Source organism: Balearica regulorum, chromosome 3, assembly GCF_011004875.1.
Source record: "Balearica regulorum gibbericeps isolate bBalReg1 chromosome 3, bBalReg1.pri, whole genome shotgun sequence".
NCBI lineage: Eukaryota > Metazoa > Chordata > Aves > Gruiformes > Gruidae > Balearica > Balearica regulorum.
Genome location: NC_046186.1, coordinates 94,188,809 through 94,477,166, shown reverse-complemented (window position 1 = coordinate 94,477,166; position 288,358 = coordinate 94,188,809). Strand labels below are relative to the sequence as shown.

The window sequence follows — 288,358 nt, the reverse complement described above, 5'->3', positions numbered from 1 at the left end:
TGTCCTGTAGTTTAAGTAACTCTCTTCCTTCACTGGTGTTTATCCTTCTGTTTTATTCCTAGGTAGCAATCATGTGACAACTCAGCTTGTGTTTTGCTATGCTGAGCAGCCTACACTCTTTTACTCTTCTTTCACAACCGGATATCCATATTCTTAATCATTTTACCCATCTTTTCCGTTTCTCTTGTCTGAATTCATCTTTCACAGGTGGTGAGACTCACTCACAATATTCCAAACAACACCTCCCCACGACTTTGGTATTGACAGTCCCATATGTCTCCTGCTATATCCAAAGAGAACATTTGACTTTTTAATGATGGCATCATACCAGTGGTTCACAGTCATTTTGGGACTGACAGATAGATATATTCAGATAGTTCTCCTTCTCTTTCTGCTCTGGCCAGTGAGATCCCAAGGCACTGCAGAAATTCTTGTCATTTGTCCCTGGGTGCATGATGTTAAACTTAAAACAGCAGCTCATTTTGCCCCTTTCCTATTACCCTGAATCTTCTGACAGCTAATTCTTTGTGTGTAATATTCCAAAGCTGATTTCTATAGCTTGTGTCTCTTGTGTTTGTGTCACCAGTTCCTCTTTTTCTGTGCCAGGATCAGGGTAATTCACAAAAACAACATATCAGATTGCTCCTAAGACTAATTTTTGAGAAAATTCACCAGTGATTGTTTTACAGCTCAACAATTCTTGTTCTGACTTTAGCCACTTTCATAAGAATTTCATGCTTTTTGCTAGTGTACATCTCCCTGCACAGAACTAGTAATTCCTCACACAGCTTCACAACTGAAATAACTTATTTAATTCTAGGCTAGATAAGATCAAATGTGTTTCCTTTGTATAGGAAAAAAAAATAAGAGAAAGAAATCAGATTATCCTGGCAGTATCTACATTTAATAAGCCCTTGTGATATTCTGTTCCTCAGTCTCTTCAATGATTCTTTCTTTCTGAATTCTTAACATATGTCCAAGGTCTGACCTATAGATTTCTTACTTCCCAGTGTACTTCTCTCTCTACATAAAGGCATTGCAGTTTCTTTTTTCCAGTTTTGTGCCATTGCTGACTTGAAGTGGTTTTAAAATCTTTCCTTCCTGAATGAAGATTTCATTTGCCAGTTCTTTCAAGATTCTGGGCTGGAGAAGATCTATTCCCCTTCACTTGAAAGCATTCAACTCTTTGAGTTCAGTTTCCTCTCAAGTTCAGTTTCTAATTCCAAACTCTCCTTCCCAATACCTATCTTCTCTTTGTCTTCATGCATATCATTGATCATATTTAAAATTTCTTTTCCAATGCCCTCTTCACACTGGCACTTCTTACACAAATTGGGAGACTCCTGAGCTTTCAGCTGTTCTTTTTTACATTTGGCCAACTTTCTCCATTTACACTCTGATGGCAATTTTTGAGAATGTACTTTTCTTTAGAGTGCACAGAATACTGAACTGAACAATATTTTTAAACATGCACCAAATCCTGCTTAAAGTATCTTGAGGGAAAGTTCCCTTTTGAAATGTTCCTCTCTGTCTGGATTTCCCTGGCTTCTATCTTTGCAAGAACAGAACATGTCTCTTGCTGCTCAAGCTCAGTCCTGGGAGTGGTAATTCAAAAGGCTTATGCCCCAGCAAAAATAATTCTAGGAAATTAATGTTAATGGCAGTTTTCCTACCTTCAGAAAAAGACTTCTTATGATATGCAAATAATGGAATTTTTGATTCACTGCTATGGCAAGAAAATAAATGAATAAAAGTAACTGGTTCTGGTTTATGGAAACATTTTATTGTTGTTGTTCTCTTTTACTCCAGTAATGCTTAAATGCCAACTGAGAAGTGGGTCATTTTGTGTTTCAGATTGTAAAACATACAATGAATGACAATGTCTGTCCCCAAAAGGCTAATCCTGTGTCATGGTAAGGTACCTTTTGAAAATTTGAAAATTCCTCCATGCCTCCTGGGGTCTGAATAACAAACACAGCTGAGGACCTGTGGGCTGGGCAAGTACTTTTCCATGCAGGGCTTTTCTGAAGGAGGAAGGCTGTAGAACAGAGGAAAGTCAGGTATATGCATGTGTATGAGAGAAAAAGATAAACTTTCTGTAGCTTTAATTTAATGTAGTAGTGAGTTTCATTTCTCTACAGGCTTTTTTTAATCTCATTTTAGTTTCCTGTATCTGCTCATGGTAACCTGATCAAACCAGTGGGAGCTCTGCAGAGTTTTGAGCACCACATGGGGCGCAAAAGCCTCCAGTTTCATCAACACGTTCCTTTCCACTGACAGCACTGGAATGGTTTAGAAAATAGCTTTAGTTGTCAAGAATTAAAACCCTGTCTTATAAAACCCTTTATTTCCTTGAATCTGAGTAGGCTGGACATTTAATTACAAAGAAGAAAATAATCACAGCGACCTATCAAGCCTTTGCAATTTTCTTATCTGTCTTGATGACTTCCAGGGGATGGAATAATTTATTAGGTTCTCCAGCACTGGCAACATATTATTCCATTTTCATCAGTGTTGCATATATACAGATAGTTATTTGAGAATGATTTCTGGAGATAGGGATAAAAAAATTCCTTGAACAGTGGCCACTGAACACATGTAAATGAAACTAATTATAAAGTGTATTGCTCCTCATGGACAAAATAACATCCTGTGTGGCTCCACTAGCCCTCTTTGCTCATTTGTTGAAAATCTATTAATGAGAGCATATTTTAATTTGTAAATCATTATCTCCACAGCTCATCTAGCACAGAAAGAAGGGAGTTAGCCAAACCAGCTCTATGTGATCCAAGACATTGTAACTCTGAGTAGCTGTTTACTAGCTTTGACCTTATTTTAGAAGAAGAAAATGTATCTCCAAGGCATTCTGACACTCCACTGTCCATTTCTCTTTTACTACAAATGACAAGCAGAGTCTCCTATCATGTCACAGTGCAAAGCCTAAATGTCAGTGTTTCACAAATACTTCCCTACTCAAACAATTTTTTACTGTTTTGTTCTCTTAGTCCCTCCAAAAACATGAATTTACAGCTGCAAGGCAAGCTTTACCTGCTTTATCATAGATGCATCTGCTGCGTTAAAATTTCAGGAAGGAGGAAGAAGCCTGGTACAAGACAGCAACTGAAGAGTTTGTCAGCTGGTGGGTGCTTTAAACCATTGGCCCCTATTAGGTGGCACTGCCATTTCTACCATTAACACAGTAAATCTGTCTAGCACATGAAACCATGCAAGAAAAGACAGGCTGTGACAGGGCTTGAAAACATATTAATATAAGTCTAGCTGCGGCAGTCCCCAGGAGAGAGCCCGTGATGTGGATCTCAGTGTCTACAGCTGTGATATCTGTCATCAGCTTTCATTTTAATTTTGAGCCTATCACTTGACCTTCTGAGACAGCTCATCATTTCTCTAATTACAGACTTGGGGTGCCCAGAGTTTTTAGAAATGTCTGGGGACTTCTGTTTGTTTCCTTCTTTACAAGAGCCAGGTGAAGCACTTTCAGAGGGCTGGTTTGCAAAAGGCAGGCTCAGAACCTTATGGAAAATGAGTTCCCTTTATTACTTTCCAAGCCAGACATCCAAAACTTCAGGCATCTAAAACTTTAGGCATCCAAAACCTAATGTCCCTCTTAAAATATTCAGACATGTAGTTGATGATTATCTCAAATGAACATCCATCTTGCTTGCTTTTTAAAAGAGCATTTATGCTCAGCCATGGCAAGAAATATGTGATAGAATTTTTCTTCTAATCAGTCACTGAATTGGGATTTGAGTTTGGATGAGGGCCATGAAAGCCATTTGAATTAATATGGTCAGAACTGCAGGATAGTACAGCCAGTAATTTTTACAGTCCTCCTCAACTTCTATAAGCCTCTGCAAGTTTCAATAATCATAATGCTACCGGTGCTTTTTACCATTAACATGATCCTTTGTGCTTTCTTCTTTAATGATTACCTGGCCACACCTTCCTAATTGTCCAAGGTCTGAAGGGAAAACGTCATTTGGGCAAATCCAGTGAACAGGCATCTGCATGAAACAGTGGTTTATAGTAACTAATTACATGTTAGGATTAGTCCCACTGTCAGACAATGTAACTGTCTAATGATACACCCCTGATGTCAGTGACAAATGGTGAGTTGTCAGCAATAAAGCTATTTGGAGTGGAGAAGAATTTACAAGTCAAGCAGTTGTGATCTAATTTACCCACACTACTTCTTATCCCAAAGCACTGAAATTCATAAAAATGCAGCTACCCACTGGGTTGCTGATATGATTCAAGCTGATGTAGACTGACATTATAAACTATTCAGCATAAGGGGAATGGAAGAATCTTTTCAAGGGTTTATCTTACTGTCATTGTGTAGGGCTATACCATCCCCTACTCACTCTCCTGGAGGATGGATTTGCCCTACAGTAAGAACTCCAAAGTCATCTGGCAGTATGGGATCATCTCTCCTCTTCCTAGCTTGGCCTATGGATGGGCTGCCGTGATTCTCCTTAGGAACGACAAGGTGTTAATGAAATTATTTGTAGAACTCCCCTAGCTTTATCAAGGGGACACATCTCAGTGTATGGGCTATGATGAAGTGAACAGCTTTTGTGAAGGATGAGTGCAAACAAGGGGAACAGATAAAATATTGGCAGATGAAAGGAGCCCAGTGGTACAACACTGAAAAGGGAAGTATTAAATGAAGTGTTCCAGCCACTCATGTGCTAGCTGAGGAGAAGCACCATGAAAAGGAAAAACCCACACCTGAAAACAAAATAGAGTGTAAATATGTGTAACAAATTGCTCTGACACCCTGACACCTTGGCTGAAAGCCAAGATAACTTCTAGGCAATAAATCCTCTTTCCAAGGAACTGAATTTCTTGCACTTGTGCTAGCTATGTGCTGGCTGTCATCAAGGTAAAGCACGGGTTAAATCCAGAATTCAAATATTTTAGTTTGTTTGCAGCTTATAGCCAATCATAAATGCTTCCTTTTGCTCAGCTTCCTAGCATTTCGCTTTCATGCTGACTTCTGCTTTGTTGCATATCCAAGAAATTGCTAACTGGGAAAACTCTGGAGGCAGTGGTAGGTGGAAGAGTGGTCCAAAGCCATGAGAGGTCCACTGAATGCTGATATGTTGATGGATAGAAATGTGTGCATCTCATTCTCAGAGCTACATTCTGTAGTGCTCACGTAGAGTGTGCATAGAACACTAATTTTGTCACAAATCAGAGAAATTATGGTGGTTGTTTTCACTCCTACTGAAGCTCTGTTTTATTTTATTTTATCCAATACATTGTTTCAGAGATGACTGTCCTATCCTTCACATGGTTGTTGCCTGCAGCCAGGACCATTTAGTTCTAACAAATATCCTATTTCATGCAAGAAACACCTAAAGCTTATTACCTATCGCTGGCTGCATAAAATTACAGGCTGTCAGTATGTGTTAGATTAATCCACCTGGAGAAGATAAAATAACCACAAATGAAACTGGGTTTAACATTCCAGATAAAGTGTCTTTTAAGGTTAAAAGAAAGAAAAAAAGACCAAAAAATGGTTGCTCTCTTTCCCTTCATGCAAACTAGGAAAGAGAGCAAAGAGCTATTAGATCATGCAGTCAGCTTCCTAGCTGTTTCAGAATTATATTTCTCAGAGGTGTTTCATTTGAGGTAGGTCTTCCTTGCCCAAAAGGTGGTCCCACTTCTATTATTTATTGCAGTATTCTGACCCTTGTCTTTTAGCAGGACAAAGAGGCAGAAGAAATGAAAAATAACAACAAACCTGGTCTGGCTGGGAGCAAAGAGTATTAATGCTCCTAGGGAGAAAATAATTTTCACAAACTTTACAGAAAAGTAGGAAAAACTAGGAAAAATACATTTCCTTGGAAAGGAACCTCAGATCTACTGTCATTCATTTCAGTAGGTCTGAATGTAATGATTAATGAATACTCATATCCCTTAATACCTCTTTGGGAGCATATATAGACAATAAAATTGCCTTAAATTATGTTTATGCCCATTTCAAGAGCCTATTACTGAGGAAAGAAATGTAAAGTGATTAACAGACCAGCTCTGTGTGAATGTCCCTATTTACTCCTGGGGAGAAGAATGGGACACTTGGATTAGGACTTTTGAGAATTTGAGTTAAACCACCCAGTATATGATGTTCACTATGCAGTTCATCATAATTGTAAGACTATCTAGGTGCCGATGCAGTAGCAAAGCACTCAGGTTTGTTTTATGTTGCTTTTTTTTTCTATTTCCTTCAAATGAAGATAGAGGAATCACTTTTTGACTCACAGAGTCTTGGAGATAGAGCAACTCTAAGGTGTAAAAATGTAGCTCTAATTCTTGGAAGCAGAGATCATTTTTCCATTCTGTAGTCCTTTTATTCCACACCTACTTACACTGCCTGCTTCATCTTTCTACTCCATTACCTCCCTTTCTTATGCCACAGACAAAGATACAAAGCCATATTAGGATCCTAGAGAATCGTCTCCGTAATATCTATGCAAAATATATATATATCACACTAAATAAAGGTGGTTAAAAAAAAACCACAACCAAACAAAACCCCCCAAAACAAAATGAAAGGCACATGATTCCTCCATACTGGAAGCTGATATATGCGCAAATCATGCCCAAGTCATTTTAAGACAGGAGCCTTGAGTCACTTCTAGTGTGGGTAACAAACAGCAGATTAAGCATGAGCCTAAGAGAAGAAAGGCATTTGCAGTCCCTCTGGCAGGAGAGTAAAATAATTACTACTGAGAAAGCTTTTTAAAAGTATGAACATTTTAACTCCACTGCATACAATAAAGGAGCCGTGGAGACCAGAGAAACGTTCCCTTCCAAAGAAATGCTTTAGAAAGAGATTTATTTTTTTTTTACAATTAAGCAACACTATCTCCAACTGAGAGGTGATGTGGGGTGACAGGAAGAGGATTATCCATTATCCAGGCAAATGTATGAAAACAGGAGGAGGAGGAGGAGGAGGAAGAGCATGTGGGTGTGAGCGCGAGAGATTGCGCACATGGTATTTTATGGCTTTGAGAGACGCTCCAGTGCAGTGATTAGCACACAGCCAAGAAGTAAAGGGGTTTGAAGCAAACCCCTGGCTCTGTCCCTGACCTCCAATGTGCTCTAGGGTCCCACATAATGACACAGTGTTGACACTCATTGGGGAAAGCTGGTAAAAGCTTCTTCGAAATTCAGCAAATGAGAACGTATTCAAAATGGCTTTTTTTTTTTGACCAGGTCTGCCCACAGACAGTGGATCAGAAAAGAAAAGAAAATTGCATTTGTTAAATAACTACTGTTGCAGGGGCTGGTGTCGCCTCCACTTGGATCACTAGATCCTCACTTTACCCCACAACTGGAGAGGAGTGAATTACCCTCACGGGGAGTCATACAGCACTCCTTATTTTCTGGAGAAATGCCTTCAATTTCATGTTGGAATTTGTCATAATTCTACAGAACTGGAGCCTTAATGCTTTGCTGTAATACTTCATACTGCCAGAGTGGAAAAAAAAAGGCACAGATGGCAGGCCTGACTGCATCTTATTGAACATCACAGTTAGCCCAGGATAACGCACCTAAGTCCAAGTAACCTCCCCTCAAAAGCAGTCATATCTCAGAATGGAGAAATACCTCTTGTGCATTTCTAATGAAGATAATCTGACAATGTCATGACAAAACATAACTTCATTTTTGTCTCACTGTGTGCTTTAGGAATAAACCCCTTTCAGCAACCTGAAATATGAACAAAATAGATTCTAGTAATACCATTTTGATTTATTCACAAGAGGAAATCTGGGATGGGAGTAGCTTGTGGGAAACACAATGCAGCAAAGAACAGAGCTGGCCAAGAGCAGTCTGTTGCCGCTAAGCAGTAGGACACAATGGGGCATGCCATATAAACTGTGTTCAGTACACCATTTATTCACTAGATCTCCACGTGTATTATTAACAATGCTCCTAGGAAGTATCTCTCTTTTCCTCCTGCAGTTGAAGAGGCCATGAGCTTTATACTGTAACCTGGGCAAGTGGGACCTACATCAAGTGTCTGTAGTATGGCTCACTCCAAGAAATCTATTCTACTGAGTACAATACAAATACTGTTTAACTAAAGCACTAGACATTTAGCTGCTTGACTCTTATGCTCCCTTCTTGCTTTTGATAGCTAGCGAGGGCCCATAAACACTCAGGAAGGGGAACATAATTGCAAACAAATTGAAATTCATAGTCACGTGGGTATAAATTAAAAAAAAGAGGTCAAAGTACAGTAGCAGAGCAGCCCTCTATTACAATCTACAGATACTGTTTATGCCTCATTAAAAGGACTATGTACAGATTATAATAGCAAGAGGGGCTAAAACAGAGCTATTCTTCTTCTTTTCATTTCAAGGCTATGACCCTGGACTGTTCAAAAGCCACTGTCAAGGTGATAAGGAGGAAAAAAATCCAAGATGCACCAGCAGAGAACTAGAGATGAAGATTACAAATACAGAATGGAAAGAACTCGTGTGATTTCCTATATAAAGAATTTTCTTGACTCCTTTTTTGCCTTCATAAAAAATACAAATATCTGCTGCTAATCCAACACCAGCCCACTTAGTGGCTATATTACACATAGGCTCTCCCTGTTATGCTGAGTGACACAAGCAACTTTCACTGCTCAGTGCTATGGGACAGCAGGTGAGATGTTCCTAATATTAACAGAGATTCAGGTTCATTTCACACCACTGAAAAACTTACATGATGTTACTAGTGTCATGCTAGTCTAAACCTAACGTAAATTATATTGTAATCAAAGTCCTGCTCATTAACTCAGTGAAAATCTCTCTTCTTATTTATTTGGATTTTTGTTCTGGCAACAAGTTTATAACCCAGAAAAGTCTTTGAAGACCCATGTATTCAATAGTGCCATAGACACAGAAAATAATTATTTACTACTACAATAGTCTGAAAAATTATGATCTTGGATATATTATTAATAGCAGCTCTCTTGTGCTCCAGTCATTAAGAAATACACACATTAATGTAAATTTTTAAAGTTCGTAACAGAAGTTGTTAAACAAAAATGGATTACAGTTATAGGATATCCTTTAAAAGAGATGTTGCCATATTGGAGACAGATAGAGAAATCAACAGGAATTGTCAGAGGTCTAGAAATGGTAACCTATAAGGAAAGACTGAGAGGAAATATTATCTAGGTAAGGGAATAATGAATCATAGAATCATAGAATCATTTTGGTTGGAAAAGACCCTTAAGAACATCAAGTCCAACTGTTAACCTAGCACTACCAAGTCTGCCATTAAACCATGTCCCTAAGCACCACATCTACACATCTTTTAAATACCTCCAGGGGTGGTGACTCAACCACTTCCCTGGGCAGCTTGTTCCAATGCTTGAACCCTTTCAGTGAAGAAATTTTTCCTACTATCCAATCTAAACCTCCCCTTGTGCCACCTGAGGCCATTTCCTATTGCTTGTTACTTGGGAGAAGAGACCAACGCTCACCTCACTACAACCTCCTTTGAGGTAGTTGCAGAGAGCAATAATGTGTCCCCTCAGCCTCCTTTTCTCCAGACTAAACAATCCCCTTTTCCTCAGCCACTCTTCATACAACCTGTCCTCCAGACCCGTCATCAGCTTCGTTGCCCTTCTCTGGACACGCTCCAGCAGCTCAATGTCTTGTAGTGAGGGGCTCAAAACTGAACACAGTACTCGAGGTGCAGTCTCCCCAGTGCCGAGTACAGGGGAACGATCACTTCCCTAGTCCTCCTGGCCACACTGTTTCTGATACAAGCCAGGATGCTGTTGGCCACACTGCTGGCTCATATTCAGCTGACTGTTGACCAACATTCCCAGGTCCTTTTCTGCTAGGCAGCTTTCCAGCCATTCTTCCCCAAACCTGTAGTGTTGTGTGGGGTTGTTGTGACCCAAGTTCAGGATCTGGCACTGACCCTCGTTGAACCTCATACAGTTGGCCTTGGCCCATCTATCCAGCCTGTCCAGATCCCTCTGTAGAGCTTTCCTACCCTCAAGCAAATCAACCCTTCTGGCCAACCCTGTGTTGTCTCCAAACTTACTGAGAGTACACTGGATCCTCTTGGCCAGATCATTGATAAAGACATTAAACACAACTGGCCCCAACACTGAGCCCTGGGGAACATCACCTGTGACCAGCCACCAACTGGATTTAACTTCATTCACCACAATTCTTTGGGCCCAGACATCCAGAGAGTTTTCTACCCAGCAATGATTATCCATCAATCTCCATCCAAGCCATAAGCAGCCAGTTTCTCCAGGAGAATGCTGTGGGAAACTGTATCAAAGATTTTTGTAAAGTCTGGGTCGACAACAGCCACAGCCATTCCCTCATCCCCTTTATGACCTTGACATAAAAGAAGACCAGGTTAGTCAAGCGGGGCCTGCCTTTCATAAACCCATGCTGACTGGGCCTGATCACCTGGTTGTGCTGTATGTGCCACGTGATGGCACTCCAGATGATCTGCTCCATAACCTTCCCCAGCACCGAGGTCAGACTGGCAGGCCTTTCTTGTAGATGGGCATCACATTGGCTAACCTCCAGTCAAGTGGGACCTCCCTGGTTAGCCAGGACTGCTGATAAATGATGAACAGTGGTTTGGTGAGCACTTCCACCAGCTCCCTCAGTACCTTTGGGTGGATCCCATCCCGCGCCACAGACTAGACTTGTGTCTGTCTAAGTGGTGTGGCAGGTTGCTAAGCATTTTCCCTTGGATTATGGGGGTTTCATTCTGTACCCCTTCCCTGTCTTCCAGCTCAGGGGGCTGAGTACCTGGAGGAAACTGGTCTTATTATTAAAGACTGAGGCAAAGAAGGCATTAAGTACCTCAGCTTTTTCCTCATCCTTTGTCACGATGTTTCCCTCTGCATCCAATAAAGGATGGAGATTCTCCATAGCCCTTCTTTTGTTGCTAATGTGTTTATAGAAACATTTTTAATTGTCTTTTATGGCAGTAGCTAGATTAAGTTCTAGCTGGGCTTTGGCCCTTCTAATTTCCTCCCTACATAACTTCACATCTTTGTAGTCCTCCTGAATTGCCCGCCCCTTCTTCCAAAGGTCATAAACTCTTTTTTTTTTTTTCCCTGAGTTCCAGCCAGAATTTTCTGTTCAGACAGGCTGGCCTTCTTCCCCACCAGTTCATCTTTTGGCACATGAGGACAGTCTGGAAATGAGAGGAAATATGGAAACAGTCTGCAAATATGCAAGAGGATGCTAGAAAGACAAAAGGTATTATATGTCTTCCTTATCCATAAGATTAAGACAAGAAGTAAAGGGGTTTAAAATGCCATAAGGGAGATTCAGGTAAGATATTAAAAAAAGCCTTCTAGTGGTAGGGCTCATGACATACCAAAGTGGGTATGGAACCTCCATCATGAGCGTTTTTTAAGAACAAGAAGGACAAACTTGCCTCAGATAATTACAGATAATGTCACCATAGCTAGAGTATGGGTGATATGTCCTCTCAAGATTCCTTTTCTTTCTACTGTGATTTGAATTCAACCTTTACTATTTTAGCAATAGGATTTTTTTCCCTTTATTTTTGCCTTATTTATTTTGTTTGTCAAAGAAGAAAATAAAAAGTAGTTTGCCAATTGAAAGATGGCTTATTGTATCATAATTAAACTATAGCTCCTTTGGATCAAATTTAGAAACGAATTCCTGGTTTGGAAAAGTTACTGAGTTCTACCTCAGCATTCCAACTCAGTTTTACTATGGGAATCAATCTTTTTAAAGATACCATTAAAAACAGCCATATAGTGGATGAAGCAATCAGATAGAATAATAGTTCAAATAAGATACCTTACCCAAAACACAACGCCAGAAAGTTCTCAAAATAGGGTTTAACATTTTGAAAGGATTTATTTTCAAGTGAAGGCTGGCATCAGTGTCTCTTTTGATAGATTTATTCATACTTAAACTATATGTATAGACTTTTCCATCACTTAAATCTCAGTGCATGAGAAACAAGCTTGGGCTTATCATCTACCTAAAAGCGAGTTTCGCCGGACATACATAGACAAGAGGATCTATACATATCTACTTTCAATACTCTGTTTCTCCTGTACTGTAAACAACTATCTGCTCCATGGATGAAACTTGTGTGTGAGGAAGAGTTTGGAAATCCTTCTCATAAACTGTTGCCTAAGGATTTGTTTTGTTTTGTTTTGTTTTTCTCCTTATGTCGCACTTGCTTTAGTAGTCATGACCAGATAAAATAGCAGTATTCAGATCTGACATGCTCTTGACATTTTTGTCATGAATGTAAAACACAAGTTGAAAAAGACTTGGGTTAGTATTTCTTATTGGGAGACTAGTCAGCTTTGAATTAGGAAGTTTTGATTTAAACCCAAAGGAACAACCAATAATGGAGTATAAACAACACTACAACAATACACTATGTGGTCAATCACATAATATATGATTCAAAAACTGGTCACACAAGTGCACTGCAAACCAACTATGGGCTACAAATGGTTCATTCACATTAAATAATGAAAAGCTGCAAATTACAGAAGTGATAGAAAAAAATGTACACTAGTTCATGAATGATGTATTAACCCAGACACTGGCAAAAATCATAAAACATAGTGGGGCAAGTACTAATCTTCATTTTCACAGATTGTATGGTGTCAAACAGATTGTGAACCTGGGCTGAAAATTCAGCCACAGAGAATTGCAGGGATCAAATAGCATTATTATGTTTCCACATATGGAGAAGAAAAGGGAGGGGGAAGAATGTGGAAAAACTCTCTAAAAAAAAGACCACAAATAACAGGATACCTTAACTGCAATTCAATAAAAGTAATTTTGCAGCTAAGACAAAGTAATGACCACATTTCTGAGATTTGTAATACATAGCGGGAGCTGGGCCCAAGGGCAGCGCATAATTATTACTTGTAGTGTGTATGCTCTTTCAATACACATAAAATATTATGAAGCTTGATCTGACACAGTCAGCAGACAGTCTGTGCATTATGTTGTTACGATGAGTCTAATTTCAAGAACAGCTCAGAGCCAGAAGTAAATAAATAAACTAAGGAAATAAATAAAATAAGGAAATAAATAAAATAAGGAACTAAGTAGAACAACTAACCTTTCACAGCAAAAAGAAGGGAAAAGCCAATGTGGTTGTCAACAAGACCAGCTGTATTTCCCCATTGTCATCTTCCTCTTTGAAGACCATCCCACCTGGCAGAACTCTAGTGTTGAAAAACATTGACATCAGGAAATAAGCAAGGGAGGGAGATATAAAAATGTCTGTGACCATGAGCAGCCATAGAAAGAGTAACTGAAATGCAATGCTTTTCTGCAAAGAGAATCAAGGTATGGGCTAGCAAATTCTGCTGATAATTTTGCAGAATGGGGTCCTGAGCTTTTACATGATAGAGGACAATGTGCTGTAAATAACACTATGATACTATGGAGAGCCTCCTGAAATGAGTTCCTATAGCCATCCCCAGTCACTCAGGATCTAGGAACAAGCTATGTCTCGTTCATGTTAACAGATAGCTGCTCTGATCTGGATACTGTGCTTCTGTGAGGTAGACTCAAAATGCATTTTAGTTCTTTGTGAGCCCGTTTCCAGACATGAGACAATGGGATAGTGAACCTGCTTTTCAAAGGGACTGAAAGCAGTTCATGCTTCCATACTTGCTAATCTGAGCGTCAGTGAGTGGAATCTTCATTGCTTTTCTGGGTCCTGCCACATTAGGGTTCATCGCCTAGTCACCCTGAAAACTGATGGTTCATCAACCTTTCCCTGGGATTACTGGGCAAAAGAATGGCATGGATAACCACATACTAAAAGGATTCTAATTTTCATAGGAAAAAATATTCACACTTCCTAAATTATGCCAGAATCATTATTTAAGGATCTTCTAAGAATTTTGGTAATAGAGGATTTGCTTGAAGATTATTCTGCAGGATGTTGTGGCTCAACCTCCAAGCCAATTTGAAGTTTGCAAAAGGGTCAAGATTGGGCTGAGAAGTATACCTCACAGCTTGTATCAGCGTCCAAAGCCCGAATTATGAGGTCTTCTATCTTTGCCCGTTACTTTGGAATCTCAGCACAACTCAAATTTTTAGGATTTCTAGCCTGGCACTGATAATGGGCAAAATTGTGACATAGTTCATATTAGAATTCAACTTACAAAGAACAGAGGAAGATAACGTAATTAATACCAACACTATTTTATGGGAAAAAAATGGTTTAAAAAGTTGAATAATAAGGATAAAAATTATTACAAACTATCTTTAGATATCTATAAAGTGTCAGTTTTGATATCATCAACATTTTGATTAAGAAACTAAACTGATAGTGGAAACATCAATGCACATTTTAAGAACATTGTCAGATCCCTAACTGTAACTTAAGTGAGGAATTATCATCACATGAGTTAATTTCACTGAGACATTCTGCAGATATCCTTTTTTGGGGGGGTGGGGGTGCTTACACTATTTAACAGTTTCACTTGTGACCTGGACCAATCAATAAGTATTTTTTCAGATTAAAAAAAAAAAAAAAGTACTTGAAAATAACACAGAAGATATACAATGTTGTTCAGAGTCAACCCCTGATAAATGGCAGAGGAAAGCATATATCTAGGAGCAGTTTTCTTCCCCGAAAGGATGAACGTGTTGTTCCATGAAAAAATGACTGAAAAGAACTTAAGAGATTACAGCACACAATTCATTAAAATTAAGTTTTAATAGCATGTCATAGAAAAAAAGCCCTTTATATTTAGGTATAGTAGAAAATATAGTAGGATGAAGAGGTAATAATATCTTTGTATTTGACGCAGGTAAAACTGATTTCAGAACATTGTGTCCAAAATTTAAGAAAACTATTAGGAAATAATAGGATTTCAAAGAACGACAAGCATGACTTAAGATGCGGAAGCCATTGCTGGTAGTGGGAGACTCTAGAACTCTATTGAGCTTGTTAAAGAAAATGTATAGAATGATTTGATCACAGCCATTCTGCAACTACCTACCAAGCAGAAATATTTCATGTGTTCTTCAGTTTAGCCAGAGAAATTATAACTTGATACAATGGATGGATGTTGAAGTTAAACACACCCCAATTTAAAAATTAATGCACTGATTTTGCGATGAGGATATTTAACTTCTGGAATCATTTAATACAAATTGTGATGCATCCTTTGTCAAGATAAAAATTAAAATAAATATTTTGGGGAAATATCTTGTTTTGGCATGGTTTTATCAGAGCTGTCTGCTGTAGCTCAAAGAATAATTATTTTAATGAACTTTTATGTCTTTTCCAGAGAAAGTCAAAGTAGCTGATCAAGGTGATTCTTTCTTACTAATCTTATCTAATCTAGATAAAACTGACAAACCTGTCCAGCTGCCTCCTCACAGAGGAAGTTACCCTCTGAAGCCTTTCACACTGCACTCTTCTCACCATTTTAAGCTGCAGCTCAAATGTCCAAAATAAGAAAAAGAATATTTCACTCCTCAAGTAGGTGCCTTCAGTTTTGGAGAACACTTCTGAACTTGAGGCATCAGACAACTTGACCGAGTCAACTGCAATAGGCATCCGAAAGGCATGAAGAAATATCCAGAGTCTCTTTTACTAGCCAGACAAAATGTATCCATCAAAGAAAATCCTGCTGTGTTGGTGTCAGCTTTTCTGGAGGAACTGAAATACATAGAACTGAAGTGATGGAGAAGTCTCTGAAATTAAATTACACTTGCTAGGCATCTGTAAGTACCTGCTCCAAAACTTAAGGTTTAACTAGCTTCCCTGGGACTAAACAGCCTGGTGATCCTGTTGCACCTTCTGCCACGTTTCACACATTGAGAGGTTCCACAGGAGCTGAGTGCGTGTTTGGTTTTGCTGGACAGGAAGAGAGTTTTAAGTTTCTTACTTCAGTTGTTTACTGGAAAGATTGAACCCTTCTAAATCAAAATACAGAATTTACCAAAACTAAGCTTTGTTTGGAGTTACTATTTAATTACAAAGGACTGCAAGCAAAATTGAGATCAGAGACAAAAGGTTGAGAAAACATATATGAACAGAAATGAATGAAAAAACATCTCCCAGAACCACCTGGGCTAGTACTAGCTGAAGTGACAGAAAGTGAATGACTGATCCAATGGAGAATTTGCTATTGACCTAGTGACAACAAATCTTGACTTCCTGCTGTTCAACTTAACCACTTTTTAGGGAAGTACTCTACTGGGAAAAAAATATTCAGAGGTTACAAAGAGACATTGATTTCTCTCACCTCATTCAATCTGGCTTGGGAAAGACAAATGGCAAAGGCGTTCAATGGACAAATGTAAAAGGAGCGTGTAGACTAATGCATAGAAATACAATTACTCCCCACACCAGGATACTCTTTTCAGGTTTATTACTGGCCAAGATGAAGGATGTAAGTTGAAATTCAGAAATTACCCACCTATCAGTCATGCAGTTTTAGGACTTGGAAAAGAAAGTCACAGCAGGCAGAAGAAAATTACCATAGGCCTTTTCAAAGTCTAAGACAGTTTTAATGTAGGTTTCAAAGTGCTCTAAAAATCCCCCCTGACCCAGCAAACATGAATAGGTAGGATGTTTATAGACAGTGACTGCTGGCTGGGGATAAGACAAACAATTGTTCCTCACCTTATATCTTGGCCTCCAAAACCTGTCGTCTCACAGTACTAGAAAGCTCTGAGCTCCATTATGCTTAAATTGCTCTATATTACCACATCCTACTGCTGTTTGAGGTGGTTTGTTATAGTTACGCTCCTGCCAGGCAGGTATAAGGAAATAAATGATACATTTTGATACAAGGCTATTTTGCTGAACTGGATGGATTAAAGAACTGGTAATAAATTTCTTTTTTCTCTTCTAGGCCACTGGTGCAAATCCAGTCCAGTTCAATAGTGACCAGAAGTTATTGCCACCTGACAACAGAACCGAATCCATGTGAAATTGATTGGCAGTTCTTAACCCAGCTCCTAATGACTTGGTCATGAAATTACCACCACTTCTGACTCAAATTGGCCCCAATGAAACTGTATTAGCACCAGCACCCAAGGCCAAGTGGGGTGGAACACTCACTTTGCTTTTTATGTGCCAGGGAGAGTCAGGTCACATTTTTCATTTAAAAAGCTTTCTTCATAAAAAAAGTAGTTTTGTCAAGACTGAAACTTTTTAAAGGGAAATACAAAATTCAACACAAAAATTGATCTTTTTATGGGAAGCGTCAAGCTGAAATATTTTTCATTTTATCTTAAAATGTTGTTCTGCTTTGGAATTTTAGGGTTTTTTTAAAAAAGGAAAATAAATGACAAGTTACGATGAGTGTTTAAGATGACAGCTAGGGTGGGATTCATTTTACCTAACTTTAGACATGCGTAGTGTAGGCGTCAACCTCAGAGCTAGTCATCCCAGGTTTCCTTTATAGTCAATGGAGAGAAATAGGTACATTTAAGGTGTGATTCATCTGACCTATTTTAAATATCTACTTTAAGATTAATAATGATCTTAAAATTACTGTCTCTCTCCACTGACTATGGTATGAGACTACAGAAACAATCTCAAATGGAGATCTACCAGAGACACCTACTACTGGTCAGATGAGTCCTCTCCCATTTGTTTAATTCTTTATTACATACCATTGCTTTTCAGCCTTTTAATGCTGAAAACCTTAACTAATAAGATATTTTCAGTTGAAATAAAAGGAAAGCTGTATGTTGTTTCAGAATTTTCATTTGAAGAATAAACTTCTTTTCCAAGTAAATTCAAAATTTTAAGTGGAAAAACCTATTGCCTATGTATGAAGCTGAAGATATACTAAGGGTAATTTTAGTCGGTAAGGAGCATGAAAAATCATAGGTTCTCTTTAATCCTGTGTCTAGCACCTCATCAAATTTCTTCCCCGTACAACCGCTGAAGTCAACAGAAAAGCCACAAGGCAGTTCTGTGGGATGGAGTATCCAGCCATTTTGCTTTCCTCTCTAAGCTGCCATGAAGGAAAGGGGAGGGAACAGGACAGCTAGGATAGCAGAGCAGAGAGATGGGGACAGGTGGGACTGGCCATGGGAAGCATGCAATGGGTGGAGAGAGCATGAAGAAACAGATGTTGTAAAGCATGGCTGAAAGGAAGAAGGGGCGTTTGTGAAGGAGTGGAGAATGTCTGAAAGGAAGGCAGATATAAGAAAGTGCATAGAATGGGTAGCAAAAGAAAAGGAGCTGTAGAGACATTAACATTTTGCATAAAATAAAAAAATCCAAAATGTGGATCAGTATTTTCTCACAGTTCTGATAATTTCCAACGTTGCCAGGCACACATCAAACAAAGTAAAGCAGCACTGTGGATCCTGCTCTTTCCTCTATTTTTAGTATATCCCCATTCAGCTCCAGAACTGTTCACAGCCCTCCTTTCTCTCTCTCATCTTATGCTTCCACAGATCCAAACCTTTTTGTTGCAGACCTTTGGTTGCATTGGAATCTGTCCAGGTTCAGCCACACAGCTGGGAATATAGCTCATTTTGTTCAGCAGAGCCAAGTATTTTGATAAAAACAAATTTACATTGATTACCTCTGAGTCTAACACACAGACTTTCTCCACCCCTCTGCCTAACAAAGCTGTGAAGGAGACTTTTGACTTGCCAATAATCTCGCAAACAAATTAGCTTGATTTTAACTCCATTACTCAGGCTAATCTCTCTTGGATTTCCTAGCATTTACACAGGAAATGGGTCATTCATTATAGATGGTGTGTACACTTAGATTTTATAATTCAAGGAATGTCTTAGGTGGTTTGTGGTGACATTTTTCTTAATAATGTGGGCAGCACTGGAATGTCTTTCTCCAACTGCCGTTCTCTTGGTGGATGCATGTTATTTAGATTGAGAGCAAGAAACTCTCTCAGGTGGTTTGCAGGTACAAGAGAAAGTATCTGCTGGAAAGGTTAGAAATAAAATTGAGCTGTGCCTTTGCCTAGAAAGGAATCCCAGACTGATAATGGGGTTTCATACAATTACCTTTTATCAATCTTCAGCTGCCTTCCCTCCCTTACCCCTTTTCTTTTGGCTAGGAGGAGAAATGAAAATATCAGAAGCTGTGCAGTGGTTCGAAGTCAGACCAGGAGCAGGCAGGAGTTTTAGGCATGTCTTTGACACTGATTCACCCTGCAGCTTCATGCTAATGCATATCCTCTCTGCTTTGGTGGAACAGATCTCCTAGGAGATGTCAAATTAACCACACTCTGATCCTGCACTCAAACCCAGACACTGCTACCATCACATTATTATTATGCAAATCTACTCTAAAAGGCAGCCTCAGTCCAGAGTCCTAATATCTCATTGCTTTAGAAATGGGCTTAACTTCCCTTTCTTACACAGTCAAACATTTCGGTGACTGGCAAAACAAGTGGGCTGTAGACGTCCCAGACAGCTTCCTACCTCCAGGTTTTCCTTACTGAGCACCAAAGAAACTATGTGGATATGCAATATTTTGGTCATGAGCCATTATGCCATTTTGAGTTCTTTCACTCCTTCCCTTGTCCTCCAAATGCACTTGTCTCCCAAATCCACAAGAGAGTGATATTAATATTTAAGTAAAACAGCCAGCATTTTTGATGTTGTAGCTTATATGACTTGTTAATAACTTCCTTTCCTGAAAGCAGAGGATACCAGCAAGATCTCTGGCACTGACTACCTTTTTGTTCACTTCTGTCATTCCCACACCAGTGTTTTAAATCTCTTCACTCTCCATTCAGAAACTGATCTTCACACTGCACAGAAGGAATAAGGGACATCATAGACTCACAGAATCACAGAATCATAGAATCATAGAATGGTTTGAGTTGGAAGCGACCTTAAAGATCATCTAGTTCCAACCCCTCTGCCATGGGCAGGGACACCCTCCACTAGACCTGGTTGCCCCCAAAGCCCCATCCAACCTGGCCTTGAACACTTCCAGGGAGGGGGCATCCACAACCTCTCTGGGCAACCTGTTCCAGTGCCTCATTACCCTCATAGTGAAGATTTTCTTCCTTACATCTAATCTAAATCTACCCTTCTTCAGCTTAAGGCCATTACCCCTTGTCCTATCACTACATGCCCTTGTAAACAGTCCCTCTCCAGGGACATGCAAAAAATCACCTGGGAAAGATGCATGCTTTAACAATTAAATAAAAATCAGTGCCGTGAATTGAAAGTTGTGATGGATAACGTGAAAACAGGAAATTCCTGGAACATGAATGAACTTTCCCATTAATTTATAAACTATTTGTAAAGTACAATTTGTTCTCTTTGGATGGAAAAAAGGTTTAAAAAATAACTTGAGGAGAATGGTAGTAGCACAGAAGATTAAGCATGATTATAAGAGAAAGTTTTGCTAATCACTCCCTTCTGGACTTAAGTACCAAGAGATGGTGTCTTCCAGGTCTACGTGTTTACCCAAATAAGCCGTTAATAACATTTTATCATTCCAGTCCAGAATCATGTAACTTACAAAAACATTTAGACGTCTGTGCTGTGAAAGATGGCTCATACTTATGTGATTTGTCATGCAGATCTGTTGAGCAGCAAATAAATATATTGCAAAGGCTCTTTGTTCAATTTAAAAGTCAAGAATAAAAGAGTATAGGAGCAGCAAGAAGTCAGTGATTGGGTTAGCTTACACACAAGCAATTTTACTGTGTCAGCAATTCAGAAGGTATGATGCTCTGTGCACCCAAATTCTCATGCTACACCACCATGAGGCCTTAATTTGTTCCTAGACACCAGTTCGTTTCAGCAGCCCAGCTAGAGTGCTCTGCCCACCTTAGCCACTTTCATCTCTGTAGCAAGTTTATTCTTATGAAGAGCCTTGCAGAGCCAAGGCAGTGTTTGTTCCTCTGCCTGTGAAATCTGGACTCCTCACATCTGACCTTTAATTGCAGTTGGCTGTGGGGAGCCCCAATAAGCACCAAGCACAGCACTGCAGTAATGAAATGTCTGGGGTAGTGTTCACAAGCGTATGACCACTACTAAAGATTTACAATTCAACACTCAGCACAGATACACTGAAATGAAATATTCTGTTTTAACAACAGTAACTAATTAACAGATTTGTGTGGGTTTTTTTCAAAAGAAAAGGGGTAGGGGAGAAGGAAAAGTTTCTAGTTACTGCAGGAACAGATAAAAGGGAAATTCCTTTTCAAAATCTCATGACATCCTTCTTTCAAAGCCTCAGTAGATAATAAAGAGATTTAACATAGACTAGATTTAACATTTAAGGGGATGACAGCACTGTTATCAATTAGTGTTACAGAAGATAAGTGCTGAGAGCACTGCTTCTGGCCTGAGTTTTCCCTGGTACCTTTGTCTTGGTCGGCCTCAGTTGTCTATGTTGAAAATTCAGATAAACTAAGAAATCAGGATTTAAAAAATAATAATAAAAGAAGCCAGCAACAGATAGGGATCTCGTTTGAGTCAAAACCTGCTCAAATTCAGCTTAAGATTTTTTCAGGCCTTTATCCCAGCTGGGTACCCTTACCCTGAGTTTGTTCATTGTTACACAAAGCAATCTCTTTTTAAAGACAGTTTAGGTGGGAATCATCTGAGTAAATGCAGATGTTTCCCACACAGATGTTTATGTATGAGCTAGTCATGCTTACTCTTCTTGCAAGAAGAAGCCTAGTGCATTTGTCATGAATTCCTTCCTGAACTATTTAGCCAAATTGGGTCAGATTAACCACACACTGAGAGCAACTAGTTCACAAGTAGACATCTATCTTTCAGACGTCTAAATATAGAGAAATCCAGCACAGTACGTTTGCTCCAGAGTCCAGTGAGGGTAGATTTACAGTAGCTCTTAGTAACATACTTGTATAAAATTACTTTAGCTGTCCTTAGTAACAATAGTCACAAATATAAGCCAGCACAAGTTATAACAGATTTTAACCAGAAGCTCCCAAAGCATTCATATGCTGCCTGTTGACACATAATGAAGCCCATATTATTATGTCTTCGCAGATATCATTGCACATATTAGCTAGATCACAACAGTGCAGAAATGATAGCAATTTTATACTAACATCTTTTTATTGGTCAGATATATCTACCATGTTGTTTGCAGGGGAAAACAGGTATCTTTTTCTTCAAGTTCAGAGGGCAGCTAGCACTCTGTTTTACCTCCTGTAGCTGGCAGTGACTCATTTTGCATGAAAATACAAAGAACAAGATAAACAGGAAATTTTGTGATTCTTGTCTCCACAATGAGGCTTTAAAGCCATTACAGTGATCCTGTCTCTCTATTAGCCACCATGGATCCTGGCTACTTCCCAAAACAATGAGCATCACCATCATCCCTGGGAAACTATTACTGTTCCAAACCTGCAATCTCAGCTTTTGGGGAAGGGGCGGGGACTAAACAAAACAAAACCATCCTACAGAATTAATTAGGTGTTTGGAACACATTCTGCACCTGAGAATCAAATGAAGGATCTGCTCATGTATCATGGGGAAAAAATCATTGATCACTCTGAACAGAAACCATTTCCCTCTCCTGGAATCAGAACTGCCCAACTGTATACCACATTGCCTATAGTTAGCACCAATCACTTCTCCTCCAGCCATGGTGATAAAAGTATGTGTGTGGGATAATAAATGGTCCTGGTGAATTATCTGATGGGTCTAGAAATTGGAACAGGATCTTATGTATGTTGCTCTTTCTAGAGCTGAATGTGTTTCCTTCCTATAAACTCTTCTTTTTTTCCTCTCTTCTTTCACCCATTTTCTATACACAGATTTGCTTGAATGTGAAGACACACAGATTTGCTTGAATGCAATTGCTCTCTGCAAAAACATTCTATCATGAGAAATGTTTTCAAACAAAAGAAAATGGAAATGTTCATTTTGGGTGAATTGCAATTTTACTTCCAAAGGTCATTCATTAATTTACAAATCCACTCTAACCACCCAGTTAATTTTGCTTTCTTTCACACTCATTCCAAATCAAACTGTTACCCAGAGTTAAATAAAATTACTTCACTGTGATTTATTTATTTATTTATTTATTTTTAAATGAGAAAAAACCCCACCTCTTTCAGCTCCTATTTTTCCCGGTGTCTCCCTCCTACTCAGCCTTACTATACACAGGAGCTGAGTGCCTTCTAAGCAAACCTATCAGTTACCTTTTCTTGGTGTGCATCACACTATGTCTTTGCCCTGCTTTTTGGTACTCACTACCACAAAATGATCATATGCATTCATGAGTAATTATACCTCACATCAACCAGGGTTCTGTCACAGGGAGACTGGTAATGTGCCAGCAAGAGAGGCAGCACACTTCAGTGGGGAGAGCACTAGAATTTGGAAGCCCCGATTTCTGCCACTAATGCTTTATGCAGTTTTATGTATAGCACGTACCAGTTTCCACATCAGTGAATTGGATTTTCTGGTATTTTATTTCCTCCTTAGAATATTTTGTGATCTTACAATTCGAAGTGCTAAACACAGCAAAAAAATGTAATCCTACTAACAATATTTTTATACTACCATTAGTTTTATCATTGTGGTTTTTCTTTAACTGGTTAAAGCCTACATATGGATAGAACTGGCTCAATGAGGATGATCATCCATAGTATAGACTTAAAATAAAGGTAATATCAATAGACTAAGAAGGCTAGATAATGTTGGATATTACGTAGTATGTCAAATTCTAAGAACGCATAAAATTAATATTTCTGAGCTTGAAAGATGGTCAATACAGAAGTGTCCTAAAGTGTCAATATTGGGACCAGTGTTTTTTAATGCATTACTAAGCCAGAAAAAGAAATGGACAGCAAGTTATTGAAAAATGATAGAAGGTTAAGTTATTTCAGCTAATAATTACCTGCAGAGGATTGTGAAATTCCCCCACTGTACTTAAAGTCATTGGAGATCTGGGCAGCATGATGGCAGATTAAATTAATCTTGGATAAGCAGGAAATATTGTACATTGATGTGATAAAAAAATCAAAGTCACTGACAGTCTCTAAACCCAGCAGCCAGCTACGCTAGTGGAGAAAGAAATGGAGGAGCCAGCACAACCAGTTTGGAAGGTAGATGATGAGCACAGTTAAAATTACTTTGGTTAGACATAGCATGAGGCAGATGTCTCCTCTGAGCTTGCATGCAAACAGGGTGTTTGGCGTCTTAAACTAGAGAGACAGAATAACCAAGAACATTTTATTTTATATGTTTTGTACAGTATAATACCCAGCTCATTCACACATTTTAACGAAACTGCTTTTTCACCTTTAAGAAATGTAGAACAGGAATCATGCTTAAAGTTGGGGGGGGGGGGGGGGGGGGGGGGGGGGGGGGGGGGGGGGGGGGGGGGGGGAATTAGGGTCCTGGCTGGATTCACAGGTAATTAAGAATATTTATGCTGGAAGGAAGCTGCTTGAAATATTTGTAGAGAAACTTAAAGGGAATATTTAAAATTTTGAAGGTTTCAATGAAAAAAATATCACTTTCTCCTTAACACAAACAGTTAAGAGGACAACAGAAAAAGAAATGGAGAAAAATATTAAGATAAGCAAGCATAAAGCTTGCAGTGCAGGGGAGAACTGTGGAAATGCCGCTGAAACTAAGGCAATTAATGTGATTTGTTTCCAATAGGAGCCAGACAGGTTGTTAACCAATAACTACAGTTGTAGTTAAGTAGTAAAGGTAATTGAACCCTACATTTCAACAATGCCAGCTAAGCCAACCAATTTCCCATTCAATGAGCACCAGCATTCAGTGGGCAAAAAGCAATTGGGGTACTTCTGTGCATTCTGATTTTATTCCCTCCCTCCCTCAGGCATTGTAAACTCTATTCCCAACAAGTTTGACCAATTGGCTTCAAAAAATCTTAGCAAAAACCTTCCTTGCTTGCCTTGTCTGTGCCTATGGAAGTCTGACAGGTCTCTCAGCTACAAATGGTCTCTGATATCTAGCCTACATACTACTTTCCACAGTAGCTGCCTGCCGTCCTCCATTCATGTCTTTAGTTACCTCCCTCTAGAGGGCTTGGTTCTCCTTCTTCAGCTCAGTCAGAGTGTTATTTTATTCCACGGGTTGCTTACTGAAATCAATGGCACTCATCACAGAAAGTTATTCTTTAACATAAATAGGAGAGGCAAGAGTGAATATGAAAAAAAATTATCTTTTTTTTTTCCCCTAAGAGAACAAAAAAAATGCCCTGGTTCTCATCTGTCCACATCAGAAATACATAGGAGCATTTGCCTCTCTGTTTCTTTGTCCTGAGGATAGCTATGGTTAAGTCATTTCTGTACTTGTGTGGAGATCTGTAAATTCAGTATTGGGCTCCAGGATTCCTACTCAGGAGAGTGTATAATACAGAAACCACTAGCATAGCAGAGTTTAAGCTTCGGTATTTTTTCTGAATGGAGGTAGCCTGCTGAATCACAGCCTTATATTAAGCATTTAACCTGTTGGCTGCCACTCTGTTATAAAACAAATTCAGACGCATGCTGGTAGAACAAGCTCCTTGAATCATCTAAGGAAAAGCTGCAATGACATTCTCTATTATGCTTCACAATAGGAGTTTCTCTTGTCTCATTTTGCTTTATTTAATTCCTCAAATCAGAAAGAGAAGGAAAAAAGAAGATAAATTACTTTTTTTTTCCTCAGGTTGACTGAGCTTCAGTGAATGTCAGGTCTGGTCTCTCTTGCTTTCCTTAGGATTGCCCAGATGGCTCCTTTGAAATGGATGTGTCTAATTTTAGAGCAAGAAAATGAAATAAAAAAATAGGGAGTCTAAAGCAAGGTGACTTTTTCCTGCAAGCTTTGATGTGTTAAAATTCTATGGCAACATTTCTCTCTCTTTCCCTTTGCTTGACTCTCTCACTCTCTTTTTTCCACAGAGATGCACGTGTGTTAACTTAAAATTAATGAAGCACAGAGATGTACCTGATGAAGGGAGACTGCTCTGTGGTTGGTTCAGCTCTTGGCATGTAAAAAACATATTTGCTTTATTGGTTTTCTGTGGCCAACCTGAGAAAAAAAAATATTAGAACCACAGTAATATCATATTAAACTGGAGTAATGGGCAACATGGCGCATGAATTTCAGGTTACCAAAGGGGCTGTCCATGGAAGTGAAAGAATGAGATACATGGAGTTTTTTCCTGTTATTAGAGCTGCATGTGTTTTGTTTGTTTGTTTGGTTTTTTGGATTAGTTGTGTTCTTGCTCTATATATGCTAATTTATAAATACTGAAGCTTATGATGTATCCAAATGGCCTGACAATTCACATTGACTTCAGACACAGAAAACTTTCCCAAATTCTTACATTGTAATTTTTCAGACAAATGGTATATTCCATTTTGGAATGACTTAAAAATTTTGTCCAAACTGAAACTGATAGATGGACAAGCAGATACATTGACAGGTAGATAACTAGAGCTTTACAAGTAGGATGAAAATTATTAATTTATTCTCATTGAATATATAAGTATCTCAAGACTAAAACTAATCACTGCAGTTTTGCTGTGTAACTCAGATTTCTTCTGTTTAATACAACACAAAGTGGTATGCACAAAGAAAATAATGAAGTATTTTAAAAGTAAAAAGCTGCATAATTAGAGCTAAAGAGCTGAAACTACTGCAGACAAAGAATACAGATTTCCAGTGAGCTTGAGATAAATCTTTAACATCTTTGACCTTCTTCTTAGGTTACTGCAGAATATCTGGCAATGGTGCTTTGCAATTGCATGCACAGTGCTGTAGATAATTTATTGTTCAGTTTGTACAGTCCTTTGTAATAAAAAAATCAGCCTTCAAAAGCAGGGTCTATTGTGTTGGTTAGGTAAAGCCTAAGAGAAAAATGGGAGATTACACATATGACAGGAAAGTAAACCAGTTTTGCATTTGTCTGTCATGTCTGTCATCCAAAGAATAAGATCTTCACAGCAAAATCTTTTAAGGTCTTCTAAATTTTTACAGTGTGAAATACTTAGCAGAGTTTTCAAAGCAATAAATAATGAGTTTATAGCAAAAAGTGCTTAGATTGTGTCTGCTCCTATAAACCTGGCTCATTTGGGAGCTTGATGAAGTTCAACAGGCAAAGAAAGGAGCTCAGGCGATGTCTCATATTACTGAGTTGTTTGTGCTATTAATTGAAATAAAACAGTACTACCAAAGGTTTCTCTGTTCTGTCTTCAGTATCCTGGTATATTAATTTTCTGCAGTCCTCTTCATTAAAACAAAGATACGTTACAGTAGATGAACATTTTTCTCTGTGTTACTTTGAAAGAGAACGATACAAGCTATTGCTGGAACTGATTGAGTCTTACTGCCTCTGGCCTTACTGGTGTAAAGGGACAGCTAAAGCGTGGACTTAAGGCCAAATTGACCACCACTTTGTCATTGCCATCAAGAACATCATTATCTTGCATTTTCACGTTCTTTCTTTCCTTGAGATGGAAACCAAGGTTCATGTTTTTCTTTAGGTACTGTAGCAAAGTTCAGTGTAGTGGGTCTTTGAAGTCCTGACAATGCATATTTTAAAAACCTTTTGACAGAGGAGTACCTCAGCACCATTTATCTACAGAGTATTTTCCACATATTGTGTTGAATAAATGATTCTTTTCGAGTAAGAAGAGGGAGGCAGCAATGTACACTTTGCTGTTAACAGCCGTGGCATTGGACAGGTAAACCAAGTAAAGGTCCTGCTCCCAGGACTCTGATTTCATAGAGTCATAGAATCATTTAGGTTGGAAAAGGCCTTTAAGATCAAGTCCAACCGTTAACCTGGCACTGCCAAGCCCACCACTAAACCATGTCCCTAAGTACCACATCTACGCATCTTTTAAATACCTCCAGGGATGGTGACTCAACCACTTCTCCGGGCAGCCTATTCCAGTGCTTGACAATGCTTTCAGTGAATAAATTTTTCCTAACATCCAATCTAAACCTCTCCTGGTGCAACTTGAGGCCATTTCGTCTTGTCCTATGAGGACTTATCTTGTGGAAAAGACAAACCCTTTGCTTCTACTAGTTTCATTAGCAAATTCAGTAAATGCTGTCTTTGTCTAATTGTCTCTATATAAAAGACATACATCTTGGAATAAATATTTACATAGAAATATCATCTAGCTATGCTTCTAGAGAGCAAGCTATTTTTAATAAACTGGAGTTGTGATGAGACTTGGGAGTATTAATATGCATAATATTACAGTGAGGCCCACTTACAAGAATGACCTGAATTATGTATTTGTAATTCAATGTCCCAAGCTTTTTAATGTACTCTTGAGGATAATTGCAGCTTCAGTACAACTGATGCTAACTACAGTGAGTATGGAATTTTTATTTTCCATTTTTTGCCTAGATTTCTCCGTCAGAGATTCTTTGTATTTCAGATGCTAGCTATGACTCTCCCAGACCTCCCCAGTGTACCCCTATTGCAAACTGAATTTCTCTATCCCAGCTCATACATTTAAAAAGCACAGAAAATAACTTGAAGAAAGCTTCCTGTTGGGGAATGTGGTGGAAAAGTGTCAACAGATAGTGATTGTTGCAGCAGGAGTTATAGAACAGAAAAGCTAGCACAAAAGAGCCCAGCAGCTGAGCTGAGATGCAATAGTGTTGTGAGGAACAGAGCTAGATCCATATCCATCACTTATACAGAGAAACCAAAGCTCTGGATTCCGCCAGCATCCTTGTAAGTACCAAAACAAGACACAGATTCGCAAGGCTCCCAGAAGTCCTCAGTTTCCATTTTTATGTTGAGGATTAGATGTTCCAAGGAGCAGAGTAGCATAGTTAGTATAGCCTTTGGCACCTGGACTGAAATGTAGCTAGGCAAATGAATGTTCTCACCTCTGCTCTCTTCCACCTTCACAGCCTACAGCCCTGAGGTACTTGCTCTGCCTGCACATTCACCAGGGACATCTTGAAGCCTGTGGACCCAACAGGACCTCGGAGCTTCTGACAATCCAGCTGCCAAAGACATCTGCAAAGCCCGTTTAGAAAGTCTGATCCTACTGTTCTTACCAATATTCTATGAGCATGCTACAAGAAGGTACTCCTTTGTAAAAGTATTTTCTTCTTTTACTAACTGCTATTCTTGCATTATTTTTCTACTGATAATGTATGTGTTTGAATGTGGGAGAGAATAATCAAGGAAACAGATTTGGAAGAACAGATTTTATTGACACAGCTCAGACTTTGGACAGTACACATTATTTGATGGCAGCTCTTCATCTATTTGCCTTTCTATGAGAACAGATAGACTTGCATATCTCTTTCAATTAGAGACAGTGTTCTGCTCCCATCTATGCCAGGAAAATCCACCAAAACTCAGTGGAACAGTACTGGCAAAAGACCTTGGACTTAAGTGATTTACTTCTATGAAGAAGAACCTGATGAAAGAGAGAATACAGAAAACATAGTCCATGGGGGCTAAGAATAGTAGCACTGCAGTGCTATACATTAGTGATTCTTGTCTTGTAGGTTGTGGACTGGTGGCAGTCTGAGAGACGTGGACATTGGAAAGTGGTCCATGAGATGATCAGAGAGGAAAAATTAAAAAACAAAGTTGCTCTTGCCCACAGTCATGCAAGTGAGCAAACAAAATGGGAGGAAGTAAAAGGAATAAAAGAACAAAGTTTAGCCTAGTTCGTATTTAGTTGTAAATGAAAAACATTGTGGCAACACTACAAAAGATGGTGCACTGGATCTTCCTCAGACAGGGTAAGTGCCCATGAAATTTTTTTGTAAAGGCTAAATGGCATTTTGACTAAAGAAAATGGTTGATATTATTATGCAACACATTGAGAAGAATCAGCAGCACCCCTGTTGTGATTAAGTCTATGATTATTACAGTTCAGGACAAATACATATAGCAATGGCTGATGCAGAAAAAGTATAAGGAGATACGGAAGACATGTTAACAGAGCCAGGCTCCAACCTATCTGTGACAAGAAATTCTGCTTTAGAAACCAGGGAAGAGATTTGCTGCCAATATTATTCACATTGCTTTGTTGAAAGACATGGAATTACATTGATTTACTGGTAGAGGTCTTGCCTCTTATTGTGGAAGTGACTACTGTGCTTTTGTTTGCAAGTATATGAACTGCTTCCATTCAAAAAATGCAGTTTTAGCCTCTCCTGCATTGTAGCATATCAGTCAGACAGTTTTCAATGAAACATTTTTCATAGAGAAATACCAATTCTTGTTTGCCAGAGAAGTTCCATGCTAAAGAATTTAAAATTTTAAAACAAGTAGTGAAAACAAACTTGTCAAATTATGTGAGATTTTTGTGAATTACATAACTGAATATTCCTTTTTGTTTTAACATTTAAATTAATTCATTGTGAGAAGGAGGGGAAAAAACCCCAAGAGTTTGTCCTGATTTTTATTTCACAGACATATGTTGTATTTATCATAATTCAGGACAGCAAAAAAAAGTAAACTATCTTGAAAATTGCCTTGGAACAGAGAAAATAGCTATAACCAGATGCCACTGAGCTCAAAATGTATCCACTGTCTCCCACATCACAAGCACATTATCTCCCAGTCTTATATTGCCACACGAGGATATCAGCCACAGGGGAAATCATTGTATCATCCCCTCCCTTTTCTATCACTCCATTAATTGCTCCGAGACAGCAACTTAAGGGTTAAAAAAAGAAACTTTATCAGGGACTTTGTCTAAGAAGTTTTCTGAGAACTGTTAATTTGCAGCATGCTATTTAAAGAAAACGTCTGCTCATCAGAGGATAATCTCAGAAATCTGTGGGTTTGCAAAGTGGCAGGTACCCAGCTCTCCCTTGGCTGAAACCAGCAGAGAATTACTTTCATATCTACCTCCCACGGACAGGAGCTTTTGCCTGGGTTTTTCTGTTCAGTTCCTCATGACAAGGCATTTCAGGCCACACATTTGAACTTTGTCAGAAGTGTCTTTATACATTTAAAATGAGGGAAGCTGAGGCAAGCGCTAAGGCTTTCAGTAGAACTGAGACATGGGTACGTGTTGTCAAATACTATGAAGGGTTGGTCTGGAGGCTTGTGCTCACTATTTCCAGGCTCAAATATTAGTGTTTTCTGTTAGCACAGCCATGCCATCCCTTCAGTCATTCCTGTTGTCCCTCTTTGAACATTTCCTGGCTTTGCTAAATACCATTTCCAGATGAGAGGACCAGAATTGAACAGTTTTTCAAGCTGTGGGAATACAAGGGATTTAAGCGTCTAAGTTATTTTATAATCCAATAAATAAATAGTAAGGTAGATTAATAGTGATGTGCAAGCCAATACAAATCAGCATGGCTTTGATCGCTGATCTATGGCTGACATGCCAAAACTTATTAATGTCCTCAAATGGATGTCCTTGTCTGGTTCATGAGCCAAAAAACTGCAGACTATGTCCATTACTGGCTCTCTCAGGCCTGCAGGTTACCCCTGATTAATTTTGCCTTTGATATTTAGTACAAATCTCTGCTCTTGGCAAGTACCTGGAAAGGGCATAGTGTTTACTATACATAAATTTAACTAGGCATTTTTCAGGCATTCAAAACCATAAAACTTGTGTTTGCATTTCATTAACCTAATCATTTTGTCTAGTAACATGAGTATACTTCTACTCATCTATCTCCTCTGGTTTTACCCAGATGTAAACTGAGGGTACAATTCTACTGTTACTAATGCCAGATCTCTGCGTTCTGCATCACAAAGCACACAGATAGAGGCAGTTCAAGCAGGGGCACATTTCTACACTTTGCACGGGCACTGCCAGATCAGCCGGACTAGACAAGAGGACCTTATCTCTGCGTGCGTCACCTGCAGCTGGCTCCTATTTCAGATTGCCGTCCAGTTTTTCCAGCCGGCTGCCTTGGAAGCCACGCTGTTTCACATGGGGTGTTTTCAACAGCACTCCAGGAAGGAGAGACGAAAGGGAGCTGAGTTATTCTATTCACAAGGCCAGGCAGAACCTCAGGAAACTCCCTGTCAAAAGCAGTTGTACGTCACACTTCTGTCACCATTTGCACCTCAGCCCTGTTCGGTTTATCTCCACAAAGGGCAATCCTTGTAGCAGAAGCAGCAGGCACATGGACCTAGTCTTGTTCAAGCCCTACAAAGCTGTACGGAAATTACCTGTATGAGGAATGAGCTTTCTTATTCACTGTGAACCGCACTCAGCTGGAAGCAGTACATATGAAGACGCAAGACTGACCCGCGTCTCTCTCTTTTTCTTCTCTCTCGTGTAACCAGTAGTAGCTTGCTTTTCCATGCCAGGAAGTAGCGGTTGCTGGGACTGTTGCCCTCTGCCTTGCTGAGAGCTTAATATTCCTGTTTGCACCTTCTCAGCTGCTTGCACTCTGAGAGGAAAAATTATGAAGGATGTTAGTGGGAATTCTGATGAGGTGGTACTTTGCAGTCACCCGTATCTTTGAGAAGTGTTCAGGAGCAGCTCAGCTGAGGGTGAGGACAGTGTGACTTTGTGTTCTCTTTGTCTCAGGGTTTATCTGCAATGGCCCTGTCTTTGTTGATTGAAAATTATTCCTGATCTGCATGATGTCAGGGTGAGGTTGGCAGCCCGCAGCAAAAGCACTTCACACAATGGTTATGTTTGCCTGCTTTACATTTTTTCCCTCAGTAAGCTTGGCTAGAATCTCTGCCTCCTAAAGCAGCAACAGACAGACCTGATCACTGAATTGAGGACAGATGAATAATAACTAATAATAAGCTCTGCAGTACAGCAAGGGGCCTGAAAGTAGAAACCTCTACATCAATAGAGCTGGAATGGAAAATTTCATTAATGAAAAATTGGTTTGGAATTTATGCTCGTCTGTGCGAGCAGCTGGGCTTGCTGGAAGCACGGGGGATGCAGCTACTTTATTAGTTAGACCTTTTCCTCTCCTCCCTTGTTTTAATTAAATGAAGACATTTGATACGAAAACCTTTTAACATCTCTCCCAATCACCCGTAGGTACGGGCAGGAAGCTCATCCTGCGCTGAGTGTTGCTGGCAGTCACTCAAGGGCTGGTTATTGCCGCTGTCAGCAGCAACATGTGTCATGAATTCAGGCAGACTTTTGTTCTGATGCCTGTATTCGCAGGCACAAGAAACTGCACAGAAATCAGAGGGCATTGTAATAACTCTGCTTCCTCCTGCCCTGCTTCTGCTCTCAGATCTTGTGAATTCATTGGAGTAAGTCAGCTAGGTATAAAATGCTTAAAAGACAAAGAACTCAAGATATACACCTATATAAACACTTGCATGTATGTATATAGGTATATAAAAATGCATGCATAATATACAAGAAATATGTGTATACAGAGACGATTTTGGCTGGCGTCTACCCTCAAATACCTGTTCAACATACATGTCCCTCCGCAAGCCTTTGCAGTGTTGAACAGATAGAATTCTTGCACTTCCAGTCCATTCCAGTATATTATGTGTCATTTTTGTTTGGTAGTAAATTTGAAGAAGACTTACAAGCTTGCCTGCTTTTTACTTCTACATAGTGAATTAACTGCTAGGTCTTCAATGCGGTTCTTTTGCTTTTACTGTGCTTAGTTACAGACTCGAATCAGAGTGATTGGCCCAATTGTCTCTAGAACATAGAACTGGCATGTAGTAATTGTGTTCTTTTCAGTTTTTAAGTGTTTGTATGACATCCTAGCTCTGCCAGAAAATCTAATAGGAAATAATAAGCCCAACTGAGCTCTGTGTAGCTCCGCTGAATTTAAATTGAGCTACCTCAAGGAAAAATTAGGGTTTTAATTATGATTATTACTCTGTCTTATTATTTTCTCTTCATAATATCATGGTGATTTTAAAACATAATCAATAGACACTTGTCTGGAATCCTACCGAGTACAACGCAAGCACACGAGGGACAGGAACTCCATTTGTGTAGCAAATGTACAGCTCAGCAGAGCACATAAATCTACACAAAACTCAAGGCATACATTTATATTCTGTTGCCTTATTTGGGACTTAATGGGTACGTCTGGGTACTTTGTCTACTCAAGTCCTGATAGACAAATTCAGCACTGTCAGTGACAATGAAATATGGAAATGTTCTATTACCCCACACACACCTGTGAGACCTTCTGGTTTCTACCATAACCCAGAAGCACAACCGCTGTAAGAAGGATTCTACCATGATATTTGATTCACATAGAAACTGCGCTGGAGAAATCTGGTCATGTTGAACACATAGTCCATTTTTTCTCAGATATGACATTTTCATATAAGCGTTATGTACCAGGTGCTCATGCAATGTACAGCAAAGCGCCTTAAGAGGCAAGTGAAACAGTAACGTGACAAACATATTCTAGGCAAGTAGCTGGGAACACCACATAAAAATTTCAATCATCAGCATTATTTTATGCTAGGTTTATGCAAGTGTGGAGTCAGACCTCGCAAATGTGGGATGTGATAGTTCTATTCTGATCCATGTGCCTATTCATATGATACTGGCATTAACTCATACTAAGTTAGAAAGCACCGTTCATTCACGTTCTGAATTTGTCCAGCCCCATCTGTGTCACTGGCATGATTTGTTACTTCTTCTGGACCAGAGCTTGGCAGAGGGATGCACCTGTTTTTCATACAACAAATTCCATTTTCAAGCCACTTTGTAACAGCTGGGAGTAATTTTCTGTTATCACATTTCTATATAAATAATGAAACAGTTGAGGAAATAGGTCACAGAATGTTGGGTGGTTGTCTAACTATCACAGTTCATAGGCAGTCTAACAGAACCGTGGGCAAGTGGTTTTCTTTGTGAAAGTACTTCCTCAATCATGTTCCACAGGCCAGTGGTTGCATGTGAATTTAATTGCTTGGATGCTTGGCATGTTAAGAAAAAATCCTTTTCTTCATTTTGGATGCATATGCTGGTAGTGGAGTTAGTAGCAGAGAAAAGACTCAGAAGTTTAGGAGCTTCTAGTGCGACTTTAATACTGTGTTTGTTGGTTATCTGTGAATAATGTGAAATCTGAGACTATTTCACCACTGATTCACAAATTAAAAATGGGAGCGTGGGCTAAATGCATCAGATGAAGTATTCATACTGCATAATTCAGGTATTGGAAAGGCAATATTCCCATCAGTTTCAAAGGATTTGTTGTTTGTGTTTTGGTTTGCCTTCGTCTCTCTTTTTTTTTTTCTTCTTTCTTTTCTCTTTGCCTTTTCTTTTTACATAACCCTGCTCTCATCACTAGATATATAACAGCTTTTAGCTCTGAAGAAATAACAGTCGCTCCCGCCCTACATATCAACAACCTTTGGTCAACAGATTGATTTAATATTTCACGGTATCCATACTCTTAGTTTATGATTGCGGGGAAACTGAGGCAGAATCCCTTTAAAACCTTTTGATGCAGTTTCTATATAAAGAATTTTTTTTTTTACTAGCACTTCTCTTCTTCAGTGGGAAAAGAATGATCATATTTTATGGGCAGTAATACATACAATCCCCATATTCTCAGGGGGGCATTTGATATTCTTTCTTAGTGTTAAGAGAAACGACTGCAAAAACCCTGTTGACAGCTCCATTATGTTTAGCTCGCTATGAACCAGTCTTCCAGTTTTCAAACATGCCAGAAACAAGCGTGAATATCCTGTTATTACTATGCATGGGGAAAGCACTGAAAAAATGGAGATCTGGGTCAGCAAGGCTTGCGCACATGAAAAAACACTCCTTTGTGCTTCAAACGTAAGCAGCAGATCACTCCTAATTTCTTATTTAAAGAGATTTTTCCAATCATTGCAATGATTAAGAAGATGAGAAGAACTAAATCAGACCCAAATCTTCTGCCTAACAGAGGAGTCTGTGGAAGCTATAGAAGCAGCTCACTGCAAGCAGATTTGGGAGCAGTCTTCTGTTATGTTTCAGTTTGATCTCTAATGATTACAAATAGGCTTAAAGTTTAATGTCCTTTTCAGAATGTGTTAGCGTTCACTGTTACAGTTGTGGCTGTGGTTCAAGGTATTATTTGCAAACATGTATTATAGTCATGCGTTGGCATATCCTGATGCAATATGAAATTTAGCTGGGAAATATTTCCAAGGTAACAAGGTCATTTTCCTAAAATCAACCACTTTCAAGACTGACTTTTAATTTTCAAGGTCTTCTTCCCACAATTAAATAGAAATTTTTCAGTGCATCATTTCCTTTGCCCTTCTCCCCACTCTACGCTCTCCTCAGTACTCAAAAGAAAAATCAAAGAATAAATGTTTGATTTAAAAATGTCCATCTGCAGCCAACAGAATGAAAACTACTTTGATTTTCGGGAGAACTTATGACTCATGGTCCTGGTGTGCTCAGCTGGAGAGATAGGGAGAAAGGAAAACATCGTTCACTGCCTTTCCCTGATTTTTCAACCAAACACTCTTTATGGATTTGGGAGGTTCCCCCCAGGCAGAAAACCTCCAGAAATGTCTATCTCCTGTCCATGTATTTGTCAGGTGGGGATGGTTCCCCAAACAGCTCAGAATTTGTTGCTTGCACTTTTACCAGTGGCTAGTCTAGTAAACATTCTTTCAGATTTTCTATATTACTGTATTTTAATGCCTCGTACAAATACAAAGAGCAAGTGCATTTTGATCAGACATACAGCAGTGACTCTTTCTTTATCACTGCCAAGTTTCTACCACTGACATAGGAAGTGTGGTGGGGATAATCATCAGGTACAAACTGGGGGTCAGATCACTGGTGTTTGGGGCCCATTAGAGCACCAGTCTGCAAGATCCCAAAGTTAGGAGCAGAGATTGAAGATCCAGAGCCCCAGCAATGCCCAGGATTTTGGTAGAGACCCAATTAGCAGCGTTCACGTGCACATCTCTTGACCCGTAACGGGGCTGATGCCCACAGCCCCGTGAAAGACAACCTGAGGTCACCACATCTGGATCTGTGGCTCACTCATACAGGCTGCCAGGGTGGAGTGACCGAGGGTGAGCATCAGCAGCCAGAAATCACCACGAGACCCAAGCAGGTGGTGCTCTGAGCTACCCCAATCCACATCTCGGGAGCTGCCAGGAGCACTCACCTGAAACACAGGTGCTCCTGCCACATGTGTCCCTGGCTGGGCTCCTTGGCAGCTCCACAATGACAGCAGACAGCTGGGCTGTATAACTGGCCCCAGGAGAAGGTTAATCCTCTCTGTTCAAACAGCTGGATGCGTGGTACTGATGCCGTACTCAGAACAAAGAGGAAAAAGAGCAAAGGGTTTAATCCGCTCTGACTCAGCAGTGTTCTTTTATATACAGAAGGCAACTTGTTGATGAAAACAGGTACTGCAGAGTGATGACTCCTCACTCGCTTAATTTTGCCTGTAATTTATGAATAATATGTGATTTCAAGACATTAAAGAACAGTATAGCTAATCCAAGGAATGCACATTTTTTTCCACAGAGTGCTGTCTGACCTCTTGTGCTAAATATTAGTAACTGAACACATATCCAATACACCATACGGGATTTTAGAAATTTAATACTTCTACCACCAGTAATACATATCAAATAATGCCTGCATATACAGAGGTAACCCTAATTCTTCCTCCAGGGTAAGCTTTGTTTACTAAAGAAAACCACTTCTATCTCCTTTCCTTCACTATGCAGGATTGCAAATTGCAGGATTTGCAGGATTGCAAATCTATATCAGTTCATTACAAATAAAAGAGTCACTTCCTTCTGAAGCATCACAGATGTGCAACAGAAACTACTGATCATGATGCACCACTGATGCCTAACAGGGAATGAAACAAAACATGGGCTTAATTGTAAAAGCTTGGGAGCCAACAGATTTGGCATTTCTACTGAAATGTATCAATTCTCACTCAACCTTTCATTTCCTGTGACTGTGAAAGGAATTTTTGCTATTGACTTCCATGGCAACAGAACCAGGCTGCTGATGTCTTTTGACTCAGTTTCCCAGACAATAAAATGGAAAGGACTTTACCTCTTTCATGGGCGTATAAACACACAAGTGCTGGCCCTGCACACTGAGATCCGTGTATTTGATTCCAGAGTGTTATTGAATCTGATTGATGCAGCTCATTACTGGGCTGTAGGCCAGACCAGCTTTTAAGTCCTTTTCCATGGCAGCAAATTTTGGCTGTATAACAAACACAGCCATACTTATAAGCAGATCTGTCATAAATGCAACACATCTGTGATCACAAAAGCGTAAGTTTATAGAGCAAAGCAGAAGGAGTGGTGAGGGGGAAGGACCAGACCCCTGTTGTTGGTGGTGGTAAGCCCTGGTCAGTAGGGCACATCTTCTTGTCCCATGTGAGGGCGGACTTTACATTTCTTTCCTTGCTGTCAGGTTGCTGCTGTGTCTACCCGTGAAACATCTAAGCAGGAACATGTCTGCATGACTGGTGCATGAGGGTGCACGCTTATCCATGGGTGGATTGCAAAGGTGCTTGAGGGGAACACAAGCACTCAGATCACATTGTAATATGAATTCTCCATATGTGCTTTAGCTAATGATAATTTCTTCTTTGTTGGGGATATTTACATATTCTACTCAGTTAAAAGAAAAAAAAAGAAACCACAAATCCTTTCAAAACTTAAATAAGCTTGACATAAACAAGGCCAAGATAAAACTCATATTCAAAGGTATTGGCAGGAGATTCATGTGGGGTAAAAGACTGTTGGTTCATCCTGTCTCACTTTCCAAAACATTTTTATTACTGCATTACTTTTCCCATTTTCTATATCTTCACTCTTGCATAATGTAGTTTAAGGAGTGGAATTTAGTTTACTTCAGCCCTAGGGCCCCACCCTGTCATGTTTCATTACATCAGGTTTTATAATCATCATATATATTTTTCACCCTAATCTTACACAAACTGTTCTCTCCTGCTTTTTGCATTTTAATATACACTTTAGCTTCTGCAAATTTCTTTCAACTTTCTATCGATCGCCTGCGTTTATGTAGGACCTCCAAATATTGCTACTTTGCCATGGAAAATTCAGTGGCACAGGTACATAACTATGATAACTATGACCTTGTCCCAGAGCTGACACAATATGGAAACCTGACCTTCACTTATGCTGCCACGGAGGGGCTCCCTGATGATGCAGCTTTAGCAGTTCTCAGCACAAGGAATAGCTGAGTTTTTCTACTCCTATGTGACCTGCAGCTCGGCTATAAAAAATGTGCCATCTGCTGAAAGGTCGTGCTCTAATTTAACATCCCTGAGGACTACTTTTTCCATTCAAGCTATGTCTACATCGCTAAAGGCATCTGTCTCAGGGAGCTATCCTGAGCAGCCAGGCATAGTACCATAGAATGGCTCGTATGCAGAGTGCACAGCGCTGACAGCTTCTGCAGAAACTTAAACTTATTTTTATCACCTATTATGAGCCCCATATATTCATGGGTCCTGTATAGGCACCCTTGGGATGATTACTATTGCATATGTGATTTATGAATTCAAGGTGCCTGAAACATCACGGCACACCAAATGTGTTTTTCATACCATGATTTAAGCATGTGTGACATAGGGCATGGAAAAAGTGGTAGCATGGGAAATGGGGGTACAAGACCTGTTGAGGTAATGCTGAAAGACTTTGTGCAGTAGAAAGAACCAAGTCCAGTGTGGAGGGGTCCAAACTGTTGTCCAGTGAAGGGCCACAAAGACGATTAAGGGATTGGAGCATCTCTCCTATGAAGAGAAGCTGAGACTGCTCAGCCTGGAAAAGAGAAGGCTTATGGGGGAAATCTCATCAATATATATAAATACCTGAAGGAAGGGTGCAAAGACGGATAGAGCTTCAGTAGCACCCAGTGCAAGACCAGAGGCAATGGGCACAAATTGAAACTCAGGAGGTTCCCTCTGAACATCAGGAAACCCACTTTCTCTGTGAGGGTGATCAAGCAGTGGCACAGGTTGCCCAGGGAGGTGGTGGAGTCTCCATCCTTGGAGATATTCAAAAGCTGTCTGGACATGGTTCTGGGCAACCTGGTCTAGCTGGCCCTGTTTGAGCAGAGGGGTTGGACAAGATGACCCCCAGAGGTCCCTTCCAACCTCAAGCACTCTATGGTTCTGTGCAACCTTTACCAGGATTGAATTACCTGAAAACACCGTTCAAAAGAAATTAGATTTCTAGACATGTAGTAGAAAAAATGATGCTTATTAAAGACAAAACAATTTAAATGTTTTTAAGTACATAACTCAGTGCAGAAGGCTGAAAGTTTAATCTAAAATTTGAATGTGACAGAGAATATATAAGTTAGTAAGTTTCCTGGGGAATTCACAAGTCTGGCCAAAGCTCATATTTTTTATCTGTTGGCCGAGCATGCCTGGCTAAAATTAGGACTGATTTCTCTTCACCTCTGAAATACCGAGACATAAGACACTAAAGTAAAACTTGAAAGCTTTACAAAAGAAGAGTAATGATTCCACATTTGCAGCAAAAATTAATTTTAAAATCATGGCATGAGCTACTATCTTGATTTTGTAGGGAAAGATGGAAGTCATCAAAACAAAGTTGGTAATCAATTTCATCTTTTGCAAGGAAAAGAAAGAACAGAATGAAGGAAATGCAAATAAAAAACATGACCCCTTAGCACTGATTGTGCTGGTAAGACTTTTCTCTGTGGTTCTCCATACCTGTCAGCACCCTCTTTAAGTGTAAAACATAAGAGTAAAGTATTTTTTAAATGCTTAAACTACATTTTATTTTATCTTTCTGCGGAGATGCAAAGTTTGCTGGCAATTACTCTCTACCCACAGCTTGCAGGATTCATGCCAAAACCCTCCTCCACATGGGGAGGTATTTCAGCTGCTTTTACTGAAATCAGCACATTTACTTTAAAGTTGCTGTGGCCTTTAATCGAGATATCTTCTTTTTGTATTTTGTTTTTTTGTTTTTGTTAAGCTGACACAAAGGGCAGAAGTTCACATCACTGAATGAGAAACTTCCCAGTTTTTCCTGATAGTTTTGTAGTCATCATTTTTTCTCAGTACATCCAGCATTATACATCCATCTATTCATATCATTCTTTTAGCTATCTACCCATGCATATCCATACCATATACATCTACTATCTATGTTCATTCATTTATTCATGTAAAGAGGCATTCATCATAAGAAATCAAAATGCCTTCCAATGCTACAAGTTTTGACAGTATTTCCTCTCTTACGTTCACTACCATGGAAAGCTGCGAATATCGGGGTAATTTGACTGAGATCTATGGGCTAAGATTTCATGAGCTAAGTAACACAAACCCTGATGGATACGGTGCAGCATGAGAATCAGTTTCAGGCTGATCTCTCCTCTCTGTTTCCATTGGGCAGCCTCAGTGATGTTAAAAGCTTTTCTAATACTAGTTTTCTAAGTGAGGTGCCACAAGGCTAGTAGAGAGTTGTTGATGGGAAAAAGGATGGAAACTAAGACATAGGACACACAGCTAAGCAGTGTACAAATCTCTGCTCAAAGACAGCTAGCTAACATTAAAGGACAATCACTGTTGCAAAGAAAAGTACTGGTGATGGGCAGCTGGCTAACATCAAACACAGAAATGCTGTTCAAAAGAATCCTCTTTTAGTGAAGCACTCTTTTAGAGCATGAGGATGACCAGACCAGTATAGACCTAACAAATCCTGAACAAGGACCTAAAAGGAAAACGGTACAGAGAGCACTCACAGATGCAGTATGTAAACCTATAAGTAGCTATAATCTTGATGCTGCTCCAGAAACACACTTCTGTGAATGTAATAAAGAGTAATTTCCCTTAAATTGAATCAATCTGTTCTTAGATCAAAACTAAACAATTCCCAGAACTAATCTCTATCAATCTCTGTTGTACTGTCCATTGTCTACCTAGCAGATTCTCCAGCCTTCCACTATCAATTTCCTTCAATGCATTTAAAGAAACTATATACATATATTCATAAAACCCAGTTTTCAATCAAAGGCATGTGGTGAAAGAGATGATGTTTAAAATGCAAAATCAGAAGTGGTTTGTATTTTCTGCAGGAGTCATATGAGGTCCAAATTTAAATCTAGCTTTCAGTCATAAGACATCCCCATGGTACAACAGTGAACTGTATCACCATAGCTGAATGTCCATACCACTGGAAAGAACTTGTTATACAAACCCAGATCTGAAATCCAAATCTAGATACAAGAACCTCTCTTGTCTTCTTACTGGCCAAGAAGCAAGAATGAGTCAACTGATAAGGATAAAAGGACAAACCAGAATTGCGGTCCAACACAGAAATTCTTCCTTCCTCTTTTTGTATCTTCATGTCTTTAGTATGTCCATCATTATCTCCCGCTGTACTTTTCATAGTAAGTCATACCTATTGCTTCTCAGGGGAATCCATCCAGGATTTCTTCCTGAACCCTATTCTTTATAACTGATGCCTCTCCCTCAGACCCATAGCCTTACAGTATGGATATTCTTCACATCAGCATGATTTCTGGGGCGATTTCCTCTGATCTCCTCTGAAGTAATTTCCTCTTACTTTGTTGTTCGAGAATGAAGGACCACCAAAATGTTTGGCTAATTTTTTTGTATTTCTGGAAACAGCAGGAATGCCTGGGAATGAAGATAATTATGGGAGATAATTTGCCCAAGAGGGGAAAATGCATTTTCTGAACAGCGATATGAATGTGCAAGGGAAGAAATCAACAGTCAGTAAAAGCTGATGCTTGAGCCTGCAATCAAATACAGGGGCAAAGGTGTTTACTCCATTGCCTGAGATTGTTATTCAAATGATGTTATCTCTACTTGTCTCCAAGTTTATGCTTATCAAGAGGAGGAGCAGTATGCCATGTTGACTGCTACTGAGGCAATTTCAAAAAATGCGTGCTGAAAGAATAGTCATACATTCCTCCAAGGAAGGATTTTGTTGTAGTGGTTCCAATATTTCTCAGATGGGACAAATTTTCAATAGCGCAGGCTCTCTTCTAAGAGTACAGCCCATTTCCTTCTGTTTGTAAATTCACATGCTCTGTAGCCAGAAAGGACCACTATGATCATCTAGTTTGAAAATTTTCGCACAGAGGCCATGGAATTTTTTTTCCTAGAGACTGGACTAAAGGGTGTCCAAAACTAAAAATTTGCCTGAAAGACTCTAGGCAACAGCAAATCTATCACCCCTCCATGGAAATTCTTCCAATGTTTAATTAACCTTAGTGTTCAAAAGTGTGTTTTATTTCAAGCTTGAATTTGTCTGACTTCCAGCAAATTGGATTTCATTATATCTCTGTCTGCAAGACTGCAAATCTTCTCATTATCATAGCTTTCCATGTCTAAGGACCTCTACAAAATAACCAGGTAATCCTTCAATCTTCTCTTTGATAAACGAAACAGATTAAACTTCTTGAAGTTCACATGGGAAGACTTTTCCCAGTCTTTTTTTTTTTCTTTTTTTTTTTGGCTCTTCTTTAAAGGTTGTGTATTTAAGTGATTTCAAAGGGTGGCAAACACTGGGTATTGTCTTCCTAGCAAGTAGTAAACTTAACACAGGGCACACTGAAAATTTCGAGAGTCCACCTCAGGCATCACTAGGTGCTAGTGACCTCCTCTTCTTAGATTGCAACTGCTGTATCAGAAGCTGTAAGTAGGAGCTGTGGTTGGGGAGAGAAACATCCAGCTGACAGACATTAGTTCTGGTAGGATTTCCTTGCCTAAACATGGGTGTGTAGTTCTGTTCAGATTGCTAGGAGACATCCCACAGCACCCAAGCTGCTCTTCTGGAAAGGTTTGAGTTTCTCATGCATCCTGTGTCATATCTACTGGTCCCAGGAAGCTGAATCCAATTCCTTAGGATACTTAAAATGGCACATGATTTTTTTTCTTTTTTTTTTTTTAATTTATTATTAATTGAATATCATCTTCTGTGTCATGTCAGAGTAATTCAGAGAAGTTATGAAATTTAAGAGTACTCTCAGGATTGTGTCATTCTACAGGCTCTCTACCGCTGGTGAATTTTACCAGGAAGATATAACAAAACAATCAACCAAAAGGAGTAGAGTCTCACCTATAGATTATCTTACTAGTAAAGATTTTGCTTGTTGATAATCTTTACTAACTCTTGCATTTCCAGATCTGCTAGTGAGAGAGTTTTAATCCACTTAAAGTGTGTCCTGTTCATTCCATATATTTTTTTTCCCCTGCAAGATGCCATGTGGTACTAAATCAAATTCCTTGGAGAAATCAAACAAATTCACTATATCAACAAAGTTGTTTTCATTAACCTGACTTGTAATCTTGCCAAAAAAGATTAAAGGTTTGTTTGACAAGGCCTACTTTGCACAATACTAAGTTGCCTGATATTATTTATATTACCTCAATAATAAAGTCCAAAATTAATTATTCCATTAACTTATCCGTCACTGAATCAGCCTAAGTGGTCTACTGTTCACTGGCATATCTTCTTTTCCTCTTTTAACATATATAAAGTATATAAATGGCAGCCCTCCAGCAATTTAGATTTTTTTCTTTTTCAAGAGTTATTAGATATTAACATAAGCTGTTTACAAAACTCCATAGCTTATTTACTACTCTTGAAGAAATTATTTTAACCTGTTGATTTAAAATGTTTATTTTCAACACACGCTGTTAAATACTGGCCTTTTTGTGGAGGATGAGCCTTACTGTCTATCTCCATTATTGCATGTCAGGTAAATCTCCTTGTTTCTATCTAAACCTTCCCAGGCAAGAACAAAAATCAGCACTGAGAAAAACAGTTTATACATGTGCATGATGGATGTAATTCTGAAGCTTCTCAGGGGCAGCCAGGGAGCATTCTTGGGGTCTTCTCTGTTGTCTTTCAAGTCATCACTGCTCCTGAAAACACTTTCACAGGAGTAACAGTATCATGAGCAAGCGCTGTGCACCAACATGTGTTGTCTTATACCTAAGGCATAGGACTATAAATTTAAAATTCTGGATTCCATTCATATCTCTCTCTGACTAGCATGGAAAATATAATTGCCTCAGCTCATTTTAACTCCTTGGTGCTCATTGCCTCTGTCTTTACCTTTTTTCTGTCTGTGCATTCAAACTGTACGCTTTTGGGGACAAGAGTGGTCTTGTGTAATCAGTAATACCTACTGAGCTCCTATTAAAATTAGGGCCTTAATGTGGTACCTCAACACAAATAATTGATAATACCAATGACTGACTGATAGGATAGGGTAGTGATGGTATAACTCAGATGAACTCCCTTAGATCCTTACATCTTTCATCTCATCAGAGAGCTCTCAAAACACCACAGCCAGTTGGTTACAGAGAACATGCATCTCAGCTGCTTGTTTGAAATATTAATTAGAATGTAAAGCAGATGTGATCCTTGCTACCTGCTATTTATTGGTTCTGGATAATGATTTCTGCCTTCCAACAGCAACCTAAATACAAAGTGTTTTGCAAAGCTCAACCATATCTATAATTTATTATTTTAATTTTTTTTCTTCCTGTCTTTCTTGTGCCATCTGATGTATAGCTTTTTCTTTTTTTTTCTTTTCCTATGTAAGTGGAAAATTGAATGTATTACTTTTTTGTATAATTTTTATATATAAGAAATAAAAATGGTATATACAAATTTATAGTTAACAACACAAGCTATGACAAATCCTTCTTCCTCAACATCCTAGAAGCAGTTTTCCCTATTCCCTATACTGCGCCTAAGTGCTGGAACATGCACTTCGCCCAGGATATTTTCAAGGAACCTCTGCACCCAAACACATATCTCAGCAACAAGCCTTTATAAATAAAGGACCACGCAGCCAGCAAAACTCTTGTGAAAACACATGTGAAAATCAAAGACAGCAGATATGAATATGCATTTAAGATGAGCGTGAAGGACCAGTCTGGAGATGACAGGAAAGGCACTGTTACAGCCACAGACTGATTTCTTAGAACATGCATAACATGCTAGTTAGTGTGCTACAAAGAGGAATTTAGACCTTGAACCCTTTAAAGGAAGTAGGACTCAAAGTTAGCATGAACTCTTCAGGAGGTAGAACTAACCTCCTCCCATGTCTTCAAATGCCTTTCTTCTCAGCCTTCTCTCTTCTAGCCCTTTGGCTTCAGCTGTATTTGCTTCAACTCACTACTTTAAAGGACCCAGCAGGCCACATGCAAAGGTGATGTTTTAAGTACAGAGGATGTGAGCAGCACACTGGGAGGCTGTTACGAGTCTAAGAACTGATCTGTTCAACCTTATTCATTTTGAAGAGCTGTTGACATCAATGTGATTACTTGCACGGTCCAAATATTCACCAAAGTTATGGCTGCACATTCCAGGCCAGGATAGAGACATCATTCTGCCCTCTTACCCATGCTAAGAATTTCTTTGATATAAAATAGTCATATTCGGTAAAAATGTTTGTCCTGGTACATAAAACTGTCAGACTCTATATCTCTATAGCATCAAGACAGCCCAGTCACTTCTGTGGGTTGACACAGTACCTGATTCTTAAGACCATTTATTATACCAATATTAAGCTTCTTGTAACTTGCTTGTGTGCCTCAATTTTAACATGTAACATATATAAACCTACACTCCTGCACAAACTTTGTCTAGAATATTAATTTCTAGCCATTGCAGCTCCAGCAGTATGTTTGCAATGTGAATGAAGATCAGTGATTTACCAGTGCCAAAATTAATCAAATGTATTTTGATGAGAGAATAATTTACTTTTTTTCTTTTTCTCAAAAGCATTTAAAAAATAGATGAGTTTTCTACAGATTCAAGATGAAATTCAGAAGTCATAACTATGAGGAAAATAATGATGTTTGGTGTTCATTTGTGAAGTAGCAACAGCAAGTTCTTAGAGAATTCCCAAAACAAAGGGCAAAAAAAATGGCTGAAGACACTAACTGCATGGATGGATAAAACCCAAAACAATGGCATACTGATAAGAATGGTTGAAACAAGAGCAGAAAGGGAAAGAAAGGTCTCTCTGCTAAATAAAGTGTGATATAATATTGATATGGTGTGTCCTTATGGACATTCAAGGCTCTCCTTGTATGGTGCTTGGAACAGCTGGAATTAAACGTTACAGGTTACCAGAAAAGCCAAATACAGTGGCTGGTTTAGGAAATTCCTATGCTGGAAAAGTTGCAGAACTCTAAAACTTAGATTGGATGGGGCAAGATTGGGGTATTGAGTGGGACAGGGCATGGTGGGAGGAACATAACACTGTATCCTGGCTTCAGAGCACGTTTAGCCCAGTCTTCTGTCTTCAGTAGCACTCAGTAGTGGAAACCTAGGAAAAGCGAGACCAGGACAAGAAAGTATGATTATTTTCTACTCTAATGTACTTTCTACTTGTCCATGAATTTTGTGGTTTGTTTATTTAGCAACCATCAATTAATATCTCCACCAAGTTCCTCTCCCATCTTCCATTGAGCCCAAGAAAATTCCTTGTACCTGCAACATCCTTTGGCAAGGAGTCCCACAGCTCTGTTGCATGGAGAAGATCTGATCATGGAGAAGCACTTAGTCCTGCCATTGCACCAGCAGTATCCCCTAGCACATGTCTTCAGAGCATCTTTTACCAAGAAAGAGGTGTTTTAATATTCCACAGTCATGTAGAAATTCCTAAGACTGGAATGCTGTAAGAAATGCAGATTGATTGTGACAAGAGTACATGGCATAAGTCACAAACCTGTGTATCTACCTCACTAACAGCACATAGCAGTAGCAATTTTAACAATCCCAATAACATCATGCTTTTGGAGACTAACACAGCTTTATTCTTCACTTTCTTTGACATTTGAAAAACTCAGCAAGCTCTAAGGCCAGAAGCAAATTACCTTGCAGCGGGACTGGGGCATCTCCTTCTGGTCTGTGGTTATCACAACCCAAAATGGCTGTCAGCAAACTCATTTTTCACCTGCTCAGTGAATTGCACTGCTCCATTTCTAAGGTCAGTGATCTCAGCCAGGGAAAGGCTAATTGCTAGTAGCTACCACCTGAGATAAGACACATATGCCAACAAGTAAGCCAGTATGTATCAAATGGGCAAAGAAAGAAAGAGAACCCAGTTAGCATCAAATCATCAAATCCTATGAATCCTCCGTATCTACAAAATACCCAGTTGATTCACTTTCACTGCCCCACCTTAGACAGTAGAATGTTAGACGAGTCAAATATTGTGCAGCCATAACACAGCAAAAATGACTGCACAACTTTTTACCTGAACTGGATAAATTCAGTTAGATGGTAGGTGAATGCGCAAATGCAAACAGTTCTGGCAATACCAGCACAGTCTGAAGGCAGAACAAGAAATTTTTAGTTAGCTCTTTGCAAATAGTTTCAGTCTCAGTGGGCATCATGACCACGTGAAGATGCCAATTTATTCGAGCTATAACAATATTGCCCTAAAGCAATGCTGTTCTGCAGCAGTTAGTTTGACTTCCACTTAAACTCTTCCTATATACCAGTGGTTTGGCATCATTTAGTGAAAGCAAAATCACATACAGTAATTGTACTTCTCCCATCAAGAAATTCAAATGTGTTTTCATACTTGATATTGTCATGATTTAACCCCAGCTGGCAACTAAGCACTACACAGCTGCTCACCCACTCCCCCCTCAGTGGGATGAGGGAGAGAATCAGAAGAGTAAAAGTGAGAAAACTAGTGGGTTGAGATAAAGACAACTTAATAGGTAAAGCAAAAGCCACACACGCAAGCAAAGCAAAATAAGGAATTCCTTCACCACTTCCCATGGGCAGGCAGGTGTTCAGCCATCCCCAGGAAAGCAGGGCTCCATCACACATAACGGTTACCTGGGAAGACAAACGCCATCACTCAAAATGTCCCCCCCCCCTTCCTTCTTCTTCCCCCAGCTTTATATGCTAAGCATGACATCATATGGTATGGGATATCTCTTTGGTCAGTTGGGGTCCCAGCTGTGTCCCCTCCCAACTCCTTGTGCACCCCCAGCCATCCCGCTGGTGGGGTGGGGTGAGAGGCAGCAAAGCCCTTGGCTCTGTGTGAGCGCTGCTCAGCAGTAACGAAAACATCCCTGTGTTATCAGCACTGTTTCCAGCACAAATCCAAAACACAGCCCTACACCGGCTACTGTGAAGAAAATTAACTCTATCTCAGCAAAACCAGCACAGATATTAACCAATAATAACAAAAAATTATGACCATTTATGGACAAATTAATAAATAAAAGTTTTTTTAAAAAAGAAAAATAAATAAATAAAAGTTTAAAAAAAAAAAAGAAAAAAAGAAAAAAAGAAATGAAAAAAGAACCCCCAGCCAAACAAAGTCCAGACTGATACGAAACCTCATCTATGCAGTGACTTGAGCACACATACTCAGACTCTATGACTTAGCAGGATCTGTGGGTATCAGAGCACATGATATCCATGGGCACAATGAGACCCGAATATCAGGAAAGCATGAGTTACGGATTTATTATTATGTTAATTTCTCCTTGACTCCTTAAGCAAAGTGCAATTCTTATCTTAGTCTGTTCAAATTAGTCCTGCAATGAGAACATGTCCTTGAATAAAAGACCTACTCTATTAATATTTTTTTTTTTTTTTAACCTGGTATAGTGACCAGGACTGTAAAATGATGATTACAGTGCCCAAAGGTGGTGCATCAATGAAGGAATATTAGGATCTTCCTGTATAAGTAGGGTAGAGGATAATGCTAATATTCCATAAAACAGATTGCAAGCTCAGTCATGATGGCATGAAAATGAGATGACATCACTAAAATAAATTGCTGTTCACAAGATTAGCTGGCCAATAAGTTATTTTTCAGCCTAGGCTAGGAATGGGTAGCCAGGGAAGAGTCCAAGTAGACTGGAGAAATAAATAGCTCTGTTATACCAAGCACAGATGTTGCAGCAGCCCTGGAAACATTTTGCATTTAAGAGCACATTGTAGGGACCCACACCAAACCTTGGGTTTGAGATCAGCTTCTGTCTCTCTGCCAGTTTTCCAGCAGTATGATTAGAACAAAACTTGCTGGAATCTGTATTACTTCATGTGTTATCAGTACTCAGGTTAAACCTACATGTTTCCAGCTTGTTCTGTTGACCCAATAAGCTCTCAACCTTTCCCTTCAAGAAATCTCAACCACAAAAGCCAGAGCAAGGAGCTCCGGGGTACCACCTTGAAGTGACTACAAACGACTCGTTCATCTGTTTGTGTAGAGGCCTGAGCGCTCTTGAATCCCATTGAGATGATTAAGGACTCAGCACCTCAGAACAACCAGCTTGCGTGCATCACAGGCTGGGCACACAAGGAAGGACCACAGCATGCAGAACCGGGCACGTGCTGAGGTCTCCAGTGATCCTGCAGTAGGGAAGGGTAACCAGGCCTCAGCTAGCTCTATTTGGTATACAAAAAAAATAATATCCCAAAACAAAACATAAAAACAACAATCAAAAACAATGGATAGCTCCGAGTATGTTGACTTACATTTTTTTTCTCCCAGTTTTCTGAGCCATTAAGAAGGGTAATACTTAAAGTTGTGAAACTTTCTAAGCTTTGCAGAGCTCTTTGAGAACCTCAAACAAAAAGTACTACACTAGCAAAGGGGACAATTATATGTTTGTTGCCTGGAATTCTGGAGCAAGCTTGAGTGAGGCTGCTTACAAGCGTGAGGCTCTTCTGAAGTTAATACAGGAGGAATATTCCAAAAATGTTGCTCACAGACTCGGAGTCCAGTCCTCCTATCACTTACATCACTGCCAGTGCAGAATAACTCAGACGACCTGACAGGAATGGAAGCGTAAGTCAAGAATCATTTTCTCCCTGAACAAGTCAAAATACCAGCTCTGTCTTCAAACATCTGTAGCCCCAATATTTTACTGCCTATAATTGGATGAAAAGAGAGCAATATTGTCATGTGAAGCCTGACTTCATGCTCACTAATAGAATCCTCTTCCCGGGGTTCCCCGCTGCTCCCAGCAGGCTGCAGCTCCACCAGGAGCTGTGCAGGAGACGATCCCTGCAGCAGCTTGGGGTTTGGTGGCTTGCTTTTCTTGCCTGTATTGACACAGTGCCACTCATCAATCCTCTCTAGGATGCAAACAAATAGATTATTCTTATTACATCAATTATATACTCCCTAATGAAGCCAGAGAAAGTGCAGCTGCCAGAAAACCCTTTCTTTGCAAAGACCATGCAGGAGCTTTTTTCCGGATTTTCTTTCTCTCTTAGATATTATTTCTGCATGAGTGTCCCGTTCTGTGTTGGTAGTGACACCTGGCTGGCTGATTACTAGGGCAGAAGTTATTTTAATTCATATTACTCCAGAGTTTCTGGTCCCTTCCAGTTGAGACTATCCATGCCTATCCATATTTTTGCTTTCTGGAGCTAGTCTTGCAAAACTGAAAACCTGTTTTCTGTGATAGCCTCTCTGACATCAGTATTATTACATGAGGAATGTAATCTTATTCGTGTGCTCAAGCCTTATAAAAATTACCTGAGTTACTGGTGCTAGAGTGTGCTTTACTCTTACATTGTTGCTCAGGCAATAAGAACGGAACGTGATATCATCCAGACATCATATTGTACGCTTTCCCACTTCTTTTTTTGCCTTTAAAATGCTGCAGCTACATAAAAGCGATCTGATTTACTGCCTGGTATTTGGGAAAGTTGTGGCATGGTGTGGCAAGCACACCATCTCAGGAGCCAGGTAGGTGTATGTGGGGGTGATAAGCAGATAGAAGGAGAGTTTTGTTTACTCCACACATAGGGCACCTGCCTATATGGATGGAGAGAACAAAATATTCCGCATCCTCCAAACGATGCTAAATATTTCCTGTTTCACTCCCAGTGCAACCAGGAACCCCAATAAGAACAATTTGCTGTCCAAGGCGTAATCACCTCTGTAAGCCACAATGCCTCCCGGCATCCCTATGGGAAGCGCTTCTGTGTACAACCCCTTACACCATGGAGGACAGACCACGCAGAGTAACTCATAGCCCATAGCTATGAAAGATACCTGGTATGTGCCTCCTTCAAAATGCCGTTCTCCTATCAAAGGCAGTGTGAAACAAAGGCTTAGTTAAGCTTGAGGTCCTTTGAAAATCTTATTTTAAACTACAAACATTTCAAATCATTCAGTTTTCACAGCTCCAACTGACTTTTCATAACACAGTTATTTTTCTTACTTGTTGGCCTCTAAATTAGAGGAGTGTTTGGTGGTCTCAGCATTTGGAACCCAATTTCTCTTTTTCAGAAAAATGAAGGTGCTTTACTTTAGTAAGAGGTGCTTTGTAATTTTTCATTATCTAACTATTAGACAGTGACTCTAATTTTCTCCATATTTTCTGTCTTCTTTTGATTAATCCTGACATCTCCGTTAAATTTTATGGCATCATTCACCTAATGACATATTGCTTCCATTTTGTCTTTCCTCTTTCTACATCTGCCTCTCACTCTAGAACAAATTCTTCTGTCACAGCAAGATCAAGACCTGCAGCTAACAAAAAAAAAGGGGGTGTGTGTTTAAATCTCAGTGACTCAATAAGCTTTGTAAGGCTCAAGACAAAGGACATATGAATTTAAATCTCTGTTTTCAAGCAAAGCATGCAATCAGTTTATTCCCTTGCTTTTCTACTGATCCGAAATAACACTAAATCCTCCCAGTTACAATTTTCCAAGAAACAAAGTGGGGGTTTTCATTATTTTCTCCAATATCAATGTGACTTTGCAAGATTGTGAAAAGACTACCAGTCTGCCCTGAGCAGAGCATAACTTGGGCAAAAAAACCCTCAGATGATTATTTATTATGATCCTTATTATTTTCGTTGTTTTCCTCCAGATCATATACTTTGGCAATTGAGCTGGAAGGACTGATATGGCATTGCTTTTTTCTGAAATGTTTAATTTTGATTTAAGCCTGAAACACTACATTCAGCTAAAATGTGACATTTTCATATTCTCCAGCCCACTTGAAAAATCCATTTATTTGTTTTAAAATAAAATTAACTGCTCAAATGCATAATGTTATAAAGATATTATATACAAGTATATTACTACAAACATGCATCAATAATATTTTCATGATCCTATTTTTAATATAGGGGTTTGTTTTTTTTTTTAGATCATCAGCATTCATGGACATTTTCTACAGCTGTGTCATATGCCACCAGGACCTGTGGTCAAAGCTGAGTCTCCTCTATGCAGAAACCTCATCTTACCAGATCCTGAGTTATCTTGCAGAGCTTGTAGGGATATAGCATGTGATTTATGAATTACCACACCCAAAGGGGAGGACATCTTGTTCTCTTCCTACTATGAAGACAGGCTGAGAGAGTTGGGGTTGTTCATTCTGGAGAAGAGAAGACTCTGGGGACACCTTATTGCTGTCTTCCAGTACTTAAAGGGGCCTTATAAGAAAGATAGGGATAAACTTCTCAGCAGGGCCTCTTGCAATAGGACAAGAGATAATGGCTTTAAACTAAAAGTGGGTAGATTTAGACTAGATATGAGGAAGCAATTTTTTACGAGGATGGTGAAACACTGGAATAGGTTGCCCAAAGAGGTGGTAGGTGCCCCATCCCTGGAAACATTCAAGGTCAGACTAGACGGGGCTCTGAGCAACTTGATCTAGTTGAAGATGTCACTGCTCATTACAGGGGGATTGGACTAGATGACCTTTAAAGGCCCCTTCCAACACAAACCATTCTATGGCTCTGTGATTCATAAGTCACCTTGAAGACACCCTTAATACAAGTCACATTTAGGCAAAAAGAAAAAAAAAAAAAACAAACCAACAAAAACCAAAACAGATGAAGTTGATAGACACATGCTTCATTTTATATCCCCAGTTCACTGTGGGCTTCCCTTCATATGAAACTCCCTCCTTTGTCCATGAATGTCTTTAATGAAAAACTTAATCAGGAAATATTTCATATGATGGTTATACTGACTATTTGGACCACCACTGGTCCAGGCTTTTGCTGAAAAGGAGGACGTGACTACTGCCCACCTGATCCAACCTCCTCCCTTCATCCAGCTGGATGGAAAACCACACCAAGTAATGAATTCAGGTGAAAGAAACCTGTAAATGAAAACCAGAGGTCAGTGGAGCTGTTCCCCACTCCGATCACCATGGGGCTGCACAATGCTGACTGAGGCACAAGAGAAAAGGTGACAATGACATCCAGTCACTGGTGACGGGGATGGGGATGAGCCTGCTACTTTTGGAACTGCAGAAGATTAACATGGTCATGTAACCACTACTTTAGCTTCCTTCCAACTGCTGATTATCTTGGGTTCATCTAGGGTACTAACAAATTGTTAGCCCCTCCTGAGGTTATTTTTATTTCCACCTGCTAGAAAGGATATATAAATCCTAGGGTGAAGCCTCTCTCATGCTCTGAATTCACAAAGGTATGACATTCATTTACAGTTCATACAGACATACAACTGATAGTTTTGACCCATGTTCATGGCAGATAATATTAATGTTAAAATGAAAAACATTGTTTCAAACTAAAAAGTCAAATCATGCTTTTTAAATTGTTGAAATAAAACAGGTTGACATTTACAAGGGAAAATAGTTCAGTTGTGAAAAGGACTAAGGGAGATGCTCTTGCCTTTTTTTTTGAATGGACATTCTCTAATTTTTTTTAATGATGCTTGAATCTTCCAGTTAGAGCCAAATACATGCATAGTTTCAACCTCTCCAAATGAATTTTGCCAAGTTCCTATTTATCAAAAAGAGAGTCTGAAAATGTGTCCAGTTTTACTAGTTACCTCTGAATCTACCAAGCTAATATCTCATCCCTTTGTCTGACACAGCAGCAGGTAAGAGGTGGGATATGAAATACCCCATGTTGCTCAACACTGTTCAGTCCCAAAAAATTGCTGTTACCTCAACAGCAGCTTTTGACCAGCTCTCTCCAAGCTGCTCTAGGGATGCTTAATTAAGACTCACAGTAACTCTGTAAGGTAAGTAAATACTACTGTCATTTTGAAATGAAGTAAGCTAAGCAAAAATAAAAAAAAGTAAAAATACCGCCTAACATTAAAAAAACCCCAAGTGTGAGATGCAGGAGCAGAACTGCAAGAATCAGACTCATGAGCTTCAGGTACTAACACCAGAAGTAGCTAACAGTTTATATGAAAATCCTAGTGCTCATTAGGTTAATCACCTGTAGAAATCCTTTTCTAGCAGCTTCTTTCTGTGATCCTTCCAGTTTTCTCTTTGCCTGGTACATTATGTAAGAGGCCTCTAGGCATAATTAGCAGTTTGGCCTACCGCTAAAAAAATGTGGAAAATATTTTTTATTAATTGCAAGTGTTAACAACTTCGCACGCACATTCAGGTGATAAAAGCAACACGCTCTGTTTCTGTTTACCAGGAAGCTGATAAGCAGACATCGAAAGGGTGCTATTCACATACAGCGGGTTTGGTGCTCTCTGCATCGCTCTAATGCAGCACCTGAGTCATTCTGCCTCTCAATGACTTAGGGCTGTTGGCAGCCCTAAGCTCTACTTAGAGACAATTTCAGCCAAGGGAAAGTCACTTTAGGAACTCACCAGTTAAGGTCTTTTTCTCTGAGTATATGCATTTTGCTTTTCATTTCCATGGCCTTTGGGTTCTTCATACTGGATGTTCTTTGAGGGAACAGGTTTCATATTTGAAAAATGTCTAACAGATAGTGGAAGCTACAAATACCTCAGAAATTTTCCTCTAAAAAAAAGTGAGATTAATATATGAATAATACTTAGTGGGATTCAGATTCAAACCAACAGTTGAGTTGTATGCTTGGCTATCTGGAATTTCATGTTTGCAAGCCAGTATGTTGCTGCTTTCTATGAGTATATACTCTCTCTATATATATATACACACGCACATATATATACACAAAAGCTTTGCCTAAGGGGTCATTACTGCTTTGATTCACCAACTTTCCTCAGCCACCAGTTTGCAGTGACTGTGGGTTCACAGGAGAAGCAAGGCCCAAGCATAGTGAATGATATTTCCCTGGTGTCTTCTTGATGAAAAAGACAAGTCTGAATCAATGCCTGGCCACAAACACCCTGAATTGTATTGGAGTAAGCTGGGCTCAGAATCCAGATCCCAATCATGTTGCTAAGGCACACATTGTTTTATGTCTTCCTTCAGATATCATATCTGTCATTCATTGCACAAGATTCTTGAAGTGCTTTATTGATATTAACAAACAAAACCTACACAATTGCTAAGTGTAGTGCCATTACTGGCATTTCAATGGAGCTGTGGGAAAAGAGCTCTGGGGTTTGGCTGGCTGTGAATATCATTAATTGGTTCTTTAGATGTTTTATTCTCTTTGCAGGAGACAAAAATGGGAAGTTTTAGGAACTGAAAAGTAATGATAGATCTAAGACCCAATAGAAGAATTCATTTCATACGCCCATTAGGAAATCAAGCTATGAAACCATCTTTTTGGGACAAGAATAGAATTATGTGTTTCTCTCATATTTTGGCATTCTCTTACATTAACAGTAAGAAGAAGTAGGCTTACAACGAATGTCAAGGAAGCCTCCAGCCCAATCTCTTGTTAAGATGTAGGACCAAGAGTTCATAGCACCAAGATCTAAATACAGATATTCACCTGTGTTGCCCACCACACTTACAGGTATATTCTACTCACTCACATCATTCAGATGCCACTCACACACCACCCATATGTTTATATTTTCATTCCTTTCATGAAGGTCTCCGGTAATTACTCAAGAACAAACTAAACGCACACAGCTGAGAAACTACACTTGAGAGACCAACCGGGATATAAAAACACATAAAGAATAAACTACCTTAGTAAAAATGAATGTTGAAAACCTAAAAATAGTTACTGCAAAAGTAATTAGGTGAAACAAACAAGGCTCAAAAGAAAACAGACCAAAATGAGCCGTAGCTAGAATTGCTGAAACGTGCCAAGACTTGTGTGAACAAAGATAGCAATACGAGGACAAAAACTTCGTACTTAGTTAATAAATCAAAGAGAAACACAATTCCCAGACACATGCATAAACCACTGTATCTGTGGAGGAAATAATGCCATATGAGAAATGTGCCACTGAATATATTAAGCAGGGGAGAGACAATTCTGCAGACAAAAAAATGGCAAATATCCAGTCGTCTCCCAATTAGAGATATTGACTTTGGCCAAGTATACATCACAAAACAGAAAGGAGTAAATAAAACAGCACAGCTCTTGGAAACAAAAACAATTGCATTATCACCCAGAGATTATCACGAAATAGGTGATGGTGAGAGATTGTGCTGCTTTGGGATGTCAGTATTAGATCTATGACCCAGCTGAGTAACGGTAAGGTCTCACATAAAGCAGGAACAATATTCTTTGATTGTTCTAAGGACTGAAGGGGGAAATTCAGGCACTGGGAAGATTTCCATGACCTACAGATGAATACCATACATCGAAATACATTGCTCAGACAAACTGGAGCCAATGCCCAAGCTTTCACAGCTTAACTTACATGCTGATCATTTCAGACAATTTGAAGCAGGGAGAGAGGGAGCATCTGGGGAACAGCAACGGACTAGGGCATGGGATGGCAGCTGAAGACCGCAATGCAGCATTTCTTTGTATCCAGGTGAACAGAACCCAGCCTGAAACTAAATTTATTCCTTATTGTCACCTTTGTGAAAGGTTCGGTGCTGCCAAGTTCCGGCTGGCGCACAGAGGTCTCTATAGGCATTAGCATCCCTGGCTAAGACTGCAGTTATACACCATAAAACCAGTAATTCATCCTGTGTGGTGCCCCAGTGAAGTAACAGTATGTCAGTGTTTTTCCTGGGTCTTCAACAAGAACAATGTAGACAATTCCACTACTGAACATGATCTCCTCTTCTGGGCGAGAGGAGAGATCTACAATTTTTCAAGGAGGAATAAAACCCCATGACAGAAGAGTTTTTATAAACATGTCCAATTTTTTTTTTTAGTAGCATATTTAACATGATAAATACAAAGGAGGGGACAGATGACAATGTAACAAAAACTGTACTAGCAGAAATGCCTCGAAAAAAATATATTTAATCCCTATAAAATTAGTGACTCTGCATTTTTCAAAGCTTTCCCTTCATAATTAGTATTTATCTGTCTGTTTTCTTTCTTCCTGTTCTCATTTCTGACATTTCTGCTTTTCAGAATCTACAGTATCAGAACCAGAAATGTAATTATCACTTCAGCAATCTAAAGGGGAAAAAGGTAAAATAACTGCAGCATTTCTAGCAAAAAAAATAGACCACTGATAGTATATTCTGATTAGTTTATTCAGTTATCTTTGGCCACCTGAACACACAGGTTCCATGGTATTTCCATACTCTTTCTTGCCTGGCTTCATGCCTGTCTCTACTTCCTTTTGTTTGTTTGAACTTTCTTACCTTTTCTCACTTACATTGCAGCCTGACTTTTTGTTTGACTTCTGCAGGAAATTCTGTATCATGCACAATCTCTCTGCAAAGAACAAGTGACACTGAGAAAGATGCAGCCATAGCATGATGATAATTTTTTTTAATCCAAAACCCCACTGAACTTGTTCTTCATGCTTCCAAGTTTGACAAGGCTTGGGGAAAAAAAAAGAAAAAAAGATAATTGTCTTAGGTGTTTGTTAAAGACTCCTCCAATCTGACAGTTGCATTGGATTTTCATTCTCTGAAGCCAAAGACACATATTTATGTGAAGAAAAAGATGTAGCTAACAGATCCAGGCAATAAAAGTTAACAGAAATATTTTGTAAGTTGTAAAGGGCTTTCAGATAAAGATAAATATTTCTGAACCCATATTTGATGGAAAACTACTGCTTTTTTTCACCTAAACCATATAATCTAACACCTGCAATTTTAGCTTGCCAAACTTACCTTTATAATTATAATGATGTGCAAAACCAAAATATTTCCCCAATATAACGAAAAATCAGGTTTTTTAAAATAGGTAAATATATTTTCAAATTTACTAAAAAAGAATGAATTCCAGACAAGTTTCTGCAAAGAAAAACAGCGTTGATAGCAAAAATCCAACTTTGTGCTGGTTCTCCTCAGGAATGCAGACTTTGGCCTATTCAGGGACCTGCTTAGGGGAATACCATGGGTATTTCTGGAGTGGAGACAGGTCCAGGAGAGATGGTTGATCTTCAAGGGTCAGCTCCTCCAAGCTCAAGAACGGTCCGTCCTGATGACCAGGAAATGAAGCAAAGGTGGCAGGAGGCCTCTGTGGATGAGCAAGCAGCTCCTGACTAAACTGAAACATAAAAGAGAAAGGTACAGGAGGTGAAAGCAGAGCCAGATGCCCTGACAGGAATACAGAGACTCTGTCTGAGCATGCAGGGATGGATGAGATCAGTAAAGCCAAGGCCCACCAAGAATTTAATCTGATGAGGGACATGAAGAGCAACAATAAGGGCTCCTAAAATTATATCAGCTGGTGCTCTGGGCATAAGCGAGCTAACATATCTTCCCTTCAGGGAGATGAATTAATGTCAAGAGACAAAGAAATACACAAAATTTTCAATGATAAAGTGGAAATCAACAACTTGAATGTTATCAAAATGAAGCTTTCAATAAGGTCATCTGAAGATTTCTGAAAAAAAAAATAGAATTTGCTTTTAATCTGAAATTCAGAGTGGAAACACTTAGTTGCAGTAGGAGATAAGACAGAATGTCAAAATATAATAACTTTCCAGGAGAGAAATTTCCAGGTTTTGGACACTAATTTTTTGCTTTGACTGTGGTCTGAACTTTTCTATGTTGAGCACAGTTTACAGGTTAATTATTTTAGCCAAGAATGATTCCAAAACATAGATTAAAATACTTTACTAATTTCTCATGAGCTTTCAAGTAAATTCCATTCCTATCCCTTGATTTGGAATAATACTTCAAATCTGCAGATTTGGAGTACTGCAGAATGGGCTTTTTGTCACCCCCAAGAAAACCCACCTGGCACTAGATAAGTTATGTGTCTTTGGAAATCCTAGTGTGAGATAGGTCGATAGAGACTCACCAGAGCACGGCAAGAAAAGGTCATGAAGTGACGGTGAGTGGGACTGGTGAGCTCAGTGCTCTCAGGGGCACCTGCAAGCTTTGCCATGTTGCAGAGGGCAGAACTGCCTGGCAAAAAAGGAGAGGAGGAGACCTGGGTACCATGAGAAAGTGGCAGGACATGGTGCCGGAATGGAGGATTCAGCAGAGAGCTGCAGCTCACGTTCATGTGATGAAAAAGCCTGAGAAAAGGAGCCAGAAGAAGAGTTTCAGTCTAGAAGCCTGAGCTGAAAGATGTAAAGTATCAGACATGTGACAGCCTGAAGTCCATTGGACAGAGATAGTTCAAGGGATAGCTGTTAAGATCATAGAGGAAACTTGAATTTTATCATTTCCTAGTTGTTCATGTGACTGATGTAGCAGCCTGTCTTTGGAAAATTTTTGTCTTTTTTTCCTACAATGTAGATATTGTGAACACTATATAAATGCAACCAGATGCCACCACATTTTAGAAAAATGTTCTAAATTACTTTAAAACTAAGGCCTCAGTACTGACACTAACTCAAACGGATGATCATAGCATAAATTAAGGTTCAACTGTTGAAAGAGTAATAAAGATTTCCTCTCTTCCTGAGTGCAATGCCAGCACAACTTGTACAGTTATAAAGTTGGCTTCTGAGCAGTTCCATGTGCAGATGTATTTACAGGTGCACGCATACAGAATGTTAAGCTTTGTCATCTTAAAATAAGATCTCTCTCTCTTTCTCTCTGCCTTGAAGTTAGGTTACTTTATGGAACAGGTTTAAAGCTTACTGCTTCAGGTCCGCTGGTGCAGTAAGCATTCACAGCTTTTTTTCATATGCGTGCACACCCAAACATGCACTCATAGTCTCAGGTGCAGTAACATCCTCATTCATTCCCATTTCTTAAAGGGTGGGAAATGATTTATTAGAGTGAGATAGCTCCTCTGCAATAAAAAGGAAGATATAAGGACAAAACCAGAAATCATATTCATCTACTAGAGACCAAAATATGAAACAAAAAGCAAGCAATTGTGAAATAATGACTTGGATCACAAGACATTTTTCATCTGTAGCACTGAATGTGTTTTACAAAGACAGCCAGTATCTTTATGCCCATTTAAAAGCAGCTGATCAGAAGGGCATATGGAGGTGAAATGGAGAAGGCCACAACAGGCATGAGAAACTGGGAAGAGAACTCAGGGTGCGATCACTGGGTAATGCTGTCTTTTTAAAGTGCGGATTTAGAGGTGTCAGTCGAGCATCCCTACCATCAACAGCAGAACAGCTCCCAGATGCAACGTGAGGTAAGGGACGTGCCTTGGAAGAGTAGCTTCTCATCTGGGGTTAGACAGGGATTAGAAAGTGCAGCCCACATAACTTACAATAATCTCCAGGAGCAGTTTTAAGAAATTCAGTAACAGACATTAGTTTGATGTTGGGGATGTGATGGAGCAGGTCAGGCTGCTGTCTGCTGTGGAATTTCAACATAAAACCAGTGATGCTGATTGAGTAAAGAGCTTCTTTCAGTCAAGGACTAAATGAGAACTTTCTCATCTCTGTGAAGAGAGTTTAGTACATGTAAATAGTACTTGTGTGTCAGCTTTTCCATGCAATAAACACTGCAAATCAGCCCAATAATAAAAATATTTATATCCATACAGTAGCACCTGCAGATAATAATCTTTTTTATATGGGACTGAGAAAGATTTGTCACTCTAAACTGTTTCTTAATGGATCTTTATAGCATCACTAATAAAAATAGTAACTTTTGATTTGTACAGACAATGTTCTTAATGCAGTGTAAGAAAGCATCCCTGACTTAAAGACAGAAAACCAAGGCATATTAGAAGTTCCTTACTGGAAGGGTTTATTTTTCCTTTTTCTCTCATCTTGCTCTACTATTTTTAGATGCTCTTGCCTTAGGCCTCATCAAAGGAACAGGTCAGAAGAACAGTTTTCATAGGCAAAAACTGAAGTTCCAACTTCTAACCAGGACTAGATTTATTTCACTAAAAATTGCACTGGATTTATGCATCAAGGGCTTGCTTTTTCACTTAGCATTTGGACAAGCATCTCACACATTCTTCTCACTTCAAAAAATCCCCAGCACTGGAGCTGGGCAGCCTGATAAACCCCCTATCTATTCCTGCAGGCAGCTATCTCCGAGAGCCATCTTGCTGTTAACAATGACCTCATCTTCCACTGGGGGAAAAAAAAAAAGGCAAAAAGTGCCTTGGTAATTTGTTCCTTGCTCCCTAAGACTGTGTTTTTCTTTCATTAGCATTTCTGTGTCCCACCTGCAATTAAATCATCTTGGCTTCCAAAGCCATGTACTAGGGATGAAATTTCTAACAATGCAGCAGCCTTTATATACTGAAAACAGTCAGTGATTAGCATACCTTTATCCGAACCAGCCATCACACATATCAATTTTTCTTTCAAATCAAGCAGTGGTGAGGATGATGACTCTCAGAAATGACCAGGATGAAGAAGCACTGACTCTCCATGCCCGCTGTGGGACTTTAATCTTTTTTAAGAGCTACAGCAGGTTACAGGCAATGAGATTGCGAGAAGTGTCAGTACGCCATTGTTTGTGTCTGCAAATTATTAACAACTCCATCCTTCTGCCTAATTAGATAGTCCCTCCTCACAGAAATATCTCAAAGACTCATTTTCAGTGTTATGTTTTATTTACAATGTCCTGGGAAGGTAGTGAACCTTTGGCAATAAAACTGCCCCTTGCAGGAGGGTAGAAGTTGACAGAGTAAAGTGAGGTAGTCGCTCAAGGCCACAAAAGCAAATCCAAGACAAATGTTGAACCCAGGTCACTGCAATATTAATAGGGTATTTTGCAGATTTATCAAGTAATTGATATTTTCCAATTAAATCAGATAAACCTACGTGACTGGAATTCCACAGTGCACCAAGTACATGAGTTTTCAGCAGAAGAATAAGTTTTCTATATATGTGAATTATCTTAGGTTTAAAACTAGATACCAGCTCGAAGATAGTAACTTAAAAACTAAAATAAATATATTCCACATTTTCATTTTGCAGCCTTAAAAGCAAGTTTGAGTACTTCTGATGATGACCAGATAGGGGACAGATGGGATTGCCAAATTAATTTGACAGAGATGTTTTTGTGAGGCAGACAGCAGAGAGAAGACAGACTCTGATTTCATTTCCATGTAAACAAATACCTAGTGACCAGAGGCAGAAAAAGAGACCTAGAAAAAAAAAAAAAAAAAAAGATGTATTAGAATATAACATATTGCAGTAAGCCATGGCTCTCCTAAAGCCTTCAAAACCAGGAGTCCAGAAGAAGTTTCCTTCTGGGCAACAGCTGGTGATCTTACAGAACACCGATGCCCAGCTTTAATAGATTTAATTTACAGTGAATGAGTTAACACCCAGATTTGGCCTCATGAAGGAGGAGGAGCCAGAAAGACTAAAAACATATTTTATGAAAGAAAACCTCTATGGATGGCTGTAAAGGATCAGGGACTGAGGCACGATGAGATCAGAATAATCCCAAACTGAGAAGCTGACAAGCAGAGGGAGAAAAAAGTATTTAGGTGGACTGTGAAAGAATAGAAGATGATAGCTGAGGACAAATTCAGTAGATGTGAGGGGAGATTAAAAAAGATGAACTAACTGATGTTGATACAGCCTGATGCGTTACTACAAAACACTCAGACTTCGCAGTGAAAAGAATATCTTATGAATACAGCCAAATTTTCAAACATGCAACAAATTGTGGGAACAGAAGTGGAATAAAGCTACTAGACCTGTAAGTCAGGTCCCATTCTGAATCAGTAACTTTAAGATTTACAGCTTGAATTTTGTCCCAAACTGGATACGCAACAAAGTATTTACTTGGCATGTGGATAACTGTATGCTGACATTCTTGCCATCTTAAACAATACATGGTTCTCTAACCATATGTATGTGAAAATTTTTCATATGCAAACTAGGCTGAACCATCAAACCCCTAAGGCTCTAGACAACTGTGACTTGTCATTTCTCCGTACATGTTAGAGTTTCTTTTTTTTTCCTTTTTGAAGTACTGTAGAAAATAATTTTGTGATTTCTATTTCAAAGTTCACCTTGTTAAAAGTCTGCATTGATCCCCCCAGAGAGAGAAAGAGCACGAGAGAACAAGCATACATAGAAGAGAGAAAATTCAATAAAAATCATTCCTTAACACCGCTTGAAGACATGCAAACTGTTTCTGGCATACTTGTGAGGACATTCAACTTTTTCTTCTTTCAGAAGTTGTCATCATAGCAAAATACTTTTGGCTTTTATAAAACTCCCAAGGTCTGATTCTCTCACTCGGGTCAGTGAAGGGTAGCCACATCCTGCAGAGAGAAGAGCAGCAGACACAGAGCCACTAACCACCTCCACTTGTTTCATCCCGGAGGTGACAAACGTGGAGATAGAGACTCGTGCTGCTGCAGTTGTGAAAGGTCTGTCTCTTCTGGGGTGTTACAGAAGGAGGGAGAAGGAAACTCCATTAAGTGCTCATTCTTAAGAATTTCTGTTTGCCTGAAAGCCCTTGAATCCCCACTAATTAAAAGTTCTGCATGGAGTTTCAAAGATTGGAGAAAAAATCCCAAACAAATGAACAAACACCAAAAAAGTGCCTTAATGGCTAGCTTTGCAAAATGATAGGAGTCTTTAATTTTAATTAATTTGCAGAACTTCAGTTTAATTTTGTATTTCAAAATACTTCCCAGAACCACATGTTATATATTAAAGTAGGAATTGGGAGGAGGGCTAAGAATGAGAAAGGTTTAAAGCTGTTAAGCTGGTGAGAGAGAAGTCTTTGACTATTGAGCAAACACTGGGCACCAGCGCACGTTAATGTAGAAACTGATCCTGATAACGCTGCAATTTCATCTTCTGCTGAAGGGAGTTAGCTCTACTTCAACATCAACAGGTCAGTGTAGATGTAAAATGATCCACAGTGATTTGAACCAGAAGCTTTCTCCCTGTGGCAAACACTATCAGTGTTTGGGTTTTGGCTTGCATTAGCTGGACTTTCCCCATCTTTTTTTCAGCTTTTGCATTTTGCTGCAAAGCACTACCTTCCCTTCCTGGACACTTGCTTTTAATAAGGAGTAGGAATGTTTGTGTGCTGCTTTAAGCAAGATCCCAACGCTCAGAGGACTGGGCTACTGCAAAAACAAACCTCATCTCAATTCCCCACTAGTGACCCCACAGTTCAGCTGGGAGAGACACAGAACTTTTCCAATAATAGTCACTGACTGGCACTTCACAGAAGCTCTCTTATTGCTTTTGGTTTTTCTTTCTTCCTTCCTTCTCCCAGAAGTAAATTGTACCCCTAGCAAATAGGGATTACTAACCCTCTGACCTATGGGGTTTTTTATCAGATGGCTGTAGCATTAACTAGAGAAGCTATTGCATATTGACCTCAGTCAGATGATAGCAGTTTTAATTAACCTTCAGCACATTGACTTTGTTAGGAGATCAGGGAGAGGAAATTCAGCTCATTCTCACACTGATCTTTTGTGTCACACCTTTATGACAACAGCAAACAGCATTTGCAGCAAAGAGCAAGTCCTCCGCCAAACAGATAAATTCTCTGCCCAAGACTTAGAATGAACTGGATTTCTTTGTAGAAGTATCTCTCACTATCAGTGGAAGTAATTGTGGAGAAACATTTTCATTTTATTTCATTGAGTTTGGGATGAGTGGGATTAAAAACCCAGGTGGAGCTCTGCCCCTGTAATTCACTTGTTAAAATTGGCAGTGAAGGTTGTTTTATGCAGCTTTACAGATGTTAAACAAAACTCTGTCTCTTAAACCATTCTCTAAAGAACAGCTATTTACAGGGAAGCAGGATAGTCTGGGGTACAGATGCTGGATTTAACTGTTCTATCACAAATTTCCCTGTTCATCACTGGTCAAATCACTTAGACTTTGTGCGGCTTGGATCAGTAAAACAAGGACAAATAAGAGCTCTTTATTTCTGAGAGGGCTGGTGGAGACAAAAAAAATCTGAAGCTTCATGCGGTGCAGAGGAATAGCTAGGATGTATTTCTCTCAAAGAAACTAAAAGAGGTAAAAGCATTTTTTATAAAAATCACTTATGAGCAGTTCCAGCTCTTTCTCTTCTGCTGACAGCAATGGCAAAGATACAAATGACTAAATGCACTAACACCCCCTTCATCCTTCAGGCTCTTCCCTTCAGTTCATGACTGATTGTGTATGAAGATTCAGAGCTTTTAAAAGCATGACAGGAGGAAGAGCCATTTCTGCTGCTTGCACAGTGGTTTAAGACAGAATATTGGACTCCGAGGATGCAGGATTGACAACCCTAAAGTTAACTTAAACTAAAGTTGCTGGGGGAGGGGAACCTCAATCCATCCCACTCCTACCAGTTTGATGCCAGTGCCAGCAATAGACGCTCAGAGCCAGGAGAAGAATCACAGGTCAGCGAGAGACCACCCAAAGTACAGCACAAAGGAATTCCAGCCAGTAAGTCAACTTCATCAAGGGTCCAACTAAAATGCCTCTGTGCAAAAGCATGTGTTACGGGGAACAAACAAGAGGAGTTAGAGAAGTGCACATGCCTGCAGGGCTATGATCTTACTGGCATCACAGAGGTGTGGTGGGACAGCTCCTGTGACTGGAGTGTTGGAGTGGAAGGATACAGGCTTTTTAGGAAGGACAGGCAGGGGAGACCAGGAGGGGATGTCACCCTCAATGTCAATGACCAGCTGGAGTGCATGGAGCTCCACCTGGGGATGGATGAGTACCCAACCAAGAGCTTATGGGTCAGGATTAAAGGGAGGGCAGGGATAGGTGACACTATAGAGTGGGTCTGCTACAGGCCACCACCCCTCAGGAAGACTGAGCAGACAAGAGCCTCTACACACAAACAGCATCACATTCACAAGCCCTGGTCCTCATGGGGGACTTCAACCACCCCAATATCTGTTGGAGGGACAACACAGCAGGGCATAAGCAATCCAGGAGGGTCCTGGAATGCATTGATGATAACTTCCTTCTCCAAGTGATAGAGGAACCCACAAGGAGAGGTGCCATGCTGGACCTTATCCTCACCCAGGAGGAGGGACTGGTGGGGAATGTGAAACTCAAGGGCAGCCTTGGCTGCAGTGACCATGATATGGTGGAGTTCAAGACCCTTAGAGAAGCAAGGAGGGTGCACAGTAAGCCCACTACCTTGGACTTCAGGAGAGCAGTCTTTGGCCTCTTCAGGAATCTTCTTGGTAGAATACCATGGGACAAAGCCCTGCAAGAAAGAGGGGCCCAAGAAAGCTGCATAGTATTCAAGGATCACCTCCTCCAAGCTCAATGTTCAAATGGAGTTCCTCAGGGGTCAGTATTGAGACAGGTGCTGTTTAACGTCTTTGTTTAACATCCCAGACAGTGGGATCGAGTGCACCCTCAGCAAGTTTGCTGATAACACCAAGCTGTGTGGTGTGGTCGACACACTGGAGGGAAGGGATGCCATCCAGAGGGACCTTGACAAGCTGGAGAGGTGGACCCATGCAAACCCCATGAAGTTCAACAAGGCCAAGTGCAAGGGTCTGCATAGGGTTCAGGGCAATACCAAGCACAACTACAGGCTGGGTAGAGAATGAATTGAGAGCAGGTCTGAGAAGGACTTGGGGGTGTTGGTGGATGAGCAGCTCAACATGAGCCAGTAATGTGCACTTGAGGCCCAGAAAGCCAACAATATCCTGGGCTGCATCAAAAGCAGTGTGACCAGCAGGTCAAGATGATTCCATCCCTCCACTCTGAGTACTGTGTCCAGCTCTGGGAGCCCCAACATAAGGATGACATGGGCCTGTTGTAGCAAGTACAGAGGAGGGCCACAAAGATGATGAGAAGGCTGGAGCACTGCTTCTATGAGGACAGGCTGAGACAGCTGGGGTTGTTCAGCCTGGAGAAGAGAAGGCTCCGGGGAGACCTTACAGCAGCCTTCCAGTACCTAAAGGGGGCCTACAGGAAAGCTGGAGGGGGACTCTTTATCAGAGAGTGTAATGATAGAACAAGAGGTAATGGGTTTAATCTGAAGGAGGGTTGATTTAGATTGGATATAAGGAAGAAATTCTTCCCTGTGAGGGTGGTGAAGCACTGGAACAGGTTGCCCAGAGAGGTTGTGGATGCCCCATCCCTGGAAGTGTTCAAGGCCAGGTTGGATGGGGCTTTGGGCAACCTGGTCTAGTGGAGGGTGTCTATGCCCATGGCAGGGGCATTGGAACTAGATGATCTTTGAGGTTCTTTCCAACCCAAACCATTCTATGATTTTATGATCCTCAAGTCTCTTCCCTCCTTCATTTCATCTTCTCTCAGACTTTCCTTCAAGGCACCCAGTTTGGTGTCTGCCTCAGCCTGGCACATAAAACTTTAGTCTGGGATTTCCCAGACCCAAAAGCTTGCATGGAAAGAACATGAATTGAGGCACCTGTTCAACCTCTTGCTAAAACTACTGTATACTGTACCATCTTTCTTTGTAGGAGGAAGAGTGTCTGTAAGACCACAAAATCAGAGGATATCTAAAGGTCCCCTGTGCAGCCTTTCACCATTGCAGAAATCCACGTTTGTCAGAGCTGCTATGCATCTTCAGCATCAAGCTTCCAAAAATCCCAAATAGTCAAATTCCTCACATTTTGTCCAAAGCAAAGAAAGAGGATTTGGCTAGGAGCATTCAGTTACACAGCTGTCACATAGCAGGCACACTTGGCTCTACCATTCCTCTTAATTAATCTTTTTATTTCCTGGGTTGGGGACCAATAACATCTATCTGGAAAAAAAGACTATTTCTTGAGTCCTTTCCATCTCCAGGAGTCAATAATTATCTACTAACTTTAGCTTCATTGACTTTGTTGATTTAGTTTCAGGAAAGAGTATTGCGCGAAATTCTCTGACCAGCTACCCTCATCCACCAGGAAGCTTTAATGCTATATCATACCTCATTATCTATACTTTTCTTTTGCCCTTGGAAACCAGTGAATCTTGCTTTCTGTCTGTAATGATATGTAGTTAACATTCATTTTCCTGGACAAGTAAAACAGAACAGAAGAAAACACCTTTCCCTTGGTGGTCAGATGAGTTAAAGTTTTCACTTTTCAATAGATGTTCCTCAAACTGTATAAGCCTTTAGTTCAGATGGGAGAATCTGGGCTTGAATCATTTCCCAAAGCAAGTCTCATTTCATTTTCACTGCCACCTGCTATTTCCCCAAGGTGCATAAACAGTTATGTATTAAAAATTCTGACTGTGTCTAGACAAGATAAAATGTCATCAGATTATAAGGCTGAGAGCCTGATTTGATAATGAGCTTTCCCTGTTCCACATCAAAATACTAAATAAATATGTTTTTGCAACTATGTCTAATTTAAAAAAAAAAATCACTAATTTTCTCTGTGCTAGATTAACTGTCAAAAATAAAGTAACAAATACTCTTTTCAGTGGGCTGTAAGAAGTAGTTACAGTCAGAGCTTGGAGATGGTGAGCCTCCTTCCTTTGGCTACTGAAAGTCTGCCACTGCTGGCAAATTAGCAAAATTCCAACAAGTCAACACAGATCTATCTGTGTACAATGATTTTAAGTATTTCTGGAACACTGGAATTCCCAAAGTTTTCATGACTGAAACAGCAGTCTAAAACTTTGTGGCAGAGTATACACCTGATTTGTCAATATATTTAATCCTATTTATATCTCTTTTAGGTATATAAATAATCCAGGTGAATCAGTGAGTTTATGACTATGTTTAAGGTTCAATGTGTATGTAACAAAAGCAGTTAACTCCTCACCGAATCAGGACTTAAAAAATTAAGCAATTTTCACTTTGTGAAAATTAACCAGGAGTGTTGAGGTTTTCTAGATTTATAAAAAAAAAAAATACAAACAAGAAATGAGCAGGGAAAGGCTGACTCAGCTCTTGCAACCTCCAGGTAGAACTCACTGTGGAATACAACAGTTCATGCACTAACCTTCTAGTAAAGATAAGGAACAACAATCCTAGAAAAAAATACTCCAAATATATTTCTGAAACACTGCATTTTCTTTTTGTTACCCTTGTTTTTCAATATTTTTAAAATTTATGTATTTAATTAAAGAAAAAATCATCTTTGTCTATGATTTTATCTTTATAAAAAAGGGATTTCTGAAGCTGGATTGCTGCTGCTACTTAATATCTCAAGATACAGTGTAAGTCCACTTATGACATGTTTTTTGATTACCTCATCAAAAAGTAACTAAAAAGAAAAGCAATAAACAGTTCTCTAAACACAAGAAGTGTAAAAAAATCCCATAGGAATATTGTATATTTGAAGAATAAAATCAACATACAGCCCTCTAACTCTCATACTAATAATCAAGTGATTCTTCTAATTAAATGAATCCCTCAATTGTCTTTAAATTCACAACACTTCTCTGCCATGGTAGACAGAAGGCAGAGGACAGATGTTAGTAACCACTTCTTAGAAAGACAGTATGTCACATTTATTTGATATTTTCACATGCATTTCTAAATTGTATCCCATTACTCACCTTGTAGTCCATTCCCTAGTCACTATCTCTTCAATTTGGCTAGCAGGATGCTACGAAGCAGCGCGTATAAAGCTGTGCTAAATGACATGTGCTTGCAAACAGCATAAACTACTCTCCCTTCAACCACAACATCAGTCTTTCCATCATAGAAGAAAGAATTTACCCCAGTAAATCCATGCTGGCTTCTTCAGATGACCTTCTCGTACTTTGTGTGCCTGGCAACAGCTTCCATCAGTACACAGTCTACAACCTTTTGGAGGCTCAAGGGATGCTGACTAGCACATAGCCCAGACTATCCTTGTTATGTTTTTTAAAAGATGAGCAGGATCTCAGCTACACACTTTATAAGATTTCCAAACTCACACCAGTGCACTACAAAGTTACCTTTTTTTTTTCTTCTCTAAAACAAAATATTTGCTGTCCTGATATTGAAGTTAACCATTGCAATACTTATTCCCTCATATTATTACTCTTCTTATAGAAACAAACAAGACTTTTAGCTAGATATCTCTCTCTCAAAGAAAAAGAATGGTTTCTTGTTATATGCATATTACTGCTAAAAGCTGAGGAGAAACGAGAAGCAGTTTAAAACTTTATGGCGGAGTATCCTGTGCAGGCAGTACTGCGCAGAAAGCCCAATACTTCTCTGAAACATGGGACTTTTAAAGTGTGCTTTGAGCAACAGTGCAGCTCACATACTTTATGGCCAGGAGATTCCATAGGCATGACACTCACTGGCATGTGTGACACGGTTCACACACGTTGCATATATGAAATGTTGTTTGGACATCAGTGGTACTTTAAAGTACTGTCATCCAGTACTGTGGAGTCTCCCCCACCTAAGGGATTTTAATAGACAACAGTTAGTCAAACACCTGTAAGGGGTGATGGGTACATTCAGGTTAGGTATAGTTAAGGTTCAGAATTAGAAGACCTGTTGAGCTCCCCTCCAATGGAATTTTGCTTAATCATCAGGACTCAGCCATGAGATTCAGTGAAAAAAAATTAAATGAAAGACATGACATCAGATTTCCAAGAAATTGCCCAGTTACATTTCAGTTAGTGCAACAGACCCTTGACTTAGTGTTCATAAATGATGTTTTTCAGGTAAGATGTAAATTCATAAAGTCAGCAATTTCCTCAGAGAAGTGCTTGTATTTTCCAAAAGATTGAATCAACTCCTTCCCCTACTGAGTCCCAGTTTCTGTCACTTGCAGTTTATTTGTCATACGCAGCTGCAGATGGACACTCGGTTCTTCCTCCTTTTCAGTCATAAACTGTTCGCTCTCTTAAAACAGCTCCTGCCTTTCAGAGAGTCCAAAGTAATTGCTCAATTGACTTCATTTTAGAGAGGATGAAGTGATTTTTGTATACTGCTGGTAGTGCTCTTCAGGTTGAAACAAGTTTTGAGAAGACAAGGCGACATTATTCTACAAGCCAAGGAGACAAAGGACAACAGTGTTAGCAGACAAAGGAATAAGTGGCTCCAAAATCTGATATATTTTATGCCCATCATGCACTGAGACATGCACTGAAGGTACAAATCCAGGCATACCAGCACAACTACAAAAGATGTTAACTTACAGTTTTCTGAATGTTACAAAACTTCAATTAGGTCTCAGAACAAGATGCTTTATTTATATACTGAACTTCACTGTGGACCGGTCAATGTGCATCAGTGGTATCAGGGGTGAGGTTTTGTAACAGTGTACTTCTGAATCTCTTTGGGGTTTAATGCTCATTGACTTGGACAGGCAATCAATTGCTGCATCTCCAAAGGCCTATAGATATTGACTCCGGTCTCCAAAAGACTTTATAAAGAGCATTTGGGGGATACTTTCACTTCAAATTGAATTGTGGACCATTAAATCTCCTTAGTAAAATACTGGAGCAAACATTAGATGTCAATGCTCCTTCTGCATTTTTAATTAGAACACAAATGCTCCTGGGTGAAGATGAGGTTCCTAAAAGGATCCCAGCTTTTTCTTTTTCTCTGACAGATTCTTTAAGTTGTTATAGGTTTTATTTTCCCTACAGACAAAATGCATTAGTTTTACAATACTCTGCTTCTCCCACAAGACAATAACACAGGTATCTCCCGAACATTAGGCATAGATCAGCTGTGCAAATTGAGGAGACAAGGGAGGAGGAGAAATGATACAGCAATCAATTAGTTTGATATTTATCTCTTGCTTTCTTGCCTACACATTTGATAAAGGACTTGGGGATGAAAGGATATGGGAAAAATCTTATTTTGAACAGTAGGGTTTTTTTTTTTTTTTTACATGTTACCTACTATGTATCTGTACAGAAGATTAGATTTTTTTTCCCATTGCCAAAAAATGAATATTAACAGACTCTACAGGATTAATAAATGTGGATGATTCAGCTTGCTTGGCAGTAGCCAATACATTGGAATTCCTGCCATTTTGCCAGATGACTTCTGTGAACTGTCAGAATTTAATAGTCTAAGTAGCAAACTAGTAGCAAACCTACTAAGTAGCAAACACAACTAAAAGACTTGTTCAAAAAAGGAAGTAGTGTTTACAAAGAAGAATGTAGTAATACAGCAACGTAGGCTATAGTAAACATGTTTTGACTCACTAATAGTTCTTAGGATGTTCTATATGAACAAAGTGAGGCATAACAGACATGAGCAGTATAAATATTTTAGCTAAGTATACTAGCTGTATTTTTCTTGTATGTGATATATATACTGTGACTATTTATCATGTCCAAGATGATACCTCCTACTAGATATTTTTTCTTCAGTAAGAAAACCTGCACCTTAAAGTCCCCTGGAGTTCCAGTTTATGTTTGCAAGTCAGTAACTTCCACATGTCCTTAGCCCTCCCATGACCTGACACTACAGTTCTTCCTCCACACCGAGCCAGTATTTGTGAGGTTTGGGACACAAGCCTCTGCACCATGAGCCAGGCAAGGGTGAGGGAGCCAAGTGTGTGTCAATGCCACAGTGTCAGGCAACAAAGAGGGTAGCCCTGGTTTACCAGCCAGTTCTTGATTCTCCCTAACCCTCCTGGCTTCTTTGAGCCCAATACCGGGTGTAAGTGTCCTACGCTACGTTTACCAGTCCTATCCTTTCCAGGCACAAGACCCAGGAACTCCCTCTGCCCCATGGAAGTCTAATAGTTGGCCTCAGAATATACAGGGGTCGTCCCTGTTCCAAAATTAGCAAGGTGGTACTAGTGCCACAGGTAGGTGCTAATTTAGCAGAGGGGGCAGGGGAAGGTGTGTTGGAGGTAATGAATTTCACAAAGAGCACTGACACCTTCATACATTGAAAAGTACGAAAATGTTATTTTATTATCAGGAATAAAACTTCCTCGTCACACTGAAGTTATACTCGCTTCAGACAGGCTGTTGGGAAGGGGAGTCCCCGTTTAGCAGAAAAGACAGGCTGTCTGTACCATTGGGAGACTAAAAATGTAGGTAGATTGATCAAAAGTCAGATAGGCAGGCAGGCAAGCAGGCAGAAAAATAGAAAAACAGTCTGGCCTGCCTGCCTATCAGTCCAAGTGCTTAGAGCCCACATTAGAATATATTTCCACAGACATTAATCTAAATATATTTGCAACAAAATTAACAAACAAAGAATGCTCTTACTTCATCAGGATGCATCCCTAGCAGTACAGGATCAGCAGCCATCTCTGCCTGCAGTCCCCACAAGACTGGACCGCAGTCTCTGGATCCCTTCATCACCAGTAAGGTCCATTGCTGCAGACTGAAGGATCTGACACCACTTCCTACTGCACATTTGAGAAAAATGAAGACAAAACCTCCCAAAACAGACCCTCTGACCCTCAGTTCCCTGTGAAGAAAAACTTTGTGTCCTCACCTGCATCTCCTAGCTTCCACTGAACCTCTTTTCCCAGGCTGCTCCCACTGCCTTGGGAAGTGATGTGGTTTTTACAAGGATTTGTAAAATGCCAAACCTGTGATCTTCATCAGCTGCATAAACTCCAAGAGAGAAAAGGCCTTTTGTTGGGAATACTGCAGAGCCTCGAGCCCCTTTTAATCCATAAATAAGATTTGTAATGCTGCACTGAGAACAGACAATGAAAATGCCCTGATTTTCGATATTAAACTACTCCCAAAAAAATTTATCCAAGCTGATTTATATGCACTGAATAATATATGTATTCCTCTCAACAAGCAGCATAGCAAGTGTTTAAACCTATCATCATTCTTATTACCATGTTATTTCTGTCTCTAGTGTTTTTATCTGATAGAATTTGGGGAGTTTTTACCAGTGCCTCCCTAACCCTACTTCACAGGTATTTTTAATCTTGGGTGTTATACTGTTCTTGATTAGCCATTTTGCACACTAATTTACCTGTATGGTCAAAGATGATTTGTGATTTCAGTGCTTGATATAATTTCTTGTTTTTCCTGTCTGTATCTTGTTTTGTGCCCCTCATCATTGCTTGTACTCTTTACCTGTTCCTTCCAAGCCCAGAGCACCTTCTCTTTTCTCCAGCTGTCTCCTTAAATTTCTCCATAATTCTGACACTTAAAATTTGCCAAAAATTTTGCCTCACTGATCTCTGCCAATTCAGGTTTGCAGACTCTCCCCTAGAGTTGGGGAACTGAAACAATTCAAAGCATGGCTGAGGGAAGGAGAGCATGCGGTTCAGTTCCCCTCACTGTATCGGCAAGAAATAAAATGATTTGCTGCCACACAGTGATGGGAAAATCCAGGCTGGGTACAAGAAAAGGCAGCAGACAGACGAATGTTTAAGAGTACCTTTACCCAGGCAACATCAAAGTCTTTTTACTGCCCCATCTTTCTGCTTCCTTTCACACCCTCAGAGCTGCTCACTTATATGCGCCTGTCTATTCATTAACATCTAATTAAGGCATACATCTGCTGCAGTTTTACATCAGCATTGCATTCCCCCACATTAAAACTGCCTGGAGCTTTCTGGTTTTTCTTCACATTTGTTTCCGGTGCACTAAGAGGAAAAAAAAAAGCTTTTTCATGCTGATTGACAAACAGAGGGAAAACAAACTCTGGGTTTTGAAGAGGATGAAAGAGCAGAATATGCTTCTCATCCAAAAACAATCTCTCCTCAGGGATGTGCTCCATAGAGAAGGGAGGTTTCTTTTAATTAAAGGAGCAATGAAGAGAAAAGAGTATCATAGCTGTAGACATGACAGTCAGGAAAGAAACTAAGTAAAAGCAGAGGGTTAGTCTTTTTTTGCCATGGGAAGCAATTGCACTCCATCACTTTACCTCACTTACCTGCTTGTTTCCAGCCCATTTCTACCTACCCAAAAGGTAAGCCAATGCCACAGATTAACAGCCAAACCTGAGATTATTTCCTAACCAGATTTCATACCATCCCTCAGGGGGCACGGCTTACAAAAATCACCAGTGACAGAGACAACGATGTTCCAGAAAGCCCCGCTAACTGGTAACAGCCTCCCCCTGCCCTTCCTAAAGAGCATATTCACAGCTCTTTCTGAGACATGGAGATGAAGCAAGCACTCCCAGCCTCTGCTAGCACATCTAGTCTTGCTCACTCTCTTTGTCTGATCAAGGACAGATTTCTTCTCCAAGTTATAAGATACAGATCTAGAGGAATAATCCTGGGTATTTTCCAGTCATCCCAAAGCACGCCATTGCTTAGCCACTGGACTTGCTTTCTACCAACCTTTCCAACAAATGCAACTGCAATTTCATAAAGATGCTAAAATGCTAAACTCTAAACCAGGAAAAAAAATAAACCAAAGAGCTTTACGATAAAGCAGCATACAGTGTTCAGCCATTACTTTTATCAGAAGTGACTGGAGTTTCTTCTCAATACAAGAAATACCCTGCTGCGGCATTTCAGCACGGAAATATCCACCATAAAGACAGACTGCATTTAGCAATGCAATTCTGCCTGCTGCACTGCCAACAAGAAAATACTTCCACACAGTCCACAACTCTCAGACAATATTGCATATATTGATAAAATTTAGATTGTTGCTGTCACTCAGTTTTTTTTTTTAACTTGATGATGCTCCAGAAAGACTTGCTGTTTAATTGCTTAATGTGGAGCTCTGGTAGTAAAGCACTTAGAGATGTGCCCACATCTATCACTTTATGAGAAAACTCTCTGTATTTTCATCTGTACCTGCTTGAAATATAAATATAGTTTTGGTCCCAGCTATGAGAAACAGAATTGGCATACCTAGAAGTCAATAGCTTTGTTCTATTTGCCAATTTGATTATAATTATATTTGTTTTGCTCTCAGATTCACTTTGAATTCCCTCTGATAAGACATACAGTGTCTTTTGTACACACATCTCAAAATGATTTGAAAAATTTAAATATTGATAGCATATGTAAACTCCAAAGGCAAATTTCATGGATAGATTTTTTTCTCTCCTCCTTTACACAGTAGGCTAAAAATCTTACATAAATTATTTCTTCTTGAGAGTTTTATCTTATTTTGAGTATTCAAAAATATCTTTTATAAAGACATTGAGACTTGATTTAGAAGCTGTCAGTGACAGAGAATCTATCATAACTGGAGGAAAGTTGTTCCACTGATTAATTACTCTGAATTTACCTTAGTCTAGCTTCCAGCTCCTGAATCTCATGGATCCATCTTTCTGACAGAAATACCACCTACAATAAGCCATCTCTTCCCACTATCACCTCTTAATTTTCTCTTTGATGCACTGAACAGATTAAATTTTCTTGGTTTCTCCCTAGAAAAGAATATTTTCCTATTATTCTTTTCTGAGTTTTTTCAATTTTTTTTTTTGAAGAATGACTATTAGAACTCAAAACAAAAGTGTATCATTAGCACCAGAGGTTCATGACTCATAGCAACAGTTATAACTCTCACTTAAGCAATTGAAATAGCTAGAAAGAAGCACGCAAGTCCCTCTGTGCCATGACAACTGCAAAAATAGTACTTCCTTGTTCATAAATGATATTTCCCAACAAATTCTTCATAAGTTGTACTGAGCCTTAGCTAAACCAGATTGCTCACTCACGTTCAGTTACTGATTTCAAGGATGAAGTCCATTTCCTAAGACTGACACACTTTCTGCATGCCTGCAAAATATAATCTTGTAAGGTGACTGCACAAAAATATGTGTTGAAGTATCTGCTTGTTTACTTCTGTAACGGATCCAGAGCAGCCTCTGTACCCCATGTGCAATTTACTATTATTCATTCACTAATTCTGAGTCATGAGAAATTTTACAAGTGTGGTATTTACAGGTGTAGTCCTCCTAGATTAGACTGGATCAAGAATAAACAGTGGCAACATCTGCTCAGAAAAACTTCTGTGGGACCACGACTCGAACTTTTACAGCTACTCTGTCACAACCCTGCTTCCATTGAGAAAATTACCACTAAACATCGTTCCAGTATGTACCTGTCTTAAAAATGCCTTGGATATATCAGAGATGCCTTCACTGAACGCATTTGAGATCTCAGTAATTATCCTTGTTTGTTGACAGCATCAATCTTTTATAAAAGCACGTTGATGGCATTAATTGTACTGCCATTCCTTTCAGTTTTCCCATGTGTCCTATCACTTGCCTTTTCATGATTTTGCCATGAGCAGTCAGTCACCTTATGATTTCCTAGACAAATTTAACAGCCTTTACAAATTTAACAGCCTTTAAGTAATTAAAATTTTAATGCACATGATTATACTGTGACACTCCTATTTTTTCCAACATTTAAAAAAAAAATTAATCCATGTCTAAAGGAGTTCTCCCCCTCCTTTTTTTTTTTTAAAGTACTCAACTGCTGTTTTTCAATAATCTTCATGATTAATATTAGAATACAAAGGATTTCACTATTACTCTAGTCTCTTGTATATGACTATAGCATTCTGCTTCTTTTGGAGTAGTATGTATTTGTCTTTTGGAGCAATATATATTTGCGAGTAGCGAGTACATATTGAACACTATAGCGTTTTGTGCATCCTAAAGATGTTTTTCAGACTGGTTGTGTACAGAGATAAAATATCTATTTTAACAGAAATAAGGTGATTATAGCCCAAAGGCTACTAGAAGTTTAGAGCAAGAGACTAGAACTCCACACAGAGTAGAAAGGGTCATGATCATGCTTGTGAATTCAGAAACCTTATTCTACTTTCTTGTGCACATAGTTCCAGTTTTCCTGATGGTATCATTTTCTTTCCTCAGACAAATGGCACATAGTGGAATTTCATCAGAATTTTACTTAATACTGGTAAAATATTGGGTTTAGTGGTGAATCATGATTCATGGGAAAGCAAAAGCTATTTATAGAATTTATAACTTGGACTGGTCAAAAATATTTTTATTGCAAAGTGTGTTTTGATGAGAAACTATCCCCAACTGAAAAAATGTTTTATTATTGGATAAAATAAAGTTCCAATTTATTTTACTCCATCTCCTTGAATGATGAGTACAAAAAAAATCCCTTCTTTCTGGTGTTTTTGCAGTTTTGAAAATAAGAAAAAGGAAGAGCACAATAGAAAAATGGAAGTGTAGTGTGTTTTCTCAGGAAAAAAACAATTCTGGAAAATAGTTTTCTTTGAAAAAAAAAAACTTTTCTTTGAAAACTTTCTGTGAATGATATTTCTTTCTTTTTGATTGACTCTAGTTGTGCCATCCAGAGCAAGAAAAGAAACAATCACCACATGATACAATGGGACACAGTTTAAATGGCAAATCACTGGGATGAAACACTCAAATTAATATTAGCTACATGAGTTAAATGAGTTGGAACAAAATATTCATCAAACAATTTCAAACAATAAATTAATTAATGCAAATTGTGATGTGTTCATAGAGAAATAACAAATGCAAAAAGGGCAAATTTCATTGTCAAATGAATTGTTCTCAGGGAATAATTCATCTATCTGCAGAAAACAGAAAAGAGTTGAATGCTAATGGGTAGGAATGAGGGGAACATAGCATAGGAAAAGAGCTAATTTGTAGATGGCAATAAGTCTACTGACTGTTTGGGGGGGGGAAGAGAGATGTGGATAGATACTGCTGAGTCTCTTGAAAAGTTGGACATACCTTAGGTTTAAGCCCATGTATCAGGTTTTGCAAGATTAATATTTTCAGACTGTAGGCTCTCCAGGAAGGTATCTTAAAATGAATGCGCAGCATGTAAAGGAAAAGCTCTGCTCTCAGCCAGGTCAATGAACCTTAAAAGTAATTGATAACTCTTATTAATAATGCATGGTTATAGAACTATTTGTTTCATTCTGGTAAATTTTGTAGAACCTCAATAAAATAAAACATTGTATTAGAATAATCATAAAAAACAAATCCTGCAGAGTCACGATACATTCGTTTTAAATACATTTCAGTTTCATTTGTCAGTACTCTCACATCTGCTTGCTGGGCACCCCTAGAACCAGTGCTGTTCCAGTAACGCAGAGCTGCCAGGAGGGTTCCGAGTCATCTGTGTGTTAAGCATCTCCTCAGCATTTGCTGTTTCATTGTGGCAGAGCAGTAATACATGCACAAATGTACACACACACAGACCTGAGTGCACAGCTCATTTTTTTCTGGATCAGATTGATTAGTTTTGGAGAAGGGTTAGAGAAAGGGAACTGATGTCAGTTGTCATTGATTCCAAAGATAAATGAGGAATTGACCAGCAAAATCTTGCCCAGCCAAAAGATAACAACACTTACAGTAAGCAAAGGATTAGCTTTGCTGAAGTATCAGAAATGCTTTTAGATAACATTAATTTCAAGTAGATTAATGTAGACATTTTGCTGTTTCAAGACCAGGAACACTGATTTTTTTTCTTTTTCAGTTTCAATTCTTTATTAGTTATATCCCCTATGGCCATTATGGGATGCCCCACTGTTTACTACAAGCTTAAGTTTCTGTACTAAAAATATCTGATTTTGTTCTGCATTCTTGATCAAACCTATTTTTACAAGGTAATAATTATATGCACGCTCTTCAGCTGTCAAATATATGTTAAATGGGAAAACATTTATTAAATGTGAGCACTAATGCCAGGAGAACCAGTTACCGTGACATTTCTTAAAAAAGAACAGAAGAAGCTGTTCAACACCTGCATACTGTTTTGTACCAAACTGCTCTAATTAGCACATTTTGAGATATGATTAGAGCACTAGAGGAAGCTTTCCAAATGCCATTAATTATGGATGTGATCTTAAATTATTCACTTTGAATATTTTTTTCTTGCTATGCCTCTTTTATCTTCCACTAACTTTTTGTTGCATCCTAGAACAGATCCAATTAAACCTCAAATGGAAGTTTGTTACGCTAAAGAAAAGGTAAACTGAAAATTAATCACCTTTTTTTTTCCTAAGGTGTTTGTCCTAAAAAGGGAGAACATGGGTGAGAGTCAATTTTTTTCCCCTCAAACATTCAACATTCTCTACCTCAACCTCTACTAGTATTGGAAGATCGATACTCATGCAACCATTAAGCATGAAAATTTACATCTCTCACTAAAGCAATATTATGGAATACAATGAAACATTTACATAATATTAATTTTTATTCCTTTTAAAGATCACTGTATCAGATCAGTTATCCAAGCCTCTGATATATCACAGATAGTGTCATGTGCGGAGTCTAATAGCTTGTGACCAACTGAAGAACCTTTTCCAGGCTCACATGCAGCCAGACCTGTCAGAATAAGTCTGTGCAAGGAAAGGAGGATGGCACTAGGAAGGAGGGAGGCAGAGAAAGAGGGAAAGGTGGAGTCAGAGTAAGAAAAAGGAAAGATGTGGTGAGAGAAGCTGAACACAGCCCAAGGTAAGAAGCAGACTGAGATAGAACAGAGGAGAGCAGTGAGGGGAAGGAGGATCTTTTCCTTAAAGTAGCACGGGGGCTGCTTTCAGGTTGTGTGTGGCACAGGGTGCTGCGATCCAGCACAGGTCTGAGGCTGCTGCTCCCTGCACTGATATCAGCCTAAGAGAGATCATCTGGCCACCACCTTTTTGTAGCTTTACATAGATAATGTCTGGAACCTTGGGTACCTGGCCCAGGTATCATACTAACTCCCATGCTCATATCCACATGTCCTAAATACCCCTCCAGTGAAAAATGCAGACAGCACAGTGTATAAATTGCTTTTGCTCCATCTTCTCTCATTTTTTCCTCCCTTCCACACATTAACCTAACTTGCTTGTGCCATTAGCAGGACAACATTTTTGCAGAGATAAAGAAAGAAAATTCATATAAATCTGTTTAAAAATAAAGCTCACATCTACACATAATATGCAGACACATAATAAAAGGTTCCCATGTATGTCCTCCGGTCTAAGCAGAATAGTTAAATAACCCTAGTACATACAATGACTGAACATTGCCCTGGATTTTATTTTTTTTCCTAGGTTTAAATTCCTCCTTTAAAGATTCCTCTGGGACGTCAGAAGCTACTAGCACATACTTGTTTTGTTAAAGACTGCTGATAAAATCCAGTGAAAGGAATGACTATTCTCTTAAAAGGTGTTTAAAACACGTGTCTGTAGAAAACAGAGATGAGCTGCACTCCAAACTGGAGTGCTATCACTTCACACAATAGCCACATCCTTCTTTAAGCTAAACAGAGCTGAAGTTGGTCTCCAGATAGGAGACCTCCAGGGAAGACACATCTAGGAACAATCATTCAGAAGTCTGTTCTGCTGATTCAGCGATGTTTGTTTGGTGTTACATGCAAGCTGTGATAAGGGAGGATTTCTCTTGCATTTGGCATCATTAAAGCTCTTTAGAGAGACAATTTCTAACATCCTGAATCAATACCTTATGCAGCTATTACAGAGTCTACTAGAGCATTCCTGATGTTTAATGTTTTACCTTGTCTTATTCATTAACTTCCTTTTGTCTTGAAAATAACTCCTGTCATCTCAGCATGAGCTGCTGTATCCCTAGACATTACCAAGAACTCACATGCTTGAGTGGGCTAGGGATCAGGCTCAAAACAGGTAGACATCCCATTCCTTATCCTTACTGAATCAATGGAGTTTGCATCATCTCTCACAGCCACATTGCAGTATCAAGTCCATACTGGACAATCAGAAACCCTTTAGAACTAAGTGAAAATGCAAAATGAGGATGGTAGAGAGACTTATTAGGTGAATAAAATACATTTAAAGGGTTTTTTACTGTCCTTTGCAACCTTGTAACCTTACCCACTTTATTTCTCCATGTTTGTACCTTATCCTCTATGATTGCTTGAGAGTCTAAGATACCATAACAAGGAAATTAGGACCTTCCTTGAACTAGTCATTCCTTGCCCTCAAAGTCTTGACATTTTACAGCAATAGCTCTGTGCAGCATGCAAGACACTTTCTGCCACCTGGAACTTGCTCAAAGTCAACATCAAGTTAGCAAAGATCTGTGAAAGACAACATTTCTAACTGATCTATCAACAAAAGGAAAACCTCTTGGAAAAAGCAGGTGCTTACAGAATGGAATCCTATCTTTAGTACTATGTACACACTGGCTTATTCCTTGAAGTTTTGGAAGAAAGAAGTTATTGATTTATGTAAGTTCACATTGCCTTTGCAATATTGCCTGTTGCCTGTACAAGCGTATTGGGAAAAAGATGATAAATGGAACAAAAGGCAGGAAAAAGAGGAAAAGTTGAACAAAAGGCAGGGAACTATAATGGAACCCAAATCTTCTGTGCTGGCTTCTCTGCCTACATTACAGATACATGAGTACATAACTCTAAAGTATTTAACTCCAAAGAAATAACGTTACTATAACTCAGAGTAACTTCATTGACTTTCTCAGTAAAATTGAGATCAACAGAAGAATCAAAATCACTCTAAGAAGTATCTCACATATGAGGTCTGACTCTTTGGTATCTTAACATTGCTTATCATCATTAATGTTGTTACAAAACATTGCCCTGAGTGTGAGAGACATCCCAGCAGAGGACTATTTCAAATGCTCTCAAACATCACCATGTACTGCATTCCACACACAAAAAAATTAATGTGTCATTTATATTCATTATATTGAATATTCAATGCATATCTTCCTGGCAACTTATTAGGACTGACATTAGGGCACGTGGAAGAGAATTTGAGACACCCTGCACATGACACTAACTTGTTATTAAATATAAGTAATTTTGATTAATTTTGAGTTTTGTCCAAATTTATTTTACCTTATTTTTGCTAAAACCCTTGCATTTCTTGTTCCTACAGCCTGCTATAGGAATGGCACCAGACAATATGAGTGGCTCTAAATCTAGTGTTAAGGTGTACCTTAAGTAAAATGAGCCATAACAGATCTTAAATGGAAGCTGTCTGTATCAAACACTATTCTCTAGTTACCCCAGTAGGAAACTAAGCAGATGGGCTAAAGTAGCAATAGATGAGAGAAACTGAATAACACCCTCATATTTGACAGCTACTCATGAAGGTCTAGAGAGGGGCATCTTAGAAAGTAACCAGTCATCCCCATTCAATTTTACATGGATGGAGGATTCCCCCCCCACCCCAACTTGGGTGTTGAAAAAACATTTATTTCCATAATTAAATATGTTGGAGAAATTATCAAAAAAACATTAGCTCTGCCTTTGCCCATTTTAAGCTGCATTGGGGGATATTCTGTACATTTTTATTCATATTAGGAAAGAATGTGAGTGGGAAGGAAATGAAGATGAATACCAGTGCTGTAAAACCAGATCTACTGATACAAAAGTGAGGTATCTGGCAAATCTTCAGTTAATCAGCAAGGAGACTTGTTGTTACCATAGATCCTCCATGGTACAGGTGTATTTGTAGTTATATAAGAGTTTCCTAAGTAGCTTAAGACAACTTATCTGTTCTATCTCCCTCTCACTCTTCTCTCCTCTGAACTTCCAGGAGAATTCAGTGTGTCCAAAACAATGAAGATAAATAACAAGAGAAGAGAGAAGACAGATTAGAGAAAATAGACCAAGAGAGAAAAGAAAACAAGGAATAAAATACCTATCCTTCCATTATTGGCTAGAGAAATCCTACCAATCCATCATGCTGGAATAAACTCCCAAGAAAGTAACAATGGATGGTTTAGGATACTCCAAGGCAGGGGTTCTCTCTCATATTCAGGACAGACTGGTAATGATCAAAGGCAATAGAATTTTCAATTGGTCCAGAAAGCAGGTTTAAAATGTCTAGTGTGGGTTCAGATTGTGTTCCCAGCAGAACATTTTCTGGTCACCTGAGTGCATCCCTTGGGGCCACCAACAGAGAGGCTGTGGGAATATCCTTTGCCTCATCGGGGCAAGGCCAACAATAGCAAAAAATGAATATGCTACAAGCAATACTATAGTTTCCCACCTCATTGCTCAGTTTTCATCTTTTAATGCCCTGTACATGTTCCCAGGAATCCCTCAGAGTAGCACATAAAACTCCCAGTTGATTGTCAGACTGCTGCTCATTATCAATACCTGAAGGGAATCACACATGACAGATGTAGGCAGTCATAGCCAGCCTACTACAGAAGAGCTAGCCCTATGCTAAGGAACAAAAGGCTCATAGATTCATGGGTACAGTCATTTATTGCTTTCAGTCTTTCCACATCCAGCCAGGCTTGTAGCTATCACCTGCACTACATCAAAATTACTATTCCCGATCTAGGAAAAGGCACAAATTACATTTTATCCTAAGTGGACTTGTTTCCCACTGGAAGTTACTTTCTACAAGTCATTTAAGGCAGGAGATGATAGCTCTTCAGGGGATTAAAATCATCATCTTTGTTTCACAACTGTTTTCTCTTCTCCCCGCTCCCCATGTGGAAGTAGTTCTCAGGTATGGCAGGCAGGAGTGCTGTTTTACTAGAAACATTTTTTTTTTCTGATGCTTGCTTTCATCTCAGTTAAAAATTACCCTTCATATCTTCCACAAACATTAAAGATCACCTGGTGAGTTTGTATGCTCAGATTCATTCTTGTCTGTGTACTCCAGAACATGTTATAGTCATCATTGCTACTACTTGCAATTATAGGAGAGAAAAGTATGCACCTGATTGATATGGAATAAAGCTAAAGCAAATGTAGACTCCAGCAGCTATAAACACACATTAGATTTTCTGTCTGTTACTATAGGGACAAGGGAGTTTTCAACCTCTTATAAGAATGCTTTGCCAGTTACAATAATTGCCAGTAAATAAATTGATTCATATCTTGTCAATTATAAATGTATGATTATCTCTATGTATGCTATCACCTTCCACACTGTATATACTGTACTGAAGAATTTCCACCCTCCCAGCAGTGAAATTAATCCCAAATAGTCATTTTGGGGCTCAGAAAGTAACAAAGGCTGCCAGACACACAGAGAGAAGATTTTTTTTTTCACAGACCAAATGTAATGGTCTGTCTTTGAACTGGACGAAGATGGCCAGGTTACATCTACTCTTGCAAGAAAAATCCAATTGTGATTTTCTAATGATCAAAATCATGAGGTTTGGTTTTGTATTTCATCTCTGGCTGACTCAGACTCTGAAGTGTTGGGTGCCAGGAGTGGGGATTAAGAAAAAAGTTAAGACACTCGACATGAAAAATTGTGACTTTTTTTAAAGTTACAGAATCCAATCTTTATGCCAAAGGAAGCCAGGTCTTAGTTCAAAGCATCTAAACTCACACATCTCAAACATGTATTTGTTTCCCCTTCTAATTTCTCAGTGGATGCATAGGTGCCTGTGTTGGTTTTGCGTGGCAAGGTTTTGGTAGTGGGGGGGGGCTACAGGGGTGGCTTCTGTGAGAAGCTGCTAGAAGCTTCCCCTGTGTCTGATAGAGCCAATGCCAGCCGGCTCCAAGACGGACCCGCCACTGGCCAAGGCCAAGCCAATCAGCGCCTCTGTGATAGCATATTTAAGAAGGGAAAAAAACAGTTAGAGAACGCTTTTGCAGCCAGAGAGAGGAGTGAGAAGATGTAAGAACATCTGCAGACACCAAGGTCAGTGCAGAAGGAGGGGGAGGAGGTGCTCCAGGTGCCGGAGCAAGATTCCCCTGCAGCCCGTGGTGAGGACCATGGTGAAGCAGGCTGTCCCCCTGCAGCCCATGGAGGGAGGATGAGGGGGTGTAGAGATTCCACCTGCAGCCCGTGGAAGACCCCATGCCAGAGCAGGTGGAGACATCTGAAGGAGGCTGTGACCCTGTGGGAAGCCCGCACTGGAGCAAGCTCCTGGCAGGACCTGTGGCCCCGTGGAGAGAGGAGCCCACGCCAGAGCAGGTTTGCTGACAGGACTTGTGACCCCGTGGGGGACCCACGCTGGAGCAGTTTGCTCCTGAAGGTCTGCACCCCGTGGAGGAGACTCACATTGGAGAAGGTCGTGAAGGACTGTCTCCTGTGAGAGGGACCCCACGCTGGAGCAGGGGAACGATGAGAGGAGTCCTCTCCCTGAGGATGAAGAAGCAGCAGAAACACCGCGTGAGGAACTGACCATAACCCCCACTCCCCATCCCCCTGTGCCACTGAGGGGGGGTGGAGGTTGAAGCCAGGAGTGAAGTTGAGCCTGGGAAGATGGGAGGGGTGGGGGGAGGTGTTTTTTAAGATTTGGTTTTATTTCTCATTCCTCTACTCTGTTTTGCTTCGTAATAAATAAGATGAATTCCCTCTCTAAGTTCGGTCTGTTTTGCTCGTGATAATTAGAGAATGAGCTCTCCCTGTCCTTATCTCAACCCATAAGTTTTTTTTTTTATTTATACCTTTTCTCCCCTGTCTAATGAACGAGGGGAGTGATAGAGCAGCTCTGGTGGGCACCTGGCCCTCAGCCAGGGTTAACCCACCACAGTGCCGATACAGCTCCTCCTGAAGATGAGACTCTGCCTGTCGATTCCACAGGCAGTTGGATTCCCCATGCATGTAAAATGTAAGAACAGCTGTGTCTCATTTATGCTAGAACTCATGCTATCCTGAACACTTAAGGGGATATTAAAAGTTGCAGTTGCAACTTGTGCTTGATTTTAGCTCCCTCCACACCAATCAGAATGGTGAAAAAGAATTTATAGAGGCATGAATCAAGTCTAACGCCTTCAGAGATTGGTAATTCATTCAATGGCTGACCAGAACTATAAAAGCCTAGACACTTTATAAAAAATGTTTCCCATGTGTTTCTGATGGCAGTGGTAACTCTGCAGCTTTAGTGAGAGGTGACAATAACCATCAGTTTCGGTATTGACTGAGACATGGATTCCTGCCAGTATTCCCAGGGGATTCTGAAGGAGAAGGTGTGCAATCAAACCTATCTACATCAGGAAGTGCAGACAGTGAAAAAGCAGGACCCTAATATAAAGTACAACTCCTGCCCAGTTTTTCCCACTGAAAGTTTATTTTTCTTGACAACATAGTTTACACTATTTGATAGATGGGATGCCGCTCTGACAACGCCAATTACACCTCTTATTCTGAGTGTAAAATTTGAGGCATATTATCAAAACTCAGATAACACCACAGTCCATGTTAACAGCACTGCTGAATTTGTCATTTAACAGACCCTCTGAACTGTACTTTTTTTTGTATTTAACATTATCTCCATTTCACTGATAGGAAACTGAAGCAAAGGGTCATGAAATATATGGCTTTAGAAAAATTCTAGCACATTTTCTTGGTCATGTCAGGGTCTTATGACAAAAAGTTAAGAGTGGTGAAATGAGTTTTACAAGATGATACAAATTATGAGCAGCTGAGTTAAAAGCCAGAGCTCCACCTTCTGACTGTCTTTCCTCTAACCACCTGTAGACCTTGCTGTTCAGAAGACAAGGCTTCTGCACTCTATACACTTTAGCTCTTTTGCTCAAGTTGTGAGCAAAGCATACACCCTGGAAACCATGTGATACCAGCTCCATCTTCATCTCTCATGCTTTCTAATTAATGCAAAACATGCCAGAGTTAAATACACAGGTTATAACTGGTAATGGGGAGGTAGGAACAACCTTACTTTTTTCTCCCTTGCTTAAGACAATTCACAGCTTTCACAATTATACAAGCATGTTGTATTTATTAACCCAGCAGGCACCGTCAAATGCTCATCAAGCATTTGCATGTAATCTTCAGTAGAAAAATTGCTTTTGATTGTAAGTTTATGGTATCCAGCAGTGATAGCCAATTTGTTGCATTGCAAAGCCACCAGAGTGACAGGATTCCACAAGAGCCTCCTGAGAACCAAGGGATACAGGGGTTAAGCATCATTCAAGGAAATCTGTCAGTGAGATTAACAAAATTAGACTTTGTGCAAAAGTTTGCATTGTTCAGTTGATTTTTTTTTTCCTGGTAACAACATTTTTATATCACGCCATACCCCAGATAAAGCATTATGCCTATATAAATATCTACCCCAAAAATCAAGCATCTCTTTGGGTTCAACATGAATTTAAGAAAATATTTGTTGTAAGTTAAGGCAGCATTTATGTCTAAAGACATCAGTACTTCACCATACCTCAAAGGTATTTGCATGTGCCTGTGAGTCCATGACATGCCCTGGGGTGTCCTCCCACCACAAGCTTTTCTAGCACTGTTCCAGAGCACTTTAGCATTTCTGATGACAATGACAGCAGTATGACCTACAAGTAATATATGAAAAAATGTAGAGCATGGAATGTTCTTGCAAGGCACACTTAGCAAAAAGTCAGTGAAGAATGACTCAAATGCCAACAAAGCCAATGAATTTAGAGCAAACCTCTTGGAATAATCTTCCAAGAGTAAAAATATAAACACAATTTTAATTTTATTATAGCTTTGTGAGAGAAAAAGGATAAGACTCCTTATTTCTGTATGAGAGACAGCCCTCAAAGGCCACTGGTCATTTTAGGAACAGGCATATTGTGGTTCTCAGCTACTTTGCATCATACCAGTAGCAGGGTGTTGGGCTTCACAGACTACCTTTCCTTAATATTGCATTTGCCTGGAAATATTTTATTTTCAAGTAGTCTGATGTATTATACAGCAAGATAGGTCTGATCATATAACAACAGCATGTTTTCTGTTAAAAAGGACTTACTCTAGGTTGAGACATGTTGTCCCTCCACTACTGCATGATGACAGCTGAAAGGTCTTAGAGGACCTTTCACAGTAGGATAGCCTGGAAATACTGCCCAGAAGTTAGTGTCTGGTTGCCCCAGCTGCATTCAAGGAGTTGCTCCAAGGAAAGAACATTATTCCTTCCCCCTTTGGTGGGTTTTGTTTACTTTTATAATTAAATTTCTACAAGGGATTACTTCCAATCTTAACTCTCCTTTTGTATTCAGCCCTGATCAGATTATGGCTCTTGATGCAGTCAAGTGGATTGTCATGTAATGCTAAAAAGAAAGCATTGCAACATCTGTGTAGATAATCCAAAACTTGATATAGGCTCCTCGCTAACCTTCTCTAGTTACTGTAGAAGCCCTAGTGACTGCATTTTACAGAGGGGAAAAAATAAGACATAAAAATGAAACATCACAAAGTTTTAAGTCCGATTTTTGCATTAGCTAAGGTGTTTTTAGCTAATTTGAAATGTCTCATCTGAAAGGAATTGTCCAGCTTCATTCCTAGGCAGGGACCTGTCTCCATTTCAAGCAAGCAGTGTTTCTAATCATTGCCTGCTAATGAGCATATTAACCCCTATTTCTGTTTGCATTGTGATTTCTTTCAGCATTTTAGCCTAGTCAGCTACTATATTACTAAGGAGGATCATTACTGATGCAATAATACTTACAGATTCAGGCTTATTGCACAGATACAGGAAAAAGGCATCTGTTTATTTTAATTACTTTCTAATCAGATAAAGGAATTAAAGTGCGATGGATCAAAGGAAAAGCTGCAACAAAAATGATTCAATGAATTGTCTATAACAATAAGCAATAACAACAAATCAATACGTTACTTTTTCAAGCCACAGAATGAGCATCAACCAATGAATCAGCCAACACTGGTAACATGAAAAATACAAACCATAAGGAGGCCAGATGACCTGCTGAGCAGCTCCCAGAAAATCTAGAGCTACAATGGGAACACAGATATTTCTGGTGCCTTACCCAGCACCCCGTGCTGTACTCCCTGAACAGCCAGCACTGCAATTTTAGCCACTGACATCAGCAACAGTCATATTTCAGGAGGTCCATCTGTGGTGAGGCTAGTTCAGCTGTCTAGGAGGTTCCCCCCTCTCCTTTTCACCCTATAAAGGGTGTGTTTTTCAAAACTCTAACTACAACACAAGAGGCTAACAGAAAGAGGTGGCTTCACCACTAGGACCAAAAAGAGCTTTTTTCACTGCAGCTGAACTCAGTGCTGAAGATGCAGTTTTAGCATACAAGCTGACCTAAAAGCCAGAGGCTCACTATGACAGCACAGAGACCAATGAACACTGTAAATTTGCCACCGTGTCCACCTTGTACTAAACACTAGGATAAAATGTTTAGTCATCCTCCCCACTTTTGCCCTTAAGATCCTCTCCATCTTCATTTTAAAATGCATTTTTAAACTTCCTTTACAGGCTGCTGAGCTTTCTCTTCTACAAACCTATAGCAAGATTAAAAGAAGTTATCCCCTGGCACCAAATAGGCCACTCAGAAAATTAGTTAGCATGAATGGAGAATGAATCACTGTTAACATGTGTCAGAGCCCTGAGTGCACCCCCTTCCCCATCCTGGGGGTTTTGTCTGCCTGGGCTCAGGGCCAACGCTGACCTGATGCTGCTGGTGGCCCAGGGGAGAGCTCCTGCAGACAGTACTGCTGGTGAGCCTCAGTGGAGACATCCCTTCCTATGGGACAGGGCTGTCCCTTCCCCACCCAGCATGGCCCCATTGATCCAGAGCCTGACCCCCACCCCTGGGCTGATGTCCCAGCCTGGCCTCAGCCTTGTCCCAGGGAGGTGCTTGATGTCTGGGGCTGGGGCTACCCCCAGCTGCCCCGCTCCCTGGCTGAGATGGTGAGACAGCCCTGGCTCCCAGCCTCAGGAAGCAGCTTGCTCACTGGGTGCTCTTCTGTGACAGCATGATTCAAACTGGGCTTGTTCCAGTGAATCCAAGCTTTTCTACCTCCACGTGAGCATACCCTATGCACACACATGTTCCTATGTAATGCTATGCTGTTATTTTTTTATCTTCTGAATAATGAACTGAATAATAAACTTTGGAAAGTGCTAAGAACTTTTCTTTTCCTAATTATTCAGCTATTTTTCCCACTACATTTTTAGCATATGTGCTGTTTTCTTCCTCCAAGCTAAAACAGAAACAGTTTTAAAGTATGTGTTTGATCTGATAGGATGTGGTTGGGAAGAGAAGGAAGTTTATTACAAAGACATTCGTGTTCAGATAGCCTAACAGGAACTCAATGTATTGCCATTGATTTTCAAGTGGTATAAACATGGTCTGCCCTCAGACGGTGCATCTCAAGGAATAATTGTGTATTAGTTGGCCACAATGTAAAAACAGATTAAATATTCACATTTTGGTGACAGCTGTAAGATTACAGTTGACTTTTCAGTCTTTTTTTCCAGTCCTTCTTTCAAAATACACTGCTAGAAGTCTGCCCTTACAAACATTCATTGACAATGAATATCAGGCTTGTTGACTAAATTCACTGTATCCCAAGCCAAAAGTTTTTCACAATCATATTTGCCTTGAGCAGAACATTGAGTAGTTTATGAAGATTAAGTTCAGCTAATAGCACTACCAAACAAAATAGAGGGGAAAAAAGTTATTTCCCTAATTTGCCCACAGCAAAAAATTAGATGTCATGAAGTAGAGATAATTTTTTTTTTAGTTTTTCACACAATATACCTGCTTCTGAAGCCTAATAATTAATCAATTATTGCAAAAGCTTATGGTGCAAGTCCAGTGACAGTGAGCTTGAACTTGATCCAAAGCCATTTAAAGCAATGGAAAATTTTCTTTTGATATAACTGTGTTTTGTGTCCAGCTCTACCATGCGTCATTCCTGACACTCTTACTGTCAACAACTAAACAAATGTTCTTTATACAAGCCCAACATCCTACATGATGGGGAAAATAAGTGGTTGCCTTCAGCACTTACAAATCCCTGTGCTTCCAAGTACTATTGATCAGTGCTACAGCTTTCTCCTCTGCTTTAACACCCTTTCCCACAGGTCCAGACCCTTTTTCAGTATAACTCTGCAACCTCAGATGGATGGATGAATTAATAAACCTTTCCACACGTTCAAACCAGAGACAACTCCATCCTGCTTGTTTACCAGAAGAAAGTGGTACAAAGATGATGAACCTAATTTGTGTGTTTCTGAAAGCCTCTACTTCATGCTTTTAGTAAAGAATATTTGAGTTCTGTCCTGATTAGCAGATATGAGCAGGTATTTTTGAACCAACATTAAAGTCCTCCTTCCTACTGTCTTAATTTATACACTATTCATCATTATCTTTTTTTTCCCCCACTATCTACTCAAGTCCTCTTCCCATGAACTTTGTACACAAAGTTGGGAATGGATGAGTTTAAACAGGTATCAGTATATGAAGTCATATGTTTAGCATCTTCATTCAAAATTCCAGTCAGGATCTTCAGAGTATGATCAAGGCATAAGAGCTGGGTAAGGATGTAGGGAAGGAGCCTATTTCTTGTCATTCTTTCCTTATCTATAATAAAACCATATTCTACTGGAAACAGAGTTGACTTTCCAAGTCAGGCTCTTGTCAGACTCAAGGGAAGCAATTAGATGTAAAGCAGGCTACCTGGTATGACAGTAATTAGGCTCTAGATCTGTGGTTATCAGGCCCCAAAGCTGCACTGTTAAATTAGCTCAGAACTTTAATTAAACCTGTAGTAACAACTTACTTTAATTTTGTAATTATTATTTTATCGAGAACACAGCTCAGAGGGCTGAATGGCTCACTGAACTAGTAAAAACCAATATAGCTATTTCCCTCTGTATTATCAGTAGAGATCAGAACCACCTCAGCTGTTACAAACAGTTATTATCACAAGTATCTCTGGCTCTTTGGCATCTACAGAGAAACAGAGAATTAATTAAAAGGCTCCAACTGGTGTGCAATTAGCATTTCCTACTGTCAGTTTAGATTCCACGTAGGCAAGCAAAGCAATCATAGGCTGTAGATATATTAATAGTAGCATTATGGTTCAGGGCATTTTGGTGACTCTTCTCAGTGTACCCATTCACCAGGCATGGATTGCCTTTGCAGACCTTATTTGGCAAAAACTAGATTCTTTCAGAAGAAAATGACCCAGAAGGTCTGACCTGCGCCTCCTAAACTTCACTTTATGTAAATGCAAGGTCTTCAGCACCAGCTCTTTCAATCCACTGAACAAGTCCTGTTGCACCAAATTTCTCATCAATGTACACAGTCACAAATGGCAATGGGTCACTGGGATTTTACGGCACATTATATACAGAGAGGGAATGTTAAAAAAAGCCAAGAAAGTTGTCTTCATTTTCATCTATCTGTGCACAGCACATTGAAGACAAACATATAGACAACTACCTAAACAAGGCCCCTATTCACATATTCTTTTGTAATACAAAGTTAGAACCAACATGTAATACAAAGTTAGGGGACATGAGGGATGTTACTATTATGATAGCATTTATTGTGTGCATTGGTACTTCATTCACAGCTCTGAGCTCAGATACTGCCTATCACCAGTCTCTGCTATAATGTCTTCAATCTCTGTACACACCTGCAAGTACTACTAGCATTAACAGCCAGGCTTTTACCCCACAATATTAAAATAAGACAACAAAAATAGGATCCATTGACTCCTACTGATAGATGAATGCCACTGAAGCCAAAAGTAGCTCTGCCAGTGAATTCAATGGGACATTTCACTCAGTGCCCGGTAGCATCTGGGATAACATGCCAAGAAAAGCAGATATTCTTGGAGAGTACACTGCCATCTACACAGCTGTAGAAGAAATCAAAATGGAATGGACACTTGTAAAGGCAGAATTTTGTTCTTAGTTTTCAGCCACCCTTAGCTGTAACATAATTCTAGATTTTCTACATATTAAATGAAAACTTCTGCTATCTAGCACTGTTAACCAGTGCTTTACATCAAAGAGTTATGGGCTTGGTACCAGAAGATAAATAAACAATGGAAAACTTCTGGGGTGGACAAAGGGATTCTTTTTCTGGAATTGTGCCTCCATACAGGAGGGATTAATTGGGATGCTCTGTATTTAAATCATTACTCTATAAAAACTATTAATAAAGCTCATCTGGTCCATTCCTGCTGCCAAATGACAATTGTTTCCTGAAGTACATAACCACATGCTCTATTTCACTATGATAGGATTTTATCCCCATAATACTTTTATTTAAAATAGAAATAACATCCTTAGCTCAGGTTTTAAAAGAGGCAGAATATTCATTAATCTAATTTTTACTTTTCATCATTTATGCTCTTAATTACTTCTAATTTAGCACCCTTAGGATAAGAAAAGTTGCATGATCTGATTCCCACCAAATACAATGACAATACTGGTGTGTGTGCCTATCTTTAGACTTGAAATCTACACAATACTACTACTACGATAATGTCTAATGAACTTTTTTTTTTGCATTTCAAACACCACAGAGAAATCTTAAGCAGCACATGCAATCTCTCTACTCAAAGAAAAAGGTTAAATACACTAATGTCAATAACAGATTCTGTAAAACCTTAAAACCCAAACAAAATTCTGATTGTATTTAATTGGCAACTGAAGAGCAACTAACAATATTCTTTAGGATTTTGGAGAGAGGAATCAGTCTTCAGAATCACAGCCTAAAAGTTCCTTTTAACCCCACAAATAAAGGTCTTCATTATACATTTTAATTATTACCTCTATCATATTCAATTCATATAATTAAAAGAGAAGTTACTGAAAAAAGAAGATTTCTGAGCTCTGAAGTTCAAGAAACATTGAATGCACTCAAGTTTCACTGATAAACTTGTTCATACATACCTTCTACCCAGTTATATCTTCATTTTTTTCTACTTTTTTGGTTATATTTTTTGATGCATTCTTCCAGGCAACTAGATAGATACTTCAAAAGAGAAGTACCAGTTTTCCAACCTTGTCATCAATCTCAAAAATCCTTGCAGAGTTTTGTGATATGCCTGGACAACCAAATACCACAGTCTCCAAGAGACTAGTCCTGGCGGCAAGAGAAGATTCTTCTGAGCTGAAACCCAAAGTAACATGGTGTATTGATAGAAAAAAGCTGTTGTGCCAAGGTACTTCAAATTTCAGCTCCTGCACAAGCCAAAAAAGAACATCCTGCATGACTGCTGATGGAGATGGGGATAAAAAAAGTCACTTCCAAGGCAGCCAGGTCTCAGCTTCTCACAGATACTAGTCAGTTCCCAGAAGCACATTCAGAAACTAGTTGGGAGGTAATGCAGTATATGAACTTGACTTACAGTCTGTTCCCCACGGGACATGAAACTGAGCAGAAGGTTACAGCTATTCCCTACACTAGCTAATAGTTTTGCATGGTAGCTGTGTGAGCATCCTGCAGCACAGGTGTTATAAGAGTATGTTATTAAAGCAAGAATCCCTAACTGAATAAGCACCTCACACTGCTTGCCAGAACATCCATTATCAGAGACCACCTACACCGTGCTCTATCCCCTACAGAACAGCTCACATCTCTAAAAGTACAAGGCCTGTGAAACAGTGGCTTTTAGCCAGCTTCTTTCTGTGAAAGAAATGCCATGAGCAGCACAGTTCTCCATGACAGAAATACATCACCTTAAGAGTATAACAGTCATCTCTGGAGTACATTGAACAAAATCAATGAGGAGGTGAAAAAAGTCAGACATTCACAGCAAAAGGTTTTTTATATATGTATATACATAGGCTTTTTCTTTCCCCACCATCAGGTGCCAGATTAGTGTGAGGAAGAGACAAGACACTGAGGAACTGGCATCAGCCAATTACAGCACTCTCTCAAGTGGAAATTAGAACAGCCAAGGTTATAAAATTCCTAGAGTAGATTTGAACTAATTGGTTTTGAGCCAAAAGTTGAGGGTTGGGGGTGGCCTTAAATAGCGTAGTCAACAATGATCTACTTCATAAACTCATGCTATTTTACCTGATGCTTCAACTCAGACTAGCTAGGAAAAAAATGTAGAAAATTTGTTTCATTTCTATTATAATTTTTTATTTTCTACTGCATTTTTAAGTTTAGAGTAATATTACTTGTACATTTTTAACTGTATTTTAGAATTATAAAAAGTTTAAAAGCAGTAAAAGTGAAACTTTTTACCTCAGTCCCAAATAACTGCATATAATCTTCAAATTGTCAGCTAAACTTAAAATAACTAAAGTAGAACTTCAGCAATTTATTTTTTTACACTGATGGGAACTACCTGAAAATTGAAATTATAAAAGTGTCATGATTACAAGGACAGAGGCATCTTAAGGCTGCTGGATAACAGCATAGAGTAGCTCTTTCCTAGTAACTACAAAGTCAGTCATCTGATACAGCATTTGGATATCACGAATCTTCACCTCCCTGCCGTGACAGGGCAGTTCTTCACTAACCATGAACCTGGACACAAATTATCTAATCTCTGCAAATCTTATTTAAGAATCTGGGTCATACCTCAGTCACGCTGATGCAAAGCAGACTACCTTTCTTCATTTTCATAATGCTATTGTGGATTTACACAGATATAAGAGCTGAATTAGGCCCCCAATTTTCCAAACATGAGTACCTGCCAGGGTCTCAGCACTACTGTTTCTGTGGATAACAGTACTCAGCATTGATGCAGCAACGAGGCTGATATCACCCAGCTCTTCACTAGTACATTCCAGCTGGAAGTCCAAACCGATGAATGATGTATTTAGGCACACGAAATGGATCTCCACTTTTCAGTGCATCACAAAAATGAGGGGCTTTTGAAGTTATTTTCGGTAAATTCTGTTATTTAGATGTTTTATGTGGGGTTGCTTGCTCAATGGCTTAACACAGCTGCATTGCTACTGTCTGAAAATATGTCAAGCTGTCAGGAAGGCAGCTTCCTAATAGCCCTTAGAGCATCGGTTTCAGAGCACATTACAAACACTGCTGATCCCCTCAAAATCCCTCTAAGGCACACAAGTCAATATTAATATTATTACCACCTTTTTTTTCAGTTGTTAAAATTGCAGTAGAGAAATATGATCAGCTTTCATCAGCACGACAATGTGGAGAGTAGGTCCTCATGTGGCATAAAACTTGTTAATGCCATTGAAATCAAAACAGGAATGAAAGTATTATGTGAGAGTCTGCACTTATAAAATGAGAGTTCCTTAATTGTTATTGTGGGTAATTTTATTAGGAGATGGGGAGCTTACAGAGAGCAAATGAATTGCAAAGTCTAAGATCATCTTTCCTATCTAACAGCTACTAAATTACATTTTGAAATAAATAGTATTTAAATACTTTTGAGCAGAAGAAATTGCTATGATTGCCTCAGGAGATGTTACACAGAACCGTTTGCAGCTGTGACGTGCTGGGGGCCTACGCTGTGCTCTATACTCTTCCTTACAATGGAATGTTTCATGAATGAAGTTCCAAATGCACTGAAGAGTTTCAGGTAAGCTGTCCAATGGCTGTAAGCATAAAAGGAAATTCATCATTAAGACAAGTGAATGGAAATAACCTTTTAGGTCCTGTTTTATGGTCATTGACAAGCTACATGTAAATCTTGTTTATCTTTCACTCTATAGACATTTATGTCCATCTAGTTGACACAGGTGGGTACTGGTACTCCCCTTGCAGGGAGGAGCAGCAGTGCAAGGGCCAGGGCAGAACAAAGGCTTCCAGGTTTGCGTTTTCCTTCCCTTGCTACAAGGCACAATGCGGGTAAAATAGAAGTAAACCAATCAGTGAGCATGGAGCTGATTGGAGGCAGGAAAGCAGTGATGGCCAGGGTGGGTTGTCTACTCTGTATTTCTAAACTTCTGCAGTGGGATACAGGGGCAGTGAATTGGCACAACTCCAGCTTGAATTGGCAGCCACTCCAGTCTCTAGGAGTATTTGAACAAGGGAACTTCATTTCTCTTCCACCTATATATCTGCAATTTAAGGAATCCAGCTTTTCCCCCAAGTAAGTCAGTCATGCTTCAGGAGCTTCACTGAATTTCAGTGAGATGTCCAGCCATTGTGAATGCTTACAATAATCCTGCTTTAATATGTAATAATATTTTAATATATTAACCTCTAAATAACAAGAGACCCAAGAAGGACCCAATATAAATAAATCTTCAGGCCTGTCACTGTATATAACTCAGCTGATTTACCTTATACAACACTAAGTAGCAGAGTTTTAAACCCATCGGAGTTAGTAATGATGACAAAAAGATGTATAAGGAGATAAATTACTCCCTGCTCTTTGCTGGCCTGCTGGACTAGCTGGGATGAGAAGGGACATCTGCACCTGAAAAATATTCTAGTTCTTGCAGGTTTGTTAAGACAGCCCACAGATCCCAGGTGTGGTGATGTCCCAGGATTGAGGCACAGCCAGCACACTCTTGTGTAAGTCACTGGCCAGTCTTTTCACAACAACAAATTTGAGTACTACTCTCCAAGAGAAGTTTTATAATCATACAGTCCAGAGGGGAAAGCCTCCCTAATCCACCACTGACTCCTTGTTCTGTCCAGTGCCTGTGCTAGAATTTTACAAAGTAAGAAAGCTTTATTGACTGGAAGTATTGCTTTCAAAACAAGAAGCAACTCAAATGTCTTGGATCAGCCTTCATTTGTGAACTGGCAGACGCAGCACAGCCATGGGAATAAATTTATAGGTAGGATGAAGCAGTCGGAATCATAAATTGACTGCAACCAGAAAATCACAGTTCTCACATACTACAGCGTCAAATGGTGCTCTAAAGACCTTCCATACCCAAACACAATCTGGCAAGTATGTTATTAACTGGACGCAAAAGCTAAAATAATTCCTCCCTAAATTCTCCTTGGGGAAATGAAGCTTTATACTGTCCTTAATACAAGCAAGTGCTTTACAGGCATAGTTCAATCCTCTACCAAAGTACTACCTATCAGAATTGACATTTAAACACCTTTCCTGCTGTAGGATTTTTAAGCAATAACATTTTCAACTTCTACAGCAACTTTATCTAAGGATCTTGGAGTGGTTTGAAAGCATTAATTAATTTAAGCTTCATGAGATAAAGAGGTAGCAACAGCACTTTCCACAAAAGGTAAATTAGATGTAGACTCCCAGAGGTATCACACAGGGCTGTGCACAAAGCAAGCTGACCTGGACAGTGGATCCCTGAGGCATCCTGTCAGTGCCCAGTATCAAGCATCAGACACCACACTCCCACCCTACACGTGCTCTTCTAAATGCCTGGTAAATTCTCATCATAATGAAGACAACATTGTGAAGTTTTTTTAGTACTTATTTACAGTAAATGCACATTATTATCTCTAGGTGGTTTTAATACGTTGGGTTTTTTCCTCCTCTAAATGAGCTGCTCTTCCTTATTACTAAACAGCCAGCAAAGAAGTAGAGAGAGTTACCAAGGGCTGACTAAATTAGTCTCAAATGTCTTTTCAGTGTATTAAAGTGTTTTCAATTATTTCCTAATACACCTCCAGGGAGCCTAGGAGAATAGAAGGATTAGTAGAATAATGAGTTTAAATAATTTAAGGGTTTGGGTTTTCTTTTTCCCCCTCTTATGTGACTTCGTTGGATTTAATCCTAGACCAGAGATATTTGACAGTACAAGCCAGATCTATCTAATGAGTAATCTTGATCTCAAATCAAAGGGTTGCAAGAAAAGGATATAAAAATGCAATTTTCCCCTCCTTCTCCAAGAAGATACAGTAAAAAGGGTAGGGAGGTGACTATTTTAACAGTTGTTAAAACTTGTTGATAAGGCAGTCATGAATGGTAGGTGAATTTATCAGGCAGGAACACCCATGAGGAAAAAAGTACAAGTGATCCACTCTTACCTTATTGCATCAAGATGTAATAAAACTCCAAAATTCAGCCAGCTGAATTGCCAGCTGAATAAAATTTCAGGAGAGGTGAACTGAGGGAGCTGAGATTTGTCTAGTTCTCTCTGATAGCTACTGACATGGCTATCACCACCCAAATACCCGAGCATCTCAAAGATATTGGATAGTATTTTAGCCTCATAACATCCTGATGGGGTAGAGAAATTTCATTTTTATTGCATTCAGGAACTAGAGATACAAAAATCACACACTAAAGGTCACACTGAAAGCTCAGAGAAATCCAGGAATGCAACCAGTATCTCCTGAGCCCTACCACATCCCTGATGGACCAACAGTCTACACAAAGCAATAATGCAAAATAAACAAAAAAGAAATCACCAAAATTAAAACCAGGTCATGGTTCTAGAGGGAAGACAACTCATGCTCTATAGGACAAAGGATGTTTATTATGGCACAATCTTTCCATCTGCAGTCTTAACTATTTCTAGTCTGGTATGTTAAAAATTGGTGGTCCTGCCTATGCTGTAGGCTGCTTTTCAAGCCTTTCCTTCTTTCTACAGTTTTCTGCTCTACCTGGCTCTTCTTTAAAGCAAGTCTAATTCAGCTGCCAAGTTAATTTTTCTGAACCTGAGAAGTTAGGCTACATGACACTTCTGTCATGGTTGCTGTCAATATCTTCACTACAATTAATATAATTTACTTCACACTGAAACTTAGCTTCTGTCCTATCTGTATTTAATCCACAGACTGTGTTTGTCGATGACAGGTCCTAATATCAAAACTTTAGTGACTGATTTAAAATTAGTATCTAGATAGTTTGCTTAGCTCCAACTTCCTCTGAACAGATACCTAATTGGTATGGATTACCAAGTGCAGCATATTCTCAGCAAAAGAAAATATGACCACATCTTACTGTTCTTAGACCTTATGTGTGGTCAGCATCACAGCTGTATCAGAATTTACAAGTGTACTGAATTTTAATATGTCCAGCCATGTTTTTCCTCTCTCTAGTAGTTAGTCAAAATGTAAGCTTCGGGAAAAAGGTTTTGGGTTTTTTCCTTCCCACACCTCCAGATCCAATATTGAACTTCTTGAAAAATAGACTCGTGCCAGCTTATTGAAGAGATCCAAGAACTAAGATCAAGTAGAGCAAGAATCATGAGTTTGGAATTCCTTATGCTCAGGTAAATGTTTAATCACAAAAGAGTGGCTCTTTGGTTGGTGTTGACTGTGTACAAATATCTGTGTATATACACACACACGTTTGTTTCCATGTTCCTTTTCCTGCTTTTAAAAAAAATTTTGTTTTGTTGCCATTTTTCTTTTCCCTCCTCCAAAAAACCCTGTAGGAGAAGTCTTGGTTTATTCCTACCAGAAGAGGGGAAAAATTTCTGTAAGCAAACACATTTTTTTGTCTCTGCTCTTATCATGAACACCTGACATTTTACTCTTCTTAATCCATAACTGAGGGATTCTTTATTCTTACTACAGATATAGTGACTATTGTTAATCCAAAGAGTATTTTTCTCACTCAAGCTTTCATAAGACTGACTAATCATAAATGAGTACGTGGAAAGAATCAATTTGAAATTAAAATCTAAAATATTTGTCAGATACATGAGATTGGAGCAGTATACACAAAATTATCACAGAAATGGAGAAATTTGCAAAAATACACCCAAGCCACAGATTCCATAAACTTAATCCAAACACTGGATAAACTGGGTAATCTTAAGATAGAGATCTTACCCACTATTTCACCACCAGAACCAGTCCAGAAATCAGAGCTGGGCAAAAAATATTAGTCTCATACAGTACCCAGAAAATATATTTTCTATTGCTTTCACTGTTACTGTGACCTCCCATGACAGACTCAGACTTCAGAAGGTATCAATACCTTATTATGAACATCATGAAGAGTGACCAGTGAGTTTTCAAGAAGCCTTCATCCATATTCATCTTCATCCTCCTCTAGGGTACCATTAGCTAGCACGCTTAGGGGAGTCTATGTTCTGCTCAGCCTGGGGTCAGCCAGCTGATATTAAATCTGAGAGCTCTGACACCTTATCTTCATCCCAAGAAGAGTGAAATATGAATTCACTCTTCAATATGGAACATGAAGATAGCTCTAGCCACAATCGAGCAGCTTAACTTGCAATATCATTCTATTGCAAGCCTTTTTACAGTGAGACAAATGACACCCAGCCACCAGACAAAATTAACCCAAACAGTCTTAAACAGTAGAAGCTACAGGTATTACTGCCTTTCAAGCATTACACTGGTAGAAGTTTTAAGAGCAGTTACTACTAATTTTGGAAGTAGCTCACAAGATGAGAGCTACAAAGCAGGACTGTAGACAGAGACACCCTAGCTCTGCTAATTCTCTTACTAAAATCCTGCCTGCATTCACACACAACTCAGAATTTAAAGAATTGCAGCTGTAGCAAAGCCCTACCTGGGAACCCCAAAGCAACAGCAGATGCTTTGGGTGTATGTTCAATAATTCCTCCTGTCTCCAGGACACTGCCAGCTCTGAGCTACCCAGCAGCACAAGAACCCAGAACTGTAGAAGGGCTGTGCACATGTCATCCTAGTGCCCTTCTCCTGTTCTTTGTAAAATGTGCTAATGTGAATAGATTGAAAGTTTTAGCCTGAAGTAAATTAACTACATTATGTATAATGACAAATTATGCAGATTTATACCAGATAATCAGTCGGCGTGCTTGCCATTGGAGACCGCGGATGTCCAAATAGAATAGTTTGAACTTGAACAAATAAGTTCAGATTGTTCCCACTGGGCACATCACTTCAGTCTCCTAGCACACTACCTTGCAATTGTCTCAAACTACTGTTTCCTAACAGGTTCATATTTCAGCTTGTTCTTTTTTAAACTTTGATAATCCATCCACCTCCACCTTCTTCCACCCCTTTACTTTAGTAACCCATTTCTGTTACATTTAGTAGCACATTTCTGTTCAAACTGTGCTACAGCAAGCAAAATACAGTGCAGAGAGCTCAGAATCTGTTTCTGAGGGCTTGGAAGCAATTGCCTGGGCATTAACACCTTAGTCCACCAAAGTGGTAGTGACTGGGGTTTTGGTGAGGAGGAAGAAGAAAGTAGAGGGATGATATTATGCTTGATGAGAGGAAATAAGAAGCAACAGACTACCATGGGCCCAAACAATGGCTTCCCCAAAAAACAGTCAAGATTTGAGCTCAGTTTGCTCCAGGAAAACTTCCCTTTCCTTCCAACACACCAAGGCAAACAGTAGTTCCCAACAAAACGGTGCACAAATTCAGCAGGAGCAACTGTAGTCATGAAACTAACCTGCTGGACTCTGACTTTGAAAATCTGTGCTGCCACAGACCTTCTGTGTGAAGTCATTTTTGATACTTGTGTCCCTCCTTCTCCATCATTTATTCTCTTGCTATGTTGGCTGTAACCACATAAGGGATAAGGTGTTTCTTACCACATTTACGCTACAGACAGTACTGTGGAGACCTTATTTTGATTGGTGTTTGGTGTTAGTGTAATCCTGTTTCTACATATACAGACATGAATGTTCACCTCATTCCCCAGGAAGAGCAGAGCCACATGGCAGGCATTCAACACAACTGTCTCCTCTGGGAGCCTGCACAATGCAGATCCTTCCCAACAATAAGGTACAGAGAACAGTTAAGTCCTTTGCAACACTTAACAGGGAGTCACGTTTGTAGACTTGTCAGAAATCTGAGCTTGACCTGGATGATCCAGGTCAGGTACTCAGAGAAACCCATCCTCTGACAAGCCCAGAGGGAAAGGAAGGGGAGGCCCAGCTCATTCCCCGAGAAGAGGAAATTTAAACCCCTTTATAGCAGCAAGCCCTTGACAATCTGGTCCCTAACCCCAGAAGGGGCAGCCCAACAGAAGCATTCAAGCTGGGCCTCCAGGGGCAGTCCCACCACCTGAGCTTGGAGGAGGAACAATTGTGGACACAGCAGCTGAGCTAAGATCCAAAGAGATCTGCCAACTTTGTTACCCTGAATTGTCAGACACCGCTGAGCAGCAAACATGGCACAGACTGAAATGACACTGTGCAGCCTTTCTGCTTGCAAAGACACTTCCCTGATGAAGTGCCTTAAGTAATTGCAAAATATAAGAAATTCAGGACTCTTTCCTCCTTCTTTTAATAGTACTATTAAGCTTGTGCCTCTGATGGGCATATTGATTTTTGTTTCATGCAGGGATACTGCAGCTTGTTAGGAATACTGTAGTGGAAGAGTACTCTTTCTAGTCATTTAATCTTTATGCTTTTTTTTTTTTTTTTAAATCCATCTTAGCACTGCAGGTGGTGGGACCAGTGCATTAACTGCTCTTTACTTTAATACTTATGCAGGGAGCCCATATAAAAAGGTTCAGACTTACCAGGGCAGGTTTTCTGGCACATAGAAAACACACTGACCATGTAGTTGTCTGCCAGTTGTGCCCTGCCACTTCAAAGAGTTTCTAGACTGTTCTGGAAGCAGATGCATAGTCTGACCACGTTTATCTGCAGTAAATAAACATTACATCAACCTGATAACTCCTATATCAAACCTTCTTTCACACAGGCCCAAATTGCTTGCCTGTCCCTCCCTGGGGAGATACACTTTTGTCTGATCTTGCAATTTACAATAAAGAGAGATACCGTATTTATGAACAATCAACCAAGTATTGTATTGTTCATGAATTTGCTGTCCTAGGGTTTCTATTTGAACCTTGGTTACCACAGATGAACCCTGTGGCACTAACAGCGCTAATGCCCTCTGCTGTGTGTAGGTAACAACACTACAGAGCAGCCACAGCAAGGCTCACCACGCCAGCGCCAAAAAGCTGCATTTTGACCCAGCATCTCACTAAGTCACCCTTCTTGCCCTCTTTCAATGCCACCACAGCTGGGAGATCAGGGAGGGATGAAAGGTCCCCAGGCACTCAGATAGCCAACTGCTTCTCCAGACAGATCTTTGAGATCTGATTAACATGCCGTATGGGTGAGGCAGGATCATTGCAGAGCCACGTACAGATACGCAGGTAGCTGTTGTAGGGGCTGCCATTTCACTTTGTGGAGATCTGGGAACAAGTTAATAGTTACCAGCGTGATGCCAAAGGGTCAAACTGGCCTTCCAGATAAGACAGGACTGGAGACAGGTATTTGTTTCTCAGCATTTCCACAGGGCTGTTTTATGATCATAGGCAATTCACATAAGCTCCTCTCCAGACTTCTATTTCCTTATCAGTAACAGAGGTAGAGATATCCATCTCGGGGCCACCATGAAGTCAGATTCATTACCATGTGTTCAAGGTATTCAGCAGTCACTAGTGCTCATCCTAGCACACCAAAGGCAATTGAAATATCCCCACTGAGTTCAGTGGGCTTTGGTGGTGACACTTAGAGGAGCAATCCCCTGTTACACTATGACATAGCATGAATCCTTTTAAGAACCTGAATATCTTCAAATGAAAATGGTTACAGGAGAAATCTCCACCTTTATTAACAGCACATTAAATTGAAGTACCTAAAGCAAAGAGCCATGGAAAAATCTCAGCAAGAAGGGAGATTGCATGAGTGAGATCAGCTGTAGCAGCCCTTCAGAGCCAGAGGAAAAAAAATCTCAAGATCAGAAAAAGTTTGCTTAAAGCAGACACATGTGATGATGGGGAAAGTATTTGGCTACCTGCCTAACATGCCTAAGTTTAAAGTAAATGGAGGACTGCATTACCTTACTGAATGAGCCTGCTCTTAGCAATACGTTCTTTCTCACATTTTGTATTAATTTAAACCTCTTCTCACACTTACAACTGTGTGAAATTTTGCCTTAAAACAAATTTTAGAACCATCAAATTCAACAGTTAAAATATCACACACCAGCAGTAAAGAGGCCTGAATACCACCCTTAGTCTCCATTGCTTGATAATACTAGTGAATAAAAAAAGCTGGGGATCATTATCTAGATGTAAGGTTTACTGGACCACCACAGCTTGCATCATACAGCTAAACTCTTATCAGAGGCTAAACAGGACAGAAGAGAAGCCTGTATTTGTACAAGTGTAATATTTCTGTTTGGTTTACCATTCTGTCCCATAGTTTATATAAGATATAGGTAGTAAATTTATATTGGTAAAAACATAATGTTTTTAAGATGGGTTTTCAACTCCATTGGATATTTTGACTGAAAATACCAAAAAGTTTGATCAAGATACAGAACAAACTAAAATCTTCAGAGGAAGAAGAAAGCAAGATTTTTTTTTTCCTCTACAATTTCCTGGGTTTGTTTCTGAAATTAAGTAGTATACTCCTAGGACAGTCTGAAGAATAAAATTCTTGTAAAATTTCAAATGAAAAGTGGATGTTTTTAACCTATTCTGTTAGTGTTATTTTCCTGCATTTTGTCTGTTGTGTGCTCTAGTGTTCTCTGTGCAGATAGAAAGCACCACATGAGAAATAACATTACTTAATGGGTTTTCTACATGGTCCTTCATTCCCTAGAAATTTACTTTGCTATCTCACTTTTACACGTTCAATCAATACCTGCATTGGCACACATCAGGCACACACAGTACCAATTATTGGAAAATTAGATCCTGCCACAAGGCACCGGTTTCTCAAAGGTGTTGCACATGGCTATGCATGCCATCCCTTATAATTAATAATTGTGTGTTCTGTTAGATCCTAACAGGTTTGGTCTGAGCTTTTCCCAATTCTATTTAATACCACAGGGACGTTCTATGAGATACATTATTTCACATGATTCAAATGTGAAGAGCTGTTCAATAGTGCAGCAGCCTTTCTTTGCCTGAATAATGATGGCAGTACTGATTACCCTTAACAACATTATTATGCTGTGTGCACAAATGAAGCACAAAGAGCAATCAGGTGGAGAATTAGATTGTTTTAAAAAAAAACCCTGATCTTTATTCTTGCTACATGTCTACTGGACCTTGAAAACAGTAATAGGATGGCCTTTAAATTCCTGCTGCTTTGATAAGAGATGAGAGGTGAAGCCAAATACATTTCTTCTGGTTTGGTAGCTATAGCTTGCAGGCACTGCTCAGTGCCTAGAGGTTGCTTAAAGTAGAAGTTAGGAAAGGAGGACTTGGACTGCATATGTAGTTGGTACAGATATATAAACATTTTAGTACAATGACACATTTTATGCAGATGTAGCTGTACACAAATATGGAGAGACTAAATATCAATAATCAGTCCAAAAAACTCTCAAAGGAAATGAAAAGCAAAAAAACAAATGAAATCCCAGCACATCAGTGGCTGAACTGGTTCTAGATCAATCAAGTTCAGTCTCATACTAGTTCAAAAAAACCTTCAGAAAAATCAGCAGATTTGATTTCATTTGTCTGCAGTCCCCTCCTGATATAATCATTTGCTTAAAGTGATTTTTCATATAGCCATGCAGAACTGCTGCGTAGGCTGTTCTGGTTCCTCTTACACACCAAAGTGCCATTCTCTCCTTTTCAAGGGATCAAAACCTTCTTAGAAGATACCTCACACACTCATACACAGTCACCTCTCAAAAACCTGAAACCTCGAACACATATAGTTTATATCAGCCACATCGGTTTCTTTTGTCCTAGATTGCCAAAGGGCCAAACATGGATTGAAAGCAAATTTAAAGACTCAGGGCCGGGAGGGCTGCTCTTTGGGAGGACTTTAAATGGTTCCTTCAGTTTTTCAAGGGAGATTCAAAAGCCCTAGCAATTTGAGCCACTTAATCCATTTTGAATCCACAAACCACTTGGCAGCTCCCTGCAAACAACTCATCCTTGTAAACAGGTCCTCATTGTACTGAGCACAGACAATGTTGTCTTCTGGTCCTTTCCCTGGTGGTGTTTGTGAAGTACCTGGATAATGGACATGCTGCCAAACATAAGCGGTTTCTTGAGTGCCCTTTCATTTTACTCTCCCTGCCTCATTCAGCTATTCAAGGCTTTTATGCATTCTTTCTTCCTTATTTTCCATCTCTTACAAATGCCTTTCAGGCAAGGTAACTTAGCCTTAGGCAACACACTTGTGCAAATGACACAGAGAACATAGGTATTTGGTCTAGAAAGGAAAACTGTTGATGACTGCTGTTGAATCCAAAAAAAGGCATAATTTAGGACAAATCACAAAAAAACTATTTGTTCTCATGAAGAGAAATTGGACAAAAGCCTTAGAATTTTACAGGCATACTCCCTAACTCACAGCAGTATCTTCAGAAGATTTTACTTTCTAATTTATTAACATGCACATCATCATACCTGGAAACTATAAACCCACCATCACCTGCACACCATGCATGGCTTTGAGCGATGGAGTTTCTCTACATGTATTTGCTAGTGTTTCAAGCGTCCAAGGATTTACTAGCTCGGTTGCCACAACCAGGCATGCAGCTGCCAAGTTTTTGTATGCACAGGGTAACCCACCTGACTATGAAACTGCAGAGATCGGTTGTGCAGGTCTAGATGGAAAGCATACCCAAATCTTACTGGTTTCAAACTTTGCCTCTAGTCTTCTGGCAAAATCCCCAACTGGTATAACTCAAAGTAACACCATTAAGTAGAACCTGCTTCTTATAATGGTCTAAATTCTTGACAACACGCTAGGGATTCATCCAGCACTGTGAATTACGCAGACTAGGTGGGTTTACATCATTTTCTCTAATCTTTGCAGACTTAGGCTTGTCACCGAAATCCGGGAATAAACCTCGTAACACCAATGTAGTGTTAAAAGGCAGGCATTCTTTATTGCAGCGCTGGATGCACGGGGGATAGTTCCACCTAACGTGCATACCTAGCCTACGAACACACACATATTTATATTCTCAATACACACATGGTCACAATTACATCACATAGTTACATAGTTACTTCATTATGATTGGTGTAAAACTTTCTTACTTTGCTTTTAAAGCTATATACTTAAAGAAATTCAGAGAGCATGCCCAGTGAGGGGTGGTCATACCTTGGAGGTGGGTAGTTTTTAGCATGGAGGTGTGTTTTGGTATTATAATGAGATTATAATGAACAAAGTTCACTCAAAGGACATGATTTTAACAAAAAATGAAATATTATTTGGCTCACGTACCAATAATGCAGTTTAACAGTTCCATGGTACATACCGACCACACAGTTTATCAGTTCCATGGTACCACCAAGCTCTCAGGTCCTCATTCCTAAAATATTTTCTCTTTCCCTACTATTGCTAATAATCTCATCTTGATCCCATCACCATGGTTAAAAAAGTTAAACACATCAGTTACAGGCTGACAATAGACTAGTTCAGCAATGGCATTAACATCTAACAGCAGACCCAGAGACAGGCAGATAATGCCTAACCCTCCCTCTGACAGCTCCATGCCCTCCACAACAAGGACTTGGCTTTGCTTTGCCACAAGACAATAAAGATGAAGATTTTGCTGCTATCCTGTGGGAGCTCACTGTCCTGCGGGACTCATCACCTGCTCAGCCATATGAGCACACACAGAAGAAGATATGCTGAGTAGCACCACTATTTCCAATGAAGAGGGAAAAGTTGAACTTTTCACTGACTTTTGCACAAGACATTGAGTCACTTCTCTGGGAGTAAACAAGCCAGGACTACTCAGCCTATCCAGTTCAGCAGATGATCCCAGACCAGCCTTGTGGCTGCAGTAATATGCAAAACCTGAGACACCAGGTGCTGAGTACAGGAGAGCTGAGAACATGAGTCAGAAGAAATTTCACTAATTGCATAAGTCTGGTCCTGGGTTTTCTGCCAGTTGGCAGAGAGTGTAGCAGCCTCATTAAGTTTCACTCACTGTGCTGCTCACTTCTAGGCTGGGAAGGGGGGACTGAGGACAGCTTCTTCCTCCACTCAAATTAAAAAAAATCATAAAGAGGTGTTTCCACCCATGTTGCTGATGATGCCTGGCAAGAATCAGAGATGCCTCTCCAAACCTAACGCTATTCAGAGTTTTTCAGTTCCTCTCTTCAGTTTACATCTAAGGATCTGTAGAGGAAATCACCTTTTCTGGCTAGAACAGCACAAGACAGCAGCATAGGAGGTCCTGATGAGTGGCTGAGAGCCAAATAACATAAGGTGAAGCATTATTACAAATTCAAACAGTAGTGCCAGAGCTTGCTTCTTCCTTCAGCATGCACAGATTTGCCATTTCATGTTTAAATTAAAAGTCTGATTATTTTTGCCTCAACTCTTTAAATAAAGATGGAAAGCTTAGTGGCAGCTGATCTTTCCCCTGGGATAAACTGCAGAGACTTTTTTTTACACCAGATTATCTTCCCCCAATAACAACAGCAAAGCCAAGTTACTTCTGGGTAGGATGTTTTTAGGCTGGTGGGATATAGATCCCCTGAAGACCCTTTCCTTCATTGAGAGGTAGGACAGGATGGAGACATGGTGAAGACTGTATCCCACATTCTAGGCATTTTCCCCTCCATTCTTAAAGCCTCTCTGTTTCTCCAAATCCTGACTGCTTTCAAAACCTCCAGTTTCCCAAAGCATGACTGTAATAGTTTTATTCAGAAAGTCACCCTTCAAAATAGGTGGCAGATGTTTCACATGAAATTTTGATTCCTGTAACTTATTTCTTGATTTGATTAAACATAGTTCTGATAGGTCTCAGTTCCCTGTTTCCTTCTCCTATTTTTTCCTCATGAAAGGTAAACTCAGTCAGGATACAAACTATGCTGAGCTGAACCATTCTTGTCCCTCTGCATCTGGGTCTCGCCTATGAAGTTTTAATGTCTGAAGAGGAAGTGACCAACTATTTTTCCTTTACCATAGACAGAAGCTTTTCAAGTCTGACATTGTTATTTCTTTCAATTTGAGACAAAGAAAACCTATTTAACAGCCACAAAATATAAAGGACAGGACACCGCACATATAGGTGCTCTATACCTAACAAATCAATTTTCTCATTTTGCTTAGCAATCTAGTATCTCTGATTTTCTGCTTGCCAATCACTAAACTGGTTTAAAAGCTCTGTATAACATTTGTAAATATGCATCATGTAAACTGAGAAAATAAGGTACAGAGAGAACAAGTGATATTCCCCAAGTTACTCAAGACAATGCCAAAAAAAAATCGCAGAAGAAATGAGGAACCACAACTCCCATTCCCCTGCTTTTTTTCATCATTCAAAAGAAAAGCTGTTCCTGTCTGCAAAGCACCTGCCAAAGAGATGTCTGCACCTGGGCTATTTCATACTGAAGTAGGCAGGGACCTCAACTGTCTCCAGTGCCCGTAAACCTTTTGTATTCTTCTCATTGCTTCCCCCCTGTGCCAAGCCACAGAAACCTGCTTGTGACTGAAAGCTCAGGAATCTCTGTGTCAGCTCGCTTCTACTTAGCTTAGCAGTCACATCAGGATCTGAAGGCTCTGCCTTCCAAACCAGTGCCTCTATCTATTTGATTATGGAAATGAATGCAGAGGTCCTGTTAGGAAAAATCCTAGCCTGTCTGGCATATTAATAAGGTAACCCACCTAGCCCGGGAGGAAAGCATTCAGTAAAGACTGCTTAGTAGGTATTCAATATTTTTAACCCTCAGTGGTGATGCAAGCCAAGGCTTTGCATTTGATGCATGTGCCTCAAACCATCTCATCTAGTCTCATAGGATGCAGTTGCAGAGAGGCAGATGAGCAGATAGGATACAGCAAAGAGACAGAAAGACTACATGAAACAAAGATAGAGAAATCAAATAGGATCTGAGTGTGGCTTAAAGCCATCAAATTTTTTCTCTAAGGACAGTCAGTCTGGAAGAAAAGATGGCCTAGGAGGGATATAACACACAAATCAGGGCTGACACAAAGAAGGTGGATTAAGGCTGAGTGCTCCTTGTCTCTTCTACCTCAAGAATTAACAGGCAAACAAACATCTTAAGAGCCTCACTCAAATCAAAGAGATGACTCACTACAGGTAGCAATCTGTGGAATTCCTAGACCCGGGAAGCTAAAACAGATGCCGGACTTATGTATGCCAGAGCAAACTGTTCAGAAATCATTAGGGATTAGGAAATGCACAGAAAAATTGGAGTCATGTTCTAAAAAGTAATTGGCAGCTTGGAAAGTCCCAGGGATAAGTGTTAAATATGTTCACCCTGTTCTTGCTCATTCATAATCACCTTCTACAGCGACAACCAGCTGCAGCTGCTTAGCTATAGCTAAAAATAGAGTATTGAGTGAATGAACTTTGTTTGACCAGTATGGCCATCCTGATTCATTCTTATCACAAGCAAAGTTTTCCTACCCAGGCCTGCCACAAACTGTTCACAAATAGTTAGTTTTGCTGTAACAGTAAGAACCTCGTTGGTCTGATCTGAAATCAGAGTAATTAGAAGAGCATTGTTTTCATGAGTTGCAGGCCAGAACACCAAGACCTCACACTCTGATAGATGGATTATTTGTCTGTGTGGTCTCCTCACCCGCACTGACCGCAAGACTCCAGGATCTGTCCCACTGTTTGGTCATATGGACAGACACACACCATTTATGCTTGATCTTGATGCACTACCATTAAGTTATTCCCATTAGCTAGTTCTCTTCCATAGAAGAAATGTATTTGTATTTATATTTAACACAGTACTCTGCAGGCAAACTAGTCTGACAAATCAAGAGACCACTATTGGCTGTTGATGTAAAGGCAACAACGGTGCAGGCTTTCACTTTCCTACATTGACCCATTTCCTAGCTAACATGCCTTAATGGGATTGTTACTAGCATTTTTCAGTTTCCCTCACCCCTCGCCCTCTCTACTGAGTTTGACAACCAAAGGAGACAATTAGCAGCTATGGTGAGGAGGATGCATATGTTTGGGTCAGCTAGCAGAGAGGATGCACTCCATTTTCTTTAATGTGTTCAGACAGTGAGCTGGGGTGGACTTGAACTGCCAACCCTGTGCAATAAACCACCACGGGGTATTACCACCCTCTTGAGCCAGCTACTGCCTCAGGAGGTTATTGTTTTAAAATGTAACCAATAGCAATTTTTAAGGAAAAAACCCTAAAAATCTTAATATTTGTAGAGATAAATCACACATCCAAGGTATTTCTCTCCCCAACTCAAACATAGCTGCTGCTGTATCGTTAAATTATCAAGAGTCAATCTGAACAACAAGGCAAGTTGCATAGTATTAAAAACACATTAACATCAGTAGATGAAGTTCAATGGCATGAGCTGTGTTTTAGTCCTATGATGTACAGCTACATACAATATCTACAGATATAGTGGACCATGATGGATGTTCTCCTTACAGAGCTGTAATGGTGACACCAACAAGTGACAAAACAGTTGCATTTGTAGTTGTATCTGGATGAAGAGATGCAAAATGCAGCTGGAAAAGAACTATAAAACCAAGCTCTTATACATTGTGATGATAGAGTATGAAGCCTTGAAGCAATAGGCTATTTTCTTTTACTAATGGGACTCATGTTATGCTGCCAATTTCGACTTTCATCCTAAAGAAATCATTTTATCTGATCAGACCAAGAATACATACCATAGTCCTCAATCTAAGTTCAAGTGAACATGAAGGATATACTAACAATACATAAGTAGTAAATTTTATTGATCGGTTAGATTAGAATATATTCTAATAATATGATTAAAGTCACTATTGACATTTTGACAACTACTGCCCCCTAAATAGTTCAAGTGAGGAAGTCTGGATCCTTGGTCCAGTCTGATGCATGTGTTTGGCTGCGTCTACAAATATCTGTTCGGTAACCTCTAGGAGGCAAAGTTAGAAGCATTGTGGCTTTATTCCAGGATTATTTCAAGTGACTAGAACCTTCAGATTTCTGTGAAAACAGCTTCAAAATTAATTTTAAATATGGACCTGAATCAAAACCACAGGCACAAATAGGCCTAATATTTGAGAAAGTACAGAATTTGAAACAAGCTCTACACACAGCTGTTCTGCTGCTTCTCTTCATTCTGCTCCCTCATCCCTACTTCCCTTTGATTTTTCATCTTTCATGTCTCCCTAGTGACAGTTCTAGTACAGCATTCATTTGTTCAGGAAACTTCACTGAAAGGAGCCCACTAACATCGTGACAGTTTCCAGCAGCAAACAACCTTTCTGTAGAAAACTGCTGAATTGGTCATCCACTGACTCATGCATTCCCACTCAGCAGGGAAGCTGCAGATTGAACAAGTCCTTGATATTCATATCACAGACAGGACAACTTTATGTATTTTACTGTCATGACAGGCTCCCCATCCAAATGCACCAGCAATGTAAGTAGATAAACATGTGAACAAAGCTTTGTGCACAGCAATACCTACAATTATTATTGAAATATATGTTTGTGCTTCAGCTCTCTTTGGTAGCCTGAATCTCTCCAAACAAAAGTGGACAGGATTTAAGAATATTACAGGGAATAATCTTAGTCTGGCCCCTAGGGATAGCCTGGGTGAGTTAAAATAATTTTGATCTCTAAAATCTACAAAAATAGAAGAGTTCAGCAGAACAATGTGCAAAAAGTGCCTAGGGATCAAAATAATTGACCTAACTTTCATCTTTAATGCTGTTTTATTTACAGCAGTTGCTGTTTCCCCCCTCATATAGACACATCTGGTTAGTGTTGCATCCTTGCAATAGCAGCAGTTATTCCTGGCCAGTGAGCCTCTTCCATAGTGGGCATGAAAGAGCTCTGGATGGCAGGTAAATTACTTGCTGACATGTTTCTAATTAGTCCTGGCAGACTGTTCCAAAGCTTCAGCTCTGAACAAGATGAAAGGAAAAAAGAGGGGTAAGGAAGGGTGAGAGAAGAGGTGACATTAATGACAAATAACTTGTTTTGAAAGCCATTTCAAGTGACCAAAAGCCTGAGAACAACTGTGCCCAGAGGTCCTTCTTCAACAATTTCCATTGTGATATGCATATGCTACAGAGAAAATCCTTACTAAACCAACTTTATTACAGTCAGGGATTTATTAATAACTGAGTCTCAGTCAAAGTCCATGGATTTAGTGGGAGTTTAGTATGTGAACATGGGTAAGCATTTGTTTAAATACCATACTAAATAGAAATTATTCCCTGAATGATAACCTCAGAGTTTATAACACTTAAGGGTGCCTTTATAGCAAGAAACTCCACAATCCATCTGACTTTTCCAGGCAGGAGAATACCATTATATCATTCATTAGTAAGCTGTGGAAACAGTCCTTGACACACTGCTGGCACATGCCAACTAGCTCCTTCACGTATGGTGCTCAAGTTTTGCTTAGCCTGCACATCATCCAAGGGATCACTCCCAACACGCAGTCTTTGCACACTGCCTCTGCAGGGGTGTAAAAGCATATGTTAGCATAGCTGAAAGTCATTCCCTGTCTGGTGAACTTAGTGCCTGCAAACTTTCCCAAGCACATTGAGGTTTTTTTACTGTGCATGCAGCTAGACAGTCCTGTGGACTTCACATGGGTTTGCTCCCAAGGCAAATGAGGAGTAACTTAACCTGCCTGACCTTGCATGGGAGAAGTAGAGGAGAATTCCCATTAACTGAACTAGGGAAGCAGTAACAGAAAGCCTGGGACATTCAGGAAAGTCTGGCCTCCTAAATTGATATATCAATCAAAACTGCTTGCCTCCTTAAAATCAGATGGGTCAGCATGCTGAAGCTGACTGTACACTACACCTCTGCACCTCCAACATCAGAAATCCAACTCATGCCAGAAAACCATCACCCAGCACTCTGCTTAGGATCCCACAGGGTACTTGCGTATCAGCTTTTTGCCGTGAAGTAGAATGATATGTCAGCAAAAGTCTAGAGCAATTCTTCTGACATCAAAGAGCCTGTTTCCTTCCCATTGTTGTGATCCTCAAAATAATGACCTCTGGCCCTGCTCTTGTCTAATCAGATCTATGCAAACTACTTTTACTTCACTTCTAACTGGCAGAACACTTTAGGAACAGAAATGTAGGTCAGTATGAGTGAATATAGAGTCAGACACCTCTGATTTCAACCTCCTTAGTATAGGGATACTTGACTATCCATTCAGACCCACTGTCAAAACTTAAATGATAATCACATTGTTTAAACAGACACATACTGCGATTACACACAAATATTCAGTGGGTTCATAGCTCACAGTGGTATTAAGTAGATTTGACTAATTTTAGGGCTTTTTTTTTTTTAGGCTTCCTCTCTCTACTTGAATTATCACTGAAGGACTAGAGAGATTACATACAATTCCCTTAAGTAGTTCATAAATATTATGAATGAAACAGATCAATCTGTCAGTGCTTTAGTCAAATCTATCATCATCCCACCAACTTTCTCCAAGAGAACTACCAGACACTGCTGGGACCTTTAACAGAACATCACCTCACTAAGTCTGTATTTCCTTCTCTGATTTAAAACTGCCTTTCTGATCTGCCCTTGAGATCTCTGCTTTACTACTTCTCTTTTAAAAAATCTTCAGAATAAAAGTAAAGGCAACCCCGGAGGCTTCAAGTGGTTTTATTTTCATTCACTCATCTTCATTTTCTTGACATAGCTGACAGTAGATTTGGGCTAACGGCTGTACACTGCTAAATTATTCTCAGATGCACAAAAAAAAGAACACCACCCAGAAAAGCAGGGAGGTGAAAGTGCCAATCTATACAGCCGCAATGCAACTGAGCCTTCAGAACAACACACTTCTATATTCTCTTCTAAATTTAGAGAAAAGGTGGAGATTGGAAAGAAGTAAAGACCAAAGCCAACCATAAAGCGCATAAGCCATACAAAGAGCAAGCCAAAGAGTTAAAAATAAGACAACAGGGAATAAGATTAAAGTCTAATATCTTAAAAATATATGTATTAAGGAAGAAAGTTAAGTCATAGCCTTAGAAGATATAACCAGAAATGAAGAAAGGTAGAGATCAGTCCAGGCATCAGGTAAAGGTTCTTAACAGTCTTAGTTAAGATAGCAGCTGATTATATTCTCCAGGTAAAGGACTCAGAAATTTTCATTACAGACATTCAAGAGGTTATACATGACATTAATAAGAACATGTCAAAGACAAAAAGCTCTGTGACACACAGAAGGCTGACAACAGCTAACCCATAAGGGCTGCTTTTGTTTATTGCACCAACTTCAGCTTTTCTTTGGAATCGATGTGCCCAAAGTATCTGGCAAGCAATAAGCCATGGCATGGGTCGCTCTGTGCTGGTAGAAAGCAAACTAGCAACACTACAACAAAAAAATCTTCCCAAACATCAATTTTAACAAAGTTACATGCACAGCCACTCATTTTAGGTAGAAGGCAATGAAACAAACTTCAACCTTATTCCACCTCCTTTCCTGAAATACTCTACCAGCTGCCAAAAGTACAGGCAAGGCAGATGGCCATTACAGCCAGCAGCTCTACAGACTAGTGGCATTTGAAGCAAGGCAAGTTTTTTAGGTGTTCCCCCCCCCCCCCCCTCCAAGTTTGTCAGATCTTTGAGAAACAGAGCAAATGTGAGACATGACAACATGGTATCCTTTTGGTGCCCAACGTTTGCTGTTTTTCCCCCCCTAGCTTGCAACTTAATGAGTAATAACTAACTACAACTATTGTTAGCTTGGTGACCCTCTGCAGCAAAGGCATACACCCTTAAGTTCACAGAGCAGAGACACAGAGAAGAAGTTCTACTATTATCACTTTAAAACTGAGAAATGGAGGGAAGTATCAGAACTAATTCCCACATTCAGAAAACTGCTTTACTAAATTGGATGAGAATTCTTCACATGATGAAATGCTTTGATAACTGGTGCCATAAGTACTATTCCATAGAAAAGAGAAAGAAAATAAAGAAAAAAATGTGGCTTTTCAGAAACATGGTTTTCTACATCTCTCAAAGTCTTCACCTCCTGACTAGGCACCCTCATAGGAACTATAACTATATTTAACATAACTAAAATCTCAGGTCAAGCATTTTATGAGATTCCTTACAAGATTAAAGATGCTCGCTATAGTGATCTCGTGAAATATACATTTAGATAATCAAAGTTACAGGCCCAGCAAGATGTATGTCAAGGGAGGACATGGCCTCTGAAGTTACTGCTCTCAAGAGAAGGCCACCTCCATGGAGAAGTAAGAATTAATGCTCTTAGCTTATTTTGTATCCCATTTCAGCAAACACACAGCTTATGTCTGGTAATTACTTCCAAACATAAGTTACATGTTGAGTATCAGTACTTAAGCCTCTCATGATGGTGTCAGATATATTGCACAGCTAGATTAATGAAAGCTAAAAAGACTTTTTGTGGCTCAGACACATTGCTCAGGTCATTCTGGAAGTGTAAAGCACTGCCACAGGCTGTTGTTCTTGATGTTTCCCTGCTACCCCTCTGTATCGGGTTTGTGCAGCAAAGTTTTGGTAGCAGAGGGCTACGGGAGTGGTTTCTGTAAGTAGCTACTAGAAGCTTCCCCCACATCTGATAAAATCAATGCCAGCTGGCTCCAAGACAGACCCACCACTGGCCAAGGCCAAGCCCATCAGCAACAGTGATAACATCTCTTGGATAACATCTCTTAGATAAGAAGTTTAAGAAGGGGGGAAAACACACCAACAGCAATTGCAGACAGAAAGAGGAGTGAGAATGTGAGAGCAACAATTCTGCAGACACCAAGGTCAGTGAAGGAAGGGGAAGAGGTGCTCCAGGCACTGGAGCAAAGATTCATCTGCAGCCCATGGAGAAGGCAATGGTGATGCAGGCTGTCCCCCTGCAGCCCATGGAGGTTAACAGTGGAGCAGATATCCATGGAGGACCCCGTGCCAGAGCAGGTGGATGCCAAAAGGAGGCTGTGACCCCATGGCAGCCCGCACTGGAGCAAGCTCCTGGCAGGACCTGTGGCCCCATGGAGCCAACACTGGAGCCTGTTTGCTGGCAGGACTTGTGACCCTGTGGGGGACCCACGCTGGAGCAGTCTGTTCCTGAAGGTCTGCATGTTATGGAAGAGACTCACACTGGAGCAGTTCATGAAGAACTGTCGCCTGTGGGAATGACTCACATTGAAGTTCATGGAGGACTCTCTCCCATGGGAGGGACCCCACACTGGAGCAGGGCAAGAGTGTGAGGAGTCCTCCCCCTGTGAGGAGGGAGAAGCAGCAGAGACAACTTGTGATGGACAGGGAATGAGGGTTGTGGCCAGTTCACTTGTGCCGGTGGTGGGGAGGGGGTAGAGAATTTGGGAGTGAAGTTGAGCCCAGATAGGGAGGCATGGGGGAGGTGTTTTAAAGATTTGGTTTTATTTCTCATTACTCTACTCTGATTTGATTGGTAATAAATTAATTTCCCCAAATTGAGTCTGTTTTGCCCATGACAGTAATTGCTCCCTGTCCTTATCTCAACCCACAAGCCTTTCGTTCTATTTTCTCTCCCCTGTCCAGCTGAGGAGGAGAATGATAGAGCAGCTTTGGTGGGCCCCTGGCCTCCAGCCAGGGTTAACCCATCACATCCTCAAAGAAACAGCATCTGTCTCTTCCACTTGCAAAACTTACAATATGTATATAAAAATAAATAGGGCTGTGGCACTGTCCTAAGCTCAGGGACCCGGATTCCTTAAGAAGTTCACTAGCACCACAAATCCATGGCCTGCCATCACACCTGGGCACACAACAGACTTTTGCCATCTTTCATGGCAACTTGCTTCCAATGTTCTTGCAGCTAATGAGTACACTAGTTACACCTAGTTTAAAGCAGCCTGTGTATTCTGCTTCCTCCAAGTCTTACCCATCATGGTGAAGCTACAGCACAAAAACAGAATTAGGAAGTTCCTCATACATCTTGCAGGCTTCAAATTCCTGCTGCCATCACTGACGCCACCTGCCTGTCCCACCAGGCCATCTGCTCACCCACCTCTAGTATCCACCCACCCACCTAGTTAGGTCCTGCTTGTCTGCAGCCTCCAGTCTCCTTGAGGAAATGCAAGGACAGACAGTTTTTACTTAGGGAAAGTCATTGGTACCACTTCTGTAACTTATCTTCAGACACTGATACATGTTACCCTAGGTTCTTTAATATATATATTTCTAGTAGGCAAATAGACTGATTTCAGTTGCCTAGATGTTAAATACTTTAAACATTGACTTGTGGAGGTATTCAGTGTAAACTGATTGCAGATCAAAAAGGGAGGTTAGAGAGAAATGGACAGCAAAACACAGATTGTTTTAAAATGAGGCTGAAAACTGTGAGCCTCAAGTCCCCAAAGGCAGCTCCAGGAAGCACCCCTGCCCAGTGGTCCATCTGACCAGCTTGGGGCTCAAGGGTCCAGTCTGCCTCAGCTCCTAGTCTTTTTGCACAGTAGGAAAGAAGTTGTGCAGGTGAAAAAGGATACCAGCCAAACAAAAGCAAAGGCTGTAGCAGAGTCTGTAGAATATTGCCTATAGCTACATTTGTCACACTTCTCAGATGTAAACAAAAAAAGATTTTTCCTGGTCTTTTACATTTAGCTCAAAAATATATATCAAGCATGACAGCAATATGTCTGGCTGAAATACTTACAATCATATTTCTTCTCATACTTGGAAAGTTTTGCCTGTCCCAAATTCTATATGGGATATTTTCTTTTCTTTGCTCTAGGATTATTAGAGTATTTTCAGTGCTTCTTAACTGTCCATGAATTGCATACCTACAAGGTCATGGCCCACAAATTAAGATGTGCTTTCACCCTCAGAAACAGCTAAAGGCTCTCTTTCCATTCCTTCATCAGTTAAGTGCAAGCTGGACAGAATCCTTACAAGTGAGAAAAGCAATGCCAACCAGGAGGATGGGACAAGGTGATTTAATGGCTCTTTACCATCTTTGTTTCTGACAGCTGATCCAGCAGATGAAATCTGTGGAATTACATATATACCTTGGTGGTTGGATGCTAATGCTTCATGGCAGACACTGTCTCCATATAATTAGAATATAGGCTTATGTGAGCTAGGAAACAGCCAGTAGACTAATTAATTGTGGCAGGAAGCACATGCTTCTCCATTTCCTGGTAATTAACTGGCAGTGAATCAATTTTTTTAAAAAAACAATTCACTTTTAATTAAAAAAGTTTGTAAAATTTCCACAATCAATACCAACTTAGTCAGAAGAAATCCTCCAGAAGTAGAGCACACTGTCAAACCCTCATGTTAAGTCTACTTACATTACCTTCAGACTCAGTCAAACAACTTCTGGTTCCCATACTGATATAACAAAGAATATACAGACATTTTGTGGATTTCAGGCCAAGAGGAAAACGGCCAGAAAATTTAGATTTGATAAAGTTTGTCACTTAAAGGGATTTTAGATTGTTCAGAAACAGCACTTTGATGGGGAACTGTTACCAACTACTCATCATACTGGATATTTCCCATATATGGATAATAGATACACTGATCTGCATAAAAAAAGCCATTCAACTCAAAACTTTTAGTATAAAGAAATTTGCAAACAAACATTTGTAATAAAATAAAACACAACCACATTATGGATGACTCTTAGGGCTGGCCACTAGGAAACTACTTTCTACATCACTTTGATTTTCAATGATTTTTCTCTCACAGAAAAGCCTCTACAGGTAGAAGGAAATAGGACATCCACTGATGACAATAAGGCTATTCCTGTTTGAATAAAGGTGAGATTTTTTGCCCACTGATGGAATTCATCCCTGTTCACCAGCTGCCTTTTTAAAAATCATGAGTCATACTCCTGCTTGCCAAGATTTGACATAACCAGACAGCTTCCTGGTTTCTATAGCTACTTGGACTCTGGAAAGGGTGAGGAGGAAGCAGGAAAGGTAGCTTAAAGCTACTTTTCCTCTTTCTACAATTCTCCAGTGCACACACCCCAGAGGGACACTCGATCTTACTAAGAGGTTTGCATGCTCACATATTGCAGCTATTGAGAAAGAAGTCCCAGAGGGATTTACTCAAGGCTTTGAAGGCTTTATCATTGCCTCAAAATGCATTAACAGAAGGCCACAGCTGAAATCCAAGTGGGTCCTCTGGTGTGTTTGTTGTGGCACATTAACCAAGCCTCCCAGAGGAAGGCCAGCTGCTGACCTCAGCTTCAAGGTGCAGCCACAAAGACATGTTCAAGGAACAGGCAGGACAAATACTCACGTGTTGCTGTAAAATCCTCAAGCAGCAGTGATTACCTACATTTTGGGAGGCTAAGAAAAATACATCAGCCTTATTACTCTCTAGGTTAATTTGAGCACTGACTTCAGAGTCACAGTAAAGACAGTATCCTTCCTTGTGTCTTCCTTAAGTTTACAAGGAGTGAGAGGTTTCCCCACATACACAAGACTTCTTGAAACACAAAAATAAAAGCTCCTCTGAGAGCATTAAGAACTGGCTGCTTTAGGACTTGCATTGCAACACTGGACAGAGGAAAGTTCCCAGAAGCTCCTTTTAGCATTTTCCCCATTCCTGCCCCTTCCTGAGCAGTTCATCCCCAGCCCTGCTAATCACCAACACTGAAGTGCTGAGCACAAACCCTTCCCACTGACTTGGCTCAAGCCATCTCAAACCTAGCAACACTTCCATGCTAGCAGGCAGGAGTATCTAGCTTGAGTGACACATACATGCTGCCAGTCTGCTTCCAGAATGGAGGGAAACTTGGTACTGTGTTCAGTCTTCTCTGCATCATGAAAAATTATCATTTCATCTTGACTTGCTTGAAGGTGTCAAACTAAGTGGTATAAAATAGGTCTTTTAGTTTCCTAACATATTTACAAGCCCATTAGAGAGCAGCATTATTTTCAAGAAAGAATCCAAGCATTTTATTATCATAATCTGTGTAGAACATTTTAGTACATTCATCCATTTCTATTTACATATGAGTGGGGAAAAGGGCTGCATTTAGTTCATGAAAAACACATCTCAAAGTAACACATTCAATTCTGGAGCCTGCATGCCTTCTTAAACAGTATCCCCCTATGGCCAAAGACACAAGGAAGACACATAGATAAATGCATGTCCCTGCCCTCCATTTCTCTTTGCTCCAGACACACCACAGAGTGAGAAGGTTAAAGGCATTTCTCAGGCCATGGAAGAAACATCCTCAGCTCTGCCAGATAGTTTGGTGTAATACAGTCAGATGGAGCTGAGCAAGTGACCATGTCAGTGATCTTGCTGCAAAGGAAGATTTGGGAAAGATGAGAAGCATCAAGAAGATGAGGAAGGCAAGTCCTGTGATTCTGAGACTTGAATGGCCTTTGATTAGACTTCCTTTCCTAAATTTGAGAAGCAGAGTGGTTTTGGAACAATCTAACTGTCAGCGTTACAGTGGCTTCCCTTTCAGCCCTCAGTGGTTTGCTATTGTGGAAATAAATTGACATATTTGCATGTGAAAGCTCTCTATTATCATCTCTGGGCTCAGGATGGATCGAGAACTAGCAGATCAGGAAGGAGAAAGAGTAGATTGCCCTTCAATAACAAGAAAAAAAAAAAACAATTCCACCTGTCACTTATCCTCTTCTCCCACCCTCTAAAGAAAAAGGAAAAACTCACCACCTCCTTTCCAGGTGCTAAGGGCCATAGGGGGAAGTTTTTCTATTACCAGCCCTCTTAACACTCATTCACAGGGGTTTTGAGTTTGTGTAAGCCTTGAGAAGAAAAGTATAAAAATAAGAAAGTTCCCATTCTGCAAATAGACCTGGCTTATGTATTTTGCCCACCAGTCAAGCTGGGCTGAGCAAAAGACTATTTCTTCAGACTTATGCTGTTTCTTCATCACACACAGTCTGTGTTTCAACTTGCATATGCAGGGGTTATTAAGCTCATACACCATCCTTACTCAACTTGCCCCCCAGAATGAGTTTAACACAAGGAGAACTTTCCCTTTCTTCCCTGTCCATATATGACACAAAGACAGTTTTCACAAAGAGAACATAAAAAGTGAGGCCCTTATTGAGCAAAGGCATCATCCTCTCTCCTTGAGAGGGATCAGGATCCATTCTGAGCCTAGATAATGGATTATGCCAGCAACTCTTCTCTTCCCACTGCCCAAACTGGTGGTCTTACAGGAAAAACAGACCTGTATACTAAGGAAGAGAAAGCTATCAATAACATTGAATTGCTGCATTTCAGACTTTCTCCTTCCTGAGTTAACAGCAAAAGTTTCTGGTCAAAGCTAGGAAAAGACAGTATATTCCCACTTTACAATGTGTTGTGAAACTTAGTAGTTGTAAATAACTAGGACACCCTCTCAAGAAGGCAACCAGACTTTCTATATCATCTGGACAGAAGAGTAAGCCTTTTAGTAACAAACATAGATCCAAAACCAAATCCCACCAAGATAATATGCAATAAAAATAAAAAAACCCCAAAAAACCCAAACCACAAAACCAACTCTAAATTGGCCCAAAGAAAAAGTCAAGAACTACTCACCATATTACATTAAGCTTCTTCAAACTTTCTGATTTTCTCAGTTGAGCAGGAGCTTCAGACCATGGATAAAGTAACAGACCACAGCAAACCCCTGAAGAACTCTCACATCTATTCTGTCTAGGCTAACATATCTCTCAGTCACTAACAGAGGACTAAGAGAATGAGATCAGACTGTACCCTCCCATATATTGACTTCCTGATGACCCCTTTTTCACCTTTTAGGTGCAAAGGTGCTAACAAGCATCCACTTTCCAGGTGCGTAGGAATCACAAGCCATAGCAACACCTCTGAAAGCTCCTAGCATACGGATAATGTAAACAAATTCAGGCAGAGGTTACTATCAGAAACACAACAGATTGCTGATGGAAACAGATAACCCTTATAATGACTTGATGTTCTGTTATTTCAGAAAAGTTATTCATTAAAATATGGTGTTTATTGCTTCAGATCCTGTACCATCATCCTTTATTATCTAAGTCAAGCTGTGTACCCTCAGCTAAAAGCACTGTCTTCCACATTTTATTCCTCCTGGTAGCCAGCCGTGGTGAACTATATATGCAAACAATATTTACTGGGGATTTGGGGATTTATTTTGCTTTTGCTAGAAGTGCTGTGCTTTGCACCGCATGATTCTGCCTCGAGTGCTCAGCTCCCGCTCAGCTGCAGCCGCAGAGTGGTTCAGGATGGCTCTTCTAATGGCTTGTGGCTAATGATGCTCATCTGGGGTGCTTGAACCAAAGACTGGAAAGACACCATGCTATTTCTTCCTCTTATCAAGAGCTTTTTTCTATCTTGGTAGAGCATACTTGGAACATTCAGGTGGAAAATGTCAAAACAAAATAAGTAGAGAAATAGGAAGGGGTTTGGTTTTGGGTTTTGTTGTTTGTTTTTTTAATGAGAGGCCATTTTATGACTTGTTTGAAACAGCTTTTTTTTTCTCCTTACCAATAGTACGCAAGGCTTTGCTAATGCTATAAGACTGACCCAAATTATCAAATTTTGCCTTTTGTGCAGGCAAAGCTCTCAAGAAAGACATGGCCTGTGCTTTTCTTGTCAAATTATTAAAGCTGACAGTGTGAGAACCTGCCTTAGCCATTTATGCAGCACTAATTTTTCAAATGATTCAAGCACCAGAAACACGGTTCACCCCATCCAACTTTAGATGACTAAACAAAGCACATTCAGAGTTTGGAGCCTCTTTCCTGATGGAGACAAAGAGCCATCCCCAGAAGAAAACCCACCCCACCATAAGTCCAACTTCTAAAGATATCCATCATTACACTAAAAAACAGGCCAACTTCATCTCCACTCCACAGTGACCATATTTGCTTTCATTTCCAAGATAAATAGTGCTGATATGAAGCAAGATTTGTAGCCTGACCAGGAAAGTGGTGTCTTTCAAAACACATCAACCAGCACTCTATCAAAAGCTGAACAGTCCGTCTGAGGTTTTTTTTACAACACAAAATTTAAATTTTCAATACTTTTGAGGCTCACTTCTTGTACCAAAAGGAGGAAGTATCCAACCACCTTGTGAAGGGATCTGACTTCAGACTACGATTCAGGTGCTTCAAGACACTGGCCATCTAGCAGAATGCCCAATTATTTTTTTTTCATTGAGACAGGGACCATCGGTGTGCCAGAACTGAAGTATTTAAGTTAAATGGACACTCTCTGGTGATCTTCACAAATATTAGTCCCATTCCTCAAATACCTAGACATCTGCAGCACTTGTCTCAGCACTACTTCACTATATAGCTAAAATGAAGACAGATTTCTCTTAAGTATACTAGAGCCCATCTGAAGTTATCTGAATGAAATATTTTGAACTGACCAAAGGTTTTCAGATCCAACCTTAAGCCTTCGTCCATTCTAAAACTTCACACTTTCATGTTTCTTCTAGGTTCATCTTCTAATAAGTACAAGTTGAAGGAAAAAAAACAAACAACCCAATGACCAACCAACCAAAACCAAACCAAACCAAAACAAACCTCAGTTGAATCTAGGCCTCGTAGATGGGAAATAATGATGGATGGTATTGACCGTAGACGAAGTCAGCAGCAAGATGTTAAATCTCAAATACCTGTAGGGTTAAACCTACCAAGAGGTTGAAATAGTGAGTGAAGATTTTTGCCATCTTTATTTCTCCAGTAGTAAGTATCTGTCCCCAGACACATATAACAGATTGAAAACTGGAATTAAACGAATTATCAGCTGGTGGATATGTCTACCCTTATTTAGATAGGCAAGGAAAGGTCAAAGTACAGCATATGCTGCAGCAAAGATGCTGCTATTGATTAGCACTCCTGTCTGCCCATGGGGGTGGAGTAGAGCCCCACAGATTGAGTTCACTGAGAGGAGCAAGGCTGCACAGAGCCGTACAACTCAGCTGCTCCCCCCTTTCCCTCTCTGCAGCGTGGCAGTTTAACCAAGCAACTGAGACACCAGAATTACACCCAGAGTAAATGTATGTGTAATCGAATTGTCAAAACAGAAGGAAGCTTATTTCCACGTCTACATAATACAGACAACATGTTTGATGCGATGGCACTTGCGCAGAACGGGAAAGAAGGCAAGAGGTGTGTATGTTTTGGGGAATGAGTTTCTAGGCTAATAGCTCTGCAGGACATTGCTGTGTTGTTACTATTGGCTGTTTATTGCATCTCTATTTTTAGAGTATCAGTTTGATATACCAACAAACTAAGTGAAGTACAAACTTTTCCCACAGAGCCTTGAATCAACATGTCTAATTCCTCCTCTGGGAAAGAGCACTCTCAGGGTATAGAGGTGACTTCAGTCTTTGTGTATATTCAATCTTTCGCTTCTCTGATGAAATTGTTGGTGATAAATCAGAGTAAATGGCAGCATTGTGTCCTCCTTTAGTCACTGTGTCACTAGAAGCTAACACTCTACAACTGTCAGAAAGAAAGGATATTGTGCTAAAACAATGTTTGGTAGCAGTGACTCACAGTGCAGGTCTCAGGCTCAAATCCTGCCATATGATAGGTTTGTTACAGTTTATACTTTCTAGGCACTGGAAAGTGTAGTTTCAGTTCACTCCACCAAAAAGCCCTCAGATGGCAATATGATGATGCTTTTTGCAAACATTGTCTAGATCTGAAACACTGCTCCAGAGAAACACTCAGCACCGTATGCTGATTTCTTTTTTGCCTCTTGCTTATGTATTTGCTCAATGTTCATTTTTAGTAATCAGCAGACATCAGAGACCAGGAACCTAAACAGAACCAATTTCAAGGCAGATCAGACATACCACATTTACCTTGCTCCCACATGTCCGATTCTGTAGGGAAGTTTAAGAATCATAGTTACTGATCCTCCTAGAAAGCTAGACAGAGCTTTGCTAACACATACAATACTCACTATATCAAATATTAGGAGTGGATGAGGAATAACACAGCTGGGAGGAAGACCCAAGGACGATAGTGGACCACAAAGGACCTTAAGAAGCAAAAGGAAAAGTGAGGATGGAGCCTAGGAAGGGTCCTAAGAACCTAGGGAGGTTTTATTGTCTGAATATAAAATGACAGATTGACTGTCCGGATTTAGAAATACTTTTCCTTGATAGCAAGTGGCATGTGAAAAAGCACACTGGGAGAACAGAAGGCTGTCATTCCTCTCTAACCCTGAACACAGTGCCTTTTGCACCTTGGTCACAGAGGCAGAGAGCTTGAACCTCAACATGTGCCTGAACGGGAGAGTAGGAAGAAAAGAGGGACAGTGAGAGGTGAAAGGACTTTTGCCAGGGTGCACGACCCATCAATAGCACAGAAAGTATCCAGGTTTCCTGGTGTCTTCACCACTAAGTGGTGTTGCCATTTGGTTTGGGATCATCTTTAATTTAATGATTAGGTGTTTGAAATGCCTCAAAATGTCTCAGTGTTTGAAGTCATCCTGAGATAGTCAGATCACTGGAAGAATTCTGAGCATATTCTTATTTCCTCCCCATGAGCACTCTTATCGTTGTGCTCCACAGCTGTCCTTTGAGGAGCCTCCAGAGCCCCATGGTTAGGGATGGGGCAGGACAGGGATAATCTTTTATTCTCAGCAAGCATTTAGTCTGGTAATGGAAAATGTAAAGATAAAAGCAGCTGCCATCAGCACATTTTCTTCCATATCAGCACTGTGATGCTGAATTCACTGTGGTTCAGGGAGAGCTGGGCTTGGGTTGCTTTTAAATGATGCAATGAGCAGTGTCTAATACACTCATTATGGTAACTGTTATCGGACATATTTCTGCATCTGAGCATATCATGGCATTGCAGCCAGTTTTATGCCTGTGTGCATGTGAGGCAGGCAGCTGCCAGGCAAACGTCCTTAATGTGTGTGCATCTTTCTTTGGGTAAAACGGGCCCACAGTGATCCCCTCTCCGCTCCAACAGAATCAGCAGTCTCAGAAGTCTGTTGCTCAGTGCACCTCTCTCCCCACGAGACCCTCATTAAGGTGTACACCTGCAGTGGCTTCAGGCCAGCCTTCTGCTCTGCAGTCATTAGCTCATTCCTGTGCACTGTGATTGCACAGGTACACAGCAGATGCCATTATCGGAGTTGGCATTTACTAGCAATTAAAACACAATAGCTGTAGAGCTTATCAAGGCATTTCCTTTTTGGAGGATTGCTTGCTTTATTTCCATATTCATAAGAGGAAATAGCTGCGATCCTTGTTGACAAACATTGACATCTCACCTAATGCATTAGTTACTTTGCATCTTGGGGGGGGTTGTGCTTCCCGAACTGTCGTTGCATTTGTATTATCAAATTACCTGTTTCACAATAGTTCAAAAATGTTTTTTTTCTTGTCAGAAATGAGTTATATGCCACTTATTTGCCCCACTTGCAGTCCTCTCTACTACAAGTACAGAGTGGCTAAGTAATCCTATTGTAAACCCAGCCTTCAAGGGTTTACTTTGCTGGGGTTGAAGGCTACACGTCTGGGTTTGGCTTGTCTTTTTGACATCCTGTCACAGACATTGTGTAACATCACATGTATCTTCCTTCCCCTCCTCATTAATCAGCACAACTGAGAAAGGTTTATTTTATTCTTATCAGAGCATACTTTGAGGCAGGTATTTTTCTCTTCCCTAGTCTTGTGGACACAGTAATCTCCCACTGCCTCAGTCCTCAGTGAGAAATTCTGTCTTTGGGGGAAATCAGACCTATTGTACTACCACGCATAAAAATAACATTTAGTGCTCCTGCAGAAAAGGTTTAGCACCTGAAACCCACCACTAGAATTCAGTCTGCACTATCTGGCAGAAAGCTAACTCTCCTTACACATGGACAAGACTTACGTAACATATACCATGTTCTTCTTTACCTGCCATAGGTCCTTAAGACTGCTGGAAGTGAACTGCTTTCATTGCCACATTTGTTACTAAGCGCATCTAAGAAAGAATGAATGACAATCAAGCTGGCCTTTCAGAGCAGAGAATCCCATTCAGCAATTCTGAGATAGCTGAAAATGAAAGCAGGACTCTCCTTCCAATCCATTGGACTCTGTGTTTGGGCCAGGAATGGACACAGGGCTAAGAATAATGCAGTGAGGGGAAAAAAAAATAAAAAAATTCCTTGCTGCTTTTAATTAAAGCTTTAAAGACTCCCTGAGGTCCAGCTGGCACCACTGAATTGTCATCTTCACTTCCTCAGCATAGCATCAGTGCTGCATCATTTATAGAGGTGTATTTGCTTAAGAGTCGTCCTCGTTAAAATTCAATTACGTTGAAACCATATAATCCCTCATTGTAATAACCCGATAAAAAGCCCTTAACTGCCACACCACGTGCCCATTTAGCAAGGAAATTAGCTCAGCAAAGAACACAGTCCTAATTTAGCAATTAGGGTGCAGTTTGTATCAGGCTATTTCAATAAGATTGGAAGACAATTTACAAGGTAGTTTTGCTCATTGCAAACTATTAAAGGCATGTCAATAGTGAACAGAATTCCCAGTGAATGTCTGGGTAAAGAATGATGTCTTTTTTGCATTTCCAAAAGTTAAATATCTATCATGAACAGGATCTTATATTTGTAGTTATTTTTGCTAAACCAATATATTATATTTTCTTTCTATGCTTAATGGTAAAGAGGATATATGTTGCAAGAAGGTATTACAAGATGAGCTGTATCCCTAGGGATACAGTTCCCCAAGGGAACTGTCCTTGATTTTGAACTCCTTGATTTTTTGAAAGTTTAGATCTGAATTTCAGGGTCAAATTCTCCTGATGGTATCTTAGAAACATCCAGTGGGATGTATGCTTTCTTGACCGTTCCCTGAAGAAAATGCTCTGGATTGAATTTGGTTGTATTTGGATCTGAAATTACAGTTTCCATCTGCCTCCTGCTCTGGATTACTTTCCCAGATGTATTAATCACAAGAAGATCATACCCTGTAGAGGTTTCCACACTTGGACTCAATGATGAAACTAAGTTTGGACTGTGCAGCAAGAATATTTGTTGAGGGGTGATACTGATACCATGACCTCCATCCATATAAGCTCCCAGAAAGTCAATGTGATATTCTCTACCTTCTCTCTGGAGCTTATCTCATCAGACCAGGTGATAATAAAGCACATCTATGCAGCGTGCTCTAAGTACCCATTACTATCAGCAGTAGTAGCTTTTAATTATTGTGATATGTTGGAAGCAGTGGGACATTGCAAATCAAAGCTAAAAGGTTCCCTAGCACCATAGTTAGTGATGCGCTCCCCAAGTTTTCAAGGCACAGAGGTCCATTAGTGCCCTTGGCCAGTGCAGTGGAGTAACAAGTTTCAACAACCGTGATTAAAGATAGTTCCAGGACTACAGCTGTAAATTGGGAAAGTTTCAAATCAAGATTGGTGGGGAAAAGTCCAAGGGAAAGCAATGCTGTCCTGACATTTAGGCTCTAACCCACAGTACAACCAACATTTGTTTGGACTGGGATCTGATGTGATCAAGACAAGCTGGTTTTACAGTGTCTTTTCACTATGTCCATTATTAGGCTGTGCAGAATCTGGATTCTTCTTTCCTTGTTTTTGTTTGTTTGTTTGTTGTTGTTTTTTTAATAATGTTCCATGACAATTTTCAAAAGGCCGTTCACAGCAGCCAGTCGACAGAGAGATTGCTCTCACTGGGGCTGTTTCTAACCCCAGCACATTTCAACCCCACAGCATTTCAGGGAAGGTGGCATGAGAGTTTTTCGGGAATGAGGATATAAATCTGAGGTCGTTTGGAGTGTTTTTTTCTTCATATGACTTCTAGACATCTTTCAGTTTATATTTAAACCTTCATTTTGGTCTGTTGCTGTTCATTTTGTTATTAAGTGTTAATGGCTTCTCTAGAAGTATATGTCCTTTATTTGTATGAGTGGTTTTTATCTCATACTAAGTCTCTTTGCCATGCTAATGAAGTGAATTATTACCTTTAAGTAATAGAATTAATAGCTTAATTTCCTTGGTATTTTTTAAAAACAGAACTGAAATTCTATTCATTATTTGTAAGTATATGGGTATAAATTTGTGTAGAAACATAGATAGACTGATAGTTGTGCTGTCTTCATGTGTAATATCAGAATATCATAAAGGTTCTGTGTCAGAAACTACCAGTAGTAAACTGGTACTGAAACTACCCTGAAAAAATAGCTACGTAAATTAAACCTTTGTGCACATTTAGCTACACATACATTTTTATGTGCAAAAGTATTATTACATACATAAGCACCCTTTTTGCACAAACATGATTTTACATTAAAATTATAATGCATGTAGTTTCTGTTGGGAGGTAATGCTTATATTTTTCCCTCAGAAAAGTTGAGCTGCTTGGCAAACATGGAGTTGATTTAGCAGAAAGTTAGTAGTACACCACACAGCGGCTAACTTCCAATATTTTCACAGAATTGAAGCTTTCACTTAAAAACAACTAACAAAACAAAAACTTCCCTTTGTCCTTATAATGCAAGAAATGTTCTCGTCAGACTCTTGCTGTGGTTTTGCTCATTTTCCCATCTGAAACAGTAACAAAAAGGAAAATATAAGATGCATCTACGTGATTACTCAAGTTTTGCCAGTTCTGAATCAGGTCATTGTGGTCACACTGTGCACCACTCAAACTACAGGAAATCAGGGGCCTTCAGGTGGACGGTCTTTCTTTGACACAGAAGAAATCATTTATCAGTGATTTTCTGTAGCCAGAGCTCTAGAAATCCCAGCTCCCTAGGATCTCTGCTGAGCTCCTGTGATAATGATGTGTGACTGTGCTTTTTTGAGTCTTTGTTCATGATCTTCCCAGGTTTAAGTGATGTTCTTTGAAGTTTGCAAGTGAAGACTAGAAAGATATAAAACAATTTGAAAATAGCTTATCAGAAGCCATATAATCCACGACTTATCTCCACTCCACAGGTTTTTTCCATACTAGAAATGCTCTATTACTTTTTCTGTGTCTCCAGTGGTTGCTCGTATTGCATCCATTCAATGACTGGTCAGAACTGACTCATAACATGATCTGCCAGGGAACATCAAGAGCAGGCTTCTCAGTGAGGGTGACAGTAAAGCTGGCAAGGCAATGCCCTCACTGGCCAGGCACAGTCCCATAGTACCTGAAGGAGAAGAGCAGAGCAGGTCTGGTCATGGTGGCCTCGAACACAGGCAACCAGGCCACTAGGAAAGTGGGAGACAAGGTTGTAATGTCTGTGGGTACACTCAGTCTCTGCTCCCAGCCTGTACAAAAAGCCAAGGAAGAGCACCATCCTGGCTCAGAGCAAGTTCTCAAACTGCATCAAGTGTATTTTGTTTGCCCTTGTGTGCTGCTGTGAAATAGCTTTGTGTCTCTCCAGCCTCTGGGCACCACATAGACAAATACAGTGAGTAGGCAAATAACTACAGGGTGACCTGTAAAGAACTGCAAAAGTTTATTCTGCTACAGACCTGTGATAATCAGCATCCAAAGCAGCTGTATAGTACTTCAGTCCATGCAAGTTACCAGCACATCGCTGACTGTGGTGTAAAATGCTCCTAGCATCCTGTGTTTGGGCAATTTTTTTCCTCAGCCTTGCGTATACTAGCTTCTCTATACAAAATGAGGCAGGCGGAAGGGTTTAGAGCCTGAACTCCTGCATATTTGTAAATGGCTTTGAAGACCGCGGGTGAAAGATGCAACTGAAGGGTTCACTTACTGGAAGCTAGCATTTGGTGAGAAGATGTGAAGCGGAAAGATCTGAGAGCTGGGCAAGAGACAAGGAGATGCAAAGATTGGAACAGGAAATGAGAGAAGACATGTAACCATGGTTGTTCCCTTTGGTGAGATTCATTAAAAAAAAGGAAAAAAGGAAAAGAAAAGAAGTGGGAGGCTGCCAAAATGGGCAGGCCTAACCGATTACATCAAACAAATGACCTCTCCACAGTGATTTATGAGCTAATCTCTCACCAAGTGTGCAACTTATCAGTGAGTAGCCGGTACAATTAGTGCTGCTCCATGAATCACTTGCAGTGCTGGCTCCTCTGCAGGACATTCACACACAGTTTGTTATTACAGCAAATGAAAGGTTTGCCTGGCCCTCCTTTCACCCGGCCCAGGAATTGCTGCTGAGGGCTGAAGATCACATTAGCAAGTTTCTGCAGCCTAAGCAGGGCTCTGCTTAATTGCCAGGTCTGAGCCAAAGGGCTGTACAGAGGGACATAAGCTGAGAATAGGGCTTAAAACTCCATGAGCAGGACAAGTGACATACCAAGAAATGGAAAACTAGGTTTGGCTAAGGAGCAATGCTAAGAAGGGACATACAATCTACTGAAAACTTACCCAAGTTCACTTGCTGTGTTGTCCCATCTTAATAAAATGAGGCCTGAAAAATGGACAGATTAATGTGTTTTAACTGGAAGAAGTGAGTATATGTATTTACTGTTCACCAAATTAATGGAGAATTAATCCTCTATGATGCAAATATAGCAAGTTTTAAAATGTTTGATATTCCTTAAAAACAGTAACACAGGTAGCTGGGGATCTACGAGGAATTCAGTCTCATGTTTTAAGGCATAAGGGAATCACTGCAACAGCAGTGAAAGAGTTCGCTCCCCTCCATTCTTGCTATTTTATATGCTTACAGAACTGCCTCCGATTTAAAAGACCATAATGCCTGGTTTACATTCTCTGAGTCAGAGAGAAGAGCTGTTTGCACAGCTTACAGGCTAGTGGTTACAAACTTTACCATCCATTATGGTTCCTGAAGAGACATTTTCAATCGCATCCCTTTCGTGGAAGAAAGTTTTGTTCTCTTTCTAGGATTCTCTGAGCCCATAATCATGTCATTAGCAAATCAGGACCCAGGTCTGTATAGGGAGTGTTTGGATGATAGTTTTACCTTACAGAGATAAACACCAGCCTTGAGAAACAGCAGACCTCCTTCTTTTCACTTTCTTTCAACTCCATTAGTGTCTGGATCCTCCAGTCTGAAGGAGGTTCCTTTGTCAAAGAAATATAGCTGAAGAGTATGATTTGACTTTGTGTTGCATGTGAAGTAGCTCAGAGCTGCAGCACTGATGAAGGAATCAATACAAGGACATCGATAACAGGATGAGTGGGAAGTCTTTCACACTTTACAGGTTTCCTCTGGGAAATGTGCTGCTGCTGCTGTGGAAATGATTGTTCATACGATGGTGTTCGCTGCAAGCATGCAAAGCTATGCAGAATTTATCCTGTTTATTCTTACCCTTCCTTATAGCTTCATGGCTCCATACGGTCTGTAGAGCAAATGTATTGTCCTGCAAGCACATAAGGCACTGTCAGCAAAACCAGGCACCTTAAGCCCAGTTCTCATTGCATATGAGTGGAAGAAGCAATTTAGAAGTCAGCAGGAAAATGGTTTTGACTTCATAGGAACACAGACAGTATCTAGAAATAAGGGCACTGGCAGGGCACACAGAGAGTGCTTACTGGAAAGCCTGTCCTACAGGCCCTGTTGGGAGCATCTTTTCTGCAGAGGAGGGGGTGGAAAAAATACCAATTTTTGTTGCAAGTTCCTCCCAGTCACTGACTTTTTGCCCCGATCAGAGCGATCCTCCTTTGGATATATGGCAGTAACATTTTTTCCTAATAGTTTTTTGCAAAGCAGAGACAGGCTGCGTCTAGACACTATGGCTGAAAGTATGCAGGGGCCAGGGATCCAGCACCCTGTTTGCAGTTAGCTAGAAAACTAGACTCCCAACATCCTGAAGTGGCATGGCATCCATTACCATCAGAGCAGGGCTCTACATTTCTATCATCTGCCATTTCTTGCTAGTAAGTGGGAGAAGTTTCCTGAGATGAGTGTGGTATTTCAAACAGTTCTGATCCCTGATTCCCAGGCATACTGTCCAAAGGTCTCAAAGCCCAGTCTGAAGAGGTATTGTTGTGGTGGATTGACCCTGGCTGAGGGCCAGGTGCCCACCAGAGCCGCTCTATCACTCCCCTCTTTCATTAGACAGGGGAGAAAAGGTACAATGAAAAAAAAAAAACTTACGGGTCGAGATAAGGACAGGGAGAGATCATTCTCTAATTATCATCACGAGCAAAACAGACCAAACTTAGAGAGGGAATTCATCTTATTTATTACTAAGCAAAACAGAGTAGAGGAATGAGAAATAAAACCAAATCTTAAAAAACACCTCCCCCCACCCCTCCCATCTTCCCAGGCTCAACTTCACTCCCGGCTTCAACCTCCGCCCCCCCTCAGTGGCACAGGGGGACGGGGAGTGGGGGTTACGGTCAGTTCATCACACGTTGTTTCTGCCGCTTCTTCATCCTCAGGGGGAGGACTCCTCTCATCGTTCCCCTGCTCCAGCATGGGGTCCCTCTCACAGGAGACAGTCCTTCACGGCCTTCTCCAACGTGAGTCTCCTCCACGGGGTGCAGACCTTCAGGAGCAAACTGCTCCAGCGTGGGTCCCCCACAGGGTCACAAGTCCTGCCAGCAAACCTGCTCTGGCGTGGGCTCCTCTCTCCATGGGGCCACAGGTCCTGCCAGGAGCTTGCTCCGGCGTGGGCTTCCCACGGGGTCACAGCCTCCTTCAGGTGTCTCCACCTGCTCTGGCGTGGGGTCCTCCATGGGCTGCAGGTGGAATCTCTACACCCCCTCATCCTCCCTCCATGGGCTGCAGGGGGACAGCCTGCTTCACCATGGTCCTCACCACGGGCTGCAGGGGAATCTTGCTCCGGCACCTGGAGCACCTCCTCCCCCTCCTTCTGCACTGACCTTGGTGTCTGCAGATGTTCTTACATCTTCTCACTCCCCTCTCTGGCTGCAAAAGCGCTCTCTAACTGTTTTTCTCTTTCTTAAATATGTTATCACAGAGGCGCTGATTGGCTTGGCCTTGGCCAGCGGCGGGTCCGTCTTGGAGCCGGCTGGCATTGGCTCTATCAGACACAGGGGAAGCTTCTGGCAGCTTCTCACAGAAGCCACCCCTGTAGCCTCCCCGCTACCAAAACCTTGCCACGCAAAACCAACACATTCCACCCCTCGCCTCTGTGAATCACATATTTAAGAATTATCATTAAAATATACATTCAACATAAAACTTCACAAACAGTAATCACATCAACAAAGAAAAAGAAAAAAAAGAATTCCCCACACCAAAATCAAAACAACACTATCACAACACCACACAAGAGTGGACAATCTACACACAAAATCTACCTCTAGTCCCTTCACCACTATATCACTCTCAAGTTACGTTCAGTCAATGTTTTGCCCGTTACCTCTTCCAGTTACTATCCTTATCTCGATTTTCTCGGGCCCCACGTTGGGCGCCAAAAAGGACTGTGATGGGTTGACCCTGGCTGGGGGCCAGGTGCCCACCAGAGCCGCTCTATCACTCACCTCCTCAGCAAGGCAGGGAGGGTGTGTTGGTTTTGCGTGGCAAGGTTTTGGTAGCGGGGGGGCTACAGGGGTGGCTTCTGTGAGAAGCTGCTAGAAGCTTCCCCTGTGTCTGACAGAGCCAATGCCAGCCGGCTCCAAGACGGACCCGCCGCTGGCCAAGGCCAAGCCAATCAGCGCCTCTGTGATAACATATTTAAGAAAGACAAAAACAGTTAGAGAGAGCTTTTGCAGCCAGAGAGAGGAGTGAGAAGATGTAAGAACATCTGCAGACACCAAGGTCAGTGCAGAAGGAGGGGGAGGAGGTGCTCCAGGCGCCGGAGCAGAGATTCCCCTGCAGCCCGTGGTGAGGACCATGGTGAAGCAGGCTGTCCCCCTGCAGCCCATGGAGGGAGGATGAGGGGGTGTAGAGATTCCACCTGCAGCCCGTGGAGGACCCCACGCCGGAGCAGGTGGAGACACCTGAAGGAGGCTGTGGCCCCGTGGGAAGCCCGCGCTGGAGCAAGCTCCTGGCAGGACCTGTGGATCCGTGGAGAGAGGAGCCCACGCCAGAGCAGGTTTGCTGACAGGACTTGTGACCCCGTGGGGGACCCACGCTGGAGCAGTTTGCTCCCGAAGGTCTGCACCCTGTGGAGGAGACTCACGCTGGAGAAGGCCGTGAAGGACTGTCTCCCGTGAGAGGGACCCCACGCTGGAGCGGGGGGATGATGAGAGGAGTCCTCCCCCTGAGGATGAAGAAGCGGCAGAAACACCGCGTGAGGAACTGACCGTAACCCCCACTCCCCGTCCCCCTGTGCCACTGAGGGGGGGCGGAGGTTGAAGCCGGGAGTGAAGTTGAGCCCGGGAAGATGGGAGGGGTGGGGGGAGGTGTTTTAAGATTTTGGTTTTATTTCTCATTCCTCTGCTCTGTTTTGCTTAGTAATAAATAAGATGAATTCCCTCTCTAAGTTCGGTCTGGTTTGCTCGTGATGATAATTAGAGAATGATCTCTCCCTGTCCTTATCTCGACCCGTAAGTTTTACCTTTTCTCCCCTGTCTAATGAAAGAGGGGAGTGATAGAGCGGCTCTGGTGGGCACCTGGCCCTCAGCCAGGGTCAACCCACCACAGTTCTTTTTGGCGCCCAACGTGGGGCACGAGAGACTCGAGATAAGGATAGTAATTGGAAGAGGTAACGGGCAAAACATTGACTGAACGTAACTTGAGAGTGATATATTTGTGAAGGGACTAGAGATAGATTTTGTGTGTAGATTGTCCACTCTTGTTTGGTGTTGTGATAGTGTTGTTTTGATGTTGGTGTGGGGAATTCTTTTTTTTTTTTTTTTTCTTTTCCTTTGTTGATGTGATTAGTGTTTGTGAAGTTTTGTGTTGAATGTATATTTTAATGATAATTCTTAAATATGTGATTCACAGAGGCGAGGGGTGGAATGTGTTGGTTTTGCGTGGCAAGGTTTTGGTAGCGGGGGGGCTACAGGGGTGGCTTCTGTGAGAAGCTGCTAGAAGCTTCCCCTGTGTCTGACAGAGCCAATGCCAGCCGGCTCCAAGACGGACCCGCCGCTGGCCAAGGCCAAGCCAATCAGCGCCTCTGTGATAACATATTTAAGAAAGACAAAAACAGTTAGAGAGAGCTTTTGCAGCCAGAGAGAGGAGTGAGAAGATGTAAGAACATCTGCAGACACCAAGGTCAGTGCAGAAGGAGGGGGAGGAGGTGCTCCAGGCGCCGGAGCAGAGATTCCCCTGCAGCCCGTGGTGAGGACCATGGTGAAGCAGGCTGTCCCCCTGCAGCCCATGGAGGGAGGATGAGGGGGTGTAGAGATTCCACCTGCAGCCCGTGGAGGACCCCACGCCGGAGCAGGTGGAGACACCTGAAGGAGGCTGTGACCCCGTGGGAAGCCCGCGCTGGAGCAAGCTCCTGGCAGGACCTGTGGATCCGTGGAGAGAGGAGCCCACGCCAGAGCAGGTTTGCTGACAGGACTTGTGACCCCGTGGGGGACCCACGCTGGAGCAGTTTGCTCCCGAAGGTCTGCACCCTGTGGAGGAGACTCACGCTGGAGAAGGCCGTGAAGGACTGTCTCCCGTGAGAGGGACCCCACGCTGGAGCGGGGGGATGATGAGAGGAGTCCTCCCCCTGAGGATGAAGAAGCGGCAGAAACACCGCGTGAGGAACTGACCGTAACCCCCACTCCCCGTCCCCCTGTGCCGCTGGGGGGGGCGGAGGTTGAAGCCGGGAGTGAAGTTGAGCCCGGGAAGATGGGAGGGGTGGGGGGAGGTGTTTTAAGATTTTGGTTTTATTTCTCATTCCTCTGCTCTGTTTTGCTTAGTAATAAATAAGATGAATTCCCTCTCTAAGTTCGGTCTGGTTTGCTCGTGATGATAATTAGAGAATGATCTCTCCCTGTCCTTATCTCGACCCGTAAGTTTTACCTTTTCTCCCCTGTCTAATGAAAGAGGGGAGTGATAGAGCGGCTCTGGTGGGCACCTGGCCCTCAGCCAGGGTCAACCCACCACAGAGGGGAGAAAGGAAGATGGAGAAAAACAACCCCAAACTCGTGGGTCGAGATAAAAGCCGTTTAATGTAGCTAAAGCAAAAAAGCCGCACGTGGAAAAGCAAAAAGCAAAGATTATTCTCTACTTCCCATCAGCAGGCGATGTCCGGCCACTTCCTGGGAAGTAGGGCTTCAGTAAACATGCCCCTTACTCCGGAAGACAAACATTGTAAAAAAAAAAACAACAAATGCCCCCGCCCTGTTCCTCCCCCTATTCTCAGTTTCTTACTGCTGAGCATGACATCATATGGTATGGAATATCCCTTTGGTCAGTTTGTGTCAGCTGTCCTAGCTGTGTCCCCTCCCAAGATCTTGCCCACCCCCAGCCTGCTGCTGGGGAAAAAGAAATGTTGGAAAGACAGGCTTGATGTGTGCTGGCACTGCTCAGTAGTAGCCAAAACACTGGTGTGTTATCAAGTTTGCTAGCTACCAATATACAGCACAGCACCATGAGGGCTGCTGTGGGGACAATTAACTCCATCTCAGCCAGACCCAATACATTTGTACACTCTTTCATCCCACAACGCAACCGTTCCTAATTTATTTCAACATGATTACAAGGGACACTAAATAAAGTCTGGCTTTGCGTTCTCATGACAAATGATAACAGAAACGTCAGCACTGAAATCACTGACCCAAAGTAAGAGAGTGCCATTGTAAATGTCTCAAGATTGAATGAATCCCTCATACCTTCTAGTAGCTTCCACTACTGAGTGAGATCTGTTCAGCTCTGACTGTATTTGTCATCTGGAACCACAAAATGGAGAACTCCGGGCTCCTTTTTAAGCCTGTAACTTTCCAGGTTTGAAATGGTTTTAAGGAGTGTCTTGTGACTAAATCAGGCATTGAGGCAAATGGCAGAAAATTTGTTCTGAGGCTGTAATGGTAGGGGGGGAGGGAATATAGATGTGGTAACTGCCTGTAGCTTGTAAGTGTAAAACTATTGTTTGTACGTAATTTCCATTGTCAACTGACATCTATGTCCCACTTCTCATTCTGCCCTTAAGATGATGGGGCATCACCAGCTTTTCAACACTTTTGTAAGGTGATTTTCAATGACTGCCTCAGCAACTCCCCTCTTCCAGCTCAGAACAATTTTAGGGAGGCAGAAAGAGTTGGCATTCAAAAGCAAAGTTATGCTGTTTGTTCCTGAGGATATGAGTCATGCTAATCTTCTCTGAACGCCTAACGTGAGGTGCTTCAAAGCCTAAATCCAGTCTCTGTGTGCTTGTGTAATGCATACATCCACTGCTGTCCGGTGAGATGCACAGGAGCCCTTTAGAGCAGAATTCGGCCTTGTCATCTTTGAGACCTACAGATGCAGATATCTGCAAAAGTCTTCACAAGTTAAGTCCATAACAACAAAGTAAGTGATGAATTAAGGAATAATTATTGAATAATTTACATAGCAAAATAAATAGGTTCACCCAACAAAATACCTAAACACAAGATTTAATACAAACAAAAGAAGGAACTTTCCGCATACCTCAATATAAAAGGTAAAACATTGTGCCCAAAACATTGTGCCACAAAATGTTGTAGGGGACAAAAAAAGGTTGAAAAAGCAATGAGACACATTTATTAAACGAGGTCATTTGGGGTCTATTAACCATCATGGTCTAGATACAACCCTCAACTCAGTAAGTCCTTAAGTTAAAGTTTGTTGACGCTCAGGTGGGTGTATTCCAGGGACTGAGCCATACTGACATGCATCAGCTGCTAGAGGTGGGATAGGGACTTAAAAAAAGATGTAGGTCTGACCCAGTACAGTTGCACTTGTGCACTGTAGTACTAAACATACTTGCCCTTGCCAACTTTGAAAATCCCAGATGTAATATTACTGTTTTCTCTTTCTGCTGCTAGACAGCTGCTGCATTCTTTCTCCAGAAAGAATTTTAGTGTGGTTTGATGCCGTATTTTGGGCTTCTAGCCCTAAGAGTAGCAGAATTATTCACCATGTGCTCCAAAGCCCAGCATTTGCAAGCTGTGTTCGGTTGTTTTTCCTCCACTGCATTAGGAAAACATAATGCAAATCACTGAAAAGAATCCATGTCCTAAAGAAAAAAAAAAAATTAAACATGTGGTCCTATAATCTTCAGTATCCCTAGTCAGCCCACTAAAGAGCAAAGAAAAAGCCATAATTTGTGCTGAAAAGTGTGGAGGTGGTGTGGTGGACAGTATAAGACCAAAAGTAAATGAATTCTCTCTTATTATTTAGATAATACTGATTTCTAGTTTACAGACCTATTTTGTAGGCATGGCACATAGGCATTGCCTTAAGCTCATATCATCGCACTATTGGTCTCCGGAGTTATTCGTTTATTGCCTCGGAAGATCTCAGTGCAGGGAGGTAACAAATAGGTCCATCTCAGGGCCTTTTTCTTATTTGATTATTTCTTGCACAGAGAGACACTATAGCACAGAACAAAGTGAGCATTAAAGTGTGAAATTAATTTCTGATTGTCAAGTAAAGAGGAGGACGGGACTGTATGAGAACAAAGTATATTCCCAGTGAAGAAGGCACATCAGAATACCTCATGTTGTTTTCCTCTGTCAGTGCCATTGCACCTACAGGACCACTAGCTTCTCCCATAAAGCAGAAGTTCTTCCAGGCATCATCTCAGACTATCTGACCTGACTGGAAGCTTTTTGTGTGACTCAGGCTGTGAGGCATGCTTGTAGCACTGTCCTAATTTGTGTTCAGTTTGTCTTTCCCTAATGTTTTTTTCTAACAGTAAAGAAAGAGTCAGTTAGGGACCTGTACTGAGCATCCCTGGATTTTAGTAGTTTCTCTGTGCAAATGCTGTCTTTGAGCTTGCCCTTCCAAAGCAGCAATACTTTCTAAACTCAAGAATCGTAGCCCTTTTCCATCTGGATCCAAATGAAGTGGATAGAGTGACAGAAAATAAGCCCACTGCAGCTGTGTTGAAACAAATTGCTTGGCCTCCAGGAAATCAACCACACTGTTTTTCAGCAAATGTTTTTTGACAGCTTGCCTGATCACCCCCGTCCACGGAGGAATTATGCACCAGAGCAGTCATGCCCACATTTTACTGGTAAGGTGACTGATGCAGCTATTGCTGATGATTTTATATTGCCCAGATATTATCCAGATAGTACTTTTCAGTTCCTTGTGAAGCTGCACAGACATTGGGATCCTGTAAGCCTAGGGAACCTTTACTTCCATAGACCATTGCCACATTGCCTGCATTGTCTTTATTGGAAAAATCAGTAGTGTCCCCAACTGGTCCCACTCAAGAATATCAGCGGATCTGCCCAGTGTCTGTGCACACACTGTGTTGTTTCCTCTGAAATTCCTGAAATTCTGGGCTCAGAGCTGCCTGCACAGCTGCCTGGTGACTACTTAGCAGCATCTGAGAATTCAGGCTGCCTCAGCAGTAGCAGCAGCAGCTCTTAGAAGAACAATGGATGGAGCCTCACAGTGCACCTTCCCCATGAGAGAGCATTACTGATCCTGGATTTAGACATGGAAACTGAAAAATAAAAACTCATTCGTGCTTATTTACCATAGGTAATGGAACAGTTAAGCAGAGGAGCCCGCTTTTGTAATTCTGCCTTTTGCCCCTGCCAACCCTTTCCCTCTCTTTCCTGTTCCAGCAGGTATTTTCCTTCCCTAGTGCCCATGGCAGGTCCCAAAGAAAGTCTGGACTCTGAGGGGTGAAGCTGCAATTCACAGTGGGCACAGGGCAGTGCCAAGCACTTTGCTAGAAGCCAGCAGTCAGTGATAGCTTACACAGGGGACTCTGTTTTATACAAGAAACCCAAGGAAAGCCATGCTATCAGAACACCAGCTTCTTCTTCCACAGCATGGAAAACACTCTTCCCATGAGGAGAATCTCACATCGATTTTAAATCCAGCCAGAAACCACTCCTATAAGTGATCAGAGACAGGTGGACATCATATATGCAGAGTGTGCAATGAGCAAACTATTTCGTCTCTCCTTTTTGGAGCAAGTGCAAAAACAATTAACAAATGCAGCACAAGTTTCCATCTGAAAAGCCATTTCTTGCGTACATAAAGCAGATGAACTCCAGCTCCCTTTAGGGTTTTACTGGAAAAGGGCCAGTGAATTCTTATAATTAATTGCCTCGGTTGTATGGACATTATCAATAAAGAGCCACGTTTCTCCAGCAAAACTCATTGATGCCAGCAAACACACTGTGTTTTAAAAAATATGTCATACTATTAACTTCATTATTTGGGAGCTTCCCTTTTTGATTTTGTGCTTAATCAGAAATGGATTTTAGCAGGTTGCTTCTGAGAGCTCCTTCATATAAAATGTGTTTTGGGAAAAATAGCTACAGTAGTAAATGTCTCCTTTGAAAATATTATCAGCAAGGTTTTTAAAAACGTAAGTGTGATTTGCTGTTATTTCTTCAGCTTCAGCCCTGAGCAGTCCTCTCACCATTCGTACCGCACTGATGCAGTGCTCCACACAGAGCTGGCTTCATTTTAATGCCACGTAATGCAAATTTTCTCCGAAGCAGTTTCACTGTGAAAGTAAGCATCTCTCATAAATACAATGTTAACTATCCATATACATTTCCAGTATCAATAGTATCTTATGGCTTGACAGCTGATCACTTACCCTGCTACAGTTAGATTCATTCATGGCTCTACATCATTCTTACCTCTGCCCTCAAAGAATTTCCTCATTCCATTTTTTTTTTGTCCGGGACTTTGCTGATTCCATCAATCCCTGTAGCCAGATGGCTTAAGCTGTAGCTATACCACATATCAGAACATGTGTGTTCCCAATACTGTAGAGACCTCCACACTCTCTAAAGATCTTTTTTTTTTTTTTTTTTTGCTTGTAGAAAGAGTAAGACTGCATAGTTACATGCTCTTGCTCAGGAATCAAGTTATAATTGGGATTTGTCATGTTGATGGGGAGAAGTCTATAAAGAATATGTCAGGAATATTCAGTGATTCTCTTTGGCTTCTGAAAAGCATCCTTTCAAATTCTCTTTTTTGTTTGTGTTACTTGTTTTACCTTTGTACTTAACAGCAAAAACAGTCTTAAGTTTTGCAGTTTGTAAACAGAATCATACAGCACTGAATTGAACCCCAAGCAATTTCAGGTTAACATAACTACAAAAACCGTATAACCCAAATGACCATTGTATTTAGCAAAAGGGTATATTTTCATGAGAACAAGTAAGCCCTTCTGCAGGAAGTCTGTATATTTTAAAACTAAGCTTCTCCTCATGTTTTATCATCAGCTACTTACAATACGCAGTAAAGCAGATGTCTTGCTACCAAGAAAACATTTCCTTCTCAAATCTAGCTGTTAAATATTTAGAGTGCACTTCAAAGGACATGAAGTAAAGCTTTAAAAGAGCTGTGTGTGGAAAGAAAAAAATATTATGTGAACTTTTGAGATGTGAAAAGAACTAAAATAATTGTTCCAAAGCCCAAAACACTGCTTTACAAAACATTTTTTGTAAGATTATGAGGTTTGTTTTCCCACACATTCCATTTTCAAAATGCATCATCAAGCAGCTGAAATTGTTTTATAGAAAAACCTTTCTAGCCCCACCACCTCAAACTCTTCTTCCCCTTCTAAAATAGACACAGAACAAAACAACCTTGAAAGTCAGTTTGTTGATGATACTGCTTGTATTTTAGAACAGCTGATAGAAAGCCCATAATCTTTTCAGGATTTTTTGGCTTTTCATTTTTTCTTCTGGCTCTTTGTCACCTTCTAGACTGAGAGGAACATTACTGTGAGCAGAGTTAGGTGCAGGGTTTTTCCAAAACTAGCTGAATCTAGATAGAAATTACTGCTGGGGTTTATTTAGTCAGTCTGGTTGCCTGGCTGTCACTGCCCAGAAGTTCAATAAAGCTCTGCACTTAAAGAGAGGGGAAAAGCAAAAGTGAATATACCTCAGTGAAGACCTGAAGCTAAACATGGAACACAAGCAGGTCTCCTTTCCATTCATTAAAAGCTTATCTTTAATCAGTCTCAGTCCACGACCCTCTTATGCCTCTCTAGATGGCCCTTACTTACTACTGAGTGCTTTATTTTGTGCTTCATTATTCTGAGATTCAAAATCCCCCAACCCCAAGCATCTGAGTTTTACAGAGAGAGACATAAATTACAGCAGTATTCAGATGGCTGCACTGAAGACGGTCACCCTACAGTCTCCTCACAGTCACTGGACACAAGCAATAGTTGAGATTAACTACAAGAACCAGCTCAGCTATAGATGTCTGCACTGCCGATGCTAACATTTGTCCAGATTAATCCTATCCCCAGGGTGTGGCTGAAAAATCCTTTGGTTCTGTTCTTGTTCCACTTCATTTCCAACTCTATTTCATTCCGCCTAGTTGTCGACGGAGGCTGTCTTTTCCAGCTATCTGCCCTCTACTCTCATACCTTGTGTGGACACATACCGACATTATATTCTGTAGAGCCTGGACATCTCTGGGAACAGAGGTCAATGATACATTTTCATAAGCAGCCTTTTCAGAGACAAAAAGATGACACATCTTCCTGTCAGAATACTAAAGTACAAAATGACTGAAGGGTTTGCCAATTACGTACATGAGCTCAGTCCTCAGCTGAAGTTAAAACCAACCTACTATTCCTTTCCCCTCATTGCAGGCATCATATTCAGCACCTAAGATGCAAAAATCTAGATAAAATATTTCACTGCAGTTTGGTGCAATATTTTACTTTCTCAAATGTCACTGTTTTGCAAAATGGCTAACATGATATCAAAATATGACAATTTAATTCTCACTGGGTACAAGCCTCCTACTGTCCGGGGAAAGTGTGTGCTACAAGGACTGTTGTCTGCCCAGTACTAGAGGTGTTAGGATGGGGATTTTGAAAGCTATCTACAGCACACTTAGACCTTCAAAAATTCCATTACAAATTCTTTCTGTAGGGCATTTGCTGTTCTGGAGGATTAATTCTTTTGAATAATATTAAGTCCCCTCCAAGGCCTCCATTGAGCTTCTTCAGGACAGGTGGAATATTAAAATTATAGGGCCATCCTATATAATTATTGCTCTAGGGGTAAATAGGCAAAGCTTGGGTCTGCATAGGAATAAATTTATTAACAATGCAAAACACTGCCTTGGAGGAAAAAAAATTAATCTTAGTTTCCAAGATCATACACCACCTGTTTGAATTCCCCTGCTGGGAAGAGAAGCTTCCCAAAGTCTCCTGCTTCTTCTGCCCTTTCTGATTTGCTTTGCTATATGTAAACAAGGCTTCCTCCCACATGGGAAGGAGATTTTTCCTCCTTTCCCTTTCTTTCCTTCTTTTTTTTTTTTTTGAAGTCAGAGTTACAGAGCAAAGCTTATTCTCTTGCTCTTGGAAAAAAATAAAAATCTCTCCCTCTCTCTCTGTTTCTCCATATATGCATATATATGTATGTATATATATAAATATATGCATTAAAATATGATTTAATTTATCTGGGAGTTACTTTTGCGGTTGTACTAAAAGAGAATTTTTTTTCTATTAAGAGGAAAATATAAAATTGTTATTGTCTCTGTATAAAATTGTTACATATTGTTATTCTCTAAGACTGCAATTTACCTTTGTGCAGTGGGTGCCAGTACATGCTGTGCATACCTTCATTCCTAAAGGTCAACCTGAATGTCTCTACCATGATGCCTAATTTTTAGTCTTCTCCTGAAGGTCATTCCTGTAGGTCTGAATTCTTTATTATGTGTGACAACTAAGTGACCAATAGGTACATATTCTGAAGTAAGAACTGCCTCTGATTCTCCAGCTTCTCTCTCATGGGTTACAAATCTTCCAGAGGACAGAAGGTTTTGCTAATAAGTGATCAGACACTTCAACCACTAAGCTGAAGTGTAAGGGTATGGTAGCTACTTCTGAGAAATCCAAACAATCTGCTACCCTTGGAAGTGAAAAAGTTTTCTAATCCAAGGGCATCATTTAGATTCTTTATGCATTAATACTGATGCATAAAAAAACATGAAAGAAAAATCACTTGGATGCAGAATGAGAAATGCCCAGCTGAGTTCAGGCACATTGCATATGGATTAATAATTTGGATGCCCTTCAAGAAGTTCCTTTCAGCTCAGGCTGAAAGTTCTCAGGCTCATCTGAAAACTTCATGAACCTCTTGGTTAAAGACGTTCTCCAGTGCTCTTCATAAAAAATGCTTTTTATAAACCACAGGAATTTTGATATCTTGCAGGCTTGGCCAGGGAACCCAAATTACACACTCAGAGGAAGGGGCACCCTGTTCAGACCCTTGTCAGGGCAGCCCCAGGAGATGCTCAGCTCTGTGGTCCAGGGGTGACACCCATCAAAATGAGTTGATGGGTGGTCTCCCATCTCTCTGGAGCGCCTTTCAGACTGATGGGGGTCACTGCTCAGGGATGTGGGACACATTATGGGATGCAGGGGAAGAGCATTTCAGGAGTGCACAAGACATATTATAGGATGCTTAGGTGAAGAGCCAAGTGTGGAGAAAGGGATGGATCTAGGTGATTTAGGAACAAGCACAGTAAAACAGAGGGAAAGGGGGATAAAAGGAACTGGTAGCCTGTACACAGGTTGCTGGTCAGTGCACTTTTATGACTATGCATGGTGTCTGATCAGTGCAGTCTACTTTATCTTATTAAATTCCCTAACTATTTTTCTATTCTGTGTGCACGTGTGTGCAGGGGTCTAAGTGCCACCAACCAGAGTGGGATCAAGGGGCAGAGGCCCGTGTGTCTGTAGTGCCAGCAACTGGAGGGAGTGCAGGTTTGTGAGTGTGTGAGCGCTACCAAATGTCAAGCCAGGCTTGCCGCTGAAGTAGCCTGGGACTCAGGTGTGCTTGTGTCTCTGAGGTGAGACCATCAGAGGAGCTGGCTACTGGAGGGGGCAGGGGTGTCCCGGCCAGCTGCCAGTGACCTCCATGTGTATGCGTGTGTGTGTGCGTGTGTGCTCCTGTGAGCAACGTGTCTTTACCAGCAGCTGAAGTGGGGCTGTGGACCTCTGGGGTTCATATGTCCAGGTGCCAGAAACTGGGGAGAATGGATCCAGGGGGCAGGGACTGCCTAAGGCCGGCTGCTGGAGGGAATGTACATCCACATTATAGATATATTCACATGTATGCATGAATATATATTTCCTACTCATGCACTTTCCTCCTGATCAGCCAGACAGGGGAACAGGTTGAGGCTGCTGAGGATGTTTATGTTTTTGTCAGTGCTGAGTTTGTCTGTCTGTGCTGATCTGTGTGGCGGTTGTCTATATATGTGTGGTATATGTGTGTGTGTGTGTGCCTACTGGGAATCCATGTACAGCCATGGGGTGTGAAGCTGCGACAGCCTCACCTCTGTCAGGCCACTGGATCCCTCTCACACACACAGAGCTACCAATTTGCATTTGTTTTGCTTTAGAAATGGGACTTGAAGTAAGAAACTTTATTTTCTCTCTGGGTTCCTCTTGAACAATTACCACTCTTGATGAAGGTTTTGCCAGCCCAGCTTCTGAAGTGAAGCATCTGCAGCATTCACTAATAATAATATCAACACAGTGTTTACATTGGAATCAATGTCTTAAAAGCTCTTTGAAAATATTTTCTAATTAACTCAATTAATTAAAACAATTAGTCTGTAAAAACACTACACACTCCTCAAGTCATCCACTTGGAAATCATTTCCCTTCTAACTTTTCAGAACTAAAAATATAAATGCATTGAATTCACTTGATACCTGTCATTCTTACTCTATGCCAATTAAGAGCTCACATATTCCTACCTAACAACTAGAAACAGAGATAGAGTATGAGAGAGAAGGGAAGATTGTTTTAAGGTATTAAAAGGAATTTAATTAAATATTTCTTCAGGAATAATTGTGCATAAATTGCATGAGAATTTTTATATCATTAGTACATCTTAATTAGTGTCTTTTAATGATCAATGTTTAATTTACTCACAATTGTTTTGCTTTATTTTAAATTAAGTACTTCTTTGTAAGCCCTTTACTTAAATCCATTACCCAGGACTTTTTCACTGGGTACTAGAACTGATGTTTTTAATATTATGAAATGTCTGCAGGTGCCCACTATGATCCCATTGAGTTGTAATATCTCAACTTATTCCTCATATTCATTGAAATTCATTTTAGTATTCCTTGACTTAGTTTATAGTATATTTTTATATATCTATATTAAAAAATATATGGGCAAAGTAGGCTTGTGCACTTAGCTGGGAGCAGCAGCCTTCTCAGCTTCTGGAGATGAAAGGTTAATTATGTCATGACACTAAAGGGAAGATGGTATTCAATAATAAAACAGGAAGATGTGAATTAAATCAGAGCATCTTTTGATTCATATGATGGAGCACTGTTAGAACAGGTGCATCAGAGCTACCTTGGCTGCTGGAGGTCATCCGGTCAAATATTACTGAATTATGCAGGAACAGGCAATTTTATGGATAATAAAAACACTGATAGAGTTTTGCATAAGCGTATTGCTTCCAAGGAGGATGACTGACTCACTGTCTTCAGAAACAGCAAGTTTTTGGCAGCTCCTAAAAGCAGATTTCCAATCTGTAACTAAAGTTGCAGTTCAGGATAGAAAAGTCTATGTCTCGGTCACAGAGATGGTGACAAATTGCCACTATAAAATCTGAAGGAGGAGAAGTAATTAAAAAAATCCAAACCCAAAAGCCAAAAAACCCACCCAGGTCAGTACTCAACATAAGATTTGGAGGATGCTTCTCTTTCCACATGTAACTTTCCATATGTTAACCGTACATATCCATATCCCCACAGACGATACATTACATCTCCGTTTCTATTTTTCGTCCTTCTAATATGGAAAAGATGTGTAATCTTGGTTCCTTACTGAAAAATGGACATGACTGAGGAAAGTGTTAACAATGATTTAGGAATAACTGTATTGACAGTTCTTATTAACATGTAGCTTTGCAAGTCAATTTGAGAACATAAGAACAGCTCTACTGTATCAGACCACTGGTACATCTAGCCAAATACTCTGATAGTGGAAATAGAGGGCAACATTTAAGAGAGCAAAGGAGCCCCGGCTATTCCTTTGATCCATTCTCTTTGTATTTCCCAGTATCCACGCTTGTTGTATTAAGGATAATACAGGATACAGCCCTGTCAATCCCCTTCAGTATCTTGTTTATGGATCTGAGGTCCATGAATTTTTCTAGTTTCTTACTGAGCATCTTGACACCATCTGCCTCTACAGCCTCCTGTGACAAAACTGTTGCAGTAATTTCAGTTATTATTATACCTAGTTGAATCTCATCCTTCAAGAAGGAGGAAATTAACACCTCTGTGATCTTAGTTGATGTGCCTTCAATAACATTTTATGTTTAAGAGGTCAATGCTAAATTGTCAGAAACACTTTAGAAAGAGTAGCAAATTAGTGAGATTTACAGTAAGCCAGCATCCTTTTTGCCTGAAGACATCCAATAAGGTAATAGAAAAGTTGAGCACAGATCTTGCAAGTCTTTGTCCCTAGCCACTAGGTCTAGCCACTCATTAGGTTGTGTTTGAAAGGCACAGTGATCACAGAGGAGGTGTGAAATGGGAGGAGTTAGATTAACTGGTGTTTTCAGGTAGAAGATGAAACAGCACGCACTACATGCCATGCCCTCAGAGTAACAGAGCTTCTGCTGTAAACAAGGTGTCAGCATGCAAAAAGAAGAAAGATCAAGAAGTGGATGCGTTAGTTATAATAGGTCTACAAGACATCTACACCATCACAGTGTGGACATAAGAGATACATATGCAGTCTTTGACATATTCAATGAAGGTGAATTCAAAGGCCAGTCTGAAAAAAGCTACTAGGACAACTTGAGAATGACAAGACGAGCTTAGCTCCTTTAGCCTCACTAAACAGGAGAGTGAATTGAATGACCTGCCACGGCACCTTCAAGCCTTGGTTTCCTCTGTTTGAGAGTCTCAGAAAAGCTATAAATACATGAATTAAATATTCATGAAGGAGAGAAGCCATTTCTGTTAAAACAACAAGATAACTTTTTAAATTAAAGCACAAAAAATGGATGTAAACTAAGTCAAACATTAGGAGTTTTCCAATGATATTCTAAAACAGCCTTTCCATAGGAATAATAGGGACAGAAATAACAAATTTAAGAAGAATTTCAATCATGTTATGAATAGCATAGGTACCATTAATAATTGGAGGCCAGATTTGGTGATTTCTGTATTCCAAGGACTTTCTGCTAGTATAGTCCACCAGGCTTATCTTCAGGGGATAACACCCAAGGTTATTCACACATGGAATGGAAACCAAAATTGTTTAGTAAGACAGCATGAGCCTGCTACGCAATTCTGATTGAGAAGATGATGGGGAGGCAAGAGCAACGATAATCTCCCCCTTCTTGCTGTGATTTCATTGCCCTGTTGCATTCTGCTTTGATTGCTTCAGTACTAAATCTGATACTTGTGGACATTCATTCTACAAGTATCCTGACAGGCACCTACTTCTGTACAGATCTCTATGAGAAATCGCCTAGTGGCTAGCAGAATCTTTAAGGACTTTAAAAGCTGCACGTTTGATAAGAGATTTTATTTCAATGATAACTAAAGAGACATGTTGAGTGTAAAAAAGACGGGTAGTTCTTTGAAGGCCACTTTCTTTTGATTTACTTTGGACTTGAAAACACAGAGACATGGCAGAGCAAGAAAAGTCAAGTTAGGAAGGTATTCAGAAATTAAGAACCAGCCTAGATCTTAACTGAGCTATCAAAGAATAAAGTTCTGGTAATTTTCTACATCATATATTACATGCTGTCAAACGCAGTAAATATGTGTGTCTTTTCACACTCTGCAATATTCTCATGCTGACATGTTAACATTTTAATAGCCAAATTTCCTGTAAAATTTTCTCTCAGCCACATTTTCAGTTCACCAAGAACTCAAAGCCAAGTTTATGGCTTTATATGAACAGCAGACAGACTTTCCTATAAAACCCTAGCAGGTATTCTTTCAGAATAAATCAGAACCCATTCATATATTTCAGGTATGGCCATATCTTATAAAATGCAGGGGATACAGTCATTTGTAATATAACACTTAATATTAAGATCTCAGAAAAGTACAGCACTGTGCTCTTCACGAAAATATGGTTCAGCTAGGGGTCCTAGACTGCTGAAAATTGGTCTTTTAATCAATCTGATCATAACTCATTTAGAAGGCTGTTCCACTTTCAAAGTCAGCTGGAATTTTAACACTGACTTCAATGGGACCACAATATATCATCAAGTCAATATTCAGAAGCAAGTAGCCAAAGCAGCATTTTTAACAGGTAATACTTGATTTAAAGAAAGGAGAACAGGCTGTGAAAGAAAGGAGAACAGGGTGTGCATGAGGAAGTGTAAGAGACAGAGTTATAATTGCCACTAGGAAAAAAAGAAGTAGGTTTTTGAAGGTGGTATTAACAAGAGAAATGAGAGGACAATTTCCATATTTTGCCAGTGGAAAAATACAGTGATTTTCTAATGGTGGATGTTGAAACCCCATCATCACCAAGTGGAGTTTAGATAAAACACATCCACACAAAGGATAATCTCATGGTTGTGTCAGGATGGAGGATAGTATAGATAATCCATTCAATACTTCAGCTCCCCCATTCTGCCATTCCATCTATCATCAACCATGTTCACTTCCCTCTTTTATGAAGTATATAATAATTTCATTGTACCTGCACTGTTAATCTCTTGCTGCAATTTCTGAAATCTGTGAAATCTCTTTTTATGCAGTTTATATTTCAAATCTCTTCAGGGTAGATTTGTGGCTCTGTACAATTCTTTTTTCCCCTGTATGAAGTGTTTCAAAAAACAAGATACAGTCACAAAATGTTCCTTTTACTGGATGACTGTACATGTTCATTTGATTTTTATCTTTCTGAAGACAAACATATCATCACATTCTCCCAGGAACTTGTAGTGAAATGCTTGAAATACTTTCTGTGCATTTTATGAAAGTTGTGATAACATTCATATGGCTGAAACACAACTATGTCTTAAGAACCAAATGAAATACAATGTTCCTCATGCTCAGCAAGATTTATTAGTAGGATATGAATAAATAATCTTACCAACTTGAGCTAAAGTATGCACGCAGTTTGTCCCATTGATGGGTCTGTACCATAAGATACAGCCTACCAAATGGAAGATTTAATATAAGCGTATTACTACTGAAGTTTGTTGATTCTACATAAAAGCCCTTGCCACACACACACGGCCCCAAATAACTGACTGTTTTCACTTCCTCTTAGGCACATATCCAAAGCAAATCAGACAAAACACCTTCTGAACATGAAATGTTAACTTTTGTGAAGATGCACATGGGTGATGGCATTAACGCAGTCACAGACTTCTTTTGCAGTAGCATCTGCACAGTTCTCAAATACTTTAGATTCTTCCCCACAATGCCTTGAAGAAAAGCTAATCCTATGGAGGAAAAGACACTAAGGATCATTTGCTTCTTTGTCTCACTGATTTTACTGAAAAGCAATTGAGTTTTGAGTGTTTGGGTACACACAAATTTCCTAAGATTATTACATATCTGAAGCAGATCCCAGATAGCCTAACTGCAACCATAACTGGGCCAAAACCTCCTACTCCTCAGGCTCCACAAAGTTTTTGAGTGTAGCTGTGACATAGGTACCATTATAGAGAGCAGAAAGTGGATTTATCCCCACTTCTGATTTCTGTATACTTGAAGAAATGGATGCTGAAGAGTAGACAAATGTAGACATTCAACAGATTTGTCTTTTAATCAATGTGCTTATCCTATATTACATGACGTGGTATTTTAGGTTTTTGAAATTATATACCAGTTTCCAAATGTCTTGTTCTAGGTTGTTCTTTCTTCTATGACCACCTCTAACCTTCTTTGGGATTCAGACACTACCAATATTAAAATTTAACATAATATCTGAGTTTGTCTCTGATGCTTAGGCTACAGCATAAAAAGAATAAATTATCAGTAAAACAAAAGCAATCACTGTTTTATACTTTCTATCTCTGGACTTCTACTGATTAAAAAGCCTGATGTACTTTGTCTGCTTAGTGGTCCCTACTAGGTGGGTATAGGGTGCACAATCTTGGAGCTGAGCTGGTATTTTAAATTGCCTGCAGTGTTCTACTTTTAAATTAAACCAGTCCTGATTATTTGCTCCAAGTGGAAAATGTACTTACTTAACCCACCCACCAGGAAGAAAATTCCAAGCCTTTTATCCCTTTGACTCATCAGGTTGAACTAAGTAGCCTGACATAGCAGTGACCGTCATTGTGAACACTTTATCTCTACCAGTTCTTCTTTGACAGAGAAGACAAAACTATTTTTTTTCCCTTAAATATACTTGATATTGGACCATATCTTCTTAAGAATCTTTGCTAATGAGGGTAGGGACAGGGTTACATGTTCAAAGCTTTATTAGTGGGGTCAGAAGCTGATGCCATACATTACTATCAAAATTACTTTCATAAGCCATAGAATCAGAGAATGGTTTGGGTTGGAAAGAACCTCAAAGATCATCTAGTTCCAACCCCCCTGCTATGAGCAGGGACACCCTCCACTAGACCAGGTTGCCCAAAGCCCCATCCAGCCTGGCCTTGAACACTTCCAGGGATGGGGCCTCCACAGCCTCTCTGGGCAGCTTGATCCAGTGCCTCACTACCCTCACACTAAATAATTTCTTCCTAATATCTGATATAAATCTCTCCTCCTTCACCTTAAGGCCATTACCCCTTGTCCTATCACTACATGCCCTTGTAAACAGTCCCTCTCCAGCTTTCTTCTAGGCCCCTTTAGGTACTGGAAGGCTGCTATGAGGTGTCCCTGGAGCCTTCTTTTCTCCAGGTTGAACAATCCCAACTCTCTCAACCTGTCTTCACAGGAGAGGTGTTCCAGCCTGCTCATCATCTTTGTGACCCTCCTCTGGCCTCACTCAACACAACCATGTATTTTTTTTTTACTGGGGACACCAGAGCTGGACACAGTACTCCAGGTGGGGTCTTACAAGAGCAGAGCAGAGTGTGAGAATCACCTCCCTCGACCTGCTGGTCATGCTTCTTTTAACGCAGCCCAGGATATGGTTTGCTTTCTGGGATGCAAGTGCACACTGCCAGGTCATGTTGAGCTTCTTGTCCACCAATGCCCTCAAGGTGTTCTCCTCAGGGCTGCTCTCAATCCATTCTCCGCCCAGCCTGTATCTATGCTTGGTCTTGCCCTGGCCCTTCTGCAGGACCTTGCACTTGGCCTTGTTGAACTTTATTAGGTTCACATGGGCCCACCTCTCAAGCCTGTCATGGTCCCTCTGGATGGCATCCCTTCCCTCCAGCGTGTCAACTGCACCACACAGCTTGGTGTCATCGGGTGCACTCGATCCCACTGCCCATGTTGCCAACAAAGATGTTAAACAGCGCCGGTCCCAGTACCAACTCCTGAGGACTCCCACTTGTCACTGGTCTCCACTCTAGGGATAAAGAAGAGCAAGAAGCAAAAAACTCCTCCACAGCTAAGACCAACAAACCACCTATCCTGATGGCCAGCTGAGAAAAGCAGTGACAGGGCCATAGGTGAGTGAGTTTCCCCCTCTGGGCAGTCTCTCCAGCACTAGGAGGTTAATACAGTGACAAGCCATCACCATCCTTGTCCCCCAGCACTTTGTACTTTCCACCAGGATCTGCTCCAGATCCTATGGGTTGTTCCAATTGATGACGTTCTCTGTGCTGCCTGGAGCATGCTTAGTTGGGCACAGTCATTGCACATGGATTGGCTGCTAAGGTTTTGTACATGTGTTTCACTGGGTAATCCTGACCAGGTATCTAGATGACCATTGTCTACTTTGCTATACTCTGAGTTTTGGGTTTCCTTAACACACATTAAAAGCCATAAGACAAGGTTGAGGAAATGGGCAAGAGGGGTGATTCATTGTGCCCGTGGCAATTGCATCCCATGAGAACCTGCCAGAAGACAGTATCTGGGCTTCTGAGTGAAAGACCATGATGAAAACCATGTAGGAACAACAACATAAAACTGTAAGGGAAAAATACTGCCCTGGCACCTCTGAAAAACCCTGCCGCAAGAGCTCAGGTGAACAGGTACCGTCAGCTGACGGTGCAACACACTCCTGAGCAATATCTGGCTCCAAAGCCTGGGATTCATGAGTGGATGCCACGATGCTGAGACACCTTCCTTTGTACTGCATTCATGGGCTGAGTCGTGACAGCTCTATGTATATAATACCAGTCTCAGATCAAGTTTCTTCCTAAATGGCAATTTCCTACAGCAACTCAGTTCACTTATTACCTATTGATACTCTGTCTCAAGGTCTGTGCTTCTGTGCAGAAGACGCTGATAATCAGTTGCACATCATCTTGGTTTTTGCTCAGATAGCAAAAAAGTAAAAAGATATGCATTACACCTTTCTCCAGTGGAATTTGCTCTGGATTTTTCATTTTCAGCTTCCTTTTCTGCAAAGGAGGCAGGAAATACAAAGAGAAATTATTCCTTGGAGAAGAGGTCAATATATTTAATTTGCTCTGTAAGTAACTAGATATTAACTATCCATGGAACCTGTGTTATTCAGGTATATAGCTTTTGCCCTTATAAATTCTTCTTAAAAAAAACAACTTAAAAAAAACAACTTAAAAAAAACCTACAAAATTTTCAAAATGGTAATTTCAACACAAAGCTTCTGTAACTAATATGAGAAATTGCAGAAAATTATAGAAATATTTTAAGGCCCTCAACAATTTTTCACAAGAGATTGAGAAGATCAGCTTTAATTTAACTGACATATTTGGTATGCTAGCAGTGAATTCCTGCAAATAATTGATTTATGTTTTTAATCGCTATACAATGAGTGCTTTATAGAAATAATAAAACTTGTTGGCTACTCCTAAACACATCCCTAGCAATGGTAAACTTAAAAATATCATACACATAAACCCTCACTCTGTTTCATCTTTTCATATGAAAATTAGCATAAGAATGAAAACACTGAATGCTGGTGATATGATGATAAGCAATCTTAAATCATCTAAAACTGCAGCAGCAGACAGAAGTTATTTGTTCTTGTTTTTGTTTTTTGTTTTTTGCTTGCTTAGTATTCTTTTGCAAAAAGTTTAAGGTGTCCAGTCAGAATGAAAAATAATATCATGCAAAACAGATGACTAATCCACAACTATCTTAATGAACCAAAATGAAAGGGTTGAATTATCTATAAACAAAAAAAAAAAAAAAAAAAGAAAAGAAAAGAAAAAAAGTAAAAAAAAGTGTTTCTTGTGAAGAAGTTCAAGTTTTGCTAAAAGGAACATTCTGGAGAGGCATAGATATCCACATACATCAGAAAGCAAATGTTTGGAGATAGGTTGTTAACAGAGAAAATTTTTTCAGCAGGAGTTAGTGGTTGTACCAGTATTTAGTCAGTGATTACTCTGTAGGTAGCAATATTGCTGTGCTGGTTTTGAGTGCATTTTGGGATTATCAAGAATCAACAATAACAATCATGCACTGAAGTTTCCAGAACAGGTAGCTGCTACCAGCACCAGCAAGTACAAAATCACCAAAATATGTTCTAAATCCACAAATATAGAAAATTTTGTCACATGACACTTACAGCTGCTTTAAATGCAGGCAAGAAAGTTGTGTGTCCCTCCTCTCGCCTCTCCTTCGGATCTATGCATTGGACCATCCCATTGCCATCAGGATTTCCAGGTAACACTCCATGACATTCCTCTTAAGTCATTAGTGGCCGGGAAAACTCGAAGATTATAAAACTCTTCCTTGAAACAGCAAAAACACCAGACACAAGCAAAACCAAAAGGGGAGAGCCCCATTAAATCCCAACACACATGAAGAGAAGCATGAGACACCTATGTAGCCATACTAATGTAAAGGTAAAACTAGATTTAAATAATCCTGATGGTGCTTCCGTATAGAGGAAAGGTTTTTCCTGAATCTGCATTCATCAGCATGTCTAAATGAGGCACAAGAAAGAATGAGGTTTTTGTAGGCTATAACTGCTGGCAGATAAAAGAAGGGTAGTTTATACCAGGTTCCATGATCAGTAATGTGGACTTCTCTTGCATTTGTTTATGACATACATGATCAATCACTTCTTTGATGTTTGCAGATGGGTACTGCAGCTGATCTTGGAGTTCATCATCCTTTGATGGCTCCCATCATTGGAGTACAATGTGCTTCCTACTATCTACAACAGGGGTCTGAGACCAAGGAGTCCAGAAATCAAATTTACCTCACTGTGACCCTAAGCAAGACTGTTGACCATATGATGCCTCAGGTCCTCCTCATCCCTGTATGGGAAGGAATTAAAGGGTATTTAGAGGCAGAAAACAATTAAAATGCCTGGCTGCTTTGTCCTACACGACAAAATCTGTTTCTCATCTTCCCTTGCAAAGCCTGCTGCAGGCAACACAGCACAGGTTGGTTTTAATAGTTCCTGCTGTCTGCCATAAACCACATGATGCCATTTTGCCGGCTGAATAATGGAAGTGGAAGCATGATTGATAAAGAGATAAGCCAGGTTAATTGGCTTTATTTCAGCAAACATCAATTAATTAAATTAAACACCAGAGGGACGGCATCTGCTCGCTGTAGTTCAGCCTGGAGTTCCTTCTTTCCTCTCTCTACCGATCACGAAAAGCTACAGGACTCCCTGGAATACCTCCAGGAGGGGCAACCTAATAACAAAATTATTTCAGAGTTGTCACATGGTCTGTATTCTTAACCTTTTTTTCTATTCAGACAGCTGAAAGAGGCATTCAGCATAGTTAGTCCTTCATGATTCCTCAGCTCTCAGCAGGAATCAAAAAATTCCTCGCAAGGAAACAGTGAGCAATCTGTCTCCTGCAGTTTGGCTTGCAGGGTTTTTGTTAATTTTCTTTTTAATTATGGTCTACAGTCAGGGAAGACATTTATTGTTAAGGTTCATTCCATCCTCTACCTGCCAATGCAAAACAAGGTTGGTAATCTTTGATGAAACATTATTTTTCATCATACCATGTCAGTTAGTCAAAACAGAAACTTTCCTCTTTTTTTTTTTTTTTTTTGCATAAATATACTGTTGAAAAGCTTTCTCAGAACAAAGAGGAAGAGATCTCTTTCCTTCTCTTTTTATTTTTTTAATTTTTTTAATTTGTTTCTAAAGGGGTTGGGTTTGCTCTAATACATATAAGATAGATAAGTGAGATAGCAAAATGGATAGAATCATCATTGTTGGATTTTTGTAGTAGTCACAAAAGACACATGCATACACATATATGGATGTATCCAACTCTGTAAATCTTATATACAATTCAGTCTGTCACAAATTTAAAATCATAGAAAATGCAGAAGACAATCAAGAAGTCATCTACTTGAAACCACTCCCCAAATTAAGATCAAAATACAAGTGCCATGCCAGACAGACACTGACCTACTCTGTTCCTAATCCCGCATTTACAGCCTTTCCTCCACAATCATCACTATTAGATCACTCTTACTCCCTTCCAGTTCTTCTCCAGACAGTCCACATCTCTCCTAAAGCATTATGGATAAAAGTGAACGCAGTGTGGTCCAGCCTAGAACCGAGGCAACATTGGAAGGATTACTTTAAATATTTTGTACGTGACATTCGTGATTATACATCCTTATATTGAATTTGCTGTTTTCACATCATTAAATTATGGTGCGTTACTTTCAGTTTGCCATTTCCCCTGCCCCGGTCCAGTGCCAGTTATTCCCTAGTTCACTTTTTTGTAGCTAGGAATTCTTACTGAAGCACATTACTTCATTCTTGTCCTTATTAAGTTGTACCCTGTTTATTTCAACTCATTAATGCAAATTATCAAGATTTTTTTAAAATTCTAAATCTGTCTTTTAGTGCACTTCCACGGTGTCCCTTCTCTAGATTTGAATTAAGTACAAGTGAAGGGGTTGTCTTTTCCATTGTCCAATTCATTCCTGAAGATGCTAGGTAATACCAGACATGCGAAAACCACAGCGGATCCTGCCGGATGGTATCTTATCAGTTTACTTGTGACCCACTAATGATTACTCCCACTTGTGCAGCTATTTCTCTAGTCAAGACTCTCTAGCTAGGTTATGTTAATGTTGTTGAAGACAGTGTCAATAACCTGAAGATACACAGTATCTACTTCTTCTCTAAAAGGCCTGTTGTCTGTCACAGGACGTAGTTTTATATGACAAAGACTATATGTTCATGACAAAGACTTGTTGGTTATTTGTCAGTCCTTAAAGGTTTGCCAATAGATTGATGTTCCAGTATTTCTCCAGACAATAAAACTTAAACATCTCAGTAGTTTTCCAGGTCTTTCTTTCCTACTCTTTTTAAAGAAGGATCTGTCTTTGCCCATTTCCAATCTTCTGAAACTTTGATCACTCTCCACAAGATTTCAAAAGTGTTTGCTTGGAGACTGCTGTATCTACACTGCCCTTGCTCTCCAAAGCTTCTTCCGTTACTAAGGTGTCCTGAGAAGTGGAGCTTTCTACACGGAAAGAGGCCTCATGCAATAGAATTTGATCTACAGGTCTACGGAAATCATTCAGGTCTTCCCATCATCTCCTATGAGTTCTGCTCAGGTCTTACATGTGTCATAATTCCTTACATCTTATACTATGGAGAATTTGAAAACTAGAGTAATTATAGCAGTGAATCTGAACACTTTAACACACAAAAGCAGAGAAATTTATAATCTATGATCTCTACTACAGTATTAATTCAAATTAATTACAAATATAACTACTCTAGGTACAAATTTTTAGCATAAATATTCAATCAAAATCTTGTTAACTGTTCTTTGGCCAGCTATGATGTAACATTTGCCATTATGTGTACAAAATAATATCTCCAGTAATTTAACTCCAAACACTGTTCACAGTGGTAGCAATAGGAGATCTCTGACACACCCCTGTGTAGTCCTGATTTCACACTCAAAAATGTACATATTGAACATGCACCCGCATATCATCATGGCCTTTTTCTGTCGCCTAACTCTAATTTTACCGTGTTTTTAAAGTGCTTGCACTGTAGAGAGAAGACCTGTGTCTGTATGTAAAATACTGGTTCATGTGTAGGCTAGAGCCTGCCATTCTCTCTGTGTCCGTGTTGTTGATCTCGTGAGCTTTGTGTTTAACTATGGTTTGTCTGCAGACTTCTCAAAACACCTCCAGCTCCAGCATGGGAGTTACACGTGGTATCTCTCCTGTCATGAAAGGAGACTGGAACTAGTTTATGTTTCCAGCACTGATCTCACGACATTGCTGTAAGGCCTTAGGAGTGAGACGATGATGAACAACAGGGTTTTATGTTTAGCCAAATGTGACCTAGCTTCATTACTAGCAGGAAAACTTGAATCTGTGCTAATGAGACACACAAATACAGTCTTTAATCTAGACCTCAGCTATGCCTAAGAGTGGGTTAGCACCCAGTCAAGTGGGTTTGGTCTCAGGCAAACTTTCATTCAGCCATGACGAGGCATGGGGTGCAGTCTGCATCCAGAGAGAACAGAGAAAGAAGAGTGGACTTACGGCATTGTCACAGGGTGTCAGTTCAGCAACAGTTAATCTTGTCAAAGCAGGAAAAATACAGCAGCCCCATGGTTTACCATTGATTCAATAAGTTTTCATAAGTTTAAAGTGTTTTGAAATCCTGGCTGAAATTTACTCTACAGTTGTTATAGCTGGGGAAAATATATGAAAGGAACTTTCCCACTCCCTAAGCTAGGCTGCCACTCCACCTAAGCAATATTTTTGACCCATAAATACATCACAGGCTTTTCGTTATGACCATGTGCCTTTGGAGCTTGCCCTCTAGCCAGACCCAGCATGAGAGGAACAGAAAGCAGATGAGCATGCAAAACGAAAAGGAAAAAAACCCAAACCACTGCGGATTCAATATATATCTCTCTATCTCTCTCTCATTGTAGCCAGTCGCTGGCCTCACAGGGGGACAAATAAATATGGTTGCACTTACATTATTAAATGTAATTGCATTGTTACTTATCGGTTTAATTAAATACCTAGGAAAAAATTGTAACAATTCAAGGCACGGTATGAGCAGCAATGACATTAACCTTTAATAATCATCTTTTCCCTTCGCACTGTGGTAATGACCGTATTAATTAGTAATGAAATGATTAAATATGAAGAGCATGAACAATGCCATGAATTGCCGCACATGAGCACCTTTCAAGGACTAGCTGGCATCGTGTCAAGCACACCTTGAAAGATGGATTCGGGGAGTTTTATTACTGCTGGCTGCAGCCTCTGGGCACTGCGGGGATTCTGCAGCCAGGAGGGCTAAACTAATGGACTGCTGTTTTGGTAAATTGAATGATCTAAAACAAACACAGCCAGATTGTGCTGCAATCCTGGAAAACGATATGACCTTGACAGCCCTGATCCCAGCTAAACTGTGTTCCTCTGCCCTGTGGAGATAAAAATCTCTCCTAATCCTGAAAATCACATATCTCAGAGTACAGCTGATCCTCTTGGCAGTCTCCTTAAAGGTGCAAGCACATGAGTGCAGCTTCAGTGTTGTGAGGGGGACCTCAGATTTAGGACATGCCAGATGGATGCTCTTTGTGCATACCAGAGTGTATGGTTATGCTGTAATGGAGAGGTAAGCAAGAGTGTAAGCTGCAGTATGCTTTTCTCACTCCTCCCACCCAAACATATAAAGTCTTTCTCATCTCTCCCTTTCCAAAGGCTACAAGTCAAGTTCTTTTCTGAAGGACTGCAGTTACTTTGCATGTCTTAATTATTCCCAAGGCTATAAACACTGTCCCCCAGAGAGGTTGTTCTGGGAGTTTCAGTGCGAAAATAAACCAATATTGATGTTATAAGTATCTGTGTGTGTGTGTGTGCCCACTAGCGCAAGGCTTCTGTCTGATTTCCTGACATTTAGGAGGTCTTACAGTCCCATTTTAGACCATTAGAGTACTCACGTTTGCACAAGAGGCAAGGGTTTGACACAGGATCAAGGGAAAAACTGCGCCTTTCTAGAAATGGGCAGCTGGAGCCCAGGCTGGTTGCCACATATGGTTTGAAATGGCACTAAATGTCTGCTGGAAGGGACATGAATTGCTCCAGACAACTCTAACATGTTTCACAGAACAGCTGAGGTTGGAAGGGACCTCTGGAGATCATCTTGTCCGGCTCCCCTGCTCACGCAGAGCCACCTACAGCAGGCTGCTCAGCACCATGTCCAGGTGACCAGTTACCCTTGGGTAATCTGAAGTCACTCCCCTGTCATCAGTAGGACGATGCCAGATTTACACTAACGTGACTGAAAACAACCTTGGGCATTAGGAAGAGGTTATGTAAAATCCTCCCCATTCTGAGATGCGTTTTCCCCCTCCTAGGAATCCCAGGCTATTCAGTGTCACCCGGCAGAGCAGAAACGCTTACACAGAGCACAGAGAATTTAGAGATCCCTGTAGTGCTTCTGTGTATTGCACTCTCCCCTAGGACTGCAACAAATCCCACTGCTTAATGCCCACTGAAAATCAACAGTAAAAACTCTTTCCTCATTACAGACACAAATGACAGGCTTTTAGAATGATTAGCTGGAAATTGCCTTTTCCATCAGATACAAGCCCAGAGGAAGGAGGGTGCCAGAGAAAGAAGATGCTGATATGGGCTTCTTTGTAATGCAAATGTAGGAACATGCTTTTTATCTTCAGACAAGTTCAAGTGCTTCACAAAGATTTTATTTAAGGCCTGTGTTCTCATGCATTACAAAAGTGAAGCAAAGAGACATGCTAGCATTAATGAACTTCTAGGGGCTGTATTATTAGTTCCGAGGAAAAAAAGAAAGAGAGAGAGAGAGACAAAGAGAGCGCACACAATTTAATGTCAGGCTTATTAACAAAGAGACAAATGCTATTCATGCAAGGAAGATGGTAGAATTGAGTCACATCTCTATTTACTCTGGGGACCTCATATAAACACAAAAACAGTTCTATCTCTATCAACATCTAAATCACTCCTCTGCATCCTTAAAGATCCTTTTTTAGCTGTTTTTCTCACATTTCCATATCATAAAGCTCTGATAGTTGTGGTGACAAGAAGACGCAGTTCAAGGGAACGCATCTGCCTACAAGGCACTCGCTCTGTTGTGTGCTTGCCTGGCATTTAACAGTGATGTTGTAAATGCATAATGTCATGGCTTCCTTTCATTCACTTTCATTTCTGCTCAGAAACATGTGCAGACTGGGCTCTGCAGAATGGGCAGGCAAGTCAGGAGAGATGAAAAGAAGCGAAAACCAAATCAAACCAAAACAAAACCCAGAAAAACAGATAATTCAATTCATATTATCTTTATTCCCTCACACTATCATATAGGTCTCCAGGAAAACAATAACAAATGCCATATCTCAATACATTTTTTTTTTCTTCACCTCTCCATCTTTGCTGTCAAAGGCACCCTGTTCCCTCCTAGGTAGTGGTCTCCAACTAGGTGAGAAAGAGGAGGGCTGACACATATCTAAGGGTATCCAGAAGAGGAGATGGAGTAACACCAGCTGCTCTATTAAGCCCAAGTTAGCTAAATGACACAGGAAATCAGCAGATATAGAGTCTCCAGCTTTGGACTCAGAGGAAGGATCGATTGACTTTGCAAGGTCTTTTTCTGTCTTATTTTCTACAAATAGGAGGTTGAATGAAATTCAAGCTGGATTTGGCTGACTACTGGTAGAGGGAGTAGGAAAGCTTAAGATCTCATATCAAGGTATGTTGAGGATCATGTAGTCCACAGCACCTTAGTAAGTAGCTGGTCTATGTATTACTCCAGGTCTCACTTTTCAGAAGTGCCCAGCAGGGTAGATCATCTCCCCTGATGCTCAACATCAAAGGCTGCTACATAGCAGACAGTGCACTTGTCCTTACTGCTGTTTGGCCATCCTCTGGACAAAAAGGATAGGCACAGCTCATTTAAGATGTTGGCATGGGAACCTGCACTATGGTATATAAAACTGGTTTTCAAGAAATGCTCCATTTTGAGAAGTCCTACTGAGGGAACAACTTTAGCCTAAATTAAGGCACCACTCTGAAAAGCTTTGATTTATACATACTGCTATTAAGTCTTTTTGAGAAAAGCAGGGAATGAAGGAGAGAGAAGGACCATTTTATTGTAGAAAGAACTGTTGAAGATTTCTACAGCCCGAGAACACACTGATTAGAGGTTTTCAAGGATACTCATAATACTGCATACCTGTTAGGCAAAAATAATCTCATTTTACTAAAGACAGGGATGAACTCCTAGAAGCTAATAATTCAAGAGCTTTCTTGAGCAAGCTGTTTCTAAACAGAGCTTCTACCACCCCCCCATACACACATTGAGAAATGGTTTCCAATTCAGCTGAGCAATCATGTGTCCATCTTCAACATCTCCCCTTGTATGCTCAAAAGCAGAACAGCATTCTGGTTATTACACTGTATCTGGTCATAACACTAGATATTCTGCTCAGATGAGAAGAAAAAGACAATGTTGTTTCCCTTCCACCATGGAAATAAACAGGATGCATGCATGCATTGCACGTTAAACTCTGCTTCTCTCTGCAAGCATGTGACTTATGCATCTCTTATGACATGCAATTCTCAAAAGATAAAGCATGCACACAGCCCCGCTCTAGGTCTTCAGCAGCTGATAAAGCTCACAAAGAGATGAGATTTGCAGTGTTTATGCCCCTTATTCCTTGGACACCCTCTGCTCATCCTCCAAACTCCACACTTCCCCTCATCCCCCCACCCAGCTTTCAGCCCTGATGGGACTGAGAACCTTTCTGACTGGGCCAGCATATTTCACAGCTTATTAATGGTGGGATTTCATCTTGCCTTCTGAACTTGCTGACTGCTGGCTGTGCTAAGCCAAGCAGCCCTTGGCAGCCTGCTCTAAGTAGCATGCCTTTGCTCTTTTCTTGAACTTACTGTCCTGCCACAGGAGCTGACTGTGTTGCAGAAGCAAGGGTAGGCACATTGCACCTATTGAATGGCTGTGAAATGCCATATAAGAGGTAGAAATAAAAAGCAGAGATTGCACAGTAAAGAAAACAGTTTCTTAAAAGGCTGAGTAATGCAAAGGAATCATTCCCCAACTTTAAAAGGCACTAACTACAAATGAAAAAAGTGGGATTTAGAACACTTGCTGAAATTGTCTGTTGAATAATTTATGAAAGCCAATACTGGGTCTGTTTGAACATCTCCACTAATCAAGACTTATTTGGCTATTCCCTGCTAGAATACAAGTAAAAATAAAATAAAATAATTAAAAATATAAAGATCTTCAGAAGAAACAAAATATCTGCAGGCAACATGTGGCTTCCAAGTAATTGGAGTGACCTTTGCCTTCCCTCAAGCTCCATCCTATGGTCAGAAAAATCCCATCTGTATTGCAAAGAACAAAAGTGCCCAAGCTCATTGCATTGCTATTCACTGAGACTCACTCACCACAGCAGGAAATCTGCTACAGGGGAGTGGAGTTAAAAAGTCCTGGGTTGGTACCCGAGCAATGAAGTGGACAGTAAAGGACTTACTAGGACATCTGACTGGAAATCAAGCCTGTTCTATCCTATCCGTTCACTAATTTGGCCAACTCATCCTATCCATTGATCAATTCCTGCCCATCTCACCACACACTTTCAAGATTGCCTTCTAATGCTTCAGCAACTCAATTTGTCTTGATTTTTGCACAAATACAGGTGTTCCTATTTCCTCCTTTGCCTAGTCCAATATTTACAAATTCATAAACCATTGCTGTTCCCTGGCTTCCTTAAAGCCATGCCTGTGGCACATCAGGACATCAGTACATCCAGACTTTGAGAATGTGCAGCAATTTCGTCTACCAAGCCTATGTGGCAAAGTGCTGAGGTATCAGAAATTACCTCTTGGTATGAGAGTACCAACAATTTTTTTATGGGATGAATGAGATGTAAAAGCATGGTGATCAGGTCCAAGCAATTGCTGTCTCTAGCCTCCCATCGTGGAAGATTCTGGCATCACTGTCACCAACAGAAGGTTGTTCTTTTGATTGCTTCCTTCCTTGGCTTTTGTCCTTCTGTGCCTCATTCTGACTTCCATATATTATGTGTGGGGAGTCAGTATATAAAAGTGGGCAGGCTTTTTCTCAGTCACACTTTCTCAGGTGATTGAACACCTGGTGACAAAGTGAAGCTAGAACTGTTCAAATGGCTGCATGGGGATTTGGGAAGAGATATTACATTTCATACCTCAATCTCAAATGACAACCTATGACAATGCACAGGAATATGAAGACAATTCACATCAAATCTTAATCTGGAAAATCTTTTGCATCCAAGATAGCTTGGAGAAAGTTTCTGTAAACAGAGAAAATATGTTGAGAAACAACTACATAGAAGTGGATGGGGGGGTTAAGGCAATAACAGGCATTAGCTGACGACATTCTGGCCAAGTGCTCAGAGCAGACTTCAGAACAACCCAGAAATCTGCAGGACCTCTTCCAGTTGTGAGCTTTCTAAGAGAATAGACTTTGAGAATAGCTCCTCAGTGCAGTCTATACCTTCTGCCCAACAGATGCAAAGGTTTATCTGTAAAGCTTTAATATCACGTTTAATTTCACTTAGGCATTAAAGTATCCTTAAAAATCTGTAACCTATATCAGGGGTCTAAATACCATTTTTAAATCCCACTTCTGAGATTCTCATTATGTTACCATGGAAGAGAGCACTGTTAATGTTGCAAACTGGAACTCTTAGGAAAAAAAGTGCAAATTATACGTATGTACTTATTGCCTAAATCAAGTCCCTGCTCAGGATGGAGTGGGAGGAAGGAAGAGATAGGTGGAAAAGAAATTTTTGAGTGATATTCATTTATTCTTCTTTTGCTCAAGGGGCCAGTACATTTCTTTCTCTTTAACCATACACTTTTACGTGTCTTAAAGCCTCCCTAAAGAGGTTCAGATTTTCTTATCTATGAAGATTTAATATGCAATTAAGCAAAAGGTGAGGTTTTTTTATTTTATTCCAGTATTTCTCTTTACATTCACTGAAACCGTGAACCATAATTAAATCAGTTAAGTTGAGAGGCAAATAGCCAGAATCTGCAGTCTATGGAATTGAATCCCTATCTTGGGTATTTGTTCACAGAAGTGGGAATTGCTTTATTGTCTGTGTCAAGAACACATCCTCAGCTACGTAACTCTCTAAAAGACTTACAACTGCAAATCAGATATATTCTCCAAGGAACACTTTCTCTTATGGTATTATTCCCTCCTCTGTTTTTGTACAAACTCAACACCAATAACTTGGATTTCACAGCTAAAAGCCATTGAAATGTTATCATGCCCAAGTAGCATCTCCTGACAACTCCCTCCTGAAGATTACAGTACACTATTTATTGTGCTTTGACTGAACAGAGTAGTGAAAACAGCTGGATCAGCAGCATGCAAGACTGAAGCTTATCGTTGCATTGGGGCATTCTTAGGAATGTAAGCAAGCTGATACCATCTAACAATCTGGAAAGTGAGCACACTCAAATAGCTGTATCTGCCTTTCCTAGAGCTGAAAATCAATAGATTCTCCCCATAAAAGCATAGTTACTTTACATCCCTGTCTCTATTGCTACACCTTACCTCGCATAAGGGAGAAAGAATACCACAACACAATTTATATGCAGATTTATAGATGCAGAGACAGGAGTATTGCTCCTGTCCTCTGCCTTCAATGTGCTTCACTTCTGGTGATGAAAGGACAATCTCTTGAGGAATATAGGAGTAATGAGGAAGACTTTCACGGTTCAGTAAGTTTTTGACCATTCCTCTCAGCCAGGACAGTCCATTAAAGTGCTGCAAAGGCACCAATGGAGCACATGCACACAACAGGGCCAGCTGTATCACCAACTAAGAGAATTTCAATCCTTTTTGATCTCGAATGGGCTTAAAACTGGATGTGGAGGCAAGAATCGCTCAAGATACTCAATTCTGAAGGCCTACATTTTTTTTGAAAGCCCCCAGCTACAAAACCTGATTTCCTATTTTATCTGCTTCTCTGGTGTACTACTATAACAATACAGGCATAGTCACTTATGTAGGAACATAAAAACTTCCAGTCCAGAACTGAATACTGTCCCCTCCCACCTGACCTCCTCTTCTGGGAGATGCTTCAAAGCAGTGGCAGAGGCTTCACGGTGTGTCTTTAGTAGAACTAATGTTGACTGGTCAAGGAGAATTAAAATCTTCGCCCTTTCTATTGCGTTCAGAAGTAGTCAAACTCATTTCAATGACTAGCAGAAGAAAAGGAGATCTCTAGTGTTTTCAGTGCTAAGCTTATAATGATACTAGACCTGAGCCTTGTTCAAGTTCCAGACCCCATAAAACTGCAGAAAGCTGTATTGCTCAAAGGGAGCAAGGCAAGCCCTTGAGGGTTTCTTTATTAAGGCAGCAAATTGGTCTTTAAGATAGGTATTATATCATCAGTGATGATGAAGGGCAAGATCCCATCAGCTGACTGCAGTTTTTCTAGTCCATTATTTATTTACTCACATAATTAATTCCTCTGAAATGCAAACATTTATCAACAATTCCATTACCTAACTCTTCCTTCTTAGTTCTTTGTAGAACTAGGCACACTGATAGCTTCAGTAACCAACATCTAATTAAAGTAATTGTTGGACTGCATTTCTTATTCTGTTTCATGTATAATTATACTCCATGGGAAATCTTGTGGGATTTGAAACAGACTTTTAATCTATTCCACATGAATCAAAAACAACTCCCAAGAAAATAGTTTAATAGTTATGTTTAACAGTGTGCTGCTTCATTTGCACCAGAGATTTCACAGTCTCAGTGCTACTCACAGACCTTTTCAGTCACAGAGGGACAACAAAAGGCTCTTTCAAAAGGGAAGTACTTTCTAAAAATTTTGTATATTAATTAAGTTGGTTTTAAAGGGAAATCTTGGCTGAATTATTTGGACAAACTCTCCTAGAGAGGCCGACAGCTGCTCATCCTGAAGTTTTATGGATAGTTGCACTTTGTTGACTTTGTTCCTTAGATTTACCATGACCCATTCACACTCTCATGAACTCTCCTTCCTTTATTACCTGGCATGAGAGTACTACCAATTCTGGTTCAGTGATAGCATGCACTTTCACTACTACTTTGTTCATAGCACCAGTTAGCGTCAAGATGTTTTATTCTTGCACTGATAGCATTGCAGTTCTTCACTGTAAGTGGTTCGACTAAAGAGGATACAGGGGAAAAAAACAAAACAAAACCCCAAACAACCCCCTGCCGCAAACTTTCCTGGGCCTGTCACTTCTGTGGTACTTTCATGCTCAGAGTGATGGAACTTTGGTCCAGACAGGACAGGTGCATTGGAAAAGGACATTTCTGAGGTTACCTGTGGTTACATTTAAATTCAACTGCTGGTGTGCACCATAGCAGGACACCAGTGCATCGGTCAACGATCTAGTTGAGCACAACACAGTTCCCTTAAAACCGATCACCAATTTTCTTTTTGTGGAAAGCAACACATGGAAGCAGATGATGAAACCTGCGTCTCAGTTGAGTATAGAGCCAGCTGTTACCAGGACCGACACCTTATTGACCTATGAGTGGGAAGGCATTCCTGTGTCCTGTTACTCTAAACATGTCACAGAGAGAGGATACAACTCCTTATTAATCTTTGTGAATTTTCAAATCTTCACTGGCCATTTGAACTGAAAATTGCTCAGATTGTCAGGTTCCTAACTCCACGACATTTCAAGAAAAATCCCCAAATATGTTTGTCTTAGGGCAGCTTTCAAAATTCTACATGAATTGATTATGGATGTCCAGCTTTGCTTCATACAAGCAAGCATAGTGAGGCTAATACTACAGATGTGCCATATACATTACATAACCACTTCAGGCTAGCAAGCATTCAGGGATCTTTCTTTCAGCTCCCAAGGGACAGAAACAGTGCCTATAGTTATGCTTCAGAATAACAAAGCCTACCATTTAGACTGAAACACTGTAGTTTGATTACTTGCAGATTTTCATATTGGCTAAAATCAGCAGATAAGTGGATCTACAATGTTCTCCTTTCATGCTTATCTTATCACACTGTCTTTCTGTGATTACAGTATATTAAATCAGGAGTGGTCATTAGAAATAGAGCTTGCCAAGCTATTTATCAGGTTCATTAACTCAGCATTTTCCTGCTGCCTTATTGATTTGGCAGCCTGAAGCCACTGGACAAACAATTTTATGGACACGTTTATTACAGTTTTAGGGGATTATTTAGGTATTGAACTTTATTATCATGTCAGCTAGCCTGTACTTATATAAATGCCGTTTATCTTATGCAGGTAGATCTCGACTGGCACACAGGCTTCATATTGATTCATTACAGAAGAAGGAATTTCATCCACCGAAAACAGCAATTTGTCAGATATTAGCTGATACAGCTTGCAGCTGGTCAAGAAACCACACTATTTCTTCTCCCTGACTGGACAGCCCGAGCACGATCATGTAACATGGAGATGGATCTGGGACACTGCAGTCAGATTCATCCTACGGACCTGGGATTAATCTTTGGCATTACCTACCACCTCACCAGAAGAAGCATTTAGCCAACGTGCAAAACTAGATGCTGTAACATAGGTTTTTGTGAATACATCCTTATGTACCTACTGTCAGGCCCTCTGTGATCAATTTGTGAAGCTTTTCTTACCTTTTGCAACTAAAGTGATGCTTACTTTTGCAAAACTATTGGCAAAAAAAACCCTTCATCTTTTATCAGCATAATTATAGTGCCTTGACAAAGAACGAAATGCATTTTTCACTGATATTTCTATATTGCAAACAAAACTTTGCAGACTATTCCCCGCACCTTTGTAAGCAAATAATGCACAGTCCAGCTGGTGAGCTAATGAATTGTCTGTGAATGAGTTTTTATCCTAGTTGACCACTTACAGTTAGTATCGCTTGTTAAAGGTTGGACATTTTGCAAGCAAGAAAATTAATGTTATACAGGGAACAAAACATACTTCAAAATGACAGTAAGCCAAAGGCATTATTTTGTCAACATTCTGTTTTGGAAAAACTCTGTTCATAGAGCAGTACATTTCTATGAGGTTTTCTTATCTTTCATCACTATTTCTTTTTCTGTCACCATACATACAATTCCGAACAATAACTTTGCTTTAGGTGGGTAAGGGCACCGTGGGCCAGAAGCATCCTGGGACTGGAGGAGCTGTGGGGGATCCCCAGCCTGGCAGGGAGAGAGCAGGGCAGCAAGGGGGCACCCAGAGGGGCAGCCATGGCCATCGGGCACCTCCATGGCGGTGGCCCTGGGGGCCTGGCAATTTAATTCCATTCACTTCTAGCAGAGATATCAACGGATTTCAGTTTTCTGTTACAGAGCTGAATAGTTGATCTGTCTTTTGTGAACAAACCCCATTCTGTGCATGCTACGCAGCCTGACCCGCAACTCAGATCAGCTATGCGATATTTCTGTACTAGGTCTCACCTCAGTATGTTGTAACATTATACCACACCACTCAATACATCTCCCATTAACGGAGATGATTTATAAATCAGTCACACCCAAGTTTTTAATCCTCTGTTTAAATATGTATCTATCTGAGTAGCATGATATTTGGAGACACTGAACACCTACCATTTTTTCTTGGTTTCTCTGAGCATATGCCCAGCTCGTGACCTTACTAGGTGTGATAGCTAAATATGACATTAAAATTGACTACACTTAGTAATCTACTAGTTACGATTACACAACAACTTGTGAACTTCAGTGGGCTCTGCAGACACTTACTCCTCAGAGCATGAGTACAACTCTGTCAACATGGGCAAAATCAAAAACGGGTGAACAAACACACCCCACAGTCTGTATTCTCCTAGCTTGGCTATACATCTACAATGAATCACTGCATCCAGAACATGTTGATTTCACTGCATACTTGCAGATGAACAAATCGCTCAGTGAATCCAATGCATTCAAATATGTCAGACATATTGTATGTGATGCAGAGCTGTTTTCTGTGACCATTCGCTTGTGATTGCTGGTGATCCTTCAGCCCTAAACTACTGGTAAGCAATCTAAAAGTTTACATAAACAACCCAAATTTCAAGAAGTCTCTAGAAAACAACTTAGAACTTACTTACATTCACATAACATTTTTTTTCTTATTAAAATTCCAAAGCATCCCAAAAGGATCATATCAGAAATCATGTTCTATGTTACCAAAAGCAATAATTTTTACAAGAATAATAGAATAATCTTTTAAAAGAATGTGAATCAGGAATCCAGATATAATCTGGCAAGTTGAAAATTCAGGGGAAAATTGAGGAAACAGAACACAGTGGTTGTGAGTTCTTTCTAATGTATATGGAGAAGTTTAGCATAGGTAATATAACTATAGTAGATGATTACAGCTAAAGATTATAGAAGAAAATTGCCACTACATTTTAATTACTAGGTATGAGCTGCATTTTCTTTCAAGTCATATAAAAAACCTACCACAACTAAAGCTTTAGTGTCTGTCCCCTTCCCTCCCTATGGATTCTGCCCTCATACCTGATTCTGGAGGAAGAGCACTGCTTCTTTCATTTCTGAGCATTGGCAAATCTGTATACCAACTACAGAAAAAAAAAAATAAATAAAGCTTTCCTCACATATTCAAATTTCTTTCTTTTGAAACACAGCAAACCATTCCTGTTTTTTTCTGCAAAATTTTAAACACTTGTCATTCCTACCTGACCTCCTGTCATCACTTTTAGGAATGGGGTGTGAATCCCAGCATTTCAGTATTTCTCACACTAACAATAGAAATAGAAATTGGAAAAGACAAGAAATCCACTTAAATAATTATTGGATTGACTAGGCAATAGCACATCTCATCCACCTGTAAGTTGATACAATCAAAATGGGTGTTAAGTGGAATTGTACCTGCAACATCTTTAACACTTGTTAACATTGTCCAGTAGAGAAGATGGAGTGAGGCTGAGAGTCTGCATTGTTATTCCTTCTTTATGTTCTTTATTTCATCCATTATTTCTTCCATTTTTCCCAGCTAGTGAGGAAGAAGGAGGGACAATGTCAAAGAATTATTGCTTTTTTGAGGATATATTAATGTGTTGGGTTGCTTGTTTGAGCAAACGGGATACCTCCTAAAGCACCCTAATGATATTCAAGGAACGTGAATACATAATTACTGAGGCATAGGGTGATCAAGTGTTGAGGCTCCAGATACAGCAAGGGAAAACTCCTGATCCTTACTGCAATGCTCTGGGATGTGATCCTGAGAATTCACATTTGTCATTCTTACCCCAAATTAGAAACATTAACTGCCACAGGGATGGGATTTTCAGGCTGTTCCTCAATCAATATACACAAAAATTAGCATGAAGAAGGGGTCAAACCTGATCCCACCTGCATCATCTTAGCAGTAGTTTTCATTTACATGGAACAAAACATTATTTTCATGGATAAAGATAATTGAGGCCTTTCACTAGAACAGGTGATTTACCAAAGAACTGAAAAATCAAGACATAGCAATGGGAACTAGCCCCTCAAGTGCTGAAATTTCAATCACACCTTTTAGAAAGGAAGAAAGATGGTTCTGTTGTTTTAGTGAAAGACTGACAGACACTTGCACTTCTTTTGCAGAATAAATTTTTCAGAATAAATTAGGAGATGTATATGGCCCAAGTACTGGACTGACAGATCCTGCAGCCTTACCATCACTTTGATTCTTGAGGGATATATCTCTTGGATTTCACAATCATCAAGTGAATTATTATCTAATTAGAGATCTCTGTGGGAATTAAATAAACAAGCAAACAAAAAACCCACCACAATAACCAAAAACAACAATCCAAACCAAACCAAAAAAAACCCCACAAAACCAACAGAAAAACCTGTCCTAAGCTGGGACATATCTTCTGCCAAAGATTTTCACTAACATCTTTCACTGAAAGATTTTATACTTCATTTATAGAGCTTCTGCTGTACTTGAGCGCAGGGATGGGAGGGGTATTTTACATTTAACAATATTGGTGCTACTTTCTACTAGCTGAATTCCAGGAGGGAAAAGGCACTGGGAAATGTAAAAGGCATGCATGCTTCTCAACTTCCATGTCAAGTTCCAAAGGTATCATTGTTTATAATTACAAATAATTCCAAAATAATTTCCATAGCCACTTAACCATTTTACTTGTAACTATAGCCTCCATTCAAGGTAAATTTAGGTAGACAAAGTTGAAGACACGTGCTTGAGGGAAGATCGTGAAAGCAGTATTAAAAACAGAAGTACTTAAATCATTTTGCAAAGATCTGGATTTTTTCAGCCTTTTGTTTTGGTTCTAACTTCTACATTAGGTTGTTTGCCCATGGTCAGACCAGTTTTAGATTCTTCTCCTTTAATTCCTGTGTCTGAAAGTTGGGCATCTAAGCCTGCAGATCACCCTAAAATACTTATAGCTGAGGAAGAGAAATGTCTAACACCAAAAGGGAAGCCATCATCATATGCCAAGCAACCTAGGCAGACTAGTTCAGGTTTGGATGTTCAAAACTAGATACATACTACCCAGTGTGCCTAAATACTGATATAATCAGTATAAGAATATTCAAACATTCATAATAATGCAGAATACCAAGCTGCAAAGCTAGTTCAGGGTCATCTTTCATTGCTGAAGACAATAGGATTATAAAATCAGCTAAATCAAGACTATTTCCCCCATTGTAGGCAAGTTAGTGCTAATATAAGCACCTAAATATAATGACTATGACAGGATATAATAAATATTATTATTGTATCTTATTAATTTTGAACAAATAGACCACTGAAATAGCAGGCTCTCAGTGGAGGGAATTTGATCTTATCACCTTTTAGCCATCATCCATGGCAAAAGATGATATGCTGCTCCACAAGCACTTTCTGCTTAAAAAGAAATCCAAGATAATTCCTTCATCTCCCTCACACTTGACTCTCTATATAGTGCTTTGCTTAATATACACCTTTATCTTAAATTGCCAGAAAAGGCAAGGTTCATACAGTCAGAAAATGGAAGACCAATAGAAGGCTAAAACAAATTCAGTAAACAAACATGAAAGAACAAACAGCAGGTGTTCACAAACTTGTGGTGGTAGCTGACCTGTCCTCCTTGTACTGCACAATCAGAGCTTTTGCTCTCTCCAAAAAGCTCCTCTCCTTTTCAGTGCTTGATTTCATGGTTGCCCATCACACTTTTAGACTTGTTACAGATGTTAACATTAACCTTACATCCTCTTCTATAAAAATCAGAAGGAAAACATATATTTGTAGACCACAGTAACAGAGTAACAAGTCCTTTACCATAAAGAGGATCACTTAAAGTATTTTTCATGGCAGAAAAGACCAATAGAAGATCTTAGAGTCCAGGAAAACTCCTTTCTTTTGAAAAAGATTTGAACATCTAGTGCATCAGATGTGTAGATTGTTATTTACCAAAATTGTAGTCAAATACTATATTGAAAATTGAAATGGTGTGATGCTCTTTTTCTGAGCACAAATTCTAGTCTTTAGGGATGATCATATTGCATTTGAGAAAACTAGTGTCAGATGACAAAAAGAAGCTGAAAAGTATGGGATTTCTATAAGGGTCTTTAGACCTAAGCGCATTGAACACACCTCTGGCAATAAGTGGGTTGAAGACAGAGGAAAAAAAATAATCTGAGTGGATGAAAATTGTTTTCAGAATAGCTTTTTACCTTGCTAAAAAGGTTTATTTCCTTCACTAACATCAAAGAACAGTTTAACTTAACAAAACTTTACTGCTATTAAAATAGATGTCAAGTTCCCCACTGACAAACTGGACTATGGAGATCACGCATATGAAATAATACTTGGGCTGACTTGTTGACCTTCTATCCTCCTGGTAGTCAGAAATCCTATCTGATAATTCTCCTGATAAAAGCATAGTAGAGGAAGGGGTGATCTATGCCATATGCCTGGAAATTTGTATAACACAAGGACATAAGTTCTGTGGCATTAAATGACTCACACTTACGCAGGAGTTCTATCAGGATCTTCATCAGAGATTATTGCAGAAAGCCACAGAAGGGAAAACATCCCCAAAAGGGTGCTGAAGCCAATGTGAGACAAGGGAAAACTGGACCCTAAAAAATGCAGTTGTTTTTCTCCTCATTCTGGACTGATAAAAACAATTTATTTGTGACTCATTCACATCCATAAAGAAAAAGTTAATCGCTCTCAACTTTCACAACTCATAGGTATTATCAAATATTGCCAAGCCCATGAGTAATTTAAATACATTTACCTAATGTAGATATATCACTATAGGTACAGATGCATATATAGACTACACAGAATTTAAGGGAATTTTAGTCTAAGTGATAAGTGAAAAAAAGAAAAAAATCTACAAATCTACAGTAGGAAAAAACAAGAGTAAAGTCCCTAAGAGGCCTATCATAGAAGAGGTGCAAGGGAGAAAAAAAAAAAAAAAAAAAAGACATTACAATTTCACAAATGTAGGCATCACAAGTTCACGAATGTCTTATTCTGTGCTCCCTTTCTGATTTGGCAATATAGTCAAGTAACTTTAATACAATGATGCCAAATTCTTAAAAGCTGGAAGAGCCATTACAACATCTAACATCAATGGAAATGCTACCGTGAAGTGTGTTGCAAAATTTCCATGGAAGCCATTTACTTTTTAAAGAACAGCATTCTTTTTCCCTGGAAAATAACATTACTGTATTTCGAGAATTTATAACAACTAGGAAAGAAAACCTACCATAAACAAAACTGAAAGTAATCTGTTTCATTGTTCATACTAAAGGGAATGCAAAAAAAAAAAAAAAAAAAAAAATCTCCAAGCAAAAAACTCCACACATCCCTAAACAGGCTTTCTAATACTATTCCAGTATTAATCCATCATACTGTTCATTGTACAGGCAAGATCACGTTTAAAATTTATGTTGGGTGACTACCTTGATGAAGGATTTTTAATCCACTTTTTCATGGTAAGGGTAACTCATAACTTGGCCAAAATGTTTAGAAATTATTACTAGCTAGATTCCTAAACTTTACCCATACAGATGTGATATAATCAAAAGCACATCTATTACTGTTGGTTCTATGATTACACATTACCTCAGAGTAATCTATGAGAGAATAATTCGTAAACCCTCAGAGTGTGACAACAGGACACGTCCAAGATCTAAGCATTATAGGCCCAGGAGAATAACTAGTGCTCAAACATGCAGCTTTACTGCCCGTGAGGCCACCAAAGGCCCAGGGGAGCTTCTCAATCACGCACCACCATCCTCCACAAAGCAGAAATACCACAGGTGTTTACATTAGAAAAGCATATATTTCTTTCATGAGCGAAACAAGACTGCTGCTTTTTACAAGCAAACAACCAAACAGCAATTTCATGAGAATCTTCCTGAAATCAAGCCACAGGGAATAAAGGATGTTTCTGCCAAGATAAACCAAAAGAAGTGGTGTTTGTGACCAGTAAATAAAAATCCAATAAATGTAATAAGTCCTCCAAAATCATGAAGCCTGAATGCCCCTTATCCATGTTGCTTACATGCTTTATATTGTATGGTAAATCTATTTAATTTGCATGCTCAGGTACTGGTGTTGGGATGTCTTTTTTTGTTTTGAAATGCTCTTGGTTATTGCACTTACAATCTGCCTTTCCAACCCCAGCATATTATTTTCTGTGGAATGGGTAAACTGAGTCTCAGAGAGCTGCTGGCCATTGACATACTCTCTCTGTTATTCACATCTTCACTCTTGCAATGTGCAACTTTATTGCCCTGAACCTGACAGAGACCTACAATTATTCCCAGAGAGTGATGAAGACCCTGTCTCATGATTTGTCAAGGTCTGTATAGATGCTTCAGGAAAAAAGAGCTATGTGTTTCATCTGCTGTCCTGTCCTGGGAAGACTATTACGCCTTTACTTGGCAGAAGTGTTCATACCCATTAATCATGTTTCCTGCACTGTCCCCTGACTCCTAGGCTCAGGCTGTCCTTCTTAGGCTAGACAGCCTGTGAAGGGCTACCTGAAATTGTTTTCAACAGCAGTTTCACCTGCAGCCATGATTCTGTAAGAGAACTGTGAGCTATCAAGAAAGAAGATGTTTCTAAAAAAGTCTGTATATTTCACACTGTAGGGGTAGGAGATGGTATTGAGGTCCTTTTACCTTAGGACTGCAGAATTCAAAATTTTGGTCAGTCTCCCTGTTGAGGGGGACAAGGGCAAAGATTATATACTGCCAACTCAAGTACTGTATTAGTGGAAGGTGCTGATATAATACAGCTTCTATTAAGAATGCATTTGAAGTTGTCTAGAAGAAATTCAGGGTATTATTGGCAGGATTTAAAACGTAGTGTGCAGGTACATGAGGCATTACCAACAAAGTAAGTTTTACCCATCCAACTCTGTGGAGTGAAGCTTTGATTATGTTCCCCAAGCCCTTTCCTTTAATTTTCCTTTTGTCTCTAAATTCTGCGGCTCTGGCTGTAAAACTGCTACAAAGAAAGCTGGTCTTAGAGCATTTCCAGCTGTTCTAACACCTGGAGAAAGAAGATATCTCAAGAGATACCTGCAGTTGAATATCCACATCAAAGGAATTAGAGAAACTTCTGAACTCTGGTTGCTTATTCACATCATATCCTTGGCTTTTCACAAGATATAACTGTGGAATTGAAAGAAGACTGAAAGAAAACATTATTTTTCTATTATCTTTGCAGTGTCTTTAAACAGGGAGGAAAATCTACTTCTTCATTGGGAGGGAGCTGCCATTTTGTGTGTCAGCTGAGACAGTCTTTAAAAGTTAGTCACTGTACCTATACTGTCATTGAAAATATGTTTAGTGGTTTTTTCCTTCTCATGGAATACAAGTTAATCAGAACAAGATACATAACACAAACTGCTCTGCCACAGAGACAATCAGACAACAGGCTTTTAATTCCCATCTTTGTTCTCGAAGCTTTAAGCTCAACATCTAGACTGCAAAATCTCTGGAACTGGGCTCTCCTAGTTTCTCTGTTTTCCACAGCATTGAGGACTCCACCAAAACCAATCTGTGTAACATTTAGCAATCCCTGTTGAAAAACTGGTTGTGAGAACAGCTTACAAGTAAGTTTGTTTGTTTCTGGGTTCTAATGCTTTCTGATGCTCTTGAGATATTTTCAATTTCCATGACAGCTGGGAATTCTCCTCCTGCCTCCATTTCAACAGAAATTTTGCCCCAATCATCTATGTTTGTAGCTTTAAGGTAAACTTCATATATCAGAACCATCATCATAAAATTTCAGGAATTGGAAGCACTGTGGTGTTGAACAGATAATAAATAATTATACTGCAAATGACTCCGTCACAGTACAATCTGCAGTCTCCAATGGAATGTTAGTTTATTAGCCTTGCAAACTCTATATCTAAGCACATCTTTCGCTCTGAAACTAAGGCAATGCTTTTGAAACTGTGATGGATGGCTTGGCTATGCCTCTGCCAGGGTTTCTTTTTGTGAGTCAGAAGGGATGGCTGGAGAAGGCATCACTAGCGCTGTCAGCAGGCACCAGGGGCTCCAGAAGGAGGGTCACTCTTCTCTCCTACCATTGCACACTGGCTCCATTACCTAGAAGTGACCCCTGAGGGTCAATCATCTGGTCTCCCACTCAAGCTGTTTCTAAATCAGATGCCATTTGCTGCAACGTACACACAGCATGTCAATGGCAGCAAACCACCGAAAGCTTCCCAGGTACAAATATTCACTCACTGTGAGAAAGGTTTCCTGGATGGATGCTAATGCTAATTTGCATTAAGTATGTGGTACATGATAGTTTTTCATGATCACTCTGAAGCCCCACTCCCAGCAGTGATCTCTTCAGATCTCATTTGGAAGGGTTGCAAGACCACTGAAATAATAGAAGTTGCTGTAAGCAATGGGGAGGAGTATTCTGAATTAGCAGTCTACCATGGGATCTGCTACCAAACTAAAACTGCAGCATGAGAACACAGAGTTGTTTGTGTGACATTTTGGAGTGAGACTTACAATTAGGTAAGTGCTGGTACAGAATTTCAACCATGTCTTATTAAGAAGGATCTTGAGCTGATTTTTACACAGGCTGAAGGTTAAGGTCTTTACCTTGGTGAGTTGTACATCACAACACATGGATTCAGATGGAAGAGCTGGTGTTTCTTGATCAATCCTATGTCATTTGCCCCTGATAATTCTTGTTCAGCCCAGTCCCACTGTGAATAAACCATACGTACCCCAAACAAGCACAGATGATGTTTGCTAACCACTACCAAAACTTAGTATACAGAAGAGTAGCCTAAGACAACAAGGCTTCTCAACAGAAGCAAATACGATATTAGCATATGAGTGCAAATCAGGTCTTAAGAATCAAATTCTTTGGACAAGGCAGTATATTTTCATTGGCAGCCAGAGCGCCATTTACTGTAATTCTGTCTAAAACCAGTGCAAGCAAACAAACAAACAAAAAATCCTCAAAAACTCCTGGAACCTGCTCAGCTTTCTGGTGGAAAGTTGTCCCAGTTCCTCCTGTGTCTGAGGTCCCCTATCTGTGACCACGTAATGATCTGACATGACTTCCTCTGAGTTAGGGTGGGCTAGCTCAAAGGTTTCCAGAGAGATTACCTTCCAATTGCAGACACCAGAACTTTCATAGATAACTTCGATTTGTTTTTACTTTTCAAGATAGATCTGCTGCCAAGTCAAAGTCCTTTCACTGCACAGCTCAAAGATTTTATACTACAAGAATGAAAAAAGAAAAAAAAAAAAAAGCGACGCAGAACATAGAATTTCTCATTTAGGAGTGGGTTATAAAAAACAGACCATAAGGGAAGTCAGTTGTCTGATGAAGAATATGGAAACATTAAAATGAATAGAAAACAGGCAAAATTGTTAATTTAGCACTTTTAATCTTCAAAAGAAGATTTTGACATACAGAGAAAAACATTTAATAAAAGCCACTGATGTCTCTCTCTCTCCTTAAAAAAGAAAACGTCTGTATGCTTAATGCCAGCTATAACTGAATGTGATTAATTTAATCTTTTTATGTTAGAAAGAGAAGGGCAAGACATAATTAGTTTACCATCCTCAGATACTCTGAATGACTCCAGTTTGTGACAAAATGTCAGAATTCAGCAGAAGTATAACTTTTAGAGAAGTATATTTCAAAACCTTGAGACCCACTAGAGGTTATTAAAATGGCTTTTTTCTGAGGAAAAACAGGATAAGAATGAATTTCAGCATAAAGATGGATTTTGTTAACATAGAAATGAATTTAGGAGCGAGGTGAAAATAAACATAGTGAGTAGGACACAGAGATGCAATATGCATTCACTCCATTTACAGTGTGTTGTAAACATGTTATGAACATGAAGATAGATAAATAACAAGCACAAGAGAGAGTCCTCTGGGCCTACAGTCTCCCCTGTGAGAAGGCTTGGAATTGAAAAAATGTTAATTTAGTGTGATCATGCCTTGCATTCAGAGAAAAAAATTGGAAGAGTACAAGGATAAGCAGCAAGATCATGCTGTGTAACATTCATTTAACAATATGTTTTACCTTTTTACTCCTGATTATTTTAAGTATAGGCATGCATATATCCAGAAAAATTATTCATGTCCACTGTGTAGACATATAGGGAAGAAATTAACAATTTTCCCTATTTAAAATAGATAAGATGTGTGAAATTGGTTCATGAAGATTTCCAGTGCTAGCCATCTATCTTAAACTAATGGCAAAAATCTAACAAATAAAAAATGAAGAATCTGAAAGTAATGGAGTGTCCTCTATCACTTTGATTCTTCTAAGCTTAGCAAAGCAGAGGATCAGACCAATGGGCCTATTTCACAAGTCAGTTCTGAAATATGAAAATGAGATCTCTTGAAGTGACTAATTTTTATCTTGTAAAAATTGTATTTTTACCTTTACATAAAGCAACACTGCATACACAGGGGCTATCATGGAAGACCAAGACCTGGTCCCCAGCATGTAGCACCACATACTTTTGCCCATAAATCTAGCTGGAAAATGTGCTAGGTCAGGGAGTATCAAGTGCAGGAGGACTGTGGGCATCCCATACTTATCAGTAATCATCCAGATTTAACATCAGAGCCATTTAAACTGATCACTTCCACTTTCTTCATTAACAGTGATAAGACTACCTTGATAGTGAGGACACCACAAGTTGGATTCATCTGGTGCAAAGGGTGATAAAATGGGGCCCACTAGACCTTGGACTCAAATAATCACAGATAAGCAAATTCATTTCCTTTTTAATGCAGATTAAGTCATTTAATCTATCTGTAGTTCTGTGACCAGAAAAGAAGAATAATGAATCATATCACATATATGTTGTAAAAGTTTAATCCAGTAATATTACTGTGTGCCTGTCTTGATGCTGTCCTGCCTTTAGGTCAGAACAAGACCAGGGTACACACCTGCCATAACAAAAATACATATGTTCAAGGTGGAAAATAATTGTATCATGCTCCAGCCAGTCTCTCAATAGAGACACCTGGGAGAACTGAAAAATACCAGGAATACATCTGTCCCACAGCTCAGGCTCAGATACATTTCCCAGGCACAGACTAACATGAATGAGAGATGTCGGAGAGCATGGCCTTGGGATGCACCAGGAAACGAATCAAATGCACAAGTCAAGGCATCTATTCTCTGGTGCAGGCTGGGCTTCCCACTGAAATACATCATTCCTGATGCTCCTTTCTGGAGATTGGTTATTGTGTGCCTGTAGTTCTTCTTTACCTGGCAACCAGACACAGAGGCCAGAGGTCAAGAGTTTGGTACAATCTGAGTAATCTAAGTAGATAAGCCATAAAACGGGTAGAAGAAGTATTTTCAGTCAGCTCTGGGTAATGATAGATGATGAAAGCACCATTTTAAAGAGCTGGGGAAATTAGAGATGAAAATGGAGAAAAGTCTTGGGTTTTGTGTTCAGGCTCAATATTCTTTTATATGTCAGACTCCCCAGCCATGCAACACATCTAAGGAATTCTACATCCAAAGATGTCTGTCTTATTAAGAAGACTGCGGCACGATGACATATGCACTTCAAACACTAGATTACCTCCAGAAATAATTGAAAATGCATAGTGTTTGATAAATATTATGGATATAAACAGTCTTTCAATTTTAATCCCAAAGTTTATAATTAAAAATTGTAGGGTTTAGCCAAATTCCTTTGGGTTTTTCCTGAAATTGATATTTCTGATTATGTACCAAAGGGTCAAGATTTTCAACAGAAACATATTTGATGAAACTTTTCTTCCTCCCACTCTTATTGCATTTTTCCTCTAAGGAAAAAGTAAAAAACCAAACACACAAGAAAACATTTGCTCAGCTTCACTTTCAGGCAAGAAATTAAAGCTGAGAGATGTTACAAAATTTGCCTAAGACACCTCTAGAAGCTTAGGTTAAATCACAAGCCTAAATTCAGAAGGTGGAAAACACAGAATAAAAGACATCATTTTAACTAGTGACTGCCAATCCAAGGTAAAGCACAACAAGCAGAACAGCACTCAGAGAATGCATTGTCTGTTTAGGCTTAAAGACATTTGGGATTTTAGACAGACAAATCTTAGTTGTATGATGTGTTTGAAATTCAGGGGACATAATAAACTACTTCTGGATTCCAGCAATAGTACCTACAAGATTAATTATCCTTCTCAGCTACAAGAAAGAGCAAAGGCCCAGGAGAGGAAATGTTTAATTAGGATGGATAATCTATCTGGGAAGAAATCTGCATGATTGTTTGTCTTTTGCATTAGGAACAGGGGCAATACTGACTTATCCATTGATTCATTACTACAAATTCACTGCACTGAGGGGTATTTAAGAGATCTCTTGGGTCAACAGGAACCTTAAGGCCCTTTATAAGAGATAAGAAGCATGGGAACCTTGGACTAGTTGACCTATTGTCAATAAACTAATAAATAATTATATGCTGAAGCTGTCAATTCATTCTCACCAATTGTTACGCTCAATACTGGAATTTGGGGTGTATTTATACGAATGTGCTGTGATAAGCTCAGCACTTCTTTTTCTTAATGCTTAATATTGCTTCTATCTGTACAATGGCTAAATCTTATTATCAGTGCAAAAAAAAAAAAGTACTGTTCTCACTCTCTAATTTCAGTTATCATATCTTTACATCATAAAGTGAGACTCCCATTCATGGCACTGATATTCTTTATAAAAAGCAATTTCTTAAGACTCTCAGGAACTCTCTAAAGTCTTATTCTTGACATTAGTACTGAGGAAATTATTTGCCTATATTTAAATTGCACATTTGCTGCCAGCCTGTAAAAAGAAGCCAAATCTCCTGAATACTAATCCTGTAATATAATCACAGGTTGTTCCTTTCACTTTATTTTCCTCCTTGGTACTTCCTCACTTTTTTTTTTTTTTTTTTCTCCTTTCTCTTCAACATCTGTGCTTCACCACCAATGCAAATTTCAAACTTGCATTGGAGCAGCACTCACGAAGACCCAAGACATCAAGTCTGGACTAAAATGTTCCACTTATCTGTTGAACTTCACAACAATTCCCCTTTTCTCCTGGCCAGGTATGTTTTGCATCTGTATCATTTGTATGTACAATTACTTTATGTAAAGTCAATGCAATATCTTTAAAAGAATTTTCCCTATGGAGAAAATTCACAGTACAGAGGGCATTACAATTTATATAGAATTATTTACAATCCTAAACTGAATACACAACCAAGACTCTGACCTTGCCAGTATCAGGGTTTGAGAACTATTAGACATAGGAGTCGCAGTTGTCACTATAACCACAAAAGCCATGTATCCCTTAGAGGATCACAGCATTTTAAAGGCTGTTCCCCTTGGATCATCGCAAACTTCAGCTCTCTTAAATATAAGAACTATTTATCCTCAGAAAATTTGACAAGAAGGGAAAATACGCTCACATTTCTAATCAGCTTAGCCCATAGCATGCTGGCATATTGCAAACTGCCAGCTGAACGAATCCTGAGGATACTGAGATGAATAACAACATCCACAGGACTTTAAACAGTTACTGCTATACGATATCTGAGGAGCAAGAATTCGAGTTTCGTACATTGTCTTGGAGCCCCCAGCTTTCACTCTCACTTTCATCCCTCTTCTGGTTACTGGAGTGGAAAATGGGTCTACATTTTCCCCAGATTTTAAAACTTCCTTGATAAAAGCAAATTAAGTAACTTTTATTTAGGCTGCATTATCAATTGTGATTTCTAGTGTTCTTATTTCTGCTTTCTCAGACTCCAGTCTGATACAAAATGAATACAAAAACAGCACCTACAAAAAGCTTTGAACACTGCTGGTACTTATTTACACAGTGGCGTCAGACTTCTTAAACAAAAGCCATCTGAAGCAACAGCCTTCACCTCTCACATCCCATCATTATCAATAATTTGATCAAGCTAATCTATAATTAAAGCTGAATAGATTCAGAGAATGTCTTTGGGAGGGTGGGAAGCCTCAGGAATTAGAATGAAAAGCAAGAAAAACACCAAATGAGGTACACATTTTTCACAGGTTAGGATTTCACAAAATAAGACAGAAGAAATGGATTTTTATTTTTTTTTTTCTGCACAGAGCGTAAAAGCAGAATGAACTTTTCAAGCTTCCCTTCTACTGCCTTAATTCCCCATTTCTTCCACTGTCCAGTTCTTTGTCTGTCTCTGTATTTCCCTTGTAGGAAATGGGGATTGACCCACCCCAGCCCCAAAGAATGAAGACAAAACAAAAAACTCTGCACCTCGCAGACAAGCATGCAGGGAGCTGTTTCACTGCTTTCCCTACCAAGAAAGAAGTCTTGTGACCAAACTGAAGTTTGCATGAGAAATTTTGAACGACTTTGTGAAGAATCCTCATCCAACAGTTGTGTCAGCAAATTGGGAAGATTCCCAGTTAATTCTACTTAAAACTATTGCTTTATTGTCCTATGTTCAACTGTTCTTATCTTCATAATCAAATGAGCATCACAGACTACTTGAAAACTATAGCGTTTTTTACCTTTCATAAAAAAGGACTCACAGGACATTTACAGGAAGTAATACATCAGAATTAAATTCAAAATACTCTGCTAATCTCAGTTGCTGCTAATTTTGATCAATTTCAAGTCAGTTTATTCTTTCTTTTTTTAAAAAAACATATTATGACACTCAACACAAAAACATTACCATAGCTGGTAAATGAGAGGAAGGCTGCAAAAGTGAGCAGCAATGGACTTTCTTGTGGATGCTGTGTAGTCTGTAACAAAAGATGCCTCAAAAATTTTATCTAAATCCTGCAGAGAACTTTACCTAAACCTCAAGTAAAAAGGAAAGAAGGAAAGTGTTATAGATGCGCACACACAAAAAAGTCTGTCAGTCTTCCTCCGAGCAAAACTTGTGCATTACTAAATCCCTCAAAAAAATCTGTCACTTTTTTAGAAAAAAAAAATCAAAATTTTAAAATTTTTGTCCAGCTCCTTAGCCCTATATCTTCTTCCAATTGCTTTATCACAAGCTGAAGGGAGAATACAACCGGAGACTTTTCCCAGCTACTGATTTGCAGTAAATGCAGTCCTCTGCAACACAACTCAGAAGTTTACTTGTTACAATTATGCCTCTACTATTTGTTTACCTGGGGTCAGTGCAAAATCCTGAATGATCTGCAACCAGAGGAAAAAAACAACCAAAAAAACCCCCAAAAAACCCAAGACTAGAGGCACCTTCATTCCTTGTTTCTTTCAAACTCTTGCAAACCTTGGGCAGTCAGAAATTCAGCTAGGAGTAGTACTTGCTTGGATCAGCCAACACGTAATCCCAGTATCATTCAAAAAAACCAGTCAAGTAGTGGCACTAAGACATACTTCTCCAGTGCTTAAAATATAGGACTAATACTCTGTACCAAATGTCTTTCTAGCACTAGTTCTTTAGGCTTTTTAGGGCTGCTGCTGACACATAAGTGCAATGCAGGATCAGCCAACACAGGTAATCACTGGGAACCCACTTGTGTACAGTAATGCAATAGCCCTATTGCTCATTTTAGCGACAAAGCAAGCTCCAGGTTCTCTCCATCTCCCGATACGTTCTTCCTGGTCTCATCAAAAATGTTTTGGAAACTTGGCTCTCCAGGACAGCAATTCTTCACTATGTTTCCATCACAGTAATTTTTCTGATCTTCTGTGCTTTAGAGTTGCTCCTCAGCCTAACCGTTTCTCCTTGAAGCTCTGACAGCTGTAGGACTACATCTCTCTTTGCCTCCACACTGTTTTCCTTCAGCTGTTCAAAGGCCATCTTCCTGTCCTTCAGCTCTTATCTGTTCTGGATATCTATTTAATATCCAACCAACACCTTTGTCTTCTTCCACAGTAAGTTTTTCCAGATCAAAAAATTTCACTGTAATTTCATTTGAAAATCAGCATTTTCCTTAAAACCCTAAAAATTCATGTTTTGCCCCATAGACCAGCATCAGGAATTTTCTGATGATCAGAACATTGAAGCCTGTGAAAAATAATAGACATTGGGACCTCACTTCACCAACACTGTGTTGTGTACCCCCTCCCCCAAACCCTGAAAACATGAACTATAAGATTAAAAACATAGACAATGAATAAAAGTAACCAAATTGTTCTACTATAATGAAATGTTGTTGTTTTGAAACTAATACCACAATTTGTGATGCCCAAAGAACCAATTTTTAAAAACACTCAGGGCAAGACTCACATTTTCCATTCGCTAGAGATACCCTGTCACTCCCACTTCTCTTTCAGGTTAGAGGGGCCCCTGTTCAGTGCCCCAGCTGCGTCTGGTAGCGGCACTGGGACAGACTCGCATGTGGCGCCTCAGCTTTATTGTTTATATGATACCACAGCAATTCCAAGGCAGCAGAGCATCCTGGAGCCCAGCTGAACATCTGCAAGTGTGTGCCTTTCCCCAAGGGAGGCTGAACCTTTTCCCAGCCACTAGCTCCAGCCCAACTAGAGAGAGAGAGAGATTGACTGACAGCTCTTCTTGCTGCCAGCGCTGGTTGTATCTGCCTCAATAAATCCCAATGCTACAGAAGACACTGTCGTGACGTGCTTTGGTACCAGTATTGGTGTTGTCGTGACTCCTCCCAAGCCCACGCACTGCAAGGCACAAGCATCTGCTGCAGTTTTTCTAGCTTTTCTCTGCTTTTTCGTGCCACAAGTGTTTGTCTTGTACAAGAATCACATGGCAGATTGCAATTTATCATTAGCAGCTTTAGGCTTCTAAGTCTGAAGTTTCTCCTCCTTCGATCTGCAACCCCAGGCTGACTTGCTGACAAGAAGTAATGAGAGATCATGTGAGTTCCTATCCATTTTAGCTACAACAAATCCTCAGCAATTCTGATTGCTAGGCACTGCATACAGCACCATGACAACCTCTCTTCACAAAGGCATGTCTTCTTGGGCTGGAAGTTGTGTCCTTAATAAGACGTGTTGAGGTGGATGTCATTTTTGTCATAAGGGGAAAAGATTCTTTGTCCAGATAAAGACAACTGCATCATCTTTGAGGAAGACTGTGTCTGGGAAGCAGAGTCAAAGTGAACTCTAGTGGTCTTAACAACATCTGGGAGTTCCTGTTTTCAGCACTGAGGTGGCTGTCATCATTATCTTTGTTTTTTTAAGCCCTTGGATCCCCACGCTAAGCTGCTTCTCCTGTGGCCAGGGCTGGAAGGCAATTAGACCAGCAGCCAGTGGGGAACGAAGCCCAAAGCTTTCTGCTGAAAGGTGCAGTTGCTTGAGATCCTTGACACAAAGTGGCAGTGGAGAAATTAACAAGCAAAAAAGCAGAGCTTGCTGATGCTTTTTCCCCATACTACTGATAAGTAGTAAATAACATGTAGAGATATCAGTGCTTTTTTTGCTTTTTTTTTTTTCTGCTAGCTCCACAAATTTTTGCAGGCTTGAACAGATTCACAAAGCGGGGTTTAGATTCTAATCCAGCAGAGAAGCACCAGGCTCCAGGTGTGATGTGAAAAAGCCAGCAAGGTGCTTCTCGCATATCTGTGTTGAGACTGACCAGAATCCCAAACTCTTGTCTCTCCTCACCCATGTAACTGTTAACACAGTTGAGGGATGAGTTGAGGCAGTTTATTTTGTTCACAGGGGTCCCTTGCCTTCCCTCACATACACACACCTTACATTAACCCCCGAAAGTGCTCAAGTGCTGAAAAAAGGAAAGTCCAGCAGCAGTTCTGATTTCATTACAGGAACAGTGCCACTTTCTCTGTGGAAGAAGTGCATCTAATCTAGCTCTGTGTGAAGCCACATGGATTTCACCACACAAATGCAGTCAGCTTTGGAATGGTACGAAGCAACATTACATGTCCATTTAGGGTAAATACAAACATAGACTTCACAACTGAAACTGCTGGAAAAAATTATATGGGTACAACATGTGAACCAAATTGTACATACAATGTGCCAAATTTGTGATTTTGCCAGGACACCAGAATTTACTCCTCGGTGATTTGTCTTTTTACATCCATAATAGTAAGGAATAAATACCAATGCATCATTTCTGAAAGATGGCACTATCATTTTCTGTTCATCATTGTGTAATGCCATGTTTTAGCCCTGGCAAGATATAAACTGAGAATGTCTCCTTTTTAGTCCTCTATGAAGACAACTAAACAGCTGAGAGTAAGAACAAAAACTGGCTGCATTTACCCCTTCTGATGTATTTGCTTTATAAGTTTATCATACTGTTGGTGTTAGTATGGAAAGATCTCTGCAGCATTTACCAGGGTCAAAGCCATCAAAGTTTTATAGAAATTAAACCCAGTTCTGTATTTTTATGGAACCAACAGAGAACTGTATATTTCCTGCCACAGAATTACATAGCACTGAGGTGTTGATGGTATTTCTGTCAGATTGTTAAGAGGAATATCAACAAGTTCTCATTCCCACCACTATCTGTAAGTATTGCTCTAAGCAGAAATGGGATAAGACAGGTAATGAAGAAGGAGAAATCTGAAAAGATGGACGTGGTTTTTTGGGATAACACACTGAATAAACATATGGGTAAAGGTATATTCTATAAGTATCTATGCAGTCTTCCCCCAAAGCTTTTTATTGTCCCCAGTGAAGATGTCCTTACAGATGATGCTGTGATCCTGGTTTATGAATGAAGAATCTGTTTCACATGTTTCTTTGATTTTGCAGAACCCTTGGAAAGAGAGTACTGTGTGGGTTAACTTTCACCTGAGGTGTCCTGCAGTTATGTTTCAAAATCTTTGAAAAACAAAGCTATTTTTTACCTAAAGAATCCAAAGGCACAGGCAAAAATTATTAAACAAACATCAGCATACAACTTTTCATACACCGACGAGGGTTTTCTACATATTAAACATCCTCCTAAAATCCAGTGCAGAACAATTTTTGTTATAAACATGACTTCTTTGCAGGAAACTAGACAGTTAATACAAACTAAAGAAGGGTGTCTCCCTTCTGTCCCATTCTCCTTGCTGATTACAAAAGGGTTTTAGGCCATGTTTAGGGAGAACAGCTAACTTCTAAGCACTTTCCAGCTTCATCATTGGGGTAAGTCTTGTCTACTGGAAAAAAAATCCCTACAGCCACATCCATTTCAATCCACCAGACAGGCACTTGGAGCTAGTGTCACAAGGAGAGAGGACTAGAGATGTTAATAGTCAGCACGGTACCATGTGACTTCTGGAGACCCAGCTCAAGCAAAATTCCCAAACTCGGACTCTGCTTTATACAAAGGTGAAGAACTGTGAGGAAGCACCAGGACTCAGAATACCCCACACGACAGACTTCTGCAACCCTTCTGGAGGACTCTGCATTAAAATCCCTATCGTGAAAGAGATTGAAGAGGTATATGAACCCGTATCTCACAAACTGCAGGTAAGTGCTCCAACAGCTGGAGTTTTGTGTAAAAGACGGGAAGGCATTTCTTCCTGCTGATTGTTCCTTCAGCATGCTCAAAGCACATCCACAAGGTCAGTCCCAGAAGCTAAGGTAGGCAAATGGATACTCAAGCACTTCTTGAAATCATAAACGTAAGTGTAAAGGTATGAATAGCTGTGTGCATAGAGAAAATGACAGAAATGTAGGCACCTGGAGACTTCAGGGTTAGGTTGCAAGTTACTGCCAGAAATGGTTAGATTTTAGCAGATGGTTCAATTAGGAACATAACTTTCCCCATCCTCTTTCTTCTTCTTATATAAAGAAGGGTTTTTAGTACTTTGCCAGTTGCAGAGGGTTTAGAATAATACTATAATAAGAATGTCTACTGCTGTGGTGATCATTATAAAATTATGATACATAGCCAGTAAAACTACTGGCTGTGAGCTATGCATAGGTGAACTATTGCTCTTTTATTTCTCAGTTCTGTATAACACAGGTCTTTTTTTGTTTTTTTCACACTCAAGAAGAAATATAATAATATGGTAGAATCAGAAGAATTCACCTGCAGGCTTACGAGGCAGCTACAACATGAGGACAAATAAAATGCCACCAATAGGAAGATAAGTTAATATACCAACTAAACCATTGCCTACAATAATAAATATCATTCTGCTTTGTTAAGATTTCCCTCATTTCACTTTCCTCACTTTTTCTTTTCTTTCTCCCAGTACAATATAAAAACATTTCAGAACATGAAATATAGAGAGTTGGTGTTTTGGGATTTTTTTTTCATTCTCACTTTCAAAAAGCGTGGCAGTTGGTCTTCAGCTTACATAAGCCAGAACTGGATGATGTCCTTTGATCTCCTTCAGAGATCAATGGCCTCAGTACAGATGGCCAGATGAGAATAGTAAATGTGGCTGAAAACTTCAATATAAGCCCTGATGCTAGCTAACCAGGATTCACCTGAATGCTGTTTGGTCACCAGTTCCTGGGTCATTTTAACCTTGGCCACTTTCCAAGTAATATATGTATATATTTTATTTTTTTAGTAGCTACCCAGTTCAGCTTGTTCCATTCTATTTCTATTTCAGATTCTATTCAAAATCAGCCCATAAGACTTTCACAAGTCTCCACATGATCAGATAGTCACTTGGTCACGCTGTGTTGAGATAGTGATGTTCATCAAAAAAGGAAGGTATATATATATAATAATTTCTACATATAGTAGGAAATATAAAAAATAACAACCTTTATCCCCTCATTATTTTCTTAATAAGGATTATATGCAACACAAAAAGAGTGCAAAATAAAGAAATGGAGAAAAGTGTCCCATGATTTTCCTTATTTGTATGCATGACATTCACCCATCCTGCTGTACAAACTGACAGAAAAGTCCACGAGTATCAGTACATATTCTTTCCAAATCACCTGTCTGGTACCCATATGGCAAAGAACACGAATCACTTTTCTGCTTTAGTTGCCTCTTGTCCTCCTTATGGATATTTGAGGAGATGTTATTCACAGCATTGTTTCATTATATATGATATTAATAATTGTATACCTCCTTTATTACTCAAACCTAAAGAAAACAAAAACAAATAAAAAATATAGGAAAACCTGACTCTTATTTCTTATACCAGAGATAATCAGGATTTGCTCTTCTGAGAACAGGAAGGTTGCAACAATATAAATCAATGAAATAAGTACTGACATCTTTCAGGGCATCAGAGAGAATAACTTTAAAGCTGTATATATATTTTGAGATAAGAAATCATTCTCTTACAACAAGAATTTGCTGAGTACTTTCACCTTGGCATGACTTTCCTCCACCACATCTTCATATTTCCCTTTATACAAAGATTGATATTAGATTAGTGGATTCAGAGGATGAGCATGATATACTCAAGAACTCAGTAGGTGTTTTCCTCTGCAGTTGCTCTGTTATATTACAGCTCAGCAATGCTGTTTACAGGATCTCTGTACACAGTCACTAGTAGATGCAATCTTCCTGTATAACCTGTAAGTATGCAGGAGAGTATTTAAGGCTTTTGCATTTAGATAGACCTTGTTCATATCAGTGTTGTTCTATAATATTCAGAATTATGCAGAGATAAATCCTCACATGGTAGAAATCACATTAGTTTTGACAGGCTACACCAGACAAGGACTCAGGCCAAAATGTATTATATCCTATATGCAGCAAACCTCCAGAACTCTGTATGAGTCATTGCCATTTCAAATTCTCACTCTCTAAAAGAAGGTATTGTTTTTATAGGAACTCGACATTAGCCAGTGGAACTTACCCAGCTCAGTAGGAAATATCCAAGCTGCAACGAGTTTTAAAACTTGGTAAAGCAGACATGGTTCACCCCACGCTTGTCTGGTACTTAATCTACATAATACATGTGTTCTCCCAACACGGCTGTCTGGATCCATCCACACTGCAGCTGTGTTCTGTCTGGATGGAACTGCTTCACACCCCAGTAAAACAGGTGTCTCATGAGTAGCTGTACCTGGTCCATCTGGCAGTAATTTAGCAATTATGCTTTTATTATTAGCACTCTATAATCAGCTCATTGTGCGATTGCCAGTCTGTTCCCCCTGCCATTTTCTTGTGTGTGTGTTTGCATGTTTTTATATTTTCAATATGAAACCAGTCTTTTGTGCCTTATGACTGTAGTATGCGCAACTGAGACTGAGAGAATGGAGGCACACACAATGGGCCAAACAGCTGGCTTTGTGTTGCCTTAGTAGAAAATGTCTAATTACAGCAGAGTACACACGCCACCATTGATGGCAACACATTTGTATTAAAATGCCTTTGTTCTGGGTAGAGTCCTATCATTTATCTAAATGACTATTATTTTCCCTTTCTCCTCAGAGCTTTTATTAAATCTCTGAGCAATTTCAAGCCATTAGCCTACAGATACAGGCTTTATTCTACAAGAATGCATTACTAGGAGAATGGCTGGCTGCCTAGCTGTGTCTGGCACTAGCTAGTCATGTCAGGAGTCCCAGATCCAAGGGGCATGGCTCATCTCATTTTGATTGATGCTTCACTCCCCTAGTGTTGCTGCCAAGCGAGGTTGTAATTCATGCCCAGATGATTCTGCTGTCACTTATTTCTGCATACAGTGCCTGTCTTTTTCTGGGTGCATTTTAATTTGGGGGGTTTGTTTCCATTACTGCCAAAATCTGCCTGATGCTCGAGAGACTGCTTCCCAATACAAACTAATTGGGAGAAATGCCTAGGTGGAGAAGGATCAGTCTGAGGAAAAAAACTGGTGCAGCTGGCCCTTATACATGCCTCTGCTCTTCATCCTGTGATTGGTGGTGAACACGGCACATCTGCAGTCATTTCTTCTCCAGGCTGTGCTCTTTTCAACCTGCCTTGACATGTAAGATCGATCACATCATCTGTGTTCTTCTTGTCTACTTAAATTAAGCTATTTGGACTGCTTTTACCTGCCTGTATGTACTGTACCAGATGTAGTAGGGCAAGCATAATGACACTGCTAAAATGCAAATATCCACTAACATTTTATCTCATTAATGATCTTCTAGAATGTTTTGAAAAACTGCTACAGCTGGGTTGAATTTCTACCTTGCAGGGTCAAATATCACTGTCTTCAAGAGAGGTTAGAATTAGAGTGTTAAGAAAGCTAGGAAAGACTTTCACACTGGGGACAAATGCTCCTCTAGAATAAACTGAAGAATGCAGCTAGAATTCCTCTTCCAGCAGCAATGCAGAGTATGGATACATGGGCAGGATACTGCCAGAACCTCAGATTAGGATTTTATTTCAGGGGAAGGTGTTAGGCAAGGGGAAGGCAAGACAGAGAGGAAAGGGGTCTCAAAAGGGTTTGCAGAAGTAAATGAGGGCACATCAGTAGAATTATCCTGCTAGCAATAACTTGGGAATGCACACAACCTCAGTGATGGCTGGGGATTATGTCTCCAACAAGGGTTGGGGTTTGAAGAATGAGAAAGCCAGGACAGATGATAGCAACAGGGCTGAATAGCCAGGAAGGGTAAATTTAAGCAAGGACCCTTTGAAGCCTCTGGACTTTTTTACGCACACACATACACACACACCCACACCCTAGGTAGGAAACCTAGCAGTAGTCTCTAGCCTACTGATGCAGATTGCACTCTCAGTATAGCTCCAGGCTTTTTCCTCTTCAGAAACTCCACTGTTACTTTAACCCTTCTTATGAACTGAGACATAGGCCAGGGTTCCTGCCAAACACCTTTATTAGTTAATATTTGGAGGGGAAATGTCATGGTTTCCTAGGTGTAGGGTTAGCATTCAGCAGAAGTTAAAGCTGGGAGAGACAACTATGCTTCCTAGCTTAGTGGAGGTCTGATGCCACAATTCTCTGCTGTACAGTACTTTGAAGGATTAAGGGGAGAGTTCCCTCTCTTAAGTATCAATTTAGCTTAGGAGAAGGCAGGCAGGACCTGTGGTAAAAGGAAACTATGACTGTTTTTTTCAGTTGTCTGCAAAGCATCATTCTCTCTAGGGCTTTTAAGATCTATACACCTCACTCTCAGACCAGGGAGTAGGGTGCTGAGAAACACCTGAACAAGAGACAGAGTAAAAGTAGAGTTCAAAAGGGCCCATCAAGGTGATATTTAGGTCTTGGACTCAGACACCCCTCCCAACTGTACATTGTCCAGGCACTTGAAGACAGTCTGGTTTGAATCCAATTCTTTTCCAGGTTCAGGTAACAGTGAGGGTTCTTAAAAAGGAAAATCCCTGGGCAGCACTAGGAACACAGTTGGTTGAAAAGGGGCTGGAAAAGTGAAGAACTGCAGCAGAAATCCTCCTCCAAGCAGTATGTGCCCTCAGGACCTAGAGGCTGAGGTTCCCATTAGGATCAGTTCTCTGTAACAGAACCAGCAAGAGCAACATTCAGAAAATGCTTCCTAACTAAACCAAGAGTTTGTTAATGTCTCTTCCAGCCAGAACACTCAGGTACTGTTGTCAGGGAGTAGTCTGCCATGTCCCAGTCTCTATCCACTGGGGAATTTTTGTCTATACACTGATACCTGATCTATTGCTGTCTAAACCTTCCAGTCCCACACTACTTCTTTCCTTAGCTCCATCTTCCTACAATGCAGTTACCAAAATTATGTTTTCTTTTAACCATTGCAACTAGCAAGCCAAGCTGCTCTTCAAGGGCCTTCACATCTTTCCTCTAGTTTATTTACTTACCCTGCTTACCGTCAGGCTTTGCTGAGCTCTCTCACACCTCTGCTACTCTTATGCACCCAAATCCTCTACCCTTTCCTGTTTATTTTCCTAGTCTGCAGATACTTTCATCATCCTATCTCTGCTCACTTTCATTCACAACTTCTTACTCCAGAAGACAGATGTCCTGTCTAAAGAAACTGCTGGCAACATTTTTCTGGTCCTGAAAGAGTGTGAGGCTTTATGGTGTGTCAGAGCTCTGATTCAAAGCGTCATGCTTGTTCACCATTGCTACTCAGAACAACACGCATCAGAAGAGGATTTACTACTGATATATTCCACTAGTTTTCATTAGTCATACTTCTATCTCTGCAAATGCAATGGATAACTTAATTAACTATGTTATATTTACTTCCCTGCCCCCAAAAATGATAATTAAAAAAAAGGCATGCACTGAAATATGTTGAAAAATATTTGTACTTAATGTTCTGCAAAAGCCTTGGATATATAAACAAAGCCAGTTTCCTTTCTCAGTCCTACACTTGCCTGCTGTTCTTCCTGGACCTGCAAATAGTGGGATGGGCAAGTGGACAAAGAGATAGGCTGGAGATCAGAAGTCCAAGCCAGATTTCTGCAGTGTCATAGATGTCCTGTGTGACCTTTCATCCTCACAGCTGAAATGTAGAAAGCAAGAAAGCACTTCTCTTGCAGAGATGGTATGGGACACTCAAGTATAAATGCAATAGGGGCCACAAAAGCACCTAATAGAATGGTAAATTAAAGAAAAACATACTGACCCATCCTTTCCTTTGACCTATTTTACAAGATTAAAACAGATAGCTTTCATAAATCTAAAGGGAAGATAAGAAACACATAGGAATAAGTTTGCATCCATAGTGACACTAGGTAGAATGAGATTATAATGGCTGAAAATCATAGATACTCCAAAATTAGAGATACAAAAGACTATTTTATAGGTCATCCAGTCCATCCAATGGCAGGATTTCCCATGGAAACTGTTCTCCAATATCTTTATCCAGCCTACTCCTAGAGTCTTTGTGGCTTGAGGCAGAAGGTGATCTCCAGATGAGGTCGTAAATATTTTTTTCCCTGTGGCACAATACAATTTCCTGAGCATGTCTGAATCAATTTTTTAATTTCCAGCAAGAGACTTTGCTATTTTTTTCCCACCAATTTGAAGCAGATGGCCTCATCTGAAAGCTAGTGACCTGAAGATATGCATTTTTTCCACTCACAGGTCAACCATTCATTAGTGACCTTGAAGAGAAAAAAAAAAACCCAAATGCTGAAAGAATTTTCTTTGCTAAAGGAAAAATGAAAACATTTCAAGTGACTGGTTCAAATTATCATCCTAAAATTACCCTTTGAATGAATTAAACACTTAACAATGCAACAATGCTTTGTGTTCTCATTTGTTACAAGGGATTTCAGCCCACAAGCCATCTGTAGCCTTATGTGACAGGCTGTAGCCTGCTTCTGGATTCCCTTTCAGAGGTCTCAGTCTGAGCCAACAGCAGTTTGCAAAGGAAGATGGATTTTTCTGAAGGCAAGAGGCTACCTTCCCCAAGCATCTTTTTCTACAAAACGTTAAGTGTGTGATCACACAGTGCAAGAAAGACTGAGGGGACCAAGAGGTAAAAGAGCTCCCAGGAATAGACTGTTCCTGCATTTCACTGTCTACACCCTGTCCTAGTCCCAAGAGCAATCAAGAAAAGTTGTAGCTGTGAGCAGGCTGTATGAATTACTTTACTTATGGCATCCTACACATGGAAACCATCTTCCCAGGTAACTTCTCAATCTCTGGTAGCTGTAGACAGGCCTAAATACAGTAGTTGATCCACACATGAGCAGTACAACTGGCATTTGTCTCAATTTACTTTCTCCAAAATGCAAGGCAAGTATTATAAAAAATCAGGTGCAGTTTTCCTAATTCTATTCATGAGGACAATACTTTTTCCTTGAAATCCCTGTCTGAAACCCATTTGTGTTGTTTTAACATCTTGTGCTGAATCCCTCTGCAGTGTTGATGGACTTCACTTTCATATCTCTGTTTTCCATTTGCCGTGTGTGGTGTTATTGCTGAAGATCTGGGGCTTTTTGCTTCTGATTTATTCTAGGCTACTGGTGCAGATTCTCAGCTTCCTGAAAAACCCAAGAACACATGACAGTCTTTTACTGCACTGTTTAGTTCCAGCTGGTCTGATTTCCAGAGCAGTTTATCCAACTCTTTTTTGGAAGATACATCACCACAGGGGATAAGAAAAGACCCTCTCAGGAGAAAGTATAAAACATGGGAAAGTAGCTATAAATGGTTAATTTTCACAATGGAAAGATATCAAAAGTAGTCCTAATGTTTTTTAAGGTATTCATATATGATGTGGCACAAAGTTATTCAGAGCAGTGTGTGGGATGCCGGACTTGTCCAGGCTTGTTGGTGCCGAATACAGGGCCATTATGACCCAGCAGAAGGGGCCCTGGGGGAGTCCATCTTGGGCGAGAGCAGGGATTGAGCAACTTGCTTATCTTGCACTGATAAGCACTGGACCTGAACAGGGGCAGGAGATGAGCAATTTGTTCATTTTAACAAGATGCAGCGCCTGACGGGTCTGCTCCTTAATCAACTAAGTGACGCCTGGGGTGAGGGGGAGCCTTCACAGCTTGACGTTACTTTGGTAAAACTAAACAGACCACCGCTCCTCTGTACTGAATGCCTTTGTTCTCTGCCACTTCCCCCCCCCAGCCCTGATCAACTGCACAACAAGCCTTGTTAAGGGCCAATCGACACACAATACCTGACTTAGTCCCACCTCACCAAAAGTATAAATCTGGCATTTAGAATCCTCTTTTCTGAGGACGAGAACTCCAACTATCCGGACGGGTCGACGGGCCTGGACCTCTCTCCTCCCCAAGCAGGGACGCCTCTTTGGTAAGACTTGCACCTCCGATTATGTCGGATGTTACCCCGGGAAAACTATCATTAACAAAAGCGCTGAACTATTAACTTGAGCTCAAAATTGTTGCAGTTAGTGCATTTATCAACAGCAATTCCGAACTTTTATATCTGTCGCTTCAATAAATTACCTATTTTTTCTTTTCAACTTTGCGAAACTGTTTCAGTGAAAGTCCTTGGTGGGGCTCTGACAGGCAAACGTTGACTCTGATAAGTGGCTACACACATAACCCTTTAGACATAAACCGTTGACCAAGTCTGGGACTAAGACTGGACCTAGCCACACCTAGGCTCCTCTCTGAGAAGGAGTTTAGAAAGCAAGGGGGTCCTTTCTGAACCTCGTGACTCAACGGGATGGCCTCCCTCAGTCACATATCACACTTGTACCCTTTCTCGCGACACAGTGAAAACTAGAATTGACAGCTAGGAGTTGCAGAGGGCTCTTAATGCTAAGTAACTGAGCAATAAAGTGTCAGATGAAATTCAGTGTCAATAAATGCAAACTGAGGCACATGGAGAACAACTTTAATTAGGCAGGTAAAATGTCGGCCTGTAAGTTAACTCTCACTTCTCAGGAAATGATCATGGAATTCAATGAAAGCATCAGTTCAGTGCTCAGCATCAGCCAAAGAGAGAAACAGACTATTACAAAGAGGTGAGAGAGAAATACTGGGAAAAAGAAAATAGAAAGTGCATTATGTTGTGCTATAATGCCTCGGAGCAGTTAAATGAGGCCAGTGAAAAATAAGGAGCAGATTTCAGATGAGGAAAAATTAGAAGATAAAAGATCTTAATACTGGAGATGAGACAGAAGAAAAGGATATTACAGGCAACAACAAAATCGTTACTGACATGGAGAAGGTGAACAGGGAACAATTTTTTGCCTTTTCACATAACACAAGAGCTAGAGGGAACACAATACAATACAGACCGAGAGTCTGAAACTAAAGTCAATATTCTCTTCACACGCCCTTGCTTCAGGACAGCACAGGGGTCAAAAGTACAAACAGTTAAAAAAGTAACTAGATTTATTCATGCAAGAAAATTCTTCAAGGGCTCTTAAACACAAAAATTGTTATAGCACCTGCCTCAGGAAATCCTTACACCACAGATTTCCACAATCTGGGAACAAGAATGGGAGAAAATATAATTTTGTACTGTTTTGTTCATATACTTTTTCCTATTCAGTGTCTACTGGACACCCTGAAGAACCGTGTACTGAGCTAAGCACACTGTTAATTGACTTGATACAGTTCATTTGCTAGTATCGCTATTCTTAGGTCTGAACACCTTAAATCTCATCAACTCCATTATGATTGCATGCTTAGCAGAGATTTATCAGTCAAGGGCTCTCATGCAGAATGCCTTTTTGTGGTACATCATGCAGTGTGGGCCAAGAGTTCAGCCTAAGTAAATCCATGGGTGTGAAGTTATATACTATGTTCTTAAATTAAGGTTTGGTACAGATTAAGTGGCATCTCCCCATGGCAAACAAATTGTTTTGGAATAGGTCTTTGACCAGATCTGATATTTTTGGGCTTTATCATTCAATCAACCTGTTTTGTTTAGCAGTTTCATAAAGTAATTTAAGTTCTTGGTTTCCATGGTAACATGGAATGCTCCTCTGAAATTAGTTATATGCTCTTGAAAGAACATTATCTTCTCCCAGTTTTCTGAAGAGTAATGTTATATGTAACTTCACATAAAGTACCACTGTTTAAACGTGTAAAATACTCCTTATAAGGTTTTGTAAAACGGTAAGTATTCTTCATAGTCTATCAACGTATCTCACTCTTACTAAATAACACTCTCCACATGAGAATTCTTATTGTCTGTTCAAGTAAGGAAGTGCTATTCCGCACTATCATCAAAAGCAGTCAAATCTGACTCAGAGCAAATATTAATGGCACTTTACAAAAAAATAGAAAGTAAGGATACAGATCGCTAAGTACACATCCAGAGCAGTGTTTCAATCTAGAGAAGGTAAATAGAAACATCAAGAAAGGTAAACAGGCCTGTTTCAACTGTTTATGTATTTAGTTTGTCATCTCTGTTGATTTCAGTATGTGAGTTTGCCGGATTAGAGACAAGCTTTAGGTAACTGTTGCAGAATGTTTTCAGAAAGTCAACTTTAATTTCATTAAGAGCTAAAGATCAAGAGTTGTTGGCCCATAGTGCTTTATGGAAAGTTATATCCTTATATATTCTTTTAAGGAGTAGAAAAAAAAAATTATGTGTCAAGTTACTTTAGATGTTAGTTGTTCACTTCTAAAATATGTATAAATAATATGCAACTGAAGGACCATGTCAAATTGAAATAAAGAACTAATTCTAGATATAATCCTCAACAGGTGTAAAGCCATACTAGAATCAGTACCACAGATCAATACTCCAACGAAAGTCACATTTCTATTGACATCAATAGGCCAAATTAGCAGCTAACATAACATGAAGTAGCTCCAGAAGGAAGAACATACTTGTAAGGCTTTTACCCAGCTACGGTTCTGCACAAGCGGGGAGGAAAAAAAAAAAAAAGATGCAAAAAGAAATATTTCACATTTCATTTCACACCAGCCAGAGAACTAACTTCACAGTACCACTTCCTCCATCTGCTATTATCAAACACTCGGGAGAGAAATGCATTGTGTTGCTGACCTTAGAGGCTCCAATTTACCCACTCACTCTTCTTGCAGCTTTCCCCATTACAGGTGGATCACTGATTTATTAAAGCAGTGGTAACTTTCTCACTAGCAGGCACTGTCTTCAAACAAACTGATTATTCATGAGTTCAATATGCCCCTCAGTGCTAGTACTTGACCTCTTATTTGTTCTTTTCCTTCTGTATCTGGACCAATTTATGCTCATAAAATTACTTTGGACCTTTTCTATCCTCCAGGCTTGTACTTTTCCATTGCATGATTGCTTCCTTACATAATGGCATAGTAATCAGTAATTGATGACTTAATATTTCCCTTTTCTAGCTAATTAGCTTCCTGATCACAGTGCTGCCATCAGGAACATTCAGGTGCCATAGATTATGATACCAATCAGGGCTCAGAGCCAGGAAATATCCAATGCATTTAGTGTCATATTTGCTGTGGGTGTTCTTTTCCAGATGTGACAGGAAGCCAAGGTTTGTGCTACACTGAGTTGCCAGAAGATGATGATGTCTCCATATATGTTATCTTCTAACTCTGATATACTTGCAAAATTTCATTTGCAGGTTTAGGTAAATAGACCTGGCATTTTGATCTAATACATTATATTCTTCCTTATCTAAGCTAGTATGAAGAATTAGCATGTGGTACAAACTTATATTCTGTGCTACAGAAGGGATTCAATGGAGGCTAAAGTGATTTTTTTTTGTTCAGGGAGTTTGCAATCTATGTCAAATGTTCTGTGATCTTCAGCTGACAGGTACTCAATTTTAGGCACTGTTAATATATTACAAAATTTAGACAAAGAATATGAGTGAAACAAGAAGGAATCTAGAGGAAGTCCTTGTTAGCGTCCCTTGTAGAAGCTGTGGCAGAGAGATACCTGTCTTAATGTTACTGGTACAAACTTTGTAACTTCATCTATCCACTCTAAACTCTGTGTTCCTGAACATGCCCCACCCTTCATACCTGTTTATGTCCAGGTACGTACATTTAGATTCAGTTGAAGAAAGAAAAAGACAAGAAGTGCCATATTCCAGAAATGGACTGCTCAACCTGGATTTTCCTGAGCTGAGAGCAAGTTCCTACAAATAATATTTATGTGCAGGTCTTATGTTCTAGTGCAGCCAGGTGAAAGATTTTGTCAGGAGCATCACTGGAGACAAAAGTAAGAACTTTGTTGACTACTAATGTATTGCTACAGGACTGGCATACACCATATTTTCCAAGTTGTTAGATTGATCTGATACTAATTCCCTATGATGGACCACTGACAGTAGAAGAGATGTCCTAAAAATTCAGGATTGAAACTGATCCTTGTAAAACTGTCCCTGTTGGTACAGGGATCGTGTCAGACTTGGCATTAATACTGGGAAAAATTAATTTCCTTGGGTATTGCTGCACCAATTTTTGTATGTGTTGGCTTTCATTTACAAAGGGAACCTGTCATTAATAAAATGTCTACAATCAAAACTGATATAATTATTTTATTTTTGATCAATGGTAATTTTATTTTCCCTAAATATAAAGATCCTATTTCTAAACCCCTTAATTCCCATGACAGCTTCGATAACACTAATGTTGATGGATTGTCTTGAAAATCATGGTCATTTATCTCCAAAAGACACCCTAATACAGATGATGACATTAGAAAGAAGCTTTACTCCCATGAGAGCTGGTCAATATCGTCAATAACTTTCTTTGTAAACTATTGTTCGGAAAACTTTAAGCACAAGAGCTTGGAAAAGTAGAAGACTGTGTGAAGGAGGCTGTGCTCTATCTTCTACTTGGAGGAATAAAATAGACATGGTAAGCAGTAATTTGTATTTTAGAGGTAGCATTTCCTATAATAAATGGTGGATTATTTAATTTATCATAAAGCATTTTATTATGCACTCAGAAAAAAAAAAAAAAAAAAAGAAAAAGAAAAAAAACCCAAAACAAAAAAACACAAACTCTAAAATCAGCAAAAAGTCAGTCCTGTCCCAGCAAAAACAGTGCATCTATACTTCCAAACAAAATGTATTTGAAAGTCCTAATTGCATATATTTTGTGTCTCCCTCTCTTTCATTCCTAAACAATCCACAAGATATCAAAGGAGGTCAAGATAATGGCAACGAGAGGTGCCTTTATTTAGGGAAAGGTTGCATTTTATTCATTGCTTGCACACAGAATTAAATACCAGGCAGGAATATATTGACTTTGTGAAGGTTCAGTTTCATACAGTGAAAACCTGTAACTCACCAAGCTAAATCTGATGAAAGAAAGAATTTAAACAGAGAATGACAACTGGGCACTGTTTCAAATCCTGGAAGATCCCAAAGGCACAATCGGGCAAGACAAATCAGTAAAAAGAAAAAGGCAGGGGGAGAAGAAGTTGGTGATAAATACTCACAAATAAATATATTTATGTTTTTGTAAATTAATGTATGAGTGTGTGTAATAATAGAAGAAAAATGGTAACTAGACAGTTAAAAGTATGTGTTTGAAGCTATAATTTGTATAATTAAACATATATTATAGTCTGTGAATTGTATAAACATCCAAAATTTGATTACAAGGTGAACTTAATAATGAGCAGAATTTGAAGTGCTTCTTGCCAAATGGCAGAAGTTTCTGAGAACAGAGTTTCAAAGTTTCAGAAACTCAGAACCCAGTTTTCTCAACAGGCAAGAGATGACAGAAGAGAGAAACCTCACTTTTGCTTAACAAGTGCTAAGTGCTCTTTTTTATTTATCCTTCTATTCACTTTCAGTTGTAGTTATATGTGAGCACTCAATCCAAGGTGATTCTCTAAAATAAGCTCATCGATAATGTCTTCATTGCTTTCAAATGTAAATCTACAATCTATATGAGCTTTCATCTGGGAAAAAAAATAGATCCTAATTTTATTAATAGCATTCGCTCTCCACTCTATACATAAGAACTTGAAACTTCTCACAATGTCACAGCTCCTGTTAGTATGTATTCCTCTCACAACATTAGAGAAACCTCTATTCAAATCCGACCCTTATTATTTGTAGCAGCTACCAGAATGAGTGATGACGGTAGCTGTCCTACAGCTTTAACAACTCCGTGAAATGAAACAAGAAGAAAGTCCAAGACAATCCCATCTAGATTCACTGTCTACCAGACTTGTGTTTATAGAGTTTCACTTCACACTTTACATTTTTGCAGCATAAAGCTGCGATCCCTTTCTTTTATAGACTTTGAGATTGCACACAATAAAGTTTTAATGTATAGGCTGAGGGTATCTATGTTCCTTTCTCAGGGCTGCATAGCCACAGCACGGATTGCAGTGTGATCAGGCTATGAGCGTGGATTTCATGTGCAGGACCTCATGATTCCTCAGGACACGCATGAACCCAAATGTGAAAACTTCACCTCTTGGACCACCTATCCATTGCCCAGCTGCATGTGACACATGAGATGCTGGAGCAGAAGAGTAGGTATAAAATCTATAAAATTGCACAGGAGCACCAGTATAATACAGAGATGACATACAGCTGGCCTATCACAGGAGGCAGTTGCAAGTAGCGCTCATGCCTCTGCGTCCTAGAAGTGCACATTTTTTTGCAGAATACTTTTTGCACATTTTAGCATATTAGCTCAACACATAGACTTCATACCACCTTTTCCTGAGATCTGAATTTCACGTGTCTTTCTTTGTCTATCTTACTTATCTTACTCAGGATACCTGAACATCATCATTTGCTGCTGTAAGTACATTTTACCAATAGAAAATAATAGGAATGAGTATTGGTAGAAATAGTATTCCAGTCAGTGAATATAACTTGCTCCAATAGGGAATGAATTTACTTACTTACTCTTTCCATCTGTAACTACTGATCTGCTTCAATTAATTACCTCCCAGTATTCTTGTTTCTTTTGTCCACTGGCAAATCCTCAGCCATAGCAGAATTAATTTGGGAGTTCCAAAGCAGTTCAGTCAAGGGAGAGGCTCTGCCACAACAAATATTCAACACACAGGTAGAGGATTGGAGTGTTTCTATAGCTGAAACTGGTAGTGCTGACCAACAGTGCCTTTTCACCTGTACTCTGAAGTAGATAAAACAACATGGAAAGGGGTTATCATTAGATTTTGTGAATGGAATAATACTTTTCTCACTTTGGAGCTTTATTTAAAGTCATCCAAAAGAGGTTAAAGGTGGAAAACTGCACTCTGAACAGGAGGCTGTTCTGAGCTCAGAGCAGAAATGCAACTGCCACAAAACTATACTGAGAAATGTATTATGTAAATAAAATAAAACAAGCTCACCTGCCCATAATCCCAGGCAGAGACCATCAGTACAATCTCCTGCACTTTAATTCCATTAATATATGAAAATAACAGGTGCTGTAGCTTCTGATCACGCTTTGCACCGTTGTCAACACAGTTTCCTAGGCTGTTCATCTCTTCAGGTTTGAAGAGGGACAGAAAGAGGTTGGAACCAGACACCAGGACACTCTCTCACCATTGGAAGGAGTGAATAGTTCCAGCCTTCTGTGATCATGAAACTATGGTCTTGCACTCCAAATCCAGTTTTACAGACTCAGTTATTTTTTCATAGTAAATCCCATAGCTCCTTAAAGACATCAGGTCGTCATCCCTGCTTTGGATAGTCCCCTCAAGAAGCTTGATGGCACATGTAACACAATCCCTGCTGCTCATCCCATCATCCCCTTTAAACATAGGAAGATGGGAGAACCTAGACAAAAGGAAAACATGAATAACATGAAACTATGTATACTAGAACGTAAGAACATTTTAAATTGCATTCATCTCTGAAAGCAAATTTCTATAGAAAGCAAGGAGCTACAACAGCAGCCAGCAAAACTGAGTTTGGGATAAGTGGCGTGTACTCTGTGCCTCACAGCATAGCAGCTGGAGGTACCCAGGGTGGGGAGCAGCTCAGGATCTGATTAATCCACAACCTGAATGAAAAATGACAGCATCATGGTTAGAAACCAGCAGACATGCCACTGGTGTGAACACATTCGAGCTTCATGTCCTGACTCAAAAAAAAGGAAAAAAATTCGTTAATACTTACTGCAAAACCACTTCTACCAAAAATATACATACTTTGAGCTCAGTCTGTTTTGTGACTGAGGCTGACTGGAAGCAGCAGAGGTTCCTCAGAACTGTTTATTCTTGGGGAAGGAGCAAAAAGCCTACTATAAAAATTTCTACCCCACTTTCATGCTATCTGTGAAGATCAAGGGATAGACCCCTCTCTCACTTTCCACTGCAAACCCAAGACAGCAGAAGAAGCCTCTTTCAAGTGGCTAAGCTGTCATGCCATCATGTGTCTTTGTACACCTCTGAGTTTCCCTTTGTGTAGATATATGAACAAAACCTTACACATGCAAAAGATTATGGAAGAGAAAATAGAGAAAACATTTTTCCTCAGATGACTCAAAGTTGTTTTATTCTTGAATGGACTATTTATGGAATGTTTTCCACTTTGCTCTGAGCTCCAACTTTTAGGCAAAGCAGTGTGTCAAGCACTTTAAATTATATCTATCCATCTGAACATTTCTAGCAGTAGAAGCACTGAATGCGTCCTATGACAGTCAGGCTGGACAAGATGAATGAATTCATCACATCTCCATCATTAATTTCAGTGATTTCAATGCAGCCAGACAGCTATTTGCTGGCGGTGGCAGCATCTCCTTGATGTGTTACTTTTTCCGACTTAATATTTTTCTTAACAGAAACATTGGAGGGAACTGAGCAGAGATGTGGAGCTGTTAAAGCAGAATGAAATTATGTCTGGGAAAAAGTTTAATCAAAACCCCTTCAGTTTGCCCATTAAGCGTCCATGGAAATCTTGTCAAATTCAACCAAAGGCCAAAAGAATTAAATAAACAAACAAATAAATAAAAGCAAGAACAAAGAGAGACACACACAGCTCTAGGTCTCTACATCTCTAGTCCCTACGGATTTTAATTGTTACACTACTGTAATTCAGACAAGTCCCAGGAGACTGAAACTACAGATTTTGTCTGAGATATACCTATGGATTAATTTAGCTCATGTAGTTACTGGCTTTCTAATCAATCCTTTGAGGCTCCTGTGGACTCATACCACGGGTGACTGGGAGGAAGGAAATTTAACCACAAAATTTGTCATCTGCAGAAGTGTTTCAATATAACCAGATACAAATTTTACAGAGCCAATTTCTACTCTCACTCCAGGTCCACAAACCGAGACTCCAGTGATACCAATATAGATACTATTGATTTACAGATGTAGAAGCCATAAGGCAGATACCAGTGAGTTTACATATTTCTCTCTAGAGTTTTAGTATCCTCTTTTTTCATTTTATTTTCAATGTCAGTACTATTGTTTGGAGTTTTTTTTCCCCATATTTGTTTTTATTTAATTATAGTATAATTTATTCTTGGGAAAGCATCATTATAATTTGTAAGCTGCCTCCAGATTTTATTTGTATTTCTATTCCTTTGCTTCTGAATAAAAAAAAAAAAATTCTTTAAGGCTAGCTGACAAATGGTGACTACTTTTCCCATAGTCACTGCAGTCATGACACTGCAGTGCAGCATTACAGCAGTTCAGCTAGAGAAAACACACTTCATCACAGGATCGGGAGCCTTGACAGTGGAGAATAGCAGCATAAGACATCAACATGGGGCATTTAGTGGTTCAGGGAGATGTGGACTGATGATGAATGTACCCAGAAAATAAACATTTTCCTATTTTGTATGTTGAAAGAAAAAGTTTTGATTCCCATCAATCTGATGAAAAATTCTAAATGTAGTTATTAGTCTGTTAGTACATGAAAGTTTATCAGGCGGAAAAGGATATCTGTCATGGTTTAACTTGGCAGGCAGCTAAAACAACAACAACAACAACAAAAAGATAATAATAATAATAACAACAATAATTACAATAATAATACAAAACAAGTGATGCACAGCACAATTGCTCGCTACTTGGAACCAATGCCCAGCTAGTTCCTGAGCCACACACCTCCCGGCCAACTCCCCATTATATACTGAGCATGACATCATACGGTATGGAATATCCCTTTGGCCAGTTTGGGTCAGCTGTCCTGGCTGTGTCCCCTCCCAGCTTCTTGGGCGCCCCCATCTTCTCGCTGGCAGGTCAGTATGAGAAGCTGAAAAGTCCTTGACTGTTTGGCAACAACTAAAATATTAGTGTGCTATGAGCATTATTCTCATCCTGAATCCAAAACCTAGCACTATACCAGCTGCTGGGAAGAAAATTTAACTCTATACCCCAGCTGAAACCAGGACAATACCACAGTATAGCAGCATTTGAATGTCATTTAATGGAAAGAGTAAAGGATTTTTTAACCAGGGGGAAATACATTGTTCCATTAGTGGGAGAACTAAGGTGATACCAACTCTCATATTCTGGTGCTCTCTGTCGGCAATTACCCCAGTGCATTCCTTTACCCTTTTGACCTTGAAAAATCTTACCTTTCCCTGAAATACCTTGATATTCCTCATTTCCTTCATCCCAATACAAAGATGAACAGCCTCTACAAACTCAGTCTAATCCCTATACTAGCTGCTCTCTAATAGACTGAGGACATGTGCTCAAACAGCTTCCAAGCTTTGTGTGCAATATTTTGCCAGAGGCAAGGCAAGCAGAACAGTTAACTGTTGAGTTTTCACTGCAACCTTTCCCTCTGTGGGAGATCTGATTTGGGTCTCACTTCTGTTCTCACCCACTACTTTTTGCAAAGCTTATATAAATGCAATTACCTTTGATGTCTCTGCTTCCTTCCAAAATATGATTGAAACTGGCCAACAGATTTGAGAGTTAGTTACTTAGGTAAGGATTAGGGAACAAACAGATGAACAAACAGGTGGAAAGCCAACATGATCACATAATTTTTGCTTCCAGCCAAAAAAATAATTTTGGAAAAATTGCATTTGCTACTACAGAAGGGGTTTTGTGAGAACTCTTCCATGGCAATGTTATCAGTTCCTCTACCAGCACTAGCTACCATCTTAAACTCTTGAAAAACAGCTTTACTGAGCCCACACCATGCAGGCAGAATTGAAGAATGTGGTATCACAGTCATGTTCTTGCTGATGAAGCACAGCACGTTAGTGAAAGAATGGCCTAACGACATCGACCTAACAGGACTGCTCCCTTCCCAAGACCAAACTAAGGCCTGCTGTGGTGGATAAATGGATGCAATCCTGAATGTACTATAAATCATTCAAAGCTCTTGCTCTTCCATTCTACAAGTCCAACACTCATCCACATTGTGTTCATTTTCAAGATGGAAAAATTGAGGGATTTTCTTTCAATTTTAACTTTTATACAGTCCACTGTAAGCAAAATACAGTGGTAAATGCAGAAGAAAACCAATTAGACAAATATTATTGTGAATTGAAAACTCTGGATCGAATTTTCATTATCATTATTCCTTGACCTAGCACTGACATGTGCAGATTTAAAACAATTGCACTGGATTTTTACTATGCACCTTTCATTAGTGCTTATGGTAGGCTGATTAAGTGCTCCATTGAGATTCAGAGACAATTACACATGTTATTTTGCTTTGGCAGCAAGATCTTTCACAAATATTGTGGTTTTAATTGTTTTCTCATGCAGAATTTTATCTGCTTTCTTTGACTTTCACTGAAGTTGTCATCAACTTGCAACATTGTCATCACTTTAGAGAAATTCTATCACTTTTGAAAAGCGAAGGGTATTAAACTGCCTCTCCCCCAAGGTAAAATGAGATTCTTGACTTTGTCTTTTGCATTTTCATTAATATGCTCTGTAGCTCTAAGCAGGAGCGGTATTTCAGTTCTGAATGCTGACATGGAGAACTGAAATAATGGTCATTATTACAGTCATTAGTCACTTTATTCTGAGCTATGCCTTGAGGATGCTTCATACAGTATATGCAGCTGTCCCTTGCAGGACATATGAGTCTGTGCTGAATTCTAATCAGGATTTCTAATACTATTTTTTTTCCTTTTTAATTGCTGCAGATTCATTTGTCTCCACCTCTCCATCTTTATATGTACCTATTCTCATTTACTCTTTCAACTTATTACAAATTTTTATGAAGTACTTTCACTGTTTCTTGGAAGACTTTCACATTTGCATGTTTCTTTTTTATATGGACTGTCCTCTGTTTCCTGAGTGTGTCTCTTTTCTTCTTTGTAATCACAGAAACAAGATGGGGAGCAGACTGACTGAATTGCTCCATTGCCCCAGGTCAAAGGTGGGACTGAGCTTTATGATACACTTTCAAGACTTGTTTCTGGAGGCAAACAGCAAGTAAAGGTTACTTTACAACAAAGTGTGTGTTGCCTCTGACATGCTACGAGTCGTACACAGAGCAGGCCAGGTTTCAGTGCATGCAAACCAAGAGTTTCATCCACTTTGGTCCACTGCCCTCCCTCCTCACCCTGCCTGCTTGCATACTTCAACCACACCTTAGATACTGTCTTCTCAATTGTACATTCACTAGGTTGTGGATAAGTATATGGTTATACATCTCATACTAGAAAAAAGGCCTCACATAATTTGATATTTTCTTCAAAACCTCCATCTCCCAGCATCAGGGCAATATATCACCCTTGTACCTTGATAATGTAAGGTTTGGGGGTTTTTTGATGGGAGAATAACATTGGACTCAGATCCACTCTAATCTCAGAAAATGGAAGTAAAATAATAAAGCCCTAAGGCATGTTATTATTATGGGTTTTAAATTTATTATTTTAAACACTATCTCATGATTTTCAAGGGCATGACTCACCATTCTAGAATGCCTGGAATTAACAATACTGAGTGACAATAAAAACAAGGTTCCATCATAGTATAAGCCCTTAGGCAATACAGTAGCAATAAAACAAACACTATCTTATAGCTAGGAAGCTATTCTAGGTCCCTCTGGGTGTCAGCAGAACTTCAGCAGAGCATAAAAAGAAGTGAATTTCACAATACATCTAAGCTTTTGTGATAAAACAGCACAGCTTCTGTGGAATTAATTCTGCTCACAAGGAGAAGTTTCCACCTCCACAGTACAGCAGAATTATCTAATGAACAGTTTTATTATAAAGTCACTATCAGGTGAGTTTCTATGCAGTGCCTACACCTCACCTGTCACTACTGTGGCTATAGGCATCCCTTTCCCAAAGAATACATTAGTGTTTTATGTATCATTGTGAATGGTGAATTGTAATAGAAAGCAGTTTTGCTGCTTGATAAACTAAGCATCATTTGAAGCTCTTACAGTTTTACTTAAAAACTCATAAACACATGTTTGTTTTGCTAGGACAATGAAATGCCATTTACCTACTGAAATCCCAATTAACTAAAATTCTGTGCTGGTGCTACTGATGTAAATCAGGCTATTAGACAGGCAGTGCAAATGAAGATGCAGAATTGGTTCCAACCATTTAGCTGCTGCTAATTGAGATGAAACGGAAGGCAACACATTGAATTTAACATTGTCTGTATAGACAGTTTAGTAGTCTTTTTTCATTGCAAGAATTTATGGACTGTGCAATGATAGCACCAGTGAAAACATGACAATGTAATAGCATGATGCATTGTAATGCTTTATCCTTCATTGTAAAACAATTGGGAAATATGGAGGTGATGGAGCATTACCTCCCACATTTTCCAATGAACCTTTCCATACAACTGTTTCTCATGGGACTGTTGAAGCTAAAAACAATGGAAGACTTACCGGGGGAATCTGGCCACAGAGGAGGGGTCATGTTATAGTCTCTAATAAAAGCACCTTAAGAGTCCCAGTTTCCACAGGGGAATCTCCATGAACCAATAATTATCCCTCCAACAGTAGTTTGTAGGTGGCTTGCCATTCAGGTGCAGATCATAGCAAAAAGGCCTAAATAACACATAGGGAAAGAAAGGTACTTAAAATTTAATTCAAGGAAGTTGATAGATCAGCTGAGGAAAAGCAGAACTCGGCCGAGGAAAACGATTAGGGAAGAAGTTCTTTAGACTCTGCATCTCAAAGAGATTTTAACATCTGAGCTAAAAGGCAGTACTTCCCCAGAGACAGATTGTTATTTTCTTTTCTTTTGTTTTACTATTTTCACCAGGAAAGTCAATTATATTAAGAAAAACTGTTCTCCTAGGATTCTTTGAAAGAACAAAAAAGTAGATCTCAATGAATATCTGAGGGTAAGATTAAATTTTAGGCTAGGCAACTTGGTTGCCATTTTAGATGTCCCTGAATGCCTAAACTTAGCTGTTCTGTGGCTGAGATTTATGAAGTTAGGTCCTTCCACAGCTTAGGAAGTACCCTATTACTAGATCATGCATTCTTTTTTGAAGTTGAATAAGGGGTCTGAGGACAGGAAAAGGAGCCAAGGAAAGACATGACCTCTAAGCATCTCTAGGTGAAGCTATACCATTCTTCATAAAACAGTTGGGTCAGACAAAGAAAGATGGAATAACTTAGAAAGCTTAGGAGATTAGTCAGTCACTGAAGATAAGAAGATGAAATCTAAATCTATTATCCATTCCAATAAAAAAAGCCTTTTGTCAGAAAAAAATTCTGGCAAAAGCTGAGGTGCTTAAAGATTTTAGGTTCTAACTGCGAAGCTCTTTGGAGAATCAAAATTTTCAGTGTAGTGCCTGTATGTTCATATCAATGCACTTGTCTTCTGTGATCATTTTCCATAAGCACTTCTATGATTGAGTTTCTCTGAAATGAATATTCATGCAAAATATATGTATTAGCTTGCGTATCTGAATGCTTGTGTGAAAAAAAAAAAAAAAAGTACTTTTTGCAAGCATTTACATCTGAAAAGAATTACAGTCAGCCAATCATAAAGGGAAAGCCCTATAGTATGACGCATATCAGACATATGAAAGTGACATGGCTCCTTCCGAATTGCAAGCTGGTGTAAGTCAAATGGTGGAACTGCAGAAAACCACAGGACATTCAAGAATGTTTTCAAATGAACAGCATCTTTCATGTATTTGTATTCATTTCTTATATATTACGATGCTGATTCTTTCGACAAGAATTTTTAAAGAGTGAAATTATGCTTGTGACAAAATGAATAGGACCTTGCCAGTAGCCTAGGCCCACCTATACTTATATGTTCATCCTGGGCAGAAGTAACTGAAATGAAAATGCTACAGGGCTCATACATCAGGGTAATGAGACTTCTAGCTGAAATATATGTTTTATGAAAAGGGATGCTTTCTTCTCTTTTAGGTGAGTTGCCATGAAGAGTTGAAAGCAGGAGGCTGGAAGTTTACAAGATAACTGTAGTTAAAGAATAAGGACTTAGGATAATGAATGCCTGGGTCTGAAGAAAGTAGCACTCAAAAAACTGAGGACTATGCCATTGCACCTTTTGGAGATGCCTGTTTTTTCTTCATTTTCTCAAGATTGGAACTTTAGGTAGAAGAAGTAAACAAACTTCAATATAAACTTTCCCATACATTAGTGTTAAATATCAGGTGTTCAGCATCAAGAACCAGAATCCAGGAAAATTATAAAAAAGGTTTAAAAATCATGAAGTTTGTTTATATTTTAAATACATCAGCTCACACTGAGTCTGAGCCTTTACAAGTAAGTCTTCAGCTTTTCTAAACTATAAAATTACTTTACACCAGAATCTCAAGGGAGAGATGGTTTTCTCAGTTATTTGCTTATATTACATGTTTCCAGGAGCAGGCAGGAGCCTTAAGAAGAAAAGCTAAATGTCAGTGACTCAATAGCTGCTAATATGTTGTTCATATAAACTAGGAATACAGATAGGAGAAAAAAGGAAAAATGTTTACAGTAAAACCTTGTAGTAAGGAAGATTGAAAGACCACTTAATTATAAAAATGGACAAGACGATGAGCACCACTGAAACCTGATGATAAGAGAAACTTTAATACCAAGCAACCAAAGACCAACCCATTGCCATAAAGAACGTGTGGCTAGAGAGGATACAGATATCACCCACAACTCTGCTTGAATTTTGTTAGCAACTCTATTTACCTTTGAAAGTAAGAATGTCTGGTCTGTGTGTCTGTATGGTTATGTGGGCACCAGAACAATTACTGTGATTTCTGTTAATGTATTTTCTAGAGACACTTGAAACAAGACTTGAAAAAAAATGCATGTTTCTATATTTTGGATAGGCTGTGACTGGTGTACCTGAATAGAGCAAACAAACAGGCAGCAATGCACTTGTAGCTCAGTCCTATTGAAATCAAACTTTGAATATGCCATTGACTGTAGTGGGATTTGAACCTGGTCCTCTGAAGGTTACTGATCTTCTCGTGTACCTTGTATTGAATGACACAGCACGCTGCTGAGTGACCCTTCAGAGAAACAATAGCAGGACCTCAGGAGGAGATTATATTTGTTCTTAAAAAACTTGTAGGTTACTTTTGAAGTCAGGAAAAAGGAAGAAGAAAGCTTTAATGACTCAAAGACCTGCGCACCAAAAGAACTTGAGAAAAAAATATGGCAGACTTCATTTCTGAAACTGTCTTACAGAAAAGCTTTTTGAAAAGTCAAATATTTCTTTGTACCTCGAATTCTTTTGTCTTTAATGAAGAGGGTACATATGCTGAAAGCAGAGGGATAAGCTGTAAGATCCCAAAAGAACAAAACCAGAGAATCTGAATATATTTGAAGCTTTCCTTAAAAGGTGACCCGGAATATGGAATATGAGATAGCATCTCAATGACCCAACAGTGAAAAATGTTTTTCTAATTTTCTCCTTCTTGTCTCTTGAATGATGTCCCTAATGCCTCAAATCACTCTTGCCTTTACAGAAAAATTCAGATTTGTGTACAGCTGGAGTTCTACATGGGCCTGGATTTTACAAGCCATGAATGGTCTAAATGTTTAACATATGTTACCTTTGTGAGCTGAAGATGCTCAGAACATTGACAGACAGGAACTGATAGAAGGACAAAATGGTCTATGGACACTTCTGAACTTTATTACCTGCAGACCTTGTAAAGTCTAGAACAAGGAGAGAATTGTAGTCATCTTTGTTTCAAAAATAGCAGAGTCTGCTGGTAAAAATTCACTTTTTGTTTTGTATGTTCCTATCAAGCAGATACAGAAAAGATGATGAACCAGTTGCAAATATATCCTTACTTTGTTCTGCCCCGCAGTTTCTTTTACCCACCTCTCTATCCTTCTGCACTCAAATATGTATACCAGTGTCAGGGACAGGAGCAAGCTGGGGAAAGGGAGAGGAAGAAGGGCAAGACAAAGCCTGTACCCATTTTTGCCAATCGTGTGGTCTTTTAAGCAAGGACTCAAGCAGTGACAGAAATGGTGAATAGAAACTGGATTAACTGAATCCTACATAAAGGAAAAAAAAAAGCAAAAAATTACAAAGAAACAAAATTAAGTAGAGGGGATGTGAACATATACATTGAAGAAAGTATGTAAAAGCAGAGGACACTTGAAGAAGGTGATGTTAAAAAGGAAGAAAAGAAGAGGCAGACTGTTTTAAAAGGGATAGGTATGTATAAAAAACCTCTTTAAGATTTTAAGGAACTTCACAAGACAGCCCTGTTCTTGAACTCTGAAGTTCATCACTCTTATAATCTGCAGGAACAGCTATCCTGTACAAGTGGGTTTGATACAGTATTGGCCATAAGGATAAGACTCCTTGCATTTGTAAGTGTTTAAAAAACCTTCCTTCATTGTCACACAACACTAGTGATCTCAGCAAAACAGCTGGAGATACAGGTAGAAATAGATCGAGGGAGTCCACTCAAAATACAGACCATTGCAATACGCAGTTATCTTATACATAGCAAACAGCACTGTTATTTTAATAGATTGCAAAATGAATAAGGTTAGCTTGTGAACTTGGGATTCCTTAAGATGCTGATTTTCTATGTTTACTGAGGATAAAGAAGCTTCAGAAGATACCTTCTTAAGAATTGCAGTTCATGTTTGTTCAATGCTTAAGTTGAAAAAATACCAGGTAAAAAATTTCCTGGACAAAAATACATGATTAGGTTCAAAAGCAAAATACACAATAGAGGTGAGACAGATTCCATTTTGACATTCAAGAACATCCAATATTTAGATGGAAAAACTCACTAAGTCAGAGACTTTTCACTGTTTGTGGTATGCTTCCCCTGCCCTCTCCACAGTTGGATGATTAAGTACTACTACGCTTAAAGTATCTAAAATAGGATGTCTTGGGATCTCAGGCTTAATTTTTCTAAAGTGAAAAGTGCTGTGATGTTTTCAGAAGCTTTTCCAAACCTATATGCAGGCTTTGGAAGAAAACTTTGGAAACAAAGAATTTATTTTCAGTTATTTTAGTTCTTGCCTACTGGAGAAGCCATTTTCTTAACAAAATAGAGTTTCCATTTTAGAGAAGTTCCTTATCTTTTATTTCCCCAAGGTTACATGTCCAAGAGCTATCATGCTAACAGACATGGTTCATTGTGAGCATGTAGAGACACCATTGGGTTCACTAGGCTACAGAGGAATTTCCTGGAGCTGAGGCTAAGATGTTGTAAGGAGTTATTTTGGATTCATTCTTTATTTTGGGTGAAATATTTCAACTTTTTTTTTTCATTTTTCCTCACAATATATTTCATTAGATGCAGATCAGTTAAAAGAAAGAAGTCAATGCACTGAATATTAACACACATCATTTTAATGGTATTATTTTAAGCTGTATTTATTTGGAAGGTTGATTCATTACTAGTTGAAATGCTAATATAGAAATATTAAGCAAGAAGCTTCAAGGGTGATACTATAATTTCTGATTAATAAAAGTGCTACTAATGTGCCTTAATTAACTACAATATGTGGTTCCTATAGCTCCAAGGTCTAACTCTTCTAAGCAATTTATTGCCAGTAAGGTCCAAGGCAGTGCCTGTTATAAATTTAATTCATTAAAATGCTACACTTAATGAGAAAAAGGTTATTCTACAGAATTCAGACTGGGTACACATATTAGTTTTAGCAACTGATAGACCTTTTCTAATCTCGCAACAACTTTTTAACATGAAATTCTCTGCAATACATTCATCCTCACTGTAGTTTCAATCAAATGAAAACACAAGCAAATCAGAAGTAAATCACAAACATGAACGTGAGTCTCCCTCTTCTGCTAGAGGGACTCTAGGAGGCCTTGAAAGTAGTAATATGTGCGGTTGGGCAGGAGGAGGAAGTGATACTTTCTCCGCATTGTTTATTTGATCATCTAGATGAGAAGATATTCATGCATATATTTTTCAGTGGGAAAATTAATAGTGTTATACAGTATACAGTGATGTTATAGAGCATAAAAGAGTATGTAGAATTGAAAGCCAAGAACTACTGAACTGTATATTCAGGCCAGACAGGACTAACATGAATATTCATCTAATTCCCACCACTATTTCACTCTCAAGCTATGTTCAGTTCATGTTTTGCCCATTACCTCTTCCAATTACTATCCTTATCTCGATTTTCTCGTGCCCCACGTTGGGTGCCAAAAAGGACTGTGGTGGGTTGACCCTGGCTGGGGGACAGGTGCCCACCAGAGCCGCTCTATCACTCCCCTCGTTCACTAGACAGAGAAGAAAAGGTACAACAAAAAGCTTGTGGGTCGAGATAAGGACAGGGAGAGATCACTCTCTAATTATCGTCATGAGCAAAACAGACTGAACTTAGAGAGGAAATTCGTCTAATTTATTACTAAGCAAAACAGAGTAGACAAATGAGAAATAAAATAAAATCTTAAAATACCTCCTCCCACCCCTCCCATCTTCCCGGGCTCAACTTCACTCCTGGCTTCAACCTTCCACCCCCCTCAGTGGCACAGGGGGACGGGGAGTGGGGGTTACGGTCAGTTCATCACATGGTGTTTCTGCCGCTTCTTCATCCTCAGGGGGAGGACTCCTCTCATCGTTCCCCTGCTCCAGCATGGAGTCCCTCTCACAGGAGACAGTCCTTCATGAACTTCTCCAACGTGAGTCTCCTCCACGGGGTGCAGACCTTCAGGAGCAAACTGCTCCAGTGTGGGTCCCCCACGGGGTCACAAGTCCTGCCAGCAAACCTGCTCTGGCATGGGCTCCTCTCTCCACAGATCCACAGGTCCTGCCAGGAGCTTGCTCCAGCCTGGGCTTCCCACAGGGTCACAGCCTCCTTCAGGTGTCTCCACCTGCTCTGGCATGGGGTCCTCCATGGGCTGCAGGTGGAATCTCTACACCCCCTCATCCTCCCTCCATGGGCTGCAGGGGCACAGCCTGCTTCACCATGGTCTTCACTACGGGCTGCAGGGGAGTCTCTGCTCTGGCGCCTGGAGCACCTCCTGCCCCTCCTTCTGCACTGACCTTGGTGTCTGCAGAGTTTCTTACATCTTCTCACTCCTCTCTCTGGCTGCAAAAGCTCCCTCTAACTGTTTTTTTCCTTCTTAAATATGTTATCACAGAGGCGCTGATTGGCTTGACCTTGGCCAGCGGCGGGTCCATCTTGGAGCCGGCTGGCATTGGCTCTATCAGACACAGGGGAAGCTTCTAGCAGCTTCTCACAGAAGCCACCCCTGTAGCCCCCCCTGCTACCAAAACCTTACCATGCAAACCCAACACATATACATCATAGAATTTGATCCAGCAATTCCTGGATCAAAGTCACAAGTTTTTCTTCAGTTCTATGGGGCCAACAGAGACCTCTTTTGAATCATACTCACTCCATGTCATGTGGTAGCTCACCCTGCATCAGCAGATGGTGAAAGAAAGACCAAAGGATCTCAGCTCCCTCCCTTTCTCTTCCTCCCATTATGTCAACATCTGCCACAATTTTCCTTGTTTTTGAAAAGCTTATTTTCGAATAAGACTAATTAGACCAAATGAAAAATGAATCTTGCCTATTTACCAAAGAAGAAACTGAGGCTCAAAGAAATGAAGCAAATCATGCTACTAAGGGAATCTTTAACAGAGGCAAGATTTTCAGGAGAGAAGAGCATTAAGGGAAAATATAGGGCTACTTAACTTTTGCTAGCCTGATTATAGATTTGATACTGTTTTGAATGCTTGACACGTAGGAGGAGCCTGGTCCTCCAGTCCCTGACACCACCACAGTTCTGGTAGGATGCAGCCAATAAGAGTTTTCCTAATCTTAAATGAGAATTGGTCTTCTATGTAGTTTCACTATCATCACAAGTATCAATGTGTTGTGATAAACTTGTCTGTTGAGCCAGTGTGATGCACGAAGTGCTCGGCAAATATACACAGTGATATAGCTCCAGGAGATGTCTAGTCTGTTCTAGACCAGTTCGATTTTTATGATTCATGTATGCTTTCCAATACAGAACGAGTTAATTGGATCAGTAAAGTGGCCAGAGAGTGAGGTACAAGGTCCCTTTCCCAATCACAGATGGAAAAATGCCTTTCTGGCATTGGACTAAATTTGTGTATCAAGAATCAAAGGAGTCCAGAAATGCTCTCAGGCTATGAACCAATTTGACTTTTGGGAGCAGAGACTGTCAATGCATACAAATGTGACAACACCATCAAAACACTGCCTGCATTCCTGTCTCTAGCGTCTCTTTGGATGGACTTAGGCTTAGACAGTTGCTTCACAGCCACTTGCTGATTTTAGCCAGACAGTGAGACAACTGGATAACAGAGAGCTGGGCTCTGCCATAATGGATATTCACACAGACAACCAACAGACCCAGGTGGTCAGACCTTGAACTGGGCAGCAGAAACATGTATCCAGTTCCTCAAACTTGCTGGATTCTGACCGCAATCATATAAGACCTAGATTGCTATCCAAATGGCTTCCTTATAGTAGCACTACATGAGCTTTTTGAAGGAGATATAGGGAGAATCCACATGTAGCTAGGTAAATGTACAAGTTTACACAACTTGTAAACAAATGCCATTTGCTGATTTTCATGCGCAGCTCAGTCCTGGCACCCATGAGACTAGCTTTGAGGCCATAGGAAACCCAATAGTAGTAAAAGACAAAGTAATGTTCTACCCTGTCTCCCTGCCCAACTGATTGCAAAATTAGAGGTTAGCCTTCTACCCCCTCATGTTATCAACCATACCTCAGCCAATGTCACTCCATTTGCAACCATTCAATACTTAAAGGGGGCTTACAAGAAAGATGGGGACAGAATTTTTAGTAGAGCCTGTTGTGATAGAAAAGAGACTAGATTTAGACCAGACATAAGAAAGAAATTTTTTATGATGAGGGTGGTGAAAACAAGTTGCCCAGAGAGGTGATAGATGCCTCATCCTTGGAAACATTCAAGGTCAGGTTGGACAGGGCTCTAAGTAACCTGATCTAATTGAAAATGTCCCTGCTTATTGCAGAAGGGTTGGACTAGATAACCTTTAAAGGTCCCTTCCAACCCAAACCATTCTATGATTCTATGATTCTATTTCTCAGATGTCCTTATATCAGGTCTGAGTGGAGTATGGGAAGCAGACGAACTTTAACATAATTGCCTTTACATGACATGTTGATTCAATTGGTGATGCATTTCACATGGAAAACAGCTTCCTGACACTCCTACAGAGCAAATGGTGATATTTCAAAAATATATTTTGGTGTCCACAGTTGCAATATTTGAACCCCTGTGCATCACTTCTAGATCCAGTGGAAAATAAAAATCTATTTCTGAAAATCTTACTGGCACCTAAATACCTTGAGAAACCTGGTTTTCTGGGTCAATATACATTATCCCTGCTGCCTCCACTAAACAATTAGCAACCTGCAATGCCAGTAGTTGACAAGGAACACAATGTCTGAAACAGATGGCTTGCTTATTGTGTTGTTGCTTTCCTTCCAGTCAGGCCAATTTGGGCCAGCTGTCTTTTTAAGAGATCTTTTGAGAAGTGCTTGCTTTTGTGTTCAAGCTCCAAGAGCTTTCTAAGAAAGTGAAAAGGCTGGGATAGAGTGTGAGTCAGGTTTCCTCTTGGGTACAAGTAGAAACTGGCAAAACTTGCTTTTAGTTAGTCTGCAGATCAGTCTTACTGAGTGTGGAGAGAAAAATCTCCGGACTCACCAGCTCACTTGATGTTAGGTTCCCCTATCCCTCTTTTTTCCCCTCTCACCTTTTCAGCAAGTATTATATATGTTATGCATATTATACTGACATATCTAAGAACTGTAAACCAACCTTGCCACTTGATATATTGAACAATTCAATAATGTGAAGGAAAATGATTGACTGTAGGGTTGTGATGGGAGACAACTGTGAGTAGGGAGAAACTTGAGAAGAGAGAATAAGTTTTAAGATAATGTTTAAATTCCTATGTTTTCCATAGCACTAGAACAGGGTTGAGAGGTGGCCTAAAATTCATTGATGTTCCCTCAGTCATGTGCTCCTTCCTGTGGCCACATCCCCTTGTTTCTCACCTCAAAGTTAATGTACTCTCATGTGGTGGAGAACTGGGTTGCAACTAATCATTTTTGTGGGTATAAATTCATAAGTGAGAAACAGCAAGACAGGTGGTGATAGAGCATGTATACAAGAGAGGATATTTATGCAGGCAGTTTGCTCAGATTACTTAACCTTGTAAGGCAGGTAGAAAAAAGGTAGGTAAGAGAAAATGTGTCCATGTATTATAGCATTCTCTCAAATCAGACTGAGAACTGCAATAAATTAAAAACAAACTTTCTGAAGACCTTCATCAGACACTGAGCAGCATTTTTTAAATGATTGATAAACAATTATAAAGCTGCTGTCACACCTCTAGCATCATAATTTAAGTTGAGTGCCTAGAGTACTGTTTAAATCACTGGTTCGTGTCAGGAAAGATAAATAAGTCTCGATTCTCATTGATACTGAGTTTTCCTCCTTTGCTTCACTTCCACCCAGAGTATTTTCCCTCAGCTCTTTGAACTCTGGCTAAGAAGGCAAGCAAGTTTCTCACCTACAAGTTGTAAAGAAATAGCTGGAAACCGCTGGGCATGCTGTCTGGATGGGCTGCTTCATTGTTGTTCACAGGTGCCGAATACCCTAGGGAAACCCTTACCACTAAAGAGGATTTAGAACCAGCCTCCTGATGAAAATATTGACAGCTCCTTCCAGAGAAGCATGCAAAGAAACATGACATTTTGGGACTAATATTTATTGCTCAACAGCAGCTGGCAAATTGCTCTCATCTGATTTGGCTGGCTGCTTTGCCTTGGAAATCAATAGCAGATTGGAAATATTTCACTCCATCTATTAGGTGCAATAAAAAAAAAATATATAACCATCATTAAAGTCAGAGATTGCATAAAAACCTTATTTGAATGTGGGTGGTATCTATAAACCAGGTTACAGCCCAAACACTATATGTCTGTAATGCATGTCTAGCTGCTACAATAGGTGATGAAGTATATTCAGTCATCCAGCTGTGCAGCTGCTGCTGTAATTCTGGAAACTATTGAGGAGTTAATTGTGTTAGTTTGTTAACATGTTGTTAGATTACAGCACATCATGGCATAGCTACCACACACAGGCATCAGGGGCAGCATCAATGAAAAGACCACGCCAAGAACATGCCATGACTGAGCTGTCACACGCTCCAGGAAAATGCATTATGGAAAAGAAGAGATGAGATTTTAATGCTCTTTAAACAAATTTATCCAGAGCTCAGAAAAGCTAGAAATTGAATCTAGTAAAAAAGAGAGGGTTTGAGGCTGAGTGATGGGGGCTATTCTTTTTAGCGAAAAAGTAGCCGGTAGAGTTGTTTCTTACAAAAGTTGTGATCAAATGAACAGCCTAGGGTCTAGCTTCCCAAAGTTCAGAAGACCACTGTTTTGATTGCGGCATTACCACAGAGTTTCTGCATACATAGTACTCCAGAATACAGTAAATGAAAAAGAGGAGGTTTCACAACCATGTTCTGCTAAAATAGCCAAAAAAACTTTTCCTTCCACTCAGAAGGGAGAAAAGAGTAGGGGAAAAGAAATTTGTCCAAAGCAAGTGTATCTGATGTCTTCATGAAGTTAAATCCCTGTGATCTCCTAGTCTAAGCAGGAGGCTGGGAGTCAGGATTGAAGTTCTCAATCTTTAGCTACTTTGCTATTTGACTGATTCCTAGATACTTTATGCTAAAATAGACAGGATTTAAGATTTGTGTTCACCTTTAATGGCACAATTGTCTTGGATGTTAATTAGAGAGGGAGGGTTACTTCTGATTTATCTTGATCTTAATTCACTCACTGTGAATTCCGTCAATGAGATTAAAGACAGCCCTTATACCTGTCCTTCGTTTCTTTATAGAACGATTTTCCTGAAGAAACATCAAACTTACAAAGGTCTGAGACTTAGATAACAGTAAGTCATCCAAGTAATTAGGGACTTCAGACCCATTTATTTCAGAGAGCTTTGAGAAGCCGTTCTCAGATCTTAGCAGAGTGAAAATGGTGAATGGCCACTGTGGAGGCCAAGGATTAGGCTGGACAGCAAGAAAACAAGCTGGCATATTGACAACTGTGAGTTAACTCAATATGCAAACTGCACTCTTCTGGTGCAAAGATTTGATCCCTTGGAATAGCCTTGTCTTGAGTTCTGTTTGCATTTCAATATACAGTAGATGCAAATTGAGTGTTTTTGAGTGAGTTTGTATAATAGGTCATTTGTCTGTTTCCTTCCTCTTGGAGCCTCATATTTTTAAAGTGATAAATGTATTAAATCTTTCCTGAAATGAGCAAAAGAGATACGGAGTAGGGAATAGATAAAAGACTTGAATGAAAGAGGCTGTCATTTTTTTTTCACATCCAATTGCCATAAAGATACTGGATGTTAGGTTGCCAAGTTTATTTTTGTTCTGACTTGCTATTAAAAATATATGATTAAACCATAAAATAAAAAAAAAAATAAAATAAATGATAAAATATATGATTAAAATATAGTGAGACACTGGAACAGGTTGCCCAGAGAAGCTGTGATGCCCCATCCGTGGAAGTGTTCAAGGCCAGGTTGGATGGGACTTTGGGCAACCCGGTCTAGTGGAAGGTGTCACTGCCCATGGCAGGGGGGAGTGGAACTAAATGATCTTTAAGGTCCCTTCCAGCCCAAACCATTCTATGATTCTATGATTCTAAAACCTGAATTGGGTAAAATAATATGTGGGTGTGCCTTTACCATAAATTCAGTAAATTCAACTAACCAAACAAAAACAGCTAAATAAGCCATACACTGCAGTGGAGAATCATAGAATCATAGAATAGTTGTGGTTGGAAAAGATGTTTAACATCATCAAGTCTAACTTTAAAGAAGTCACTATAGTTCATACAAGTCCCCTATGCTGTCTGCTGTCCATTCCGATCTTTTCCAGTCTAGATTCAAATCAATTATAAAGTAGCTTCAAAGGAACCTTTATCGCTTCACATGTTTCGATCAGTCCTGGAGTTATAATATCCAGTCTTAACTCTGTCATTGAAGCTCATTGATTGCACTCCTTCAGCTAACCAATGAGGCATTCTCCTAGACACTGAGTCTGCTTTATTGAGGCACTTATCTAACATTTTTACCTTCACATTTACTTTCTACACAGTGCTGCCTTTTAGAGCTCTCTTCTGAGTCTGAGCGCAATTTCAGAGTGCTGCTTGTGCACTTCAGCAGAGCCTTTGTGCACTTTGTGCAAATTTGGTAAACAAAATTAGAATATATCTTCAAAATTAGTTTGAAATTACTTATTTTCAGCATAAGAAACCTTAAAAAGTCCCTGTGGGATGTTTTATTGGCTGAAAAGAGACAATTACAAACAATAACTGGAATCTAAATTAGAAAACACACAGGCTTGCAAGTACTTCCTATTTTTTAAGTGGAAGGAAAGGGAAAACATCTGGAAAGGTTGAAACTGATGAGAGAGGATGTCATCAAACTCGGTGAAGAGTCTCTAGATTAAATATATTTTTACTGCTTGTGTGTCTCTAAAGAATGTACAATACTATTGCAAGTGTCTGTCTTTTCTATCAGATAGTCAAATAACTTATTCAGAGGTGAGATGAATCCAAAGTAGGCCGTCTTCAAGAAGTGTTCAATGTCATTATGCTGCTTTGGATTTCTCCCACACCCCACACGCCTTCTCCTCCCCTCCCCCCCCCCCCCCCCCCCCAAAAAAAAAAAAAGAAAAGAAAAAAGGAAAGGAAAGGAAAAGAGCAGGGAAAGGGTAGAGAAAGGTGAAGAGCAACAGGAAGCAGAAGGGCACTACTTCACAGAGCAACTCTTCACCTTCCAAAAGACCCAGTCACAGACAGGTTCTGAAAATCTGGCATGAGTCGTATTCATTTCAGTTTGTGTGGTGAAGCTTGGCTGTGGGTTTGAGAAACTGTTGGATTTACTCTGAAAGTTCTGAAGTTCTCTTCACTAGCTCAACTCATCAAATTCTACTGAAAAAATTTTGCTTGTGTTCTGGACTAGTAGTAGGGGAAGGCTTGACTCCATTGTCTAAGCCTCTGGAAAACTTTTCGGTTTGCTCTAATGTTAATCTTCTTCTGCTATTGTGGCAGTAAACCAAGTACCCCAGGCAGAAATCAGCAGTGCACTCAGTAACAGGTGCTAGTAACAGCTCTAAAAAGATTGTGGCTTATTACTGAGATGATTCACAACAGCATATTCACACTTGGCTTGTAAGCATTTTGAGATGTACACCATCTGTTCCTATGTGCCTTGTCCACACTTGAAAAATTACTGTCATAATAATAATTTCAACAATAATAGATGATTAAATGGGCTAACCTAGACCTTTCAACAGTGTCAGTCAAAACAATAAAGCCCCAAAGAAAAAGCAGCTTTCAGCCCTCTTCATGCCTCGGAGATTTCGGGTTGCTGCTCACAGTGGTTCTCAGAATAATAATCCTGCCTGTCACCATATTTGTTCCACTAGTTTAGATCTCTGACAAGTGGTCTTGTCTTATACACAAGTTTAAGACTGTTTTAAAAATTCAGCCAAGCAAGCAGAGTTATTTTCATTTTCCAAGTCCCTTTGTCTCTCACAATTCCAGATTATGAGGCTTTAGAACTGCAAAGAAATTGCAGGTTTCAGTTGAGCATGGGGAGAGTACCATACTATCCACCAGAGTCCAGTTTCAATAAGTCTTACATCATCATGCAAGGGTCACTGTTTGTTGTTGTGTGGGTCTTCTAGAAACACTTCTCTTCCTCAACAGATCTTGACAGGTTTAGAATTAAAATTTTAATTGGACTGACATTTCCTGGGCAACTGTACTTTGTGTGCAAGCCCTTGAATGCAAACAGAAAACCCAAAGCCACAAACAAACAAAAAAAGAATTTACATTTAGATGGTTAATTTTTTGGGGTTTTTGTTTGTTTGTTTGTTTTGTTTTGGGGTTTTTTTGGTTTTGGTTTTTTTTAGGAGTGAAACCAACAGCAAACCGTGATGATTTCCAATTTTTGAGATAACACCTTCTTGGAATTATGCCAGCCCTGATCAAATTAGAGGTCTGCCTCTTATGTAAATACATTCTCCCATCCCAGGCACAATATGGTCTTTTTTTTTTTTTCTTTTCAATTTTATTCTTTGCCTGTAGCATGTGGCAATAGAAACAAATCAAATCATCTCACTTCGTGCCAAATCGAATCCAAAGAATGAATTGCTTTCAGTAATACACCCACACTTCCACACTTTACAAAAAGTAAATTGTTGGACTCATGACTTTTAAGCTCTAGAACATTTATTTTGTTCATTAAGCAGTCAGACCTATAAAGGTACTCATACTCTATTGTCAAAGAAAAAACATACTTAGTTGCTAAATGATGCAGCTGAAAGTGAAATGATTAAATAGACTGATGGTTAAATGCTTCAAAGCTGGTTGTCCCAGGAGGAATGGGTGTTGTACAGATTTTGAGAGTCAGGGTAGAATGAACTGGAAACTCCTACCCATTCTGCAATCACCCCTTTACTTGCAGTATCAACATAGACTGAGTTTCATATCCATACCTAACAAGATTCTTGGGGTCTACAATCCAAACACAACACAAAGGCATTAGGTTCAACAGAAAAGAACTGATAAAGATTCCCCATGTTGGCAAATTCTGGTAGAGAACATGAGTGACAGTCTGAGCTGGGGCAGTTAGCAAAATTGGGAAAGGGTCAGAAATGCAAATTCTGTGATCTTCCACACACAGACTACTCTAGCTGATCCCTAAACCAGAAATTAGTTTCCTTGAATGGCGATTTCCCTTCCTTGACTAGCTTAGGAATAGGGGAAATGTAAAATGTAACGGAACCATCATAACCTCCCTTCATCCAGTTGTGCCAAAGAGTAAATTAGGGTCAGCCTAGCTCAGGTTGTGTTCAAACCGAGTATGGTAATTTTCAGCAATCAGTGTGCATGGCACTGATACTTAGCTAAAAGGGAGCAAAGTGTCAAAGGAGAGTCTCTTGATAGGTGGCAGACCACAAGCAACAGAGGCTGCACGTGAAACAACAGCTTTCTCAGTTTCACTGAGTGCTTCTACACAAGCCAAACAGATAGTTCCAAAGGTAAAGAGTTTTTACAATAGATGGCTAAGAAGCATTGTAATTTTTTTACTGTACTAAAAGGAGAAGAGATGAAAAATGTTCATAGCACAAAGATAATTCCTTATAGCAACTACTTAATCCTGCAGTTTTATTCAATTTCTTCCACTTACTTGTCCTAAAAATAAATCCTGCCTTTTCCTCTGAATACTGTGTTCTTGGTATCATTTATTCTCTTTCCACTCTGCCTTAACCTCAGCTCTAACTTTGACTCAGGTCAAATATCATACTTCATGCTTAGAAAGTGATTTCTGTTTGATGGTTCAACTTGGTTTGCAAACATTAAACAAACTCAGTCCCTTCTATTTCCAGAAGTCAGGTACTATTTGAGGAGTTAAGGAAGTTAGTTCACAGACCCTGGAAGAGAAAACTGCTGTCCTCACTCCCAGAACCCGTATCTTAAACAAGGACATTCTAGTTTTGTTCTCTCTCTCTCTCTTTTTTTTTTTTTTTTTTAGAGTAGAAGATATATTGTGCTATACAGGAACAAAACTGAGCTAAGTTACCTTTCATGCTGCTCTTGTAAGTGAAGTGAAACTGCAGGCTAATAGGAAACAATTCAATAGTATTTCATTGGTAAAATGGTGTCTTGTCTGCTTGTCTGTTCTGGAATGTTTTGATTTTGATTTAATTCTTTCCATAGGAAGAATTCTGAAGTGATTTGATGTCAAAATGTGGTATTTCATTTTGATTTTCTCACTTGGTTCTCTTCTGACTATTTTTTTTCAATAAAAGTAGATATGTTTAACATAGATGTTACTTCAGAAATATAAATTATTAAGATTTAGTAGTTAAAAAATTGGTTTTAATACAGACCTTTTGAATTTTCAGAATTAATTTGTTTTGGATTTTTTTCTAAATGTCATCACTTCAAAATTCATAATTTATGTAAATCAGGAAAACATCATTGCAGAATTAGAATTTCCTTTGAAATACAAATTCTATTTTTGTGAAAACCATGTGCTCATTTAATTTTAATAGAGTCTTGTAGTCGGGTCCAATAACAAGCTTGTATGTGTTTTGCCTATTGTGATTCTAAACACGTTGTTTACAATTGCGCACACAGGACAGGGAGAGGTTGTAGACAAAATGGAAAGTGTACATTTTTGTCTTCCAAATTAATGAAACAACTGACTTGTCTACTACAGACCAAGTAAGGATTTCCCAATGGTATGTACTAGATGATACTGGATGGTGATCCTATACAGAGAACCACTACAGAATGTAATGCACATGCAAGTGTCATGTTTTCATAGACATACGCTAAAACTCTGTAAGCTGCTATCAAGAAAATGTTTCTTTCTATGTATTTTTGAGGCTTTCAGAGGAGTTCCTCCCAAAATACGGATATAAATTCTATTTAACAAATATTTGTACAATTGTTACCTGACAGTGTTTGATTTTATAGAGATTTGTCAAATGCACATGATTTTAATAAAGTTAAAGTATATGCAATGAACAAAGTACGAGTCTAACCCAAGTTCATAGGTGCTAAAAAAAACCCATTGAAATAGGATCCCATTTGGAAAAGTGTTCAGTCTCCACTACTCTCCCTACCTTAGGTGGGACATATATTGTTCCATTCTCTGACAATTCCTACAAAACTGAAATCTTGAGTACTGTGCCAAAGACTGTATCAAAATAACAGTTTTTAAAAAGGAGGGGAGATGACTTCAATTTCATATTGGAATATAATGGGTTGATTGGTACAAAAGGAACATAGTACATTTGCTCATACAAAAATCAGTAAATGAACACCAGGGCACACTGACTTAAAAAAGAAAATGGCTTGAGAATGAGACTAGTAAATATGGAAATAAACAGGGTTGTCAGCCAGTTGAGACATTTCTGGAAGCAAGTAGGTCAGACAGCACCAAAACATATGGAATCAGTCTTAAGCATGAGGTATTTATAATCAAGTAAGAGATGAGCTTCACAGTACCTCCCATGTTCACCAGGGATCACTGTGTGACTGGAACTGGCACACTGATTCTTAGTCGGATAATACACAGTGCATCAAAATACAGCAGGTACAGATATGTGTGGGGAGACTGAATGCAAACCTAAATGCTGTGGTATTTTTCCAAAGTGCTGAATACGCACAGATGTCCTGAGAGTCAATGAGGTTGAAAAACTTGGATCAGACAATGAAGACACCTGGCTTTACAGGCAGAGAAGTAGATGCCAGTTCTCTAAACACTTCTCTGATACTTCTGCTGACATATTTGGAATAGAAAAGATACACAGGGGGTGCTCCCTTGCAGATACCTAAAAAGATTTGCACATGAGAGTATGTCAGAGATTTTTTGCCCAAGTCCACTTTTTCTACAGCCATCCCTCCTATGGTTTATTTTCTTTTATATCAACAGCTTTAAAATCAAGCTTTTTCTCATTTAAATTCTTATCCAGTGTGGAATTATTGCAAAGCTCATTTTTAAAGGTCATGGTTTATCAGATTAGCATCATGTGGACACAGTCAGGCATAAGTTATCCATAAAGGTAGCATCACTCAAGAAAGGTGAATGTTTCCTTTTTAATCCTGACCCTGACATGTCATATTAATCTCAGCTAGAGACCAACTAATGCCCAGGTAGGGAGGACCAGAAGCCATGAAAGTGCACAGACTTGACAGAACCTATGGCTTGATGCAAGACTCATTTTAGAGCTGAAACACTCTTTTTCCTAAATAAAGCAAAACCTAAAAAAGAAAAGTGAGGAGGCATGGGTGGACAATAAAAAATGTTTACTTGCAGCTAGAAGACCACAAACAGGGGATTTGTATTCAGGCAGTAAAAAGGAATAGAAGAAATTCTAAACAATAAATAAGAAAACAAACGTGACTATTTCCTTTTTATATTGTCCTGTGACACAGCAATAGGCATATCCACTGAGTTCATCTCCCTACAGGATGATTGGTATCTTGTGTGCCAGTTTGGAATGTGAGAGCTTATACTGTCAGTATAAATCCCTGTGCAAATGGCCAATGCTTCTTGTGCCCTTTCATATCTGGCAGTTTTTGTTCGGATGTTGGGGTAGTGACATGAATATCTGAAGGTCTCTTTCAAGTGCCCTCACTGTAAGAGCAATAAAGGATGGAACGATAGCACACATTACCCACAGGTAACGGCCGAGGTCTGTGCCAGCAGATCACTAACACAGCCTGGAAGGAATGATGCTTCCCTTTGCAGAACATAATGCTATTAAAGAAAATAAATTTCTGGCTTGTTTGTGTCTCTGGAGCTCTTCTGTACTCTCAAAACACTATTCCTTGGCCTGTCAACACTGTTAATAGTGTTCCCATATAATTAACAGAGGAAGATTACCTAAAGATGAAAAATAGCATTTCCATTCAAGACAATTTTTTAAGACTTTGCTTCTTTCTCTATGGGATCTTAGTATTGGCTTTCTCAGAAGCAATCTTAATCTGAAGGATGGTATGAATGCTTTCAGAGATATCCAGGTAATTTCAGCCTCCAAGAGAAAAATTCCTTGGTATCAACACAGCTTGAATAAAGAGACTGGGGAAGAGGGAGAGCCCCATTAGAAGAGTTTGATTTTAACAAGAGGATGATGAAGTTAATTAAAGCTCAGTGCCCGTGAGCAAAGAGAAGAAGAGAGCACTTTGGGGTTTTTCCTTTTGCTTTGCTCCAGCTGTTCCTATCTCCAAGCCAAATACATGAGCCAAAATGATACGAGCTGGCAGCTTTTTATAGCAAGGGGATCATCTGTTAAATGGTTAGGTTGGTTTTGTTTTGCCATAAGAAGACAGGGAGTATAGTTTCAAAGTTTTCAGCAGGAATTTAGCCAAGCAGTTCTCATTGCTTTTTTAGCCTGTCTTTTCATTTTCCTGCCCATAAATTATACAATGAAATCCCTCTCCCTCAGAGCACCTCTCATGTCTGGAGTTAGTCATCAGTTTCTCCTTTGCCTGTACCAACTTTAACCTTTCTAAGCATTTTGTGAGTTCTGTGCTTTCATTAATAAGGTGATTATGCATTAAAAAAAAAAACACGTTTGTGTCCTAGAAAATAGGCATTTGTGGATGCAAATTAGCTAATAATTGGCCAGGCCCTTAACGATGCTAAGATCCAAAATTCAATGGGAACATAATAAATCTTTCAGTATTTCACTTATTATTAATACTTTCCAGACCACCCACTTTCCAAAGATTCAGATCAGGAGCCTCAAAGCACAGGATTTAACTCTTGTCTAAAGCCTAGACTAGCTAGACTAGTGAATGTGCACTTAGGCCCAAAATCTCCCAGGAATCCTGAGTGACCATCTGTTGGTTCTCAGACTCGTCTTGCATCTGAAATAAGTCCTTTGGAGAACTAGCTCACATTAGATCTCGTTCCTGTGGATAGTGAGAACACAACACATGTGACTCTCTCTAACCACCAGGTCAGGCAGCCACATACTGTCCCTTTAACTAAATCGTACCACAAACGGGCTGACATTGCATGGAAGTTTCAAATTGCTCTGTATTTAAGATCTGGTTCTCCAAAGGGTTGTGAATTTCTTGAAAAACCCAAATGTGCTGAGACTTACTGTCCTGGTTTCAGCAGGGATAGAGTTAATTCTCTTCCTGGCGGCTGGTATAATGCTGTGTTTTGCATTGAGGATGAGAATAATGTTGATAGCACACTGACATTTTTAGCTGTTGCTAAGCAGTCAAGGACTTTTCAGCTTCTCGTATTGCCCTGCCAACGAGAAGACGGGGGGCACCCAAGAAGCTGGGAGGGGACACAGCCAGCTGACCCAAACTGGCCAATGCTCATGCTCAGTATATAACTGGGGGGTTGGCCAGGAGGTGAGGAAGCTTAGGAAGGAGCTGAGCATCAACTTCAGGTGGTGAGAAATTGTTCTGTTCATCGCTTGTTTTGTATATTAGCCATTGTCGTTGTCGTTGTTGTTATTATTATCATCCTTTCCTGTCCTATTAAACCTTTTTTTTCCTTTTAGATTCTCTCCCCCATCCGACTGGGATGGGGGAAGTGAGCGAATGGCTATGTGCTTGTTTTAGCTGCCTGCTGGGTTAAACCACAACACTTACTTAAGAGAAAGAGCATCACTATATTTATTTTCATCCTGCATGCACTTGACCCCATAAACTGATTTGATGCTAAAAGAAATTCCTGACATCAGGGAATTTGCTGCTGCTTCACTCCAAAATATATAAGGTAAATCAGGTCTATAGTCTGCTGTCTTGTCTCTCTTAATGAATATTCCTCTCCATCTATGCCTTGTTTGACTGAGAGAGTTCCATCAGAAGTTGGAATTCACAGTCAGCACCTCACTTTCCCATGTTTGCCTTTCCCGCTGATTTATCTCATTCTCACACACTCAAATCTGAGGAGTTTCAAGTGATAAGACACTAACGTATAGCCTCCAACAACTGCTGGGAGAAACACTTCCTCTGGGCTGTACCTTCAAATTCAAACCATTCAAACAGCAGCCATACAACACAAACAAATCAATTTGTTCACAGTTGCAACATGTCAGCCTCCTTAAGGATTGCACAGTGAGTAACCTAATTCAGTCTTGAATAGGAGTATCCCCCAAGTTAATAACACGAAAGAGAACCAAGAATTGCATGAAATTCTGTTCCTGGCAGTCCTCAGCTCCAACAGAAGTCAACAAAGTGGAGAACCAGTCTCAGAGTAAGAAGCTGTTTGGAGGAATCTAGAAAGATAGGATGATTCCAAAAGGATGGCAACTGAGAAAAGCAACTTCTTGTACACCCAGCTGCAAACAATCTAGCTAGCAGATTAGTTTCCAGTACGATGCAGATAATCAAGCAGCTTCTCAACACCTCTTTAAATATAATAGTTGCTAACATTTGAAAGCAACTAATGGTGATATTGTGTAGGAAACTAGGAGACACATTTAAACCCCATAAACTGCACTGGTATCCATTGGGTTTCTGGGAGAGGAATGACTAGTCAGCGTGGGTGAAATGGCAAAAAGACAGCCTGTGCACTAAGTTCTCAAAACATTTGGAGCACTAAAGAAAGTCACTGAAAGCAGAAAAAGTACTTTACAGTGCTGAAATTACCAAAAAACCCACAAACAAATAAACAAACAAACAAAACCAAAATACCCAAACCAACTACAAACTGGGTGGTATCCCAAGAACAAAAAGATGTGACAGAGTTGAAGTGCTGGAAGACAAGGGTATAAATGAGAAAGGCAGTGTTCTTTCCACACAGTCTTCACTCTGAGATTTTAGATAAACCTCCCAGTTACCCTGTGTTTTTGTTTCCACTTCTGTAAGACAGATAGAGAGATCAACAAGACATAGATTCTAGAAGGCTTCATCTCTGAGAGTTAATGAAGAGAGTCTGAATAATAAGACATAATATCAGCAAAAGTGCAATATCTCATGAAAAGCAGACTCAAATTTCAGCCAAGCCTCCACTTCACATCACAAACTGAAAATAACTAAAATTTCAGTTAATTTTCTCTCATTCAGGACATTGCTGAAAACATGGCTCATTCTGGAAACAGAAAGCAGGGAGGTTATGTGTGCTTCTTAGGATACTTTTTTTGGGTGGTGAATGAAAGTTTGAGGCTGTGAGCATAATGCAAGAAGAAATCCCATTGTCAGGAACTGATTGGCCTCTGCATAAATATTTACAATTTATTACTAAGCCTATCCCCTTGCTGATTTTACATCAATGTTCAACCTTTTCAGTCATAAATTAATAATCTACTTTGAAGTACTGCAAAGTATTCCAGGCATTTATAAACAACTCCCTCCATCAGATTCTCAGATCATACAACATCATCAGGATCAGTAGAGTCATGCCAACATTGGATGTGGCTGGTAATTTCTCCCTCAGAGAAACACAGAGTTATTTCCATGATACAGCAACAGACTAACCAAGGAGATCAAGACAGAGAAAGTCAAATGAGAGTATAAATAACTGGTGGATTGGTTTGTCTCATTTTTCTGTCACAATTATTAATGATTCCTTAATCCTAACATTATGACAATGGAGAGAATTTCACTCCATATCAATCTAATGTGCTATGTAGCTAATAATATTATTTGAGAACTGGTAATCCAAAAGCAGGGAGGCAACACCTGGTGGCATTGCTTGCTATTCTGCATTACCTGTTCTTATTTTTACATCTATATTAAAGAAATTGCAAGCCTCCTTTTCCCCATATCCCCAGACTTGGATAATTTTCTGTCATAGTTCCAAATGTGTAGGGCTGCAAGACCAAATGGTGCTGCAATCCCACAACTAACACTCATTTTTTACAAGTTTTCCCTTGACTTGTAATGCATAAGGTATATTCAGTTTACTTGAAGGAAGGGAAGACAGTTTTATTGCTACAGAGGACTGTATTTACAGACTTTTAGGCATGGATCCTCCAGATGGCTATTTCTATACAGAATATAAAATCTCAGAAAAATCTGTCAGAATGCAGGTTATTAACTTGTTGGTTACCAAGAAAACAAACAGAGATCAGCATTGCAATTAACAAGTTATGTTTATACAGGTTATCAGTATTCTGAGCACAGCAAATGAGAAAGCAGGTACAGCTCTACTTTGTTCCATGAATTTTTTCCCTACATGCACCTGAAGCAGCTAATGACAGTCACTGTGGACTGATGGCATCACCAGCATTTAAAGTCTTCAAGTAAACAGTACTCAAATGTAATAAAAGAGGCAAATAGTCTGTGTGATGAGGGAGCAGTGCTATCAACCTGAAAGCATTTAAGTTTCATAGATGGAGTGCTATACATCAAATGGTTAACACTGACCAAAGAAACAGAGTAGGGCACAAGGACCCAGAGCCAGTTATAAGGATTCAAAGTAGGGTATTTGCTTGTTCTGTGAACTTTTGCTTTTCACCTTTTACTTGTCATTGTCCCTTTTGGCATAGTCTTTCACTATCTGTTCACATCAGAGATCACCAAGCAAAATGGCATTCCTCTTTCACATGTGATTTCTTAACACCAATATAAGGAGAAAGAAGCTTCAAGTCTCCTTGTAGGTCCTACATCCAAATCAAAAATATATCAGTGAAAGTTATAAGAAAAGCCTGCCCTGACATTGCTCACAGTGTATGTTTCCTGGAGAAACAAAGGTGTCACTAGAGTATCTTTCATCAATGCCAAATTTCCTTGCACTAAATTCATAACTTACAACTTACTGTTTCAAGACAGTGTGAATAATGAGATGGAGATTTCAGACATAAATGGAAGCATAAGAATCATTTTTATCCTCAGAAAATGTAAGAATCATCTCTTTCAAAGATGAAGTGAAATGACTGAACATCCATGGAGAGCAGTGTAATTGATCCATGTAAAGAAAGATGTAGTGAGGGGAAGACTTCAACAGTCATGAAAGAAGGGAGATCCTAAGCAGCAAACATGAAACCAGCAGAAGAAACACAAGGTCAGAACATTATGCAGATTACTCTGATGAGGCTTGTAACTCAACCCATAAATTTAAAGGATGATGTGCACCAATTATTTCAATTTTATACTGCTTTCGAAATTATACAGCTAAGAACTGATAAAGGTATAAATTCCATCCGTTACTGGTTGCTAAAGTATTTAATCAATATTTTACTAATATTCCCACCCTTACCTGAACTCAGTTTGACTTTTCACAGTAAAATCAATGAAACATTTCTAACCTCTAATACTGACTCTTCCTGGAGTGAAATATTTGGAGATATAATAATGGCTGGGATTTCACTTTTCAAACTATGGTTTCTTCTTTAAGGACTAGAAGGTTTTAAGTTTGTACTAGTGACCAAAGAGAAGGGCAGGAAAAAAACATATAACAGAATACTTTATCTGGAACCTGGGCTGTCTAACAGTGTTGACCCATAATCGTGACATAACAATATTATAAAATCCATCAAAGTCTTTGGAGTTGAGTTAGACTAACCTCCATCTTGCTTTATGTGAAGAGCCTTTCTGGTTAATGCTGTCCAAGACATTCCTTCTCCTCACTTCTCTACAGTAAGGGGAATGTCGGTTTGGGGTTTTTTTTAATACTTTGACTAAATGTTTTGGAGCATTGTACAAGTGATTCCAAACCCCAGAGACAAGAAGCTCCAGAGCCAGCAGTGTGGAATGCACTGATTCAAGGTAATTTGCTTTCAAATAATTATTAACTCTGGACAAATGCAAATAACAGGAACTGAAAGCTGGTTTTCATCTTCCCACCTCCCTTTCCCTCAGGGTACTGACTGGCTGCACCACTTTTTAGGTACTGTCTGTCATACTTGACTAAACTATTACCAAATCTTTTAATCCTTTGGATGTTTAAGCTCCTTCCCAAAGTTATTACAACATGCAAATCCCAGACTGGTTTTCCTGTTATATTACATCTTGCATTTCAGATCAAACTGTCAGCTGATCTCATGAGTTAATAAAATGGTATGAAATGAATAGATTTTTTTCATTTATTATGAATTCCTGATTGAGACCTGCCTGACTGAGTTTGGGGTGACTGAAAACTGCTACCACTTTGAAAATTACCATGCTGTTTGCAATGTGAGGGCAAAGCCTACTCCTGCAAAGCAAAGTTTATAATGTCAAGCTGATTACATTTCATCAAAAAGTCCTTCATTCGGGATGTCCTCTGACTACTTAGACTGGGAGACTTGCAGGAGTATCCTTGATGTCTTCCAGCCCATACAAAATAATTTTTTCTTCCCATAAGAAAGATGTGAAGATAGAGGCCCTGAACCTAGGAGCTGGGAAGTATTCCTGCATCCCACAGTTTAGATCTAAGCTGTCTAAGCCAGTTTGATATGTGTGTTGGTTTTGCGTGGCAAGGTTTTGGTAGCGGGGGGGGGCTACAGGGGTGGCTTCTGTGAGAAGCTGCTAGAAGCTTCCCCTGTGTCTGACAGAGCCAATGCCAGCCGGCTCCAAGACGGACCCGCCGCTGGCCAAGGCCAAGCCAATCAGCGCCTCTGTGATAACATATTTAAGAAAGACAAAAACAGTTAGAGAGTGCTTTTGCAGCCAGAGAGAGGAGTGAGAAGATGTAAGAACATCTGCAGACACCAAGGTCAGTGCAGAAGGAGGGGGAGGAGGTGCTCCAGGCGCTGGAGCAAGATTCCCCTGCAGCCCGTGGTGAAGACCATGGTGAAGCAGGCTGTCCCCCTGCAGCCCATGGAGGGAGGATGAGGGGGTGTAGAGATTCCACCTGCAGCCCGTGGAGGACCCCACGCCGGAGCAGGTGGAGACACCTGAAGGAGGCTGTGGCCCCGTGGGAAGCCCACGCTGGAGCAAGCTCCTGGCAGGACCTGTGGATCCGTGGAGAGAGGAGCCCATGCCAGAGCAGGTTTGCTGACAGGACTCGTGGCCCCGTGGGGGACCCACGCTGGAGCAGTTTGCTCCTGAAGGTCTGCACCCCGTGGAGGAGACTCACGTTGGAGAAGGCCGTGAAGGACTGTCTCCCGTGAGAGGGACCCCACGCTGGAGCGGGGGAACAATGAGTCCTCCCCCTGAGGATGAAGAAGCGGCAGAAACACCGCGTGATGAACTGACCGTAACCCCCACTCCCTGTCCCCCTGTGCCACTGGGGGGGGCGGAGGTTGAAGCCGGGAGTGAAGTTGAGCCTGGGAAGATGGGAGGGGTGGGGGGAGGTGTTTTTTAAGATTTGGTTTTATTTCTCATTCCTCTACTCTATTTTGCTTAGTAATAAATAAGATGAATTCCCTCTCTAAGTTCCATCTGTTTTGCTTGTGATGATAATTAGAGAATGATCTCTGCCTGTCCTTATCTCGACCCATAAGTTTTCTTTCATTGTACCTTTTCTCCCCTGTCTAATGAAAGAGGAGAGTGATAGAGCGGCTCTGGTGGGCACCTGGCCCTCAGCCAGGGTCAACCCACCACAATATGAAATAGCAACCCCAGCAGTGAGTCATCAGCTCGTTTTGAAACAAAACTCTGACCAAGATTATGTGGTTCAGAATAAGAAATAAAAGTCAGTGTTCCTCTTGTTCATCACATTTACATTAGAGTGTATATCATACTTACACAGGGACACTGAGGGCATCAAGAGATTCAAAGTCCAGCATGAAAGGCATAAATTCCACTTGACCTGAAGGAGCAACTCTATTAGATGCACTAATAGTAGGCTTTTATAACTCACTAGGCCAGCCTTTGGAAGGAAACAAAATCACGTGCACTGAATCAGAAGAACAAACAAGCAAGATCTGCTGAGGCGTACACACTAGGCACCACAGACTCATGGGTGTTGCTCTGAAGATTCAGATTTAATGCAGAATTAACCATACCCACTCTAGGGGACAGAACTTGGATCTTCATGGTTCCTTCAACATTTAGGTCCTTTAGGAAACGTTTGCTCTCCCTGGTCAGACAAGCAGCCCACAGGAACTGTACATTCTGCCTTTCACAAGGTGGAATATTTGAGGGTTTCAGAACTTACGTGAAGAACAAAGAACAGCAGTAGGTGCTCTGCTCCTACAGCATCCCTCAGCACTTTTCTCATCCCAGTACTAAATCTGTTCTTAATCAGAGGTCCTTTTTTTTTTTTTTTTTTTTTTTTTTTTTTTTGGCAAAAGTAATGGATTGAATGATAGAAGCATAGAATACCATAGAATACCAGGTTGGGAGGGACCTTAAGGATCATCTGGTCCAAGCTTTCTTGCTGAAACTACAGTCCAGACAAGATGGCCCAGCACTCTGTCCAGCTGAACCTTAAGTGTCCACTGTTGGGGAATCCACCACTTCCCTGGCTGATTGTTCTCATTGTGAAAAATTTTCATTTTGTCTCCAGTCAGAATCTCCACAAGAGTAACTTGTACCCATTACCCCTCATCTTTTCCATGTGTCTCCTTGTAACAAGGGAATCTCCATCTTCCTTGTAGCCACTCTTTAAATACTGGAATATGGTGATAAGTTTGTGTCCACTGAACCCCTTTGCCAGAATGCAGAGTTCCCACAGAATACATGGAACCCACTTGCAGCAATGCTGATGCAGCCATGATAAATAGATGATTCTTGATCAACACAGATGGGCCTCTGAAGATTTCTCTCCACAAAACATCAGTGCTGGCCACTCCATCAATAAACCAGAACGAGTTAATGTAGTGTCCTCTCTAAAGAAGTGAGAGAATGCAAAATGGCTGTCACCTTCTTTCTCAAGACGCACATCTGCTCAACTCAATGTTCTTGCAAGAAAACACTTTAACCTCTTGGTTGGCCTTATGATCTTATTACAGACTGAGCTATAACACCCTGGGCTATAATTTCTATGTCCTCTGCTGGCAGAAAACACTGATTCAGCAATCAAACCTTTGTTTCTATTCCCATTGCACATACTTTGTGTCTGTAAAGTGAACACAAGGTAGAGATCAGACACTAATCCTGCAAGTTAAGAGACTTGAATTCCATTGTCAGCTCTGCCACAAGTTTACCTCATGCAAGTTATGCTTGTTCCTTAGCCATTTTCATCACTACTCCCATAAAAGTCAGCTTCTGTGTCACAAAGCTGACAGCAAGCCTGCCCAGCACTCTAAGCCCACACAGACAGATTGTGAATAACTGGAAAAATGACACTTTGAGTTCATTAAACATTGGTCAGAGCTATTTAGCTCCCACCTCCTATACCTACAAGCAAGGACAGATTTAAACTGACATAAACAGTTCTTCTATTTTCTAGTATCATTTAACGTAGGATATATTAACATGTGCTTTACATGTGTGGCCCTTGCTTAGCATGAATAATTCCATCAGCTTAATGTCACAGGGAAGGGGATGATGTTGACATGCAACTCGTTGCTTCATTTTTAACAGTCACACATACCTGATATTTTCAGAAGTCAATTGATCTGGCATCCTTATTCTGGAAAAGATCTGTCTGTGTTTATTTATCACTGCTATAAGTAACGTGTCGCTTTGCAGTCCAAATCCTATTCATACAAGCATGAAAAACAGACACACACATAAAGATTAGAAGTTCACATTTTGAAGTTATCTGAAGGTCTTATAACAACTGACAAAAAGCTAGGAAGCTGACAACTAGGAGCTGACACTCCACATATCACGTTCTGTCAGGTTTTATTTTGTGTGTGTGTATGGGAGTGTGACTTTTCCTTTCTGGGCTTCTTTAATGTTAATTTTAAAAATGGACTTATATGCTGGAACAAACTTGAGAGACAAGAACATGAACACAAACAGACACTGCCCTTATAAACAATAAAGGCAACACCAGTAGGCACTATCCGTTGTAATTATCTTGACATAGTGCTGTGCATCTGTCTCCCACGGCTACTTAACATGACCTTTTTAACCACATTGCTGAAGGTTTTCTCCTGCATTTCCCTGCTCCATTGGTACGATGCCACTCTGCCTCTGTATTCCACCCTCCACCGCACCCCACTTTGGGTAATGTGGCTATTTCATGGAATCATAGAATCATTTTGGTTGGAAAAGACCCTTAAGAGCATCAAGTCCAACCGTTAACCTGGCACTGCCAAGTCCACCACTAAACCATGTCCCTAAGCACCACATCTACACATCTTTTAAATACCTCCAGGGATGGTGACTCAACCACTTCCCTGGGCAACCTGTTCCTGTGCCTGACAACCCTTTTGGTGAAGGATATTTTCCTAATATCCAATCTAAACCTCCCCTGGTGCAACTTGAGGCCATTTCCTCTATTCTTATTGCTTGTTACTTGGGAGAAGAGACCAACATCCACTGGGCTACAATCTCCTTTCAGGTAGTTGCAGAGAGCGATAAGATCTCCCCTCAGCCTCCTTTTCTCCAGGCTAAACAACCCCAGTTCCCTCAGCCGCTCTTCATAAGACCTGTGCTCTAGACACAGACCACAGGAGACAACAGAAGATTATTTGGCACATCATGAGACAGAGACAGCACAGAACAATCTTCATTACTTCCTGCAAAGATCCCCACCGAAAGACCTCAGCATGCTTCACACATACTCATTAATTAAACATCAGAGGAGCTTCTAAAAATGAAGAGATTATTTTGTACAGCTCCACAACACTGCCATAGCAGTATAATTCCTCCCCCAATGGGAGGCTATGCTCAACAGGGAAGGTGGAGTTCCCACTGGCAGGGTGGGAGCTGTGAGAGCCCTGCATTGCCTCCTCTGTCAAGAGGACTCCCTTTCCAAGGAGTCTGAGTGACTTGCAATCTTACAGCTTCCAGAGCAAAGTCCCCGTGGCCAAGGGCTTACACACACCATTAACGGTAAAACAGACAGCAAACAGTGAAGAAATTACTGTTTAAGAATACCCTTACTGCCCAGGGTGATATAGCCTCCTAGCAATGACCCTCTTTTTGTGTCTTGTTAGGCACAATGTCAGGCTGCCTGGGTATCTGTGGGTAGGAATATTTAACTAAAGCACAGGTTTAAGAGTGAATAAAGTGGAAAACGATTGACAGACTTGAAGTGATTAAATGTCTCCACTTATTCTTTCTCATTCTTTTTCCAGTCTGCTGATCTTTTTCTGATATTCCCAGGCTTAGAATTGAAAACAAGGTGGGACTTAACTGTTTCACAAGTGCTACACAGCAAACGGCAGGCAAGGATTGATCTGCAAATTCAGCTGACCCTTTCCTTCTCCCTTTTCCTCCAAACACATTGATTCTTAATGCCATTGTGCTTCATTACAAAGTAATTTAATTTGTTTTCTGCAGCCACCTCTAGGATTCTTTCAGCTTTGCTCCTTTTTCACTTACCTGTCTTCACTTAAATAGCATGGATTTGAAACATTATTCTCTAGATAATTTAGTTTGCATGCTATTTTCTGCCCATGTTTTAACCTGTAGATCCTTTTTTATTATATTTGAGCCCTGACTGGCATTTATAATATTTTCCAGTACACTTTCACTTATTAATTAAGATGTGAGGGATTTCTTTTCACTTTTTTTTAGACAGCACAGAAGTGGCCCTGGAATTAGATATGATGAATGGCACACAGGAGTATGACCTCAGGAAGCTAAAGATGCTGGTAACAAAGATCCTGTTTTCAGACAATACTCCTTCTACATCTGTAAATATTTGCATCTTCTTTAATTTTTCCAAAGAGCAACGTCCACTATACAAAGGACACTGTGATACATTAAACGTGCTTAGATTCATTCATGTCAGCATTCTTTACAAAGTGTTTAAAATCTTTTAGTCCTCCTAACAGCTTTCCTGAAGTCTGGCCCAAGGAAATTATGGCTCTTTTGGATCCTGGCTCCCAGAAACTATTTAAAGGTGTGACAATTGCCTTACAATTAATCTGATAGACTTATCATCGTGCTATGGGAAGCAAGAAAAGTGCCTGAAGTCCTGCCAGAGGACCTAATAACTCTAGCTCTGGCTCTCATGATGTTATAGTGGAACTAGCAACATCTAGAGTAAGGTATGCAAGGAGTTTTTGTGCAAGGGGTATAGTCAATTTAGAAGCTACTTGATGAATATGGAGCTTGGGTGTAAAGGAGGCATAAATGCCTACCATATATAAACATCTTCAAACCAAAAAAAAAACCTAGCTTTTCAACATGGGTTTTCCCTGTTATCTAAAAAAAAAAAAAAAAAAGCAAAACAGACTGACAGAATAAAATCTACTCTTGACTAGAAAGAAAGTGATAAAAATGATTTTATGTGTAATTTTCAGGATTGCAAAAGGTAATTTAAAAAACAATTTGATAAAAACTTTCTAATAATTCAAAGACTGAAGTAGCTGAGAGGTTTCAGTTGTTTTTCCTCTTTCACTGTTTGTGCATTATCCTTGAGGAAATCACTATTTTCTTGACTATGTTGTTTATTTAAAGTTACTGCTCCATTACACTCCTTGCATGTATCCCATTTTATGGTGCTGTTCTTGCTTTGGATGAATATCAGTCTTGGAATCATATTCTATCTTCTCCCCAAAAAGTTCATTAGTATTTATTTAATTAATAGGGTCTTCGGAAATATTCCTTCTTCTCAACTACCTATTTTTTAAAAAAGGAAAGCAAATCCAAGTGGGCTATCTGATCAGATTCACTTAAAAAATTAATTTATTTTCCTGGAATTCACTTTTTTTCAGGGTTTTCAAAAATATTTTATTGCATTAAAAGGAGTAAGCAGTGCATTTTTAAATATTTCACGGGTGAAATAGTGATGTTAAATGATTTCACTGAAATTGGTGTTATTCAGTGATACTGAATGTTTGTTAGTGTAGCATACAGTGTATAGTGTATAGCAGCCTATACTTGAAGGTGGTTTCAAGTGATACCTATATAATTTTGTGAAAATCCCTGAAATCATCTCATGTAGGTTACAAAAGCAGTCAGGGTGAGATATTGTTTCCTTATCTTCTATGTTTAATCCAGGAACAGAAATGTTATTGCAACAGAGTGGTTTATTTCTTTCAGTTCAATCCTTTTAGCATCTTTCTTGCTAACTACATCTTGCTATTTCATCATGATTGGTGGCATTTGTTCACTGCGTAAAGCTGGTCTGAGTGGTACTTTAACCCAAGTGGCATCTCTATGCTGTGATGAAGCTGTGGCTGAGAATTCTCATTTGTGAAAATCTTTCACATTTTTGAATGTGTCCTTGTTCATACCCAAAATGAAAATGAAATCTTTCGTAAGTCATTGGTTGTTGTTTGTTTATTTTTAAAAATATGGGAAGTTGTATCAAAGTTTCTAGCTCCAAACAGAAATCTTCAGATCTGATTCAAGAAGAGCTGCCAAAATGTCCAGAGATGGGTCACCTAGTAGCTAATATGCCCTGCTGAAGATGTGAGATCAATTCCAGACATTCTTCTTCCTGAATCAAAGCAGCATTTAATCTAGTTAATATTGGAAACTGAGTCCCTTGTACATCATGAATAATTTTAACTGCCAGATGCAGACCAGGCAATTCAGGTTTAAATAAGAATAATTTTACTGAAATTTATCCATGAGAAAGCAAAATATGAGACCAACCAGACACTGTGCTCAAGCAGAGCACCTAGGAACTATGGTATTGCACAGCACCTGTTCCCTGACTAAAGAAAGAATATATGGCATCGTCTACAAGATGCTGGAGAAGTCACACTTTGGGAGCTCTGCAAAGCACAGCCAAAATCTACTTGTCTTTTTCAGAGCGATGGATCTGGATCAGACAGGATGCGAATTCACTATTTTCAGAGGTCTTGTGTGAAGATATGAACATCTCTTTTTCCTGCTTGCTCTTTTTTTATCTCCTAAAAAAGGGCAAAAAACCTTTGAAGTTTGGCTTCAAAATGGAAATGCAACTTCAGAAATAGCTAAGAAAGGGAAGAGAACTTGGACTGTAGGTCAATCTATGGATCTTCTTTTAGTGAAAACAAAAGCAGAAAGCTCAAAAAGGAACAAGTTTACCCTTTTGGCACTAGTATGATGTGTGTTTTGGGGCAAGCAAAGAACACTGTCTTCTTCCAGAGATCAGTTTTGAGTCCTGGCATAAATAATCCAATTTACCTAAGGTTGAGCTAATGAATGTGGTTTTGGCTTTTTTTTATCTTAAGTGAACAGTGATGTGAATGTGTTGATGTTAATTTGGAAAGAAAAATTCCACTTTCTCCCCGATTGCTTTAATACTTCTTCCTCTGCTGGCCCTCACTCAGCTTTCAGCAGTATCTTCTCTTTTTATTCTGTGTGCACCAGCCATTGGAAGAGCTACTCTCTATCTGGGGAGAACTGTTAAAAGCATGAACTTCTTTGCACACCTGTGTGGTCAGAGGTGCAAGATGATTCATAAATCCCCAAAGCAGACACATGCAGGCGAGCGCTTTAGTAAAAAGTCCTGTAAAAAATAGCATGTGGCAGAACAGCCACAGGGAGGCACAAATAGTACCCGGAGGATCTGCTGCGTAACAAGTTCAAGTTAAAAAGGTCATGCCGATTCAAGCAAGATGCATAAACCTCTCTTACAAAGTAACAAGCTGGGCTGTTGAATCTCCTGGGTTTCATGATGATTTGACTGGTAATGGTCAGACATGTTTCAAAAGATACAACTTCTGTCAGAAAAATGCCAGTCCATTGAAAGTCAAATGTTTTGCAGAAATGTGCCAATTTGAACAAGTCTGCTAACAAAATCACATGTTCTCTGCCTCTTCTTCACCCAGCTTCTCAGATGCTCCCTGAAGGACTGCTGCACAGCTCAGATCCCTGGGTTTTTTAAACTTCTGGGATACCTGCCTCCCAGAATTGCTGCCCACCTTTTATGCTCAGCAAACAACTCTTCCTCAGCGGTGAGAAGAATTTATTGGACAGAGTTTCCAGTCTTGCTGCCTCAGTGTCCAGAGCCCAAGTCTGGGATGGGCTCCTGGTCCCCCTGCAAGCCACCACCCAGAATGAAGTGCAAGGAATCCAGTGTTTCCATTTGTCAGCCTGGCTACTGGCCTCAGGCTAGCAGCCTCACATGGCCCTGGCTATGTGACCATAGCAGCTTGGGGAGCCAATTACCCTGAAAGTACAGTGGTCATTGTTCCTCTAACTTTATGTTGGCACACCATTAAATTGGCCAGAAATAGCCCCACTTTGAGTGAGTAGGGTTCAAGAATTTTAAGAAGCAGATTTTATTTTAGAAATATGAATTTGCAGCATTTCTGAAACAAAATACTTCAGAATTTGATTTTAACAAACATCTTTACATTTTTTTTTCTTTGTCTGAAGATGAAAAGGTTTCAGGTAATGCAAAATTAATGAAGAACAGGAATGTAGTTTTCTGACCTACTACAGTCTTTTCTAAAGGGATAGCTCAATAGGTTGTAGAAATAGTTACTTTACTGCTTTATTGCCACCTCCTAGCCCACTGCCAGTTGTTAAGGGAATAAAACCTCATATCAGCCTTAAAGAGAATGAATGAATGAATGAATGAATGAATGAATGAATGAATGCAAATAAATACTCCTAGTACAAACAGAAGACCTGTTTTCTTTCCCCTTATGTCAGTGTGACTGTCCTAAGCCAGTCCTCAGCCACTGACCATGCAAGATGAAGATGTGACTTGCATCAGCTCCCAGAGAAAGACACAGTGGCAGTACAGACTGGATTCGCAAGGTTTGTGTGTTCTTTTCCTGGAAAAATATGTAAAGTGCATGGATGAAAAGAACAATAGCTTTAGTGGTAGATACCTCATGACAAAGTCTCAGGTGATTTTTCAGAATTATTAACAGAAATTTATTTTGCCCTCTTTACTAATACTTGGTCAAAAAATACGATGTGTTCCTTGAGTTTTGTGGGATCCTCCCTTGTTAACTTTTGATTTCTTCCTTTCTTTATGCAAAGGAGAGCACCTTTCCTCCTTCTGGTCTGTAAAAAAAAAGTGAGATTCCCACAGAATCAGACAATTTGGTAACACTCTGGTCACCACATAATACTAGGACCACATCAGAAGGATACTCTTTAGTTGTTATTAACTTGGCAAAATGTTCTGCCTCTGCTCAGGCTGTTTCCTGCCATCCATATCAAAAAAGTGTTTGATGTTATTGAATAGAAAGCTGGTTTGCATTCTCAGTGCTAGCACAGAACAAACTGTGCATACTTCAAGAGCTTTATGCTGCAGTCCAGATTCATCCTCCTGGTATGGAGGATGCTGGGGGAGAAGGGAAAAGCGGTAGCTTTTACTCATGAAATCTATTCTCCACTTGAACAAGCCTTGTGCAACAGAAGTTGAAAGTGAACAGGAAACATGATCTACAACCCTGCCACAAATCACTAACCTTAAAACTGCATGCATGTTTCACAGTAGCCCCTGCATTATACATATTGCAAAGTTTGTGTTTCCAATGGGAAAGCAAGACAAAGAGCAGTAAAGTTTTTCACAAGAAGCCACTTTTAGAATGATTTGGAAAGTGTCTGGTGTAGAATAAATACTTGGAGAGTTTCAGGTTTCATTTCTGACTATATTGCATTATTTTACTTTACTTTTATAAATGTTAACCCTTGAGGGAAAAGCATACCGCTTCTACAACAATGCATATATATCACTGCTGAATCCCCTTTCTTCCCCACCAATAATCAGTCCCCAAAGTCTCTGAATCATTCACTATGTCTTTGAATTTCAGAGTTAGGTTTCAGGACATGGAATAGAGTGTGCACCATTTATAAATACTGAGGGAATGTAGGGAAGGTATTGATTATCTACTAAGGTTCTGCAACATTCTGCTGAATTCAAATCAAGGACAGAGGAATGGGTTTGGCTGAAATGAGATTTCTCGCTTTCCTAGCTAGCAAAGCTTTGCTCCCCAAATTACTTTGCATTAGCTACTTCCCTCACAGTCTTTCATTGTGCTCAACTTTAGCACAGCCTTAATATTTTCAGGTTTAATTTGCAAAAATACAGAGGGAATCTCTGCCAGGAAGAACTGCATTAGGCTAAAGATGAGTAGAAAACCCAGATTAAAAGAATCTGTCAAAAAATGCTTAAAATATCAATGACATTTTTGTCAACATTGTGAATTTCTGTCTCCAGAAAAGGATTATTTTTTTTCAGAAGAGATTTTTTTTTTTGACCAGATAACACTTCTGACATTTGGAGTAGCTTTATTTAAGTACACCATCCACACAGTATTTGAATAGATGTTCTTTTTATCCCTGGAATCTCTTCAGACCTAGAGCATGTGCCTGAATGCTACAGCTTGAGCCTCTCTCTGCTCACCTGAAAAAATGACATCATTCTCACTATCATTATACATAATTTTGTAACTGATAGGCAGCAGCACTTTTTAATTTCAAAGCACATTATTACTTGAAACTTGGAACCTTACCAATTTTGCCACTTGTGAGAGATGCCAAAGGATATTACAACAACAGTTATTCATTGATAACTATAATTCAAATGTTCAAGAACCAAGCCCATTATGGCAATGTGTGGGAACAGTCTCTGCCTAGGTGTATAGTCCATATAAGAAAGAGAAACTTAACCAGAAACTTCAGTTGTGAATTCCCTACATAAAAAGATCTGTGAAATAAAACAAGAAGCTCCTTCCCACAAACAGAATACAAATATTTCACCAGCATTTTTGAGGGATTTTTAAGTAAAGTTTATATTGCCAGAGAGGAGTAAACATGGTGATAATGATATAAATATTATACATATAGTCTTAATGCTAGCAGTTTCATTATTTACTAATTTCTCATATGGTCATAGAGCAGAATGCCATATAATTTCTTCTTCTACCTTGTCACTAAAGGTGGAGGTGCCCTAATGGAATTGACTTGTTCAGTCAGGTGGCAAAATGTTAATTAGTTTTCATAAAAGATTAATCCATTGAATCCTAAGTGAGCGAATTTATTCCAGGATGCTGAAAAACCTCACTGTGATATGCTTGGAATTAGCAAGCCATGTGTCTGGAAACTCCACAAAGTCATATGATTTCCTGGGCATGCTGTTCCACATATGTCCCGGTAGTTAAAAGGTTAAAACACAAGGAAACATCACAGGGAGAAAAGGATGAGATGCTACTGTTTTGGTGCAATTTGAGCAGAATCCACATTTGTACAGCTAGTTATCATCACAATCTAATCCATCAGTTTTCCTGAACTCCTAGTCTTTATCATGTGGTGTTTCTGCTGACCACATCATGAAAGAAAATAAAAACAGTCTGACTTAGAGAAAGGGGCTACTAAGATGAAACGAATACAGGGGAAGAAAAGAAAAAAAAAAAAATTGATAGCTATTAATAAAACTCAGATATTAACAATTACAGAAAATTGGTAGGGGGAGGAAAAGGATATCAAGGGAATAATCTGGAGCCTGAGAAATTTAGCAGATAAGAAAGACCTTTTAATAACAACAAGAACATGAATGTGGTCCTGGTTTATTCCTACCCAGAAAAAATGAAAATTGATTAAAAGGTATAAGGGACATATGCATTCAGTAAATATTTCTGTTCTCTGCTTGGAAAAAACAGGTAACACATTCTCAGCACCTGATGGTCTTTCAATATCTTCCTTTTTGCCAGAAATGCAAGAGGATGTAAAGAGAGTCACTACTACTGAATACATTTAAATCAGCAGACCTGTATAGTTGATATGCACATGTTCTGAAAACTAAGTTCTCTTTGACATAAATGTTGATTTTCAATGAATCTTGGAAAACCAGCAGATTTCCAGAGGATACTTAAACAGCATGACCTGAGTCATTGTCAGTCTGATACTGATCACAAACATAGCCTGATAGAAGACTGATACAGGTCTAGATTAAAATAGAATTAAAGGAGGGAAATACAATTAACTCCAATCAATGTGGGCTTATAAAAAGCAGATCCTGACAAGATAACATCAGAGCTTACTTTGAAAAAATTAAAAGCTCATAAATACAGTAGATAAGATGTATTTCAATTTGATTTCAAAAGGTATGGTATGACATGGAAGTTTTAAAATCCAATTACTGCTATATAAAATCAAGAAGGCATATGTTACAGGAATTAAGAATTGTCTAATTGGCAAGCTTCAAAAGGTATTTGTGAATCACATTTCTGTAAAAGACAAGCAATTGGTGCCATCCAGTCAAGGTTCATTCTTTTTTCCTAAGTTATTTGCCTGATGTAGTTGCAGACTTGGAAAGTCTTAGGATTATGGACATGGGAGTAAACTAAGGGAAGAACCATTTTATACGTACCCTATTCCTTATAAGTTTTCCTTAAACATTTTTTTGCTGGCCACTGTTGGAGATGAGGCATACACCAATGTAGTAATTTTTTTTTTTTTTTTTTAATGGATGGCTCAGAAGTAAACACAAAACTATTAATCTTCACATTTTCAGATAACACAAATGTCAGGGAAGTGAAATAAAACGTGAATAAATTGGCTAATTAGACCATTGTACATATAAACAGGTCAAGCAGCTATAGAGCAGTTGCATTGCCTCAATTTACGCTAGGCATCCTTATAGCACTGCCTGCAAGACCATGTTCAGCTCTGGGGTTTGTAAGGATGCAGGATATGGAAGAATTGAAGAATCAGAGAAAGCTCAGAGAGTAACCCCCAGAATGGTTACAGAAATGAAAACATGCCCTTCTAAAGGAGATTCCAAGACCTCATCAAAAAGAAGGTTTACTGCATAGCAGTCTGTAAGTATCTTCTTACATCAGAAAAAGGGACTACAGGGAAAGAGGGACTATATAATTCAAAAGTGTATTTTAAACAGTAAGTTATCTAAATAGAGGTTAAATTTTATTTGGGCTGTTGTAGACTCCCCACTTCTGCCATTTTTTAAATTAATATCATATAAATTATGCTTGTTTTTTTAAACTTTGTGACATGATTCCCCAAGACATTATAGAAAACTGAGACAGAAGTTTAAGAAAGAAATATTAGAAAAGGCTTATAAAGTAAGCTTAAGAAATTTTACCTATTTCCATAGGGGGTTGCATGAAGACTGATGATCAAAAAGGGAGTTTAACTTTCAAAACGTTTAGGAAATGAACAATCAACTCCAGAAATCCTCAAGGCCTATTACAGGCAGAAGATCAGATGAGATAATCATAATGTCCTTTCAGTTCTTGTAATTTATTTATCTATTAATTAGACCTATGTAAGTAGGGATTTGATTGCTCCAAGGCACCAAGCTGGAAGCTTAATTTAGCTGGTCTGCATGGACTTACTCTACCAGACGTACACAAACTTGAACTTAGAGATTAAAATATATGTTAGAGACCCAGCAGTCAGGTCAACAAAGGGCAGGGAAGTAATAAGACAGCTATGATACAGACATTTTTCAAGGGATGAGTCAGGATTTATGCCAACTGAGGATCTGACATTCAGTTTCAAGCCTGCATGGGCCTTCAATACCTTCTGCTGTCATAAATATGGCAGAGGTTGTAACATAATTAAGGATGGCTTCTGCAAATTTAAAGTGCTCTCAAATGTTTTTCTGAGTCTTTTGGACTGCATTCTAGCCCCTGTGTTGCTGCAGAAAGCAGTGATGTTCTTCGAAATTGTTATGTTCATTATAACATTATCAGTTTAGTAGCAATGGCTCAAATACATATGGTGGCACTGGGAACACGTATTTAGTCTAATCACTCAGTAAGAAGGAAAGAAACAATGGATAGGGTTTTTTCTTGGAGGATGAAGAACACAGAAAGTAAGTATTAATTTTAATAATCAACATTTCTTTTACTATTTCTTAAATAACTAGTTAACATTTATATTACTATTTATTACCATCTAATCTGCAAGGACTACTCAGTCCTCTGTTCTTCATGCTATAGCAAGCAATGGCTCCCACTGCTCCTTTAAACTAAGATTATTTTAGTAAAACAAGCAAGGGAGACGAAATGCTCAGTCTCCCAATATCTTTGCCATCTGTGTGTTTTCCTCATGGCATTTCTCCAAACGCTTTTAAAAAATGCCAGGTAAAGTGTTAATGGCTAATGGAAAAACACAATAGACCTTGCTCCCCTATATTTTATCTTCTTATCGACCTTCTCTTTTTGTCTTCCTCCAAAAAATGACATACAGAATAATTTACATGATGAAATGCCATGTGACCATTCACACTGCTAAATCTGCTCAAGACTGAAAGCAACCAAAAATAAAATCCTAAAGTCTGCTTTTCCTACCAAAAACCATGTTTGTCTTGCTTCCAGATTGACACAAACCTACAGGTAATCCTGCCCGTTCCATGGTGGTGAGGTTAGCAAGGATAACCAGGTGGAGAGTGCCTGGAGGGCAGGAGTCTGGCTGGGCTTGTAAGGATTCTTGTGTCGGAGCAGGAATCCAATCCACAAGGAAGATGGCTTTCAATATTCCCATTTCTGGAAAAAGGGGAGTAAAGGAGACTTTAGACTTGGCCTTCTTTAGCTTTTCCCATTAGGCCTCATTTCCACCTTGGGTTCTTTACACAACCTGGAAGAATAGAAAGAGAGCAAGAACCTCATTTTCTTGTCTGCCTATACAAGATCATGCATATTGGGTTACCCACAGAAGTGATAGATCAGAATTCAGTTAAACTGGTTTTCTTTAGTATCCTAGTCTCTGATGTTTTCCACACACAAGGCTTTGCACTTGTAGGCTTTTTTTTTTTTTTTTTTCAGAAACAAAGAACAGTAAACACGGTATGTTTTTAGTATGGATGTCCTTTTATAAATACTTTGTTATCACAAACTTCTCACTGAGCTGTTATTTCTTTTTTACCTCATTTTTTCTGAGTGGGGCTTCCCTCCACCACTGCCCCTCACACAAAAATTAATTTGCCATTGCACTTGAGTAAAACCACTGCTAGTTTTGCTGTGGTCATTCTGTAATGATTTATCATTCTATAGACAACTCTTGTCCTGCAACTATCATAAAATCAGATGAAAATAAAATAAAAAGGAAATATTCCAAACATGTAAGACAGATCAAGAAGGATTTAACCACATCTGAAACAACCAGTTTGAAGGTAAACAGCATGCTGAAATGTGTAGAATTTAGCATATTTCTCAGTTTTAGTCTTATTTTTTTATGTTTCAAAATCACTGATGTATCTTAATTTGGTATTAAAATCTATTTGGAGAACAGGAACATAAAATTTGGTTTTGAAGTTAACATTACTCTATTAAAAAAAAAAAAAAGAGAGAGAGAGAGAGAGAGAAAATATATAAAATGTTTCCTGACCAGATTTAAATTTTGCAAGGTTTCCAAATTGAAATAGTGAAGTAGACAGTCCAGATTCTCCTCAGATAATTGTATGACTCTTCTTCCCTCTTGTATGTGGATTTATTATCATGTGGCATTGACTTTTATGGGATGGTAATGTTATTGCTTTGATTTAGATTCTTTTCAAATACCACAGTCTATTAAAAGCATCAGTTCATCAAAGTCCACAGTATTAATTTACCAGGAATATCCCCACAGGATTTTTAAAAATAATTTTGTATTATGAAATCATGCTTCAAACTGAACTAACAGAAATCTAATTATAAATGGGAACACAGTGCTAATTAAACCACCTACTCCAGCATTAAGGCCCACTTGGGGGTATTCGCATTGGTAAATTGCCAATTTAAGCTAAATTGCAGGATATAATATCCAAGTATTGGCTAGCTCTATCTTTCTGCTCCTCTCTCTCCTTTGGCCTGCTCCATAATAACGAAGTGTAGAAGGCAAGAAATCCAACAATTTTTCAACCCTTGAAATATTTTTCTGTGAATAACAATAGCTACTATAGTAGCAAGGGTCAATTTAAGACATGAGAGTTCCCAAGCCTGACTTTTCACATGGTTACAAGTAACCTGACACGCTCTCTAACATGCCTGGCCTGTCCTGGATGCTGTCACAGATCGTTTCATTTTCCCAAGCCATGCCGAAGAACTGAGGAAGGCAGCTGTGTGCTAATCTGTGCTCAAAGCTTTGTCATTTCCCAGCAGAGTCTCATTTCAGGAGGAAGAGGTCTTCAACACACAGTGGCCCCAGCCACAGCACTGACAGGGCCCATCTAGCTTCTCTGCCTTGAGTCTTCATGAACGAGGGTAGGTTCTCCAGCAGAACAGCCGTAACGCACCTCTGGTCAATCTTATCTAATATATAGGCACTGATAATACAAAAGTCAAGTGCCATCTGGGCGAGGTAGCCTTGATCTTATTTTCTGTCATTTAGACTGAAGGTCACCTATGTGACAAGCAGCCCGTGTATGATAAAATCACCTGGTCTGCTCTGATACTTTGCTTAGAGAGAGAGAGAGAGAGAGACATTAAAATGAATACTCAGAGCATTCATTTTAATGAGAAGGGGGATGATTTGATTCCCAGTAAGCCAGTACTCTGTTGAGAGAAACCAAGAAAGTGACATGACTTACTCAAGGATTTGATTTCAGAGCAATGATAGTGGCACATATCTTTTGCTCTGAGAGAAAGGTAACTATGTCACAGATGCCTTACCACTCTGATTAGACAGAGGGAAGAATGGATGGAGAAGTGTCATGGCAATCAGCCTTTACTAAGTAGTGATAACCTGGGGTCTAGGACAAAATAAAGATAGAAGGAGAAAACAGGTTTTGTCTAGGACTATACATGCATGATATCTGTTATCTTTCCAACAAAACTTGGTTCTCTATTTATTACACTGAAGTGTTTGGCCTTGTAGATACCACCTGGGTGCTACCATCAAACACTAATGGGAATGTCACCACTTTAGTGGACAGATCCATGGTCAAGCTGAGACCTTTCTGACCCACTAGCAATGTTACCTTCCAATCATGTCTATCTGGAGAGATCCCATGGGCAACTTTGAAAGGCTTGTATCACTAGAAAGACACATAGGACTATGATTTCATCCAATAACTTATCAACTAAATGATGTCAACCTTGTTCACAATTTTGTTGACAAATCTCTGAAGATAGCCTAGGGTAGTAGCACTAGCACTTTGCAGGTAGAAATGTCCAATACAGAGTAGTGAAGCACTGCTTAGTGCACTGAGGCTCTAACCCAGCAAGATGAAGACTGTGTGACTGATTAATTGTGGTCATTAAAATACTGAAGTGTTGACCAGAGCAGACATATTTCCCCAGCAGAAAAAAGAATCCTGTATGGGAAAAGAAAATTTGTTCTATATATAATATTATTTTGCTATTTTCTGTTAGATGTGGTAGCCATCACTTTTTTCTTTCTATTTGTGTACCTTTTTTATCTCCTATGCCACTCTATGTTATTCACTGCCATAATTCATACCAGATTTTTGTCTTGCATGGGAAAAATCCCATTTCTTTTTTGTGAAGCTCTATTGTTTTGAAAGATGCTATGTTCTCACATGACTGCAAGAAATTCCCAGGTGACATGAAGCAAAAATAGGCACGTCTGGCCCTACCTTACAGAATTAAATTTGTTTGATACTAAAATCCAGTTCTTAGTTCTGAACTTTGACAGTCCAGGCTGAGATTTTTTATCCTGAACATTTGACAGTCCAGGCTGAGATTTTTTATCCTGAACATTTGTCCTAAGCTTTATCAGAGACCTGAAGGAGTTGGGGAGCACATCATCATGAAGTTTGCAGCTGACACCAAATTGGTGGGAACTGTTGATATGTATGAGGGCAGGACTGCCATTCAGAGGGACCTAGAGAGTCTGGAGGAATAGCCAGACCTGAAATTCAGCAAGGAGAAATGCAAAGTCTTGAAATGGGGAAAGACAGACCCCTGTAGTGGTACCAGCTGGGAACTGATGGGCTGGGGACCAGTTTTGCAGAAAAGGGTCTGGGTATCCAGTCAGAGCGTAAGCTGGGTATGAGCCAGCAGTGTGCCTGCACAGCAAAGGTGGCAAACAGTATCCTGGGCTGTATTACAAGAACAGCCAGGAGGTTGGAGGAAGTTATTTTTCTGCCTTACATGTCAATCATTAGATTGTATCTAGAATACTGCATCCAGTTTTGGGCCCCCAATATAGGACAGATATCAACAAACTGGAGCAAGTTCACTGTGACCACCAAGATGTTCAGGAGCAGGAGCACTTGTCCTGTGAGGAGAGACTGAGGGGCTTGTTCAGCCTGGAGAACAGATGACATTTGGGGGAGATAACAGCAGCCTCCTAGCATCTATGAGGAGGTTATCAAGAAGACAGTCAACCTTTTCACAGTGGTGCATGGTGAGAGGATGAGACACAATAGGTATGAACCGAAACAAGAGAGGTCTGGACTGGAAATAATGAAAAGCTTTTTCATCATGTGGACAGCAAACCAGAGAAGAGGTTATGCAGTCTCTGTCCTTGGAGATATTCAAGACCACATTGAATAAAACCCTAAGAAAACCAGCCTGATCTACTGTCTGACTCTCCCTGGAGCAGAAGGTCGAACTACAGATCTCCTGAAGTGCCTTCTAACCTGAATTCCATGATTATAAGCTCATTATTTAAAGTTTCAATCACGAGAGTGCAACCATTTCCAAGAGGCATTTTTAGACACATTAGGATACTTTTTGTAGAATATTGTTTTGGAAACTTAGTTCCCTATGGTCTAGAAAGGAGAATTTCATAGTTTCATTTGAATTTCATAGTTTCATTTGAAGCTACCTCTGTGTTGGGGATATTCCTTTTGCTGTTCATTAAAAACCATTCAAGCAAGAAAACTTTGTAAACCTCTTCTCAGCAACAAAGTAGCAGGAACATGTTAGAAGTTGCCAGAAAGTTACCTGAAAATGTCCTTCTCTCTTTTCACTGGTTGCATAGGAAGACTATAAGATGAGATTCACCTCATATACCTTTAGAAGTCTACAGTGTAGGTGTTCACTTCTGAGCTAGTCAGCCCATGGTCCTTTTATAGCACAGTGTAGGAGTTAACAGCTGGTTAGCTGAGTCCTGCCCTGGATGACTAGCCTAGACACGGAACTTTTAGAAGATTTAAATTAAGTGAGATGAATCTCATGACTAACAAGCAGCTATCTAGTCTGTATTTGCTTTTTCCCTCATCCCCCTCCCACCCCTCCCAAACGTGACCAGAAAGCAGTATTATATTACTTCATCTGGTGGTTTTCTCTAATACCCAAATGCTTCAAACCCAGGTAACGTTAATTTTATCTTGGTTTGAGTCTATTATTATTCCTACTTTGTAGGTGGAGCACTGCACCATCCGCAATAACAGATACCCACAGACATATTTGTCTAAACACACTTCATTTCCAAGTCCCTGACCTTAGCCTTGTTGGTTTGAATTGGTTTGATGTGAGCTCACACGAGACCTTCACATTTCCTGAAATACGGTTTCTGCAAATTTTCACTAAAGCAGTGCTTGACACATATAATGCATTGCACTTCTCCCTTTAACTTTACTTGCACACTGAGCACAAAATGTTCCATAAACAATGGTCACAGGGTTATCCCTGTTTACCAACAGATAAAGTGAGACACTAAGAGTTTAAGAGTGTGGCTTGTAGAAGGGTTCAAATTGTTAATGCTCTTACGTGGATTGACCTCACAACTTTTTCTCAACTGAGAGAGAAAATGCACTTGGAATACTGGAGAGTGATCCTGGGGGCTAATTAATTTCTTTTTTTAAAAAGGTAGAAATAAAATGTAGGAGAAAAACTGAGTAATTATTAAGTATCTTTCTCTTTTTCTTCCAGAAAAAGAATGACTCTTGAGAAAGGTGCAGGGAGGATCCAATGGGAACTGAATGGCATGACTGATCCTACAATGCGTGCAGTGTTAGTGAAATAGCACAACCCTCTGCATGGGCCATTTTCTCTCAGATCTCTCAGCTGGTTTCTTCTCTGTCATACATCTGCATGAAAAACAAAAGTCAGATCCTTGCTCTGATGCTTTTGGAACAGATGTGTCTCTAACCACATTGCTGCAATAAAATGAATCTTACAAATAGGTAAAAACATAGATTTGGATCCTTAAATTACAGCTGGCTGAAGTCTTCTGCTGAAGCTTACTGAGTTTGTTCAAAGCAATCTTACACTTGCTTCCTAATGTGTTGTTTGCTTTTTTTTTTTTTTCTTTTTTCTTTTCCTGTGGGCCTAGAGGCAAAGACAGAGGAAAAGGTAATGTAAATGCAGGTGCTCCATACCAAATGTTTTGTCAATGCTACTGGAAGATCCTGGATCCGCATCAGTTCTCTGGGGCGGAATATGCAGTAATGTTTACAGCATGTTTTGTTGTTGTCCATTTTTATCAGTTAGTTCCTGGAAACTGAGACAATGCAGCAAGTAACTCTGTAAATTATTTCATGTTTGAAGGAGCTGTCTGTTTCACTGCTCTGGATTTCTGATGGAGATTTCAAGTGAGTGTAAGTGCAATTTAAATCTCTTTAGAATGTAAGGATTGCCACATGTTCCTCAAGTCCACTGCTCTGTCAGCAAGAGTGGCAAGCCACACAAGTAAAAGCAGACTATGCCTCTGGAAATCACTCCCCTGTTACATCTTTCCATCGCAGCATCACAATTTAAAGACTTCTTGAGCTAGAGGATGTAACCCAACCTTTGTATTGAATAGCTACCAAAAGACTTTGAGGACTCTCTGCAGTTTCCAGGCAGTATAAAAAGAAAGAAAAAAAAAAGCATAAGAATTACATAAGTCATCTTTCAAGCAATATGGTACATCCAGAAACCTGCAAGATGATGGTGAAGGATGCCTGGAGTGGTTCTTGTTCATTCCTACTAGTAATCTGCAGTGGAGACACAACACAATTCCAAAGGCACCTGCAGCTATTCCCCATGCTCTGGCAGGAGATGGTCTCACTTTCAGTTCATTGTAGGCTTAAGATGTATCACAGACTCCCCACACACAAATTCAAAACTCATTCCCTGAGGAAATGCAGCAAGTCAAAAAAAGGTGTGGGGGTGTGCATCTAGGGGTATCCTTCTTCCCTGAGTAACATGTATAATCTTTTTATTCAGAATTAATTGTATTAATGCTGAAGGGGGACATTTTTTCAAGCTGCTGTAAATATGCAACATTTATCCATTGCCAGTCAGAAACATATGTTGTTTAGAGATAATAGATGTAAAGGGTTTATAGAAATTAGCCCAATTTATAGACAGTGAAAAGAGGCACAGAGAAAGGAAAAGCGGTCTCAAAGGAAAACCTTTGGAAAACCTTCAGCCCTCAGCACTATATTTTCCCATCACAGTGTACAAGGAAAATCACTAGATCCAAGACCTGAACCTCTGTACCCTCATAAATCACTCAGCACTCTGAAGAATTAGGTGTGAATATTGTGAATAACTAACGGTTTATGCAAAGTGCAGCCTCTCCACACATGTAGAGACATACAGATATATTCATCTGTTTAAAAGGACATATAGAAAGACGAACACATAGTAATAGTCAGTAACCCATTACTAATGACCAGGACATGAGTTCAAGATCCTGCATTTAACCAAGCAGGTCTGTAATTTAAACACTTCGTAGGTGGGTATAAGGCTTCAGCAGAACAGCAGTTAGGGATATCTCACCTGATTCAGCTGAAGATTACAAAGTCCCTTAGAAAGGCAAATCCTTTTACTGCATGGATAGGAACTGACTGTCCTGTCTGAGAGCCCTGATTCCTCACATGAGCATTGCATCCAAAGAACCCAACAGATTAGGTGATTAGGTTTTGTTCTGTTTTTTTAAATAAGCACTCTGTTCACAAGTGTCTGTGCAAAACTTACATATGTCCAGTTTATCTAAAAAGCTCCTAAACAGATCATCCTCTGCCATGGGTAGTATATCCCACCAAAGGCTACTATTATGTACTACTGCCATTTATGAACACTCATTTTCTAAACTGAGTTGGAGACTTGATTTTGACTTCCTTTTTTTTTTTTTTGGGGGGGGGGGGAGTCGAAGGTGGTGAACAAGTGACTAAAGAAGAATGTAGAAGTTAAAATTTTGTTCTGTTCTTGTAGATAAGTTTCTTCATCTGCTCACTACTTTTTACATATGCATGTGTGTGTAATGTAGGTTTCATTGCTTATATAAGTTTCTGGTTAATATACTTTAAAAGCTTCATGAAGAACATCATCATTTGAATTATTTATGATTACAGACACTTTTAAGGCACTTATCACCATGATATCTGGATGCACTTTTTATAGTTTGTATTAGGTCATTAATAGCTAAAAAGAGAGAGAAAAAAATCCAGCATCCTTCTCTGCAATACCCTATAGCTTAAAGGCAAAGGAGGTGGATTTGGCCAGTCAGCTAAAAAAGCAGAAGCTTGTTGCTTTGAATCAGCCCACACATAGAGGTACAATTGCAGTCCTTGAGCACACCAAGATACGCTTCAAAGTATTTCCTACAGAAGCTAATTGCAGAGACAGGCAATTCTTTCCCAGAATGCCCTCCCTCCAGATACCAGGCCACATAATCAGGATAGCTGAATCCCATTCTTTGGCCATCAAATTGACAGGAATGGTAGAGCTCCCAATAGCTGTGTCTCTATTCTTGCCCAGCTCCAGGCTGGGAGTGGAACGTGTGGGTGTTATGGGTGGAATATGGAACAGGCTTTCTGCACGATGTTATCTTCTGGTGTTGGATCGAGAGTTATTTTAGCTATATTTCACTGAGACCTTGGCTACATTGAATTATTTTGCATCTGCTTCAGGCTAAGCGCATGCATAGAGGCAATTACTGCAGAGTAGTTGATGCACAATAACCTGTTAGCTATACTACTTTGTTCATGCATCTAAACCACTAGACAATTCTAATAGGAAGCAAGATAATCTGAGGTAATTCTCAACTGCCATAAGCTAAAAATAAAAACACAGGTGTCTTCCACGGCTTGGTTGCCGGACACTTGCATGTTACCCTAGAAAAAAATGTCCATGTGTCTAAATCATAAGCAAGATTTTTCTTAACCATTAGAAAAATCAATCTCTTAGGGTTAAGCAGAGCAGGGTTCAAATCCCACATCTTCTTGTGCAAAATGCATGTGTTCCTTTGTCCTATCTGATTCTGAATTTTGGCACCAGATTTTCAAAGCCACTGCTGAGAGACTCTATGTTTTTCAGAGCACCAGGAGTCAGACTGTTCAATACAGCACTTTCCCTGTATCTCTTTCATCTTATATACTGTATTTATTATTCTCATCATGAAGCTTCCCCTGCAACATGCTGGACTTTCTGCTGCTTCTGGTGCTGTATTTCACTCATGCTTTTTTTTCTTTTTAAATTATTTTTTAAAAACAAGCTTTCACAAGTTTTATCTTGTCAATCCTCCTCACTATTCAGGAAAGAATACACTATTTCTCATTTTTAAACCTCAGCAGAGCATTACCCCAGCTAGACTGAATGAACCTATAAAAAAATCACACTTCCTGTACTGTTCAAGAAAATAAAAATACCAGAATAGCCATACTGAACCACAACCTATCACTGGCAAATATTACAAACATGGGGAAAAATACAAGATTAGGGTAAGTCTACAGTGACACTTCCTTATTATAACATTCAAGATTTTAGTAATCACTAGTTTACAGATGTCCTGAGCCAAAGATTGTACCTGCATCTTCACACTTCATAACCCTCAGTGGACTTGTCTTCCATTAATGTCTATTTTTTTCTGAATCCACTTATACTTTGGGGCCCTGCAACAATCTGAAGTAGCATAATTTTCAGTTTCATTGTATGCAAAATACTCTCCTTTTTGTTTCTTAATTTAAAAACATCCACCCGATTCTTTCACTTGTGTACTAATTCACTTGTGTACTAATCTACACTATTTGAAAATCCATAGAGCTCAATCAAATTCCTCTTTGACTGTCTCTTCTGCAAGCTGAAAAACCTACTGTGTTTAACCTTTCTTCACACAGAAGCCTCTGTTCCAGCTTCTTTTTCACTACAACTTAGCTGACTTTTCCTTAAACCACACCCAGGCTTGACACAGCATCTTTGCCTCACTGCTGTCAAGGTTGGAGGCCAAATTCAGTTCTCACAGCATTCAAAAGAGTTGGCATGTAGATGCAAGACAAATATCTTAGACCTCATACTTTGCTGAGAAATCCTCAAAGAAGAAAAAGGACAAATATGTTTGTAACGTCCTGGTTAAGTGTGCCATGTTCCACTGCAGCAGTTCGTTTGCATGAAAAAGAAAGAAATTTCTGCCAGTGGTTCCAGATTTTATTCCTTGAAATAATGAAGTCTTTTTTTTTTTTTTTTTTTTTTTTTAATGTGGAAATCCCTTGTTCAAATGCATGCTTAAAATTAGCATGGAATTACTTCTCAAAATTGCAAATAGAGATTCCATGATAGCATAAACTAAAGGGACTAAAAGAAAAAAACACCCTTGCAGTCAGTGCTCTTCTACCTTGTTGCAGAGCCACAGGTGAAGTACTAGTGATGTAAATAAATTCAAAAGTTACTTGGAAGCTAATAGTTACATTTAGGTAAGGCATTGGCATACCTCTCCAACTCTGGGCCAGAGGAGGAAGAGCTGCAATACACATTCTTGTGCAAGGATATCTGAGTAAAAAGCAGAAATATTGAATTCTCTTATCAATATCTTTGTTCACCTTCAGACATCAAATCAGGACACCACATTGCAGGAGTGACTCAACTGTGATCAAATACAGATAAAAATACTTATCTAGCTAGCTCCTCCTGATAACTCTATTAGGTAATTTAAGGAGTTAATAATATCCTTAAATGTTAGTACTGATGAAGAAACTATTTCAGGAGCATATTGTATGATTACATCATGTAATTCTTGTAAATGGATAATCTCTACAAACACCAAACAGAAATATTTGAATATATTTGTGTTTTCCTGTATTACTGGAAATTGTTTCCTTCTGTTGAAATCTATCACTTTTCTCTATTCAGCTGTAGTAAATTGATAAGGTAAGTCAAAGTGTATAAAGTACCGTACTTGGTCAACAGAGTTAAATTAAGTATTTTAGGAAAAAAAATAATTCTAACTATGTATCAATCCATGATGAAATTTTCAATAGTAATTTAGAAAAGTTTACTGTGCAATAAACACTATATTCTCTATGGGAAAACAGAATATGGATTTATGTCATCTGAAGGTTTGACATGAGGGTTGAAGATGTATTTTTTCCCAGATTCAGACTGCGCAAAATTAACAGATTGAAGACAGAATATGAGTACTTCAAAACTTGGAAACTTAGCATAATGCAGCAATCCAACAGAGAAAAGGCAAACTTTAGGCTCAAGAGCATTGCCAGATAAAGTTCTATCAGGTAGGAAGAGAAGGAGGAAAACTGACACCAACTAAAGTGTGATTTCTTTCTTTTTAATTTAAAATTACTACAGAATATCTCTCTATTCTAGGCAGTTTTGGCATTTATCCTGCTGCCTATCAAATCATGTAAAATCTTTTGCAATTGGCATCCAATGTGCTAAACCTTGATGCTGAGTCTTCAGACAAAATTAAAAGCCAGGGAAATGTCATTCCATCAGAGATTCTTAAAATCTAAAAATTTGCATTTCCTTACCGAAAGCAATGATTCAGTAGAACCAAAGAAGTTGTTGAAGGGCGATACGTTTAACACCTATGATGCCTGTGTAGAGTATCCAGGTTCAGTACCAACACTAGAGGAAAATTAAAAGTAATTCTTTAAGTGTGCACTAAGAGAAAAAAACAGATGTAACTGCTCACCAAATAAAAGGTAACTATTCCTGAAGAAGCCTCACTGTGAAGTCATAGAGGCAGTCCAAGTCTGAAAAGTTTATATCCATAAAAGCCAAGTCAGACAAAGCAAGAGATACGCATTTCATGCTTCTAGTTACAAGCTATCAGCTCTCACATTGCAGAAACCCACAAACTATTGTATGGGTATGCAACTGGCAGGTTTTATGCTGGGTTTTGGCTGAAGTTTAATCCACAGAGGAGTTAAGAGTGTGATCCATTTTATAATAAAGCCTAGTCAGCAATTTGTGAGTCATTACCAAATTATTCAAACACAAAATACAGGAAGCTTGTGGAGATGGGAAACAAGAGGAACAGTGAGAAAAGAAGCCAGAAAAGTCCTTCTTTATCATCAGCACTTAAAAAGTATCATCTTTGTCATGAGACTTTGAGCAATGGAGTTATGTCAAACCATAGAGAATGTAGCCAGTGGAGGAATAGTGTAAACAGAGAAAACAAAACAGAGCACATTTGTGCGTCAGTCATAACCAGGAAAATGGCTGCAAGAAAGGAGGAACTATGAGTAAGGAGAAAAGTCGTAAGAACTAAGGGGTGGGACAAGCCTGACAACAATACTGCACATCATAGCTTTAGCAGGAAATACATCTGTCCCTCTGATGACAGCCCTGACTTCTGAGTCATGGATGAATCCTGCCCCCACCCTCAATGATCTTTCTAAAATTATCTTGTACCATTGAAATATTTTGTATCTCAAGGAGTTACATTTAACTAGTGAACCATATGGCTTGCACTGTGCAAAAAGTCTAGTCAGATGGACCTAGAAATAATCCCTTCAAGCTATAATATCCTCAAGTCCATATAGATCAGCTTCTCCAACAACCTTATCTTAAAATAGGAAAGTGAAGTTAATTTTATGTCAGATGATAGCTGAGATCCAGGTCCAGTCTCCTGACATACTGATTCCATGGGACCCCAAGTTATGCAGTCTCACGGGACTGGGGAAAACTGCTGTATGGACCACTGAATCTGAAAGGAACTTACATGCAGTGCACCTGCAGGTTCAGATTTTTACACTTGACACACTGAGTGCTTAGTTTTCTCATCTTACATGGTCTTTACGCTTCATTGGGAGTGGGGACGAGGGGTTGCAGGGTTTTCACCAGCTAAAGCCTGTAGGTGTCAAGGTCATCCATTCTATAAACTCCCTTCTCTTGATTCTGTTAACAGCTTAAAAATGGCACTTTGATCTGTTTAGATAATTCATAAACACAGGGAAGTTCAAATCACAGATATCTCTAATGGTAAATACAAATTACCAGAGGAAAAAAAAATAACTTCAAACTTAGTTTACATGGGGCAAATGATTCTGTAATATATCCCTGGTCTTAAGAGAAAGCAGCAGGAAACGGCTTTGAAGAACGAAGTTGCCTCTCCTGTTATCAGCTGTTCACATTTCATCTAGACAATATAGATCAGGCTTGTGTTTTTAAGAAATAAAGTCAGGTTGCTCAAATGAACACAACGGCATTATAAAGTGATTGTATCAACTTCTCACATTTTCACTGAATTATGGGGGGGGGGGGGGGGAACAACAAAAATACCGCCAAAAAAAACCCAAAAAACAACAAAAGAAACCCAAACAAACAACAAAAAAACCAAAACCCAAACAGAAATAAAGACATCTGAGGATATTAGATATTGTACTTTCCATGATCAAGCTCGTGTGACCACTCCTCTGTAGTATTCTGCAGTAGCCAACATGCTTTCCATTAACAACTCCTTAATGATTTGATAGTGCAAATACTCATGGCTCTGATGAAGGCATATATAGACTGACTTCTCTTCAGCTGTACCATTTCTTTTCTAGGCTATATAAATTCAGCTCCTTGTGTCTCATCCTTCAATCCTTGAATCATTTTTGTCCTTTTCTTCATATTTTTTTCTGTCTTACTAGTAGTTCACTTATTACCACAGCATTTTTTTCTTCTTTCTGTACTCCCTTCTTCCACCTAAATCTCTGGGTCTCAATATGCTATTCAGTTTAACCACTCAGACATAATTTTGTCTTTTGCTGCCCTGCCAACATGCCTAGCCCAGACCCACTGTGATCATTGCAAAGGCTGAGAGTTAATCATTCATGACCACTTAATCATCAGCTTCACTGCTAAAGCTGATGACAGGGGTGACAATTAGTGTGAATTACAGCAGATACTTGCTTGGGAAAAAAAAAAAAAAGGTATCTAGAAGGTCTGAGAAGAAATTTCCCATCAACATGATTTGGGTACAAGAAAAAGCAGCATCTGAAAAACTGCAATGTCTAGCCCATGAGAACAAATAGATGTGCAAGACAAACATTCTCTTCCTACTCTAGAAAATATCTTCATCACTACAGCACCCAAAGGAAATACAATTTAGTGAAGGACACATTTGAGTCATCGCAACAAATTGCTCGGATTTAGAATTATTGAAGCATCTTGTTCCTAGAGAGAACTGAAAATGAAACACTACACTGCAACTGAATTAAAAATGCAATGAAGTTTTGGTCATGTGGAAAAAGTTCAGTATTTCACCTTTTTATAAATCCAGGAACACAAGAAGTACCAGAATTTAGTACAGGACTGAAGCCCTGATTTTTGCTCTCCTGCCTTGACTAAGAGCCTCCCAGGAACTCATTTCACAGAATAATTGCACAGGCATTAGATCAGCATGCCAGCTCTCCACTGGCCTAAACTGAGAATCTATGATGGAGAGGGATTCTGCGAATTTGCTCTTGTACTGGTAGTTCCTGGAAGATGCTCTGGACTTTTGGTTAATACAAGGAAATATTCTGATCAAAAAATAATACACGATGCAGTAAAGGCAACAACTTCTTGTATAAAAAGGTTTTAAAACAAACTAAAGTTAATCTGTGAAACCTGCTACATCATGAAAACCCACGAAACAAGATTTTATCAGCACTGAAGAAAGAACTGGATATTTACATAGAGAGTAAGGACATCCATATGCTGATTTGATAGCCTGCATAAATTAAGAGACATAGAAACCTTTATGGCTTTATTACCAGTTCTGATTAGAGGATAATGCTGTCCTGAAAGACAAGTTGTTTGCAATTTTCCATCATCCAGACATTTGCACTAGTCACTGCAGAATCCTGTTTCACAGGTAACACAGTGTTAAATGGAATGCCAAAATGACCAGGCAATGGTCTTCCTCCGTTCAGAGAAACCATCTAGGTAGCATGCCTCTGGATGTGTATGTGAGGACTTTCTTAACAGGTAGCTTTGGTCTCCCTGTAGATTTACCTAACAGAAGACTATAAAGGTCTGTTAGTGAAAACCAGACTCAGCCATCTGTAGAGTCAGGTAGCACAGAATGACTATAAAAATTGCTATGCTTTCCTGGCAATTCCTTACATCCACAGCTGCACTCTTCCTATTCTGGGACATTAAAGAGAAGACATCTTCTTCAAGAAATTGCTTCAAACCAGGCACTCTGACTCCTGCCGTGCCTTGCTGCAGTGCAGCATGGATCCACCCTGCTGCAGGGCAGTAGGCTCACAAGCTTTCTCCTGGCTGACACCTCTGGTTAGTGCAGAAGTCTGCTCATGTCTACTCGACAAGTGATTTTAAGCTTCCTGGAGGATCAGTGTAACTAACCCACTGGAAGATGCTCCCTAGAGCTTTACCCTGTAGAGTCCTGCACCTCTCTGACAGTGACTCTCTGGAAGGATTCCTGCAGCTGCGAAATACAAATACATAATTATCACTGTCAGGAAAACTGTTGTGAGTGCAGTCCTGTAAATGCTACAGTGAAGTTCCCTTGTATTCATCACTTGGGCACAGAACTCACTTTTGTGAAGCTCTCAAAAAGGCAAAAAGAAAAGGAGTAGCCAATATTTCTGCTCTTCCATTGGGGCTGATCTTATCAGGGTTGCACACAGTTAAGACATTCAGTAGTCTGCAGTTTTAGGCCCCAAGGTGTGCCTGGAGACTCTGCTGAATCCACAGTTCACCAGACAGAAGATATTTCTGGTGCTCAGACTAAATTTCCCTTATCTAGATGTTTCCTAGACACCACCCAAACAATGCCTTTCCCTCTTGCCTACCACATACTGTAGCCTGCAGATCAGCTTTACAGGATTATATCAGGGAAGGTAGAGAAAGCAAGAAAGGAAAGATATGGTAAAATTAATTCAGGCAGGAGCAGCACATACTGCACATTGTATAGCATGCTTATTCCTCCACAGAACTGCTCAGATACCATTGTGAAGGACTAGCATAAGAAGCCAGATCATATATGTTAGGATATGTAGACAGTGAGATGAGAACCACCATTTAGATCAGTTCAGACAGTGCCTTAATTCACAGGACTGAATTCTAAAGCTCTGTATCACATACTGACTTTTTTTTTAAAGCTAAGAACCATTGTCCTTACCAAAAGCTCTTATTAAATCCATTTAGTAAACAGGCTGTACCATTTTCAGTGCCCCACATTGCAACAGGAACTAGGCTGTATGTAGCAGGAGCTGCCAAGATAGATTTAGGCTGTAACAAAATGAAATTGACTAGTTTTCATGATATTTAAAGTGCATAGCAAACCGTCATAAATCCTGCTTTCTGTGTATATATATTGCCATACAGGGCATGAGCAGCACATATTTTAAATAGCTCAGAAATTGGTCTATTTGTAATGTTTTTAATTTATTGACTGTACTGCAGATTTATTTAGTTTTTGCTGCCATGAAGGGGGGAAGTAATGTCGCTTTGTCCACAAGGAGCCTGAAACCACATATGCTGAGGAGTTGCATAGCAAAGTGGGCATATCTGAATGGTGGGGGTCCTTAAAGTTATAGGGTCTGGTACAGAGAATTTATGTAAAACCAAGACTACCTTCCACAGAGAAGCAAGTGTTTACTCAGGTGCTTTTTACCTCCAGCTCTCCTCCTTTTTCTCTGTCAGTCAAGCAATTTAAAAGGGAATTAAAAATGGAGGTTCGAGAGGGACAATGGCTAAGGGAGGAGAAAAGAGTAGGAAAAAAATGATACAAATTAAAAATTAACCTGCATGCTGGAAAATAATTTTTCCCTATAAAACATAATTGCAGCTTTCCCTGTTGCTCTAGTAAATTAAATTTAAATATTTAACTGGAGTATTGGCGTCACAATGCCTGCAGCATGTGCCATCCCCTGCCCAGGAGAGGCAGAGCAAATCTTGCAGAACTAAAGTAACCCTGCTGCTCTCCGCTCCATGGGGCTGCTTGGCTCTCCAACGTGCCCACCTCTTCTGCTCGTGGCAGCTCTACTAGCCCCAGGCAGCTGCAAATGGTGGCTCAAATGCCATATGGATGAAGCAGGTGGTACCAGGTACTTCTGCTGGTGCAGTTTATTTTACCTCAGATATACGCAAAAGCCAGTGGGACACCAGCCCTTCAAAAAGAGTGTCATGGTCTACTGCAGCCAGGAAAACTCATGAATCTCCTGCACGTTGCACGACTAAAAAAATCCAACACAGCTTTCATGGCTACAAAAAAGGGAATTAAGTCATTGACGATCAATAACCTGTTATTTTCTTGAAGAATTTGACATCCAGAAATCTTGCTAAAGTCAGTGTAAGAAATAGCCACATGATACATTTAGAAAATCAGGCCATTAACCAGGTAACAGTCAGAGTCCCTGCAGAGACAGGATGGTTCCTTGGAGTATATTCAATAGCACGCTGTCTAGTCTGCTTTTTCAAATGACCTATGTAACAGAGCTTCCATCACATCCCTTGGTAACTATCCCATAACCTAACAGCTCTCATTTGTTGCTGTTCTGCTACAGTGTTCCCTCTTAATGTATTTATCCTCATCTTACCCTCTTATACTCACTTTAAAATCACTCTGTGAGATGATTTGGGACTCCCACCTCCAAATACTACAAGATTGCTTTTCCTACACTTGTTTAAAGATTAATTGCTTCCCTTTTGTAGTGACCAGAAAGAGAGGTAGCAATGTTCTCCTCTGTGCTTTTGGCATACAGAATGGATCAGGGCTGTGCTATGCTTGGCTAAGGAACATGCATAAAAGATGAACAAGATGCTTTATGCAGTGTATGTTACTGTGGACATTACAACTGCATCAGAACAGTGTCTACTCCAGGCTTCTTCCAGGTAGCTGGTCCTACTCTCTGATTCCCAGCTAACATTAAAGTTTGGACTCTGTTCTCTTATTTACTGACAGTGGACTTACCAATGCATCCTAGAGGAAGCATAGATATGTGTAAAAAATGCAGGTATTTGTAGCTGAGAAAAGTTTCTGCCTGAGTAGACCTTAATCAAGGAACGCAAAATAACACACTCTAGGATGAGTTAAATGCCAATGGAAAAAGGCTTTTAGTGAAGCCTTCCTTTGAGAAGAAAATCAGATCACAGGGTGAAATAATTTATTCTGATTCTGGCATTGCCTCACACTGGAGCAGAAGCCCAAACCCTTTGGTGTTTGGGACACAAAAAGCCACACAGAGTAACTATTGTGGTCCATTCTGGTATTGAAACTATGATAATCTAAGGTCTGAGGTTCCATCTCCTTCTCTGCAAGTAAAAATCTATAAACACTGACCACTCATTTCACAAGGAAAAAGCTACAGTAAAAAAAACAACCCTTTTCTTCCTAGTGGTAAATGATATCAAACAAAATTTGCCTCACTTTTGTTTCTGGTAACTGTCTTTTTGATGCAGAAAGAGCCATCCCTTTGCTTTTACACTAACAAAAATCAGATGTCCATAGTAGAATGAAATCCCAAAGAGGGAACACCTGAGTTAATGGGGGGGGGGGGGGTCTCTGCTCACCAGAGCCATTAAATACTCCATGTGGCTCTCTACAAGCATCAACAGATTTTATAAAGTGGTTTACATAAGAATGTAATGTGATTTTCTACACTGCCATATGGGTGAGGGAGTCTGGATAAAGGTGAGTCTGTATTTGCCTTTTCCTTTTTTTTTTTTTTTTTTTTTTGTTGTTGTTGTTGTTGTTGGATATGCTAAGACTTTACTGTGGTGGTTATGCACAAAAGTAATTCTTTAGCTAAAAAGTAGCAGGCATTTGGGGCTTAAGACCCTATCTGTGGCTCTTGGTGATGGTTCCACTTACAGAGCAGCAACTTCTGTATGGTGCTGCTATTTGAGCACAAAGCATTGTATGGGCATCAAACTTAGGCACAATTTCCCCTTAGTGAAACCATGTTGGCTGTCACCTATCACCTCCTTTTTTTCCCATGTGCATAGTTTCCAGGAGGATCTGCTTCATGATCTTGCTGGGCACAGAGGTGAGATTGACTGACATGTAGTTCCATGGGTCTTCTTTGTTTCCCTTTTTAAAAATGGGGGTTATATTTCCCCTTTTCCAGTCAGTGGGAACTTTACCAGACTGCCATGACTTCTCAAATATGATGGATAGTGGCTTAGCTACTTCATCCACTAGTTCTCTCAGGACCTGCAGATGCATCTCATCAGGTCCTATGGACTTCATGTTCCTTAGATGATCTCAAACCTGATTTTATCCTACAGTGGGCAGTTCTTCATTCTCCCAGACCCTGCCTTTGTCTTCTGAGACTTGGGTGGTGTGGCTAGAGCACTTGCCTGTGAAGACTGAGGCAAAAAAGTCATTGAGTACCTAAGCCTTCTCCACATCCCAGGTATCCAGCTTTTCCATTTCCTTCTGGAGAGAACCCACATTTTCCCTAGTCTTCCTTTTATCACTGATGTAAGTACAGAAGGTTTTCTTGTTGCCCTTGATGTCCCTGGCCAGATTTAATTGTCAGGGCTTTGACTTTCCTAACCTGATCCCTGGCTGCTTGGACAGTTTCTCTGTATTCCTCCCAGGCTACCTACCCTTGCTTCCATGTTCTGTAAGCTTCCTTTTTGTGTTTGAGTTTGTCCAGGAGCTCCTTGTTCATTCATGCAAGCCTCCTGGTGTTTTTGCCTGACTTCCTCTATGTTGGGATGTATCACTCCTGAACTTGGAGGAGGTGACCCTTGAATACTATGCAGCTTTCTTGGGCCCCTCTTCCCTGCAGGCCTTTGTCCTATGGTACTCTACCAAGCAGAACCCTGAAGACGCCAAAGACTGCTCTCCTGAGGTCCAGGGCAGTGAGCTTGCTGTGTGCACTCCTTGCTTCTCTAAGGGTCTTGAACTCCACCATATCATGGGCACTGCAGCCAAGGCTGCCTTTGAGTTTCACATTCCCCACCAGTCCCTCCTCCTGGGTGAGGATAAGGTCCAGCATGGCACCTCTCCTTGTGGGTTCCTCTATCACTCTATCACCAGGAACCTCCTGGATTGCTTATGCCCTGCTGTGTTGTCCCTCCAACAGATATTGGGGTGGTTGAAGTCCCCCATGAGGACCAGGGCTTGTGAATGTGATGCTACTTCTATCTGTCTAGAGAGGGCTTCATCCACTCAGTCTCCCTGGGGAGGAGGGGAGGTGTGTGGTTTGTAGAAGACCTGCTCTATATTGTCATTTGTCCCTGCCCTCCTTTTAATCCTGACCCATAAGCTCTTGGTTGGGTATTCATCCATCCCCAGGTGGGGCTAGTCATTGACCACCTCCTCATATTCCCTGTCCTTCCTAAAAAGCCTGTATCCTTCCACTCCAACACTCCAGTCACAGGAGCTGTCCCACCACACCTCTGTGATGCCAGTAAGATCATAGCCCTGCAGGCATGTGCACTTCTCTAACTCCTCTTGTTTATTCCCCATACTAAGTGCGTTTGCATAGAGGAATTTTAGTTGGACCCTTGATGAAGTTGACTTACTGGCTGGAATTCCTTTGTGCTGTACTTTGGGTGGTCTCTCGCTGACCTGTGATTCTTCTCCTGGCTCTGAGCGTCTATTGCTGGCATTGGCATCAAACTGGTAGGAGTGAGATGGATTGAGGTTCCCCTCCTCTGGCAACTTTAGTTTAAAACCCTCTTCATCAGCTTGGCAAGCCTATGACCGAACACGTTCCTCCTCTTCTCTGAGAGATGAACCCTATCTGGTCTCCAGTAGATCAGGTTTCAATCACTGGAACAGGCTGCCCAGGGAAGTGGTTGAGTCACCATCCCTGGAGGTATTTAAAACACATGTAGATGTGGTTCTTAGGGACATGGTTTAGTGGTGGACTTGGCAGTGCTAGGTTAACCGTTGGACTTGGTGCTCTTAAGGGTCTTTTCTAACCTAAATGATTCTATGAAATAGAGTTTATTGAGTCTCTGCATGTGACAAATATAAGGCTCCAACTTAGCAAGCTTTTTGGTATATTCGTATTCAGGACTGAAGAACTCTTTGGGAAATAGACAACATCTGTGCATCCAAAGCAACTTCTAAATTAGCTAATCACTCTCTGTCAAGTCCAATTTCAATATAACACTTCTCAAAGGGACAGTACATTCTGAGTCATGCTGAAAAAAATACAGTCTTCAGGTCACTAAGCTGATTTCACCCCACATGCTCAGAAAGGTCAGACTTTGAGAAGAATCCAGGTGGGTGGATGCAAAATGTATAAACTCACAAGTGTAAGCCTGATTACAGTGATTATACTACAACATTGTGCCTGGCTGAGTTTTGTCTCTGTGTTAGCTAATTCTGAGAACCACTTGCCTAGTGATTTATTTTTGGAGTTCCCTAGAAAAGTAAGGTTTTACAAGCCCCTGAAGCTGCAGCCTAGAGCAAATACAGTCTAATATCAGAATAAACAGAGGGGAGTAGAGGTGGTGCCTTAAAGCTTGGCACAGGGAAGTCTGTCTCAACATCCTTTTTTGCAACAGGAGACAAAGCTCCTTGCTATAATATGATGATTGCTGTTCTAGAAATAAGGAACAACTGTTCAGTTGAGCAGTTTTACCTGTTTTATCAGAAGATTTTTCTTCCATAGTGGGGATCCCCCAAGTTGTTTCACAGAGCTTTTCAGAGTACCCAGAGAATAAAGCTAGGTGATCTTTTGCAGGTGTACTAATGTAGCAGGGTCATGTAGTTCTCAAAGCAAAAAGGTAGGAGTCCAGATAGCTTTGCTATTTTTCCACCTCTGGTATTAATTTTCTGAGTATCTTTGAGCAGCGGAATTGATCACTGCATGCTCTGCTTTTTGGAAACGGGCTTCCCAGTATTTTCTTACTACGTGAAAACTGCTAAAATGCTTGAGTAGAAGCACCTATATTATGAAAGATGAATTCCTCCTCATTAAACAGAGTGCCCAGATGATGAAAAAGCCAAGAGAAGTCAAGGAAGCTCTGTCAGCTTACATTAGTTCAGACAGAACCCTCTAACTTGAGATGAAGGTGCATATAACAAATATTTATCTACAATCTTTAAATGTGTTGAGAAATGCTGATGTCTGATCCTTAACTCACTGAAATCTACCCCAAGATGCCCATTGAGCAGATCGAGGATGAATTCGTGCTTTAAAAGAGCAGATATCTAACTCAGTTATGTCTCAGCTGCAGCTGCTACACGCATGCTGCATGGTAGCTACTGATCATGTGGATTGGCAGTTTGGGAAGGCAGGGCCTGCTTGCTGAATGACAGCTCTTTCACAATCAATTCTGCTGTGTGCTGAAGGGCTTGGTCATGCCAGAGCAAAGCTCATGCATGCTTAAGTAGAAGGGTACTCTTGCCATGGTCAGTAAGGGCCTCCCTGCAAGGAATTAAAAGCTAGCATGTACTTAAGAGCTTTGCTGTACCTGGGTAAAGGTGCCCCATGCCTTGAGGGCTTGAGCTCTGATCCAGCACAAGTGTAGTACTCAATGAGTCATATTCTGCTTTCATTTAACACTGATATAAACTAGAATAACTCCACTGAGATTAGTGGTGTTACTTTAGCTTATACCACTGTACAACAATACCAGAACTTGACTGTATTAACTGTCTCTTGTTATGCTCTGCACTTCTGAGGATACTTTTGCCAGAGATGCTAAATTTCTGCAGAACTGTCTATTATTTGGGGCAATTGAGAGATTTCCATCTCTGTAATATCAATTTCTTCACTTCTAGCAGCATGGCCCTGAGGAACCATCTTTCAACCTCTTTCAACAGAGATATTGATAAATTCCCTAATATGTATACTGCTTTCCTTTTCAGTGCTTGAACCGAATACATTTATAAAGCAGATATTACTTTAATCTGGAAAATATTCCCCACCAGCGAACATGTTATTGTTCTCTTGGCTTAGCTGGGATGCTGTTTCTTTCTTCTCCCTAGTAACAGTTTTGGCTGTTGAAAGAAGTGTTGAACCAAAGAGATCTCAGGGCATCTAGTGGTTCACAGGGAAAAGTGCATCTTCATGCCAGTGGTTTAGGGATGAACTGACAGCATTAGCAAGTGAGGACACGATAAGGAGTGCTAGAGTGGAAGAGTGTCACCTATTCCAACCCCGATTAGCAGCAAGCCTTTGGTCTCGGTCGCAAAAGTTCAGTCTCTTAAAAGCTCTGTATGTGTCACTGCCCCACCTTCATCATCACCATCAGATGACAGTGACAGCTACCAGGCAGGTTGGAGGAACACAGGAATGTGATTATTTGCCCTCTGCATCTGTTCAGACTGCAATAGAACAGACCCATCCTAATGGGGTGGTAAAAATGGAGGACTAGCCTTGTGATTAACAGCATACAAAGCCAAACATTGATTTCTGCCTCAGTTTTCCTTGCATGATTAATAGCACACATTAAAAATTGAGTGTTTACAATATGGAAATGCTCTTTACTCCCACAAGAACTGTCTTTCTGACTACAGAAGCACAGGAGATAGCGTAGCTGCCATAGCCTCATACATATCATTCAAATCCTTATTCTTGTCCAAATAGCTTGGCTAACAGTGACCATTTTGCAGACTATTAAGCACTTTTATAAGGGTATTGTTTGTATGGCCTAAAGCTAGACTACAAGGGGCTTCTTTCTAAACTCTGCATCTTGCAGGCAACAGTTAAAACACAAGTTTCCGGCAGGCCCAGATGAGATCAGAGCTTTGCTGTGCCAAGCATTGAGTAAATACATAAAAGAGAGCCCCAGGTTGAAATTAAAATTCTGAAAGAAACTGAGGTGAAAAGAAAGGCAATTCATGTGTAGAAACAGACATTTTAGTACAAGGAAATAATACAGAACAGAGATGAGCAGAGAGGACAAATAAATAAATGAAACCCAATTGTCACTTCTATGTCCATCACCTTCCCCAAAGGCCTCTCCAGAGTTCCCTGTGGTTGAACTGTTGCCCTGTGTTTTTTGTAGTACAAGATAAAGTGCAGGGTCTCTGATTTAAATGCCATACCCGGGAAAGCAACAAGTATACTTCTCTCTTGATTGTAAATTAGATCTACACACTATAAGAAGTGAAAAGCATTTTATTAAGGTTGAAACTTTGCAGTGCAAAGTTAGAAAGTGGCAGAATGATGGCAGTACACAGAATTTTGGTTCAGTCCTCTTGTGTCTCTATTATAGCACACTTCAGTTTCTTGATTGCATGCTATTTTTCTCAGCAGCCCCCTGACATATACTGCAGACCTGGGCTGAACTGATCATCACAACTATGCATGGCAACTAGCAGGGAAGCTGTCAGCTATTGGAGAGATCCACAATGAATTCAGTAACACCAGCAAAAATGAGATGCCTCTAATTCAGTTGACCAAGGTTAGAGTTATGATCCATGTACATGCACAGTTTTCCAAAGCTGCATTTGTGTGTCAGAAGTCTGACAGGGAAGATCTATGCCAAATACATGATCAATGTCTTTATCAGCCAGTGGATAGTCTAATATGCAAACATATTTGGCGCCCCTTAGCAAATGTATCGTGCAGCGACAGAACATGTTTCTGTGTAAAGGAAGTCATGGCTAGTCTACACTGGATTTGAGCTACCGGATGAAATGCTGTTGGTCATTGTTTGCCCAGGAACACACAAATGCTGTGCTGCTTGGTGTTTGCCATTGCCAAAGTAAAAATATCTAAATGGTGGTTCTGGTACTAATTCAAGTCTGTGGCAAGGAAGATCAAAGATGCATAGGCTGAAAAAGGTAGGCAGAGTAAAGGTGAGCAATGATGGTTAATTCTGCTAGAATTACCAGGAATTAGTACAACTTGTCCTAAGGGCTATTTGTTCTTGGAGCAGATAAGTCAAAGGTGTGTTTCTTCTTTGGCATAATACTCAACAGCAAGGCACCCCTGAATTCCCAAATGACCATAGATTCGCATTTCCAGCAAGTAATTTTAACAACTGTTACTCCATTTAAATGTCACTATCAGTAGGTTGCTCTTCACCATGTTAAAAAACAGCATGAGATGTGAGAGATGAAACATATATATCTTATTCAGACTACAGAGTCAAGGTTGATAGTAAATGATAATACTGTTGATGGTAAATACCTCAGAGAGACAGCAGTGCTGTGCAAACCAGAGTGCTTGACTTAATTTCAAAGTGAAAGTATTCCAGGTAGTACAAATGTTTAAAAGGACTGAGAAAGACACGTCATGACACAAACCTAGAAGAAAAAAATATTGTAGCTGTGTGGTGTTTAGTGATTCAATCATAGTAAAGCTTCTTCTACTTGAGGAAGATAGAGATTTAAGATGTTAAATATAATAAAGGACAAGATTATTCAGAATTATTACAAAGAATAACATTATTAAGATGTGTGTTTTAATGCTGAATGTCCCTGATGGGATGAAAACTGAGAAGAAGGTTTGTGTCCCTGCTCCAGGATACTTAGGGACAAAAAGAAAGGGGAAAAAAAAAAAGGAATCTGGTATGATCACTGGACAGGGATACTCTACTCAGATGAGCAGGAGTACTCCTACCCATAACTGTCCATGCCTAGGTTATCTGAGGAAGACTTGTGCATATCCTTATTATCAATAAATTGATCTTTCCTTGTAACTCCAACTTGAGTATTCTGCTAATCAGTTTCTAATAACTTCAAATAAGACGCGGCATGTTTTATCCATCACACAGAGCTGGGTAAGGAGTTCAGGAAAAAAAAGGTTCTATAAATGTTCAAATAGGTGCTCTGTAGGGCAATTTCTTACTCCTTGGGAGAGGAGAGAAGATTGTTTGTATACATGTAAGCATCTATTTTTCCACAAGATTATGAAAACAAATATCAGAGAAAAGGAACCCTACAATGACTCTATTAGGAGAGGATAACCAAGACTTATTTCTTCATCAAAACTGTTTCATTGTCTTTCTTGTAATAGCATTAATGGTGTCATGTGTTGCCTTCTGATACTGTTTACCTCCTCTGGAATATATGAAACAATTGATAATAGCATTTAGAGAGTGGGATCACAATGTTATTCTACAACTGCAGCAAAAAAGATTGCTTAAGAAGGTCCCCACAGCAGAATCTAAAGAGAAGCCAGTGTTTCTTGATAGCATGTGAATGGACTGGCTCCAAATATACGTGCTACTTGCTTCAGGTGAAGTGAGGCGTAATCCTATGTTGTGCTTTAGGGAAATCAGGTAGATACTGCTTTTTTATTTTTTTTTTTTCCTCCTTTCTTTCCACAGGCTTATTGGCATTCAGAACAGCAGTCTGACTATTGATCCAGGGGGCAAAGATTCTGTCCAGTTCTTCTATGGTGTAACCTCATGCCAAAATCTAATCAGTTCATCCCCTTACTAAAACTCCCCTCCTTGCCCTCTTCTTTTTTAAAAACACATAAATTATCAAAAGTGCTGAAAGAGAGAGCGCTTTGCAGCAGAGCTGAGTGTCAAAACTGTTTGGTTCTCTCCCTGATTGTGCTCTGATTTGCTGTGTTACCTTAAAATAAGGTGGTTAGATCTCCCTGTGCATTGCTTCTGCTCTGTAAAATGGAGGTAATTAAAAATACCTGCCTTGTGGGAATGCCTTACACTGATACTTAATGGATTAACATTTGTAAAGCTCTTTGAAAGCCTTAGATGTGGGTCTGTATGGAAATTCAAAGCATTGTTATCTTGCAGGCAGACATATGAAAGATGATAAAATGTGGGGATTTCACGATATGTGAAAGAGGATAAAATGTGGGGATAGATACATCAGTACAATTCAGATAAAACCAAGCCTGCTGGCTTGCTTGTGCTTCTAATAATATCATCCTGTCTTCAACTACTTCTGCTTATATCTTAGCCTGAGACTGAAAGTCGCAGTGCATGTAAGGGTAACCTAGCACCTAATGACACAAATGCATGTTTTTTGAAATTCTATGATAGATATCGGAGAAAAGGCATATTCTGCTCAGAATCCAGAACAAATGTGTGTTTTTCCTTCATGCAGTGGACAGGCTAACAGAAAACAACTTTAGCAGACTTTTTCCTGATGACTGTGGAATGATGTCATCTTTCTAACTACAAGTGACATCCCCTCCTAGCCTCTGGCACCAAAACCACTTTTAACTCTGGCAATCAAAGTTGTCTCTTAGTTCTGACACTAAGAGCTTGTACACATCAGACCGTGCACCAGTTTATACATTCCCCCTACTTCAGTGAGGGAAGTGAAAGCCACCCAAATTAAAACCAGGTTATCCTATACATGTACCTTGTGGCTCTTGACAATAGCACAATTTTGGAACGCTGGTTTTAAGTACAGGAAGGGGTTTTTTTTTTCCATTCCTGTTCTAATTCTTCTGCTGCCTTCTTCCTTCTTTACAAAATCAGTCCATTCTGTTTGTAGGCCTGCCTAACACAGGCAGATGAAATGTTGTTTGTAACAAACATGATATCATAGAATCATTTTGGTTGGAAAAGACCCTTAAGAACATCAAGTCCAACTGTTAACCTGGCACTGCCAAGGCCAACCACTAAACCATGTCTCTAAGCACCACATCTACACATCTTTTAAATACCTCCAAGGGTGGTGACTCAACCACTTCCCTGGGCAGCTTGTTCCAATGCTTGAACCCTTTCAGTGAAGAACCTGCTCCTAATTTCCAATCTAAACCTCCCCTTATGCAACTTGAGGCCATTTCCTCTTGTCCTATCGCTTGTTACTTGGGAGAAGAGACCAACACTCACCTCACTACAACCTCCTTTGAGGTAGTTGCAGAGAGCAATAATGTGTCCCCTCAGCCTCCTTTTCTCCAGACTAAACAATCCCCTTTTCCTCAGCCACTCTTCATACAACCTGTCCTCCAGACCCGTCATCAGCTTCGTTGCCCTTCTCTGGACACGCTCCAGCAGCTCAATGTCTTGTAGTGAGGGGCTCAAAACTGAACACAGTACTCGAGGTGCAGTCTCCCCAGTGCCGAGTACAGGGGAACGATCACTTCCCTAGTCCTCCTGGCCACACTGTTTCTGATACAAGCCAGGATGCTGTTGGCCACCTTGGCCACCTGGGCACACTGCTGGCTCATATTCAGCTGACTGTTGACCAACACTCCCAGGTCCTTTTCTGCTAGGCAGCTTTCCAGCCATTCTTCCCCAAACCTGTAGTGTTGTGTGGGGTTGTTGTGACCCAAGTTCAGGACCTGGCACTGAGCCTCGTTGACCCTCATACAGTTGGCCTTGGCCCATCTATCCAGCCTGTCCAGATCCCTCTGTAGAGCTTTCCTACCCTCAAGCAAATCAACCCTTCTGGCCAACCCTGTGTTGTCTCCAAACTTACTGAGAGTACACTGGATCCTCTTGGCCAGATCATTGATAAAGACATTAAACACAACTGGCCCCAACACTGAGCCCTGGGGAACATCACCTGTGACCAGCCACCAACTGGATTTAACTTCATTCACCACAATTCTTTGGGCCCAGACATCCAGAGAGTTTTCTACCCAGCAATGATTATCCATCAATCTCCATCCAAGCCATAAGCAGCCAGTTTCTCCAGGAGAATGCTGTGGGAAACTGTATCAAAGATTTTTGTAAAGTCTGGGTCGACAACAGCCACAGCCATTCCCTCATCCCCTTTATGACCTTGACATAAAAGAAGACCAGGTTAGTCAAGTGGAACCTGCCTTTTATAAACCCATGCTGACTGGGCCTGATCACCTGGTTGAGCTGTATGTGCCACGTGATGACACTCCAGATGATCTGCTCCATAACCTTCCCCAGTACCAAGGTCAGACTGACAGGCCTGCAGCTCCCTGGATCCTCCTTCTGGCCTTGTAGATGGGCATCACATTGGCTAACCTCCAGTCAAGTGGGACCTCCCTGGTTAGCCAGGACTGCTGATAAATGATGGACAGTGGCTTGGTGAGCACTTCCACCAGCTCCCTCAGTACCCTTGGGTGGATCCCATCCTGCCCCACAGACTCCTGTGTGTCTGTCTAAGTGGTGTGGCAGGTTGCTAAGCATTTTCCCTTGGATTATGGGGGTTTCATTCTGTACCCCTTCCCTGTCTTCCAGCTCAGGGGGCTGAGTACCTGGAGGAAACTGGTCTTATTATTAAAGACTGAGGCAAAGAAGGCATTAAGTACCTCAGCTTTTTCCTCATCCTTTGTCACGATGTTTTCCTCCGCATCCAATAAAGGATGGAGATTCTCCATAGCCCTTCTTTTGTTGCTAATGTGTTTATAGAAACATTTTTAATTGTCTTTTATGGCAGTAGCTAGATTAAGTTCTAGCTGGGCTTTGGCCCTTCTAATTTCCTCCCTGCATAATTTCATGTCATCTTTGTAGTCCTCCTGAGTTGCCTGCCCCTTCTTCCAAAGGTCATAAACTCTCTTTTTTTTTTTTTTTTTTTCCCTGAGTTCTAGCCAAAGCTCTCTGTTCAGCCAGGCTGGTCTTCCCCACTGGCTCATCTTTTGGCACATGGGGGTGGCCTGCTCCTGCACCTTTATGATTTCCTTCTTGAAGAATGTCCAGCTTTCCTGGACTCCTTTGTCCTTCAGGACTGCTTCCCAAAAGACTTTGTCAACCAGTCTCCTAAACAGGCCAAAGTCTGCCCTCCACGAGTACAAGGTAGCAGTTCTGTTGAGTCTCCTATTCAGCTAAAATATTACAAGCCATCACAAAACCACAGATAATCTTAAAATAAATAAGATAGTTGTGGTGAAGAGCTTAAAGAAGGCAAAATAGAATGATCTCAGGCTGAGAAATAGCAGCTATGAGGAAATCTTCAAAGACTTGAATTTGTTTCATCCTTTTAAAAAAATGTAAAGAGAGATATGAGCTTTCTAACGAATAAAAGATTCTCTATATATGCCAAGGGAAATAGAGAAAAGTTGCCTTTATTTTTAGCAGGCTTAGATTGAATATAAGGAGTTGCATGCTATGGGGCAGACTAATGAAGTGTTAGACCAGGCAGTCTAGAAATGTGGAATCCACTTCATCAGTAGCTTAAAGGAGAAGCTAAACAATCTAAGGATGGTTCCCAGCTAGTTGGTCTTGCATGAGAGTTGGAGGTTGGAATGGTTTCAGTTTCACTCCCCTCCCCATGTGATATGCTAAAATGAATCCCCCAGGTTCATTTCAACAACAATAAGCAGTACAACCTGATATAGGACGTGATATTTGACAAAGCACATGAATCTCAAGACAATGAGCAAAGATGCAAGACATTTTAAGATATACTTAAATTCTTACTGAAATCTTTTCAACAATATACAAATAAAGGGAGGCTGTCTTTGCAGTTGTCTTCAGTTTTACTTTGGAATAAATGAATACTGCCCATTGTGGGTTTGGATTGTGTTTTTGAATGATGTACTGTGAAATATTTAGCTGTGATCTTGACTTCATTATAGAAGGGAAAAAGAACATGTGTTCAAGTGTTTTACTGAATATATTGCTTTTGTTAACTATCGTATACAATCATATTCAAGAGTACAATGCAAAAAGGAAATACATATTGTGGGTAAAATAGATCTGATTAGGGAATACTTAATCAACATGTCTATAGTTTCAGTATTATGGCAAGCCCATCGGCTTCTGTAGGCAACTTAAATCCTTAACATTCATGAAATGTCTTCCTGAATCAGTGCCTATAATAGGAAGTCTAGGGGATGCTTTCTTTCCTTTTTGGAAAAGGGGTTCTGTGAATTCTCCTTATTCAAATGTATGTGCCCACTGAAGCCTTTGCAAACTGTCTTTTGAACTTTGTACAACACTCTCTGCCTCAGTTTTGCAAATAGCTGCATATTACTCAGTAAGTGCACATTCCTACCATTACAATTTGTGTTAAATTCTACTGATGTCACTGGATTTACCCTGAAGAGGAGTCTGGACCAAGAGGTCAGCAAATAGCAGTGCAGTGTACTCTGGGACTTTGATCTGTGGAGGAAATAATCATTGTTAGTACTCTGGGGTCATGTTCTGGTTGCATGCTGGTTTTGTACAAGAGTCGTTCAATCAACTTCATTGAATTTACATCAGAATCAAGCTTGTTCCCTCTCTTATTTCATATTTGGATACATTAATAAGTGTTTATTTTAGGGGAAGAACATTGTTGAATTTCAGTCACTTCTAAACTATGGGATTCAATGACTAACTGAAGCTAGATCCTGGTCACACAGAGCATTAAGCAGCACGAGTTTAACAGCACAGTGTTAAAAGTGAGTCACTTAATTAACAAAGGCAGGGAGTGATTATTATAGAACAGAATAAATGGCACCCAGTTAAAAATATTTTCCCTGCTTCATTCTTTCAATTTTTTTACTTTAAATTACATGGATTAGGGACACTAGGCTGATATATTTCATCATACAGTCGCAGTCTGAATATTGTGGTGACAGTGTAAGTTAAATATGCAACAAGTGACTCTACAGATACTCCTTTAGAGTTGTATTAGATGAGAGTGTGCTTTGGCAGGGGACTTTTAAGTCAGCTGATAGTAACTCCTAGAATACTCAAAAGTGAAATAAATTCTCTTCTGTGTATCTTTCTAAGTGTCAGCCATTTATCTGGAGACAAACAATATGGAAAACATCAGGCATATTAACATAGAAATAAGGAAATATTCCAAACTTACAAATTTATGTAAAAGACTATCATATATCCCATTTCTGACTATCAAAGCTGAGTATTTTCTCTTCCTTCTAATTATTAACTTACAGATTGCCTTTATAATTTCAAACTAGTCTACTCTGCCTTGTACTTCTTGTTTTCTGTCTAAATCTGGATTACTCCCATCCCATCGAGTCATGTCAGCTAGTCATTGTGCCATTCTCCAGTTAAACCAAAAAGCCTGGCTATTAGCAGGCTTTCCCTTTCCCTTATTTGCAGTTTTCATTTCTGCTGCATCTTATGCTGATCATCTCATTACTGACAGCAGCTCACTGAAAACATTTTCTTTTAAATGTCAGCAAATTCTGTGTACTGCCTTCTTGATGACCCATGTTTCCATTATGAAGAAAACAGGAGCATGATCCAGGCATTTGGTCACATGAGTCTGCTTCACCCACCCCACCCCCCCAGGTTTATAGGGACATTCCTCTGCTCCCCAGTCTGCCTCGGTTCTCCACCTCTAAAATGGAGATGATAATTGTGATCTACAGGAAGGTAAGGTTAAAACAGCTTGCAGATTGTTTCAGTCAGATGACAGAAGTTATAAAAGTCCTACACATGGAACAGAAAAATACAAATCACAACTGAGGTATGGTAGGCAACAATAACATAATTTCTGGACTCGAATAATAAAGTTCTGCAAGACAAAGATGGAAGATGCAGTGTAGGGTAACTTGCAGACTTCCCTGTGCTGTACAAAGCTGAAGCCATACTGAGCAGTACCCTTCTTTTTAAAAAGTAAAATGCCATCAGTATATGAATGATAATAGGAACACAAACAACTGTTTCCGATAAGCTTATTATGGACTCGTATGTACCCACAGGAGAACTACAGCAAAAGAGAATGTGATTTGAGGCAGCTGCCAAAATTGGAGGTTAGATGGAAATAAAACTTCAGAGTTACATAGCAAATGAGGTGAAATGAAATGAACTAGCCCAGCTGAGATAATATAATGGTATATGCATTTGCCACACTTATAAATAAAACATTGACTTACTGTACTTCAAGGGTGTACAGATCCCAGGGAATTTAACAGAACATGATGCACATGTGGGGGCAGAAGGGAAGGTCATATACAAAACTGTGATGCTGAAAATGGCTTTCATGTAGTCTGTAGAGGGAGGAGAAAAGAAAAAGGAAAAAAAAAAAAGTAAGTAGCATTCAAAACCTGACTATTTTTCTCTTTAAAACAAAATTCTACTCAGGACTTGGGCACAGAAAATATGTTAGACTTCTAGCAGAGTTATTCAAATGACAGGAGATAAAGGTGTCACTTCATTTCTTACTGTCTTTGAAAGGTTTCTATATCTCTTTCAATTTTCGTCACCATCTCAATCCATTGGAGCTTGATGTTGTTTTCATTTCGAGTTGATGCAAACCTTCCTGATAAACAGGAGAAACCATCCAAATAATGTGAAGTGTCTTGTTGAAAACACATAAACATTTGGGCTTTAAAAAGCAGGTTCTCTTTCTTTAACTCCAGGTGTTTTGAAAGGAAGGAGAAACTCAATAGTGTATGTTCCAAATGGAGTGGGCGAGTATTTGATGAATGAACAGAACACGAACACAATACAGAAGTATCCTGTGGAGTGTCTTTGATGTAAATGTGATCTCAAAGTTCTTTGTGAATTTAAATTGGGTAGAAGGATGGAGAAATTAAAAGCCAGGCAGGTGAGGAAATTAGGAAATCTTTTTCAGCTGATGAGATGGAAAGATACAGACAAATTTTCAGCTCTCTCACGATGGTAGAGAAAAGTCTTGCACTGAGGTAGTAGAGAGAAAAATTTAATTAATAAAATATATATGAAGGGAACTTCTGAATGCATTTACGAAATGTGTGTATAAAATTCCCTGAAGGTTTTGCACAGTGCATTGGAAACCCAGGGTTCTAGTAGGAGGGAAAATACAAAAGATTTATTTAAGAGACATAACTTCATAGCCTCTCACAAGATGTGCCAGAAAGGCAGAAAAACATTCACTGCTGCTCCAGAAATATTTTAGAGGAGGCAGAAAAAAACGGCTGTCCATATAAATTAAACAATTATCACTTTTTATTAATCCTATCATGCA

General features: G+C 39.8%; 3 long non-coding RNA genes across 3 annotated transcripts; all 3 read right to left on the bottom strand.

The window, feature by feature from the left end:
- Positions 1-25,559: 25,559 nt before the first annotated feature.
- Positions 25,560-28,996, bottom strand: LOC142601071 (uncharacterized). The gene is made up of 3 exons (XR_012834652.1): positions 28,917-28,996; positions 25,944-26,027; positions 25,560-25,749 (listed from the first exon to the last, which is right to left on the bottom strand). It is a non-coding gene; the product is annotated as an uncharacterized LOC142601071 (long non-coding RNA).
- Positions 28,997-37,630: 8,634 nt separating this feature from the next.
- LOC142601070 (uncharacterized) lies at positions 37,631-48,232 on the bottom strand. The gene is made up of 4 exons (XR_012834651.1): positions 48,158-48,232; positions 47,389-47,573; positions 44,709-44,810; positions 37,631-39,662 (listed from the first exon to the last, which is right to left on the bottom strand). It is a non-coding gene; the product is annotated as an uncharacterized LOC142601070 (long non-coding RNA).
- Positions 48,233-74,131: 25,899 nt separating this feature from the next.
- Positions 74,132-214,782, bottom strand: LOC142601301 (uncharacterized). The gene is made up of 5 exons (XR_012834903.1): positions 214,625-214,782; positions 208,195-208,624; positions 79,547-79,677; positions 74,360-74,566; positions 74,132-74,270 (listed from the first exon to the last, which is right to left on the bottom strand). It is a non-coding gene; the product is annotated as an uncharacterized LOC142601301 (long non-coding RNA).
- Between the last annotated feature and the right edge of the window lie 73,576 nt (positions 214,783-288,358).